This window comes from Diuraphis noxia, unplaced genomic scaffold (genome assembly GCF_037042655.1).
Source record: "Diuraphis noxia isolate RWA-SAM2 unplaced genomic scaffold, SU_Dnox_SAM2 contig0004, whole genome shotgun sequence".
NCBI classification, from domain to species: Eukaryota; Metazoa; Arthropoda; class Insecta; order Hemiptera; family Aphididae; genus Diuraphis; species Diuraphis noxia.
In genome coordinates, this window is record NW_028301714.1 from 53,356,576 (window position 1) to 53,600,368 (window position 243,793).

General features: G+C 27.8%; 19 protein-coding genes and 1 pseudogene across 52 annotated transcripts; 6 read left to right on the forward strand and 14 right to left on the reverse strand.

Moving 5' to 3' along the window:
- Positions 1-3,023: 3,023 nt before the first annotated feature.
- Positions 3,024-8,265, reverse strand: LOC107161740 (glucose dehydrogenase [FAD, quinone]-like). Of its 2 annotated transcripts, none has more exons than XM_015508255.2 (6): positions 7,856-8,265; positions 7,028-7,255; positions 6,700-6,870; positions 5,379-6,097; positions 4,249-4,536; positions 3,024-3,876 (listed from the first exon to the last, which is right to left on the reverse strand). In XM_015508255.2, exons 2-6 carry the CDS (start codon positions 7,224-7,226, stop codon positions 3,388-3,390), a joined length of 1,866 nt encoding a protein of 621 aa, XP_015363741.2. In that variant the 5' UTR covers positions 7,227-7,255; positions 7,856-8,265; the 3' UTR covers positions 3,024-3,387. The 2 variants fall into 2 exon arrangements, with proteins under 2 accessions (XP_015363741.2, XP_015363740.2); XM_015508254.2 differs by having other exon boundaries at positions 7,860-8,262.
- A 1,509-nt stretch (positions 8,266-9,774) lies between these two features.
- LOC107161746 (uncharacterized) lies at positions 9,775-15,470 on the reverse strand. The gene is made up of 4 exons (XM_015508265.2): positions 15,312-15,470; positions 11,671-11,859; positions 9,983-10,267; positions 9,775-9,900 (listed from the first exon to the last, which is right to left on the reverse strand). The coding sequence occupies exons 1-4, from the start codon at positions 15,375-15,377 to the stop codon at positions 9,868-9,870; spliced, it is 573 nt and encodes a 190-aa protein (XP_015363751.2). The 5' UTR covers positions 15,378-15,470; the 3' UTR covers positions 9,775-9,867.
- LOC149056191 (uncharacterized) lies at positions 12,303-14,083 on the reverse strand (annotated as a pseudogene).
- A 9,242-nt stretch (positions 15,471-24,712) lies between the features above and the next one.
- Positions 24,713-31,301, reverse strand: Ndfip (Nedd4 family interacting protein). The gene is made up of 6 exons (XM_089227214.1): positions 30,861-31,301; positions 29,361-29,477; positions 29,140-29,283; positions 29,015-29,062; positions 27,672-27,780; positions 24,713-27,609 (listed from the first exon to the last, which is right to left on the reverse strand). Exons 1-6 carry the CDS (start codon positions 30,888-30,890, stop codon positions 27,305-27,307), a joined length of 753 nt encoding a protein of 250 aa, XP_089083340.1. The 5' UTR covers positions 30,891-31,301; the 3' UTR covers positions 24,713-27,304.
- A 5,363-nt stretch (positions 31,302-36,664) lies between these two features.
- On the reverse strand, positions 36,665-38,760 carry LOC107161732 (protein takeout-like). Its single transcript, XM_089225274.1, has 4 exons — positions 38,501-38,760; positions 37,564-37,950; positions 37,296-37,451; positions 36,665-37,141 (listed from the first exon to the last, which is right to left on the reverse strand). The coding sequence occupies exons 1-4, from the start codon at positions 38,580-38,582 to the stop codon at positions 36,990-36,992; spliced, it is 777 nt and encodes a 258-aa protein (XP_089081400.1). The 5' UTR covers positions 38,583-38,760; the 3' UTR covers positions 36,665-36,989.
- Positions 38,761-45,194: 6,434 nt separating this feature from the next.
- On the reverse strand, positions 45,195-47,292 carry LOC107161733 (protein takeout-like). Its single transcript, XM_089225275.1, has 4 exons — positions 47,033-47,292; positions 46,094-46,480; positions 45,826-45,981; positions 45,195-45,671 (listed from the first exon to the last, which is right to left on the reverse strand). The coding sequence occupies exons 1-4, from the start codon at positions 47,112-47,114 to the stop codon at positions 45,520-45,522; spliced, it is 777 nt and encodes a 258-aa protein (XP_089081401.1). The 5' UTR covers positions 47,115-47,292; the 3' UTR covers positions 45,195-45,519.
- A 7,100-nt stretch (positions 47,293-54,392) lies between these two features.
- LOC107161741 (protein takeout-like) lies at positions 54,393-57,143 on the reverse strand. Its single transcript, XM_015508256.2, has 4 exons — positions 56,883-57,143; positions 55,293-55,679; positions 55,023-55,178; positions 54,393-54,874 (listed from the first exon to the last, which is right to left on the reverse strand). The coding sequence occupies exons 1-4, from the start codon at positions 56,962-56,964 to the stop codon at positions 54,723-54,725; spliced, it is 777 nt and encodes a 258-aa protein (XP_015363742.1). The 5' UTR covers positions 56,965-57,143; the 3' UTR covers positions 54,393-54,722.
- Positions 57,144-66,560: 9,417 nt separating this feature from the next.
- LOC107161763 (ras-related and estrogen-regulated growth inhibitor) lies at positions 66,561-79,495 on the forward strand. 3 transcript variants are annotated; one of them, XM_089226363.1, is made up of 8 exons: positions 66,561-66,845; positions 66,921-67,011; positions 67,154-67,522; positions 67,762-67,901; positions 67,987-68,133; positions 75,073-75,225; positions 75,320-75,443; positions 79,161-79,495. In XM_089226363.1, exons 3-8 carry the CDS (start codon positions 67,429-67,431, stop codon positions 79,334-79,336), a joined length of 834 nt encoding a protein of 277 aa, XP_089082489.1. In that variant the 5' UTR covers positions 66,561-66,845; positions 66,921-67,011; positions 67,154-67,428; the 3' UTR covers positions 79,337-79,495. The 3 variants fall into 3 exon arrangements, with proteins under 3 accessions (XP_089082489.1, XP_089082490.1, XP_089082488.1); XM_089226364.1 differs by having other exon boundaries at positions 66,921-67,007; XM_089226362.1 differs by having other exon boundaries at positions 66,561-67,007.
- An 8,837-nt stretch (positions 79,496-88,332) lies between these two features.
- Positions 88,333-104,144, reverse strand: Ubr1 (Ubr1 ubiquitin ligase). The gene is made up of 3 exons (XM_015508282.2): positions 103,617-104,144; positions 90,600-95,757; positions 88,333-89,785 (listed from the first exon to the last, which is right to left on the reverse strand). Exons 2-3 carry the CDS (start codon positions 95,739-95,741, stop codon positions 89,483-89,485), a joined length of 5,445 nt encoding a protein of 1,814 aa, XP_015363768.2. The 5' UTR covers positions 95,742-95,757; positions 103,617-104,144; the 3' UTR covers positions 88,333-89,482.
- Positions 104,145-104,363: 219 nt separating this feature from the next.
- LOC107171634 (uncharacterized) lies at positions 104,364-110,007 on the forward strand. 7 transcript variants are annotated; one of them, XM_089225270.1, is made up of 6 exons: positions 104,485-104,500; positions 104,602-104,698; positions 104,808-104,853; positions 104,957-105,088; positions 109,324-109,506; positions 109,607-110,007. In XM_089225270.1, the coding sequence occupies exons 3-6, from the start codon at positions 104,820-104,822 to the stop codon at positions 109,705-109,707; spliced, it is 450 nt and encodes a 149-aa protein (XP_089081396.1). In that variant the 5' UTR covers positions 104,485-104,500; positions 104,602-104,698; positions 104,808-104,819; the 3' UTR covers positions 109,708-110,007. The 7 variants fall into 7 exon arrangements, with proteins under 7 accessions (XP_089081395.1, XP_089081399.1, XP_089081398.1 ...); XM_089225269.1 differs by having other exon boundaries at positions 104,364-104,500; positions 104,698-104,853; XM_089225273.1 differs by lacking the exon at positions 104,602-104,698 and having other exon boundaries at positions 104,373-104,501.
- Positions 110,008-115,017: 5,010 nt separating this feature from the next.
- Positions 115,018-117,085, reverse strand: LOC107171636 (macrophage migration inhibitory factor homolog 1-like). The gene is made up of 3 exons (XM_015521885.2): positions 116,860-117,085; positions 116,528-116,700; positions 115,018-115,257 (listed from the first exon to the last, which is right to left on the reverse strand). The coding sequence occupies exons 1-3, from the start codon at positions 116,965-116,967 to the stop codon at positions 115,188-115,190; spliced, it is 351 nt and encodes a 116-aa protein (XP_015377371.2). The 5' UTR covers positions 116,968-117,085; the 3' UTR covers positions 115,018-115,187.
- A 4,063-nt stretch (positions 117,086-121,148) lies between these two features.
- Positions 121,149-123,067, forward strand: LOC107171635 (macrophage migration inhibitory factor-like). The gene is made up of 3 exons (XM_015521884.2): positions 121,149-121,367; positions 121,816-121,988; positions 122,870-123,067. Exons 1-3 carry the CDS (start codon positions 121,260-121,262, stop codon positions 122,946-122,948), a joined length of 360 nt encoding a protein of 119 aa, XP_015377370.2. The 5' UTR covers positions 121,149-121,259; the 3' UTR covers positions 122,949-123,067.
- Positions 123,068-125,724: 2,657 nt separating this feature from the next.
- LOC107161760 (macrophage migration inhibitory factor homolog) lies at positions 125,725-127,129 on the forward strand. The gene is made up of 4 exons (XM_015508292.2): positions 125,725-125,831; positions 125,929-126,087; positions 126,749-126,930; positions 127,013-127,129. Exons 2-4 carry the CDS (start codon positions 125,980-125,982, stop codon positions 127,098-127,100), a joined length of 378 nt encoding a protein of 125 aa, XP_015363778.1. The 5' UTR covers positions 125,725-125,831; positions 125,929-125,979; the 3' UTR covers positions 127,101-127,129.
- Positions 126,408-134,163, reverse strand: Es2 (ess-2 splicing factor homolog). 3 transcript variants are annotated; one of them, XM_089226277.1, is made up of 7 exons: positions 133,857-134,160; positions 131,675-131,930; positions 130,624-130,783; positions 129,091-129,210; positions 128,230-128,330; positions 127,537-128,165; positions 126,408-127,461 (listed from the first exon to the last, which is right to left on the reverse strand). In XM_089226277.1, exons 4-7 carry the CDS (start codon positions 129,161-129,163, stop codon positions 127,155-127,157), a joined length of 1,110 nt encoding a protein of 369 aa, XP_089082403.1. In that variant the 5' UTR covers positions 129,164-129,210; positions 130,624-130,783; positions 131,675-131,930; positions 133,857-134,160; the 3' UTR covers positions 126,408-127,154. The 3 variants fall into 3 exon arrangements, with proteins under 3 accessions (XP_089082403.1, XP_015363777.1, XP_089082404.1); XM_015508291.2 differs by lacking the exon at positions 131,675-131,930 and having other exon boundaries at positions 133,857-134,163; XM_089226278.1 differs by lacking the exon at positions 131,675-131,930 and having other exon boundaries at positions 130,624-130,746.
- Positions 134,164-137,109: 2,946 nt separating this feature from the next.
- Positions 137,110-142,891, reverse strand: Atac1 (Ada2a-containing complex component 1). Of its 5 annotated transcripts, none has more exons than XM_015508277.2 (3): positions 142,311-142,891; positions 141,620-141,750; positions 137,110-140,366 (listed from the first exon to the last, which is right to left on the reverse strand). In XM_015508277.2, exons 2-3 carry the CDS (start codon positions 141,623-141,625, stop codon positions 139,173-139,175), a joined length of 1,200 nt encoding a protein of 399 aa, XP_015363763.1. In that variant the 5' UTR covers positions 141,626-141,750; positions 142,311-142,891; the 3' UTR covers positions 137,110-139,172. The 5 variants fall into 5 exon arrangements, with proteins under 5 accessions (XP_015363763.1, XP_089082394.1, XP_015363767.1 ...); XM_089226268.1 differs by having other exon boundaries at positions 142,007-142,891; XM_015508281.2 differs by lacking the exons at positions 141,620-141,750; positions 142,311-142,891 and adding an exon at positions 140,469-141,049.
- A 286-nt stretch (positions 142,892-143,177) lies between these two features.
- Positions 143,178-162,258, forward strand: LOC107161734 (uncharacterized). 4 transcript variants are annotated; one of them, XM_089226255.1, is made up of 21 exons: positions 143,178-143,556; positions 143,641-143,886; positions 148,477-148,672; positions 148,802-148,913; positions 149,608-149,774; positions 149,828-149,980; positions 150,051-150,193; positions 155,411-155,500; positions 155,568-155,713; positions 155,776-156,052; positions 156,134-156,355; positions 156,422-156,564; positions 156,627-156,704; positions 156,797-156,857; positions 159,546-159,637; positions 160,217-160,382; positions 160,453-160,575; positions 160,653-160,771; positions 160,836-160,998; positions 161,080-161,280; positions 161,458-162,258. In XM_089226255.1, exons 2-21 carry the CDS (start codon positions 143,823-143,825, stop codon positions 161,658-161,660), a joined length of 2,919 nt encoding a protein of 972 aa, XP_089082381.1. In that variant the 5' UTR covers positions 143,178-143,556; positions 143,641-143,822; the 3' UTR covers positions 161,661-162,258. The 4 variants fall into 4 exon arrangements, with proteins under 4 accessions (XP_089082381.1, XP_089082383.1, XP_089082382.1 ...); XM_089226257.1 differs by having other exon boundaries at positions 143,178-143,375; XM_089226256.1 differs by having other exon boundaries at positions 143,178-143,371.
- Positions 162,259-162,583: 325 nt separating this feature from the next.
- Positions 162,584-171,611, reverse strand: LOC107161735 (phosphatidylinositol-3,5-bisphosphate 3-phosphatase MTMR3). 7 transcript variants are annotated; one of them, XM_089226261.1, is made up of 13 exons: positions 170,987-171,610; positions 167,933-168,294; positions 166,755-166,944; positions 166,479-166,666; positions 165,882-166,017; positions 165,620-165,810; positions 165,013-165,550; positions 164,837-164,949; positions 164,294-164,478; positions 163,761-163,867; positions 163,555-163,692; positions 163,290-163,450; positions 162,584-163,198 (listed from the first exon to the last, which is right to left on the reverse strand). In XM_089226261.1, the coding sequence occupies exons 2-13, from the start codon at positions 168,292-168,294 to the stop codon at positions 162,988-162,990; spliced, it is 2,520 nt and encodes an 839-aa protein (XP_089082387.1). In that variant the 5' UTR covers positions 170,987-171,610; the 3' UTR covers positions 162,584-162,987. The 7 variants fall into 7 exon arrangements, with proteins under 7 accessions (XP_089082387.1, XP_089082384.1, XP_089082386.1 ...); XM_089226258.1 differs by having other exon boundaries at positions 162,584-163,201; positions 170,987-171,607; XM_089226260.1 differs by lacking the exon at positions 170,987-171,610 and adding an exon at positions 169,493-169,511 and having other exon boundaries at positions 162,584-163,201.
- Positions 171,612-172,624: 1,013 nt separating this feature from the next.
- LOC107161756 (FK506-binding protein 59-like) lies at positions 172,625-177,415 on the forward strand. 2 transcript variants are annotated; one of them, XM_089226267.1, is made up of 7 exons: positions 172,625-172,753; positions 172,970-173,610; positions 173,678-174,171; positions 175,902-176,055; positions 176,139-176,305; positions 176,712-176,895; positions 176,956-177,415. In XM_089226267.1, exons 2-7 carry the CDS (start codon positions 173,433-173,435, stop codon positions 177,111-177,113), a joined length of 1,335 nt encoding a protein of 444 aa, XP_089082393.1. In that variant the 5' UTR covers positions 172,625-172,753; positions 172,970-173,432; the 3' UTR covers positions 177,114-177,415. The 2 variants fall into 2 exon arrangements, with proteins under 2 accessions (XP_089082393.1, XP_089082392.1); XM_089226266.1 differs by having other exon boundaries at positions 172,633-172,899.
- Positions 177,184-198,701, reverse strand: LOC107161736 (ciliary microtubule associated protein 1A). 4 transcript variants are annotated; one of them, XM_089226272.1, is made up of 7 exons: positions 198,543-198,687; positions 185,521-185,768; positions 183,548-183,689; positions 180,922-180,979; positions 180,760-180,830; positions 179,744-180,180; positions 177,184-177,525 (listed from the first exon to the last, which is right to left on the reverse strand). In XM_089226272.1, the coding sequence occupies exons 3-7, from the start codon at positions 183,654-183,656 to the stop codon at positions 177,445-177,447; spliced, it is 756 nt and encodes a 251-aa protein (XP_089082398.1). In that variant the 5' UTR covers positions 183,657-183,689; positions 185,521-185,768; positions 198,543-198,687; the 3' UTR covers positions 177,184-177,444. The 4 variants fall into 4 exon arrangements, with proteins under 4 accessions (XP_089082398.1, XP_089082397.1, XP_089082399.1 ...); XM_089226271.1 differs by having other exon boundaries at positions 185,508-185,768; XM_089226273.1 differs by lacking the exon at positions 185,521-185,768 and having other exon boundaries at positions 179,858-180,180; positions 198,543-198,701.
- An 8,612-nt stretch (positions 198,702-207,313) lies between these two features.
- On the reverse strand, positions 207,314-242,573 carry LOC107161758 (proton-coupled amino acid transporter-like protein pathetic). 6 transcript variants are annotated; one of them, XM_015508287.2, is made up of 11 exons: positions 241,973-242,573; positions 241,184-241,258; positions 214,889-214,974; positions 212,006-212,143; positions 211,788-211,938; positions 211,160-211,281; positions 210,564-210,648; positions 209,546-209,818; positions 209,021-209,199; positions 208,748-208,914; positions 207,314-208,304 (listed from the first exon to the last, which is right to left on the reverse strand). In XM_015508287.2, exons 1-11 carry the CDS (start codon positions 242,027-242,029, stop codon positions 208,057-208,059), a joined length of 1,581 nt encoding a protein of 526 aa, XP_015363773.2. In that variant the 5' UTR covers positions 242,030-242,573; the 3' UTR covers positions 207,314-208,056. The 6 variants fall into 6 exon arrangements, with proteins under 6 accessions (XP_015363773.2, XP_015363771.2, XP_015363774.2 ...); XM_015508285.2 differs by having other exon boundaries at positions 241,178-241,258; XM_015508288.2 differs by lacking the exon at positions 241,184-241,258 and having other exon boundaries at positions 241,973-242,570.
- Positions 242,574-243,793: the final 1,220 nt, after the last annotated feature.

Sequence of the window (243,793 nt, forward strand, 5' to 3'; positions counted from 1 at the left end):
TATGCAATTTGATTCATTATACTATAAATACTTAAAGAACAAGCGAACAATTAAAAAGAAATTCACTCAAATTATACATAGGTATTAAATAGGAATATTAAATAAGTTATGACATATTATACATATACGTTGTAAAAACACAATCTATATAAGTAGATATATCTTTGCACGCGTTTTAATTATTACGTTTACATGATATTCTCAGTATTTACTTTTAACATTCGAAAATGTGTTTAGACATTATACAAATTTAGATATTTTTTTATTAAATATCTTATGACTTATATTGTAAGGTTAACTTTTCATTTATATCTTCTTGAAACCAAATAAGGTTGAAATAAAACCCCCTCAAATATAGCATATAATATTGATTATAAAAATAAATAACCACCTGATGTCATGAAATGAATTTTATTTGAAAATGATAATACTTTACACAATAGAAACGATTAGTCAATTCCCAGGCACAAATCCCATATTTATAATTATTTTTAGTTCAATAAAAGTACAATAGGTATCATTGGCATGAACCTATTGAAAAAAATGTTTATTTAAGTATTTTTGTTTTATACTGTCAATTATTTCATAATATATTTTTGTCTATTATACATTTTTTTTAAGCTTCAATCGCTGAGGTCATTAGCTGTAGGTTCGTTGGTTGGTACTGTTGAGTTTTTGGGAAGTTTTTGGAACACTTGTGTATTTGGCAACATTTCTAGTGGGCATCTGTAAGTTTCTGCCACGCCCGGTTGGGGGATGGCTATACATTTTTCTAACCATTCATTCTGCTACATTGGCAGTCGTGTACTATATACCAATAGATACCTATTTTAAAACTAAATTACAATAAAAACTTTGTTTGTAATTATATATTTATATCTAAATTAAATGAAATGAAAGTTGTTTGGTGTTCAAGGTAAATACATAATTAAATTGGCATATCAACCAAAAATATTACTATGAAAAAACTATTCTTCTCAAGTTTTCAAATTGCTTAGTCAGCTGACTTAGCCTAACCTAAACAGACATGCTTAAACATTGTACATAAATTATTGAAATAAATATAAACATTTTACATAATTTATTTGTCCTAGATTTATAAATGTACGAATAATACTTTTAAGCAGTTATAAGAACATTCAAAAATGTAAATAATCATATGACTGTAAATCGATACTAAATATTTTGTTAACGTGTACAAAACCTAAATAGGTCATTATCACACAGAATAGGATAAGTATTTTGCACCACTTATTTAAATAAATAATATAGTTCCAAAATATTTTCGTTTCGAACAAAATATATTATAAAAATATCACTAATAAGTACAATAATGTAATCGAATTGTTCCTTAATATTAAGAAGTGTTTGGAGAATATAAAATATCAACAAGAGGAATAGTTGCTGTAGCATTTATTAAAAGCAAAAATCAGCAGCTAGATTTTATAACCTAATATATAATATACATAACCTAATCATGTTAATATGTATTCAGTGGCATGTCCAGAACTTTTTTTGTGGATGGGCCACAAAAATTAAGTTCAGAATGGTTTTACCCCCTCCTAATACTAAAATTTGATCTATTTATAAGTTTTAGTATTTTTATTCTATATAAGTCTAGTATTTATATAAAATGTGGGTGGGCACATGCCCACCGGGCCCACCCCCTTAACACGCCACTGTATGCATTGGTCTAATTTTTGCAGAAAATATAATATATTATAATAATTTATAGAACCTATATCCTAATATTGTATTAATTATTAATATTATAATATCATAATTTGTTCCCAAAAAGTAAAAACCCCTTAGACTTGATGGTAAGAGCATTCTGCTCCAAACCATGATAACAGATTTATAAACATAAACAAATCTTAGTGAAACTAATACGCTCGCACCTCTAATAATCTAATATGATGATAATTTTTAAAAACCTAGTTATGTGATATTGTTTTATTAAGTGCTCGGATTAAAAGAAAAATGTATTGCTGTTATAAGTACCTAATATTATTGGGTTTTAATGTTCACTACCGTTATTTTGAACATTATTATTACGGTTAAGTAATACTTATCTTTCTTATAAGCTATAATTTATGATAAACGTATCCCGGTGGTCGATAAATTGATATTATTTTTAGAAAATGTTGTTTTAATTCAATGAAAGCTTCTAAGCCTAATAAAAATGAAAATACTCTCATTTTACCATCCATAAATTGTGAGTAAGTACCTGCAGTTATGACAAATCATTTTTAGCCATATACATATAGTGTAAGCAACGTCAAAACTTCAAGTTTATTGAAGAATAGGTAATACAAAAGTTAGGTATTACATTATTATTAACTTAAACCCTATTATAATATAGTTATTCTTAAAAACATCTTATTTTTTGATAAAAACTATAAAATAATGCTGAAATTTAAGGAGCGTTCTACATTTTATTGTAGTTTATATTCTGTAATTATTCATATAAACCAACAATTATTACTATAAATAAAATATTTATGAATACAACATAGACAACCAAACCAACACCCATGTCTATATCCTATATATAATATTATGTATATTATTGTGTTCACGCCAATATGTTTTGTTTTTTTGGAGTTGGTATACATGCACGTGTACGTTTGTCTTCAATGCCTTCGACCAAAAATTTTTTTTTTTTGTTTTTTTTTTTTAATGTTTTTGAGCCAAAACTTTTTGAGCTCCTTTTTAAGATGCTAAATAAAATATTTGCTCCGATGTGCACATTCTCTGGTGTAATATGATAATCGGAATTATCTATGTACAAAATTTCATAATTCCTTCAAACTAGGTACCTCATAAATAATATGGAATGTGCATCCAAATCTTGTATGACGAATAGGTACCAAGTGTCATTTTTCATTAGTATAGAGCTCTATTAAATATTTTATTCGATCAACGTAAAATATGTATAAAACATCCAATACACTCTAGAGTTCTAAATATTGTAATAAAGATAATACACTATTTCGAACATACAAATGTTTGCAAACATTAAATACATAAATAATATAATATATTACTATAAAAATATGTCATCATGAACACAAATAATTTCAAAATGTCAAAATATTTAAATAATATTATAGGTACTTTCCTTTTACATAAATTAATATGTCTATTTTTAAAAGGTTTCCGCTTTGGTATAGATACACATAGATAACATATTTACGTTGGTCTGGAATGATAATAATATCTTGAAATTATACAGCATAACGATTTTGAATAAATATATAAGAAAAAAAGTAATCGTCGCGATAGTAATAAATTACCATAAAATCTGGGTTAAGCAAAAAAAAAGAAAACAATAATTTATTGCAGATGTTCGTGACGATAACGCGTGTCACAATCACTGCAATCGTGTCACCGTTTCCTGTCTAGCCATTTCTCTTTGATCATGTCCGCGGCCTTCTCGGCAATCATTATAACCGGAGCGTTGGTGTTGGCACTGACCAGTGTGGGCATAATGGACGCGTCTACGACACGGAGCCCGTAAATTCCGTACACCCGGAGCAGAGGGTCCACTACAGCGGTCTTATCCCACTCGGGTCCCATCTTGGCGGTGCCCACCGGATGGTATATGGTCACCGTGTAGTGTCGGACCATGCATTCCCAGTAGGCGTCTGTGAACCGCGGCACGGCGGCGCAACCGGGGAACGGTATGTCGTGCAGCCGACTGCCGTATCGGCGAAACGGTGTGGTCCGGGACATTGCCACCACGAACTTGACGCCCTCCACCAGCGTGTCCACGTCCTCTTGGGCCGTCAGGTAGTTTGGCGATATCCTCGGATACACGGTAGGGTCGGTGCTCCGCAGCAGTATTTCGCCCCGACTTTTGGGCCTCAACAACATCTGTAGATACGAGAAACGTAGATTATATTATAATTGTATCGCCACCGTACGCCACAGTGATGTCCAGGAAAGGGAATAGGTTATAATAAATTTATCAAAATTGATTTTTTAACAAAATTAAATACCTCGATGAACACCGCATAGGTGCCTACCACAATAAATATTCTGAAAAAAATCAATTTAAAGGATACTCTTATATTGATGTCTCAAGTAGTCAAGTATAAAAGTATGAGAAAATGTTTTGTTTCAGCACATTTATAATGTATTTGTCCTAATTCTGTTTTTAGTTTTAGTCAACCATCCTACACTCAATGAAAATAAAATCTTTTGTTTGTTTTTCGTATTTTCTTAAGGTATTATATTTTCACTTACAGGTATAGCAGACCACACATCTTTGTTGTTAATTGGTTCATACACAGCTTTATAAAACTCTTCTTTCAGTCCGTGAGCTTTCCACAGTTGTACACCACCATCAGAATTGGTAGAACCAGAAACAAAGTGTAACTCGATGTCCGGTGTGTCGACTGATTGATTAGCATATTTGGTGTTGATAAATGCCAACCCTTCGACACCACCCATAACTGTCAACGGTCCGTCACCCATCGTAGCATAGTTCAAAACAGTTTGGACGTTTTCTACTCTCTCTTGTATTAACGACACCTGTACAACGAATGAAGGAGCTCGTGGTTAATTTTAATTCACAGCAAAGTGGCAAGTTCCCTAGCTAGAAATATACTAGGTGTGAGGGACACTAATTTTAGGTCGATAAAATGCACGTATAATATTAATACAAATTAATTTTTGATTATTAATGAAAATTTAATAAAATGTAGTGAATAGCATCGTAAAAAATATAAATTTAGATGAATAAGTCATTATGAGGATAATAATAATAATAATAATCACATTCGATTTTTCAAATCTATACGCTTCAGAATAATTAATTTTCTTTTAGCTGAAGCTATTGCCACTGGTAAAGTTGTACTTATCCTTAATAATATTTTAACATTAAGAATTAAATCTCCAGGACAATTGTCCTAATAATAATACCTATGAATAATACATATTTACCAATGATAACAAGCAAGACTGAGAAGTTAAAATGACTAAATTTGGTTTAATATTTAAATCTTTTATTAAAAGAAGAAAACAAGTAATTTAACCATAAATAAAATTTGCCCTTTCCCCATCAGGTATATGGATATAGTGGTACTATACTACACTGCAGTATCACAGTTCATCCACAAGGGGGTAAGGCTATTGGACTTAGAATTCAGGGTCCCCGCTATTTTAATTGATATGTAATATTTCTAATTTTAAAATTTTAACAGGAATATTTATTTTATAATAATAATATTTTATAGGGCTCGCAAAAACATTTAATATAGGGGCCAGTGGGGGATCTGAGGTAGATACCTTTATTCATCAGCCATCATTAGTTTTTATCTGTTTATATAAAATATCGTTTTATAATTAATAATTAATATGCATAGTAATTTCACCTCTTTGTTAATGAGAAACGCGAGCCCACCAAGTCCAACGTGGTCTTGAAGATTTTTCCCGACATCCAAATCAGCTAGAACGGGTATACCCATTTCTGTCAGGTGGTTCTTAGGACCTATGCCCGAAAGCATAAGTAGCTGTGCAGAACTAATGGAACCCGCAGACAGAAGCACCTCTTTGTTGGCCCGAATGAAATGCCGTTTGTTGTCCTTGATCATTTCGACGCCGAACGCGACTTTTGTCTCGGGATTTATTGCCACGCGTGTGACATGAGCGTTGATGGACACGTGCAGGTTCTTCCGCAGTCTAGCCGGTCTCAAAAAAGCTTTCGCCGTACTGCATCTGGCTCCTCTTCTGATGGTCCCTTGGGGTATCATAAAACCAGTTTGCCGTTCTCCGTTTATATCGCGAATATCGTAGCCCATTTCTTGGCCAGCCCTGACGAATGCGTCTGCCAACGGCGTTTTGTATGGTGCCTCAGACACCGTCAGATAACCACCCATCGAATGGTACGGGGTCCGTGCTAAGTATGGATTTCTATTATCTTCTGATTTTTTAAAGTAGTAAAGCACGTCTTTGTATCCCCAACCAGGATTGCCTTGTTTCAACCAGTTGTCATAGTCCATTTGGTTTCCACGCACGTACATCATATAGTTCAACACGCTGGACCCACCTAAGACTTTGCCCCGAGGCCAATTGCAACGTTGTTCTTTCATAGCTGTAATATATATATATATATATTTACATTATATATACTTTCGTCCATTTATTAGGTATGTGTGTAGAAATTTAGAATTATAAACTATTATTATCATATTATGGTTTTAAAACTATTTTATTTAACCTTGTTTTAGATCGATCATAAATACACAGTATACATACATTTGATGTAGGTACTATTTATTATTAATGTTTATTGAATTTCTTATGATTTTTATAATCAAATCAAAATAATACATTTTTACAGCAAAATTTATATATCTTGATTTCTTTAACAAAATTTATTTCATTCAGCTAGAATTTAATTTCTCTGTACAATTTTACATTTTATTTTTTTCTGAAACTACTATAGCTGTTTTAAGAAATTTAAAATTGCCCTACTTAAAGTAAAATTTCTGTTGATTCCCTGATTATAAAAAAACTTAATGAGACTTTTACATCACTAGTCTTCAAAAGTGTGGCCTAACATTTAAACAACACATTATTAATGCTATCAATAAACCTTTGTAAGCTCATCGTAAATTTATATATTACGGCCAGAATAAATTGAGTTCACAAAATAAATCTTCTAATATCCATCCATATTAATTTGTTACTCACCCAAACATGCTGTATCCTGGGGTTCGGCTTTATATTGCCAATCGAGCTGGGTAAGTTGCAAGTAGGCAGCCAACAAAGGCACATCGGATATTTCGGTTTCATCTCCGCCGGCTTCTATTAATAATACACTCCAATCTTCGACTTCGGTCAACCTATTCGCCAGCACCGCACCTAATAAATATTAACGTTTTTATTTGCATATAAAGGTAAAAACATAACATGCCACTTAAAAAAGTTATTGTCACTATGCCACAATAAAAATTATTACGTGTGTACATCAGCACGATATCGTATATATTATAATATTAAAATAAAATATTATTTTCACCTGCCGATCCAGCGCCGACTATAATGAAATCATATTGGTCGAGTATCAGATCGCTGGGCTGTTCTATAATCCTTGATTCGGGATCATTTACTTCGTAGTGGAAATAAGCAATAGCCGCGACCAAAACGGGCAAGAACCAGGCCACTTGCGACGCAGCCCCCGCAATCGCTCCGATGGGTATAACTTCCACGCCACTCATGAGTACCGCATAGTATCACAACAGCCAATCTAAAAACATAAACAAGACACACGATGGAATCGTTGATGATGTTTGAGGTCACTATCACTATCGGTGGTGAAACTAACCGATGCTTATTGACAGTATTATATTTTATGGCATGTACAGCGAATGTGGCGAAGAAGAAAGGAACTGCGCCCTACGTGACAACGATCACGTAGACGTGTGTTATAATAAACATGTCGCTCTAACCTGATTTTCAAATTCACAAAGTCGGACGATCAGGATATAAAAACTAGAATGGTAAAAATGTGCGTATTTTTTACGAAAATAATATTTCAGTTAAATTGGTTCACGTTAAAGTAGATCAGATTAATAATAGCACGTAGACATCGCTCATTATACATTATAGTAGCCTACCTATGATTTACTACGATATTTTATTTTCATGTGGAACACAAGGTATCTACATGGCATGATCGTATACATGGTTTTAAAATGCATCAATAATTTATAAAGGGGTTCAAGAATATATTTTGTATATAGCGATCATCACATATGATCACATATACATCTTTCGCGGATAAAATATAATATTTAATATAATTAGCTGTATCATTAATATCTTTATAATAGATGCCTTTAATTACCTACCAAAATGTATCCAATGAAAAGTTGATTCTGTGACGTCAAGCTTAACTCACTCGATACGTCAAAACAAATCCAACGACGATTGACGGTTCAGATGACGATTATATGCATATACATAATAATATTACGCTTAAACATCGATAAAGCGCGAACGATTGAGTTGTCTGCGACTTAAAGTGAACACAATAGTCTCACGCAGATGCATTATTGTCACGTCGGTAATGAAATAATTAATTTAACGATGACGATGATATCAAGACACCATATTTTATACCGGTAAATCCAACACACAATATACGTATAATATTATACTCGTGCCTGGATAGGTTACGGACAACGAACAACTACCTCCTATGCACGTCCAGATCAACGACCTTACGCACTGACATTGAGATGAGCGTTATACCTACAGAAACGTGCGCACATATATAACGGTATTCGTGCAAGACACTTAGACACCCACCTCTCTTCTGCTGTTCCAACCAGTTTGAATTACGTATAATTACGTAGGTATACGGTGGCGCTGCAGCGCGTCATCGTATAGACCCTAACAACCAGAAAATTGGATGAACCTTTTCCATTTCTCTCGGTGAGATTATTGCGTCCTGCGTGATTGGGACTATGACGTCAATTCAACTACTCAGTCGGAAAAAAAACATTATAATTGGTTTAAACTACATTTTTCTCGAATGGATATTTTTTTATGGACGAAATTATCGCGAGAAAAGTAATTCGCGTCAAGCAATATTCATTAAAGTTAATATTGTACCTATACTGTTCCAGTTTAAAAATATATCTAAATTACACTGTATTATGTAACCTATCTACCTACCTTCCTACATTAAAGTACATTTATAAAATAAAAAATAAAATATTTACTTTAAATGTATACATAATGGATTTATTAGGTACATCACAATTATTGTAAGCAAATATTTTTTAGATTAATATACAAAATATATTACATACCAAAAAACGAAAGTTCCTGCTTTGAAAATATTGTTATTACGCTTTTGGTCGAGACTAATTCGTTTTATTAGCGGAAGACTTCTTTTATTAAGTACCAATAGATTTTCTTTTAACGTATCAATTATTATACCTATATAACTATAAAAATATACATGAGTAATGAGTAATGAGTATATAAATTATAATATAAAATAATTATAAAACAATTACATTAAAATTAGATAATCCCACGTTTAATATATTAAACACAATGTTATGATATAATTATCATTAATAATACAATATTATCAATCAAACATTATTTTATTAATTTTTTGAAGGGCAAAATAATTTCTTATGAGTTATTTTCATAACATAATCACTTGATTTATGAAATAGTTGACAAAAATAAAAATATCGTATATCATTATTCATAGATACCTATAATAAATCACTGAATACTAAATAACTTAAAACTTATTTTAAATAACATAATTATATGTGTATAGTGCTAGTACACAATGCACATGCCTATAGTGGCACTGAAGTGGCTTTATTATTTTATTACAATACATTTCAATACGCTCCTCGCACAAAATTTCCAATAGTAATACATTTTTCTTCAATAAAAAATCTTTGGAAATGTTTAATACGTTTTATCTGGTTTTTAATATTTATAGTATTATAGTGATATAGCTGTTATTACTAGAATATTATTAACTCAAATATTTTTTTATATGAAGCCTAAAAAGTAAGCAACTTAATTGAGAATCAGAAATTTCAATTGTATCTTGATAAAATATAGTGAAATATAATTTTTTATGAATGTTTACAGGGACACGTCAAGGTAAATGATCACCTTAGGAGGCATTTAAATATTTATTTGTATCTACTTATAATTATAAAAAATATGCATCAAGAAGAGTGCAAGTTTGTGGAAAAACAATCATTAGGTATGATAAATATAATATTATGTTAAAAATATATACATATATTTATTGTGTTAAGATTTGACACTAATTTTTTCATAAACTAGAATAATTATAGATAGTCAAGTGTTGCTTCATTCAATTTTAGAAATCCCGGAAACTTGATCCTGAAAATACAATAAAATACAATACAATATAGTTAGGAAATTAAATTGACCCCAAATACTATGATATTAGATAATATAATACCTCCACTGAATTTGCATATTCTACCAACTTAGTAACAGATTTTTTAAGTAACAATTTGAGTTGCTCAACAATTTCATTCGATTCAATTGAATCGTAAATGTAATTTTGATCAAATCCAATAACTTCTTTTGATATATGATCGATGGTGATGTAAAATTTTCCTATTGCTTTATCGGGTGTTTTCTCAATCACATCAGACATTTTATTTATTCTTTCCAAAGCGTCTGACCAATTTGATAATTGAGTTTTTAATGCCCGTAACTTTTCCGACTTTATATCATCTACCTTTAAAAAATATATACATTACTTCTTAAAATATTATTTAATGACCTAAAAGAATGGCCTAATGACGTCATTTATTGATATACAAGGTGAGCTTCATTTACCCGATCTCATCTTTAAAAGTCAACGGACAATGATAATGAGTTCATCATATCCGCAAATCTTGTCTTTGTACAATTGGTGAACACTTTTATATTTTAAAATCAATGTTAATACCTATCTATATTCTATATGGAAAATTTAAGTTTTCTTAAAAGGGCGCAAAACCCGTATTTGTTGTCTCAGTCTTACAAACCGGTAACATATCAAATTTTAGTTCAGTAGTTCAATTATTACTTCGTTAGCTTAAAGATTAGAGTGAATAGACATATTATAAAACTTGATGGTAAGACCATTATCTGTGTTTTGTTGGAAGTATTTTTATAATAATTCAGTTTTTAAATGAGCGTGTTTTTGTTTTAAAATTTATTATACGCGCATAACTCATTTAAAAACTGAATATCGTAAAAATACTTCCAAAAAAACACAGATAATGGTCTTACCATCAAGTTTCATAATAGGTCTATTCGCTCTAATTTTTAAGCTAACGGAGTAAAACGTGAACTGCTGAGCTTCAATTTGCTATGTTACGCATTTGTAAGACTGAGACAACAATTACGGATGTTGCGCCCCTTAATAGGCCTGCGCAGACTCATGTTTCAGGTGTGGCATATATTTTTTTTTTTGACTACCCACCCCCTCACAAACCTCCCTTAAAAAATAAACAAGATAGATTTTTTTTTAATTTTATTATAAGATCCTCCTAGATTAAGCTATCTTCATCTATGGATGTTAAATATTATGATTTTTGACTATTTTAACATGATAAAAATAGATTGGCATACAAATTGTATGATCAAATTGATAAAAAAATTTCTCGTTTTCCAGCAAGATAGAGTTATTGGCTCTTTTTCTTAAATATGTACCGGGTACTCACTTAAAGAAATACCCAGCTTCAGGTGTGGCTATCACTATTATAAGCCACACCCGTGCGCAAGCTATGACGCACAGCAACTACTCTCATTTATTTTTCACACTTTATTAATTAAAATAAATAAACATTTTACATTATATGTACTTGTATGATTGATTAGCAACGTCAAAAAATATGATGAACAATGAACATTATCACCTGGGTAGATTATTAGCTTAAATTTAAACCATAACTATCAAATATAAATCTATCGGTATCTTTTTACTCCCATCTCAATAAACTTGAATTGACGAGGTTAAAATTTTAAACAATTAACTATTTGCATAAATCTTAATTAGGTAACAATTACTGAAACATAGTTCATGAAAATGAATACAAAACAATTTAATAAATAAAAATAAATACCTTATTAATTTAAATTTATATAGAATACCTGTTTAATAATTTTAGACAAGTCATTTTCGACGGACTTTGTAAATGCATCGAATGCTTCGTTGGTAATCGTCTTGATTTTTTCATTTTCTACTCCATACAATTCTATCTTTGATAAAGAATCTCTTATACAATTTTGGGCATCAACTATCCATTGATTTTCATTGACTTCAATCGGTATACTATTTCCCTAAACACACACGTAGATTATATCTTATATGTATCAAATTAAGTATTAAGTTATATAAGTAGCTAGATGGCACCTGTTTTTCTACATATACATAACTATATTATATCATTCAGGGTGATCTAGAACAAATGGATGCAGCTGTTTGGACGTGGAGAGATTGGACGTCAAAAAAAAAAATTATAAATCAGTAAATAAAATTAATACCTAAATTATTTATATTTATTATAGTACGTCAAAAACTACCTAATACAAAATATTTAAATGAAAACCCTATGCCTCGGCCTATGCTGCTGAGGGCTCATAAAATAAAATAAAAAAAATATTTAAATATACAAATTATTTATTATATAAAATTTTGAAATTAAAAATATATCTAAAACCATTTATATTTATTATATATTATGTACAAAACCATTCCACGGACGTTTCGTCCCTGGCAATTATTAAGATAGGACGTTTCGTCCCGGAAAGTTGTTAGCCATAGGACGTTTGGTCCCCGGCATACTTTGATAATCTAAATTCTAAATACGTAAATTTTTAATGAAAAATTTAATCTTTATATGACAATACTACAAAATGTACAAATACATAATCAATACCTATTCATACAATACAATTACAAATAGTAAAGATTTAAATAAATCACAATAATTGTATTAAATCAACACAAAATGTGGTACAAATAAATTAAAATTAACATATTTTGTAAGCCCAATGGCCTATGCTGCCGAGGGCTCTTTCCTAATAAAAAAAAAAAAAAAAAAAAAAAAAATTAAAATTAAATACTATAATATTAAGATAAATTGTATATTTATTTTTAGGTCAACTGACTTATGTTTTTTAAATATACAATTATGTATATAAAAAATGTCATTATCGTCATTATATTGAAATCCCGTACAATATTATTGCAATTTCTTTTCCTTAAAACTAACTATTTTCGGTTCATTTATTATTTCATTTTGTTTTTGTACCAATGCAGTCGTTGCAGACATATTACACATCTATATTGATTCAATAAATATATACAAGTTAGGATGTTTAATTCTGACAATATTTTTTTAATTTATTGTTGAATCCTTAACACGTTGTTAGTCCGACCATATTATCCTTCTTTTGTGGCATTGTTAACGTTCCACATGTGCGGTGAAAATATTAGTGGATGTTGTAGAAAGCGAGATACACCGTACTCCGTTGTTGTGGATTTGTATGTCCCATTGACGTAAGTTGAATCAAAATACACCAAAATATCGTCTAATCTTTCCAACGATTTAAAAGAATTCGATAGTAGTGACATTCCTGCACATTTTTAAATACTCAGAAATTACATAAATGTACACATATAAAAATTAAAAATTACCTTTTTTTGCAATATTTGCAGGAAAAAAATTTTAAGGCAGAAAACATTTTTACAGCCTCTCTAAACTGTTTGTCTTGTTTATATATAATGGCTAATCCAAGCTCTTGAACTTTTCGCCAGATAGATTGGTTTAAATGATAAAAACACAATTTCACGGATACTTCATTATTAAATACTTGTTTGATTGCCAGAACCACAGAACGTTCGAAATCGATTGAAATTATTGAAAGTGCTTAATAATAAAGGAATAATAATATTGTCTATACTTGCTTGTAGTATATAAACTTGATAAATATCGGAAGAGCAAGTAGAAAATGTCCCGTCCATATAAATAATTTTGGTACGTTTTAATACGTCAATGCACGTTTGTGAATAGAAAATTATAATACGGTTTTCATTATTTTTATTGCCAGAAAATAAAAACTACTCTGAATTTTCTTTACCAGTCATACTCTAATGTGTTCCTTCCAGTAAAATATCATCTATTTTTGAAATTTTTGGATGGATATTGCTGCGAATACGCTGCAAACACCTTTTTTATCGAATTTTCATTACCAATAAATTGGTTGATTTTGTCTGATAAATTAGCCACATTCCCTGCATAAATCCGAGATGGTAAATCATAATTTTCTTTTGCTGTTTCCTTTATAGTGTATTTAGCTCTCTCTGTGTTAGTAAAATCTGGATCGCCTTCATGACTGTGAGCTCCAATTTAAAAATGGTAGTTATTTCTTCATCTGTTATAATTGTTCCATTGCACATGTCTTTGTGAACACACGCCCACCGGATTCCTAATTTTACTTTTTTTAATCATAATGTAAACATTTTTGTAAATGTATTTCTTTTTGTAATTAAACACTCCATATTTGTACTATACACTACACACTTGTATACGCACTACAATAGGTACGAACACAATATAACTCTGTACAGCGAGTGTGTAGAATTGTTGAAATAGTAAGTATAAAACATTTTATCGAATAGGTTTATCTTAATAACATTTGATATAGATACTAAATACTGTATACCTATTTGAAAACAATGAATCCCCCATCATTTAATGTATTAAAATAAATATAGAATTTCAACTCACAAGCCTGTTTGGCTGTATATAGTGCACAAACAATCTTTATTACTTACCTATAGGCTATTTACTATATTAGCAGTGTTGTAAAAAATACTTTTTAAAAGTATTTAAGTAATTACTCAAATACTCTTAAAATAAAGTAGTTCAAATATTTAAAATATTTGAATACTTCTACTCAAATACTTTACAACACTGTATATTAGATATTACAGAATTGTTCATTAAAAATAAATGTAGTAAATGTTAGTAAAATAATGAAGTTTGAAGTAATTAATAACCTGAGAACCGAATGTTCTATACCTAATGAAAATATGCCGTGGACCAAACGTCCTATGGCTAAAAACTCTCCGGCACCAAACGTCCTATCTCAATAATTGCCGTGGACGAAACGTCCGTGGACTGGTTTTTTTGACGGGGACGAAACGGCGGGAGCGAAACGTCCGTTTACCGTCCAAAATATAATACATAAGATAACTAAGAATTTTTTTATGTCAAATCTAGTTATTTATATTAGTCATATTATCTTATGTTATAATATTTAAAAAAATGAATCCATCCCTGATCTCATTAAATTATCAAAATCCTGCAGCAACATAAAAATTTAAAATAGAATAATCTCATAAATTAATATATTATATTAGTTGTATGTTATAATCGGTTCGTGTTTAATAACAAGTATTTTGGTTTAGGTATGGAATTCAGTAATATTTAACTAAAAATATGTTTTTTAGGGTATTGATTATTATTTTTTCAAATGCACATATGCACTTATATATTACTCAAGTATTATGTAGGTATACTAGCTGTGTAGTTTTATACAGCTAACACATAATGTGTATTGTATTTATTTTATAAATATTACTTGTCGTTCAAATTAAGATGAATAAGGGAAATTGAAATTGAAATAAAAAATAAAATACATACATATATATTATTCAAAAAGTAATAAATTATAATTTTGAAGTCTGGAGTAGGTAGTATAAAGTAGTTATGTATATTACTTACTTGAGCTGTACCTAGTGAGGTAATCATAAACAATGTTGTATAAAAGACAATATTTAAAACGGCCATCACTAAATTTTAATTTATTATTATTTTTCAGTCTAGTCGGGAGTAAAAATTAACAACTAGTTGTTAAAACAATCAAGGTAGGTATTCCTTATATACCGACTTACCTACTCATTGTCGAACAGAAGATAGATATATATGTCGTTTAAACGTGGTCCCCACTATAAATAGTCGATCACAGGGCAGATATTTTCAAACACTACGCTACCTACTTCATCATTCCATAGATATCTCCTTGGCTGCTCATGTTATCTAATATTATAATCAGTTATTAAAATGAAACCTATCTATTATATTGTTTATAATGTTAAATATTTAATAATATTCTGTAGGTAAATATGACAAAGTTATTTGTTACGATAACAAATATGGATACTTTCGTTTTGAGTAATTAGTATTACTGATGAATATTAGGTATGTAGGTATTACAGAAATTATATAATTATTATTTATTATAGTTTATGTATCTACTACCTCTGTTGGTTATATGTATTATATATTTAAGTGTACAGCATACGTATATTGTATACCAACATACCGTAAATAAATGAATAATTTAATGTAAATATTTTTTAGCACATATTTCAGTATATTTTGGTATGTAAAAAAAATTTGAAAAGTCGGTGAACCTATTCTTTTAACAAATATACATACCAATATACTTAATTTTATAAGAGATACTTATGTATTAAATTCTAATTTAAAATTTATAACTCAACAAATAATAGCTTATTTAATGAAATTATTAAATAAAAAAATAATTAGAAGTAGGTAAGTACGTGAAAAAAAATATTGTAATAATAATAAGTGTTATATGATTTTCATAATTTTGTAGAACACAGTCGAACCACTCAGATAAAAATAATTGTTTAATTTTATAGAGATCGTCAATTTTGTCATAAGTGGACGTAATTTAGGTAATATTCAAATAAATAATCACCCACCAAACTTTTTTTTTAAGTAGGTAATAGGTAATATTTATTTCAAAATAAATTGTATGTTGTTAACAAGTAGGTAATAAATAATAAGCTTAATATTTATAAATTAATTAAATAATTTATGAAGACAGAATTACAAATTTCCCAATATTTCCCTACATAATACCTACTTATAGCTTTCAAATAAAAACCAGTTACTTAACTATTGTTTTCAAAAATATGTAATTTAATAAAAAACGATAGACTTTCGAGTTTTAAACTGTAATATCTAAGTAATTAAGTAATTATACTAAAATGTATACATTTTATATTCGGTTTTAATTGTTTTAGACTGTGTGATTCAAAAAAGGTAATAATTGTATGGAAAATTAGTAAAAATAGTATTAGCAGATATTTACATTATTATTGTACATAATAATACACGTTATGTATTATTTATACATTGACTTACATTCACTTGTACATTTTTTTTCCTCTATGGTATCGAGGACCGAAGAAGTAACTATATGTTGCCAATACTTCTCCTCAACATTCACTAGTACAGTGAGAACATAAGACAAAAAAGTACATTAAAAATGTTAAAGTGTCATTTAATTTTAATTAATCGTTCTTATAGTTTCATTACATTATTAACTATTAAGCATCTAAAACTTATATGTATTTACTTTTGAAAAATTTGGAGTGTGACTATTTTAAAGAAGACAATATTAAGAATAGGTGGTATACCTATTCATGGTACAAGTTTGTAAAATCTATACCTAATTAGTAATTAGTTATTATTAGTTAGGAATTACTAATCAGTACATACCAAATTATCAACATATATCAATAACAAGACATATAGTAATTTAAAAATTTAGGAAATCAATGTATATTGTTTTACCAAACAAATAATAATTATACGTTTTATCATAGATACTGTTTTTTAAATACCTATTTACACAACTACCTAATTTCAAAATTCATATTCAAATTTTGACTTGAACACGAATAACTGCTTAAAAAAAATATTTAAAACAAATCGAACGTGTTTAGCATAGGTAGTAAAATATGTTTCTTTGATCCGTACAAAAGACTATATTTACAAATCATTATTGATTTGAGTTATTTTGGCATGCTGAACATACCTAATATGTATGACGTGTATATACATATGGTTCAATAATATGGGTAATACAAATTATACAGTTTTTTGCATTTACAATATACCATGTTATTATTTGATGTTCTTTACAATCATAGATATTTTTTTAGATAAAAGACTTATGCAGGATTCGTTGTACTATCGCAGCACCTAATCAGTGACTCGCTCACGATGAGTGGGGATGAATATGTCATATCCTTCAGGGCTTTTGTTTATCAATTTTTCATATAAAATATAAGATAAAGCCATGAATGTATACCTATTATAACGTAGTCTGAGTATAGTAAAAAAATGAATAACTCTCTTTAAAAAAGCTGAATACGCCACTGCGTCGGAAGTTGGGCACTATGCAACATTGAAACAGTTATAAATGCCAGACAGCGTCGTACTGGTGCAGTTATCATGAATTTTACACATTTAAAGTGATTAATTTATGTACGAAATACGAGTAATCACATTCGCTGCACTAAAACCGTTTATGGATCGTCCATACCGGTACAGTGATGGAAAATTTCAAGTTCATATTATATTTTTATTTAATTTAGGTGGCAGTACCACAGAGCAATTAATAATATATTCTGGGGAAATAACTATTATAATTTTTACCTACAAATTATCACTGCTTCCTACCCACATGGGATTTGTTTATTTGGTTTTTTTTCTCCTGTTTGAACCGACGACGCCGTGGAAATTGCTTCCGCGTTGCTTCCGCGGGTTTTAGGTACCTAAGTATACCACCTTAAGAAACCATTGAATAAATCAAATACTGACCTATTCTAAGTAAATTATAAATAACATTTTCAATCAATAATGATTTTAAATGAAATTTTTAAAACTTATTTGCCAACTGTCAATTACATAATTATTTAAAAGATACATACAAACTTTGTAAGAGTTTTTTTAATAATTTAAATGCAGTTAATAGTTATGATTAAAAATTTTAAACTTTAATGTAGACAGAAGTATCAATGTACCTATCATATATATTATAATTTATAACAGCCAACAGGTATAACTTATGTACAATAATAGTATTTTTAACTACAAAATATCAACAAAATTTACCTAGGTCAACCTATTTAAGTCCTTACACACCTAGTTGGTAAAATCAATTATGATAAAATATACTTGCATATTCAAATATACCTATTACCAACCTATAAATTTATACATCTGTAACGATTGTCGTCATCGACATCGTACATTAATCCGTACGTTGAGCATGGCTAATATGCTGAGTGTTAATAATACCAAGGTGTACATATATGTATGCAATATATATTATGCTGAAGCGACGTTTTAGCACACGCCGTGTTAATAACCGACCGGGACGGCTTAGGGTCGATGGGCTAGTAGAGTCGATGGTGGATGGAGAGACAGGCTAGAGTCAGAAGTCGATAGTTGGACTACAACCCGAAGAAGACCCGCGGACGACCACCTCAACCCACATTGGATATCGACACCCAAGACACACCATGGCCCGATCGGTAACTCTCAGTTATAATTTATAGGTATGCCTAACATACATATTATTAATAATTGATGTTTGATATATTATAATTTATAAGACTCGATGTTGTAGTTATAATAATACATAAATATTTAATAACAGTTACACATATATAAATACGTTGAGTACCTACTTTGCTTCACATAAGGTAACCTTGATTCCTAGCGATAATACCACACACCGAGGTCAAGTCCCGGAGACCTCATTAATATAAACAGGCCGTTACAGTTGGTGGAGGCGCCCGTCCCTGGAGTCCCGATTATTTTCTTGGGGGGAATAAAATTTATTTTTCTCTATGGAAAAGATTTCGATTCTAAGGTACACCCCTTGTGTTGTGATATTATTTTTGGGTGTCATGTGAATCTTATTTTTTTTTTTTTTTTTTGAATACCCACGGCAACATGGGCCATTGGGTTTAACGTGAGAAATTATTAATATAAAGGGGGGAAAAAAATTACATGAATTGTATCTACATCTAAATTAAACTAAATTTTGGTAAGAAGATTGGCGGCTGTGATGAATTGTATGATGTTGGTAATGGATTGAGGATTGTTGTTCAATATTTCTGAAAGTGATGATTCGGGTAGGATGAAGCTTGTACGGGTACTGAGATATGTTCAGCAATCGGTGAGGATGTGTTTAATGGTTACTTGAACACCGCAGGTTGTGCATATTGGAGGTTCTTCCCTGGACATTAAAAAACTGTGGGAGATTTTTGTGTGTCCTATTCTCAGTCTGGTTATTATTACTTCGAATTTTCTTTGGATTTCGAAGGGAAATGTCCAATTGTCCGTGTTATGTTTTATGTGGTTTAATTTTGTGTAATAAGATGTCCACTTTTGATGCCATCTTTGTTGACATTCCTTTATTATGAGTATTCGTATGTCACTGGAAGAAAAGATTTTTATGGACGATGATAGAGGTGATGTGATAGCATTTTTGGCGGCGAGATCAGCGAGTTCATTTTCTTTTATGCTGGAATGTCCGGGGATCCAAAATAGTTGGATTTTAATGTTATTGTGGTATGTAAGGTGTAGATTTTGTTCTGAATATGTAGGCCAATGTCTGAAGGATTATATGTGTTTTTTATATTGTTGATCGCACTAAGGGTAAGATAATGGTGTCTTGTAAGTGATGATTGGATATTATCTCGAGTGCTTTTAAAATGGCTATTGATTCGGCTGTGAAAACTGAGCAAGAGTTTGAATCTTATTATGTGAAGTTATTGACCCAATAATTCTTAATGGATGTCAAATTTTATATTAAACGAAATATTAATAATCAGATTGCTAAGGTAACAAAATCAAATATATTATTTTTAAACGAACAATTTCATTCAGAAATAAATGCAGGTACAATAAAAATTAATAAACAGTAGCTGAGTGAGTAACTGATAAACTTAGGTAGGTAATTACCTATATAACAATGTAAAGTATACGATTAACATTTTAACTGTAAACAGACGTTTTTTTAAAGGTGGGTATTATAAATAAATCAGAAAACATAATATCTTCATTGTAATAGATATCTATAGAAAAATAAATTCTGTAATAAAACCGATTTACCAACATTAAAGTAATTAATCACAATCTTGATAGGTAAGTATCAATTTACTACATAATTGCCTACTTATGTTTTATTTTAATTTGTAGTATGATATTTTTAAATAATATCTTTTATTGATCGTAAGTATCTAAAATAATAGTTAATTTTCACTGAAAGTAGCTACATGTTTTTATACAATAAAGATATATCATATTAGTCAGTAGATATGTATTTAAAATGTTGTGTGTAGTTATCTACGTATAGGTACATCATAGCTATTCATCATCTAAATAGGTATATCTATACCTACCTTGGTACTCATATTGCGTGTTTCTTCATCGTTCTAAATGCTTTAGATTTTTAATAAAAATCAGTCTAGAAAGTTATACTGTACAATAATGAGTTTAAGAACGAATATTCCAAGTACATAATATAGTACCTATACGTATACCTACACAATAAACGTAAATCGTAATTTTTCTATCCTACTTCGTCAATTGTATATAAAAAAGTTTTTATTTTAATATAATTGTATGCATTTTAAATATTTTTTTAAAGAAAAATTACGGTTTTCGTTTATTATGTAGGCACCTAAGTATTTATTTTATACTCGATATCACATTAACATTTATGCTGGGAGAAAAGAAAATTTCCACAATAATAAGACTTTCAGTATCTACGTTTGATATATTTTTTGTTAATATAATAACTAATAAGTACATTATTTTACATATACATATATTAGATTTTTCATATGAATATTTGCATATGCAATGTTAATTGGAATTGTATGAATTTTAACTTCTATAACTTCCAAATCCTATGGTTATTATGAACTACTGAACCAGCAAATATTCCTTAATAACAAAACAAAGAATTATAATTTATTCTTCATTAATAGACTATAAATAGCAACGTAGGTACTTTTATTACTTTAACATAATTATTGACTGTTAGCTACATATCTACACCTATATATGTATACAAGGAGTGGCCAATTTGCGTTTCGCGACTTATTTACAAAAATCAAAATTTTAATTTTTTTTCAAATATATTTAAAAAAAAAAAAAAAAATGTTTTTATTATTTAGGTAGATATACATCTATAGAATGCAGTTTAATAGACAAAAATATATATACCTATTTATATATGTTTATTAATTTATATTATATTGTATAAAATTATAAAATTTATTTCCAAATATTTTGGCTCTTGATATCATAGCTTTATGTATAAAAATGCATGTTATGCTTTGTTAACTTTATGAATTATCGAAATTTATTGATCTTAGTAGATAATATCGATAATAACTATACATAACCGATTTGCCTCCCCAAAACGGCACACAAGTTACAGTCTAAATTTACCTACCACCTGATAAATATAGGTAGGTACCTTTTTTTTGGGACGCAATTGGGCAATCCCGATAGTGTCTTTTTACCTTTTAGTTTTTTAATTTTACCACAGAGCCGGGCACAGACTGTCCCATCACTCGCCAATAATTTGGCCAAGATTACGCCCATGGCTATACTTAAAAAAACTTGTCCGGAGTGACTAATTGTATCAGGGGCGCACCCAAGGGGGTGGCTAACGGGCTTCAGCCCCCCCCCCCCCAAATGGCTAGCCCCAATTATTTTGATAATTTTATTTTATTAGGTTTATTGACAATTGACATTTGACTTTAAATTATTATAAAAAAAAATTATCAACTATCGATCCGATACCTAGGTCTACATTTAGACCGCAGGTTAACTTGGGCAACCCACACCCACAACAAAAGACTTGCCTTAAATAATCGCTCTCGACAACTACGTTATCTCCTCACATCACATCATGTCAACTTAAAAAACAAGCTACTATTATACAAACTCCTACTCAAACCAATCTGGACATACGGTATCCAACTCTGGGGTGCAGCCAAAAAGTCCAACTTAAACAAAATTCAAATCTTCCAATCTAAATGTCTCCGTCAAATAACTAAAGCTCCCTATTATATATCTAACGACACTCTACATAAAGATCTAGCTATTCCAACAGTTCAAAACGTCGCAAAAACCTTCTACAAACGCACACACTCCAAGTTCCACAGCCATCGTAATCCCCTGATTTCCGAACTATCTACCAACACTATTCCTGGTGACCCCAGAAGGCGTCTAAAACGTACCTGGTGTCGTGACCTACTAATCTAAAATTGTTTATACCTCTATCTCCCTTAATTTTATAACCACACCCTCTCCTACTAGCAAACTAAAATCCTAGCCTAAAATCCTAACCTTAAGTGCCTCCAATGGGCGGTTTCTTATTTCCAGCCTCTCAAAAACCATATCACCTCCATCACATACACTTATTGTAAAACAACATTTACAGATTGTGTATATTTAAATAAACGTTAAAAAAAAAAAAAAAATCAACTATCGAAATTGAAACATTAGGTATAACATAATATTATATTATATTTCTACCTGTCTTTCCGGGCCCCGGGTGAGACCTCTGTTGTCTATTATTATCGTCACAACGTCGTTAGTTGAAACTGTGTACTGTGTAGGATACCGGAAACGTATAGATTATACATTTTTATCGATACAATTTAGTTTATCGCAAACCGCAGGTATCTTTGCGTTAACAAATTCCACTTTCATTTTATTACTTATTTAGTAGATTAACTAGTATTGTTGTACAACTGTTCAAGTCGACATCGTTGGTTTTTCGCGAGTTGATTTATTTATTTATTCATTTTTAAATGTTAATTGTTTTTTGTTTATTCAAATAAAACTTAAAACCGGAACAGAAAAACAAAATTAGTTAGTAAAAGATTGTAAACAAGCTTTAAGATTTCTGTACATATTTCAAAATAAATACTACCTATTAATATTAAAATTATTTGAATTTAGCCCCCCCCCCCCAAACAAAAATCCTGGGTGCGCCCCTGAATTGTATTGGAGTACCTATACAATTTGGTCAATTGTTTGTACTGATGTAGACATATTTAGAAAGGATTTTCCAAAATTCACATTTTAAAAAGGTCCTCAAACAAGAATTATGAGATTCACCGTGAAAATTAAAACTTTTTTGTTTATATATGGACAAATGGTTGCTATTAGTTCCTCAGGTACCTATTTGAGGTAAAAGCATACCTCAGATTGTCGCCTTTACATGGCCTTAATTAAGAAACTGTATCTTAAGACTAAATGATCACGTGTGTACCTTAAATAAATACCCAAAAATTACTAGATTGATTATGATAAAAATCTCAGAAATGTTTTTAGATACCAGAAGTTAAGAGAGTAATTTTAAATAGTTGTCCAGAACATTTTAACAGGGGGTGCTAAAATATATAGGTAATATCTTTCTATTTTATATCACCTATAAGTGATTTATAACAACAAATTTTTTTAGTGGTGACTTAGAAGACACCCTTTATCATACCTGAGCACCCTTAGACTTCCACCTAAATTTTTAAACCTTGTGGTATGTCTAGTTTAATATAAAATAATATTTGTAAATACCTAACAATAATAAATTAATATATGCAACTGGTTTTTAGTAAAAATGAGTTCAACCTCTGTATTACTAACAGCAGAAATATAGGCTGATTGCAATCTCCGCTCAGGATTGATTTTTGATACAAAGAATCATTATTAAACTCAAATTAAATACATCACCCAAGCAGTCACCAACTAATCGATGTGTTATACTTGACACATATTATACAGCAGATAAACTCCTTTGGATTTTAAAATTAAAACTAGCATAAGATATTTAAAATATTTATGTTTTACAAAGAGTAGAAAAACTGTAATGTTACATAACACTGTAGAATAAATAAACAATAATTTATTTGGATATTTATCAATGTTCTAAAAACTTTTATTATTAAAACACAATAATCAAACTAACACTCAAGACAAATTGTACGAACAATTTAACAAATAAGTAATACTTACTATAATATATTATAGCGGTCAATACTATTATTAGAAATGCAATAAAGATCACCCATAAGTATGTTAAATGTGACAATAATACAATAAGTATAAATATTAAGATATAGAATGATAGTAGTAGGTAGATGTTCATAAACAAATTTAATCCATGAACGTGTATACAATGAAATGTGTAAAAAATGTTATCACACTTAAAATCTAAAAGGGAAAATATATACCTATATATATAAGACATATACGTAATATAATATCATATCATATTTGGTAGGTACAGATAGCTTTATTATTATAACAATCAATTAAAAGAACATACACTAATACATTATAATGATAAAGTGAATTAACAATTATAATAATAAAAACAAAAACAAATAAAATATAATAGAGTAGCTGTATACATATTTAGTATAATAATATAATGTAGTATGTACATTGTACATAAAACACTACAATTTTCAAATTGAATTCACAATAATTTGGATAATTATTATCCAAAATGTTATGAAGTAAAATGGTTATATATAAATTATTTGTAAGCTATACTTCATTTCAAACCAATAATCATATTAGATGAAACTAATAAATATATTTTATTATGCATGGTGAAAGAAATATACCATTTTATGAACTATTTATAAGTAAATTGTAATGCATATAGTTTAATGTTAACATAACATAAATATTTATTATTTATCAATAGTCGAAAGCCAAAAAAAAAATTGTATTTAGTATGATATTTGTTTTAACTATCAACAATAATCAATTAAACATATAAAATATTTGTATCCTTTAAAGTTAAACTTTTTTATAAAAATTGTAATGTATTATTAACTATGACAATAAGAAATTTATGTATTTAAATTTTATTTAAAAACAAAAAAAAACCTTTTTAAGTTTGATGAATGAATAATGTTTTAATCAAAACATTAGTTTTAGTAACATTACATGAAATATTTATAAAGTATAAATACATTGTTATGTTTAATAAACATAATAATTGTATAAATATATATACTTTATACTTATATAATTTATATTTAACAGTTTAATCTAGAAAATGTAACTTCAAAGAAAGTACCTATGTATGTATTTCAAAATATAATAAATTACAAATAATACAATTAAAAAGAAAGTTAATTTTACAGAAAAATAAGAATAATAAATTACACAAAGAAAATGCTAATAATCACAGATATTAATGGATGGAATTTATTATTTTCCAAAATCAGTTTATAACAATCATGCAAGCAGTAAATACTATTTAAAAAAATGAATACATACAAGTTTAATAAGAATAAAATTAAAAAATATATTATAAAATACCATCAAAGTTAATTTATAACTTGAAATAAACTACAAAAGATCAGTTCAAAAATAAAAAATTGCACTCAAATTTAAAATGGTTTCATCATATTCAATCACATTTAAAAATAAATATGAATGTTTCCTAACTATTTGATTGTACATAAACACAAGTTGTCTAGTAAAAATACCATTAAAACTGATCAAAATAAATTATGTCTGTACACTCATATTTAATTTGTTAATTATATCATACTCAGATGAATAAATATTCTAATTGCGATTTGATAAAAATACATCTGAATATAGAATAGTCATTATTTAGAAATCATTCGATATAAATATTAATAACTAAAATGAGGATGGGCTTCTTTAACCAATGATAACACACTTCAGCTAAAAATACACCCCATATTTAATTGTTTATATTTTAAATAGGTAGTGAACATAAATCTAAAAGTTTAAAAATGTTAAAACTTCATTGAAATAGTTAAATTCTTATATTTATATATTAGTATTTCATTTAATAATTTCATTTTTTTTTAAATTTTGTTAAATTTTAATCTATAATATAGGAACATAAAAAAGTACAATAAGTATACAATGTTTTTTTTCTAAATTATATTATAAAGTATTGGCTAAAGTGACTTGAGAAAAGAACCAAACCAGTGAGGGCACTTCAGCATGAATTTTAGTTAACAGTAATTAAAAAAAACAATAAGACTTTGACTTTGCCCACCCACTTTTCAGGTTTATATTGCTGTGAAAAATCCTATCTTGTTTCATTTTTTTAGTGGTTACTGAAATATTTACATTTAGTAAAAGTCCTCATGTTTAAAATATACACAAATATGCGAAAGAAGAATGTCTTGATTTAATTTCTGCAAGAATATTTAGCTACATTTATATATTGGAATGTAAAACGATTTTTAGTGAACATTATCTTTGTTGTCATAACTCACTGAAAAAATTATTTTCTAATCAGCCCCCATTAGAATTTTAACATGATTTTAAATCATCTTTAGTTTTTTGTCATCATAAAACTGAATTGTCATCACTTTTTATATGAACTTTTATTTCAATTGTGCTCGTTTACATTATTTTTATATTTTTTTACTAGATTTGCTGGTGGTGTTGGCGATTCCATAAACAGTATTCAGATATGTTTTGATGTCACTTTTTAACCATTATCATAATAGTTAAAAATCCAAACTAACATGGCCCCTTCTAGTCATATTATTGTACTGAATAAATTAGATTTCTCTCCAACTTATTTTTCATACATTTGTAATTAAAGTCTATATAACTTAGTTACTTTATATAGTTAAGTGTTTGGTAGCCCAACTAACACTACTACATTTTTAAAATTCATTTGGTGTCTACGTGTGTTGTCAAGGGTTAAATACTTGCAAATTACATTAAATAATAATTTTTTTAAACAGTTTTTCTAACACTATTCTTATGACTTTAAACAGAATATGAAACATGAACAAAAATTAATTTAAATTAATATTTCATATACTTTACTTAACCAGCAGATCAAAAATTTAATAAAAATATAACACTCGTTCTTGTGCAGGAACACTAAGCAGTCTCCAACCACGTTTGATATTCATATATTGTATCACAGCACGAATACAAATTAAAAATCCAAATGCCATAACTAACCACCAAAGCCATGTATTTGAACGACTTTCTGGTGATAAATCAGACATTTCAGTATTTCGTTTAACTATCATCGTCCATTTTGCTAATGATAAACCAAATCCAGCAAGTGCTCCGTAACGAGCTGCTACAGTTTGGCATAAACACATTAATACCAAAAATCCAACCCAATTGAATAGCAATGCCACTATAAAAGATAATAATAATAATTATATAATTTATAAATAATTATATATATAAAAAAATTACCCAAAAAAGCAGTCAAAAACATGTAGTCTGTACCTAACAAATTAGTGTCAATTTCACACGGATTAGGTGCAGCATCAATTGTGAGAACAGTTAATGTTTGTGCAGGTATCTGAAAAATAAATAAAATATTAATATAAAATATTTAATAATACAATAATGAACTGTACAGACTCTAACCCAGTTAGTAAATTTAGAGAGCAGTTCAAAAAATGTAACAATGAAAGCATGCTTCGCTAGCAATAATTCTTTTGCAAATTAATAATCACTCAATAACTTGAATTATTTAAAGAAAACATTTTAACATCAGCCTTAGAATGTAGAAACAACTATTCAGAATGTTCATTCCTGTATATAATGATTATACCCTACTTTTTGAAGTTTGGGTCTTCATAACTTTAATTTATAATATCATTTTGTAGTTATTGCACGATTGGAAGCCTATTTTGATGAGTTTTTGAACTGAAGTTTTGGGGCTCAAAAATGAATAAAATGTATTTATTTTATTATTAGACTTAGACAGTAAACATAATATTTGATAATTACATGTCATATACCGGCATCAAAATCAAGTGGGAATTTACCTAAATGCCCTATGTTGCACTGATACAATCATAATTGATTCAAATTATGATTTTTAAGTTACTTAAACAAAATTCTATAAGGAATTTAATTAAAAATTTGTTTGGGAATATTTATAAATTATTTTAGTCACATAAACACTGAATAAACATAGTACTAAATAGTAACATAGAAATAAAGATAATAATGATACAACTAATCATGGCTTTATGTTTTTTATTTAATAGTAATTATTGAATTTTAGAATTAATTTAAAATAAAAATGTAATGAACATTTTTTTATTTTTTTAAATGACAATAGAATAAATTGCATATTTATATATTTATTATTTACACAATTAGTATTCATTCACATTTTTTATGCCAAAATTTTAAAATTTATCAGTAATTATGTAGTCCAAACAGAAAAATAATATTGACAGTATAAAAATAAAAACATTCTATTGTCATCGAAATATCAACAAGATAAAAGTTATCTAAAGTTATTAAGACTTAACAGAAAACATTTAAACAATAATATCAATATCATGTGCAGTGTCTATGATACTAAAATATTCACTAGGTGTTTATTTATTTATTTAATTAAATATAATATGCTTTAGAGCTACAAGACATTAACGTTGATTATAAATACTAGCATTAATAGGGTATTTCTTAAATTATTGTATGCAATTAAAAAAATGTATCTATGCCTAACCTAACCATATGAGTAGTTTCTGATGAAAAACAATAAATTGCAATAAATCTAAATGTATAATAATTACTTCTTGTGGTAATGGTCCAATGCTAGGAGGTCCTCCAATAACTCTTCCCTGAAAAATTGTTACTGTGTTATTATAGTAACATTAATAATTGTATTTTTTTAATCAAAATAAATAATGAAACTAACAGGTAATCTTGGAGATGTTTCTCCTTCTAATCGCTTTTCCATTTGCACTTCTTCATAAGTTGGTAGTTTTACAAAATCTGGGTTGCAGTCTTCATATGGGGGAGGAGCAGAAAAGTCCAATCTAGGAGGCTGCACGTCATAATGCTAACAAGTAATAATAATCAATTAGATATTTTAATATTTTATACACCTAATACTATAACATTTAATTAGATAGGTACCTGTGGTGATGTCGGTGAATGAACTAGATTTTGCTGAGTAGTATTAACATTTCCATTTTCTGATTCTCCCGTTTGAGTATTATTTGCAATATTTGTATATACAGGAGGAGGAATATCCTATATAAATCACATATAATATTTAATATATATAATAAATTCTCAAGTACAATTATGAGTTTTATAGGTGCATTAAGAGGTATTATACTTAAACATTTTATTTGGTTAAAAATGCGATTTGCTTAATCATCAACATAATAAAATAATCAAGAGTTATGATTTGTACTTAAATAATTTCATAATAATATGACTAAAATATTCAATGATTAAATAAGCAAAGCATTATTACATAGATATACAAAATAACCTAAATAAAAAATTTTTTTTTGATTATTCTTAGAACAACAATTTTCAACATAGACTTTGAGATTAGTCAAAACAAAATAACCATTCATAAATTCTAAATTATATATTTTACAATCTTGAATGTGCATGTCGTTTTATAGATATTTTTCATTAAACAATTATTCTTTAAATATAATTTCTATATTTTGATTTTGATGATTTTGATTATCAATCTTAAACAATTTTATCTCAAAGTAAATAACTCTTAAAATTAGTCTTAAATAAACAAAAACCTATATTCTATGAATCTACAAACATAATTTAAATTCAAAAGAAATAGATACCTACTAAATAATATTCAAAAATTAAAAATATTGAATATAGATGATGAAGAAAATTTAAAATACTTGAATACTTCATGCAGGTATGATACTTAAAAATAGGTAGGTACAATATTATAGGTACCTATTCCTCAAACAAGATATCAATATTAAAAGCTAATTAGGTTTTAATGAGCGCAACAAAATACAATGTATCAAAATATTTTATTTTCATAGAATCAAATAGGTTATACCAATAGATGTTGTTAATTACCAAATTTTTTTTTAATCCTATTCTTTTTAAAACAAATAGTTTGAATATTTTTTTTAGTACTCAGTATATAAGGCCAATTCTAAGAAAATGATCATACTTTAAACACAAATCATAAGACATGTATTGGGCTTTTAGCCCGTTTAAATAACAATAAATCAATCAATCAATAAATGCTAAAAACGCTAATTATTTTATAACCTATGAGTATGTTTTCTTTATTTCTGCTTATGAAGTATATATTTAGGTACATTACTAGGAAAATTGATGGCAAACAAACAAAAAATTAAGTTATTTGTTAACTGTTATCATCCACTTACGTGAAAACCGACAAGTAAATTTTCAATTTTATTTTTAGATAACTTAATATTAAGACATATGTAGCAATATAATTTATGAACAACGGGTAACCATTTGGTAATCTAAATTTACTATTGGTAAAATATATCCATTGAATAAAGTAAATAATATATTTATTTATTTTATAATTTTAACACAATTAAGCAATATTAGTAAAAATACCACTGTATGAAACGATAATATTCAAAATGTATGTAATATACTAACCATTATATGGTTTTCAGGTTGTCGACTCATATTTGACAGAGATTAATATTTTATTAACACAAATTATGTCTGATGTTGGAATCTGCCATACATTTACTTCAATATTTGTGACTTTGTGAGCAAGAACAGATCGGATTGTTAAACTCTAAAAAAATTTGACGTGTATAATTATACAGTGAAATCTCAGCCCTAAAGTGAGCCGAGTAGGATTCGATAGGAAATATAATTTAATTTTCACATTTTACACAGGTAAACAATAAATATTATTAATTATCCACGACACAGTAAAAACAAAGTAATAAATAAATAGGTGAAATTCGACTTATGCGAGTTACAACACAGCCACAGTGATCAGAGTGAAAAGCTAGAACATCGAACAATGAACATATGTTTGATCATTTTGACGAGTTGTTGATAAAGTATTGATAACGTACGAACGCATTCGTGACGTCAAGGCGTCCGGAATCGATAAGCCATAAACATAACTACATAACACTATCAACATTAATTATTCATCAAGGCTTATACAATTTTTTTATTATAATTTTGTATAGTTTTTATTATGTTATGTTAGGTTAATAAGATATCATATTACTTTTTATTTAATGTAATTTATCTTATAGAGCATTACTGCATTAGTACGTACTGCGTGAATGCGTGATTTATACGAGAAAAAATAAAATTGTTTTATGTTGTTTTTTTGTCATGATATACCTTGATAGTATTATTGTTTATTATTTTGTTATCATTATTAATTATTGTGCAACGTGCCACTATCATTTATCGGTGGTATACGCCGTATACGGACGACGGTCGTTATCATGAAGACATGAACTATGGACATAAATTAATATTTAACATATTATTACACAACTATTCTGGTTGAACAAATCGTTGCAATAATATTTTTGATTTGATTTTATAACAATTTTTTTACGTTTAAATATTATAATAAAATGTATAAAACATAAGTTTGTATTGTTAAGTTGCTAAAAAAAGTAAAAGCACAGTATCAAATGTAGTTACTGACCGAGTTTCAACTGTTTCAATTAGTAGCTAGTCCGCTACGTATCTACCTATTACAAATCATAAATGACTATGGTTGGACTACTGCGTGATCTTAATATATATATCGTGAAAGAATCGATCTCAAGTTGTTATAATACACATGCCCCACTCAAATATTTCTTCACTTCAACTGCATCGCAGTTATCCGCATAATATTTCCCATCATAACATACATAATATGAACAAACCTACGTAATAAAAATCAAAAAATCGACCAATCAAGAATGGGGAAGATGCACTGACTAAACGATTATAGGTCTATAAACTCTAATGTGATCATCATTTCATGATATACATATTATATAGGTTAAGGATATAATAACGTATTTAGTAGGTATTTTCACCTTTCCCGTTCACAAGTCGTCGAGGTCACTTTTTTGACGTATCTAGTTAGTTTTGTTTATGATATTCGACGACATGTTGTATAGTAGTGATACACAACATCATACCTAACATTGGTTATAAATAGAAAGGTACCTATACCTTATATTATTATAGTATTTAAAACACAGACTAAAATAATATAGTCGACTTACAATATTAATGATAATATCTAAAGTTATGCCCTACACTAATACTGTTATTACTAAAAAAGTAAAAGCCTATTCAAACTTCAAACTATTTTATGGTTAGTATTTTCCGCCATACGACATAATACAACTCAACTACATATAAGCGCCCAAATCAGTAGGACACTAGGACATAAGTGCCAATATAATATATCAAAAGCGCCTAAAGTCTAAACAATAACAAAATATAATATATATACAATATTATATAATTTATACCGATATTAATATTTTATATACCTTTTTTTTTTTTTTTTTTAGTTGGATTATTTTATTTTTAGGCCCTCAGTAGTGCCACCTGACAAGAAACATTAAGTTAATTATTTGGTATAGTTTTAATTGTTTTTTTTTTGTATTTATACTTTGAGCATGTCTCGGGGCCACAGCCTTTTTAGTCTTTTGGGAGCGTGTGTTGCAGAGGATTTGGTATAATGGGATTTGGCCAAATCGTTAAGGGTAGGAAGATTTAAATCTTTGTGGAGATTTTTATTTGTTACGTACCAGCGGGGGCGGAGGTTATTAGGTGTAAGCATATTGATTGAAAAGCTTGTAGAGTTCTGGAGTTGGAACTTTGGAAGGCTTTGAAGACCCACATAGCTGAATGCCATAGAGCCACACCGGGCGGATTATCGCTTTATATATTGTCACCTTGTTTGTTAGGGATATTTTAGATTTTAAAAGGGGTCTAAGAAGGTGCAGCCTGGAGTTAACTTGTTCCGCTTTAGTTTTAGGTGTGGATCCCACGTAAGACGTTTGTCAAATGTGAGCCCTAAGTACTTAAATTCGTTTGCTGAAGGAAGGACTTTGTTGTTGAGTGTAACTGGAGGGCAGTCAAAGTTTCGTAAAGTGAATGTTACGTGAATTGATTTGGTTTCACTTATTTTTATTTTCCAACGATTTGCCCATAAGTTAATCATTTTTTATATACCTATATAATAATGTTACAGTTGATCTTTCAACTACATTATGTTATTTGTTAAAGAATATTTAAAATCGTTAATAATCAATATTCTAAAGTTATAGGTGATTGTAATGATAAAAGATAAAATAATAATTAGGCGCAGAAATTCTAAAGTCTATTTAAACTTGGTAGTTTATTATTTAATACCACATTTTTCAAATATTATATTATTTATATTCCACTTCTTCCATTGCAAAATTTTGCCTTAAGATATGACCTTAATTTTGAGTTTGAAGGAAAAGAATTCATTATAAATGTTTTCACTTTGTAATTTTGGTAAACATCAATTATTATAATGTTCTCAGTAATAAAATGTTTCAGCTGCATATTTTTTAATTCGTATGATATAATATTTCTTATAAAGAATTTCATCCCAAAGGTTTTCAAATTGTTTTTTGAAAATTAATTTTCTGTATAAGTTACGTGAAATTCGAATGCTTACCAAGTCAGGTTACAAACAATATAATTTTACAAGTTGTAATACAAAAACACTGTTGTTCAGTTGTTCTAACATAATTAGATTGGTAATACATTTGTCAGGAATCTGAAATTTTGGCGCTTTTGTACGATACGATTTATTTTTTACTTACCTAACCTATCTCGTTTTTCGGCTTTGCGCTTATGTCTTCCACCGGTAACCACCTTAGACTTATGTCCTAAGTAGATAATTGTTTTCATACAGTGGAGCTATTCATATAGTATATGTATTTACTATCCCATTAATTATAAAAACTAATTATTATCATGAATATTATGATTAATTGATAAATATATTATTTATAATCAATGTCTAAACTCTTATTGAATCAATTCATAAATGGTTCTATGTTATGTATTATGTTTTGTTATACTATTTTTACTCGCCAAAACTGCGGAATATTGAATTTTTACCTTTATGGCTTTATGACGAGTTATACGAGTTTACGACGTGACGTCGGACGTACTCATTTAGTTCAGAAATCAGAGTTCAAACCAGTTGGTGATATTTCTTACGATAAATTTAATGCTGACGATAGATGAAAACATGAAGGTAGGAATATCAATTAAAAAAACAAATTATTTGGTTAATTATTTTTTTATATACCTACTTTGAATAGTGAATAATGATTGTTATTATCATTATTAAAAAATTATATTTATTTATTTATTAATTATTACAAAAACAAGTTTTCAAAAAATGAATATTCTCATTTAAGTTTTAATTAAAAACTAAAACCGTAAATATTATATCAGTTAACTTCAATTTTTTTTCTATAAATGCCAAGAAACTTAAAAATTTAATTCATAAGTTCTTATATGTAGGATTTAAAAAAAATTTTAAGAGTAAATCCATAATAATCTTTAATTATATAAATATATATAAATTTAGATGAAATTAGAAATTTAAACGAAGAATAACGATTTTAGTTATTTTTTTTTTACCTAATTTAAAAATATTCGTGGGACTTACAACATTCATACATCATACATACTAATATTATACTTTACTATACTCAATAACATGTTCAAAATATTAACATGAATGTTAAGCTTGTTTATACCTACCATTAACACCATAATATGTCCGTATCATTTGCAAGGTACAAATAGTAAAATAAATTATTATAGTAGCAGAGATTATATTATCTATGGTATATAGACATAATATTCATAATAATCTAATTATGTTGATAACAATAGTTATAAGTTTATAAGTATTTATTTAGAATATCTTAATATTATTAGGATAATATTATGGTAAAATTAATTGAACTGCATTTAACCAATTAAATATCTGTATGTATAAATATATCGGCTATATTCACCAAAAAGTTGATTGCCTAGAAAATTATTATTTTGCTTTCGTAGGTAGGTTAAAAAACGTTATAAGCTGTATTTTTTATTTTGTGAGATATCCGTATTCCTCGTGGAATTAAAATAAACTTGTTTACTCCCCTAGCGCCCTTGTTACATATTATTATTTTAAATGATTTAATGTGGAAATAAGATGTTCACCTTCATTTAAAAAACTAAATGTTAAAGGTAATTTATTGAAAATATGAATTGTTATGTAACCAATTTTAATCGATGTATAATATATTATATATTATATATATTATATTTGTGTGTATATAATAGGAATATTGTACAGTCAATAAATTGTAAATAGAATAAATTCAGAAATCATTAATATTTATTTTAATATAAATAATTCACACGAATTATAACATTATTATTTATTACTTTGTACCTATTTTTTAATACTGCCGTAGTGCAATTTTACGATATTTATATCTATTGCTTTTTGTAGTTGTAAAAATATAGTTCTACTTTTGAGATATTATATACTGGACTATTATAAAATAAACAATAAATTTTAATTATGTCACTATAATTTACATACTACCTATACCTAATATTTTATTGGTATAGTAAATTGTATACCTACTTAAATAACATTATTTAAGGACGACTAGAGTTCTGTAACATTAAAAAGCCATGATTAGATTGGCTAATTCATTTTGGGTTCATAAACTGAAACAAAATATATTAACTAAATTAATATACGTTTGAATGTTTAAAATTATACTCCATAAGATCATAAAACATTTTTATTGTTATTTAAAATTTACCTACTCTGTACCAATGAAATCATATCAAAACCTTGTGTCTTAAAAATCACAATATAAATGTAGAAACACTCGAAAAAATACCCAAACGTACTCAATTACTTATAAGTTATAACTGCAGATACCCATTTAAGAAACTATAAATACATATGATGTTTAAATGAAAATAATAATTATGCTAACTGCTAACCAACTATTAATGTACAATTTAGTTTTGCGGAAAATACTGTATCATATTAATTTGAAGTTATAGGTATATATTATACTGTAATATTTATATTAAATATTTTATATTCTATTTACACTTTTGAATTGTGCTTGAGTCGTATTTTTAGGTAATGAGTTAGGGCCAAGCACTAAGGTAAACTAACCTACCTATTTAGGTAGGTAGGTACTATAGTTCAACTAAAAAATAAATTTCATTTTGCTAATCAATAAATATTTTAAAATCAAAGTATAGTAAAAAGTATTTTAATAATAATACAAACATAGAAGATATTATATGATATGACACATGACTTAAACTTTGAATGTCTACTACCTAAGAAGAATTATTTAGTTTGATAATTTTTAGCAGGAAATAAATTCAACTCAATGTATATTTTAATAATAATTTAATTTGTTTATTTATTTTGTTTCATATAAATAATATTTAATAAATTAATAAAAACTCTAGGTTTTTCAAATAAATAATTGCACGTCATCAATTAGGTATTGAGACGTGCACATTAGTCGTTGTTTTATAAAAAATAACAACAAGTCTCCAGAAAGTTTGCGCTTTATGTGAGCATCTCTTTAGCGTCGATCACTTTAGACATTTTTGTAGAGCTACTCGAGCGCTTACTGACGGAAACAGACATCAAACTTAAAAAACAACATTTTTTGTTAGGAAACATCTACCGTCAAGATCAGACCAAACTGATTACAAAAGGAATATGTCTGAGTATGCGGTCTTTTGAAATACTTTGTTGACGATATCTTGCGAGATAGCTCCAATCGCTTCTTCGAAAGCTGGTTTCAATTCTTCAAGAAGAACTTCCCAGTTTTGGTTCAGGATGGAGTTCATGCTATCGCCTATTGTACAAACAAAAAAAAAAAACGGATTTAGTACGGAAAATAAAATATTAGAATAGTATAATACACTCCTCAATCATATTTTGTTAATACAATAGTGTATGACAAAAATTATTGAGTATAGAATGATAAACTTGAAGTATGAAATACATACCTAATTGTTTGTTTCCATTGAAAAGGTTCTCCAAATTGACTTTCAGATTTTTGACGCTAGCCACCTTCAGGTTGACTTTCTTGATTTGGACGAAGGTTTTACCGTTCTTCTCGAATGGAGTACCGGACATTTCTTCCAATTCCAAAACGGGTTCGTCTGCGGAAAACAATGATATCGTAAATAAAAATATAACATAACATACATACGAATATGCAAAAATATAAACGCAGGATATGGAAAGTATTTTAATGGTAAGTTGAAAACTTACTTAAGACAATGGAACACGGTCCGTTACCGGTGATCGGCAAAACGAGCACCTTGCCGTTGACCGTGTATTGTCCAGTGATCTCGAGTGGTTTTGTGAAGCTAATCTTGCCGCTTGCCTTGAAGTTTTCCACGTCGACTTTCAAGGAGTCGATCACTGTGCTGGTCAAGCCCATGATTTTGACGTCCTTCAACTTCAAGTCAATACTGACAGCTTTGCTGGATCCCTTGCCGTGTTCGATTTCCAATGACGGCAGCTCGAACGGTTCGATGGCTGGAATTCTAAGTTTCGGGTATCCTTCGGCCAAATCCGGAATGACTGATTGGATGGAGGTCTTCAAACATTTGTCAAGGTTTGGATCACTTTTCTTGCATAAATTGAAAGATATTTCTGTAAAGAAATATTTATAAGAATATTAGAAACATACAATTTTAATATTATAATATTATAATATTATAATAAAATAATATCAATAGTCAACTATCGTACTAAGTCGATTTCGGTATACTTAAACTAACATTGAATTTGAAAAATTTAAAAAATTTTTAAATTTTTTGGTTAAATATATCTATACAAAATAAACACTATCTAAAATCGAAAAATGCATTAAGAATAACATTTTTTTTTTTTTTTCTTTTTTTCTATCACATATGAAACAATTTTTTTTACACAAACTATTTAAAATATATTAAACTTAAGACAATGATAACGTTAAAATTATATTATACTTGGTTATTTTTATTCTTATTGGATTTAGTTATTAAAGTTGAGTTGTTATAAACCAGTTGACCAGGCAAATACTATAGGCAACTTAACTAACGTTTTTTATTTTATTTTTTCATCAAAATAACATAATATTTTTCAGCGAATCTTGTGTGAAAAATATCACTTATTAATTGAAATCTTACAAATATTGAAGTTAACTTAAATAATTACTTACGTTTTTTCGGTGTGGGTGCAGCAATTACAGATGCAACGACGGCCAAAAATAAAGCAGAAACGATCAGCAACGATTTTGCCATTTTGAAATTGAAAATATTAAGATTGTAAAATAAAAAATTAAAAAATTCCAAATTAAATCGATATCGGATCGTTTAAATGCTAATTGTATTTTGGATTATTTGTAAGTTTTGAAAAAACTGAGGAAATTCTTAATTCCAAAGTTACTTCTAAAACTGAAACCGTCGTAAATGTGATGCCGCAGTCCTGTGCTCGTATACCTTTTATACTCTCCGGACTGTTCATGTTGACCTCCCCGGAACAAGTCGAAGACACACCCATAGACGCCTATATGTAGGTATTGGACTGGTGGTAAATGTTATAATATTATATTATTCGTTCATTTACTAAAATATTGAATATAAATTTTAATTTACCTAAGTTAATTGAGTTTAAAAATTAATAGTTTTAGGTAAACCACGCTTTATTTGATTCCATACAAAATTAATTTGATATGACAGTTTCATTCCCTCATACTTTCATATAAATGTATTATATCTAATATTCATTGTTACTCTACTATATAATTACGTAATATCAATTAATATTCTTCGATTTTAAATTATAGTCGTATTATTTTTATAATTTATTAAATTAACATTATGTGAATTTTATCGATTTATACAAATTGCAAATAATATATTTCATACAGAGGTGTAAAAATTTATATTTGATGATAAATCTTTTAATGTCCAATGATTATGGTTTTTATATTTCATATTATTTTATGTCTGATAATGCAATATTTGTGCAAATAATTTGTTGAAGCTTTAATTATAAATTTAATTTTGTTCTCAAATTAATATTATAGTAGGATTGTATATTGTAGGTTTTATACAGTGTAGCGTAATGTATTGTTTTACTAAGATTTGTTCTTTTTGTGTCTGACGTCATTTGTAGACGTGACAGGAAGTTTAAAGAACTAACTTCTCAGTACAATCTATAATAATCAAATTTACGAACTTTTACTTGGTATTAGGTTTCAATAAAATCGTTTTTAGTTTTTTTTTTCAAAAAATAATAACCTTCGAGACTAACCTTTATCTAGACTACAAGTATATTTTTATACCTATTATTAATATCCAAATACTTTATTTTTATTTTTATTCATATACAATTATTGATTTATACAATTCGATAAGAATAATTGTTCCTAGTCAAAAATATATCTCCTACATTAGTCAAAAACTTAAAAAATGTATATTTATTATTTTTTTTTTATAGCCGTTAGAATTCAAACTAAAACAACATTTAGAAGAAAGTATTATTTGTAGTTAAAAAGTAAAATAAAATAATTATATTTATATTTCAATATCTAAGGTTGATAAAATAGTACAATATTCCTCATAAGATGTTTTTAAAGTAATTTAAAAATATATCGAAATTAGCTATGTATGCATAATATTTTTATTAACTTTTAGAGAGGTAATATTTTGAACTAGTTGGATACTAATTTCAAAAATATATTTTATATAATATAATAATCAATATTATAATTATTGCATAGTATATGCAATACTTGTGTCAAAACTGAATCCAGCTTACCATATTGCTAATATTAATATCAATATGTTATAAAACATCCTTTAATCTAAACTCATAGATGAAATACACTTAAAATCTATATATGTAATGTATAGTACTATAATTACAACTATTAGAGTGAAATTCTTGAGTTTTTTAAATTTTTTCCCATTTCCAGTGCTTAAATCATTAATAACTATTTACAAAATAATATTATTCACTTATCATTTTAAAATAAAATTATGAAATTAAAAGTATCTTAATGTTAATTTTAGGTATTTTGATATTTACTATATGATTAAAACTGCACTACTAAGTACTAAGTTAATTGTGCATAAAATGTATTTTCTATACAACTGCTAGCAGTTCATATCTCGATCTAATCTGACATGCTTTATTTATTCAATAAATAGAATTTTATATTTATACCTATGCCTAACCAGTAACCGTCTAGGTACTAAATAATAATAAGAGCTGATGATACATATGCTAAATGATCTTATCTGGTATACGGAGTCTCTATATTTAAAATATAATTTGTTTATAAAAATTGTATTTATACAATTGAAAAGTTGACTCAATTCTTTAAGTATGAAATATTGTTTAACTTACAATACCAATAATATATTAATGTTCCATAATTGTTTATATTTACAATATACATATTGACTTTTCAACTATGACTCTGTAGTTGTAGTAAATAGTAATCGTTAGTGTATGCCGTATTGATATTATAAATATTGATTTATGTAGGCAATCTCAGGTAGATATCAATTCTACAGTTGTTCGTCTTGTGCATTATAGAGCTCATATAGTAATACTAATAATTACATTTTATGCGTAAATCTAGTAATTATTTTATAGACATTTTTAATTGTTTTAATTTTTCTTAGAGATTGTTTATAACAAGTTTTTAAATTATTTTTTTGTAGAGAACGAATGACCTGTTTTACTACCATAAATACAGCTTTCAGTTGTTTTTAGTTTTACCCCGTCAAAATTATAGTAAAAATACGTTATTATCTATTATTGAAATCCAAAATTAAAAATGTGTTTATGATATTATAATATTAGAGCCCTCATATCTCTATATGTTCGTCAACCTATTCTATACCAACCCCTTGAATGATTTTTCAGAAATACATTTAAATTTCTGTATTCATGTCATATATATTTGAGATATTTATTAAGAGTATCATTTTTTCTTTTATTGGTTTCTGTGGCAATTATAAAACCACTGTATATAATCTTAGAAACTTTTTTGTAGACTAGAAACTAGTAGAAACATAAAATATGAGTTTTATAATATTCTATATACACCAAAATGAAATGTTTATATAACAATCATTTTTTCTACTTGAATATTGATAAGTCACACATTAGCGATTAGATAATCTTCTTATTGTATAAGTACTCATAATTAGTATTCAGATATTAACTCAGGTAAAAAAAATACTAGTTTTTTAATTCTACACTCACACAATTTACATTGCCAGCGACAACGTTTTTAAAACAATATTTTAGAATTCTAGTCTTAATGGTTTAATATTCACGAGGTTTAAACCTTGAAAATAATATTACATGATAATCATTCTCTCAGACCAAATTACGACCACATTCTGATACCAATGTTAAAAGTAATTTATGTATATATAATCATTACTTATAAATTATGATACCAAGTGCCACATTTCTATATTGCATATTATGTTAATTTGCCTTGCTGAGACAGTGAGACTTTTCTGTAGTGGCCTCCCCATAAATTATAATTTTATATCAATACATATGAAAAAGTCTATTGAGTTTTCTAAATTACTTAACCCATCATCAGTTGCGATAACGTAATTCATTAGTTCCTTGAGTCACAGATCAAGCATTATTTCATCTTGATTTGATATCAGGTGTCAACAACATAAAGTTTTCCAAAGGTCCTATTTTTATTCATACCCAAATCGAAATCGTATACCATATCATAATATTATAATTAATTATCTATGTATATTCCTGCATTTGTAATGCATTAATTACCATAGATACTTCAGTATTACAGGAAAAAAGAAAAAGCTACTTCATATAATCATACGAGCGCGGTGGATAGGTATGACATGCAGATGCCAGTTGAAGATCTTCAAACAATCTACAAAGTGCAGCCCGAGGTGTCGTTCTTTCTTCTGGGTACTAGCAGACTTCGAGATGTGTAACTATTAAAGCATTTATTTGAGCTTTATTTTTACCCTCTAATTTTTTATAGCTTAAGTTTTGAATTCACAAGGTTCCGTGTTCAAAATAATTTTGCCACTTCTAAATAATAATATAATCACTGTTTTAAAAGTGCCACCCCAATATACTGAAGTACCGTTCTAGGGCAATCCTAACTCGTCTTAACCTTAAACCCGCACTACTTACGCATTACATACGGATTATAGGTACCAGTTACATAAACACTATTTAAAAAAAAAAAAAAACGATTTAGCCAGCATGCCATTGTACCAAGTGTAATAATTCAGATAATACTCATGTGAGTATTCATAATATATGTTCAAAAAAATTGAGATAGAGGATAACGCTCTGCTGTTTATTTTCCAGTATATAATATTTATACCTCGGGTGAGCCTTTGTATCTAAAGGAATTGCTAAATTTGAATGTATTAATAAAAAATCATTGTATACGAAAAACGTGTCTTAGTGAAGACTGTTTCACCTTATATTTTATATTGCATAGTATATTTTATGATATTATTCCCTTAATTAAAGTAATTTGTTTTATTATTAGTAATACAGTAGGTTAAATTACATTTGAAAATGATGTCATGTGTATAAAGAAGGTATGTAATAATTAATATTATTCTAATATACTTAAAAGCTTCAAACGTCCATGAAAAACATTTAAAAAAATAAAAATTGTGTAAGTATTTGTATTAATTATTTACCAGCTGAACTTTTTTATTACTATTTTTAGAAGTAAAACTAAAAATATATTCAAATTACAAATGTCTATAAACAGCTCAAAAAGAGTCAAAATATTTGGAAAATTATACCATCAATATAAAATAATATTTTAATATTTGTTGTATATATTTTTAAATATCTACCGACTGTTATCAAGATAAATCCTAATTTTACTTGATTGTTATTTGCAAATACTGAACTTTGGGCGACACTCAAATTGCCTCCCAAATTTAGGTAGGTAACCTTTTTTCACTCGAATTGCCTCCAGGTGTTTTTGGAGGAAATTCGAGTACACCCAAATAGTCTACTCCAATTACCTCCAACATAGAATACTTAGATTACCTATCGATAGTTTTGAAGATTATATTATAGATTGTATCGATTTCCTTAATGTTTAAAAATAGTAAGCTTAGTACTATATAAAATAGTATTTCACAGGCAGATTAATTTGTCAAATGCAATAATCTCGTCGATCACTGATGATCAAATTTTATATTTATTATTTCTATTATTATTAATTATTATTACAGCTGTCAGTCTATTTACTAAAATATTTGTATTTTTTTTTTAAATTTTTACTTTGGCATTTTTCACATCGTCTAAACTATTTTATGTATTGACATTTAATTTATTTTATCATTACTGCTAAGACAGTTTATTTAATATAATATTATAATTATACATATATTATCATTTATTTTCTCAGTCTATAATATGTAAGGTTATACCTAAATCGATTCCAGTACGGTCACTAATTTTTCAACTACTTTTTTTTTTGGAGGCAATTCGAGTAACGTTATTTAAAAAAATTCACGGGAGGTAATTCGTGAGCGCCCGTACTTTGAGAAGTACAAAAAAATATTCCATGATAAATTTTGAAAACTAATTATTGTATTTTAGTTTCATACTTTTATCGTGTTCTCTGATCGAGTTATTTAGGTTATAAACATACAAATATATTGTTATCTACAATCGAGATAACATGATAAATAACTTACCAATATATTTTAAATTTTAGAGGATTATAAATGGACAGTTAATAAGGAGCTCAAAATAAGCAATTTTCAAAAGATATGCATAAAGGTCTCGTAAATGTGTGCTTGATTAGTGATCATTAACTTTTTTTTTTTATTAGAATAAGTCTCGGTAGCGGTGGCCATTGGCTGACATTGTTTACACTGATTTTATATAATTTTTTACATATTATTTTATACTATTTGTTTACAATAAATTTTCAATTTCAGTTTCTTTTATGAAGTTTAGTGTCTGTTTGATGGCTGATACGTTTGGACCTAATGATTGGTATAGAAATTCTGGGATGTTGTGTTTGGTTCTTGCATATTCTGTTTGTCTGCATTCGACGAGTATATGTTTTATAGTCAAGTGAATCCCGCATGTTGTGCACTTGGGTTGTTCTTCATTCCTCATTAGGTAACCGTGTGTGAAGCGAGTATGTCCTATTCTTAGACGTGTTAATATAATACTTGATCATTAATTTGTGTTAGACTGTAGTAGTTTAGGTAGTGTAAAATAAATACCCACACACAATCATACAAGTTTTAAAATTTATAATAATATATATTAAATTATATTATATAATATGTTTGATCCTCAATTAGAACCATTGCCTTATATTTATATTATAATATGTGTGTGTGTTTTTTATTATTTTAAGTAAAAGTATAAAAGTATAAGATAACAATTTTATAGAAAAAAGAAACAATAGGTGCCTAACATTATATATTTATAAAATAAAAAAAATCTAAGTCACTTAACGCGATATTTGATTAAGGTAGCCTGCTTAAATTTTTCAAAATAAAGTTGTTTTTCTCTCAACTAATATCTACTGCCAATGGAAAAAAAAACACAACTATACTAGTATTATTTACAAATAAAAATAGTACATTGATGTAAAATTGTTTATTTGATATGTCATGGACAATGTTTATTCGTAGTTTAGTTTCCTCTACCATCCAGGAGTGGGAATAATTATGTAAAATCATTAAAAAATCATTAAAAACACGTATTATAGTGTCATGATTCAAGGCTCATGACCTTAACGTTGAACGTTTACAACTGTTTAAAGTATATTATTATATTCGTAGTAGTGGTAAAGGTCTTTGGTCGGATAATTTTTAGCAGGAAATAAATTCAACTCAATGTATATTTTAATAATAATTTAATTTGTTTATTTATTTTGTTTCATATAAATAATATTTAATAAATTAATAAAAACTCTAGGTTTTTCAAATAAATAATTGCACGTCATCAATTAGGTATTGAGACGTGCACATTAGTCGTTGTTTTATAAAAAATAACAACAAGTCTCCAGAAAGTTTGCGCTTTATGTGAGCATCTCTTTAGCGTCGATCACTTTAGACATTTTTGTAGAGCTACTCGAGCGCTTACTGACGGAAACAGACATCAAACTTAAAAAACAACATTTTTTGTTAGGAAACATCTACCGTCAAGATCAGACCAAACTGATTACAAAAGGAATATGTCTGAGTATGCGGTCTTTTGAAATACTTTGTTGACGATATCTTGCGAGATAGCTCCAATCGCTTCTTCGAAAGCTGGTTTCAATTCTTCAAGAAGAACTTCCCAGTTTTGGTTCAGGATGGAGTTCATGCTATCGCCTATTGTACAAACAAAAAAAAAAAACGGATTTAGTACGGAAAATAAAATATTAGAATAGTATAATACACTCCTCAATCATATTTTGTTAATACAATAGTGTATGACAAAAATTATTGAGTATAGAATGATAAACTTGAAGTATGAAATACATACCTAATTGTTTGTTTCCATTGAAAAGGTTCTCCAAATTGACTTTCAGATTTTTGACGCTAGCCACCTTCAGGTTGACTTTCTTGATTTGGACGAAGGTTTTACCGTTCTTCTCGAATGGAGTACCGGACATTTCTTCCAATTCCAAAACGGGTTCGTCTGCGGAAAACAATGATATCGTAAATAAAAATATAACATAACATACATACGAATATGCAAAAATATAAACGCAGGATATGGAAAGTATTTTAATGGTAAGTTGAAAACTTACTTAAGACAATGGAACACGGTCCGTTACCGGTGATCGGCAAAACGAGCACCTTGCCGTTGACCGTGTATTGTCCAGTGATCTCGAGTGGTTTTGTGAAGCTAATCTTGCCGCTTGCCTTGAAGTTTTCCACGTCGACTTTCAAGGAGTCGATCACTGTGCTGGTCAAGCCCATGATTTTGACGTCCTTCAACTTCAAGTCAATACTGACAGCTTTGCTGGATCCCTTGCCGTGTTCGATTTCCAATGACGGCAGCTCGAACGGTTCGATGGCTGGAATTCTAAGTTTCGGGTATCCTTCGGCCAAATCCGGAATGACTGATTGGATGGAGGTCTTCAAACATTTGTCAAGGTTTGGATCACTTTTCTTGCATAAATTGAAAGATATTTCTGTAAAGAAATATTTATAAGAATATTAGAAACATACAATTTTAATATTATAATATTATAATATTATAATAAAATAATATCAATAGTCAACTATCGTACTAAGTCGATTTCGGTATACTTAAACTAACATTGAATTTGAAAAATTTAAAAAATTTTTAAATTTTTTGGTTAAATATATCTATACAAAATAAACACTATCTAAAATCGAAAAATGCATTAAGAATAACATTTTTTTTTTTTTTTTTCTTTTTTTCTATCACATATGAAACAATTTTTTTTACACAAACTATTTAAAATATATTAAACTTAAGACAATGATAACGTTAAAATTATATTATACTTGGTTATTTTTATTCTTATTGGATTTAGTTATTAAAGTTGAGTTGTTATAAACCAGTTGACCAGGCAAATACTATAGGCAACTTAACTAACGTTTTTTATTTTATTTTTTCATCAAAATAACATAATATTTTTCAGCGAATCTTGTGTGAAAAATATCACTTATTAATTGAAATCTTACAAATATTGAAGTTAACTTAAATAATTACTTACGTTTTTTCGGTGTGGGTGCAGCAATTACAGATGCAACGACGGCCAAAAATAAAGCAGAAACGATCAGCAACGATTTTGCCATTTTGAAATTGAAAATATTAAGATTGTAAAATAAAAAATTAAAAAATTCCAAATTAAATCGATATCGGATCGTTTAAATGCTAATTGTATTTTGGATTATTTGTAAGTTTTGAAAAAACTGAGGAAATTCTTAATTCCAAAGTTACTTCTAAAACTGAAACCGTCGTAAATGTGATGCCGCAGTCCTGTGCTCGTATACCTTTTATACTCTCCGGACTGTTCATGTTGACCTCCCCGGAACAAGTCGAAGACACACCCATAGACACCTATATGTATTTTAACGCTGAGAATTGGTTTTTTTGTTCGTACATTTATTATTACATTACGTTATATAAATTAATATTCTTTGATTTTAAATTATAGCCGTATTATTTTTATAATTCATTCAAACATAAGCATTATGTACATTATTTGTCTCTCTGAGAGTATTCTATAGTTCATTTCCATAAATATAAAGATAAATTATAAAGAAATCTATTTCGGTTGTATAAATTACTTTATCCATTATCAGTTGAAGTACGTGACTCGTTAGTCGTTAGTACATCGAGACACAGATCAACAGTTATCTTATTTTGATTCAGCATCAACCTTAAACAACACAAAGTTTTCTAAACATCTTTTAGGGCCTATTTTAGGGTTTATTAATTTCAAAATCAAAATCGAACAATGTATCATAATATAAACCATGCACAACCTTGCATAAGTTGCACCGACCACTAGTGGGTTAGACATACTTCCGCAGTTTATGTAGCCATAAAAATCTACTGAATATGCATGTTATTCTACGAACACTATGGATTTATTTGTATCTTAAGATCTTCAAATCATCTGCAGCTCTGAGTGACTTTCTTATTTATGGACAACGACGGCTATTATATAATGAAAGAATTTGAACTTCAAACATATCTAAATTTTAACTTTATACTTAGTGGTATTGGTTAAAATTTAATGTTTGAGGCAAATATTTATCATAATATACAATTGTACATACAACCAACTACTACAGCGAAATATATTTTTTCATAAATATTCTTTTTAGTATTTAAAATTCATAAATAAATTTCAACAAATATAAAATTAAACTGGTAATTAAGTAAGTCATTGTAATGTACCAATGTATCCGATTTAAATTAATGGTATTTCATTGTATACCCATAAAGATCGATGCTATACAAACTCTGTTTTGGTACCTATCACAGTATCACCTATATCAAAGGTTACCACACAATTATTTTACTAATAATAGTAACTAATAAAGTAATAAATGTTAGTATTTTAAATTCTATGCGAAGCTATGATGTACATAGTATCATATAAGTATTTCATATTAACCAATAAATATATAAACGCAGTTTTTTTTATAAATATTTGAAGTCCAAATTAGATATTTAAACAAAGCATAAAAAATATAGTTATTTTTGTACTTTAAAAAATATTTCTATTGGTACTTGAAACTTTTAAAGGATATTGCTATTATATTTTTTGCACATAAATACATAATACAATTTTCAAATTAACTGTTTTCGAAAAAAAATTAATTTATATCTACTTTATTACTAGTAATAAAATTAATAACATTAAAAATCATAATATCATAAAATATATTTATTAACATAGAATGACAGACATATTTGCTTAGATTCGCTTTTCGTATACAATGATTTATATCATTGAATTCAAATAACATAACGCCTCAATTACAGTTACCCACTCTACACTTATTATCCTTTTTTGAATCTAAATTATGGACTTACATTGATATTATCTGAATTATTATACTGTAAAACGGTTTCTCAGCTAAACAATTTTTTATTATGACACCTACTGTACAGTGGATTGTACTCGTACAATAAATTGTGAACCTTTGTCTTTGTTTTTCACGATTATTTCAAAAATATTCTGAGAATTTTCAATTTAGATTTCCTAAAATTTTCTATCAGAAATTTCATACACAGACACCAATATAAATGATAAAAAAACACTTATCATAGTATAATCAATACAATCTTCGTTCTACCTATAATCTAATATTTGTTGAATTATAATTGTTCAGTGACCACTTATTAGCTATTTTGATGAATTAATAAGGTAATAATCATAAATAATTTTTATAATAAAATCATAAAATATCTAATCATATAAAAATTAAACATCAAGTATGAATCACTAACCAGTTTTTTCAAAGCCAAATTGTATTTATTGTATTTTAACATAAGTAATATAATATACTATTTACATGAAAAAATGCAATGAGTTTATTATATTCCAGAATTAATATCTAATTTTAGATTCTGAGCGGAGCGATGAATGTATTGATTTTACCATGACGTGTGTTTGTATTTTTTTTTTTTTTGTGTCTGCAATCCCGTTTTGGAACAATAAAAGTGCTTCGATTTTTGACTTCAGTATCTCGTTCGATCAGAAAGTGAATCTAGATGGTACTTTGGGTGGTCAAAAGTAATACATTTTTAATATTTTTCTAAATAATCGGGATAAACAAACTAAAAATTAAGGGAAAAACGGGAAATTTTACGCACAATCAGTTTTCGACAAAATCTAGAAAAGCTTGAAAATTTTATTCAAGGCTCTTAACATATTGTTTCAATAGCAGTTGAAAAATAAAAGAAATTCATGGTCACAATTTTTTTTATAAGCATTCAAAGTTTTTAATAAACAAGAATTCGTAAATTATTTTAAGCTAGAAATTCATAAAAAATTTTCTTTTTAAATCAAAGATTTAAAACCTAATCAGAAATTCAAATTAAATTTTTATGAGCACTTGAAATTTGAATTTTTACAACATTGGATTTCACATTTAGCGATTTTCTTATTTTGGTGTAACTTTAAAACAAATGACCGCAGATACATGACATTTTCACTGAATGTTTATATAGGAATTTTCTATATTTGATACAATTTTCAAAATGTTTAGATTTTTATTTTTTTTTTTTTTTTATTTGAATTAAGCCTCGGCAACTATGGCCATTGGCAACAATGGGTTTAGATTTGTTTTGAGCTGTTTACTGACATCTTAATTTTTCAACTTTTTTTTTCTATAAATATCGATAAAAATGTATTTGTTGTGTAAAATGAATTGAAAATTTAATACAAGACTTCTACACATTGTAAAAATAGCAGTTGAAAAATATTAAAAATTCATAAGCATGATTTTTTTTTATAAGCATTTAAAGTTCAAATTTTGACTAAATACGTAAAAATTATGGCAATGTTCAAATTATCTTAAATAGAAATTCATAAAAGTTTTTCTTTTTAGATCTAAGGTTTGAAAATTTTTAATAATCTATAATATATCCTAGAAAGATAAACCGTCTTCGCTCAGAATCGTTTTTCGTATACAATGCGATATAATATCATTGGATACAAATTTAATTCCATCCATTACAGTAACCCACTTGTATCCTACCGTACAACAGATCAGAGTGACATCCATACGACTTACCCGCATTTTAATTATCTATTTCATGAAATTTACCAATTTTAATTTTAGATGAACATTTACTTAAAGTCATAACTTTATAAGCTATATGTATTTACCTCAGTTAATTATTGCCAAACACCGTACTTCATTAAAAAAAATATATATTTCTTAAATCAATAATTTAATTTTCTTAACAATAAAATTATTGTTAATCGATAGGATCATTCAAATACATAATACAGGAAGCTTTAATTTATATTTAATTATTGTTATTAATATCCTCAAACTATTGGTGCCTAGTTAAATCATTGCAGCCCTGTGAAACTTTTTTTGCATAGGTGCCTATTTAACAATTTTTTTAAATTATAATTCATAATTGTATACGTAAAATATACTTTAAACTATTTTTATTGGTAATAAATATCACTTTTTCGATGTTAATTGAGTTGACACCATTATGTGATGACACCTAGTTTTTCCGAGTTCTTTTGTGTCTATGTATTTTTTTTGTTTTTATGGATATAATATTTCTAATTAGTTAACACTTGACATGAAGTTTTTAATTATCACTAAAAATGATATACGGAATTTGTACCACCAAAAGTAGTTGAAAATAGTGTTTATATAACTTGATCCAAAAAGCGATCTATAATTTATAATATAAGTCGAATATCAAGTATTCGATTATTTTGTCGGTACGTTCGTTGACATCGAGATTCAATAGCGTTTTCATTTTCCTCCAAAAACGAGATACAATTTCCGCCACATTATTTTCGACTAAAATTATGTTTATTTTCCTCCAATATTTTAGCCAGTGTTATAATATTACATTCCATATTTTTATAAAGATAGAGTAAGGCTAGAATCACATTTCACGTTTATCGGTTGATAATTAAAAAAAGTAAAATAATTATTCATATTAAGTCTAATTTTCTTTTTATTTTGTATAGGTATTCATTAATCATTTTTTACTGAAATGTCCTACCTACTTATAACTATAAGTATAATACCTATATAATATAATATTTAAATTTTTTTTTTTTGGTATGAATAAGTTTTTTTTTAGCTTTTAGTTTTACAATTATAGCTCAATAAGGAACCGTATAAAGTTTACTACTTTGTTTCTTTTCTCGCTCACTCTACATTATAGTACCCCTGGGCCCTGACTTCTCTTCACGACCATTTGTTTCTAATTAGACCTCTACATTTTAGTTTATAATATTATAACATTAGTTATTGCGACAAAGAATAATTAAAAATAGTTCAGAGAAGTTTCATTTATTCAATTTTCTGTTTTGAAAGGGGGGAAGGGGTTCAAACACCTAAAAATGTAAAAACAATAGTTTTTTTTTAAATTTCAGCCCTGCGATATTGTATATATAGATATAGCTATAGCTATATTATCATGTAAAATATTCGTATAGGTATATCGAATATTATTATTTATATATATAATATATATAGGTTGTGTTTCAGTGTGTTCATAATTAACGTTTAAATTGTATGGTATCACTTATTATAAATATTACCGCCTATATTAAAAATTTAAATTTTTATTCCAACTTTTAAATAAAAGATGAATAATATATATATAATTTATAGCTTTGAATCATTTTTTGAATATAATATACTTATGGGTCGTTCTATAATTATTTAGATTTTAATAAATATAATGATCATATTTTATGAATATTATTTAAATTTTCATTAATTATGTCATATGATTAATATATTCAGAATATTACTATATTATTGCATTTATGATTTCATACTATCAATATATTAAAAATATCATTTAAACAATTCATATTTAATAGCATAATGATGATACATTCCAAATATTATTTTATTATGTCGTTTTTGATGTCTTATTATTAATATATTACAAATATAATTTAAACAATTCATAATTAATAGTATAATGATGATACATTCCAAATATTATTTTATTATGTCGTTTTTGATGTCTTATTATTAATATATTACAAATATAATTTAAACAATTCATAATTAATAGCATAATGATGATACATTCCAAATATTATTTTATTATGTCGTTTTTGATGTCTTATTATTAATATATTACAAATATAATTTAAACAATTCATAATTAATAGTATAATGATGATCCATTACGAATATTATTTCACAAAATAATTATTTGATAATTTATTGATGTTTATCTTAAAACATTATTTTTATAATGAAGATTTGATATCAATAAGATATTATCATTACGAAAATGCTATCTGGGAATTATATAAAATAACAAAACTAGATAATAATAAAATATTACAAAGATATAGAAGTGAGAATTAGTTTTCTAGTCTACCGAGAAGAGAGGAAAGAAGACATTCGATTGAATGTTTGTAAAGAAGTAGTTTATGGATGATTTACAAATGTACTGATGAAAATTAGACAGAGCACTAGCTGAGATTGATAGTATTAGTATAGGCATAGATTTAGATACATATCGCCAAGAAAGAATAAGGGAGTAAAACATGTCAAAAATAAAATGATTAGAGTAAGCTAGAGCTATGTATAAGTTATTTATTTTAACTATTTTATTATTTTATTTGTATTAAACATAATACCTGACGAATTTTTTTTTTTTTGCTATGCATAAATTAATTGTATTACTATTTTATTGTTTTATTTATTATTTATTAAAGGAAAATATAAGATGAAGGAAAATGGTCAAAAACTAATTTTTATTTTTTTGGAGGGAATGACTACGGCCGAGATTCGACGGACTCGAATAACAAATGGTAGTTATTTATCGGAATTTCTAACTACCCGCTGCGTCATCTAGTAATCGTTATAAAATTAGACATCTGATCCGTGATTAGATTTTTGACGAATTCGTTATATTACATATTTATTATATTACTTCATGGTTATGTTTTTCATATGATATTATTGACTTATTGTAGTTAAGTATCTATCTTTAAAGTCAATGTTGACGTACCGTAGACCGGTATGCGTATATACGTAGGTTAATGAAATAATCGCTCAGAATCTAAAATGAAATACTCTGAGTTATTAATTTCTCATATATTTTTATATTTTTATTCAAAATGTATACATACTGTATATTATAATTTATAAGGTATATAAATATACAACATTGAAAGAATAATCTATTTGAATTTTGGTGCAAATAATTACAATTCATATTTTTTACTACCTGAGATGATGTAAATTACAAAAACATATCACAAATGTTAGTGCAGATTTTATATATTTAATTTATTTTAGGTTAATTTTAATTCAAATTGACTATAGTCATTTGACATATTCTTACAGGTGACTGATTTATATAATTGTTATGTAAGTATCAACTACCAAATAACTTTTTTATAAAACATAAAGATAATTATTATTAAAACAATTTTCTTATTTCAATAGTCTATACTCTACCAATAGTACCTTAAACCTACATAATATATTAATATATTTGATAGACTCGATAAAATGTCCTTAAACAATTTTATAGCAATACAAAACATTCGATTTAATAATAATAATAATAATAAATAAATAAAATGGTTATCACAGAGTTTTTGATTTATATTCAAAAAATGAAGGTACATTTTTTATACGATCAAATAAATATTAAATAGGTACCTATGTGCGATTTTAATTAACTTCATTTTTATAGTACGTAGTCCATTTTAGAATATTATGTTTCCATGTAGATGCGCAATTGCACGCATTTATAATAAATTAATAAATAACTGATGAGCTTAACATTGGGCGTGAAGTAAAACGTATTACTACGAGATGGGTAATTTCAGAACGAAAATATTATATTCACAGGAAATAAATTCAACTCAATAATTACTTGTATAGGTAATAATTTAATAATTTAATTTATATTTTTCATATAAATAACATCAATAACTTAATAAAAACACCAAGTTTTTCAAATAAATAATATGCAGGTCATCAATTTGGTATAGAGACGAGCTAATAATATTGATAAATGAATAAAAAAAACAATAACATGTCAGCAGAAAGTGGACACTATGTATGAGAATCTCGTCAGCGTCGATCACTTAAGACATTTTTGTCGAGCTACTCTAGCGCATACTGACTGTGACGTGTATTGAATTAAAAATAGCAACATATTAGGCTAGGAAACTTAAACAAATACAATAATCCAACGAACTACATAGGGAATATGTCTGAATACGCTGTCTTTTGCAATGCTTTGTTAACAATGTCTTGTGCAATAGCTCCAACTGCTTCTTCGAATGCTGGTTTCAATTCTTCAAGAAGAACTTCCCAGTTTTCGTTCAGGATGGAGTTCATGCTATCGCCTATTGTACAAACAAAAAAAAAAACGGATTTAGTAAGGAAAATAAAATATTAGAATAGTAACACTCCTCAATCATATGTTGTTAATACAATATAGTGTATGACAAAAATTATTGAGTAGAATGATACACTTGAAGATGGAATACATACCTAATTGTTTGTTTCCATTGAAAAGGTTATCCAACTTGACACTCAGTTTCTTGACACTCAACAACCTAAGTTCAATGTTCTTGATTTGAACGAAAGTCTTGCCGTTCTTCTGGCTTGGAGATCCAGACACTTCTTTCAATTCCAAAACGGGATCGTCTGCACAAATCAATATAATAATAAAAATTAGATGTACACGAATTAACATTAAAAAAAAGAAAAAAAATGTGACATATAGAAAATATATATTTTAATAATAATATAAAAACGTACGCAAGACAATGTTACACGGTCCGTTACCGGTGATCGGCAAAACGAGCACCTTGCCGTTAACCGTGTATTGTCCAGTGATCTCGAGTGGTTTTGTGAAACCAATCTTGCCGGTCAGCTTATAATTGTCAACATCGATTTTCAAAGAATCGATCACTGTGCTGGTCAAGCCCATGATCTTGACGTCCTTCAACTTCAGGTCAATGCTGACAGATTTGCTGGAACCCTTGCCTTGGTCAATTTCCAAAGACGGTAGCTCGAACGGTTCGATGGCTGGAATCCTAAGTTTCGGGTATCCTTCGGACAAATCCGGAATGACTGATTGGATGGAGGTCTTCAAACATTTGTCAAGGTTTGGATCACTTTTCTTGCATAAATTGAAAGATATTTCTGTAAAGAAATTATTGTAACGAAATTATAAAAACAATTATAATCATATTGTTAAGTTGTAAAAATGTACATCGTTCTGCGTATTACATATTTGACAACAAGTCGATTTAGTAAAACGGTATTATAATTTATATTAACTATTATTTAAAATGTAATTATTTTTTTTTTTTTATTATATAGGTATCGGATTATTTTCTGATATTGTATAAAATATTTGCTTCGTGAACAATAAAAATATTAAACCAATTCAGTCTTTTTTTTAAAAAAAAGACAACGTCTCTTATTATACCTAGTCTAAGATTATTATTTCACAGAGTATGCTCGGAATACCTAAATTGTTTTAACCTTGATTATTTGCCATCATGTTTATTGTTTATATTTTATATTTTAAACCTCCCGGGATAAATCATTATTATTTGGAGTGACGCCGAAGGTAATAATTAAGAATGTACGTGTGAAATAATTTACTCCACACTAATATACATACAAAAATGTACTACTCGTGCACTTGTAATCAATAATACTTTAACCATGTACCTATCCACCATTAATGGATTTTGGTGAAATTCATTATTACTGACACAAACTATTAATATTTTAATCAAAATAAATATTTGCATTTACAATGGATATTGGATGAGACTGAAAATCAAAAATATTAATTATTAATTAATAATATGGTATTAAATATTTAAACTCGCGTTCTATCAATTCACGTTTAATAAACAACAGTATTTTATGGAATGTTGCTACCTATAGCATTCCTCAATGTAAAATATAAATCTTGAACTTAAGTAAAGAATTTAAGTGAGAATATAAAAATTAATTATGGACAAAAAATAAAATGTTGATCAAAAAAAATGTAATAAATACAATTATTTATGAAATATTCTATTCAAAGCTATTTAAATCATTCCCTTTTATTTGCGTCCCAAAGGGCTATTTTTATATGACGTATAAAACTTTTACAGTTATTTAGATTATGCTGACAAATCATATAAACAACTATAAATATCCTTTTTGTTTTTAAAATTAAAAAATGAACATAAATATGTTATAAACATTATGTTTAATGTTTATCCTAATGAATAATATTGATTAAGACACATAAATATTTTGCATTATTTGAAAGTAAACGCATGAAATGAAATTACACTAGGATACGACTGTTTCAACATTACTGGGTATGAAAATATTACTCACGTTTTTTCGGTGCGGGTGCAGCGGTTACAGAAGCAACAACGGCCAAAAACAAAGCACTGACGATCAGCAACGATTTTGCCATTTTTAAAATTGGAAATATTTAGATTTTAAAATAAAAAATAAAAAACTCCTTACGAAATCGATATCGGATCGTAAAAGTGCAAATTATGTTTTGGTTATTTGTTAGTCTTGAAAAAACTAAGGAAAACCTTAATTCCCGAAGTTGCTCCTGAAACTGAAACCGTTGAAGTGTGATAGAGCTACCCTGTGTTCGTAGGCCTTTTATACTTACGCGGATGTCCATGTTGACCTCTCCACAACTGGTTTCAGTTACTGCTATGCAATTGTTTTTCCTCAACTTTAATGACAAATAACGCTGCAGTACTAAATTATGAATTACTCATCCTTGTGGCTTCGTCATTTATCCATCGTAAACTTACTAAAACCCCAAAAATATAATCAACTTTAAATTGGCATACTGTGGGTAAAAGTTAATTATTCGGTATTCAAACTATTTATTCAAAAAGATCAAACCTTTATTATAAATACTACTATACTTACTAGTATTAATATATTTTATAAACACTAAATAATAATTAATAATTATATGATTAGTACCTAACAACAGCTAGATTTTTAAACCACGTGTATTAATAAAAATCCAATATTATATAGTCTTCATTTTAAGAAAATACCTTGTAGACTTTTATTAATTTAATCTGTCGACGCTTAATATTTTCAAACTAATAATGATACATATACAAATTATACAATATAAATTTCTTTAATTCTTCATAAAATATGACTCAAATAATAAAATTTTATTTTACATGAATCAGAAAAATTATTGGAAGTTAAGTAAATAACAGCTTTATAAAATATCATAATATTTTATAGAGTACGTTTTTAAATATTATTGTTTTAAATGTAGTTATGAAATATTAACTAGACTATATTTGCTGAATTAAATACAAGAGATAAAAATATAATATTTGAAAAAAAAATTATTAATGATTTTACAATGTTCTCAATGCACAGAATCTATTCTCATATACAATATATTATATCATTGAATATTATAAAATAATTTTCAAATTTAAAATCATTCATTACAGTGACACATTTGTACAGCAGAGTGACATCCACTAGCCCGCTTTTTTCAATATATTTACATTAATGAAAATTTTTTTCTCTGTCAAAATACTTGAATATTTAATGCAAGGTTCCTCAAATATTATTTTTACTTTATTATTATTATTATTTTTTTTTTTTTTGGGCAACTTAACTATCCATTAAAATATACATTTTTTTTCATATTATTTTAAAATAAATATTTTGTTTTAATTCGTCAGAGTAAAAATTGCAAATTTGCAAATTATTGTATTTAAAAAAAAATTATAGTACTATTAATTTGTATAAATAAGACATGCAAATATAATCTGAAGAAAAAAAGTATAACGTAAAGCAATATAAATATTTTATGAGCGTTTGAAGTTTAAATTGTGACGAAATTAAGTATTAAAACGTAAAATAACAATTTTTCCTCAAATGATTAATGATATTTTCTTGTAACTTAAAAAATAATATTATTTATAGAAACATATAACGTTTTAAAATTACTTAAATTATTATTTTCTATACACAATAAAATCGTACAAAATATTAAAATATTCAGACCTATATTTAAAACTGTTTTCTAACATTTTCAATTTTCATTTTTTTTTTTTTTTTTTTTTTTTATTATGGAAAAAAGCCTCGATGACGGGACCATTGGCTTGTTTTACATAGGTACTTGAACTAATTTGCATAATAAAAGTATACAATTTTTTCAGACTCCGTGAGCACTCTCGCTCAGTAATATTAATTACGATAATGTCATTGTTAGTAAAATTATCAACTTGACCGGGTCAAGGTGACCCATATATTTAACAACAACATAATTTGTTCATGGATACCCGGGCACTGCGGTATAACTGACAACGAAAGGGCGGACAAACTTGCCAAGGAAAAAAGCAAACAATCCAAATCTGGAATATAAACTCAGACAAAGATATTAAAACAATTATATTACACAACTGATTTAAAAACAAATGGCAAAACGAATGGTTAAAAATGGACACTAAATTAAACGAAATAATAAGAACTAAGAAAAATGAAATAACCCAATTTTCCTCAAAAGAAGAGATGAAGTTACATATATCAAATCGCCCAGAATAGGGCTACACATTACACACATTCACATCTCATGAAAAAAGAACCTCCCAAAATATGTAACACATAATATGGACATCCAAGCTCAATCAAACATTTCATTTTCAATTTTATCAGTGTACATATTGATAAAAAATTTAACAGATGAATTCTCATAACTTTTATTTATAACTATACAAAAATATCAAAAATTCATAGGTACCATTATTTTCACATAACAATAATTTTCAAAATATTTAGTTGAATTTATACCATTTATCATGAAACAATGCACATTTATAATATTAAATAATATTATGTAATATTTATTTTCTTGTAATTAAATAACCTAGTACTGTGAATAAAAAAAAAATAAGCGGGTAAGTCGTGGATGTCGCTCTGCTGTATAGTAGCTAGGTTACAAGTGGGTTACTGTAATGGATGGAATTAAATTTGAATCCAATGATATTATTATATCATTGTATACGAAAAACGATTCTGAACGAAGACAGTTTATCTGTCTAGGATATATTATAGATTATTAAAAATTTTCAAATCTTAGATTTAAAAAGAAAATTTTTTATGAATTTCTAGTTTAAAATAATTTGTGAATTTTCGTGATTTTTACTTATGTTGTCAAAATTCAAACTTTGAACGCTTGTAAAAAAAAATTGTGCCAATATATTTCTTTTATTTTTCACCTGCTATTGTAAAAATATGTTAGGAGCCTTATATTAAATTTTCAAATCTTAGATATAAAAGGAAATTTTTTTATGAATTTCTAGCATAAAATAATTTACGAATTTTCATGATTTTTACGTATGTTGTCAAAATTCAAAATTTGAAAGCTCGTAAATAAAAATGGTGACTATATTTTTATTTTATTTTTCACTTGCTATTGTAAAAATGTGTTAGAAGCCTTAAAATGAGTTTTATATAAAAAAAATTTTTTGTAAATACATATTATTATTTTGATACGCACTATGTATAATTTAGATTTGACTGATTTGGAACTATGTGTGTAGTACGAAAATTTGAATACTTTAGGGACTGGTGGGCGGTGGCATATACGCATATATAGTCCTATAAGTTAATACTTATTTTTATTTATTACTGCTATAACCAAAAGAACCGGTAAGAATCATGTAAAGAAAATGCCAATCTTAATAACTGATAAAATTTTCAAGTATCTAGGACTCATACTTTTTGAATAATAACAAATATTTAAAATCGTTTCAGGATAAATCGTTATCGTTACGCTATTTCGTAAAAATTTAAATTTCAAACGCAATTAAAATTTTTCCTATAATGACGCTTCGAGTTTTCTCTATAGCTACTTGAAGTAAAACTTATGGAAAACTTAGTGATGTATTCTTAATCTTTAGTTATAAACACAAAAAATTTTATGAGTTTTCAGCTTCAAAATTACTTGCAAATTTTCACATTTTCGACAGATTTCGTAAAAATTTGAACTATAAACGCTTATAAAAAAAAATTGTGCCTATGTATTCTTATAATTTTTTAATCACTTTAAGAATAACTTATGAGGAACTTTGTATTAAATTTTCAAGTATTTTGATATGGCCAAAAAAATTTTATCGACACTTCAAAAAAAAATTTTCAGACAAATTGAAAATTTCAGTCGTCTATAAATATCTCAAAAAAAGTCAAAATATTTTGAAAATTTTATCATGTAAAGAAAATACCAATCCTAATAACTGGTAAAATTTTCAAGTATCTAGGACTTATACTTTTTGAATAATAACAAATATTTAAAATCGTTTCAGGATAAATCGTTATCGTTACGCTATTTCGTAAAAATTTAAAATTCAAACGCACTTAAAATTTTTTCTATAATGATACTTCGAGTTTTCTCTATAGCTACTTGAAGGAAAACTTATGGAGAACTTAGTGTTGTATTTTTAATCCTTAGTTATAAACGCAAAAAATTTTATGATTTTTCAACTTCAAAATTACTTGCGAATTTTCGCGTTTTCGACAGATTTCGTAAAATTTTGAACTATAAAAGCTTATTAAAAAAAATTGTGACTTACGATTTTTAATTTTTTTTAGCTACAATAAGAAAAACTCATAAGGAACCTTGTATTAAATTTTCAAGTTTTTTTGGTCGTCCAACATTTTTTTACCGACACTTCAAAAAAAAATTCTCAAAAAAAGTGTAAATTTCAGTGGTTTATAAATAACTCAAAAAAAGTCAAAAATTTTTGAAAATTAAACTGTATATAGAGAACACTAACATAAAAATTTGGTGAAAATTTCAAGTATTTAAAGTGATTATTTTTTGAATTACAACCATATAAAACAATCGATTTGGTTGAAAACTGATTTTGCGTAAAAATTCCCGTTTTTCTGTCATTTTTTTTTTGTTTTTCTCGATTTTTTTGAAAACTGTTGGAAAATGTTTACTTTTGACCTCTATAATGCACCAAGGATCTTCAATTTTACATCGGAAACCACCCCCAAAGTTTGAAATCGAAGCAATATTTCGACTAGTTATGCTGTACACAGACACAAAAAAAAAAAACAAAAAAAAAAAAAACACACATCATTGTAAAATCAATACATTCATCACTTCGTTCAGAATCTAAAATATAATAATAATATATTCAACCTTTTTTAAGGAAAAAATTTTCGACATATCGCGTATTATATTTCTATAGAAAAACAAATTACTAATAAAAATAAATTTTAAAATATCCTTAGAAATAGAGTTAACATTAGATATATTATTCATATTAATGTTATCTTTTTTTTAAACTTACTTTGATTATTATTTATTGAATACTGTTTAAATTTAAACTTTACGTAAGAAAGCATCAGTAATGTGAAGTTATGTTAAGAATTAAAAATGCCCATATGTCCTATAGTATAATTTGAAATTTTGAAAAATAATTTCTTATTTTAATCATCCAGCACAAATAATTACACAACCTAGAATTAGGTTAAACCTTCCTCTGACAAAAACTTGGTAATGCGAAAATTTACTAATTATATTAATTTGATATTTTAGTAACTAAAAATAATTTTTATTTTTATCGATGATTTTTATTGATCAAATTTAACTGAAGATCTCAGATGTTCTTGTCTCTGTTTCACATTTGAACTTATATGAAGATTTTTAATTTTATAATATATCTTTTATGTAATATACATCAATATATTTAAATTTAATCAAAAATGCACAACGAAAATATAGTAGGTACTTTTTAAATGTTATTTAATTAAATTATCCAAATATTAACAACTTATTTTACTTATTTTTTTTATAGTTTTTTTTAGATTTTTATGATAAATTTAAATCCTATTTCAACAGCGATAATAAATGAATGGTTACGTTGAAAGTATTGTAAATCGGTCTCATCATATTTTACAGAAGTGATTACTGATTTTACAACGGAATGTCAATATTTGTAATTAATATACATATATTATATTTTTAACTTTTTTTTTTATTTAAAGGAAACTTTGTTAACAATTATTTGTTTCGAGTGTTTCGACAATTATATGATTACAATGATGGTACATAAGAATATAAAAATTATAAATTATTAGATAAAATTGTATGGCTATTTTATATTTGACTGAGAACAATACATATTTTTTCAAAATAATACTAACTGTTCATAAATATTTTCATAAAAATGCGTTGATAATCAAATTATACCTATATAGTATATATATCAAGTTGATATATATAGGTATAATTTGCACTATAAATAATTTTAATTTAATGACATTGACCATCAAACTTATTTATTATTCTTCAACAACACATCTAGCTGGTATATTAATACCGTTCATTAAATATATATCCGAGATGTTTGTTCAATATCCACAAAATAAGTAGCTACTTATATATATATATATTACTTTCAGTCTGTCACGATTTTCGTCAACGAGTTCGCATTATTCATAGTTAGATGATATAATAGATACTCAAAATATAACGGAATTTATATTAAATGTATTGCAATTTGCAATAATCGTATATACATTAGGTAATGTTTATACTTTATAGCACATTTTCAATGTCAATCGAATTGTCAACTAGTTGACATTGGAACCGTGGCCGTTAGTGTCATCTATAAAATATTAACTACAACAAATATCCACAATTATTCAATATAATGAAAATGGTCTTATAAATTAAAATTAAATCGGTATTTTATTAGAGCGTATGTGATATTATTACGGACGATGCTGTGTTTCCTGATGTCTGGTGTGCATTAGTGTATATAATATTATAATCCCGAGTACCTATAGGCTGAAGTAAAATTCTGTGTGTGGGTATCCATGTGTGCATGCATGTAAGAGTATTCGGTACATTAATTACAACATGTGACTTATATTTACAAATTTACAATCCTGCAGCAATACGTAACGTATCAGTATGATTTTAAAACTTTTGAGTGCTTTTTATACACCTGTTGTGAGCAGGGGTGATGGTTTGGGCGGACAATTGAGTAAAATAACTACCCGTTTGACTAGTCTATCACATGATCAAACTTGTTAAAGTTTCAAGGACGTATTTCGATCAAATAACCGCACGCGTGATAATAATAGCCTATAGTTAGTAACTACCTGCCGATAGGTTTTACATTAAATTCTTGAGGAAGTATAATTGAGACTCTCTAGACAACTGTGCAGGGGGAAAGAGAGAAAGAGAGGGAATAAGAGTGATAGAGTCAGAGAGAGGAATACGAATATTGTGCGTGTTTGTGTGGTCTGTTAGATTCTATCGTGAGATGCAGAAGAACCAGGACCAAGGTCGACTCGCTGTCGACGGCAGCGAGCATAGACGGACCTTATCTGTTTTATGTTTTTTATTACTTATTAAAAAAAATTGAAGCGCCGTATATATTACAATATAAAAACATAATTATATCGCGTAAGCTGTAGGGCTTTGATGCATGGAAATGATATTATGATATGTATCTAATAAAACTCTAATAAAACTGTTTATTTAATCATTAATAATTTATTTGTTTTGCAACTGTCTATTTTCAAAAATATTGTTGGGATAAATTATCAGATGTTTAAGTGCGCTCGAAAAGTATAGCGTCGTATCTCATATCTCAATCTATAATTCTGTACCAATAAGAAAATTTGAGCAAAATGGATAGTTAGATAAACTGCTTGTAAGGTATATTATATTTTAGTTGTATTCATATTTTAGATTCTGAACGAAGCGATGAATGTATTGATTTTACCATGATGTGTTTTTTTTTGTGTCTGTCATCACGTTTTGGGGCAGTAAAAGTGCTTTGATTTTTGACTTCAGTCCTCGTTTGATCAGAAAGTGAATCTAGTTGGTACTTTGTTGGGGGGGGGGGGGGGGTCAAAAGTAAAAAAATCTTAATACTTTTCTAAATAATCGAGAAAAACAAACTAAAAATTAAGGGAAAAACGGGAAATTTTCTTTTTAAATCTAAGATTTGAAAATTTGTAATAATCTATAATATATCCTAGACAGATAAACCGTCTTCGCTCAGAATCGTTTTTCGTATACAATAATGTAATATTATTGGATTCAAATTTAATTCCATCCATTACAGTAACCCACTTGTAACCTACTGTACAGCAGAGTGACATCCACGACTTACCCGCCTTTTTTATTTCTAAATTTAAGTCTGTGTTATACCTACACCTAGGTATCTGTAAGTTTTAATTTTAAGATTTTATTTTACGTGTACGCAGTATTATAAGGTACAAAATGCCCACGAAATACAGGAACTACTAAAAAGCCATTACATATATAGTCCAAACTTTTATTCCCTTTAGTGAACACGCTATTTTTCTAAGAAACTCGTCTCTACAAAAAATATGCCTCATACCTGTGATTTATTGAAACTCTTATTATAGATTACATAATAGATTATATTGACGACAACAACATTAGTTATACCTAGGCAACTCGTTTTCCAAGGTGTGTTATTTATGTATTTATGTTCTAATAGTTCATACCTATAGACTATAATAGACTATAATAGACACTTAAAACGATTTTAACAACCGGAAAACATTATTATTATAGTAAAAACGTGTAAATAATAATAACGATGATACACCTTATACTCATAATATAAAATATTAACGTGTACCTCAAGCTTGTAATAAAAAAAATTGTATCTAGTATTTAAAATGATTGCCAATTAAACTTTCGAAATTCCAATTATACATTATAAAAACAACATCAATATGACGTGTGGAGTAAATATCTGAGATTAAATTTATCTTTTGGTTTCATCTGCACATCAGCTCGCTGGTTGATAATGGAAGCTAATTTTTAGGATAACAAACGAAATGCAAATAGTACTCGTTCGTCGTGTCTCGTGTGTACGTTCATTCTTCAAAAGAGGTTAATCTTTACAAATAATCATTTTATTGGTCTATCCATAAAATTAGGCACTTATATATAGGTAATCATGATATACATTTTGAATATCGTCGAGGATTTTAATTATCAGAATGCAGTGTGTTATTATCAATATACATATTATACCTATGCCAATTATTACGGTATGGGTACCTATAATGTATATGATAACGAGTAAAACAACTCACATAATTAATAGGTAACCAAGGAATATTGAGGTGTAATATATTGTATGCATATCATTAAATATTCGTAAATCTAGCGGACACCTAATATGTGTAGTGTATAGGTACCTATATACATAAAGATTTAATGCGACGTGAAATTTCAGACAGAGGTTGTCTGCAGTATGATATAAAAGCAGTGTACTCTATATAATATCAGGGGAGTCAAATTATTTGAGCACAACGTGCTAAAAATTACCTTTTTTCCAAAGCGCACCATGAAAAATATTAGGTAAATGTAATTAAATATGTTATTAAAATATCATATTATATATGTAATAAAAATATTTAAATTTTTTGCGTGCCATGGATTTTCCATTCCTAGCTGCTATATATATATATATATTATATATAACAACTGTAAACTCAATGGCCCATGTTGCCGAGAGCATTATTAATCATAAAAAAGATAATATTATATATAAATATTCAAATATTAATTGTGTAATTTTATTGTATACGTTTATATCGACAAATGCGTCACTTGTGTATATAATGTAATAATATTAATATGTACACGCGAGTGAGTGCACACGTCATCTCAATCGCAATACGATCATCTGACGACCTGTCGAAAATGGCGCTTACCTAGCTTTTACCATCGCGTGCCCCGCAAACGTCCGTAAGCATTACTTACACGTCTATGTACAAACGATCGACCGAGACTCGGATATATCTATACCCTTCACACACATATCATATATATTTCATAAAAACGTATATAATTATAACCCGACCAGACCACACACACGACATTCGTGGTAAACCACACACACACATGCTCCACTACGCTGACAATATTTTCTGACACTAAATTTCCACCCATGTGTCACATACATATATAATAACATAAAATCTCTTCGCCGACGCCACAGTCTGTTCTAACTCCGCAGTAGTCGGGTATCTGCAGTCGTGTCAGGCGCCCACGCGTGTTTATTAATCAAAATTATTCATAATAATATAATACCAGCAGTGTGTACATTATAATATAGTATAGATACGATACTACGAAGGGATGGCTTGGCGAGTAATATTATGTGTTATAATGTGTATTGAAATTGTGTGAAATAAAATATTTTATACGGATTAATCGTCGTCGTGTAATACTTGCTCACCAACTATAGGCACATATTAACAATAATAATTAATGGGGTCGGTGCGCGTATAAATGTTTTACCTTCCTTTATGGTAATAATAATATTATTATATTATGTTTATACTTAACAGAATCCGCACGATATAATAATAGAGGCACGAAATCAACGTTCTTCCGCGATCCCGTCGTGTGTACCTATACTATACGACGCCGAAATTGTAGGTATAATAATAATAATAATAATTACTTGTGGCAAAATCGTATATACATTGATGCCACCAATTTCCATTATTAAAGTGTTTTGGTTACGATCGTATATACAAAATACATATATTTTATAATATATAATTTGCATGTAATATAGGTACGCGCACAGCATTATAAAAACTTGGGCCGAACGTTGTCATGTCCAACAAGGTCGCTGTTACTGAAGATCAAGGTCCGCGACGTTAAATTACAATATAATATAATATACTACATTAAAACTCTTTTCTTATTTTTTCTTATTTTTTCTCAGTTTTTTTTTTACTCGTTATTATAAAGGGGTTGTCCGTGAACTTCACATATTTGCATTTCCCCGTATATTTTTGTTTTAACATTAAAATAATACCCAGACGCGTTGTCCAGCCGCCGTTTGCCATGACATCTACACTGTACAATAAAATTGGACTTATACCTAAACAGAAACCGATTAGAGTAATGATTATGGGACAACCCGGCGTGGGGAAAACTGGTAAGACATAATAATAAATATTTATTGTGACAATTACACCATATATTATCATTTATACACAATAAATTTATAATTACATTGAAAAAGATTTATAAATATATAAGTTTGACAAGGATGTACATTTGCAGACTCTCTCATTATAAGTATACTTATATAATGCTAGACATTTCATTTTAGGATTTATGTAGGCAAATTGGGTATAATTGTTATACGTTCTTATATTATAACATGTGTTGCAGCGCTATTGGTGAGGTTTGTAACAAAAAAATTCATCGGTGATTACGACCCCAACCTAGAGAAAATGTACACGCACCAAGTGTCCATGGAATCGGAAATGGTCAACTTCGAGATATTGGACACCGCTGGATACGTACAAGACGTAAGAAAATGACAGTCGTTTTTCTAATAGATTTTCGTTTTTTTTTATACGCTAGTCTTTTTATGATGCCTGTTGAATGTATTAGAAATCTTGCAACTTAGAAATGAATATGCGCTGGGCTGACGTGTTCATATTGGTATACTCCATTACGGATAAATGTTCGTTTGATGATTGCAGTAGACTCAAGTTTTTGATTAACTACAACAAAAAGAAACGTCGTCTCTCCACTAAAGTAAGAATTAGACGAAAACCATTTAAGCCACCACTGAAATTATTATTAAATAATTTATTCGAAATATGATAGCAGCTTTATTCTATATACAAATGTACGATATAATATTATGCTGAAAAATATAATTATTTATTGATACTGATCATCAAAATATGCAAGACGATATCGTTATATGTATACAAATGCTCAAAATAAAATTAATTATATTGACATTTATAAAAAAAAATAGCGTTTTGTGTATTTGAATGCTATACTTGATATTTTTCCCCTACAAAGAAAATTGATAAATTATAAATATGTTTTTGGGTATAGTGCAGTGGAAAAATTTCTTTAGTGACCTATACGAAATCTATAAATACGTATAATCTTATAAAAGGTACGTTAGGGCACTATTTTTTTTTTAAGTGGAAATAAGCTTGGGCATAGAAGTCTATAATAAATAATAAGATAATAATAATAATAATAATATGTGTACGTAAATTATTTAATTTTTTATGTAAGCTTATAAGTTAAAAACCATATAGGTATACAAAAACTTAAGAATCATAAATATTTATTGTTTTTAGGGGGATGATAACTGAATAGGTAAATGCTTTAAATACTTTAAATATCCATATTATCATCATACTACTCTGGATGTGTATATTTCGATCAAATTAGTTTACAAAGCGAGGTATAGATATACAAACACCGATTTTCCCATGAACTGAGGTATAAACTAAAATCGACATACACTAAATTGCACTAGCTATATTTTATATTTTTCACTGACAAAATCGGGTTATACAGCTAAAAATGGATGATCGTTTATCCTTAGTTAATAAACTCGAAAATACTGGACCTTTTTCAATAAAAGTTATATCAATATATTCCTTCAGACTTTGGGGGTGTTTTAACTTATTTTTTCAACCCCTAAAGCCTATAGACAGCTAAAACGCGGCTCACACATGATTTTTTATTGTTTATTTAAATGATTACCATAGATTACATATTATATTACTAGAAATAAGGCATAAGTACCAACAATTTTTTTCACAAATATATTTATATAAAAAAAAAACAAATTTTTGGCAATCGCAATACCGAACTGAACAGCTAATATTATAATATGTAACCAATGACAACCCTAAAAATAAATAAATAAAATATTAATTTTTTAAGCTGAAAAACAATACATGTGTAAGCTACTTTTTAACTACCAACAGGGATTGAAAAATAAGCTATAGGTACATTTCAATCTTTAAGAAATCTATTAATATAACTTTTATTGGAAACTTACCAGTAGTTTTTGAGTTAATTTATTACATTCAGACCAATATCCATTTTTATATACAGGGTGATTCACCAAGCATGCTCGCCCTTTTTTTTCTTTTATAATGCAGTTATCAAAATCTGATTTTTGAATATTTAAATATACTTAAAAACCATATTTTCAAATACTTGTGATTTTTTGTACCACTTAACAATCTTTTCCTGTGGAAATATACACTTTTGTTTTTCAAATAAGAACCCCCTTTTTTACTGTAAATTATTTAGTGGACAATTTCTTTGAACATTTTGACGTATTAAAATCAAAATTCCTATTAGTAGTTTTTGAGTTATTAAACTTTGTGTTCTAAGAATAAAAGGTCAATAGTTTAGGTTTATAAGGTATGTGGTCCATGGTGGATTTAAAATATTAGTCATTAATATTAATCTATCAACATAAATAATTTGTAAAAACGACATCAGTGGCTCAGTTGCTCAGTATCATAAATACTAGTTCAAATAGTACGTGTATTTTAAACTTTTGTAAAACTATTTTTAAGGACTATTATCCTTAGTACAAAACAATTTTAATAACTAAGAAACTACTCATACGGATTTTTAATTATGTACATAACATTTTTTTTTTTAATTATTTCATAAATAATTTATAGTAAAAAAGGAGGTTCTCGTTTGAAAAACAGAAGTTTATATCGCCACAGGACTCTCCTTAAGTAATAAAAAAATCTCAAGAATTTTAAAATATGGTTTTTGAGTATATTTGAAAATCCCAAAAATAAGAATTTGAATAAATTCATTATCAAAGGAAAAAAGCTGGAAAGTCGTGGATATCACTCTGCTGTACAGTAGGTTACAAGTGGGTCACTGTAATGGATGGAATTAAATTTGAATCCAATGATATTATATCATTATAATATAAAACGATTCTGAGCGGACATTTTTTTTTTTGTGATAAAGATCGACAAACTTGTAAGAAATCTTATATTAAATTTGAAAATCTTAGATTTAAAACTAAATTTTTTATAAATTTCTAGCTCAAAATAATTTGGGAATTTTTATGAGTTTTACGTATTTTGTTAAAATTCAAACTTTGAACGCTTATAAAAAAAAATGGTGACTATATTTATTTTATTTTTCAACTGCTATTGTAACAATATGTTAGGATTCTTGTATACAATTTTCAAGCTTTTCTATCCAACAAATACATTTTTATCGATATTAATTTAATAATAACTAATAATAATCGAAAATCCATATGCCTATAAATAGTCAAAATTAAGTCAAATTTTTTTAAAAATTGCACGGCGGATAGAATATACCTATATAAACATTCGTTGAAAATTTCATATATCTATGGTTATTTGTTTTAAAGTTACAGCAAAAGCCAAAATTGATTTTGTCGAAAACTGATTGTGATTAAAATTTCCCGTTTTTCCCTTAAATTTTAGTTTGTTTATCCTGATCATTTAGAAAAATATTGAGAATTTGACCCCCCAAAGTACCAACTAGATTCACTTTCTGATCTAACAAGGTACTGAAATCGAAGATCGAAGCATTTTTACTGCCCCAAAACGTAATGACAGACACAAAAAAACACATCATGGTAAAATCAATACATTCTTCTCGCTCAGAATCTAAAATGGAGATGAGCATGCAGGCTGAATCACCCTGTATATTTAGATATTGACGTTACACATTTTTCACGTATCTGAATTACCTATTACCATAAAATATTATTAGCGGTTACCTTTTATAGTATAGTATAAGCAATGTATGGCTTATGTGCTTCTCAATAAAATACCTATACATATATATTTTTAAGGATATGGTGTGCCCAAACTTTGTATGTACCTATGTCCTATATGGTGTTTTGAATACTTAACAGGTAAAATTTCCAATCGTGCTACACCACTGCATTTTCTTCCATAAATAGATTTTAAGGGGTGAGAAACTGAGAACCAAATTAAAGGTTAAAAATGAGTTTTTGAGATATTATAGTATATGAACATAAAACAACCGTGTTACAATTATAGTCTGTATTGATATTACAACGAGGCATGGATAGTACAATACCTGACTAACCTGACTATGAGGCTATAATCTATGCTATAAATTATAATAATAATAATAGGTGCCTATAGATAAGCTGACAAGCAACCAATATGATGATAACCACTATGGGTACCTTACTATTTACAGGAAACGCTTTCCGTGAAAGAGATTTATATAGATATTCGTTACTTAATCGTTATTAACTGGATTTGTTGACTATACTTATGACTAATGAGTATAATATATTATCATAAATTAGAAAAGTCATTGTTGACTAACTAAAACCATTTTTTTTTTTGTGGCTATTTTACACCTGTATAAGATAATACTACCATAGATAAAGTTATCTAATTATACCCGTATTATAAATTACACTTAATAATAATAATTGCATTACCTACGAATTTCTAAGTTATGTACTGCTTATTAGTGGGTACCTTCCCATAATGTAACAATGTATGTATACTCAAGGATTCTTAATATCATATTATCATGTATAGATATTCTTATGATATTCAGGATTTTCACTTCAGTGATCAAATGTTTTCCTTACACAAACTGGTTTGCCTAATATGTATTTAAATAAGATGATTTATTTATGAATTCTATTTTATAGACTATTTATACTTATTTGCAACATTTTTATACATTTTTTAAGGTTTCTCTGTGCCATACTGATGTCTGATACTTTATATTCATATTGATCAGATTTGGTCGTCGTGGCGTAATGACAATATAGCACTCATAATAGTTACGATAACCAATATAAATTGACAATTATCTATAAAATATAGCCTACTTATATTATGCATTTTAATATTAAAATATTGTTTTATGTAATTTGTGGTCTTAACTGTCTTAAGAATCAGAAACATGTTCCATTTTTTTCATGTGTGAAGTTTTTTATGATTATTTCATTATAATAGATATAATAGTGTAAAAAATGCATATTAATTCATCAATTAAGAATTTTTGGGCCGATTTTTTTTGAAGTTGTTCGTAATTGCCAGAAGATTTTTACGAAAGAAAATTTTGGGAAAATGCATTATTTTTTAATTATTTTCGGAATTTTTTGAAATTACCCGAGAATATAATAATAATAATTAATATAAATATTTTTATTTTTATTTTAGGGTTGCTATTGGTTATATAATTTAGTAGATGAATAAGATAATAGCAATTTGTTATAGCGTACCAATTTTAAAAATTGTTTCACCTAAAAAAGGCTAAAAATGCGAAAAATTATTATATAATTTTAGTCCTGTACCTATTTTATATGACTGTGTAAAATATCTTTTATGGAGATTAAGGTAGGGTGAACCACGGGAATTTGTTAGGTATGTGAAGTTTTGAACATAATTAGCTACGCCGGGTATAAATGTCGAATTAAACACAAATTTTGAATTATATAGCGTCATTATTTTTAACGGGCAACGAAGTGCACGATGCACGAAGATCAGCTATAGATTATAATAAATGTATATTTTAATGATATTTCTGTTCTTATAAAGCAGTGTCTGCCTGGTACTTAAAGGACCCAGGATGCATTTCTTCAGAAGGGCCCCCAAAAATGTTATTTCATAAAATTATGAAAAAAAAATGCTTAAAAGTAGTGAAATATTATATTTTTACGATTTTAGTAATATCGGGACCTCTCGACAAAAATACTTCCGGGGAGAGGGGGGGCGGATGTGTTCGCGGCCTAGCGGCCATGGCCAGGTTGACACTATCTTAATGTCTTAATTGTGTACGTATACAATTCCGTTCATCTTCGATGTTTTGAATAGTTATTGCTATACTATTTTAGCTTATTCGTCTCTAAGCAATAAGAACTAACTATTGCATTTATCACATGTTATGTATTTTATATCTATTAATTTCATGTGTAATATTGCACTATTACTAAATAAATTACTTCCTATACAGCCAGCTGCTAGCTAAATATTATATAATACTAATAATATGTCTACATTAAATCACTAAACTATCTAAAATTACTTCCTAAAACGCTATAAATTCATACCACATTTGGCACATCAATACCTACTGCCTATTTTAAATAATTATTAAGATTTTTGTTTTTTTTGTTTAATTTTTATTTGTTGAAAATTTTTTTTTAATAAAGTTAAATCATTTTTATATTTGCCTACATTTTTTTTTACTAAAAAATCTCAATTTATCTCAATGTTGCATATTATAGCAGTATATAGTACAATGTACTATATAGCTGTTAGCTTACAACAACAAAATCACATAAGTACGTATATTTATTTGATACAATTAATGGAAAAAGCACTTTTTATATATTATAAAAATACACAGCATATATTATAGGTATTAGGCAGTTCCCACCCAAAAAAAAAAATGTATAGTATTGGATACAAAATAATATATTGAAATAATTAACATTTACAATTCACAAAAAAAATCCCATTTAGGAATGATTAGGGTCCTCATTGGTAAATTTCATCATACGCAGGACAGAATTATTGTATTATAAATAATTATTTCATATTTGCACCCACTGGAACATGGGAAATTGGGAAAATTTACGTAAATTAACAGTATGGTGTATGGACCTTGATTAATTTTACTTCTGTTTATAGTTCCGGAGCATCCATCATCCATCTATTCTATCTTCCCACTAATGAAATTAGATAGAAGTGTTATGTTTCCCCAAATTCTTCTGTTACTCAATGTACCTAAATCTAGTCGTTCTAATATCGGTGTAAAATCGTGTAGAGTGCTCTCTTCATTAAAAGCAAAATACGTATATTCAAACATGTAAACTGCACGTGCTCAATCTAGTATCTACCATGCAACATACTGCTATGATAAATTTTATAGTAACTATTATTATTTTAATATTATTTCACATTATTATTTCCCACAATTATGATGACCTCATAAATCAAATATTGATACTGGTGTACCATAGGACGGTGGAAATAGATTCGTAGTATAAATAACTTAGTTCAATATCGAATTTCGTCGATATTTAAACAAGTTTAAAAAAAACTGAGGAATTGTATTTCTCAGATTTTGTAGAGTTCTGTAAAATTAACTCATAAGAAACCGTATATTACAATTTTCTCTAGCCTTAACTAAAACAACAAATTTAAGCATTTTTAATATTTTTAAACTTTTATGCTTCTTCATTATTAAAATATCTCTCAATATGTTAGATTTTAAAATTTTTATGATACAATAAGTATTTTTAATTAAATACTTAAACTTATATAAACCAACTAATATTATATGCATATTTATTATACTCCGTACACATTTATAATTGATATAATATTTAATCTCTTTAAATCTGTCTACTTATTGCCATAATATTATTTGAAATAAAAAATAAGAAAATGTGTACTATGTACATTTTATTAATAATTGACATTAACTTCAAAATAACTAGCATATGCGTCATGTATGAAGGTAGTAGCTGTGGTAAGTGACTTTAAATGAGTTACAATATAAATATACCAACTAAATCTTAATATATAGTGTATAAATAATAATGGTAGGTACAACACTACAATGTAGGTAGGTACTCGTAACGTACCTAATACTGTAAATAATGTTTATTGGTAATCATCTGATAACGGACCTCATCTCAAGGATCATCCATTTGATGTGCCAGTGATACTGGTAGGTAACAAAGTGGATCAACAGTATGATCGGATGGTGACGTACGCAGAAGGTCGGAAACGGTGCCAGGAACTTGGATGCGTGGCTTTTCATGAGATTTCAGTGAGGGAAGATGTCGACCAGGTTCATGAAATTTTTACTTAATTTTATAGACTTTTTTATTTTTATTGTATATATAAACAATATATGCATGTACATTTTTTATTATATATTTTAGGCGTATGCAGTGTTTAAGGAAGCGTATACATGCTGGAAAGCAATGTCTAAAAATCCAAAACTAAAACGCTCTTCTTCTGATCACGGTGCAGAAGCACTCTTCAATTCAGCTTCTAGATTCATAAGTATTTATATATTTATTAATTTAATATTAATATATACGATCATGAGCTCTTAATTACATAAACAATGTACCTACAAATTTAAATTATAACATATACAAAATAATCTTATAAAATAACTAATCAAGTGTCAAAAATATAAATTATAAAAAAAGAATCCAAATGGACACAGGACAAAAACCATTTAACAAATTTATCACGCGTGTAGTTGAATAGTTGATAGTGGAGATGAATGTAAAAAAACAGCAGATGAATTGAAGAAACGTGAGAGGCCCAGAATGGTCAGAACCCATTAATATTTAACAACATTTTAACAATTTTTAAGAAAACCTTGATCTACTTGGAGTTGAATTCTGATAATTAATTATCATTCAATTAAAATATTATCACATTCACATCAAAAATTTTCTGCGACCTCTCCGATACCATTTTCAACAGCCTCAACGCCGCTTTTTTTTATTTTAAACGTATTAAAATATACTCAAATAAATACATTTTACTATTATTCACGTAAGCTATATATTTTTTATTTTCTATTGAAAACAATTTTCGTCACAAAAGATAATAATTTGCTTTAAATTTGAACTCAAAAAGGAAAGGTTTAAAAAAAAAATGTTTCACTGTGCATGCGAATTAAAAAAAGATTTAAGAAATAAGATTTTTTTAAATAATTGAAATATAAAGTGCTGTATGCAATATTAAAACCTGAGTCAAATTAAAGGTCATCTGGTTAAAAATATTTTAGTATCATCTTAAATCACTATCACACTATATAGTAGTTATATACATATATTATATATCTGAAACTTATGAAAATTTATTTCGTTGTAAGACTAGATAATAAATATATTTATATCTATTTATAATTAAAATATGTATATAAACATATATATAAATTAAAAAATGAGTAGTTAAATAGATATTAATAGTAGATGCCCCTGTATAATATTCAATTTTACATTTGTTATAATATTGTATTATGTATCTGAAAATTCTGACAAATGATCAAATTAAATGTAGGTACCTTGTAAATATGTTTCAATCGATTATTAATACCATTAAAATATTAGAAAATTTGGATATTAATATAATGAGTAGGCAATATTATCATCACTCGTATTACTGCATTATTATAATATATGTTATTACTTATTATTATGGTGGCTCGCTTGTACTGCAGTGCGAAATATTAATTTTGTTAACACTTACCTACCTAAATTTTGGAAGCTTTAACACTACTTATCAGCAGCGACATATTTATAATTATCTAGTCATTGATTTTATACAAAAAAATAAACATTTAAATATTTAATAATATTCCTTGTAAAGAGGAACATATCAATTTCTGTTGTTCTGATATCTCGTTCAAAATATATAAATATCTGAAAACCATTATCCTGTCATCTTTTATCATTGTTGGGATTTTGAATGCCTCTTGTCGATTGCTATATATATTATATTTATGCCACTGTAATTAGAATTTATATTTTATAGTTTATTGTTTAGGTATTTAGAGTTTAGTACTAGTTATTTATAGTTTATTAATTTCTTAACCACTCAATGCTCATTTGCTTAAAAGAGCTGTTTTCACTCATTTACCTAGCTAGTAGCCACCTATAAGTATCTACCTAATATTATTGAATGGAATCGTAGTAAGTAGTACCTACTCGAAATTGAGTTTTCATACTAATCACATCATAGCCTTAGGTAAAATACTAAAATGTAACATCATGAAAAATAAAATACATTGCAATTTGCAGTATTCGAACTGCAAGTGACGTACTAGACAATAAGTAATATTTTCGGACATAATAAAGGTGTAGGTACAACCAGTGGCGCCGAGTCCTATGTTTAAAAGGGGGCCGTCGATCAGAGGGGGGTTGGACGTCTTTGCAATTTTTAATCAACACAATAAACTACACTTAGATTCCGGATAAGGAGTTAACCTGTGCTCGAATTGAGGGGGGGGTACGCAGGGGACGGAGTAGGCTTGTGGCCGCTGGGGTGGCTTGGGGCCGTTGTATTTTCATTTGGCCTGAGTACATTTTTAGAAGTTCGGCGCCACTGGGTACAACCCAACCAATCACCATTTTAGCTTAACACAACATAATTTCAAAGAAAAAATTGAAAAAATTATGCATGTTCATATAATAATGATAATATAAGTTTTTTTTTCCAACTACTTATAAATTAGGTAGCTAAATATAGCTATATAATAATATTGGAAATTACGTACATATCACGGTTAGACCATGGCCATTGCTGCAGTTAAATATGTGTACTAGGTACCTATGCTACCTATACGTAAAAAATATATATTATATACACCTATATACTTATACCTATACAATTACTAAACCTAATCTACGCATACGTTAGTGCCATTATAATATACCATCGTAATTAACATAGGTATGTACCTATAACATTTAACTATTAATTTGTGAAAGAATAAAAAATCATGTGAATACAAAAATGACAGGCTGTAAAAATACATGAAAACAAATGCGTATAAATTCATGTCGTAATTCGTAAACAACCGTTTAGAACTTAACGGGCATAATATATACTCATTACTAATATGTCATATATATGTATATACATTGTTTTGGAATGTTATTTGTAAAGTTTTTATTTTTTAATAATCATCATTTAAAATAAAAATATCAATACTAAATCATAATGGTAGATATTACACCTATATAGTACTATAGTAGGTATAATCAGTTACGTATTTATGGTGGTTATAGGAGGGGAGGGAGTTGAGGGTATAAATATGTCTGTTAACTGATTAGTTCTTGCTTATTAGTTATTATATATTATGTTATTGATGTTAAGACTAACGACCAAGTAATTTTCGTTCAAGTATAAAAGTGGGAAATGTTTATGTACCGTTATAATTATTAAACTGTGATTACTTGCAAAGTTTCAAACGGTGAAAGAACCATAAACTTATAGACATCTCCAGAGCGATCCGTCACCCTTAGTACAATCATTTTAGGGCACAGTTCGTTTTTGATTCTTATTTTTCTATAATAGGTACCCGGCGCAGTGTCCACCCATTAAAACCCCAACTTTCCTCTACATGAAGGCACCAGATTGGTCCGGCGAGTTACCGACTAAAACTCGGCGAGTCGTTGACCCAAAATATGCTAAGAGTTAATTTTTATTAATTTTACATGTGGTTGTAGGTTGCTATTATTAAGTTTGCAAGTGGACCGATAAAGTATAAAAAAACTCGGTGGATAGAATCTGTATAATTCGGCCCTGCCCACAAGGCTCCATTATCTTTACGCATCATCTATAAATCAATACGCAAACCTTCATAATAAAAATCATTTTAATGTAACATCACATTTTATAATTGTCACAAATAGAGAAAGCTTGGATGGGCTTAGTCTCCCCCCGTCCAAAAAAAAAAAAATGAACCCCTTTAATCGATAGGTAGTTTTTTTTAAGTAGGTATTTAATCTACCAGCTATATATAATTACGATGATTTAAACATACTTTCCCTATAGGTTTACCACCTTATCGATTATCTATGTTAGACTTATAAATAATATTGGGGACTGAGAGCATCCCTCCTTAGAAATTAGCTTATTTGTGCCACTGTCATCTATTATAATAGCAATATATTACAATTTACAATAAGTATATATTATTTTTATACTATATTATAACGTTATACGTATAAAACATTTGTTGCAACACTAATGCAGGTTGGCCGTTAGTGTTCGGAGATAGCGCGTGTAGTTCATCAAATCGTACGGAAGACACTCCCGAGTTCCGTGCCAGGGCTTCGACGGAAGGACACATTCGATCAGGCACGACGGCTTGTCGGTACCTGCCCACGTTGTCAGCCAGAGGAAGTATTTGCTGCTATTTGAAGAAATAAAAATCAACACCGTCGCGTATAAAATAATATACATGTACACAATATTATTACAACATATTATATATTAAGCTACCTACCTATATATTATATTATATACATTGTGAGTGGCATCGATAATATTGTCTTGATGCACAATAAAATATAGTATAACACCATCGATATGTATTATGTATATAATTATACGTTAATTCACGTATCATAGGTACTATTATTATATAATAATAATTACATGATTATTAGCTACTTATGTTCAATTTATTGATATAAATCACAACGATCACGCATGTTGGCGAAAAAATATCAATTTTACTGACTCGTATATTATATTATAGCCTATAGGTATCTACACGGGGCACGGCTATACACGTCTAAACAACAGTTAATAAAATATCTACATAAAAGTTAGCCTATTATAACAACACCAATAACAATCATAAGTGTTTTCATAACGTTAAGATGAGATAATTTTATAAGTCAGTAATTATACTAATTAGGTACAATATATTGATGTATAAACAGCATACCTATGCAAATGATTGTGTAATAAAGCTACCTACCTATATATAGTACCTATAACGATTCCACCGAAAGTGCCTTATTTGACCTGTAAGAAACTTATCACTTTCATTGGTTATCGACTCCGCCAGTTTATATACAATTTTATATAATAAAAATTATTGACGATGAGAGAATAAAAATTATTGGGATGATTATATTGATAATACATCTAAATTTAATCCAAAAATATAGAAATCGTCTTCGATATCATTGGAACGAACACGGAACAACTAATAATTCCGAATTTTTCTATTCAAAACTTATAAATAATACCTATTCATTAAATCGCATCCTAATATATTTGTATTTCAACATGCATTGAATAAAACTACCTATTATGTACCTAATTCATATAACAGCATATTAAAAGATAAACATAATGGCATAATATAATTATAAAATCAGCAAAAAAAAAAAATTATAAAAAGACAATTATTTAAATAAAATATTGATAAATTCATTTAAACGAAAATGGCATATATGCGTAAATCGCATGTGTATATATTATAATCTAAAGGAAAAACAAACTAAATTTTAAAAACTATAGTGTAAAAGTTAAAGTAGAATGTCTAGTAAAATGCCTCTTCTCTTAAGCTCTCTTACGTATACTTAATATTTATTATAGGTTGTTAATCTTATTCCAAACATCCAATATAATATTATATTATGTATTGTAGTTACTTTTTTCTTCAATTGTTTTCAATATTTCGTACCTCGCACGGTACGCATTTATTTTTATATACTATATTATACAGTGAAACATCTAAATACCGGACACTCTCGGTCACTTAAATGTCGTCCGCAATTAAGAGGGAAAATACACATTGAGTACACATTTCACCGTTCCCAAAATTCCGTCCGTATTTTGGAGGTGTCCGCTATTGAGAGGTGTCCACTATTGAGAGGTGTCCGTTAAAGGAGGTTTCACTGTACTTATATTATATTATTATATTATTATTATTACTTACTCTATAGTGGACTCAATTCAGCCTATCCCCCCTAAAATCTAAAATTAGTGCAAATAAATAGATACCTGTCCACTCCAAATTATTATTTTTTTCAAAAACAAAATTCCCTAGGGCTTATGTAGATAAATGCGAGTGCTTTCTGTTAAAAATCACCTTGCCCGTATTATAATATATACAATAATATACATGCACATAAATAAGATATAATTACTTGCATGGACATGGTTATTATATCATAAAACTGTGCGGAACTGTCCAAATAGGTATACGCTATATATCTACAGGTATCTATAAGTTAATATAGATATACCTGCAATATACACTATACTACACCAGGCGGCGGAAAAATAAAATAGGTATAAATAATATCTCCATCGCATAATTATACATACAGGAAATAGTTTTTACTACATATCACGTAAATATATATATATATATATATATATATATATATATATATATATATATATATATATATATATATTGTGTGTGTGTGTGTATGATACATGTAATAAATTTAATAGTATTATATTATATACATGCGGCAACGTAGTTTATATATTATATACATACAAGAATTACACTGCTTTACACGTGAATGTATTTTAGATTTGGAAATCGTGAGTCGTGACATTCATTTTTATATTATTATTAGGTACTTACCTTAATGCCTACACTGTATAAATGTGTATAATTTATAGTTTTGGATATAAAGATAATATTATGTTTATATATAACGTATATTGTATATATGTATCTATATGTACAAATAATTTGTAAGCTTTGATAAATTTATAAAACGAATATTTTTTATTTTTTTATCTTCCTATTTTAAGGACATTTTTGTCATTTTTATGTCATATTTTGAATTTTATAGTAAAATAGAGTAAAATATTTAAAAAAAATGTATAATATTAATATTTGTAATTTTTAGGACATTTTTTGTCATTTTTATGACATTTTAACATATTTTTTAGGGCATTTTTTATTGTTTTTAAGGTCATCAACTTCCGAGCCCTAAACTGATAGGTATATATTTAGTTTAATAATTGGTAAATTCACTTTAAAATTTAAGTTATCTTCACAAAACAAGCTCCCTACTATGTATCTAACGAAACTCTACATAAGGATCTAGCCATCCCAACAGTCCAAAACGTCGCAAAAACTTTTTACAAACGCACACACTCCAAGTTCCACAGCCATCGTAATCCCCTGATTTCCGAGCTATCTACCAACACGCTATTCCTGGTGACCCCAGAAGGCGTCTAAAACGTACCTGGTGTCGTGACTTATTACTAATCTAAAATTGTATATATATACCCCTACCTCCTCTTAATTTTGTAATCCCGCCATCTCTTACTAGCAAATTAAAATCCTAGCCTAAAATCCTAACCTTAAATGCCTCCAATGGGCGGCTTCTTATTTCCAACCACTCAAGCTATGTCACCTCCATCACATGCACTTATTATAAAACAACATTTACAGATTGTGTATATTTAAATAAACGATAAAAAAAAAAAAAAAACTTCACAAAATTGGAAATTCTGAACGTACCTATAGGTATAATTTTTTCGTTTGCGAGGCAGAAAAACACATGCGGTTACGACATCCAAGGGTGTTAAATGAGAAGGGGGTACTTACAACATACAAATTATTATGAATCTAAAATTATGTATCACTTATCAGTAATCTACGCTAAGACGAGTACGCCTGTACAAAATATGTCGAGACATGATATAATATACCTATTACCTAGATACTACCTATATATTATTAATTTGTAACACGATTTAAGATATACAGTTTGTTTCCTTTTAAAGGTAACACTAAATAACTCTGTCCAGTGACATCGGATTAATATGCGGATTTCGGGAGGGGATAGGGAATACATAAATATTAAATACACATTTCTTGATGATTTTTACATTTTTAGATCTATCCGTGTGCGCATGCGCAATACAACTTGCATTTTTTTAAATGGCACCAGGTGTTTTGAATACCATATTCGGATAGACCGATTTTTTTTAAGTCGATTTGGTCCTTTTTTCCCATAGCTCTAAAATAAAAATTAACTAAATGGCAACCTGTCAAAGTTTCGATTAATATTATTGAATTTTTCACCAATCATACTAGAATTTTATGAATTATTATTTATTATTTTTGTGTCCGTAATAGGTTTGCAGATATTATTAAATCATTTTAATCATTTTAATTAATTCCTCAAAATTAAATTTAAACTATTTAATAATATCTGCAAACCTACGGATACAAAAATAATAAATAAAATTTCATAATAATTCATAAAATTCTATTATGATTGGTGAAAAATTCAATAATATTAATCGAAACTTTGACTGGTTGCCATTTAGTCAATTTTGATTTTAGAGCTATGGTAAAAATGACCAAATCGACTTCATCAAAACACCTGGTGCCATTTAAAAAAAATGCAAGTTGTATTGCGCATGCGCACACGGATAGATCTAAAATATAAAAATCATCAAGAAATGTGTATTTATGTATTCCCTATCCCCTCCCGAAATCCGCATATTAATCCGATGTCACTGGACAGAATTATTTAGTGTTACCTTTAAAAGGAAACACACTGTATACAAGTTACTGAACAACTTATGGAATTTGGTTTTCAAAGTAATATGCGTGGTTTATCGCCAAAAATTAGCTGTTCAGGCTGTTCAGCATAGGAAATTAGGAAGAACGACAACTATAACGCTTTTAACCTATACCTATTTTATAAATTATAACATAAAATAATAGTAATTAGAGGACCTATCAAGCGTCATTTTTTTATATGTACCTACTTATTTAAAAGTGTTATACTTATTGAATATTGGGCAATTCGTTATAATTCTCTAGTCTACGTCCAGCAGCAAATATTGAAATTACTCCGTTGGATTATCTTGAATCAATGCTAATTTATTATTAATATTATTTTTTCAAATGGAAACATTGAAAACTATCATCTAATTACAAATTGTTAGGACTTATGTAGATTTTTATATTAATAATTAACATGATGAATTTGTTTAAATTGTATTAATTAGTTCGAGTAGGTGCCTATATAAGTAGCAAGTAGTTATTTTATACCTATCTACAAGACTGAAATACTGCATATTAAATATTTATATATATTTGATATTTTATGTAAAGCAAAAGCAATTATTAATCATTATTACCTATCCTTAGGGCTTAGTTCATACCTAGGAAGTTACACAACTTAGAAATTACCAGTCGAATTTTGATGCATTGAAGTTTATAATTTACAAAATAAACACCTTATGATTATTATTTAAAAAAATAAATAGGTGTGTGCCTAGGTATAAGGTGTCTATTTGAAATAATATATGGTACTCAAACTAAAAATGTCAATAAATCAGAATTTGAACAACTTAAAAGGGTTTGATGTGAAACATCCTATTTATTCCATTTTTAATGGGGGTAAAGTTACACTTATTCTTTCCTGAAAATTGTTTGGTAAAAGGTTTTGACTTTTGACTACATCGATTTGGGCAGTTTAGTTATAGTGATAATTGGTAAATAGTTAATATACTATAATTACTATATACCTAGGTAGATACATCAAAGTCTTGTAATAGGTAGGTATACGACATACGTATACAAGTACTTCCATTTTACTTACTTGGTGACACTCATAGGCGTAGCAGGGTTGATTTTTTGAGGGGGCTATAGCCTTTTTTACCTCGTAGAATCAATGATGCTGCTGGAACTTCTTGTGAATTATTTCAGCGAAGGGGCTAGGTCTATAATTTGGGTACAAACATATATAAGTACTAACAATTTAACTAAAGAAAAATTTAAAGGAATAAAATATAAAAAGAACTAAATAAGCATATATTTAAGTTTAATATAAATAAATAAAATACCATATATCATATTATCAAATACATATTTTATAATTGAATTAAGTGTAAAAAAAAAACATTTTAAATAGGAAATTATTACCTACAGTATCAAGTTTAAATGTCTACTTTTTTGCGCAAATATATTAAGAACATCTTCAGAATTAATAATATTAGCTAAGTCCCTTTCAATATGAAGTAATGATAGATTTTCAAATCTATCATTAGTCATAGAATTTCTAAGCCATGTTTTTATTCGCCGCATTACTGAAAACGATCTTTCGCATGACGCAGAACTTATTGGAATAGTAAGTGCTACTTGTAGTAGTTTATATAAATTTGGAAAAACTTTTTTGTTAATTTCTGATACAATAGAATCTATATCAAAATTATCTTTATCAATACAATTCTTCATAATTAGCATTTCAGCTTTAAGTTGGTCCTTATCAATACATAAAGCTTTCAAAAAACAAAATCTTATATTAACATAAATATTATATATTTTACTAACCTCGTAATGTTCAATAAAATATAAACTTTCAGGATATTTTAACTTCATAAAGTTATCAATACTAAGTCCCATTTTCAAGCTTTCTGTTGAAAATCTGCTTCTCAAACCAGATATAACACAGTCAAGTATCCTAAAATAACCATTAATTTTATAAAAATTACCCATACCGATGGAGTCTCGTTATTCGTTAACGCTGTCGCTGCCCCTATAATTGGACTATTTTTATCCTAAATAGTATTATTCCCAGAAATATCGATAGACGATGGCGATAACATTATACTAGTCTAATGATGATTATTAGCTATATTCATAAATCACACCAAGTGGAAATTCAGTGTATATCATATTTTAATATATAAATAACAAAATATTATTATCGATGTAATATAATGTATAAATAACTGAATAGTTTAAAATTTGAATTATCAAATAAAATATTCTTTGGAAATAAAAATAAAAATAAATAATAGAACAATTATTCTTCAGTTCTCATAGTACATGGACCATGGACGTATAAAATAGTTCATTTTTACACAAGGGTCTAAGAAGAATTTTAGGGGGGCTTAACAAAATTTTGGGGGGGCTATAGCACCCTTAGCCCCCCCCCATTCTACGCCTATGGTGACACTTGAGAATCATTCATAAATAATTACACACGCAAAATGAAATATAACAGAAGGTAGGTATGATATGTATCTGCACATGTATCATGAATGTCGTATGTAATATTATAACGATGTATTGATTTCTTAGTGAATTGTATAGTCATGACCTAATTAAATAATAGGAAACAGTTTTTATACATTCTTCACTTATACACAGTTGTCTGTACAAGTCTATAATAATATGTCCTCGATTTAAAGAGTTGATTGTGACCTCCCCAGTGTTAGACATGTAGATATTTCTGCTTTCCCCCCTAATTTCTCTAAATTACAGTAATGAAGTAAGTGCGAACAGATCAATGTTTATTTGGCCACTATCCATTTACTAATATTTTAAGTTCAGTAATCTTGTCTTGAGTATTCCAAATTTAATATGATTAAGTAAATTGTGTATAACAAACCTTGAATTTCAGTCAATTTAATAACAGTAGTACCTATAATAGATTAAGTTATTAAGCAGAACTTCAAAATAAAATATGAACACTGCAAAATAATATAGTTTTCAATGTAAATACAACCCAATGTAATTTAAATTTTGTCACCGAGAATAAATTTCGTGTAAAAAAAAAGTATAATTTAATTATTCATACCTTTATAAAAATTATAAAAATGAAAAAATTACTCAACAAGACAACACCAGTAAATTTCCTTCGACATCTGAAATCTGAATGTTAAAGGACTATACAACTAAAAAAATCCTATTTTTTTTTTTATTGTGTGAAAACGTTGTGCTTAATTAAAGAAAAAATTTAGTGGTATAAAAATTTTTGTCGGACAATTGCTTCGGTGTTTATTTATAAGTCGCGTAAAACGCGTGACGTCATAAAATCACACCATCCGCCGGGCCGTATCTAAAATACACGCGTTGTAGTAATTTCGCTCGATTAAAATAACTATAGTCTATAGAGAAAAATTGATATAAGGTATAAGTTATTAAAGTACATTTTTAAAAAGGTTATACATTTCTTTAGATGATCATATTATTATTTTTACAGTATTAAAATTTGTTTCAGAGTAGTTTACAAGAAAGATAAAAAATAAAAATATCAAATACCTATATTATATTAAATAATATTATACACTTTTAATTAAAGTTTAAACAAATGTGTTATTATTAGCAAAAAGGTTGAATTAATCTTATTGTATTTTCACGAAATTAGTTACCTATAGTTTTTTTTTTTTTTTTTTTTTTAACAAGAAATATACAATCTGTACCCTTGGGCACAATAAGAATATGTGGTATAACATTTTTATTTTTTTTTTATAACATGAAAACGTGAGGGAAGAAGCCATCTAGTGAAGCACTACCTATTTGTTTATTAATAATTTTTAATTTTTTTTTTTTATTTAATATAATTTTTATTTATTTATTTAGTAAATCTCGACACAATTTTCTTTTCAGTCGTCGGGTGGGATTGCCTGGAATTGAAATAACCTATAGTTTAATTTGAATTTTTTCACTGGTTATTGATTCTTGGAACACTAAAAATGCGCTTAGATTTTTCAACTTCTATATTTTTGTGGCGAGAATCTGAGTGAATCTATATACTAAAGAAAAAATATCCTATTTGTTAAGTAATAAATTATTTGTAACAAGAAGAAAATATTGGAATTTTTACGCAAAACCAATTTTAAACAAAATAGAACTTCTTATTTCGTTAAAATTTAAGAACGAATATTTTTTTGAAAAATCTTAAAATACTTTATTATTTAACTACATTCAAAAACAGCAAAACATTGATTATCCAAACTGAGACCATACCTATTTCAGATACTGGAATTGATAAAAAAAATTAATTTTTTAAAAATACATATAGGTACCTAATTATACATATATTATAAATTATTATGTATTTAATTTATTATTATTATTAATTATTATATACAAATTACATTATATACTATTTATAGAAATATATAATCATGAAAAACATAGGAACATTTGTTTATGATATTTGTAAGACAAAATTGAAATAACAAAGCGTTCATATACACTGGTTGCAGTTCTGAGAATTATTGAGGTTTTATTGTAAATATTTTTATAATTTACATTTACAGAAAAAATAAAAAATAAATTCTATTTTTGGCATTGATTGATCATTTAATTTGAAATGTGAGTGTTTTAATATTTCTATCTTATTTATTAATCATTATTACATAATATTATTGATAGAAAATTCAATATGTCTTCCAAAATTGAGACTAGCCAGTTTCTAGTTTATACCTACTATACAGTTTGGGATTTTAATTTAATACATTTTAATTTTCATACTATTCACAATAATATTATATATTAATTTTTAGTGCTATAAGTTAACAATTAATCCATATTTTTAACTGTGCATTTATATTGCAGCAAAACCTATATTATGAGAAATGTGACTTGTGAGAAATCTACAACCCAAATAAAATAATCAAAATCTTTGAAATCTTTATCAATTTTTTAATCAAATATAACGTTCTAAAAATATTTAATTGTTAATAATGTACCAATATAATACAAGCTATCACTTATAATATGCCATCACTTATAAATTGTTAACATAAATTTACTTATAAATTAAAAGTTTTTGATAATTACATTGACATTAATTGTTTTAAAATATAGATAGGATCAAATATTATGTATATTCTATTAAAATATTTTATAATTATAACAAATAGTATTTCAATAGTACAATCATCTAATATCAAAAATTGGTAAGTTACACATAAGTTATCAATCTAACTCAACAATAATAAATACATAATACAATCATACTCCATTCACATTTAGAAGGAACTTCAGCTGCTGAACTATTCGCAGGGGCACCACAGCAGGTGCACAAATGGTTGACTCAGTTGTGTGGACAAACAAATGTCATCTAACCTATACCCTATTAAAACTGGTCACAAGTTTCTTCCTAATATGGTTAGAGTACATAAAAGCAATTTTATATATTAGCCTAATTTTGCTATTTCATAAAATAGAATTAAAAAATACAATTTAGTAAGTATTGAATTTATAGCGCGTATACAACACAAAGTCGTAAGTTAATTTGTTTTATTGATATTTAAAAATATACTTTGTACAGAAAATTTAATTCAAAATAGTTAGTTAAAATAATTATTCTAATGTTAAGCTACATTATAAAATATTAAAAACTATTGGTTTGTGTTATTTTTGAATCAAACAAAAAACCTAAATATAAATCACCTAATTACTGATTACAACTGTAGCAATCATTATAATCTATTGAACAATACTACAGTAACTTAAAAATAATTAGATTAAAATATAACATGTATAGTTTTTATAATTTAATCATTTAATTTGAAATGTAAATAGCATCCATATATTTTTAAATATCAATATAATATTATGGATTTATGTATAGTATTTGCAATAGGTACAATATAATCATTATGACTTAAAGTATATGTATACAATATTACGTATTTTATTATATTCATACACAGTCCTATCACTTTTAGTTTTAGAAATAAAACAAATTTAAACACCAATTATTTATGAAAGAATATATTAACATAATCTCTTTCAGATAGGCAAGGGCAAAAAATCATACATCCATTTACATGTGTTGCCAAGTAATAGGTATTAGATTTTGTGTTGAATCTAAATACCTAGATATGTCTTCATGTAGTCCATGGCTCAGCCAAAGTATTTGTAATTTGCGATATTGTTCTTTACAAAGATATAATGGGTTTCCACGTTTTAGACCTTGGTCAGTTTCACCGTACTCGTCTAAATACGGTGGCAATATAAAACTTCCTTTATTTAAAGTGGCTAGCAATAAAACTTCACACTCGCGTACACGTAAGAAAATTCCAACTCCACATCCACATGTGTAAGCATGGCCAGAACATGCTCCCACCTAAAAAAAACAATAATTTTGTTATTTTATGACTAAAAAAAATGTAGACATAATTAAGGAACAAATAATTTATATGCATAAGTTATTTACACTGTTTTTGAGTATTACAAAATATGTCATTACATAATTTTATTGACATAACGTATTATAATAATTAATAAAGGTAAGATTATTATTGAATGCTACACAATAATTTATTATAAGTACACTTATAACATATTAGCGGTGATTATAAATTATGATAGATAAAATAAAACAATATATCTAAAAACAAAATTTAAAAAAATAAGCATGTTTGCAATTTTTTTGTTTTATTGTTTAATTGGTGGACATTTAATAACATAAAATATTACAGAGCTAAATTTTTTAATTTTCCAGTTATTACCATTAAAATTTTAAATTTATATACAAAATTGAAATAAACTGTCATTACAGTAAAGAGAAAATTAAAATGGAAAGGCACATAGTTTAAATTATGCTTTACCCGTTCTATTATTCTAACACTTAATTTTATCTTAAATTGCAATAAATAATTTAAATATATATTTGTTAAGACATAAAGTATTAGTATAATAATCAACAGTGCTGATTAAGTAAGACATAATATGGAAAATATGTGAGTTTATCAAAGTGAGATACCAATTCAAATGAAAATTTATCAAGTTAAATGTCAATAAACAAAACCTGTAGACAATGTTAAACTGAAATGAAGAGTGATCATTATTCTTTAATTTGGCTATATTTTAAATTTAGCTTCAAAACCTTAAATGGGACTAGATATAAATTTTAGATGAATAAATAATCCATTACTTACAGTAACACGTTTGACTTCAGTTTGACAACAGTAACTTTGAGAGCATAGCATTGTTCCACACACCAAACACATAGTTGGATTTCTTGAATCTTCATGATCACTGTTTGGACAAGTGAACATTGATACAGTGTTGATTAATTCACTATAATCATCTGGTAGCTGCACTAATTCATTGATATGCGTCCAATCTTTAAATGGTATTTTTTCACCTTGTTTGATTTTGATCAACTTTTCATTTTCAGACCATTTATTTATCAACGCCTCAACATATGGTTTATCTAATATTTCCTTACATGTAGTAGGTAATCCCAAATAACAACACATATTATGATATGTATCTCCATTCACTTCTGTTAAGACACCAGATGCTGGAACACCCGTAAGGAAATGATAAAACAGAGTACAACACCGCAAAAACGGTATGGAACAATTTTCTATTGAATTCCAAACAGCTACAGTGTTTTTAATATTAATACCGCGAAGTTTGTAAACTAAGTTAGTTAAACAAAATGTGTTTTCTGCTTCTTCTGGGTCCATTTCAAGCATTTCCTCATAATCTTCTTTGATATCAATGGTTAATATAATTTGTACTAAATTCGAAATGAACATTAAAAGTAGAGTATGGAAATCTAGCATAGTTCCTTTTGGTGCTGGGCCGGGTACTTCAGTATAGTACAAGCTTGGAAGAGTCATAGTCAATGAAACTAACATTCCAAAAGCATCCCAATCAAGTATTCCAATAGAGTTATTTCCACCATTATCTATTGCTAAGGATAAAAGGCGAAGTGCATGTAAATTGATTTCGTGTTCCTTTTTCCAAGTTGAACTGAGAATACCTGAAACCCGAACCAACGCTTCTAGACAATCTTTTTGTCGAGAAGATAATTCACCAAGTAATGGTTTGTTTTTATAGCGAAGAATCACTTCATTTGAATGTATTGTGTATGCACATGCTTTCCATGTCATTAATGGGATTTGGTTATTATCTGGATGTGGATTATTGAAACCAGTAGCTTTTGAATAAGTAGTATGAGCAAATTTTAATATTGTATCAACCAAGCTAGTTGAAAGATTGCTGTTTTTATAAACAGATACTTTAGGTACAGCTTTTGGGGAAGATTTGTCAAACATTAGTATTTGCATAATAAAATCATTAGTTCCTATGGAAAATTGGTTTGATGGTGGTAAAACTTCTTCCTCGTCATCATCTTCATCTTGGGGTATTTCAATATTATCTCGTATGACAATTACCTGAGCCAAATTATTAGCAGCTTGTAACTGTAATGAAACATCTCTTCTGCTAGGACGTTGTCGTTCAGGTTCTGGACTTGTCGATTGTTGAACAATAGATGATTGTGATTGTGATACTTCAAGAGTTTTTGGCTTGGCAACCTTACTTTGTTTTAGCGCCATATTTAATCCTTCTAACCAATTTTCAAATGTTAAATTTTCAAAAGTTTTCATGTTTTCTGACTCAGTAAAACTCGAAATAGGTGGTAACAATGGCATAACAGTATTACTAAGTCCTTCACAAAGTGGACATAAATATTCATTTTTATGCACGTCAAAACTCAATGAATGTCTTAATCGATAAGGTCTTCTATTTTCTTTAGCAAGAATCATATCAAAATGTCTTTGCCAACAGGCAACATGCATAACATGTCCACATGTAGAAATATGAGGAGAGGGACCAAAGTTTGCTGGTATATAGTATGGGTCAGAAAAGTTATCATTAACATTTTCTGAACTACTTCTTACTTGACAAAGAATGGACGATTTTTGTACAAATGTAGCTAAAACCATTGCTTGGCTATCATGGGTTACCAGTTGTTCTTCCTGGCACAAAATGCATGTATATTTATTGTCGAAAACACTAGATGAAGTTTGATTTGGACCTAAAGCAACTGAAAGTTCAACAATATTTTCTAGGATATCCATACTAGTAGATTCTGAATAAGTAGGTGTGTTATCAAATAAAGTAGCATTATCTTTCATAAAATTGCTCTGCATTTGAGCCATCTGAGCCATAACAGTAGCTCTTCTTTCAGCAGCTAATTTAGCTCTTTTTTGTTTTTCAAATTCTGGATCTACATTTGTCACAACTTCCATATGTTCAACTTCTTTCTCTATTATTTCAATTGGTACACATCTTCTTCTTGGAGCAGATACTTGTTTAAACTTGTTTAGTGTCCATAAGGCCAAGTCTTTATAAGCCTCTACTCTAGCACAACGCTTAAGCCCTTCTAACGCAACTTCTATACCATAAGATTCAGAACGTTCCGTAAATTTAAATGATGCACTTTTTTGTTTTTCTTCCTCATGAAGAGCATAACCAATAAGATGAAGAACTTTATGAAGCTGAGATTCAGAAAAACTTCTACTTCTCAAATTTACAGTTCTATCTAATATCAATCTCATAATGTAAAACATTATATCACATTGCAATAAATTAGCAATCTTTGCGAAAGCATTACTAAATAGTGGTAAACTGGGTGGAGGACAACAATCTAATTCACCAGCTGCTTTTCTCCGTTTTCTTTGTTCTTCTTCAGATTTAGACATTTCTTCTCGCGAATAATGATAAAAAAATACATTATAGTCATCGTAAAAAATTGGCTTCAATTCATAAACACCTTTACCTCTAGTTTTTTTAAAGTCTGCAACGTCATGTATAACTTTTTCTAAACACTCTTCATCTTCAATAAGGTTTAAAAGTGTCTTATTTAGTTCTGAGTGAGGCATAGGTTCTACGCATAACTGCTGAATTACTTCTTTTCTTATACAATCTTTAAAGGTCACTTTTCCAACACCAGGTGTATATCTTTCACCAACTATAGTGATTATAAGACCAAGAAATTCTTCAACTAAACTAATCGTTTGGCGTATAGATTCATCTTCTGATCCATTTAATAAGTTCAGTTCATAATTGGGTTGTGCCCACTTTAATAAATTAAACTTATTTAACACATGAATTAAAAACTCATTACTATCAATTAAAGATGCTCCCATTTGAAGTAAAACAATATCCTTATCCAACATTTCTACACGACATTTTGAATTATGATACAAATAAATTTGATTTAATAGAGAATATCCATTGCGTCTCCACATTCCTGCATGTACTTGTGATATTAAAACGAGAGCACGGAGAACTGGTTCAATAATTTGTTCAGGAGACTGTTTTGCAGTCTGTAACTCAGAATGTTCAAAACTTAGGCCATAATGATCTAGATATAAATGTAGTCCAGCAAGAAATCTAGATAATGGAAGATGTATAGATACAGGTTCAATTGATACATCATAATCAATACAAGTGACTTTGTAGTTAATTAATTCTCTTACTACAGGTGGTCTTTGAGGATCTAAAATTGAGTTTTCCCAAATTTTTTTTAAAGTCATCCTATACACTTTTTTTAAAACTATGCTATCTGATCCACACCATAACAGAATTTTGGTTATTAACGGCCTCAATTTAATATGCAAGTTGAATGCTGTTTCCCATTCTGGTTCATACTCCATGTGTTGACCTACTTGCCTGGTAACAGTATCCATATTTTGCATATAATTAAGTATCTTGAGGACCAATGAAACAGCATGACAAAATGACACTCTTAATTCAGGATTCCAAGCATCAGGTTCACAACCTAAAAGATAACGAATATCTCCAAGAACATGTTGTGCTCTTTTGAATGGCAAAGTTGATGTATTTCGTTCAAACTCCAACTTTCCTTGTTTGTTTACTTTATGTGAACACTCTGATAAAAATGTATTTAAAAGTTGATATAAAACATCATGATGGGCCATTAAATAGTTAGCCAAAGTAGGTACGGTAAATATTTGTACACCCAATGAAGCAATAGAATATGAATAATCATGATCGTCATTAATGAAATCCTTCATTATTGCACCATAATTTTTTGTAAACACCTTAGCAAATTCTTTTTTATTCTCATATTCTATGAACATACCAGCAATGAAAAGTTTATGCCAGTGTAGTCTTGCTGACTTCCATAAAACAGTGTCTTTTCGTAATATGCTTTCTATAATGCAACCTTCTGATGGTGTAGATGCTAGTACAACATTTGAAAATACAGATCTTAAACGTTCTGAATATCCTAATAAATTCTGCATCCATGTCAACAATCTTAGTGCATATATTTGATGGGCAATAACATGAGAATGAACTACGACTGTTTTCAAAGGTTTACCTCCATGACGTGATGTAAACTTTTCAATTTCTTCTTTAAGATCTTTACATTGCACAAAACCAGCAAATTTCACAACTGCTCTACCTTCTCTGTCAATAGATGTAACATAATCAATGGATTCTCGCTGCGGGCATTTAATGAATCTAGTAAGAGTTGTTATAACTTGATCAAATGTATGTGTCTCGTCATTATAAAGAACTGTACAAAATCGATCTTCCTGATTATTATATATACTATATAAATCATTTAACATCTCATCAGAATCTAACTCAGCGGGTAACATAGGAGGGTGTTCTAAAGTAAGTAATGTACGAGCATAATTAAGCACAACTTCAAAAATTAAATGAGCACGTTTCTCCATGTCACTTGTTAAAAAATTTAAGTTCACGTGTTTTTTCTCTAAACCTAGTTTATGAGTTTGACAGTAAGCATCTTGTTTCCAAGCTTCTATATCACCACAGTCACAACATCCACCCCCATAAGATGTTCCCATTTTATACTTGTGATTTTTATGCGGAGATCGTTTAAAACAATCAACACATAATACACATGTACTATCCATTCCACATTCTCGGCAATTATATGTTGGCTCACCCATTTTGAATACTCGACCACATACTGAAGGTGGGAAGTTTTGTTTCGTTAGGCCATGTAATACTTCATTACTATTTCCATTACAAATAAATTCTTCAAGTGTATAGAGTAAAGCTTTTTCTGCTTTCTGTTCATTAAATGACCATTCTAAAGAACTTCCTTGGATTTCTGGTTTCAAAACAATTGGCACACATGTTTTCCAATAGTTTCGAAAATCTAATTCAGTTAAGGTGTTATCCTCAAATTTTTTTGACCATTCTTTAACAATGTCAAGATTTTGATCAATTTCTTTGGAATCATTGCTTTCATCCACTTCCATTGGAGTGTCTAAATCACTCATTGTGTCATGAAGTTACCTAAAACAAAATCACAAAAATTACGTAAGGATATTTGATTTTTTTTAAAAAGTGGATAAGTGGATGTCGTTCTGCTGTATATTAGGTGGTGGGGTGGACCTCTGACTAGGGTAGGTTGGATTTGAATGCAATGATAGGTATCATTGTATACGAAAAACGATTCTGAACAGAGATGATTTGTCAGTCTAGGATATATTATATTTAAATATTGTCATATATTCTATTTTGAAACAAATATTTTATTTTTCAATTAGGACGCAGTTTGCATAAGGCATGATTAATCAATTTTTCCAAAAACATTGCATGTAGTTATCATAATTCATAATACCTTAGATTATCATAAATATACATATACCGGATTTCATAAAAAATTAAAACTCAAAACATTTTTCCTATAATTACGCTTCGAGTTTTCTCTATAACTACTTGAAGAAAAACTTATGGAAAACTTAGTGTTGTATTTTCAATCCTTAGTTATGAACACAAAAGTTTTTATGATTTTTCAACTTCAAAATAATTTGCAAATATTCATGGTTTTGACGAAATTTTGTCAATATTTGAACTTCAAATGCTAATAAAAAAAATTGTGCCTATGTATTCTTATAATTTTTTAATCACTATAAGAATAACTTATGAGAAACTTTGTATTACATTTTCAAGTATTTTGATTGGGCCGAACAAATTTTATCGACACTTCGAAAAAAAATTTCAGAAAAATTGAAAATTTCAGTTGTCTATAAATACCTCAAAAAAAGTCAAAATATTTTGACAATTTTTGACAGAACATTATATTTATTTATATTTATAGTGAATTTATATTGTAAGTATTTGAATATTTCACTAGAATGGCCTACTACAAAGCCCACAAATAGTCTATTCTAAGAATAGTATAACAGTAAAATAAAAAGAAATAATTTTGATAACTATACATATAATATTTCATTTTTTAAATTATTCAGCTGGTGTTTTTTTATTGAGAATTTTAATCTATTAGAATTAAAATTTGTGTGGGTAATTTTAGAGTTGAATACTTATGTACTAAAAATAATATGTTTATTTATTTGGTAATGAGCTAAGTAGACATGGGGGCTTGGATGATTTGAAAATGTTAGTAATTACTATTGATTTATCAAAATGACCAATGGCAACCATTTAGATAAAAACTTTTTATTTTTTTTTAAGCTATGAAAAAATGAAATGGGAGCTATTCTTAGATACCTATAGAAGTTGAAAAAGTAATACATATAAACTTTTTGAAATCATGAAAATCAATTTCTACTAAAATGAGTAAAATCTTTACTACAGAATAGAAGATTGTGGTATAGGTGAAATACGGTACAAGGAGCCCGCCCAGTACAATGTGTGATTTACTTATAAATGGGCAACAACAATAAAGTGATTTAGGTGTCACATGTAATCTGCTAATAACAGATAGCTATATTTTATGCTATAGTGCTATACCTACATAATTGTCCATATGACATAAATTTTACGAGTGTATTGTATTTTTTAAATGTAATTCAGATATTCAGTTACCATTTAGAATTTATTTGTTTGTGAATTGTTTCCATTTTTCTTTCACGAGTATGTTATGATTTAATGTTACGAATGTCCTGTACCAATCTTAAATGAATTCTTTTACAATAAAGGAACATTTATACAGAAGTATAATTATTGATGAAGTAAAATGTGTTGAATATGTAAAAAGTAAAAACTTTTTAAGGAACAATTGTTTGTTTTGTTCAAAAAATAAAATTGATTGCACCAAATGTCATGGACAATTACGTGAAACAACATGAACCAGGAAAAAAGACGTTCGGAGGGTACTTTTAAAAATAATATGACTACAAGATATACTAAAAAAGACATCCAATACATTTAATTAGGCAGAAAATCCATACTTTAGTTACATAGACCCAATGGTTAATGTCATAGTAATTTAGCTTTAAGAGAAATAATAGAACTTATCTGGAACTGAGTGTATATGATATCAGTACATAATGCTGTTTTATGGACAGGTAGGAGTAAATCTATTGAAACTGACTAGAACAATCTGTACCGTGACTTGGCTATTGATCAGTTTTCAAAAAGACAAAATATGGGAGGTCTTGGTCACATCATAAAGATAGATGAATCCCTCTTTTAAAAAAAACAAAAATATAATTACAGTCATTTACAACTTGGTAATTATCACCACAACACATAATGAAGATAGTGATGAAACTTTAAATAATAAAAATGAAACGTTGGTGGAAAAAATCAATAAAATTATGGAAATAGAATACAGGGACCATGGATATTTGGTTTGTGTTGTAATAATAACAACAAAACTGAATGCCAATTTGCACTGTAGAAAACATAGATGGACAAATTCTCTTACCAATGATAGAAAGAGAAGTATAAATTAGTACAATGATTCACATTGATCAGTGGCATGGGCGGATAGGCCATTTTTGGCCTACCCGATAATTTTAAAAAGGGGCCACCAAATGAAAAAAAATTTAATAATATATGATATTAAAAGGCCCCATTACCGAAATACGAAGGGGGGGGGGGCCCACCGGGAAATGCCTGGTTGCCCGGTAGGCCTATCCTCCTATGATCAGTGATAAGCATATAATTCTTTGAAAGACCATGGATTTATTCATCAAACTGTAAATCATACTGACAATTTAAGTCCAAATATGATATAAAAGTCAATGGTACATTTCCTCTACTAGACCACGAACGGAACCACGAACTTTAAAAAAATGGTTACAGTCATATCACATGATAAAAACTAAAATATTTGGTGATTTTTTATTAGATTTAAAACATACTTTTTCAATATAAATATAACAAACAACATTATAGAAAGAACATTACTATTTTAAAAACATTTATTTGGTAGATCCCACCTTGGACCAGCCATTTATTGGTAGATCACATATTGGAATGGCCCCGGTACAAGTTCCTGAAAATCAAGTACCTATAAAGGGGTTGCAAGCATCTATAACGAAAAAAATATTACAAATTTTTGTCAAACAGATTGGTGTTTCAGTAGATTAACTTTGAATTAGTGATAGATGGTAGGTAAAAAATGTAATATTGTTGATCGATCATTAATGCAGACAATTTAAAGTAAATACAAATACAATAAGTTTAAATTGTATTAAACTTTTAAAAAAATTAAAAAATATTAATAATATCATCAAGCAATAAAAATATTTAAAAAAATGACTCAGAGTAATGTATAATAAAAATATTTTAAGCTGTAGTTGTGCCAATCGTGATGATGCATAAACATATGACATACCCACAAAAAGTGTGGGTTTTGGTGTTTTTCTATATAAGCTAAATTGGCTAACATCATGACTCACTCTGTATAGTGTTTATATATATATATATATATATATATATATATATATATATATATATATATAAAGAGATTAATTTAGTAAATATTCTGTAAACAAGAAAAAAAAATATATTAGATAAAAATATAAATTATCTGCTAAATTTTCTGACGCCTAAAAAAACAATAATTAAACAATTTTAAATTCTGAGTGAAGCCATATGTATAATGAATTATGAATGTATTGATTACACAATGATGTGTGTTTTCTTAAATATGTTTGTCAATATACACAATTAAGTAATCGAAAAAATCTTTAAATTTTTCACATCAGTAACTTTTCTAGTTAGAAAATAAATCTAGTTGGTACGTTTGAGGGTCAACATTGAAATTTCCTATTAGATATAAAAAAGATCAGAAAAATAAATTAAGAATAAACTGAATGTTTTTTACAAAATTGATATTAGTTTTGTGGTGATGGTTCAAAAAATAAATATAATAATGCACATAAATAAAATTCAAGTGTATTAATGAGGTTGTAAATGGCAAGTGTCAACTAAACCTTTGTGGTGGGAATCACCTAGATCAGCAACAAAATATTCATAGGTAGATACATTAAATTTCCATTGAATATTTATGTTAGTAATTTCTAAAACATTTTTTAAGCTAATTTGACTTATTATAAGGCTTAATAAAATGTTGATAATAAGTTTTTTAGTAATTATTTTTAACTATTTCTAAATGCTCAAGAAAAAACTTGAAAATTTCATAAAAAATTCCTCATAAGTTTGTTGGTAGGAATTAAAAAAATTAATTATAAGTTCAGCATCATTTATCGCGAGCTTCTTAAGTTAAAATTTAAACAAAATCACAAACATTTGTAAATTATTTTGAATTAGAAATTTATAAAAAAAATTCAATTCATATTGAAGATTTTATAATTCATTATAAGATTTTTCTTAAATTTTCATACCTCTAACAAAAGATAAAAGGAAAATGGAATGTCAATTAATTTTTTATGAACGTTTTTAGTTAAAATATTTATCGAATTGGATATTTGTCGGATTTTTCATTGAAATATTTTATTATAATTCTAAAAATAATAACCATAATTATTTGAAATGTTCACTAAATGTTATAATACTATTTTCTATACACGGTATCATTTTCAAATGTGTTAACTTTTTTTGAGCAATTTATAATCATTTTAAATTTTAAATTTATTTCTTTAATTATCAAAAAAAAAAATTTTCTTTAAATCTAAGATTAAAAATTTAATATAAGGTTCTTTAAATGTTTTTTTTTTTTATATTAGTTCAAAAATCTAACATAGAAAGGCATAATTTTTTTATAAGCATTTTAAATTAAAATGTTGATTAAAATCATCAATCAGGAGAATTAGCATTTTATTTGGCAGTTCAAAATTGTGAATTGTTCAAATTGTATTTGTATTCATTTTATTTTATTTTGCAGAAAAACAATGCTATAATTAACCAATGATTATTTAAAATAAGGTTTCACATAAATATTTAAAATAAACAAAAGATCTAAACATTTTATAGCACAATTTTTTTAAATAGATATATTAAATTCAAATTAGGATTCAATTAGAAATTTAAACGAAGAATAATGATATTAGTTATGTTTTTTTATAATTTAATAACATCATTCATAAGTTCTTGAAAGTTAAAGTAGAAATGTTAAATTAAATGTTTTCAGCAAAAATTAATTCAACTTAGATACTGTAATAGCAAAATAAATAAATTTAATAACAATATTATTATAAAACATACTTGGTGGCTTGGTGAGGCGCGGTCGTGTCGTACGCTCAATCTGCGGAAACACACTGAGCGTACGTACCGGCCGCAGTTGCTAGCTCCCGGATGGGTGACCACCCGGGATTTTTAGCAACATATCCTTGCCACACTTACACAAACACGTGTTACAACCCTACCCAATTAAAAACCTACAAACAAACATACAAAAATAATCCCTACCGTACCACCCCACACCCAATGGCCTATGTTGCCGCGGGTTCTCCTTACAAAAAAAAAAAAAAAAAAAACATACTTGATAATATAGGCTGGCAGACTCTCTTAGCTTAGAATCATTTTTTTTTTTTTTTTACAACGATTTTATACCAATGAATTCAAATTTAACACATACATTATTTCAGTAACCTACTAGACATATTCTACTGTACGATTATTGCAAAGTGTTGACCTTTTGCGAAATTGCTTTAATTAAACATTTTCATTTTTAACACTTACCTATCAGTTGAGTTATTATTATTTATAACTCACCATGTTTAATACATAACTATGATTAATATTATTACATATATTTTTTTTTAATAACAATATAGACACCAAATTTACGATTTTAAAATATAAAACATTCAGTTTAGATTTTTATCTGGATTTTTCAAAAGTAGGTAACTTATGTACCAATAAATAACAATTATAGATAGGTAATCCACTTAATGGGTGATTGGATAAAACAATGTATTATTACCTATATTCATATACCTTTTGAGGAATTGATTTTGCATTGGCTATTTTCTATATTATACCCGATATTATATCAATCTATTTAACCTTGAATAACAAGGAAGTTATCAATACTTTATTCAGAAGTTATGTGAACACTGTAACTGCAAACTATACTCTAGATCAGTGTTCCTCACAAAGAATTTAGAAAGGGCCAAATATTATTTTTTTAAATCACTTGCCTCTCTTTTTTTTTTGTCATATTTATTTTAATTTGTACGATTTGTATAAAATATTTTTTCAATAAGCACAATAGATGGAGGGATATATAAGAGAGCATTATTAAAAAACTGTTAAAAAATAGTACTTCATGTTTACAGTTTTATTGTTGATAATTAAAAATATAACAATGTACATGTACAACTGTTACCGAGACTGTTACTGAATTTAGTGAAGAATAGTAAAAAAAATAATAATAACAATAATAAAATGAGATAGGATATTTTGATCGGAAAAGGTGTTGTAGGAAAAGTTCTTGGATGACACAAATGATTTTTTTAACATTGGATTTTGGATCTTAGAATGTATAATTTAATTTTAGTATGGACCGCATTAAATTTGTTTAAGTGGCCACTTAATAGAAACCACTGCTCTAGATGCTCTGTCATGTATTGTAATAGTTGGGGACTGTCATATAAAGCTGGAATATCGCAGAGGCCCAAATAAACACTTGTGATTGGAACATTTGAAGTATGTAACAAAGTTGTTTGCACAGATACAAACAATTTTCGTCTATAAGGAAATATGCTCTGAACAAGGCTCTAAATCTCAATAGAGATTAATGTCAATGGAATTAATTACAACGAGTTGTTATTTTTACATAAGCTATAAAGGGTTGTCTTAAAATTATATTATAGATGATTTATTATTTTTTAAAAAGCAGGGCTTCTGAATGTATGATTATAATATAAAATACAAGTGGAATACCTATTAAGAGCATTTTGAAACAAAAATAAAACTTTAAAATCGTATGGTTATAACTTATAGGTAAATTAACTTTTATTTTCATACGACAATAATGAAAAATTAATTAAAAAAATTAAGTAAATAACTAATTAGTTTTTATAAATCAAAGATATTTAGTAACACAGCAAGTCAAGGACCTTTTAGTTGTTTCAGAATAAATAAAAATCTAGGTATCTAGGTAGTAATGTCTACATTATATAGGTAATTGTATGAACAAAAATATGATAGTTTAGGGATTTATAGCATAATATTAAATAATATTAGTATATTACACATTATTTTAAAATCACAATAAAAGCTCAATATCAGTATACTTTTATGACCTAAACTAATCATTTATTAGGTAATATATTTTACTTAATACGGGGCTTAATATAAATCATAGGTAGGTACCTAATCAGTTTCATTACAAGTATAAGTTTAAAATATATAGCGTAATATCTATTGTATTGTTTATTTTTGATGTCAACAAAAATTCCTAAGACAATAAATATGCAGACTCATTAATATAATTTTTATGTTTATAAGCATTAAAATTTAAACACTATTGTAGTACCTAATAAACATATCAAATATGTGTTTGAGACATCTTTATTGTACTAATTCAATGCATAAAAACAAAAACAATATAGGCCAATATGCCAAGGCAACCCATACTTTGAATAGTATTAGTATAGTAATAGTATAGCACATGCAAAAAATTAAGTCTTTGTTTTACTTTACACGGGGTAAATTTATTGAAATTATGTTTGGACTATTTTACTACCATCATTAATTCAAGATGGAGAGGGGTATACAAATGGCAAACTCAAGGGTCACCCGAGTACAAAATATTCGGTCGTCTGAAGACAGCAACCGGCTACAGAGTATGCACCCGGGTCATTGAGGGGTAGTAATTGCTGAAAAGTGGTGGTGAGGAGTCGATGCAGAAGCGACTGCAGGAATAGATAGGTGAAAAATATTAAATACACATCAGGACGATTGCGAAATAATAAATAAAATATACTCACTGTCTGCGGACGACGTAATGGCTAATGAGATGAGCTCCTCAGTGGTTCACACAAAACGACAACGACAACAACAACAACAACGGGAAAAGCAGCCTGCTGTGGATAGGATCAGTTCTTAGTCGTGCGACACTATGACGCGCAAAATCGAACGACGGCCGTCTGGGGGTCGCTTTGGTAGTTTGGTCGACGTCTGTTGGTGGAAACAGACTTTTGCGTTGTCTCTCAAGCGATTTCACTTTTATGTTTAACTTTTTTTTTCGCCGTTTGATAAAAATAGCAGTAAACCTATCCTCGCGATCGCGAACAGCTGTCGCAGTGTCGCGCCGTCTCTTCACAGTTCACAGTTCACTGTAGTGTGTACCGTGCAGTGGGCAGTGTAGACGTACTGGGTTTAATGGGTACATAAAGCGACAGCCTGCTACTGTACACATTGGTACATATTATTAATAATAACAGTGACAGTAACAAAGTATAAGGTATTATCACAAAGTAATTTAAATGGAAATTACTTTGCTGTTGCTGTATTTTTATCAGCGAAAGAAAAGATATGGATGATGGCGATTTAAAAAAATAAAAATGACACCAGACAAAGGACCGAATACCCCGCACATCATCATTGAACATTGTCTACGCGACTACGCCACATCTATCGGGTGGCAAAGAACATAAATATTAGGTTACCTGGGAACCTGCGCTCTCTTGTTCAGTGTCCACTATAAGGATACCTTATGCTTTCCACCATTTTGTTCTTATCTACGCGCGACGTAAAGATTAAAAAATAAAAATATCGAAATTCGTGACGACAACATATTAAGATTTAAGTTATATTGAATATTCATTAAACACAATCCTAAATTATTATTGACAGATCAAATAGGACATAGGTAGTATAATATACTTCTATCAATTCATTCAATTGACAAATTACAATTACGATTGTGTAGGTATTAAGCATATTTCAAACTTCTGTTTCATATACTTTTAGGTTTTTGTTTAAATTTTTAAAATATACAATATACCCATATTATTATCGTGTGATGTAAATTTTATATTGTTACAAAATATGTTTTATTGTTATTAGGTAAGACATCTACAAAAATTATATTTATTAATTTTATAACATAACTAGGAAGACAGAGGAATAATATTACAAGATTTACCAGCAAAACAATCAATTGTGTTTTATTTTAATACAATTCAATAATGGCTCATCACTTCAAGGAAGAAGATATTGATGGTAAGACATTACTAAATTATAAATACTATTAGGAAAATGGTTACTTGTAGGTATGTCTTGATATGTGTATTATGTATTTTACATAATGATATTTTTTTTTCAGAATTTAGGGAATGTTTTTATCTATTTGCTAGAGAAGGTGTGATTAATAAACTAGATGAACTAACTGTAATTATGCGATCTCTAGGAATGAGTCCAACAATAACTGAATTAAAGGAATACTTTTCAGAAAACAGTAAGTGCAAATAGGTAATTATATTAAAATAAAGTAGTAGAAATAAATAATATTATTTCTAAATTAACACTTGAAAATATTAACTTTCTACCTATGGAGAAATTGATATAATTTAATATTTTTATGTATTTTTATATAAATTATAAAAATCATTTATACATAACTTATTTAATGTTGGACATTGAATTGAATAAACAAAAAAATTACTGAATGGCTTATTTTAAGCATCTCAGCATAGGTGTGCATAGGATAGAGTACTTAGAGGTTCCACCAGTTTCCTTGAGTAATTTATTCCAGTATTTCACCAATCATTTGTAAATTATTATGGTTTATTGAACTGTACTAAATATTAATTTTCTTCCATTTCAAATAATTCACAAATTCACGATTAAAACAATATTGAATGAATACACGTTTTAGTTTAAGTCGAGGTTTTAATAAAATATTAAGCAGCAATCAAACAGGAGATTATATCATCTCACTTTTTATTCTAATATTAAAATTGGCTAATAAATAATGTCCAACATTTTAAAGGAAAAATAAAATCGCATACTGTGGATATTTGAGACAAATAAAAAGCTGGGATTTCAAATATCATACCAGAAGCTCTCCATCCAGATACCATAATTCACATTATGACCTTTTTAATTAAAACCAATCTTAAAGTCCCCACACACTGCAGTTATAGCGGTAAAATTCTTTTGTCTTGGCGGAGGCTGTAAATTATGACTGGCTGAATTTTGCCGTTATCACCTCCAGCGGTAATCGCCTCAGCTGCAGTGTGTGGAGACCTTTATAAATGTTTAAAATCTGTTCTTGTTCATGTATTATGTTAGTACTGTATCCTTAAAAATTGTTAATTTTAAACTCCTTGTATGCCAATGACCATAGACGCAGAGACTTATTTATTTAAATTTAAAATCTATATATATATATATATATATATATATATATTAATTAATAGTTAGTAATTACATAAGATAATTTTTTTTTAATTTTTAAGTCCATAAAACATTATTTAAGCAATCTATTCTTGTACAGACTTTACAGTATAGTTGCTTATCTTAAATAAACTAAATAGCGACAGTAGCGTATTTTGTATGTTTTTTGGGGGGGGTGTCTAGATAATATCGGTATATACCTACTTATTTGTTAATTGGTTGCAATATTTCTCTGTTTTACATTTACTACCACCAAGTTCATAATATACTCATCAAATCAAGGGCGGACTGCCCAGGTGTGCTAGTGTGCCGTAGCACACCAGGCCAACTCAATATATGGGCCGCCGGGTCGCAGAGGCTCATGAACATCAATTGATAATATTAGTATATTAATAATAAATGCATTTTTAAATTTTAAATACCAAACAGTTTAAGACTACCTACTACTATCGGTTGCCGGCTATTAAAATGATACAGTAATAACTAAGAAGTTAATATTTCGTAGTTGAACCACAGAATAGATTTAATCTATTCTGTGGTCGAACTATGTAGTTTATAATAATATAATGAACATTGTATCCAGGCTCTGATTTACGCATGTGTAGGCGGTGCACTAGCACAGGGCCCCTTCCATTCCATACTTTGCTTCCATAAATAAAAGATATTTTTAATAAGTAATAACTATTAAAATGTCTATTTTAATTAAATAAATGGATTGAACTTTTTATTGTTTAATATGTACCTATTATTTATTTTATTTTATTTTTTTGTTAAAAAAGACCCCAAAGTTTATAGTGCACCAACACACCAAATATTCATTTATAAGTAAAATTAAAATTGGTCTACGGATTCAATAAAGTCTGAATCGCCGACATTTCAAACCACTTTATAAGTGCATGTACTTATTGTACTTAGTATCACCATGCAAATGCATAAAATTCGTCTCTAGTTATGACTCTAGCCTATAATTAGGTGCTAAACATGGATTTAGAAATTAGTGAAGCTTTCGAATCAAAAAATAATTTCGTAGTGTGCAAACAAGTTATCTTTTTGGTGTTTATGCACAATCCAGTACGGCAGTACCACCTAATATATTTGATAAATAAATACCCGAAAAAGTATGTAGGTATTATAAATATCTTATTGATAGAGGATGGTATAAACGGGTAGTGCCGGCCCCGACAGTAGAATACTGGGCCGTTCACCTCCCAATCCGCCCCTGCATCAAATATTGTAATGAAACATTTTTTTATTTATTTAATTAAAAGTAGTAATTTTTATGTAATTTAAATCATACATGTATAAAATACCTACTGTAAACATAGTTTTAAAATTTAAAAATAAAAATAAAAGTAAATAATAATAATTTTTAAAATAGAAAATAATAAATACACTTAAAATTATTATACAAAGTAATTTAAATAATAAATTCAAGTCGCCTTTTTTTTAAGCTCAATTCCTTCAAAACATCATCAGTAGTAATTTGTTAATTTCTGTGAATCGATAACATAGCCAAACCATTTAATCTCTTCTATAATAAGTAACACAAACACATGAAGGCACGGAGCCGCAAGATAAAAATATAAATTGCATGTATACTGTAATAGGATAATAATAACATTATAATTATTTAAACATTAGTACCTATATAGTTATCACTTATCATCATCGGTCACAATAATTTAATAATTATTACTATATATTTTGTTTGTTACATTCGATACCAGTGGTGCTATAAGAATAACAGTTTTATAAATAATTAAAAATATAATAGGATAATAGGTACATTATTTAAAACTAAATTTATTTTCTTTCCTAATTAGTTTAGGACTTTATATAATATTAAAATAGTTCAAAACGAACCACATATTTTTGTTTGTCAAATTCCCTTTAAAATTGATCAAAATTAAAGATAAATTTTTTTTTTGGTTTGGGGGGTGTCCAGACACCGTGGACACCCCCTCCCCCCCAAAAAAAAAAAAAAATACGCCACTGAATAGCGATTATGTTAACATTTATAAAATTTCTACTTTATTAACGCTTATTAATTTGTCTATATAATAAATTAAAGTTTTGATTTATTTTATTTTTCTAAAAATTTAAAATTTTTAGTCACTTGATTAGATGATGCCACACCTGCATGTGTTGTCTACGTCTTACAAATGCATAACATACTAAATTGTACGCTCAGAGGCTCAGCAGATCATATTTAGAGTGAATTGACCTTCTATAAAAATTAAAGCCAAGATTATTGTAAGATGTACATATATAAGATTATTTTGAGATATACAAACAATTTATAATTTTAAAATACTCATAACTCGCTTTAAAATTTAAATATAATTAAAAGCTCATGAGATGCCCTATACAATAATATAACCTTTAGTTTTTATAAGAGGTTAACTCACTCTAAATATTAAACTAACAGAGCTAAACGTGATCTACTGAGCGTAAAATGTGTTATGTTGCACACTTGTAAGACAGAGACAACACATGCGGGTGTGATGACCTCTGAAGTAGCTTACTGTAGGATCGTGGTACCATAAATTCACATCCAATGTGTGCTTAAGCATCCCAGGCCAAACTGACCGATTCATTTTATTTACACCTAAAGGGGGTAATTCGATGTGTGTAAGTGTATATAAAATAGGACGATCAAATGTACGCCAATGTCTATTAATTTGAGTAGTATTATTTAGGTACTGTTTTTAATATTTTACAAATGTATAATGGTTGTAATCTTCAAATCTTCAAATTATCTATTGTTATGTTTTATTTTATTTATATTTATACTATTCAATACTTATGAATAAATTACTGATAAATCTAATAAGTAAAGATTAAATAACATTGATTTTATTAGGTACTGTTTTTATTATTTTACAAATGTATAATGGTTGTAATCTTCAAATCTTCAAATTATCTATTGTTATGTTGTATTTTATTTATATTTATACTATTCAATACTTATAAATAAATTACTGATAAATCTAATAAGTAAAGATCAAATAACATTGATTTTATTAAATTTTAATCTGGAAATATAATTTTAATTTGTGTCTCATTGTCAATTCATTGATTATCTATTGTCTCCTCCCCCTCACACATACACAAAAACCTGACTATACCTCTATATAAGTACATAATTTTTATATGATTCATTAAAAACATTCCATGCATAGTTTAAATGTAAATATTGAATTAAATTGTATTTATTTATTTTAAAAACTGCCTGAGAATAATAAATATAAATCAATATTTATTTATCATACTAAATCATATGCATTTTTTTAGATGGAAAATTACATTTTCCAGAATTTCTGAAAGTAATGCACAATCATTGTCGTGTAGAAAAATTACCTAATGAAATTTTAGCAGCTTTCAAAGCTAATGATCGTCAGCACAGTGGAACTATACATAGTAAACATCTCAAACATTTATTGCAAGGTTGGGGAGAACATTTAAATAGCAAAGAAGGTATATTATTCATTGTATTAAATTATTATGGACTTGATTATATAAATGTCCAAAACTCGTTTAAAAAAAATAATTATCTGTAAATGTTTTTATTTTTTAGTTGAACAAATTTTTCGAGAAGCCAATGTCCATCCAAATGGCAAAGTTAACTATGATGAATTTGTAAAAATTGCTTGTGCGCCAATTCCTGATTATTACTAATCATCACATTTATATAAGATTATTAATTTATTTAGTTTTAAGAATATTAATTGATGTACTCCACCTGTTTTGGAATGTAAGACCGCTCAGCCACCTCCTACCCCATGCTTTCCCTAAAAATGTTTTCATTCACATATTTCTTATATACTTAAATTTATGCTGCCTAGTATTATAAGTTAACATTCAACCATGTTTTTTGTGAAACTATATTTGAGTATAATTAATAATTATATTTAGAATTTTTAAACTCATTATGTTTTTTTTTTAATTTTATAAGAAATAAACGATCTATACATTTAATGCACATTGAGTTTATGTGGTAGGTAAGATAAAACAGGATGTGAGAAGTTGTATAAGAAGGCACTCACTAACAACACTTAGCATGATTAATTATATATTACATATTTATTTATTAATTATTATTATTTTTTTTTTTTTTAACTGATAAGAGGTTGAAGTTGTTTATATATTTAAAAATGGTTATATATTCTAAGTTGGTAATTCTAGAAAGTAACGACACCACTTCTTTTTTTAGTCTGTTCATTGGATTTATGAAAATGCACAATACACGTGTATAATACTATGAAAAAAAAGCTTAATTTTACTACAATAATACAATATGATTAAAAATTATAAGGCCTTTATTTACCATTTATATTTATTAAAATATAATTAAATATCAAACATGGTATAATTTATTTAATGTTTCCATTACTTATCTTGAATCTTCCATTTTCTGGTTAAAGATTAGGTATTTTAATCAAAGGTCAATGTGAGAGAGACATAAGAGGACTCAATTAATTGACAGAAGTGGGTATTAGAATTTGGATTTTGCAATAATTTGCAACCTTCCTATACGAGGTAATTTATTTAACATTGACACTTATTAATCAAAAAGTATTAATTTTAGAAACTTTTACAAGGTTTCAAGTCATTAAAAAACAATGTTTTAAAAAAATCATATTTTTAAATATTATATATCCTTGTGTAAATTATTGAATCATAACATAAAATTTTAATAATTTCATTTTCGGAAGTAGAATATATTTCTGGTATTTAAGTACATAAAAATAATATTTAGGATAAGGAACTTATGAGTTATAATTTATAACTAATACTTAAAAGTTATAACTCATGTTATAAACTACTCATTAGGAGCAGACATAAGCAGGGTTTTGCATGGACGTCCCCAGACATTTTTCTAGGGGGGGGGGGGGAAATTAATTTAAAAAATAAATGAAAATTTTTTTATACATTTTGTTTGTAGTAATAATAATAATAATAATAATTTATTGGCCACACGTAATTATATAACAGTAGTTTAAACAATATTGTCGAGTATAATGGCGTATTATTCTCTTCCAGCCATACGTGTCTAAATGGACGACCATTTTCTGATTTTAAATCATTTTTAAAAGTATATGAAGTAGGTGGTACCCATGGATTACACAAAATATCAAACTTTAAAGCATCGTCAATATTTACATTTGTCAAGTAATGTCCTATATCATTTTTATAATAAGCCACTTCCTTGTCATCAACATTTTCAATGTGTTCACTATAACTACCACCTTTACTCAAGTCAGTAATATCAACTGTACTTGTGGAATTAGTGTCTATAGTTAAACTTTTTGTTTTATCTAACGGTCCATTAGGACTATCGTCTAATTTAGGTTTCTTAAAAAAGTTCCGTATGTACATAATTAATATTATAAAAAGATTTTACCTTGTCGTGATTTTAATATTTTATTGCTGCTAGAATACGATGACAGTCGTTTCGATCGAAAGCTGAGTTGGAAATGATGGGAGTATCCACACGCCGCGTATAATAATAATGATAGGTATATTTTCACGTAAGCGACACAATAAGATACACAATGTAACAGCAAACAGCTAATAATTTATTGTCATGTGAGCAATCAAAAAATACGGTAAGATAAAATAATCCGATTATTATTAATGATAGTTTTCATGGATAGTCGTGCGTGACATATAGCAACATAAGTAGACCTATTTTTAGAAGCTAATTTCTTAATAGGAATTTTACCAATTACTGTGGGCATAACATTTTTCCAGGGGGGCAAATGCCCCATCTTGCCCCCCCCCTTGGGGACGCCCATGGGGTTTTGAAAGGTCAGCTGAACCACAATTTTTTTTTATTAAAATGTGGCTTCTCAAAATGACAAACTACAACATAAACATTTTTTTATTTGAAAAAAATATGTATAATACCTAATCAATCATAAAGTAATATTAAATAGGTAATAATAATTTATAATATTTACACAGACTCAAGATGTTTCTATAAAAATATAGTTAAACACTTCCAAGTACCTATATTATGATGTATTTATAGCCGAGGTGGCAAAAGTTTTGAACCGCTCAAAATGGAGCACTTTTACTGCCCCAAAACGTGAAGACAGACACAAAAAACAATAAAAAAACACACATCATGGTAAAATCAATACATTCATCGCTCCGCTCAGAATCTAAAATAACGCTTGCGCTAACCAAATTGACATAGATCTATAGTTTAAAATTGTTTTTTAAATCTAATCATTTTTTTCTGTTGTCTTTTTTAATATGCAATTAGTATTAATATGCCGGGTTCAGGGTTGCATGAAACCGAACTTTAAATTTATTTAATGAATAATTTTATAAAACCGTTAAATATTTTTACAGGGGCGTTTGGGTTGCACAAATCGTACAATCGTACAATAAAAATATATTGGTATTAAACATGATACCAAAGTTTGTGAAGAATTTTAAGCTTATCACAGAAAAAGTGATAACATCTTTGGAGATCATGTCAACAGCTGTTAATTTGTATAGGTAGTAGTTTGTTCTTTGGTAGCAGGTACAATTCAAGTACTATATAATATATTCATACGTTATATTATATAGGTACAGGTAGTAAGTACCTATACTTAATACGTTTTTAAAATAACTTGCCTAAAGCGACACTTGAAATCAATGTCGTCAAATTCCTTCAAAGGATTTGATCGATCTCTAAATAACCTTGGTCTAGGTAAATAATATAAAATATCCAGAACAAATTCATCATCGAAAATTGACAAACTTGTATCGGAACTTGACTTTTTAGTTTTGAAGGTATAATATAAAGGTAAAATGATAGCGAGTGCCTTCTACTAACTACAGGGCACAGTGAATACGCGATAACTGAAGAATTATCGAATCATTAAAATTTAAAGAGCCGAAATCGGCCCATTAGTTTAATGAGCTGGTATCCTATATTTTAACGGCCCAATAAAATTATTGAACGTTTAAAGATTGTTTAACGGATCAATAAAATTTTAATCATTCGTTAGGGCGCTAACGGTCCGTTAAACGTTTAGCGGACGTTTATGCAACCCGGCAATATCCAGCGACACGGTAGTGTCGCGAGCTAAGTAAAAAAAAAAGGAAGGCGAAGCACTTGACCGTGTATATATACAGAAACCTAAACATTCCCATTTAATACGTGTTAATATTTTGGTATTCTTTATTAAAGGCTGTAGCCTGTAGGTCTAATAAATGGACCAAATAGTTAGAATGAGGTATCAATCGATCGAGAAAATCATAGGCTACGTGCTTTTATAATTTTAAATAGAATCGGTTGAATAGTATTTTAGTTATATAACTTGTAGACTTGTAGTGCTTGTAATACTACTTCAAACCATACACAGACTACAAACATACTCAAATACTCAATACTCATGAATATTTGTACTTTCAAATTCAACTTTGGAGTGATGTGAACACAAAAATTACAAACTTGCAAATAAATTCATTACCAACCACAACACTTACAGTTGATAGTAAATGTTACACTTTAAACTCGGTCATTTGCCATCATGGTCAATCTATGACTGAAGCCCATTATACAGCTATAATAAAACATCAGAATAAATGGGTAAGATGTAACGATACATCTGTACAGTTTGAACGGTGGCCTCGTGGTGCAAAAGATGTTTACATCATAATAATGGAAAAAAAATAAAAAATATCTTGACCCTAATAAAAACTAATGATATCCCAACAAAAACACTACGTCAACTCCGTGTAAAAAAACGCTAAGTAAAAAAAAATATATATATAAATGCTATAAAATGTGTGATATAATGTGGAATCTAAGTAAATGGTCTAATGAATACAATGTATGTATAAGTAATTAATTCAAATTTAATAAAAATTGGTTATTTATATTAATTTTAATTTATAATATTAATTATTTTAACTCAAATTGATCCAATTTTGGTTTACTTGGCCGGAAACAATTTATTTATTGTAATGGTGCTTTCATTTTTTATTACATAAGCTATTAGTACTTGGCCATACATTTTTTAGACTGAATCTTCCGGCCAAGTAAACCAAAATTGGATCAATTTGAGATAAAATAATTCATATTATAAATTAATATAAATAACCAATTTTTATTAAATTTGAATTAATTACTTATACATACATTTTATTCATTAGACAATTTACTTAGATTCCACATTATATCACACATTTTATAGCATTTATATATATATTTTTTTTTACTTAGCGTTTTTTTACACGGAGTTGACGTAGTGTTTTTGTTGGGATAGTATTATATTGAAACATCATTATAACCTTTAGAATACATGGAGATAAAATATGTATAAATAATAAACATAGTTTATTTTGGTTATTATCATCGTAATAAATAAGTTCTGAGAATACTCGCGTATTGCAGCTGATAGGTAGGCGGTGCGCGGTGGTACGACAACGCGATAATTGCCCAGATAAAGCATTACATTTAATTGATACAATTTTCTTATAGTTATTATATCGGTACCTACTATAGTTAGTTATGAGTTATCTCACATTCCATCCATCAGCAACCGCCTACCTATTATTACGTTATCACTTTGGCATCTAAAATAAAAATTAAGATATTCATGATGATCGATATTATTTCTCTGTATCTTTATATCTTACGAGTTACGAGTGAATTTTTTTACTAGGTAGGTGATCTATTTATAGAAAAAAGATTAAATTTTTTATAATATTTGAAATTGCATTTTATTATACATTTATATACCTACCTGGCCACCTGGGCAGCTGACTATCTAGCTAATATTAATGACGTGTTACTGACTTACTGTATTAGTACGCTGTCGGCATATTTTGGTGACTTGTCGCTTTACTGTATGTGTTTTTAAAGAACAACATTTATATACATTAGTTGTTACAAATAATTTTTATAATAATTATTAACATGAGAACATTGAGAACCATAAGATTATGCTCAATTGAAATAAATAAATAATCACGTGCTAATAATTTAAATTGATAGAATTTTGTTTTATTATTTTTTACATTATAATGCAAATATTTTTAGTTTATAAATATATTAATATTACTTTATCATATAAATTTCTTTTGAAATCCAAATAATTTTTTCAGCAATAAAATTAATAAAAAATAGGTTACACAATATAAATTATAAAGTTTTATTGAATTATATTTTTTCCATTGCGTCCCATGGCATGTGTTTCAATTGGACTGAATAAAATTGTAATCCTAAAACATTAACAAATGTTAAATAAGTATAGATTACAATATATTTGTTTAATCATAAAAAATAATTTTAAATTAAAATGGTGAGATCATTGTTTAGTATTTACTAATATGTAAAATATTTTTAATAATACTTTATTCTCCCTTGAAATATAACTTATAACCGTAGTGTTTACCAAATATTGTTTTACTCAACCCTATATAGTTGTATTATTTGAAATAAATTGTGTGTTTAACAATATAATATGCTGTATTCTATAATAGGCAGTACTACAAACAGTAGGTAAACATAATTATTATTGAATAAATAATAAACAATTACTTATTATACATTCACGTATTTGAAGTATTAAACCTTACGATAATTAACAGTATTTCTATAGTTTCTACAACTATTAAAAAATAAACTGTATTTCAGTTAAAATAAACGCTGTGGCTAGAGACCCAGACACCGGGTATATACTATATAATGCGTAAAAATTTAAAATTATATCCCCGGACATGATATGCGCATGCGCGGGGATTTCTGCACAGAATATAATCATTTCTGCGCGACGTTATCACTGTTATCAGTTATCAGATTTAGATAAATTTAATTGATATCGTATACCGCGTAAATTTAAATTATTGATTTTTATATATTAATTTGAATATGAATTCAAATGTTATTGTGATTATGAACATAAAAATAAATTATCAATATGAAAATGACGAAAATGACGTGTAAAGTACTGACAAACATTATAATAAAATAGAATAATAGACCATACCTACGCTTGGGTAACAATTGTAAAAGTCTTAAGTCTTGTTATTTGTTCCGTTAAAAGATGGCAAAGCGCCAAAGCATGCATTTATCATTTTAATATATTATCATATATGCATCTTGCATTTTGCATGACAGTCGCATAGGTTAGGACGGTTAGGTTATCCAAGATATCTTAAATTGTGTTGTAAATTAATAATTAGGTATTCAATATCAATTAAATTTATTTAAATCTGATAACTGATAACAGTGATAACGTCGCGCAAAAATGATTATATTCTGTGCAGAAATCCCCGCGCATGCGCATATCATGTCCGGGAATATAATTTTAAATTTTTACGCATTATATACCCGGTGTCCGGGTCTCTAGCCACAGCGTAAAATAAATATCTATTTCTACATACATACTTAAGACTTAAAGAGTACTTATATTATATTTTTGGATGTTTTTGATTATATTTTTACTAAATACATACACATTACAAAAGATTAATATTTTATACTACTCACCTATTTTCATTTATTTTTAGATATTTTGTAATCAATGAAAACAATGCAGCCGAATGGAGTTTGTTATCAATTTCATTTATACCACCTACACTGAGTAATGATACTATTACTGCTGGTTCTGAAGAACCAGCAATAAGAATAGGTTGATCTCCATTAACAAATGCTAAAATATCCTAAAAATAATTATTAAATTTTACCATTTCATTTTTGTTGTATTAATATATTTTGTAGGTATCAGATATTGAATTATTGTATTAAATTGTTACATTTCAAATAGATACCTACTCAATTAAAACTATATATTTTCTCATAAAAAAAGATGATGTACTTACAGATTTCGGTTTCTGTAAAGTTTTGGCAAGAGCTTCCGTAGTTTGCACTAAAAATGTGTCATCAATGTCCAAATGTGAAACATTTGTATCAATTCTTATAATAGACATTTTTTAAATTAACTGTAAAAATGTTTAGTATGTATAATAAAAACGTATGTACGTTTAATGATTACTTCTGCCAATTTGTTAACATATGATTAACTAGTTTAACCAGCAAATCAGTTATATATGTAGGTATGGTATATTGCCTTAATAATTGAATATATACATATAAATTGATGATGTATTAAATTTTACATAATTCATTACATAATAATTCATATATAATACAATATTATTACGAACTTTTCTTAATATTATGTATATATGTATTTCATAAAAAAACCATGTGTAGATACTGTATTATATAATTACATAAGAACCTATGCATAAATCAATCAAATCACCAATTACACAAGACATTTTTTTTTTTATATACCTATAAAAATATTGGTTACCAATTAGATTATTTTAATTACGAATAATTATTGTTATCATTAATTTATTTTCATTTGGTTACGAAAAAAATAGGTATATACTATATATACATATATATATACCGTTATTTTATGATTTAATGTACTTACCTACTGTTTTAGTTTAACTACCTATTATCTTTACAGTTAAATTTATACTACATTTAGAAACTAAATAAAATAACTAGATTCTAAATAAAATCCCTTTTTGAGAACAGCTTTTCCAATATTATTTTTATATTAAAAAAGAGGATAATAGTTCTGCTGTACGCCAGGACACAAATTGCCGAGTGTACATATAACTATATATCCTTATTGAATAATAATCGCTGTAGTGTAGGTAAATTTAGGTAACAATGTTTGGCGTATAATTGTTCAAAATCAGAAATGTCCGTGGTAAAATCGTCCTGAATAAAATATCCTTCACAAATTTGTAAGAATCAAATACAGGATAAATATTTAGATGAAATAAATTACTATGGTACCTATTACATCAAACTAAATATGTATATAGGTGTATCACATTGATTTATACTTTAAAAAAATAAACATTTATTTTTTATTAAGTTATAATTAATACAATTAAAATTGCCTTTATCTATTACTTTTTTATTAGAATTGAAACACAATTTCTAGTTTTATGCTTAATCAATAACCGTGGTTGACCATGCAGGCCTGTAATGAATACTTTTAAAAAGTATTCGAGTAAATACTCAAATACATTTTTTAAAAGTATTTAAGCTACTACTCAAATATTTAAATTGTATACTATTTCAAATACTACTCAAATACTTAAAGAAAAGGTATTTGGAATACATTTAAAATACTTTTGTTTTTAAAATGTATTATTATGACTAGAATTACTCATATTAAAACTTTAAGTAAATAATTAATTTTTATTTATGTAGTTAATTCACTGTAAAAACATAAAATCACACTTTTAAAGACAAGACACATTGTATACATTTACGAACTACTCAACTACCAACTACAAATACTAACTATATAATGAAATAACCTATATTATTCCCGTAACCCCGCATGACCGTTAATAGCAGGCATTGCTATTATCACAATAACATATCAAATAATATAAAAGGAAACATTGATATTGAATATCTATTTTAAGAAACCTTCTGCTAACACAGAAATACAGAATATTAAATAAAACTATTATTCAATTATTGTAGTTGGCATTTGGCAATAATATTTTTCCAACCAAATATTTCAAATAAAAATAAATTAATCGAAAAAAAAAACAAAGATATTTAATACAAAAAAAGTATTTCAAATACCATTTCAAATGCCTGTATGCTAAAAGTATTTAAAAAGTTATTCAATACTTAAAAAAAGTATTAGAATACTTTTACTCAAATGCTTTATAGGGCTGCTAATATACATATTAAAAATAGAATAAATGCAATGTTTTCGCAACAATAAATCAACCGCATTACTAATATTAAATTAAATTACCTTATTTAATAGAAATATAAAAATTCAATAATCATATGAAATTAACTTGGTAATATAGGTTTAATGGCCATAACATCTCCTCTCAGCCTGGTTTTTCGTTTGTAATGATTTACCATAGAAATCAAATTTAATATATTTTTATATTGATAGCCTACAAAAATGTCAGAGGAAAAAATGTCGACGGTGAAAAATTGCATGATAAAATATCCATGGCACAACGTGCATAGTAAAATACTAAAATGTACAAATTAAAAAAATGAGGGTATCAAAATGGAATAAAAGTAGAAAATGAATACTAGTTTATCATTTTTATTTGTCAGTTAAATTAGGTAAAAGAGAAATTGGAGAACACCAAAAATGCATGTTGATTTGAAATGTTGTGTAGAGTTTAAAAATAATTTAAAAAGTATGGAGAATTGGAGAATGTTTATTTTGAATTTTATAAATTTTTAAGTAATATATATATAGTTATATATTAATATAATATTAGTAAATTAATTAATAATATTATAATGGAACATCGTACAATATTGTACAAGGCATATAGTTAGATTCCATAGACTGGTACAGTAGCCAGTAATAGGTATAATATATTAAAATTAAATGTACATATATAACATCTATTATTGTTATCATAACTTTTGAGTAAATACCGCCTACTAGAACAAACTTTTTTGGTGGATTGGAGATTTGGAGGAACCTTGTATTAAATTTGAATGTTTTAGGTAGTTATAAAAATAAAATTATTGAACATTTCATTTTTAAATAATTTGTAAATTTTTATAATTTATAAGAATTTCAACTTCAAACGCTTGAAAAAAAATTCTACTTCTAAAAATTTCGGATCAAGATAATTTTGGGCCCAAATAGTTATAACATATCCATTTCCTATATGATGTCCATCGATTGCAGATAGGTAGATTATTAAACATTTTAAGACAATACCTATAGTAGTATGGTGAGGAAATGAGGTCTGTGTTCTTATGAGTTATGACTGTACCAATCCTGGATTACTTTCCTGGATTCCGTGAGCGTGACTACTAGTTACTACCCTCCGCCACCAATTAATAGTAATCGACGTTGTAGTTGGTGGTAGCGCGGCGGCTGCAGGCCGATAAGAAAACTTTTTTGAAAAACCACAGATAGTAATAGTCAATAGATATTAGATACAAGATTATTATTTATTTTATATTTCAAATTTCAAATTTCTATCGTATAATTGCGTAATATTAAAGGGCCCCATTACCGAAATACGAAGGGGGGGTCTACCGGAAAACGTCCGGTTGCCCGGTAGGCCTATCCAGGCACGTAGCCAGGATTTTATTTTATTTTATTTTTTTAGGGGGGGGGGGGTCGAAATAAATTTTAACAAAATATTTATACATGATTGATATTCAAAACCTTTTATTTTTTTTATAAACTGAAAGATTAAAACTTTTATAATACTTACACTCAATGCTCATGTAACAATGTAAAATATCTCATGAAACCCACATGCCCGCATAATAATGTTATTATTTTTATTTTTTTTAATAGACGTTGTTGACTTGTGTAGACTTTCCGCGATAAAAATAATATCTTATTATTGTAGGAGATGGCCACAATCGTCATTCGTTGTCAGAATGTTTTAAAAAAAATTAAAGAACAAAATTAAATATTTTGAAGCATAATAATTAATAACATTATAAAATTATAATAATTCAGCGTACGCTCCGAACAAGGCGGGCGGCTAAGCGATAACGATACATCAATCTATTAATAAAATAAAAATAAAAAATAGTATAATATTAATAATAATAAGTGGTTGTCGTCGTGGTCGACCCGACGCACGGCGTGATAGCGCAACCAGACAATATGTAAATAATTAGTAAATTTAGATAATATAAATGATATAATTCCAAATTCGACCATTCTATAATGGTTTATTTTTATACCACAAAATAATAACAAAATATTTTATTTTGATTTCAATTCTAAGGATAGTAATTTTATACGAAAGTACGGAAAATTTTTGGGGGGAGGGACCCCCCCTGGATACGTGCCTGGGCCTATCCACCCATGCCAATATCCATGTAATTACCAAATATGAGTATCTATGGTTAATGTTAGGTACTAAATCTGTAAAAAGTGTAAAAACTGTACCTATTACAGATAACAGTATAAGAAATAAGGATAGACCATATTATGAGATAATGTTTGTTGCGTCATTTATTTTTTTATAATTTTTTTAATTCATTACACAACAGATGATTAAATTGATAAATACGGAGTACCTATAATATAATAAGAATATCTAATAAATTAGTTAATATACAGGAGCTATACTATTGGTAAACTTCTCTAACGTACTTATAACTTAATTTATCAATTGAAAATATTCATATAAGTATTTAACTATAGACAATCAACAACATGTTAACTTTTGGCATTACTACTAATTTACCAAAATACAAAATTCCATCAACATTTTTAGCTGATGCATCAAAATTAATCAGCCAAGTACTTCAAACACCAGAACTAGTAAATTAAATTTATTATTCATATTTTAATGATACCTCCTATATATACGGAGGTATATGGTATATACTTCTATAGGTACCATTTACCCAAATTTATTTTTTTGTCAAAATTCTTACTTCAGAAGCTCATTGAGTTATCTTGTTTAGAGAAATTGAATAATAAAAATGTATTTCATATTTATTGTAATATTATATCAATTATATAGGAGGTATAATCCATCATATTTTATTAGTTTATTACTTACTAATTACTATTTTGACTTTCGCGATTATTTTTTCGCGATTTTAACTGACACCCGCATAGGTAGTGTAGATATTATTAAAGTAGGTAATAAAGTATTACCTATACTTATTAACTTCATCGATATGAACTATTATAAATGTATAACTATTTATCTACCTATATATAGGTATATGATTTATCAAATTTAAATTTTTAATTCTTTCAGTATATTTCGGTTAGAATCAAGGCTGGACAACAGATGTTTTGGTCGAATAACGAATCTTTATGTGCACTAGGAAACCTAACCGGAACTGGATTCTTTGGAATTGATGAAAATAAACACTATGCCTCAATTATATATGATTTTATTGAAAAACAACTTGGCGTACCGCAAGACAAGTATATCATTATATATATATATATATATATATTTCATATCAATTAATAACATATCAGTACAAATGATTTTGCATAATATATTCAATTCAGTATTGGAGTACCTAATTAATGTTTGTTATGTTGAGAGTTGAGATGGTATACATTGTTAATAAATAAATCTGTTTAATTACTTTATTAGCTAGGTATACATCACTATTCAAATTTTAAAAACGTCAATAGACTTAAACCTAAGTTAAATTAAGGATAAATATTACACTTTTTAATTTTCAATTGGTACATTTTTACTAGGTTACTTAGCTATATTCTGTCTACAATACATCACTTTTATAAAAATAAACCTAAGATAAATTACCAATATCGATACAATATTTTAAAAGCAAACAATCGGTTCAATAATTTCAAATAAAAATAATTATTTGTTTTGTTACTAAATACAGTAATATGAGCTAGGATCTAAAATATAATGTTGGAAAGTAAGTAAAACTATAGAATTATAGGCAAACATTTAAAACTAAGTTAGGTAGGTATCTAATATCTAAAGACAATAACACATAATACAAAGTCGTAAGTATACTAATAGTGTCTTAGTAAGTACCTACCTTCTATAATTAGGAACAGTTGATAAATATTCTGATTCACATGATCTCATTTATATCCACTGTTTTTTTAATATGATAAGGTATGTTTTATTTTAAACAACATTTTCCATATTTCTTAATATCTATTTGTTTCATAGACAAAAATTATGCTGTTATGATATTATTAGATAGTAAATAGATACAATTTTTAATTTTTATTAAAATAAGTAGGTACCTATAACAATACATTTAATTTAAATAATAAGCACTATTAATACAAACATTATTATTGTCATGTTGTAGATTTTATCTATCATTCGTGGAACAAAAACCAAGCAATATTGGAGTCCGAGGTACGACTTTAGAAGATATTATTCAATAGATATGTTATACGTTCAAGATAATATATTAATATGCGATTATAAAATAATTGGTTTTTCATGACTTTTGAATTCATTATGTAATAATGTTATTATTCTAATAAATAATTCGTTTTAATTATGTATACTAGCTATTTTCTAAAACTACACAACCTTCCTATTACACGCGGTCTACCTGTCTAAAGATGGACATTTTTATAACCAGTGTCTATTTTTGTATGCATATTATAATTTAGTTTGTTCTAAATGCACGCTATGCACTGCCATAACGAAAAAAAATATGTGCGTCTGCCACCTAAGATTTTATTTAGGTAAGGACATAAGGTTCACTACTACTATAAAAACCAAGATAAAAAACACTACAATATAACTAAAACGGATTTATAAGATTTATTATAAAAGTTTCAGGACCGTATTTTACTATTTTATCAGTTTAACCCCACAGTGCTAATGTAGAAATGTATAACGTCTAATAATTACTAATTAGTACCTAATTTCGTAGTTTCGTACAATCGTACCTACTAAAACGTTATAAATGTTATAATTTATAAAAACAGACTAAAGACCTTTCTTGATTCATGATAGGTAATAGATGATGGCAGATACTATTAAATAAACTCTTTGCATTATTTAATATGCCATTTTTAAACGATTTTGAATATTTTGATAATTTGATCCACTACCACTTACCAGCAATAAAATTATGGCTCGATAAAAAATAGACATATTATACTATAAGACGGATCCTTCTATATAACTTAGAAGAAGTAATATCAACAGCAGTTCCTACTCAGATTCTCGATTTTAAACTCAAAAAAGGTACCTATATCAAAAAGACAATAAACAAAAATGTTTTCATCTCTAACTTTACTCTCTAATCTTATGTTCATTGGTCATCGAATCTCTTTAATTTTAAAACAACATTTTTTAAGCTTTTCAACAAATTTACAGCTTTTAAAATATCAATTCCTTTTTCTTGTAAATCAATAGATATTTTATTACAATGCTGTAATATGTCATTCTAAAATTGAACATAAATGGTTGTTTCTTTTTTCAACACTTTTAAATTATACTTTGTATCCCCATTTTCATATTTACTTTCATATCATTCCTTACTCAGACAAATTTGATTATTCTGATTATATGTGATGTTATTATATGTGCTCCCACATGCCATGCCAATAGTAGTAAACACGGTAATTGGGTGACGGGCCCCATCATCCGTTAATTTAAACAAGAAAAAAATAAAAATATACTTGTAGGTACCTACTATAAAAATTAAAATTTACAAATTATTACTCAATGTAATTTTAAGGCAAGAAGACTATGGGTTCTTTATTTTTTTTTTTTTTATTTCTTTATTTCTTTACACCAGTGTTTCTCAACCAGTGTGCCGCTGAGCAAGTTCAAATGTGTCGCGTGAAGTACTAATATTAAATGACAAAATGTTCAAACATTATTAACAGTTTTACACAAGGGGGCCCTAGGGACGTGGCCCTCCTTAATCAGGGCTTGTATGTATCGGATAACTGGTATAACCAAGACAATTGATTTTTTTACATTTTTCTATAGTGTTGAGACTATAATAACTATTGATGAGAGAATTTAACCTACCTGCCTACCCATATTTTTTACTTAGAACCTAGGTATAACTGGTATAAGTAGCCTAAGTAGGTATTAAAAATGACAATTTTTTATATGTAAATAAATTAATACATTCAGTATAATAAATATTATAACTATATAGTAATTAGGATAACTACAGTTACGTCTTACGTCTTACTAGTTATTATTTAGTATAAGTAACTTATAATAAGTTGATAATTGCTCTACATCAACATTTTATTATACCATATTTATTATTTAAAATGAATATTAATATTGAGTATTGAACTAGGTATTGACCACTGTTAAAATATACCTTACTAATTAAATACAATATTGTAATATATTGATAATTAAATAATTGCAAAATAAATTTGGAATTTTAAAATAGTTGAATGATTCCAAAAATCACACTCTATTTTAAGGTTGTTGAACCTACTTTTTCAAAAGGCAAAATCCGCAAACTTTATAATCACCTACTTCAACATATTATGAATATTTTAAATGGTTAGTATATTAATTAAATTTAAAGTTAACAAACCTATATGGCTACTATATACATACTTTTAATAGAAATTACTATCAGTAGGTAATCAGTATAATTACTACCTATTCATCACAAAAATTATTACATTAAATTTAAATTTTTTTTATATGTTACTATTTTAATTTAATCTTCGTGTTAATAACCATGTCATTTTTTCATTCTGGGTGGTAAGATAAGCATATTGAAAGGATATCATAATTTTAAAAAAAATTTCTTAACATCGATAATTTTTTAATGTTTCAAGAATCAACCATAATGTCTTAGTATTTTTTTTTTAATAATCAAATTAGTCAACACGTCAACTACTATATAGTATTCCTACAACTTCTATATTTTTAAAATTAAAATTATTTTTAATATTATTAGCTAATGAACATCCAAGTAGACAAACACTTTAAAATTATTTTAGATCTATCAAATCATTAGGTAAGTATTTCATGATAAATAAATACCTACTTAACTTCTTATATTTATAGGTAGGTATCTATTTATATTGAGCCATTGAGATTATTATTAATTTCAATTTTTTTTCAAATTTAAATTTGTTATGTAATTGTATGTAGAAAAAATAATCATCTTGTTACACAATTATAAGTTCCAATAATTACATTTTTAATCATTATAAACAAAGTAAAAATGTACCAACAAAAACAAAACTGTATATTGGTTTAACTTCTTTTTTAAAACTGTTAATAGTCTAACCACTATATTAATAAGTGACCTATATTTACAGGTATTCAATTTATACAATTAAACGTTTCATTTAATTTATTAGCGTGTTCTATAATATGTTGAATGTATTAATTTATTAATCTAATGTAATTGTTTAGTTTTTTTGGAGTTGCAAATAAACCTCAAATTATTTCTAACACAAAACTAAAATGCCAATTTTGCAAATTGATACAAATTTATCAATGACTAATGTGCCATTTGATTTTTCGGTCAAAACTTGTGAACTAATGGCAGAAGTATTTAAATCACCACTAAACGTAAGATAATAAAATGTTAAAAAAATATATTTAATATACTTTTAAATTAATATTCTTTAAAACTAAGTTCTGGTATGGTGATAAAATGACATATTGATTTGTATTTTGAGGATTGTTTTTGATGGAAAACCACACAAGAGCACCTGGGGAAAACTTTAACATTTTAACTCTTTAACAACAAGTTTACTTGAAGAGAGGGGGTAATTAACACTTGTAATATACTGACATACTGTATGTTTTCACTGTTAATATCTTACTACTTTTGTAGAGTTAAATAAATAAATAACAATATAATATGATATAAAACTTCTTAAAATAAATTAATTGTTTTGATAAAAATATATATTATCATAAATGGTATGTATTAACAAATTATGATTTAGTTGATAAATTACCAATTAAAAAAAAAAATAAAAATGATAACATGTAACCATAATAATAAAAAATATATATGAAAATAAAATTTTGAAGGTTAAATATGGGGGTTAATTTAACATTTAAATCATAGGGTAAATTTACAGCAGATTTATACATAAATACATTATTATAACACAATACATAAAATGTAAATTATGTAGGTATAACTAATAAATATTGTTAAAAATGTGAAATATTTATTTAATACCTATTTTAATTTGTGCTTTTAATTTTTCTATTATAGTTTTGCGTTGTGCACATAAATCCTGATCAAGAGATATATTGGTATGGGCTAGATGGCCCATGTGTCTTAGGAACATTAAAAATAGTAAACGGTTCTGGAACAATCAGCTCTGAACAAAATATTGGACATGCTGAAAAACTTGTTAAACACATCAGTGATAATTTAAAACTACCCAATAAGAAGTATAAACATAATTATACAATCATTATTCATTAAAATACAATATTTCAAATTTATAACAAGAATATTATTTCATTATTTCAGTATATCAATATCATTTGTCGAACAAGATGCAGAAAATGTTACAATATTTAATACTACTGTATCAAACTTTTTACAAAATAAAAATTAAATATTATTTACACAGTATAAAGATATAGATGATGTCTTCAAATTAATTGATCATTTAAAAGAAATCTACAGCTCTTGAACGTTTAGAAACATTGATATTCAATAAGTTATCAGTAAGGTTTTTAGGTACTTCATATTGTTTTTTCTGATAAGTAGGGGTAGATTTTTTAATATTGCTTGTTAATCCAGAAATTGAAGGAGATCCAGATGGAGTTGTATGTGGTGATGGACTGTAAGATGCTCTTAATGCAGCATCTCTTCTTCTATCACTACTTAAACGGTTGCATACAAGTCTTTGAGCTGCTGGTGACATAGAATTCAATCGATCCAATGGACTATTCATTAAATTAGAAGGCGATGGTCTAAAATATTATAAATAAAATAAATAAATAGGTTAAATAATACATACAAATGAAAAATAAAAATAAAATCCTTACGTAGATAACTGTTTTCGGGCTGTTTCTAGAGCTTTAATTTTTTTATTTCTATGACCTTCACTAGCTTTTTCAGCAAGTGCGTGTGCTAATCTTTCACGTTTGGGTTGTTCAGGTATTTTGAAAATAGGACCAGAGTTATGAGGAGTCAGTGGAGTATCACCACCATCTAAACGGAATGGAGTACCTTCAATTTCTCCCCAGGTCATCAGTGGGCTTTGATTTACACCAGGAGCGGGAGATGGAGTTTTGACAAATCCATATCCATTAATTTTAGGAGTAGAAGATGTTAATTCTTTGCCATCAACTCCAATTTTACCATCCAATTGTCTTGTCTGCATGTGTGCTAAACTACATAGTTGTTGTTTGTTATGTCTTTCATCAAATGGGTTTAATTTGAGTCTTGTGTTAGAATGGTCAATTTTTTGTCGTTTGGAAGCCATATTAATAAGTTCGTCTTTTGTCAATGTTACTCCATCAGGAACATACATAATATAGTTTTTGTTTTTAAATGCCCATGAATCTAGATTAAATGCACGTTCTGTATTAGATGCTTGACTTTCAATTGAAGGCACTTCAAGTTTATCAACCATTTCTAATGCTTTTTTTTCGCCCTCGAATAACCATGCATTCTAAAAAAAATAAAAGTTTTTAAATTATTTACTTAATTAGATAAAAGTATTTAAAATTCAAAACCTTTTTTTTATATTGAATTTCTGATTCTTTAATGATTTCATTAAAACTATGATTATCTTCACTTGTAGTATTGCTTAAAAATTTGTCCAATCCAATAATTTCTGAAAAATTAATTGTGAAATATAGTTATGAATAATATAACATTATAGCTACATAATATGGAACAATGGAATATTTTAATGATTATTTTGAAGCAATTGATCACAAATTAATAGTTAATAGCTCCAATTAATCTATTTCAGTCATTAGATTGAAATTGTTCTTCTAGGTTAGCATAACCATAGTTTAAGAAATAAGAAGTATGTTCAATGATAAGACTACTCATATTTTTTTAGGGGACAGTTTTAAAATTTGAATATCCAAACAAAAATAAGCTCGGGTAGATATCATATGACAAATGTATACACTATACATATACTAATCATATTCAATTCAGTATGCACATGTGCAAACTAGGACTAAACCACAACTTGTGTTGAACATACTTTTTATTTCTAATGCTATGAATATAACTATTTTAATTTCTAGGAAATACTTATTCGAATTATCTCAACTGTCGGAATATTAACATTTATTCTATTTCACAATTATTATTAACATATTAAAATGTGTTCTATACAATTCTATGTTCTTCTGCTAAAATGTGCAGGGGGTTGTAGAGTGTTAAGCTAAATAACGCTTTGCTTCAAATTCTTAAGTGACAATTTTCACTTTCTCTCATATTTTAGTAGAAAAAATGAACTATATATATACAACAGAAACAAATTTATATAGTCTTGTATCTAAAATCCAATTTTGCAACAGTTGAGATGACGCGAAAATACCCATTAAATTTGCTTAAAAAAGGTAATATTTACTAACCAGTGTCTTTTGATTTGGAATCACCATGTTTCCCATCATCTAAATCTGTAGGATCGATAGTTCTACTGCTCATTGGTCCTTTAGTTGGCTGTGGCGTTTCAAATGTATCTGGGCTAGCATCTGTGGATGAAAAATGAAAATACATATACTATTACTAGTAAGAAAAAATACTAATATTATTGTAGATCATTAGACCATTTAGACCTTTACAAAAAAAAATTGTATTAAAATGAAATAATCAAAACTATTAAACTTTTATTTCATGCAAGGGTTAAGTGTCTTAAAAAAAAATGTATGATTAGATAATGTTGGCGCATAAGGTGACGACAATAATAGTGGACGAGCCTTGTCGCTATATAAAGTATTTAGTGGACTGTGTGATAAATAAATAAGATTAAGAAATAATAAAATAAAACTGCCTGGTTGGCAATATAATCAAATAATAATAAATACAAATAAACAATATATATATATGATGTGCATAAAATAATATAAATGACCACTTGGTCCAATACAATTACAGTAAAAAAAAAAATAATTTAATAAGTCACAGCCAGGTTGACTCCAATTGGAGAAATAGATATAATAAGTGACACAAATGCCGAAGGCAAAATAATTATAATAATAATAATAAATTTATGCCTAAAATGGCTCTGGTAACAATAATAATAATACAATACATCATTCTGCCTCAAAGGCCTTTATAATAGTATAAAAATGGCAAAATATCAATAGTGCCTCAGGTGACCCTCATAAAAATAATACAATATTACAGAGGTAACTAAATTATTGATATTAAATATTGAGCTGCAGCTTACACAACTACAAGATATAATTCACTAACGTGGCCACATAAAACAAACGGTGCCGACACAAGACCACTAGCAAAAAACAAACAAACCCCGTGCAATTCATAAATGCTGGACCAACAGACACTAAGTGCCAAAGTTGTCCTGTTGCTGGTAAAGTGACAACCCTAAGCTAACAAATGATAAAGTTAATAAATGTTCAAACTAGAGTTGCCGAACCATAATTACCAGACAACAGGAACAAGAAACCAGCGTTGATCACAGCAAACACAATAAAAAATAAACCACTATACACGAGGTTTTTGCATGCACGACAAAAAAAAAAGGAACTGTTACTTAATAATAATTTAACTGGGTATTAATATTACCCCTAAAAAGGCCTACAGGACTTATCCAAACGAATTAATAAATAAAAAAAACATAACAGGAATAGCGAATATGGCCAATAATTGTAATCACCATCGCCGCTGCCGATAAAAATGAAGTGCTGCCAACACTAGTGCAACGCAACGGCAACAAGCACTCACAAATTATTGGCACCGCTATACAAACATAAAAACAAAAAATAAACACTAATAACTAATAAGTACACAAAACAGATACAACAACGACGATTAAACAAAATCTGCAGAATTGGAACAATCAGAATTTCAATTTTAATTATACAACAATATATTTAGACTTTTTTGTAGTTTTGAAACAATTTAATAAATAATAAAATTACCTGGTTGTTCAATAAGCAATCGTTTGCTTAAACTATACTTTTCATATATTTCTCTTAATTTCTTTGTATCATTTTGTTGAACTGCATCTAAGTAATCTTTTTGAGCTTTCCATTTTTCTAAATCTGGAAAGAAATCTCTTTCTATAATTTTACCAATACTCTGGAACAGACAAATAAAAATCAATGAAATAAAACTTTGGGTACTTTTCTGTTATCCCTACTACCGCTCGATGCCGCGACTATCGCTTGACGTTTAATTGATATTTTTGATGACTTTTTGTTTTATATTATAATAACTTTCCACTGCTGCAATAATTTTAGAATATGTAATTTGACGTTTTGTGATAATTTTGATGATTTTATGTTTTATACACAATTTAAATTAGTACTATCTTAAATCGTGGTTTTATACTATAACTCTCCACTGCTGAGATAATTTATGTGATTGCTAATTATAAACATTATACTAATATACATTATTACATAAATGGCAATTCATGATGTGTATTAATGTATTATGTACCTATTAAAATACGGAACTATCTGGATAATACTATAGTAGTCTAAATAACAGAATTGAGAGTCGCGATAGTAGGGATAACAGAAAAGTACCAAAACCTTGTAATAGGTACAAGTAAAAATAATTATGATCAGTTTTTAGATGGTTTTAACCATTTCTGGAGAACAGTGAAAAATAAATAAAAAATACATAAAAAATGATCAGTTATAACTTATAGTTAATATCAAATTATGGTAGATAAATTAATTTTGTCACAATTAAATTAATGTTGTATTTATGTTAATAATCAATCTTCAAACATCAAAATTAATCAGTTGTACCAAATACCTCTTTAAGGTGGTGAAATTGTATCACAAAAATTGAGGGTGGGTACTGGGTACCCAAAAGTAAATGGATGAAGTAATACAGTAGTTGCTAATTGGACACAAGGTTAATTGACTCATTTGCCTATTGGACTTAAATGGTATCTTCTTAATTTACACGTATAATAACACACAGATAACATAATATTGTCTATTAGAATCATCATACCGGTAAATGGGGCCAATTGCCAATTAGTTGCAGGACCACTTTTGTATCAAATATCTGAGGACCTTCCTAAAAATGATTTTGTAGCAACAGAAGATTGGTTTCACTGATGGACAATACATGAAAACATTTGTTGGCTAAGCCATATGACCAACATGGAGAAGCAGACTAATGTAGGCGTAAATCAGCGTCGGCCTGGCCATGGCCGCGAACGCATCCGGGTCCCCGGCCGTATTTGTGTCAAGAGGTCCCGATATTACTAAAAATATAATATTTCACTACTTATAAGCATTTTTTATCATTTTTATTTAATAACATGTTTGGGGGCCCTTTAAATACCAGGCCGACACTGGCGTAAATTATCCAAAAATATTAGGAGGATCACCAAAGATTTTTAGAGGACACAAAACCATGAGGAGATTTGCAATGATACTTCTTAATTTCTTATATTCATTACATTTTATATCTTTATCAAGAAGATGTGATAATTGCATGTGTTATCTCAGTCTTACAAGTGCATAACATAACAATTTTTACGCTCTGCAGAACATGTTTAGCTCAGTTAATTTAAAATTTAAAGGTAAGATTATAATCTAGAAAACCTTGTATGCTTTTTATCATATTTTAATTTTAAAGCGAATTACGAGGATTTAAAAATTGCAAATAGTTTTTACATCTTAAAATCTTCATAACTTGCTTTAAAATTAAAATATGATAAAAAGCATATGAAGTTGTCTAGATAATAATCTTACCTTTAAATTTTATCAGAGGTAAATTCACTCTAAATTTTAAATTAACACAGCTACAAATGTTCTTCTGAGTGTAAAATTTACTATGTTACTTGTAAGACAAAGATAACATAATGCAGGTAGCAGGTATCATATCCTCTTAAGAGATAAGTCTTTAATGGTCAATATTTTATTCATAATTGCTTTTCCAATATTCTTTTATAAATCCCACTATAAAAATATTTTATTCATATTTTGAGAATGATTTTTTAATGTTTGTCTTGAATATTTTCCTAGATGGTTAAAAATAACTTTAAATATTGTTTTTTTTTTTAATACAGCTTGATTAATTTTTACTCATTTTATATTTTGAATTCTGAAATTTTCAGGATATAGGTATGGTACATTTTAAAGACTTTAAATGCATTTTTTTGTGATTAAATAATATGTACAGTGAAACTTTCATATTATAAAGTCTCGTGGCAGTGGCCCCAAAACCATCAGTCAAGAATGTCCATCTTTCTTTTAATGGGTAATTGGTACTTGGTAGTGGTTCCATAGTGGATGTCTAAACTTCTAAAGATTAGGTTAATTTTAACTCATAATAATGTAAATTATAAGTGTTTAATATTTTAGGTTAGTACTACTAACAATAGAAATTGTGTACACCAAATAAACTTATTTAATATTGATAAATACATGAAAACTACAATATATTATCTAGGCTAAGTATCTATGATTCTTAGGAATCAGATCAAATATTTAAAAATAATATGTTTACAATATCAATAGTCCCAAGTTGTGCGCCTTAACAGCTAGGCCTAATGATCCATCACCAAAATTCTATATCTGAATCATGTAATTTCTATTTTTCTACAAGTATCAGATAGCCAAAATAAATAAACATAATTTAGATGCATGAACTAGTAGACAATTTTAAAATGATAAATATAGATTGTTTTTGTCATATTCACATAAAATTAAAGGTAGGTTTACACGAGACGTGAGCCACGAGCGTATTTCACGATCGCGTAGTTGTGACTCACGAGCGTGGTTTCACAACTGAAATATCTAACATGGTTTGATGTTGCACGATCCAGTCGTGACAGGTTCGTGGACGATAATACCACGATCGTGAAGTACGAATTGTCTGTTTACACAAACCGTGACTCACGCTTCTAAAGACTATGATCGTGGCTCACGTCTCGTGTAAACCTACCTTAATGTTGGTTTTTAGATGCATTATTAGAGATATCCATTCACTACTTAGTATTTAACAGATAATAAGCAATAATAGTTATGTTTATAAAATTAGATAAAAAATATAATTTATTTTTATACGGATAAATTGGTACCAATTATACTTAGGTATTTGCAAAAATTAATTTTTATAGTATAAAATATATCATACATATAATTATATAATATACAAGGTAAATTATGTTATTAGTTATTACTTCTAAATACTCCTCTTCGGGCAAAACTGTCTGTTGTTTTTTTGCATCCATCTTATAGCCAATGAGTTAAGTATTTGTATGAATAAGAAAATATGTTGCAATACTTCAGATTGGAAATAAGTATTTAGTATTTAATAGAATGTACTATAATTTGACACTTTTTTAACAAACAGTATAATATGACATGATGGATATGTCTAACATTGATTTTATTTTAAGTTGTAAATTAAAATTATTGGTAAATAGTAAAATACTAAATTGTAAATTTTAATGTAAAATTATAGTATTACATAATACATATTATAAATTTATGATAATGTAATAAATAATAATATGATAAATGATAAAATAACCACGGTTATAGATGGTATAGTTTTATCGACCTATATCATAGAACATAATGGAAGCGATCAAAATCCCATTGATCACCAAAAAATATTTCTGTTGACCTTGAGCTGGAGGCTCGGCATTTATGGATGTTGGCAGCGGATGACCGGTATGATGTTATAACCGTATCGCAATGCTTAATGTATTTCCTATATTAAAAAAATTTAAATTATCAATATTACCATAGACCTTATACTCATAGACGGAGCTGCAAGCTAGTAGTTCCCGCGGTAATCGGTGGCTGCGCTGCACATGTTGTTTTATACTTCTGCGCATGTGCGTAGGACAAACCAGGTTGTGCATAAAACGCTTATTATTATCGTATCGTATTATCAATAGTAAAAATATGTCATGAAGCAGAAAGAACTTTTCGATCTTTTAATGTTTTTTTACCAAATATTAAACACAAAATGTTTAATAAAATAAAACACAAAATATACCAGAAACCAAATATTTTCAATGAATATATATATATATTTTTATGTTGACTACCTTTATGTAAATTGTATGAATTTAAATTTTCTATAAATAAGCATTTTAACTTTTAATAAAAATATGAATTTTTGAAATATCAAAATTGAATTACACTAAAATTTCTTACAATCAAATACCTATATAGCTATAATACATGGATTAAATTTTAGTATAACTATACCTACACCACTTAAAATTATAACTTGCGTTAGACCATAGACAAATATATATTCAGTCTAGACTATTTTTTATAATAATTAGCAGGGCTTTGGACTTGGGACTATGTGCTTAAAATCACAAATATATGTACCTATTTAAGCATCCAACAATATAAAATGTGTGTTAATGTAAGTTATTCACAATTTTTAGAAGACATAAATCATGAGTATGCTTTAAATATAAAAAAATCTATCACCGTTAACTTTTTTTTACTTTGGTTAGGTATAATATATTTATAATGGTTTTTGTCTTTAAGTTTCATTAGTTTAAATGCTGTCCTTAAAAACAAATACTTATACAGAAAATTGAATTTCATAATTGTATTAATAATTTTTATACATATACAAAATGAATTTATTATGTAAATAATTAAAAAAATTCCAATTTATAAAAAAAGATAAAATATGCAGTATAAATTTTAAAAAATATGCATATATAGGAAAAAGTTGGAAATAGGTAGGTATGCTTAAATATGTGCAAAAAACTTTTAAATTTCAAATCCAGACACCCCAAAACAAATTTATAATGAATCAGATTTATTCTATTTGCTTTCTGGACAAATGTTTTGCAAATTTGAAATTTGCAAATGCATAATCCCGAGCCCTAATAATTATTTTACAACATTAATATCTTAATAATATAAATAAATAAACATATTTTATGTTATCAGAAATGACAACACTGCTAAGGTGATAGCTATGACCGCACCACCCAACCCCGCCAACCAGTGATGCTCCGTCTATGAGTATTATACTTATAATAAGGTCTATGAATATTACGGAAAAAAGTGATAACAGTTGAACATGCTACAGATCGCGGTCTTAAAAGATAAGGACATAAGGTCCGACCACGATTTAAGATAATATATCTTAAATCGTGATCTTAAGCCATGGTCCGACGACTATATAGTTGTACTTATCAGTTGTCCGCTTAATGTAGCAGATTTAGTTCAATTGTTACTCACGAGCGCTGCAGGTTATACTTATTGAGGTTATGAACTATGAACTTAATATTATCACAGATTATATAATTTTATAATTATATAATTTTATATATTTTATAACTATATAATTTTATATAATCTGTTTATATATTCTTGTTTTGATAAATGATAATGTTCAAAATTCCGGCCAAAATCTAAAATCAACTATTGAATTTTGGTTAATATTTATTCCTATTTACCAAGACGTATCTAATTAGCAATTGCACTCATCATTTTATTTCGACCATCAAGTTTTTAGCCATTGAAAAATTAATTATGCCCAACAATATCTGCATATTTGGTTGTAATACCAATAAAAAACTGTCCGTCTTTTCCATTCCAAAGAAACCAGATAACAGAAATAAAAAAAAAGTTGCGAAGTTTTGTAAGACTTAAGAAACTATAATTACAAATTAGTATTTAAAATTGTATAATAAAAAACAATTACGAGTATCTTATTACTTAATGATATATTTTATTATTTTATATTAAAATAATAAAATGTTTTTAATCAATTATTACATTACACCAGTGACATGGCGATCTAAAGAATTTTCAGAGGTAACAGGTAAGTATATTTTTCTAATTTTCTATTTCTGGCACCGTCTAAAATCATCTGATATAAATGATACATTGATATTTGATAATATGATTGACGATTGTTTTTAATAAATATTAAATACATAACCTCAAATAAGTATAACCTGCAGCGCTAGTGAGTTAAACATAGAGTAATATGCGTTCCATAGTATACAGTTCAGTGATGTAGGATGATACATTATGATGTATCCTACCTAAATGTACGATAATTTAAAAATATCGGTCTAAAACCACAAATTTGTACAATAAATTCAATAAATTTTTTTTTTTTTAACTTTTCCAGTTAATGTGAGCACATTAATAGGAACACCTGATTATATAATATATAAAATAATCTTTATGTATGGTGAAATCACTTTTTGAAGCTCTACTGCTCTAGTGTCTAGTCTGTCAATCCTCGGATACCAGCGAGAATGATACCCAACGCTCCATGCAGTACTAATGTACTATTTAGCTTTATTTATAATTTTCCACGGTACTTTTTGAATTTTACCATGTATTTTAGTTTTAACTTACCCAGTAAACAACACAATATTTTAAGATTTTTTACATAAATAAACAATTATAATACATAAATATAACACGGATAAATGAAAATATAAAACATTTATTAACACATTTTTTAACCTAACTGGATACAAGTTTTGTAAGTTTCTTTTTGGCTCTACTAATTTTATTTGATTTTTGATTTTCAACGTATGTAAATTGCCTCATACACATTGTTATATATATTGTGGAGAATCATAAGTAATAAAAATATTTAAAAAATATATCCTGTTCCTGTAAAGAAAGAAGTTAAAACTACAAATATTTGGCAAATATTTCCGGTAGGTATAGACAAATTTAGCCTTATTGTATACACAATTTTAATAAATATCATTCGATGAGGAATATTGTAAGTTTACGGGTTTCATAAAAATTCAAACATCAGACCCTCATAATAAACTATAATGGATTTTTACACACTACACACGTTTTTTTTTTTAATCACACTAATAACAGCTAATGAGAACTTTGTACTTGATTTATAAGTTTATGACCTAGCTAAAAATTATATATTGAGTTACTGAAAAAATCAAAAATTTCCTATGGCACAAATATCTCAAAATATTTTCAATATCAAAGTTTTGTAAAATAACAATTTTGTGAACAAAGTATAAACTAAGTATACATACCAAATAAACACTAGTTTAAGTATAATATAGTAGTATCTGAATCTTTATCATTAAAACGTGAAGTGATTTCTTATAACGTTATAACAGTTTAATCTGAAGTTCTACCTGAACCTGACCAATTTTCATGATTTCTTTTTTTAACCCAAGTACTCAATGTGCAGATGAGCCATCAAAAGAAAAAAATGTATTATTCAATTAGTTATTAAAAGTAAAAAAATTTGATGTATTGTTATTTAGCGACAAGGGTTACTTGTCGTGCGCGCACACATATCATTGAATTATAGGTGAATAATAATATGTGAATATGTGATAGCAAACAAATAGCACAAACTAGAAAAAAATTCAAATAAAAGCATTCACAAACATTAAAAAACAAATAAAAATTGGAATGTGACAAAATATGTAAAAAATAAAATCAAAAGTTCAGTGTAAAAAAAAACAACTGACAAGCCTACACTCGGTTCAAACAGAAAAAACAAATCAATTTTTAACAGATAAAGCTAGAATATGGTTTATTAATGATCAAGAAATCCTTTAATAAGTACAACTTAAGAAACTTAAATCACAATCAAACATAGCTTAAGATACTGTCTTAAATATGAAAATGCAAAGAAAACAATTTTCAGAATACTTCTTTGAAATCCTATGACCCCAACCAGAAAAAAACAACCTAGTAATATACACATTTTTTAAAAATCAGGTTCATATAAACCAATTTCGTCAAATATTAAAGAATACAAAATTGTAATTAAAATTAAATTGATGAAAAAAAAATTTATATACGATAAAATATAATAATACAATAAATGTGTTTATAGTGATTTTGTTACTCTTTATTTACAATTTATTTAAAAAGTTTCTATAGTTGAATGTTTTAAAAATATTGAATTTAGTAATTTACAATAAAATTAAAACAATGTGGAACGAATGAAATATGGTATAATTATAGAAAAACGCGAGAATCTAAATTTAAAATGATATACATTCGAACACAACCATGTGTCTTATTCTATTAACTATGGTAAATAAGAACTCTGCGTAATGTGCGAAAAATTATCTGACCCCAATTTCAATGCATACCAATTTTAGTTTACGGGTAACTGCTTAATGTGGGCAAATGAGTTTGGTCTCAACGTACCCTCATTAAGAGTAATCCACAGTATTCATTATATTATACTAATTCCAGTTTTGATCATAATAACACATTGGTAAATTAAATAAGCAATAAATTATGTAGTTTGATGGACAAAATTTCAGGCTGACCTTTATAGATTAAACATTTAACACATATTATTATTTGAATTGCGTAAGATTAAGATTTACTGAGATAATCAGTTATGGAAACTGTTCTAATTTTAATTACTAGCAAAAATTTACTTAACTAAAAAGAATTAACAAATAAGTAGTTATTGTATGAAAAATAAATCATCAATCAATTAACAATCTAATCTACAATAAAACAAATATAATTAATATAAGTTATTCAAATACCATAAAATTAGGATCTAAGTAATTTTGAGTTCTAAATACCAATGGGACATAGTTTTGGTCAATTAAATTGTCATTATTATCATCATTCACCTTAACGTTTCTAATAGGAGTAACTATGTGATCCATAGGATGTGGAGGTTTCTCGAGAACATTTCTAACTGTGTCTACAATACAATCGCTGCAAAAATCAGAGCTTTTACCAATAGCTGGACAATCATTGCAATTCCATCTAGTTCCAACGATTGGAGATGATTCACATACACAACATGTATAACCAACATGGAGAGTTAGACGATTTTCTTCTTCAAGTTTGTCCTTAAATACTTCATGTAAGATATCTAATTTTGCCTTAATACTCATTTCAATATTTTTGTGACTTACATTAAAGTTATTTCGATTGGCATTATAAACATCAACATCATCTATTAATGTTGTAGATGGTATAAATGTGGTTGGTTTTAATAATGCACCATTATTTTTATGACTTAATGATACAGTTTTTTTATTTAAATTCTTTGAATTTGCATTAATAGATTTTATTGAACCGACTTTTTTCATTTTCATGTTATACTTTTGAACTCTACTACATACTTGTCTCAAATTTCTTGTGCCTAAAGCGTCAGCTATTTTTCTATACCTGTTACTTTCATTTCTTTCTGGTGGATATTCAATTAAAAGTTCTTCAAGACGTAATTGTTCTTCAACTGTCCAAGGTTTTTTAAATGTTTCAGGTTTTTCTACCTCTGAAGTTGTACTGTTTACTCGTGTTTCTTGTTTATCAGAAATATTTTTATGCCGTAAATTAATATCACATACTTGTTTTGTTGTTTCATTTTCTGTTTTGTCATTGGTTATATACACAGACCAATCAATTTCTGGCAACGTATGAATATTAACTGATTTCAATGTACCAATGTCTTCACGTCTAAGAACTTTTTTTAATGCCAAAGAAGGATTTTTTGAAAAGTATTCTTTTAACACTGCAAGTTTTTCAATATTTTGAATTGTTGCACATCTTTGTACTTCAAGTATTGCTAAGGATTTCAGTAAATTCTTATAATCATTATTATTTTTTAATAAGTAAAAATCTGATTCAAAATAAAATTCTGTTGCTTGCAAGGCTTTTGAATCTGATACATTGGTATCATTAAGTTGTTTATCCATATCCAATGTATAAATTAACTGAAAAAATAACAAATATTTAGTCTTTTACAAACAATAATACATCAATAATAAAGACTAGCAATAGGTATACCTAAATCACCTGACAAATAATTATTGTACCTATATTATATTATATTTTATTTTTAAGTTTACGAAAACGTATCATCAGACGTCATTGGGGCAAAGATTGATGATGCAAATAGAACTTCTAAAATAATTTACCACGATTTGAATTTTGAAATATAATCATTGATTGTATAAATTATAAAACAAGAATGTATTCAGTACTGAAACGTCTAAAACTGAACTCCGAAGTCCGAACACGGCGAACACCGGAACACCGAAGTAAACATAGACTTATATATTATACTCAGTATAAGGTCTATGGAAGTAAACAATAAAATAAATTGAATTGATAACAGTGAAAACTGATAACGCTGGGCCAGAACCACGGTCTTATTATATACGGTATATAAAGCCTAAAGCCGGGTTTACACGTAACAATAAATTCCAGCAATTTATCGTAACGATCGAATTGTTTCGATTTATCGTTATGTATAAATATGATATTGTAGCGATTTATTGGAATTGGATCGTATGATTGAAGCCGAACGGCATCAATTTCTGCAAATCGTAACGATAAATTGCTGGAATTTATTGTTACGTGTAAACCCGGCTTAAGACCGTGCCCAGAACTGACTATGAGTGCTCCAAACGAGAAAATTATGTACTAATACTAGCTGATCCCGCATTCGGGGAATTCGGGCGCATTCCCGCGCGCTTTATTCTTTATTGCCGCCTTGCCGGTAAAAAAATAATATATTATATTGAGTTAAAAAATTCATTAAAAGTTTCTTGAAATACATTGTTTGAATTTACATGTATTGTAAATTTGCAAAACAATTCTCAATGTGTTTAATAATAATAAATAAATTGGTATCAGGACAATTAAGGTAGCCTTTGAATTTTGCCCTTACCAAATCTGATTCTTTACCAATACAATCTTGTGAAGTATTAAGCGTTTTTAACCCTAAACGCTTAGCAATATACTTAGTACAAAAAAATTATATACATATATATGTATAATAAGTAATAAAATACCTATTTTTAAATTTAGTAGGTATAGTTTTATATTAAATTGTAGATACCCAGCCAAAAAATAAACGACACAATTATATACGGTAGAATCAATGGGAATAAACTCTAGAGACATACAGACAAAATATTATGAACTGTTTTGTTTAACATGTGTATTTAATTGTAATACTTACTTTCATATACTATACAATTTCCTGCGTTAGGAGGTTTAATCATTGAATAAACAGAAAGCAGAAGGTTGGCGTGGTTGGGTGATCATTTGGAGATTTGGACCTGCGATTTGTCTGGTTATCCCAAAAAATTTCTAAAAATCAAAATTATTATCCAAAAAATAATTACAATAATCATAATTTTGAACTTATAATAGTACAACTATCAGATATCATTGAGATTGAGTTATTACTATTAGAATTGAAAAATATTGATCGATCATTACTTTCTGTATAGTCCATTGATTCACCTTTATTACCACCTATCTATTTAATTAACAAGTTTCATTTACATTTTACATTTACATAATATAATATGTTTTTGAGTAAATAACAAACTTAATACTGTACCATTTCTGAAGTTGATAAATCTGTCAATATATTTTGCTTTGTTGTAACACTAATTGTAGGAATAGCTCCTTCCAAAGTTTTGGTCTTTTATAACATATATATTAAAACAATTAAAATTATACATAACTACATAAAAGTAGTTTTGTTAATTTTTTTAAAGTACAATTTTACATTAGTTAACATTTGAAAAAACAATGATATTTTAGAGTACGTAAGTATCTACCCATTGATGTAATATAGTAGGAATAATAATCAAATATACTTATATATATATGATATATAAGATGGATCTCTTGTTAGCTACCTGAAACCCATGTCTTCATGATAACCTCTTTTTCAAAATGTTTTTCACAAATTCTTGAATTTGGTTTCAATTTCATGTTTAGTGGATATTTTGCCATACATCAAATACATTTTTAGGTACACTAAAAGTACTAGAATTGAATTCATTGCAAAATGGAATACATTTCATTTTTCATTTTAATATAATATTTAAAATGGATTTTAATGAATCATTTTACCGAACAAAATATTAAAATTCCACCGTCATTGACGATGATGCTAATAGAAAATGTACTGCACTGTGGAAGTGTGGAATATGTCTAGAGTTCTAGACGACCGAAATCTCCGGAAATCATACACAATTTATTATGCTGTTCACTTTTTTATCCGTGCCCAACAAGGTAGAATTCTTTGTACGACGCTATGAGTCAATTATTAAAGTTAAAGACAAATCAAATATACTTTTCCAACATTTAAAAGTTAATTCTAGATTTATAGTCTTAGAGTTAAAAAAAAGTTCTAAACTTCTAAAGTTTCAAAAGCCATATTAGCGCTTCTAGCGGACAGTACACTGAACTTAAAGCCGTCAAAATAATTACGACTCCAACTACAACCTACCATGTACCCCATATCATTGTCATGCCCCATATCACAGAACAATAGATGCCCCACGGTTTAAGATATATATCTTAAACCGTGAGATGCCCATATTGTTCTGATATTATCTACATCCGAAAACAATCGTTTGATAATGACATTTCCGAGCAAATTTCTATATTTTATTCCATGACACAAGTACCCACCTGCCACCACCACAACTATCCCCATCACCGGGCAATAGGCATCCTGTATGAGATCTAAAAGAAGAAAAAAAATCCTTACTTTGATACTTTCATTTCCCAGTTTGTTTCGCACGTCCTCTTTTATGTCGTGACTCGTGCTGCGAATTGCGATAGCAATCGTCTCTTGTATTCTATATTTTTTTTCAAATATTTTTGTTATTTATTTATCGTCTAAGTAAACAATTTTTTTTCTGTTTGTTCAACTATTTGATTTCGTTGCAGCCAAACGAACACTAACGTAGTAGGTATATTATTTTCATTCTACAATTAACGCTCTCATAGGTCCGTCGTTCACGTACGCGCTAAAAATCCTCGCCCGTTACAAACTATACAGCAGCAGTACTTCGTATTCGGCGGCGGTTATCACCGTTCAATAATAACAATAATAATAATAATAATAAATAATAATAGTTAATAGTGTAATAGGTATTAACAAATTCACAAAATACAATAACCGTTCGTCCGTATTCGCGCACAGGAATCTAATGATATCGTCTTCTATACCAACAGGAGGCAACTGTTTTGTCTTATTCATCTGCACTCAAATTGGACCCACTGACAGTTCTAACTGTTCGTTTTGGCGTTTTCTGTGTTATCTGTGTGCTTCTTATATGCCCGATATTGCAGCTTGAAAAAAACGGAGTCCTCGTAGTCTGTTGTTTTGTTGTTTCGAAGACTTGATCGTCGTCGATATGTCTGAGATAGTCAACGAAAACAGCAAGTCATCGAATCCGCCTGTTGATGGCAACAATGAAGGTAAGCACTCATGATATTATGCATTACAATTTATGTATGTAAGTTTATAAAACTACACTGTTCAAAATTCTCACCATCACTTTTGGTAAACCCAACCTAGAACTGGGAACTAATTAAAGTTGTTTATTTTTTGTTTTTTTGATTTTCACACTTCTTATTTAATATATTGTTTCTTAGTTGCCTAACTATAATCTGTTATATAATACATCACTATATTAACTTGTGAAATATACTTCTGACACTTTTTATGATAATATTATTTCTGGGTACCTACGTTTAATAAAAATACCTTATTGAAAATATATTTGTATTTCAAATTGTCTGGTGTAATTAACCTAACTGAGGTGCTTAACATTGTCTTATAAATTATTTTAGTTGCATAGGTTGTTTCAAGTTATAAACAATTTATGGTACCTACCTACCCTATTTTTCTGTCTAATGTGATTTGCGTTTTGTGAATTAAGTAATGTTAGTATAAAATTTAAATATTTTAAAGTATACTAAAATAAATAAGAGGTAATCAGATATTATTAGTAAATTAGAAGTAGGTAATCAAATATAGGTAGGTATACCTATTTTAATTTCTTATCACTGTAGGTATATATTATGATTCATGTTATTAGAATTTTTTTTATATCAGGTATATAGAGGTAGGTTTTTTAATTTATTTTGTACAGTTAAAAATGTTTGAATGGATACAAAATCATAGGTACATGCCAACACTATATTTGTCCTTATATTTGTTTTCTCTTTAATACTCATGTGCAACATAGATCAAATGAATTTTTGGTATAAAATTGTTTTTTTTTGTTTTGAGAACCTAATTGTATAGTTGAATCAATTTTTGATATAATTATTGGCTAATATTTTGAATATTGATTTATCGCCTTATCGATTTTATATTTTAGTGTTAGGTATTTTACTTTATAAATACAAACATTTATATAATTTTAAATTGTTTTGAGATACTATTTAGACAAATGGACATACCATACCCTCAATAATATTCATCATTTTTATTATGTATGATTTTTGAAGTTATTTCGCACATAAAATTGCTCATGACCATAGTAAAAAAATGATTTTGCATAAATGCTTTTTATATAAGTGGGGCATGGGCCAGAGAGAGAAACAAATAGTGCATTGACATCTTAATGCTGCATACCTACATGTATTAATTGAATTTTTGATCACTAGACAAGTATTAATTATATACTAAATTAGTTGAATATTTAAGTATAAATAAAGAAAAGAAGAAACATGTCTTATAGATGAAAAAATTGTCAACCTACTGTTTGATAATGGGTTAACAATGTTAACATACCTAATTTAAAAATAAAAATATATCTACCTATAAATTAATTTATCTAAGCAATACATTTCAATTTTTGAATAAACTGATTAAAATATTAACCTAACTGCAAGAAACCTTCTTGGAATAATTCTTCTATAATTTTCTCTAAAATTAATTTTATTGTAACATAGACATATAGGTATAAAACTAAGATAATTTATTTTTTGAAAGATGTATATTCTATTGCACATTATTTTATATAATATATTGGTAGTATTTAAAAAATGAAAATATTCATATGTTTTAGTACCTAAACATATCTAATCATTTTCCTTATCACAATTAATCATAAACCTAACTTAGTAGGTACATAATTAATTAAATAAGAAATATCCAAATATTAAAAAATAAAATTTATCAATATAGATAGTAGATTATAATAAATAATATTTATTATTTATGTATTTATATTATTCAATATATTATTGTTATATTTACTTATAATGCATTGGAATTTCTATACTGATGTTCATTTTATGTAATTAATACCAATTTAATGACAGATTAATACATTTTTATCACATATAAAATCTAATCTAAATATAAGAAGAATTTTTTGTCAAATTTTAATTAATACAAGGTAATCTTAATTTTTCAGTATGGCTTATAATATTATTCCAACCAATAACAGATAGGTATTTCTTGTTGTATAGACATATTCTTAAGGTTAGGTTTTAAATTTATGTATCATTTAATTTGAGTGTTATAATCTTTGTTACTATCTATTATTTACAATAACTCATAACACTGCTTTACTGCAAGTTTTCAATACATAATAAATCATGATCATGCATTATCCAAACATAATATTTCTCACATAAAATTAGTTAAATTTTTATTTGAGTCTTTATGTGTTTGCTATAGTACTTTTAATTTATAAAACTAAATATTAGTATACCAGCTATTCAGTTTTATTCTAATACCTGTCTTCATCTGCTTGATGTTTCATTTGGGTTAATTAAATATCGAGTTAATTATTATATAAATAAATTAGCAAATTTTGTAATGGCATGTCAATGCGACTAAGGGTTATATTACTTTAATTTAATTTAAATTACAAGCAGTATTTAAATAACTAGAATAAAATAATTATTTACTTTACTTGTTAGTTGAACTACTGTGATATTTTTATATTGTGATATACTGCTAATATTTTGTAGGTACCTATATTATAAAGGTTTAAGTGATATGAAGGTATCACTGGGGGTATTTTATTTTTTCTCTTTGTTACTCCCTTAGAAATAATTATACAATATGATGTATTTCATATTAAAACATAATTGATTAAAGAATTGAATAATATAATGTATAATAATATAATTACATTATGTTAATTATACCTACCACCATAGATTTGTTTCAAGTGTTTGACTTGTTTGGAACTAGTCCTGAAAAAAATAGTAATTAGCCCATTGACCAAAAAACCAAGTTCATGATGGTTCAGTTTAGATAGATTGGTTCGCTGGAACACTGAAACTACTGGTGTACACAGGATTTTTAATGGTGGGGGGCTTTGTGTTTGATGATAATAATAAAAATCACTCAGTTGCCTCAAGATAAGGTTTGAAAAATAAAGTAGATATTTTCTCAGTCATATAGTAGTCACGCGACGGCGGAAAACAGGACCTAGAATATTTATAACAAAACAAAAAATATAATGTGATAGTAATGAGTGGGAGACTGGCCCACCACTGCTAATAAGATTTTGTATTGATTATTCAATAAAATATGGGGGCCGGAGGAGAAGTATTGGCAACATAGTTCCTTCTCCAGTCCTCGATACCATAGAAATAATAATAAAAAAAAGTAGTTATATATATATATTTATAGTCTATGTTTGTAATAATTAGGTGAACACACAATTTAAGGTACTTAATTTAATCATGGGTAAATGTTAAAACAAATAATAATAAATAATATGGTCAATGGGGGGAGCCTTCAGTCTGTTATCCCCCTCCCCCTTCTACGTACGACAGTGACTGAAACACTTCATATCTTATAATTATACTTTTATTTTAATTAAAATGTTAGATAAATCATATTTTTGATACCTACCTGGTTAGATGCATTATTTAATGGTTGATACAGTGTTTCTTCCATAACATTAGGTATGTACTATGTAATTAACTAATACAATTTAATTTGATTATCATTTTATTATTTTATATATATATATAATATGTTATATTATATTCTGTAATGATGAATTTGAAGGAAAAAATTGGAAGTCAAAAATAATTAATTACCTAATCAATAGTTTTTATTTCAACACTGAAATAAAAATTAATAAATCATTTGTACCTTAGTAATAATATTAAATTTTTATTAAATTTTTGTGTACTTATCAAAGTTAATGTAAATAATATTTGGTAAGGTAATAATTTGATATAGGAATTTTGTACTTATGTTTTATTCTGTTTTAGACTAATTCATTCATAAAATAATTATTTTATAGAATAATCATAATTCATAGTTTAAATTTAATAAATATAGTTAATCAGTATTTATCAATCAAAAACTTGATAAAAATGCCACATGAAGTGTTCTTTTGTACTCATTTTCATGTGTTTATTTATTTATATATTATTACACTTGGACACAATTCAGCCAATATGAAGATAATATTATCATATATTGTTTATAGATTGGGGTAAATAATTCACTGATTGTTTATTATTAGAAAATAATTTTATGAAATCCCAACTTGCTTTTATCAAAGATAATATTCAGAATTTCAGACATTCAGTTAGCTTTCGTAATTTTTATTAGTTAGTACTTAGTAGTCACTAATCATTACCTGTATGAATTATGTCATTTTAAATGTCTTGTTTTAACAATTTTTATGTTAGAGTATTTGATTTTTATTTGTGATGGTATAGTAGTTAATAATAATAAAATAATTGACAACATGGAAAGTAGAATTAATAAAAGTCGCAAACGACACTCAGGTATTCAAAGTCCTATGTTAAAAAAGGTACTAAAAACCATGCCTTCTTGTAAAGAAAATATTCCAGAACTACCTTACTATAACAGTATATCTACAAATGGCCTTAAAAAATGTTTAGGTTTGTATTACTGTATTACTTAATACTTGTATATTTTATTTTGAACAATAGGTTATTTAAACATCTAAATTTGTCATATTTACAAAAGTATAAGGTATAAGTTATTAGATAATATTTTGTTTTAAATAATATTTATTTCTTAAACTAAATGATTATCTAAAAACTGTATAGGTATAACAACCAATGAAATGGAAAATGAAACAGGCGTTGAAGAAAAGGTTAAAGTAGTGAGATTTAAGCAGCCAACACATAAGTATACCAAAGAAGCTCTGTTGGAATTACAAAACTTGAGCAGTTCCAAAGTGCGCCCTAAATTTTTAGACAACTTCCCTGATTTGGATTTAGAACTTGCTGGAAAAACTCGAAAGTAAGTTTCAATTTTTATACTCTAATTTTATAAGTAAACTAAGTACCAAAAAAAAAATTTTTTTTTATTAAATCACCTGGATGTAATCACTTAAAATGGTTTGAATAATTGTTTCTTTTTTTTTTACAGGGGAAGTAGGCCTGTTGCTAGTGGAAAACCAGCTACTAATAGTAAGACAGTAGCATTTGATTTACCGCCTTGGCAGAATCAACCTACAGAAAATGGTGAACTTAAAACTGAGGTTAGTATTGTTATTTTCTAATTATTATCAAAAATATACTTAGAGAAAAAACAATTGGTAAAAAAATAATCATTTCTTATTTATATATATACATTTACACTTAAGTCATATCTAAATGTTCATTTAAAAATATCTACATAGTGGATTTTTTCATCTACCTATGTGGTTTATTCTAACTTCTAGTTTAGTTTAAACAACATTGAGTGTTCTGTAATAAAAGTAATTTTATTATTTCTATAAATAATCATTGTAGAACTTAAAAATTCATTAGTTTGTTAATTGGGAAGATTTGTTGATATTTAGTTTATTAAATCATTTTCAAGTTCTTATGTTGATATTAATATTGTTTCGTTTTTTTCTACAATAAGTATCAAATTCATTGATTGCTCATATTTTATATTAATTAGTACCTATGCTTTTAGAACTATATTTTGTAACCATTTAATCTAAATTTTCATTGCAATATGTGATAATAGTGGTCCAATCACTTAAATGGCAACAAAACAAGTATAGTAAAAAACAATTAATTTAAAAATATATTATTTTCATATTTTATTGATTTAAATTTGCATCTTAGTTGATTTCTATAATTGAGATGTTTTGTTTTATTTGGTATTTCCAAATACTTAAATGATAAAATATAAACCTTGTATTATAATTTAAAGATAACTTTGTTGTAAAATTTTTAATTTAGAAAAAACCTCAGGATGCTAAAGATCGTCTGAAAAAGGATCAAGATATAGTTTTGAGTCCTCAAAGGCGTAGTTTCAATTCCGGTTGTTTTGTTACTATGAATGCCTCTAGTGGACCAAAACGTTCAAATAGTCCTTTGAATACATCTGCTAAACAGTATGTTGAAAGGTGAGATACGTTTTATTATGTTTGTATTTTTTGATTATAAAATACAAATTTAGGGAGCCCATTCGAGAACCTCGTCGAGTTGGCAGTGGTCGATTAATGAGTCGAGATTCTTGGGATTCTGGTTTTCGTCAGCCAGAAAATGGAATTGCAAATAATTACAATTTTGGTAAAAGTGGCTTTCGTGAATCTTCATCTCATAACTCAATGTTTGTATTTATAGCTATCTCTTAAATTGTTCGTCTATTTTTGTTATTTATTCAATCATATTCTTTTTAGTGAACCTCGTAGAAAAGATTTTGAGTTTGACAGAGGAGAAACAGATCGTTATAGAAATTATGATCGCTTTAAAGGCTCTAGTAATTATGATAGACGTCGAAATGATTCTTATCGAACACAAGAAGAACCAGAATGGATGACAGGTTTGTTATTATTTTTTTTTTTTTTCATTAAAAAATAAGGCCATCAAAACTCAATGGAGTACACAGATATTTTCAATTGAAAGGTTAACATTAACAAAATTTAACATGTACAAAAATATAAAATTATTCATATTATATTTATTATATATAACTATATGCATAGGCATGTCCACGGGTCATGCCTGTGCATGACAGGCATGTCCTGCAAATTTGATCAAACTTACATTGTACATTTTGATGCATAATATGAACCTTTTTTTCTCAATTTCTAATTTCATATTAAATTTTTTGTTTTTCTCATGTGTATGATTCAGGGTCATATCCCCAAACCCTAACAAAAATTTTTATTTTTTTGAGGAGGATTGGCAGTTTCTCCATCCCCTAGATATGCCACTGTTGTGCATGACCTGCGAATGAGGTCTGGACACGCCTATGATTATATGGTATAGTGAAAAAAAAATACCAAGGGGCTTGTACATCCCATGTGTGGTGTACTGGTGTGTACCTGTATATGCTATTGTCAAAACTATATAATATCAGTTCAAAACTGATAAAACTCAAAAAATTTGTTTTTTTGGATATAACATGTTTTCTATCTTGATTCTCCATGACATAACATAAATTTGATATTAAATACTAAATATTATAATATTGGAAATATTCTCTTTTGGATAATAATTTAGCTATGTTTTATTGCATTATTGATCTTAAATCATAATATTGTGTATATGATGGAGTACATAACATGGATTTGTTTTGACTCAAGTTGTTTCAATTTTGAACTGGGGTGTTGATATAATATTATTGTCTCCATATTACAGACATATAACTTGAAAAATGTGTATTCAGTATTACTGATTTTATGTTATTAATCTTAATACTAAAAGTGAATTAACTTGTTTAAAAACTTGAAGGTAAATGTTATTCGGGGCATCTCATAGGCTTGTATTAATATTTTAATTTAAAGTGTGTTATATTTTACAACTGTATAAAATTTAAGAGTTTTAAGATGAAATATCAATAAAAGGCAATGCAATATCCTAGATAATTCCTACCTTTAAGTTTTTTTACAAGTCACTTCACTTGTAGTATTATTTTATTTTTGAAAGACCAAGTTTCTGTGTATAATAGTAAATTTATATCATACAGTTTAATAAACATATGCTCAATTATATACTAAAATTTATTGTGTAATGCTAAATAATCTTGTACAATGTTTTTGTTTAATCTTTAAACATGTATATACGATCATGTTTTGTTGCACTTTATGATATTGTAATGCATTTCCTTTGTAGCCTTCTCATATTGAGAGAATGCTTTACCCACATATTGTGTTGTCTGTCTCAAAAAATTGATATTTTTATTAAGAAGCAAATTATGACCTTTCTGATGAAACTATACATTTTAAAACGATCATAACTTAAAATGAATAATATAAATAAAATTCTCTGAGATTCTCTAGATAATAATCTTACATTTAAATTTTATCATGGGTCAATCCACTATAATTTTAGAATTTACAAAGTAAAATATAAAATATACTATGTTCTAATTTTTAAATGACAGAAATTACACACAGGTATGGTGTTCCCTTACACCAGGGATAGCAAATTATTTAAACATTACGTACCAAATATAACCTTTATGTTTTCAAGCATGTTTTGGAAAATATTATTTATTATATAGCCATAATATATATACAGGGTGTCCCAAAGAGATCTGACATTCTGACAAATGAAATAACTTTTGTTCTAATCAATTTTTTTTTTAATTTCTTTTAAATATAATCCATAGAAACTTGCGCTACATTTTTTATTTTTTAATACTGATTATAAAAAACTTAAAAATTGATAAAAATTTTTTTCGAAATATTCAATATAGCCAATTTGTAAATCTAATTTTTCGAAAAATGTATATGGTAAAAATACTTATTTAAGTCAAATGGCTGATTTTTTACAATTTTTTTAAATATCAATATTTTCGTTAAGTAAATTACGATCTAGTTCATGTTAGAAACATTTTAATTTCAAATAATATAAAGTTTTTTAAAAATATTTGATAAGAACATTTTTAAATAGGTGCATGTTAAAATATAATTATTTTAGATTCTGAGCGGAGCGATGAATGTATTGATTTTACCATGATGTGTGTTTTTTTTTTTTTTTTTGTGTCTGTCATCACGTTTTGGGACAGTAAAAATGCTTTGATTTTTGACTTCAGTACCTCGTTCGATCAGAAAGTGAATCTAGTTGGTACTTTGGGGGATCAGAAGTAAATCTTAATACTTTCCTAAATAATTGAGAAAAACAAACTAAAAATTAAGGGAAAAACGGGAAATTTTACGCACACTCATTTTTCGACAAAATCGATTTTGGTTTTTGATGTAACTTTAAAACAAATGACCATAGATACATAAAATTTTCACCTAATGTTTATATAAGTATAGTCTATCCACCATGCAATTTTCAAAAAATTTCGACTTAAGTTGAACTATTCATAGGCATTTCAAATTTTCGATCATTATTAGTTTTTTTTAAATTAATATCGATAAAAATTTATTTGTTAGGCAGAAAAGCTTGAAAATTTAATACAAGGCTCTTAACATATTGTTACAATAACAGTTGAAAAATAAAAGAAATTCATAGTCACAATTTTTTTTATAAGCATTCAAAGTTTGAATTTTGACAAAATACGTAAAAATCACGAAAATTCACAAATTATTTTATGCTAGAAATTCATAAAAAATTTTCCTTTTATATCTAAGATTAGAAAATTTAATACAAGGCTCATTATATATTTTTACAATAGCAATTGAAAAATAAAAGAAATATACAGTGTGTTTCCTTTTAAAGGTAACATTAAATAATTCTGTCCAGTGACATCGGATTAATATGCGGATTTTGGGAGGGGATAGGGAATACATAAATACACATTACTTGATGATTTTTACATTTTTAGATCTTTCCGTGTGCAAATGCGCAATACAACTTACATTTTTTTAAATGGCAACAGGTGTTTTGAATACCAAATTCGGATAGACCGAATTTTTTTAAGTCGATTTGGTCCTTTTTACCATACCTCTAAAATCAAAATTGACTAAATGGCAACCAGTCAAAGTTTCGATTAATATTATTGAATCTTTCACCAATCATACTAGAATTTTATGAATTATTATGAAATTTTATTTATTATTTTTGTATCCGTAGGTTTGCATATAATATTATTAAATCATTTAAATCGAAACTGACTGGTTGCCATTTAGTCAATTTTGATTTTAGAGCTATGGTAAAAAGGACCAAATCGACTTAAAAAAATTTGGTCTATCCGAATTTGATATTCAAAACACCTGTTGCTATTTAAAAAAATGCAAGTTGTATTGCGCTTGCGCACACGGATAGATCTAAAAATGTAAAAATCATCAAGAAATGTGTATTTATGTATTCCCTATCCCCTCCCGAAATCCGCATATTAATCTGATGTCACTGGACAGAATTATTTAGTGTTACCTTTAAAAGGAAACACACTGTATAGTCAAAATTTTTTTTTATAAGCATTTAAAGTTCAAATTTTGACTAAATACGTAAAAATTATGGCAATGTTCAAATTATCTTAGATAGAAATTCATAAAAGTTTTCCTTTTTAATTCTAAGATTTGAAAATTTAATACAAGGCTCCTAACATATTTTTACAATAGCAATTGCAAAATAAAAGGAATACATAGTCACAATTTTTTTTTAAGCATTCAAAGTTTGAGTTTTGACAACATATGTAAAAATCACGAAAATTTGCAAATTATTTCAAACTAGAAATTCATAAAAAATTTTCTTTTTAAATCTAAGATTTGAAAATTTTTAATAATCTATAATATATCCTAGACAGATAAACTGTCTTCGCTCAGAATCGTTTTTTGTATACAATGATATAATATCATTGGATTAAAATTTAATTCCATCCATGACAGTAACCCACTTGTAACCTACTGTACAGCAGAGCGACATACACGACTTACCCGCTTTTTTTTTATTGCATTTATTTTAATAATATGTGATGTATAAACTATAAATTACTATAATTTACCTAACAAAAATATTGATATTTAAAAAAATTGTAAAAAATCAGCCATTTGACTTAAATAAGTGTTTTTAACATATACATTTTTCTAAAAATCAGATTTACAAATTGGCTAGATTGAATATTTCGAAAAAAAATGTTATCAATTTTTAAGTTTTGTATTTTCAGTTTTAAAAAATAAAAAAATAAAAAATGTATTCTAAAAATGTAGCGCATGTGTCAATGGATTATATTTAAAAGAAATTTTTAAAAAATATTGATCAGTACAAAAGTTTTTTCATTTGTCAGATCTCTGTGGGACACTCTGGATGTATATATTTATACATATATGTATGTAATAAATATATTTTAATTTTTTACGTACTCTAAAAATATTTTGTCAATCTATGAATTTACCATCCCTGTCTTAAACCATATTTCTCGATATAATCAATAAATTGGTCAGTGCATTGTGTCAGTTGGTAAAATTATAAAAATGATTGATCTTAAATGCACTGATAGATCGTTACTATGTATATTCCAGTATTAAACCATTGATTATAAATACTATGATCAATGATTAAACTTAAATACTTAATCAGTAAACTAAAACTATTTTTGGCAGTTATAGCAAGCAAAATTTTGACAAGGATGAATTATAATTTCATTAATTGGTGTTCTAGATGAGTTTCTAATTGAGAAATCAAATTTGTCTGGCTAGTATTCAAGGAGAGTTCTATAATTTATCATAATTAATAATTTAATAAATTAAATACTTTGTTTACTTCTAATCCCTTCTTAGTTTAAATTTTTTTCGAGTGTTACTGGGAAAAAGTAGATATGCGTCCTCTGCATTTGACCATGAAAACATCTAATTTCAGATTACATAAAGCTTAAATATATATATAAATAGAGAAGAATGGGGGAGGATATGTTCTATGGCAAGATGGTCTTAAAGTCCCCAATATATATATATATAAAATAAATATAACCAGTAGTATAAAGCTAACAACACAAAGTTAGTTCTACCAAATTCAAATTTGCTATCTAATACCTAAGAAAGTTAGTTGTAACTGACAGTTTGGTGTCCTTTCAAATAATTATATAAAATAATAATATCATGCTTGGTAGTTCTTTTTAATTAATGTATTTTTTGTTTGTAAAAAGATGGCCCAACTTCTCAACATGATACTATTGAATTGCGAGGTTTTGAGGATCCACCTGTTGACAAAACAAAAAAGAAAAAAGCAAAACCTGGTAAGTGAACAATGTTATCACAAAAATTTGATTAACATACTTAATATATTACATAAAAAACATTTAGCTGCCCGTACTAAAAAGAATTCAATGGACTCTACATCTACAGAATCAGCAGCTGCTGTAAAAAGTGCTAATGAAACTAAAACTAAGAAAACTAAAAAAGAAAAAGATGAGGATAAAAAGAAAAAGTCAACAGTTGATAAACCAAATGTAAAGTTGTTCAAATTCACAATTTTAGTTTAATGGAAATTATAATTTTTATTTTTTTGTAGAATGAATCTGAAGACCAAACAAAAAAAGATTCTGATTCAATAACTGGAAATGAGTTCATTCAAGCCTATGATGCTGAACATAAAACAAATGACAATGTGTTAAATGATTTCAATATTGATGACTTCTTAAAGCCAGATTACTTAAGTGATATAATGCACATTGAAGGGGAAACTGATGGAAATGTAGCTGGTTCACGATTCCGTCAATGGTTTACTACTCATGATAGTAGTCGTGCTTCGTCTGCTTCAACTGAAATGTTAAATTCTGCAACTAATAGTAAGATAAAAAAATACCTATGATGTATAATATGTATATTTATAGTATAAGAATAATTATAATTAAATAAATAAATTGTAGAAGGTGCTGCAACAGATAATGCAGAAGAAGACCCTAGACAGTTATCATCAATGCTCATGGGAATAGTTAAACATAACAATCAAAACGAATCAAAAAATTTAACAAATGCATATGACTCAATTACATTGAGTGAAAACAATAAACTTCCTCCAGCTATTATGGATGTTATTAAAGCCAGTGCACCTCAATTGACTGATCCTAAAGCCGCCATACGTGATTTAGGTAATTTTAAGTTATATGGTTTTTCTTCAACTTTTTTATAATTTTTTTTTTTTTTTTTTTTTGTAGAGGTTAATGGTAAAGTTCAAAGTCTTGAAGAAATTGAATCTAGATTGCGTATGTCTAGTGGACAACAAAATGGTTATTCACCGCCACTTAACAATATTCAATTCCATGAAGAATTGAAACTAAAGAAACTGCAAAATATGAAAGTAAGTATATATAGTTCTAAACAGTTGACATTTTTTTGAACTTTGAATGGTTTAATATTTAGATGCCTCAAAATGAGCACGAAAACTCTAACAATGATGGTCATGTAACAAATAGCTCTCAAAACTATTCCATATTACAGGTATTATATTTTATTTTTCTAAGACTAGGAATAATAATTATTAATTATTTGTAAATATAATTTTAATTATAAATGTTACAATTATATTACAGATGCTAAATAATGCCCAGGGTCCACATAACTATATGGTTAACCAAGGTCAAAACCCTGCTGGTTCGTATTTTTACTTAATAAAATCTTTTAAAATCATACATTTAATAATGGTTTTGTTCTATTAAAAAATATTAAAATTTAGCTCTACAATAAATATGAATTGATTAAATATTTTATATTTATATGGAAATAGAATTCAAAATAAAATAAATAATCCTTACCACAAATGGATGATTGATTTTACATAAATTAATCATAATGAAAACCCTTTGTGATATCATGAATAATTGATAAGTATATTGAATTGAATTAAATTTACTTTGATTCTATAATTTATTTATTTGGCGAGGAATTATTTCTGAAAAGAAACAAAGTGTGAAAACAAAATAATTAAATGGCGAAGGAACAGTGGCGCAACTAGACCTTATGATGCCCTAGTAACAAAAATTACTTGGTGCCCTACAATATATTATTTTCTTTATATATTTATATTTTATAGTATAGATAAAAAAATATATATATATAAATTATAGCATAGGTAGGTTAAGTAGGTTCTTTATTTCATAAAAAAAAAACTAATACATGGTTGCATTTAAAATATATAAAATATAATGTTCGATACTTTTAACTTTAAAAATATTAATTAATTCTCTTATTGACAGTAACTGCCGGGTTAAATCTGAGGTTATATCATCTTTGTATAATTGTGTAAAATCATATGAAACTTTTATTAAGTCATCTTCAGATAAATTAACTAATGTACTTGGTTGTAAAAAAATCAAAGTTTTCAGTTATTTCCTTTAATCCATGAAATCTGTTAGAAAGCTGTAAAATAACTGTATCAATTACTGGTAAGAAAACTCAAACTTTAAAATTATCTTCTGTAACATTCAATCTTCTATCACCATTAACTTTTTCAAAATGTTTAATAGCGAATTTAGAACAAACTTCATGGTTATCTTTTGAAATTCCCCATTTATCACACATATTATGACTTATTAAGATTAAATCATCATACTGATTTCTTAAATTTTGAATAATACAATTAGCCTCTTGTAAGTTTTGACAAGCATTATGTAAATTGGTATTTTTACGTTGAAGAGACTGTGATACTCCATATAATGTTTTTAATATTTTTTCCCATAAGCATAACAACAAAACAAATTCAATTTTTTCTAATTTTTTTTAAAGCATTTGCAATATTTTTTTCTGACTTGTTAAGGAAATATTGCTTAAGGATTTCAAAACATCAATAAATCTCACTTTTTAGGCATAAATAGATATGTTTCGTGATTCCCAACGAGTGGGGCATACTTTTTTTAGGAATCTTTGCTTTATTTTATTTGTATCTACTTCACCAAAAGCTAAAATTGCCCACCTTGGTGCACATGAACTAAAAAATTGAATACAGCCTGAACAGTTTCAAAAAACATTAACTCTTTTTGGTTACTCTTTGCAGCTTCTGACATTATTAAGTTAAGATTATGCGCACAACAGTGTATATAAGATGCAGTTGGAACTTAATCTTAAATTCGTTTTTGCAATCATTACAGCTGCTCCGTCATAACGTTGTCCTCTACACATATTGATATCTTCATTAATCTTTATTACCTCAATACTATCTTTATTCAAATCTTGATAATTTATGTTATAATAAAATAAATACCAAAAACACAGGCATCAAATGGTGCCCCCTAAAATGTCAGGTGCCCTAGTGTAAGTACCACCCAACACCCCCACTTGTTGCGCCACTACGAAGGAAGGACTATTGAAATATAACTTATTATTCTTTAAAAATATTAATATTAGTATTTATATATTCTATATATTTCCTCACTAAGTAAATAAATTATTGAAATAAAAAAGTTTACTCTTAAATTCAATATACTTAGCATTTATTCATAATATCACATTTTTATAGTGCTTAAATTTTTTACTTAGCCATTTTTACACGTAGCTTACGAAGGGTTATTGTTCTGAATTTCTGATATCTCAAATTGTTATTATCGATGCAAATGATAATGTTTCTATATATTATATAAGTAAATTGCTTTATTTTGAACTCTTTTATTTGTACAACTTGGTTGGTATATTTGTAATTAAATAATACCACTATTTTTATAATAGCTTAGTGTAGACTATGTTGGTTATATCAACATTACTGTTCTACGCGACTTGCGGACAGTTATATGCTATACTAACAGAAACACACTATTATAATAATTAATAATATACACAATAGCGACAACGGAAGATAAGTGATAACCAAATGAATGCATGGTTTTAATCTGCCGACAATCGGCACTGACTCTTGTAGTTGTTATCTTAATATTTTCTGCCACCTAGACCACGAGCTGCGTGCCTGACATTGTGAAAACCGTTCGATGCAACAACAACGCAAAAAATGGCCACCGTGAATCTGAATTTTATATAAATTTGCACTTTTTCATTTATTACCTAAACTTTGATGAATTTTACTGAAGCATGTTTGTTTTACTCTATATTCCTAATGTTTTGGAGTTTACTAGGAGTTCATTGATGTATTAGAAAAAAGTTATTTCGTACAACAAATGTAACTGTATTTTACACAGTTTAAATGGGCAACTCTTGCTTCAATATACCATATATACACCATCATGCTGCTATTTTATTGTTTTACTTAGCTCACACCATGACCGTGCCGCTGGATAATTATTTCTATTCATAATCAAAAATCAATATATATTTCTGATTTAAATTATTTCATAGGTCAATATGGTTCTTCAAATAATTATCGCAGTCAACAGCCTAATATGCAAGTTCCTAATGATCTTGTTATGAAGCTCATGGAAGCACAACAGGTAAACAATCATGAAATTTAATATTTTATTTATTAGAAGTAATTTAAAGCTAATTTCCATTCATAGTTTTTTTTAAAACATAGGCGAAGCATAAACAAATTAAACAATTAAAATTAAATTTTAAATTGAGCTAAGATGAAATATATTGGTTTCTCAATTGTGTTTTTATCCTTTTTGAGTGTTAATTAATTCATTTCAGAGCTGTGAAAACATTTCAATCTCTAAGCAAATAGAATCTAGTGCCTAAATTATTCACCCAGTTGGCCAGTTATCATTTTCTAGATTCAAAATATTTTGGCTTCTTATTGACATATTAAAATTTCAACTTATTTTTAGAATTATCAATTACCTATGTATTTTAATTTTTGTTTAATTAAAGAAATCATGAATATTATAACTTTTACTGCAACTAAAATGAAGATATATGTATAGTCATAGTTTTACAAAATTGATAAAACTATGTTTAATTATTTTAATAAAATTAATCCTTTGAAAATTGTTTAAACAAAAAAATAGTTTATTTTGTATTCTTCATTAGTATCTTCTGTAACGCATTATCATTTTTAATTGTTAATCTAGATTCAAAAGCAACATGAAAATATGGTTGCAAAAGCAATGGCTGCTCAACAACAACAGTCTAAGCAACATATGTACAAACTTCCAGTAGAACTTCAAAATATGGTCAACTTCTATACCCCTACAAAAGATATATTGCAAAGCCGGGAAGCCCAAGAAATGCTTATGGGTACTATATATAAATATATAAAATTATATTTTTGTATTAAATATAAATATAAATAATATAATTTTAATAGGAATAAAACGAGGTGAAGTAATGCTACATCATTTGGTAGAACAATGGAAAAAGACTAGTGCTAATCAGTCCCGTTATCGTGAAACTCTAATTTGTCTGATGAAAGTATTCCAACATTCAAGCAGTATGTGTTTAATATTAATATTATTCTATTGAAAAATAATAAACTTAGTATTAAAGAATACAAATGTATTATTTTAGATGCCCAAAGAATGGCTAACCAACAGGACTTAGTTTACCAACAACAACAAGCTGCATTATATCAAAGCCAAATGCTTAAAAGACAATTGCTTGATCAAAACCATAAAAGGATGGAAAATGTATGTGTAGCTTATAGAAAGAAAAAAAAATGTTTAATGTATTTCTTAAATGTATTTTAATTAGGTTCATAATGCATCATATGGTGAAGGTAGTATGGATTTAGGCTCAACTCAGTCACAATCTCAACCAAGAATTGGCCTTACTCCAACATCTGTATTGCGTAAAATGACTTCTACCTCAGAACCTTTGATAGACAAACACCATAATATACCTGACGAAAGATCTGGTTAGATATCATAGTACCTTTTTGTGCTTTAATTTATGAATAAAGATTTTTTAATTTTTAACTAAAATAAATGTTTTTTAGTTACCCAGCATGCCCTTCAGCATCAAATAAACACTCTACAACAGCAAATTCAGCAACAACAGTTTATGCAGCAGCAGCAACAACAGCAGCAACAACGTCCAGTTAATACAACTATCCAGCAAATACTTAGTGGTAATTATCCCAGATACCATGGAACTCAACAACAGCAGCAGCCACAATCTAATAATATGAATGGTCGCAGTGAGTTTTCATTTTGTTGATTGATCTTTGAATTAGAACATATTTCTTGAGAATTAAAAATATATGTTTTTGATACAATGAATATTAAAAATAAAAATCTTAATCCGTAGATTGTCATAAATAATTAATGATTATTGAATAGAAATTAATATAATATACTGTTTGATTGATTTAAAGGTTTAAATTATGGTTCTGGGGATAAATCTCGTATGAACCGGGTACAATCTCCTGTTAGCAATCAGCTTGCACGATGGTTTTCTCCAGAACTGTTAGCACAAGCCCGTGCTGGCCGTTTGCCAAACATGCCTGCTATGTCACAGAATATAAACATGCTCAGTGTTGAGGATATTGAAAAGTTCCAGGTTGGTGGTCGCTCTTAATTAGTAAAAATTATGGCGACTTCTACTGTTTAATTTATAAATCGTAAAAACTATAAAAAAAAAAAGTTGTTATTCCTTTTAAATATATATAAATATAGGGCTCTTCTCCAAGTCTCAATATTTACTTTCCTTTCCTTTTGTTTTATTATGGGGTTCTTAATTTATTCTAAGTTCAGTGTTTTATCCACTGACCTCTCTTTAAAATAATTTCCTCAAAGCAATTCAGAAATGTTTTTCTTTTCTTTTTGCATGTTTAAACAAAAAATTAACCATTAATTTTTGAAAAATTGTAATTTTATTCTAATGAACTTGAAACACATATTGATTTTATATAACACATTATAATTTCATTAAGATTATGAACCTCTTGTGTACAAAAATTCATTATTATATCTTTAGAAAACAACGTGTATATAAGTACAAAGAATTATTTTCTTATGTACCATTTGTCTGTGATGTTAGAAGTTGTATATGAAATGTAAGTTTGATAAGTCTTTGTATTACTAGAGTTAAAAAAAAAAGCCGCTAAAGCGGAGATATGTATGAAAAAATAAACTATTGTAATTACAATATATACTTATAGTTTTTGACAAACTCATTTCCATTGTTTTCTTAATGCTCAGTGAGTAAATGTTTTCTTTACGTTACACATACATGTGAATGTAAATATATACATTATATATATACGTACATTATATACATATATATGCGTATTATATTAAAGAAATGTTTTTTTTTTTTTTCATTTTGTATTTTATTTTATTGAATTAAATAACTAATATTATACAAATTAAAATAATTACATATTATTATATGTGAAGTATAACAACAACAACAACAAAATACCAACAGTTTGATTTACATCAGTAAAGGATATGTAATAATTATATTTATTACTTTATAACAGTAAATAAACTTCCAGAAATTGTTAAATCTTATTTTTATTATAATAATATACATAAAATAACTAAACATAACAGAAAAAATTAAAATATTGTTAAGTGCACAAAAAATTGTCCATCTCGTGGGGTAACCATAAAAGTTAATATCTACTAGTAAAGAGCCTACACCTTAAAATCATTCTTATACGTTACTCATGTAAAGATGTTTACTACTCGGTTGGATAATTAATAGTCAGAGAACCAATAAGTTTTAGATAATAAAAGTAAACAAAAAACAATAATAATTTTGTTTGGACGCATCACAACTTTCAATTGTATTATAGTAAGGAACACCCTACAAAAATGATTCCATGCAATTCATACAGAATACAATATTACATAATATGTGTATAACTGATCAAATTTCACCTATAAATCATTTTAGTTTAATTTGATGGTGCCGGTTGTAAAGTTATGTTAACATTTTTCTGATCATCTGCAACAGCTTGCTTACATGTGATGGTAGTTGAAGAACTGGTGGTCCTTAAAGCTCCGATTGAAAAACATGGCTCACAAACTCTTACAGGTTCATAGAGTTGTTCAGCTGGCAGTGGAACCAGATTTCGTGAACAGTCAGCACAGAATATTTTTCCACAACTTCTAATAATAATAAATTTAAAAAAATATAATATTGATGCAAGCTAATAAAACCATAAAATGTATTTAGAAAAAGAAAGCTTTTACTCGCCTACAGTGATGCTTCCGCCTTCCCAGCCAAAACTTGTTGTCGCACGACATACACTGGGAAACTGCGTGATCCGGTACCCACAGAGTTGGCTGAGCATCGAACGACTCCACAGGTTCCCACGACAATGTCGTCTCTCCTCCTGTACTGCTACACACGGATACCTTCAAAAAATTACTCCACCCTCATTCTAATACATGACTAGATAATTGTATCAGTATACCAAATAAGGTTTCTAATACTTTTAAATTTTAAATAAGCTACGCACATCATCATCAATTTTTTCTGCTAGTGATAGACCATTCACATCAGGCGTAGTAGTTGCTTCAATACAACGATGGCTTGCTTGCCGCAACAGTACTAGCCGAGTGACATGTAATTCATTTTGAAGTGCTGCTTCTCTCGTCTAAAACCCAACATTTCAATGATGATTAATACTAATGGTTAATTTTTATAATTTATTAATTTATTTACCTTATGCTCTAAATTTAACTGCCGAAGTCTATCTTGTACATCATCTACAAGTGGTAACAGTCCATCGACAGTATTTAAGATACAATTAGTTGTGCTCAAATGTCGTTCTACATCATAAAATATAATATGATATTATATATTGCTATTTATCAAAGGTGGCAAGTTAATAAAAATAATTAATTCAATAATGACTATGTTGTTAATTCTTTCTAATTTCCAAAATTATTATAAACAGTTTTATTGAACTTTTATAGTAATGTATATTGTATAGTACAGTACTTTACTTGATTATTAAGAGAAAGCTACTCATGCGTTTGTTAAAAAACCTGTAAGTTCGATTATGAGAAAATAATAGAAATGTTTGAATAATTATAGTATCGGATTATTTTTATTTAAGGACTAATTTTAAATCAACTAAGAAAAGTTTTTCACCTGTCAATTTAACTAGTTAAGTTCGTAAAATGATTACAAAATTAACTTGCTAGTTAAGTTATAAAGTAAAAAAAATAACTATTGTAAAAGGTTTTGTTTACCTAGACCATTTTCCTCAGCAATAACACTTGACAAGGAACTAGAATTTGTATCTGAAAATTTATCATCTCTTTCATCTAATGATATAGTATCTTCAGGTTTTGAAAACTCCATGCATGAACCTTCATTATTTATCACAATAGGTTGATCAATTCTTATTGGATCAATTATGCCTTCCATTCCCAACCTAAAATAAAATAAAATAAAAAAATACCAATATGGTATAGTACAATACCAATAAAAATTAAAAAATTAAATAAAGATTTTAATTGTAAACGTTCATTAACTGGAAAGGATAGCATAATGGGTCTGTGCGGTTGGGTATTTTAGACGTAGAGTAATCGCCCTACAAGCAAAAAACGTGGATTTGATTTCTAGTCTGTTGGCTTAATTTTCAACGTTGTTTTCCAGGGAGAGTTAAAATAGTTCAAAAGGGTACATACACACACCAATATTAATCAATGTAAACAGATTTATAATCTGTATTTAAATCAATAATAAATATTTATTAAAATATATAGGTATTAAACTAACAAATTACTTACATAGAATTACATATTTCAGTAGTTTTGGTTAGTTGAGGCCCATCAGTAGATGGTCCAACATATAAATCTCTCCAAAGATTCATATCTCTTACATTACAACTGATCCATAAAACCTAAAATTGAACAAATTTATAATATTTTAAAATAAAATTTAATTAATATACCAATAACATTACTTTGTCGGGTTGAGATGAATATAAATGATTTTTACACTCTGCAGAAGCAGCCAAATATTTCCAAACAGAAAATGTAGCAGTACCTATTCCAGTACGCTTTCTTTCAGCACCACTATTGCACAAAAATGTACCAAAAAGATTTGAATATGTGTGTTGAGCTAATTTGACCAAGTACGTTTTGGAAAATTCAAAAGCACAAGGATACTGTGACATCACATTATGCACACAATCTAACCACTGAATAAATACTGGACATCGTTCATTTGGATCTTCTCCTTGACCACGATCAGCGAATTTATGTCCAAAATCTAACCACTCTCTTTGGCATAAAACTCGAAAACCATCAATTGTTCGATAATATGAATCCAACATTAGTTCAGCTAAAGAGACAATTTGAGGAGTACGATCCCAACCATCTGAACAATGTACAAGAACTGGTTGCATTTCAAATTCAATAGTTGCTGCAACAGTGTTAGCAGCATGAAGAAGACCACTTATATTATGTAACCATCGTGTATTTTCCAATAAACTGAACCAGCTAAAAGAAATATTTCATAAATAATTTAAAAAAAAAAAAAATGTTTAATTTAAATATTTAAGAACATACTTTGGAAGATCAGGAGGCGAAGCACATAGTTGACGAAGTAAGTGAAAACTTTTTCTGACCGCATGAATATTAGCCAAATTCATGAACCGAATTTCACATCCAGGATAATATTCGGGACATTCACATCCTCCACCTCGAGCTCGATTTGCAACAGCTGATGGATATGATCGTGCATCAATTACAACTAATTTCTAATGAAATTAAAAACATTATCAATTACATATAAATGCATAACGCATCTAAAGATTAAATTTGTATTTACTTTAGATTTTTTAGATTTATTTTGGCAAGATTCAGCAATTGCTTTCAGTAAGTCTTCATCCTCTGAGGATCTCCAACCCAACCAACCCACTTCAGGTTGGGAACATCTTGCTAAAATAGCTCCATTGCCCTTGTGTCTGATTTTATTTTTAAATCATACCAATGTAATTAGAACTTATATATTTATGTTTAAAAATATTAATTAAGAACTTAATAGATGTTCTCTTATACCTTTGCACAACACAGACAAAAAGCATTTACTTAGAATCATTTTGTTTTTGAGTAATCTTAGAATAAAAATAGGATATGGCATATCAATTTGTTTAGAATCTAAAAAGTTTCTCAAAACAATTTAAACACCATTTAAACATTTTTTTTTTATTATTATTTTATAAGCGATACAAAGTCAAATAATTATAAATATAAAACTGATTAATCATACCCTAAAAAATATTATCTTTTTTGTAATAGGTACTTTTACTCTAATATTGCTCAAAAATTATAACAAAAAAATTTCAGGTTAAAATGTTTTATCTGTTACGCATGAGTCTGAGAAAAAAAAATTGTACTGACATTGTCTTAAATCTATTAATTTTACCTCCATACAATTACTGGTACTCGTTTAGAACTACGAAATTTGGCAGCAGCTTCCAAAGTTTGATCAGTTATACAAGATGGAACCAATAATCGATTTGGATACGAGGCACATAATTTATAGTCCCAATTTACTTTAGAAATACGCCATTTAGAGTTATCACTTAGAACACTTATGTTTAGTCTTTCAATCTGTATAATGATATTTAAAAATTAAGTCAAAAGAACTTAGTAATAGACACTTAGTTTAATATTAATAAATTATTGACTTCATTAATACCTCTTTCATAAAATAATCGTCATCACCATCATGCCCTAAGTTTAAACTAATTTCTTCATTACATTGGTCCTCAATGGCCCAAGCATGAAATGCAAACGCGAAAACATCTTGAACATTTTTTGGTGATGATATTACTCTAGTCAATCTCTTATGCCATTCCAAACATAAATCATTTGTAGTAAAAGTACACCTGTAATAATAAAATATAGTATAATATATTTATCAGTTTAGTAAAAATGTACTTAAATATTTTTTTTTAGTTACAATTACCAGTTTTCTAGTTTCATATTTTTAATAATAAATAGCTTAAAGAAAATGGTAATTTAATTCTAATAATCAAAAATTTTAGCTGAAACATCAATGAATTAAAAATTAATTACAAATATCTAACAGTAGCTGCATTTTTTAAGTCTAACAAAAAACGTTTTAACCATAATATTTTTCTAATAATGTTGACTATTTTAGTTTTATTAATATTACCTAATATAATACAAATATATATATATATTATATTCAAATTAGATGAATTAAGTTTGTACCTGAATAAGAAACCCTTAGAAGTGTTAATATAAATATAATGAAATGGAAATATAAACCAAGTTTGTATATTAAAATTAATACTTGAATACTGCAACACTACAACAGTTATACAGTTAAGGCAGTTTTATAATATTTTGTTTCAATTTTAAGGTTAGAAATGTTCATTACCTACTTTTTTGGTTACTATGCTTGCACCTGTGACTTTTATTTTTTTTAAATATCTCATTCAATTTTTTATAGAATTTTTTACAAAAGAAAATAATATTATTGAGAAAGTGGATATCATATTTAATTTCTATTATTGTATAGTTGTTTGTTAAAAGATTGTTATATAACATTAAAAAGTAATACTATGACAGGAATGCCAACACCGGAGCTATAAAAATAACTAAAATATACAAAAAATTGTGTTATAATTGCAATTAGCTTATAATGTTGAACTACTAAAAAGATGATTAAATTAAAATAATAGAGGCACAGATATGTATATATTTTAGGTACCGAAACAACAAACCTATGAAATAAAAAATGTATTCTTTCAATTTAAAACTATTCTTAAGATTAAATTGATTCATTGTAAATTTGACTGATTAAGATTTTATATTTACTTAGAAAATAATTTAACCATGAATGCTTACCTGCAAGTCCGAGAATCTTTGCAACTTATTATCATATAAAATAGATCTTTTATTTCAATCATTTCAATAAGGCCCAATGGTATATTGCTGTCTTGAACACCTCTTCTTCGTTTTGACCCTTCATCAGATACTTTTAGATAAAAACGATAATTGGATAGTGCTAACACAGTATTATTGGTACCGCGACCTAAGTATTCAACAGATTCACCAGCTAAAGGAACAAAAGGCACCAATGGTGGTTCTAAAGTTGGAGGACCCTCATCGGTCTCCAAATCTCTTTTTGGATACAATTCAGAGGCTCGTACATGACACATAGACTGAGTCACAGTTGATGAACTACCAGATGAATCAGATAACTCCATCTAGAATAATATAAATTGTCCTATTAATTATTATACCTTCAACTACAGTGTTAAATTTAAATATTGGAATTTAAGAAGAATCGTAGATTGGATAAATCAATTTGATGTTGAGCATCTGTCTTACATCATTAAATTTGTACTAGTTTTAATTTTAGAATAAGGATAAATCATTGTAGATAACTAAAAAATAGTCATGGGATAAGTTTGGTTTACAATTGGATCTAGTGTTATATATATTATATATAACCTATATATTATATGAACAGAAGGTAATAATCGTATAATGTTAGCAACCTTGTATTAATCTTGATAGATCTAAAAATATTAAATATTTAAATATCTATAGCAAAACTAAGAGTAGTTTGTTAAATCTGTAAATATTTCAAACTGATAATAATAATACATTATTACATTAATCAAAAGGTTTTTTTTATTTATTTTTAATTCTGGATAATAATAAAATTATAAAATAATTCACAGCATAGGCATGTTTAAAGGAGTGGCCAGGTAGGTACTGCCCCCCTCCCCTATAGACTGAGCTTCAAACAAAATACCAGAATAAAAAAAAAAAAATGTGCTGTGTGTACCTATAGATTTTATAAATTGTAATTTTTGTAGGTACTTGTTTTTTATTGCTGCATACAAATAATAGAACGTTTTATTGATATTTTAGTTACTATATTTGAGCATTTATTAATTAGTGATTATATTATGTTCATAAATTCTCTATAACTACATACCTGAGACGTTTTCAGGATTTTTCAATGGAGGGGGATGAAAGAAATTGTTACAAGATAAGCTGTAAGGGTTACCAAAAATAGACAAAATATATATCACTAAAATGTAAGAAAATAAAGAGGCTTGGGGGGATCTATCCCCCCCCCGTGAGAATGCCCATGCTACATACCTTGGTTAGGTAATATTATAAATATTATGTATGTGTTCTTAATTTAGTTTTAAATCTATTTTTCATGAAGTGCTATTATTGAATAGCTTCTTTAATCAAGCCAACCATGACCTATTATGTATTCTCCATTGTGCTTATTGTAACAGAGTACAAATTAAATAAATATGAAAAATAAAAAAAATTATTTTTATTGTTTTGACGATGGATATACTTTTTGATCATAATTAAAAAACATTCCTATAATTGTGAATTTTAACATAAAGAATGTCTAAAAACAAAAATACGTCTTACGATGTAAGAATTTGTTGTGTCCCCTCAGTCACAAAAAGTCTGAATACACCTATGATTCACAGTTAATAAAGTACTAAATGGGCATTTTATTTAAATACATTTAAGTACAGTTCACATCAAATTAGAATTTCAAGTAAAATTAAATTTGTAATTATTATTAAAGAAATAAGAATAAAATAGTTATTCAGAACTTATACATAACATAAAATTATGTACCTATTAAATTGAAATTTTTATCAATAGACTTGATAGCACTGGAAGTTAAAAACTATAATGCTTAAATTTATTCAAATTAAATACTAAGTATTAGGAATCTACTAATTGTTTATCTATTATTCATAACACATTGCCATACTCCAGAAAAACATCACACTATTCACACTATCGAAAATGAAATTCAATATTTGTTGATAACACTTAACACATTAACACTGGAAAATTAAAGACTCAAAGGTCAAATATTCTGTTTACCTAACGTTATAAAAAGTTTTGTATAATCATCGTCGAAATATGACAGACATATCAGTTCGTGGTGAACCAATAGTTATTTTTAACATCATTTGTGGGCTGTGGCTATGATGTTCTGAGTATAATGTAATAATGTATAATAATATTGATTACCTACACGGCTATGGCTATCCATATCAAAATTTAATTTGACATTGATGCGCATACAAATTGATTGGGTATTAATAATTATATAACAATAATAAGTAAACTAAATATTAGTGGTATTATCATTATTATTGTATTTTTTTATCACATAAACCAACTGATAGTAAAATCAGTATAAATTATAAATTTACTTTATTCGATATACTTATTGTGAAATTAACATTCGCAAAACCATAAACAAATACTATAAATGATAATTTATAGTATTTGGAATTTTCCGTAAAGGAGAGGAATTTAATAATCTAAACATTTATTACAAATAGCAAAAAAAAACAATAATTATACTCTATATCACGATGCATGATGTTTCGATATCAACTAATAACATTATAGGTACCACGACTGGATTTAACTTTAGAGAGAATAAAAAGAGTGCAGTAATTGAATCCAATGACTGCAGGCACACTATCAAGTTGCACTAGACAACCTTGTCAACAACAGAGTACCTACCTATAAAGTAATATTAAATATCTGGCACAGAATACGACATGAGAATAATGTCACACGGGTAATCGTTCTTTTTTTATGTTTAAGTTCTTCGTTATAACACGATCAGCGAGAAGTTAACCCCCATTACTATGTATTCAGTATAATTACGTATTTCAAAAATGGCAAACGTCACGTTCTGGTTTTTCGAAGGACGTCTGCCTTTGATGGTCATTATTAAATTATTAACGCTATTATTATTGTTAATAATTAGTCATTATCGTAATATCGTTATACGGCCGTCCACATCGTGAAGGGAGGTAAACCGTCCAATGTCGCGGCCGTACCTTATCATCCCCATTGATACGACTCTGCGAGGTCCGGAAAACTCACTTTTTACCCAATATACGATTAGCGTTCATGCATTTCCGTTGGACCAGGAAGACAATCTTTCCTCGGTGTGATGTTGGTCCTTCGGGTAGAGTCACTGTAGTCCACGACTCCAGCAGCGTTTATTTCTTAATACGCGACACGATTTTATACGCAGCATTCCGCGTAAAAACAATCAGACGGCGTGCCGACAGGCACATCATATGGGTGTTTTCCGTGGACGTGCATCAAGTCTGTCAACGGTGATGTAATAATAATAATATTATTGTTATTATTTAAATAATAGTTATTATTATTGTTATTGGTGTAGTCTCGCTGATGCGTCAAAGACAGGTTCTCGCTTGTAACAATGACGATAATAATTTTAACACCGTGAAGTATATCTACGGAACGACGTACGCGCATAAAAGAAAATACTGATCCGAGAATGAAAAAAGATACAATTAACACTTAACAGTAATAATGATTATTAATTATTATTGAACATAAACTTAAAATAACACACAACATACAAATACAAACATACAGTATAGAACAATACAATAAAATAAATATTACATGTAGTACGGGTACCAGGGTACCTATGTGGCTATGTTAGAACTTAGGAGTGTACCTATTTACTATTTATATATATAAATTTAGCAACAATCACGCTCACTGCTCAAAGGAAGAAATTCAATAAAAAAAAAACCCATATGACAACTACAGTGAGCACCAGTCCGTTGCAAATAGTCAGTTGAAGCTTTGGTTGGTCACACCGTCACCCTCATAGATGTTTTTATTTTTTAATTTTTTAATTTTTTTTATTGTTCTGTGATAATATTAAACAATTATTATTTATTATACCCATAGATAATAAAGATATGGATAGGCTACGCCTATATTAAAAATTAAATATATTTGAGGCCACGTTCCCGGAAGAGAGGCAATTGAGGCTCTTTTATCAATGCTTTTATATTGATAGTCGACACTCGATATAGGTATACTTATTTGGCCTCAATTGTACCCCTTAATTCCCACTTATAAGACCGTTATGTCCTATCCATATCTTTATTATCTATGATTATACCACGGACTACGTCTACTACAGCCACAGATATTATATTTCTAGAATTTATTCTATATATCCATTATCTGTGACTACAGCTAGATTTATACCACAGAATAGATGAAAGTTTTTTTTTTTTTTATACTTTCATCTATTCTGTGTTTATACCACGGTTTAAGATATACATATATACTTATATATATAAGTATATCTTAAACCGTGGTTTATACCTTTTATCATAGAACATAATTGAAGCGACAGTCAAACAGCTGATCGATTTGTTTTCATTTTGCCGTATATTATTCACTTGTATCCACTTACAACTAATCAAGGAACTTGTTCATCACTAGTGCTACCCTATATCCTACACTCTATGGTGCTACCTCCACTTTATAAAACAGAATATATTATTTACAACATTTTATAATAATATACTATCACAGTTTAGTTTATATTATTAATTATTATATTATTTTATATAATCTGTGATATTACTCTATGATATTATCATAGATAATATATATTACAATATAAACATATGTCTATGATATATTATCTATGGATGTTATATTATGTATGATAAGTGATAACAAAAAACAGTAAATTAATAAAATATTACTTATTAGGTATATTATTTAAATAATATTTAATTATAATAATTATATTACTGGATAGGTTAGGTATTAGAAGTTAGAACAGATAGTCTGATACTTTGACAGAAGGTAAATCTGTATTTCCATCAATATGAATTATGAATTTAGTTTATTTTTCTAAATCTGTTGTAATCTAAATTTTTACTATTAACTCTCTCGGATCTTTGATGTTACTATGTGTTTGTTACACTTTCATAGTCTGCTTTATCTAATAGGTATATTTTATACTTTGATATATGTATTATATGTATATCTAACATTTAATATGCTTGTGTTAATTTTTAGATCATGCAAAGTGAACGTTTTCATCTACCTCTTAGAAGATTTGTAAATTATTTGTACGGGACAAACAGCCTACAGATTTAAAATTTTTTTTAATTAATTTAATGATAAAATTATATTTTACTCAATCCTTCAATTATTACTAATTTATTAGTTAAAATATGAGATACTTTTCAATCCAGTCTTTACAACTGATATAAAAAATGTATAACTAGTCATTTTTTTTCTTTATCTGAAAAAATAATTTTTTACATTAAAATATGTAAGCACCTAAAACTGTCTTAAAACATATTACTTACTATTTATTACTGATTTGATACAGTTAACTATAAATATTAAATTTTATCATCTATCCCAAAGTTAATAATTCTATTCAATTTAAATTTCCAAAGCTTGTTTATTTTCTTATTTTTTTTATTATATAAATATTTTTTTAATTTTATTGTTAAACAACCATTGCTTAAAAATGGACATCACACATAATTTAGATGGTGGAGTTTTGAAAGATATATTAATACATGGCAAAGGAACGGATAAGCCACATAAAGGGTGTAAGGCTTGGGTTAATTACACTGGAACACTTTCTGATGGTACTGTTTTTGACAAAACTAATGATGAACCATTTAAGTTTACAATAGGAAAAGGTAGGTATAATTTGGCTTAAATTTTATGCATATATAAAAATTTTGTTTTGTTTTTTTATCATTTTAGATATGACTATAAGAGGTTTTGACTTGGCTGTATCTTCAATGACTTGTGATGAAAGATCAAGATTTCAATGTCATCCAAATTATGGTTATGGATTGGATGGTTTTGAACAAATCATCCCACCTAACACTTGGCTTACATTTGAAATACACTTACTGAAATGGACATGGGAAGATATCAGTCGCCGGAAAGATAAAAGTATTACAAGACAAATATTAGAATATGGAGTGGACAATGCTACTCCTAGCAATGTTTCGTTAGTTAATATTCATTTGGAAAAAGAAAAAAATGGTAATGTTATTGAAGAAAGAGATGTAGAGTTTAGATTAGGAGAAGGCAAAGACTTTGATGTTTGTCCTGGTATTGAGTTAGCATTAACTAAATTTAAAACAAAAGAGAAATCAAGATTGTTTATTCATGGAAAACATACTTTTTTGGAGTATGGAGAAGATGAGTTTAATGAAGTGTATGTCATCAAACTTAACTTCTTTGAAAAGGTAATTAATAATTAATAATTAATAGATTAAATAATTATATTGTATTTTAGTTTTTATTAGCAATTTATTTAGAGTTATAAATTTAATAGAATATTCTTCATGTGTTTGTCTATTTTTATCAAATAAAAAATGTCCTAAACGTAAAGTCAAATTAAATTTTCATGAGCATTTGAATTACAACATTAGATATTTACTCAATTTCTCTTGTATAGATATTCTTATTTTGTTGCTATTCAAAAATCAATTACTATAGAAACTTGAAATTTACACCAAATGTTCATTTTATCAATTCCTATACTTGATAACATTTTCAAAATATTTCAACCATTAATAAGTTATTTATAAACATTTGAAGTTTTAGTTTTTTGTTCTATAAATGTCAATAACATTTTATCTGTTGGGTCAAAAACTTTAAAATGTATAACAAGTTCCCCATAAGTTTATATATTAGCAGTTGGAAAACATTAAAAATCAATAGACAATTTTTTTTTTTATAACCATTTAAAGTTCAAATTTTTATAAAATTTATTTAATTGAAAATTTACAAATTCTTCAGTTGAAAAAATGTATATAACATTTAAATTTTATAGTTAAGAATTAAAAATTTAAAACAAGGCTCCACATAACTACATAATTTTTTTGCAAAAAAAAATCTAAAAACTATTCAGCTTTTTTTATAGTTATTTTAACTTCAAATTTGGATGTAATTACCTATTAAATAATCAAGTATAACAATTTTAGTTATAGTTGTAATTTCAATTTAAAAATATTATTCGTGGGTACTTAAATGTCTAGAGTATACTTTATATTCTAATATTAATAGCTAATGTTGTTAATTACTATGTTAATACTTTTTAATAAATTGGATATACCTATTATGAATGACTGAGCTAGTTGGGTTGTTGGGTACATAATGAATATGATTTGATTAATTTGGAATTTATTTTATAGTTAGGTATCTAATTTTTTTTTTTTTTTTTTAAATTATAACAATATAATAAATTAATATAGCATAACATATCATAGACTGATCAACCGCCTCTACTCAGAATCGTTTTTCTCATACAATGATACTATATCATTGAATTCAAATTTAATACTATTCATTACAGTAACCCACTTGTAAACTACTGTGCTACAGATCTATTTACTTCCCTGCTTTTTTTTTTATTTAAAAGAAGAGAACATTTTTTATGTTTTAGATCAAAGTTTGATTTTCAAAATTATAATCATAGAATTTAAAATATGCATTTGAATAATTCATTATATTTGTTATTTTTTAAACATCTTATTTTTTGCACTATTTGAAGAAAGATGGAAATTCGAACTTTGATCTGACCTAAAAAAAGTTCTCTTCCATATTCAGATAAAAAAATTATTAAAATCTGATATTAACAAGGTGTGAGAGTTTTCCAGTTAAGTCATTTTTGATGATAATATAATATACCATATCAACTCCCCTCTTCCTAAATAGGTATTGGGCAGTAGATTAATGAAAAAGTATTAAATTAAGGTTACAATTAAAATATATAATATCATTTAAACATTTTATAGGATTGTAAAAAATGGTAAAAACTGGCACTGACACCCTTAATTAATATAACATGAAACAATAAAAATAACATGGGGTAGATTCAACACCCAAACCCTTCTTGGCTTGGCCATTATATTATTTGTATAATGTTTATAATACCTATTACAAATGATTAATAATGAAACATATGTTATAGTTTGAAGAAAGTTGGTCCTTGACGAGTGAAGATCGTATAAAACAAGCAACATTTTTCAAACAAAAAGGAACAGATTACTTTAAAATTAATAATTATAAACTAGCACTTAAATTCTATAAGAAAGTGGTAGACTATTTAAAAGGGGATATCTCAAGTATGTATTTATTTGTATTTTTTATAGTATAATGTTTTATTTTTTATGATAAATTATAGTTATACCTATATTTTTGATTTCAGACAATGAAAGTCAAAAGAAAGAAATCAAATTTCTTTCAGTTACATCCTATTTGAATTCTGCTTTATGTAATTTAAAATCACATAGACATACTCAAGCAAAAAATGACTGTGAGAATGCATTAAATCTTGAACCAACAAATGTCAAAGCAATGTTTAGAAAGGGAGAGGTATGTATTCATTTTTAGAGGCATTTTTATTTATACACTAAACTTAGTTTCTAGCCCGGTGTAGGCCTATCCGCCCATGAGAATAATTATAAAATTTAATCAAGGTGTTAGGTGGAGATGCTTAGATTTTGGTCGAGTCGCTCTTGCTGAACAGGATATACTTTATAAAAAAATTTTTTTTTTTGCATTAATAATTTTTATTATTAAAAAAAAGTACACGGTTACATTTTAAAATTAAAATTCCAGTTCCTAGAATTTGGGTTTGACGTTTAACTAATAATAAAATGTATGCATTAATACTATTTGTTTAATAAAATTATTTATTTATCTATTATTGAATAAAATCTCTGTAACGTATTCAAAATCTTTAGAATTCTTTGATTATTTTAATTTTATATTTTAAAAGGCTTTACTAGGTTTACATGAACTACTAGCTGCAAAACAAAGTTTTGAAGCTGTCTTACAACAAGAACCATTAAATCGTGCAGCTATGGCAAAAATAATTGAATGTGATAAACAACTGAAATCACAAAAAAAAATTGAAAAATCTGTTTATTCAAATATGTTTGAGAAATTTGCTAAGAGAGATAGTAAGTTAATTTTGTGTTTTAAACTTTTTCAAAATGGGTTTAATAATTATTTTATTTTAGCTGAAAAAGAAGAAGAATTTCTAAGTCAACAACCTGATGTTATGAACACACTTGGAGAATGGGGAGATGATGAACGGGAACGAGCTCCTACAGAATTCGAGAAAGAAAATCCTAATATTTTAATGTTAAATACAACAGGCTATTTCAAAAATATGTAAAATTTTAATTCTATGATAAATATTTTATTTTTAATGTCAATATTAAATGGATAAGACACGAACATAGATATAAGACAATTGTATAACTAATATATTTGTTCAAAGTTACAATTTTTATGTTAGTTAAATGTATTCCATATTTTTGATTGTTAGTTAAATGGTTCATATTTCATACTTCTTATGTTTTTCAAAATAATAATCTTACAGAAAAAAAAATGTATAGTATAATATTGAAAAACAATTTTTTTTCTTGGTAGTTTCACTTTGTATTTGAAAGCAATATAATTTGTTAGGCGTATCAATTAACTTGTTAAATTGTTTTCATTTTCACTTAGTAACCAATGCCAAAAGAATGAGAATACGGTGAATGTTTAATTCCAAATGAATGTGCTTGAGACAAATCGACTTGAACCTGAAATAATAATATTACATTATTGTAAATCATTGTACATAAACATAAGTAAATCCAAATGTTTACTGTTTAGCGGAGATAACTTTTTTTAGACTTAAATGTCAGTAGAAAAAAGTTTTCCCATATATTATGAAACATTATGTAAGTAACTCTCAAGACCCATTCCGTTAACGCATATCTCTGATCGAAATAATTTACCAACCAGCTGAAGTTTTGTTACAGTAAATTAGATAAACATTAATTAATATTATTATATTAAAACAGAATTTTACATTTTACTTATCATAAAGGTAATATAATACTACAATAATGCTTTAATAAGTAAAATTAAATCATTCAAAATGATGTTAGCTTAGCAGATTGATTTACTGATTTTTTGTGTTTATGTAATATTTTTGTTTTATTTTTTTCATATGTGACCATGGACATAATAGTAGAACTTTTACTAGAATTGTATTTTACCGATTATTTGTAGAGTATACCCTCACTTAGTTCTGAGTATTATGCCATGAACACAACTAATTTGTAATTTTGTGACTACTGTATCTTTCATTACTAACCAATGTGAGATTTAATTTATTTTATAATTCGTGCTTTCTATTGTGTATAGTAAAAACTAAAAGTGTATTTTTTAAATAATCATAATCTAGTCAAATTGTGCATATACTAGACTTTCTAATTTTCCTAAAGTGCTCATACATTATACAAATTACTTTGAAGTGTTTATTCTATAATCACTGACCTATTCTTGTTCATATATTATTCCTTCATACTGTGAATGTCTTATACCAAAAGAATATGATGGTACAGATGATTTTAACATTGTCACCTAAAATGTTTCATACATTAATTTAAGAATATTATGTTTCATATATTTATTCATGAACCTATGTGATTGTGTAATTAAAAATAGTCAAATACCTACTCTATGGCTGTTAATTTTTACTGACTTAAAAGCTTAAAGTCAATACTGACTTGTGGTAGAATGATATGAATATAGGTCCATTATATGAATTGCTCAAAATGAATCTAAATGTTTTGGAAATTTAACTGTGAACCTATTAAGTATCTAGTGTAGATACGTAGATACTGATATATGTAGTGACAAAGTTTAAATCCTGGATAATAGTTTTTAAAATAGGTATAACAAAAATAAAACTCCTTATTTGTTATTTAAACATAAGAATAACTTATGAGAACCTTGTATACAATTCCCAAGCTGCAGTAGATTTAAGATATTAATATTGAACATTTTATAATCTTTAACTACATAAAAAATAATTTTCTTACTTCAAACACTTATAGGAAAAAAGTTCCTACGGTACTTAAGTATGGCTTATTTTTGATACCTATTTATTCAATATGTTTATAATTTATGAGGAGCTTGTTTCAAATTGAAAACTTTTTGGCTGAGGATATTTTTATCAATTGTAGGTATTTTAATTAATATCACAAAAGCAGCCAAAATTTTTTGAAAGCTATACCCATAGATTCTAATATAAACATTTGTTAATAATTTCAAGTCTACTTCTCTTAGTAAATTAATTTTTAATTACAACAACAAACAAAATCTATTTTATAGAAAACTGGATTATTGTAAACATTAATTTCTTGCAACTATTTTAAAAAGTACCTACAGTGGGTTTTTTACTCTTAGCCAACTAGATCCCTCTTTTGAATAGAAACCTCCTCAAAATGAAAATTTTAAGCATTTTATTATTTTAATGTTCCAAAAGGTCACAATAGTCTCAAATAAAGAAATGAAAACACAAATTTGTAAATTAATCACGTAGGTAATTGCATATAAATGTCGGAATAGGAGCAATATTTACTCATTAACTACTGAGAAAAATGAATTGGGTTAGCTGGCCTACCAAAGTCCTTCCCACTTTCCCAGTATAAGTTTGTGTATGATGATGACTTGATTAGTCACGTACGTTAATAAGCATGCGATACTCATATAAACCTTTGTACCGAAAGGACAGGGGCAGCTCCAGAGAATTGGTTGAGGAGAGAGCTAAGTCGACATTTTCAAAAATCATTCGATGCCAATAGTGTCTGTGTGTGTTTTTTTTTTTTATAATTTCGTTTTTTACAACATACGGTTTTTTAGAAACATGGGCTTGGGGGAGGAGCAGACCCTAGGCCCCTACATGGAACCACCTCACTAGGCTGGTGTTGTAATTCATAGCACTGGTGCTGCAGTGTCACGACTAACCTTTTCGGGAGAATACGCTCCCGGGCCGGGTCTGGGGGAATTGTCGCCGGGCATGTTGTACCGGGCGCTGACCGTGTACGCCGGCGATTTCGGTTTAATACTGTCGGCGCTTACGTCGTTGTAAGCGCCCGGGCCGGGGTTCAGCAGCCGTCCGTCCGGAAACTCCTTGGTGCGGCCGGATATGCTGAACGACGGGGCCGCCTTGAAGTGCCCCTCCTTGGCCGCGCCCATCACCGTCGGGATGTTGTACACGTTGGGCGCCGGGTTCGGGTTCGGCTTGTCCACTTGCGTTTTCAGTCCGAACGTGTACTGCGGCGAGTGTTCGTGGATCACCTTCTCGGCTTTTTCCGGGTTGTAGTCGCCGGGTGCCGGGAAGTTGTCGGGCCTCACTTCCTTGGGCCTCGAGTGTAGGGTAGACGCCGGCGGTGTGTCTTTGCCTGTGTATAACACGCGCCGTATAGTATATTGATTATATTACTGCAGTCTACAATAATTGTTATTTATTATATTGTTTTAAGGTGATCCGTGATTCAAGAAGTACCTAACAATCATCATTAGATAATGAGTTTGTTCGTAAATTTTTAACTTTTTTGAAAATGTTTTCATCAATTTTTGAGTCGATCATTGCAAAAAACATTTTTGAAAAAAAATACAATTTTTAAGTTTTACTATTTTAAATCACAAAATACATTTTAATTTCATATTCCAAACTAGATTATTTTGCAGTTTTGTACATATAATTTTTAACTAATATAGTTAAAATTACTTGTAACTTTAAACTTATTACTAGGTATATCTTATATACCTACACCTATTTCCTACATATAAACGTATATTAGATGATCGGAGAAGTGCTGTGACACAGAAATATTCCTCAAATTGCTGGTCCACCTCCACTACTCCGGTCATCAAAACATAAATACTTAAAGGTTATAATAGTTGTAACCATTTAATTAAATACAAATAATATTTATACATTTGTACGTTTATTTAGATCATTATTATGTTGATCTAACCTTTTGCACTCAACCCGGTGATGTTATATTGACCAGGTCCTGGCCCGGCGCTGTCGTTTTTTTCATTGTGTCTATCAAATGAAATAAAAATTATTAGTTTTCTTAAACTACCCTAATAAAATATAATTCTTATTAAAATAAATATAAATCAAGATAACAAACCTAGCACCAAAACTAAAGGCCGGCGCACGTCCACGTTTGGATTCTGGTACTAAATTTCCTGTAAAGAAATTCAAATAAATTAAATACAATTTTTACCACAAGTTATGGAATCAATTTATGAGAATTTTACTACGTTGAGTTAATGAGATAAAAATAAATAGCAGTATCATGTAAAGTACATTTTTTTTTAAAATTAATTATTTAGCCCAACTTAGGGGGGGCTAGGGGGGCTGCAGCCCCGGGCCCCGATATTATTTGGGGCCCCGAGCCTCTGTTGATATTTAATTATTAAAGTGGCATTTTGAAATAATTGTATGGTATTATTGGTTACGTAGTTTCGTTAGTCACGTAGGTATCGTAATGGAATTTATAATAAATTATTTTCTAATTGATAACATAAGCTAATAAGTTTTAAGATAAAGTTGGTCAAAAGCACTTTATTACATTTCTTTATTTATATTCATATTTTTAATTTCATCGTTTCATTTTTATTAATATTTATTAAGTAATTAAGGTACGTTTTCCTTACAGCGTCCGGACCTTGCGGTTAGTCGACACTAGACGCGGCATTCAAACGCTGCGTCAAAACGGTTTTACAAACAGCGTCTAAATGTCGCGACCGTTCCAAATTTTTTACAAATATTCAATCGAAAATAACCAAAACCAAATTTATTGTCAACTTTTTTTCTAAATTGTTAAAAAACTTTTACAAATCAAAATCAGGAATTAAGAAGCGTCACCAATCAGTCGATCTTTATTGGACTGTTGGTCGATCGCAATAAAAGTGTAGTATACACGATACATTATATTGTATGAACTTTATGTTCTAGTATAAAAAAATGCAAATAAATAAATATATGTCGATCTTCAGTTTTAAAATTAGGAATATATTATTATTATGGTATAATTGATTTATAATCTTAAATAAATTGAATATAACAAATCTATATAGCATAAAGACTACATTTATAATTTAAGTTGATTATTTAAAATTTAGATAATAATTAATTTTGGGGCCCCATTAAAAAATTTGACCCGGGCCCCAAAATTCCTAAATTGGGCTCTGATTACAACTTATTAGAAAACTATATATATATGTATACAGGGCGATTTTTTTATCATGAACCACTCATTATTTCAAAAAGTATCAATGTTTTTGAAAATATTTTTTTACAAAGTTTCATGTTGTTAAAAAAACAACGTTTTTATAAAAAAATTATATTTTTTAATATTTTTTATCCTTATAATTTTTGAAGTTTTTTACTTTTTTGAATGGCAACCTAGAGTTTTAATTTCATATTCCAAAGCAGAATATTTTTCTAAGTAAAATACTTTTAACAATATGAAACTTTGTAAAAAAATATTTTAAAAAACATTGATACTTTTTGAAATAATGAGTGGTTCATGATAAAAAAATCACCCTGTATATATATATATAATATATGTATATATATATTTAGTGAAGTGTTAGTTTTTGATGTGTTTCGTAATTTGTGTGAGACATAATTCATAATAAATCTGTCGCATTTGAAATGGAAAAAGTGTATTGTTTTAGAAATATTACTTCTGAAATGAAGTTTTTAAAATCGGAGGTCAGCCTATTAAACTGTATAGTCTTCGGAATTACAAATAAAAAAAAAAATTGTCGAAATTTGACCATCATTTCTCAAGGTTTGAGAGCAGGTGTTGTGGCCAGCTGAAGTTTTGGCACATGCATATTGTCATTGCACGTCATCATGTTGCAGTAATTGGTATTATATTATGTAGTTCTGTTATCTATTCCGGTTATATTAGTGTAGATTCTAGGGATTAGTGATTAGCGATTACCTATTGTACTATTAATTAGGTATTACAATATAGATATTGTGAAATTATACCTTTAGTGATGGGTAACTAAGTGACATATATTGAACCAAACATTTTTAGTGTCGAATGATAGAATTTAAAAAAATATATATATATTTTATATAAAAAAATGGTTTAAATTTAAAGATATTTTTTTTAAATATATAATTAATCAACGTCGTTTATTATTTGTACAAGAGCTATAAATTTTGACGTAATCAATTCATTTTTCAACATTTAAGAGTGATATCAAGTAACTACAACTATAATAGTGAACAAAGAGATGGGATAGCATCCCCCGTATGCTTGCCACGTTGACTACTATGGTCATAGATACAGATCACAGGTAGTCAAGATTGGCGTATAATATCATATTTTAATGTAATGGGTGCTAAGTTTAATATGATAAGACGCCAAAAGTGAACAGAACATCTAATGTGGTTTTTAATGTACTTTAGTAGATATCAGACAATATCAGTATAACTACTTAATTAAAATAATGCATTTCAGTAAGTCTTAATTTTCAAATGAACTCAGCAGTGGATTAACAGGATAATGTAGGTACCTCGTACGTGGATATTAGCAAAGAATACTCGTATATGAAATTTCATATATTTCAGTGGTTGCCGGTTGGCCAAACATATTTTAAAGATTATTCATAAACCAATGTTATATTACATATGAACAACCCCCCCCCCCCGTGATTTTTTTTATATAAATATCTACATGCTTATAAATATAAATGTATTAAATATTAATATATTTTATGCTTAAGACTAACCTACGAGAGTTGGTAACGCTACCGCTGCTGGCCCAGGACCGGAAAATTCGGCTGCTATTGGGCCTCGTCTCTTAGTCGGCGTCCATTGTCTTTGTTGATATCCGCCCATTGTTTAATAAAATGCTTCTATTATGCACGGTACCTTGAAATGAGAAAATTATATTTTATAATAAATGGTCTTTTGTTGTATTATATATTATTAGTTAATTTTTTTCTGAAAGACCATTGTCGTTCTAGATGACTAACTATATATATAGTACTATAAAATAGTAAAAAATAAATATCGAATAGACTATAGGTGTGTATACTCGTATAATATTATGTTAACCGATACGTATTCAGTATTGCAGTTGATTTTGTAATATTTATATTTTAAGCACAATTTATAATAATAATAATAAAATACATATATATTAAATAACATGTCGCAATGGCCAATGTGAGCGTATAGTAATTAAAAATTAATGATTTTGAGAAAATCAAGTTTTCAATATCTCAATCAGCGATAAATGAAAATTGATTGTATAAAAACATTAGAATTTTTAGTATTATATTAGAAAAAAATATGTTAAATTTGTAATTATGTTTTAGTACTATTGAAAATTTTTTCATTAATAGTTAAATTACTTTTATAATCTATTATTATTGTGTTATTAAGAGTTGATAGGTACACGACACACTTGATAAATATATGTCTGCGCATTATAAAAAAAAAAATAGTGTAATAACTCAAAATAATATTACATAAGTAAGCTTTATGGATTGAATTAATACAATTCCTTTGATACCTATTAGTTTATATTATTATACTATTTAAGTAGTTTAAGTTTTACGGTACGATTTTATAGTCTAATTGTATAAAGAACAATATTTTTACCATAAACACATGATGTATCTACAACTCAAAATCGTTTTTGAATTGTTATACTAATTCACTCACATTAGTACAATAAAATAGCAGGTATAATATTTACATCTTATAAGAACTCAGTTTTAATATTTTACAATCAATATATTGGATAAATCCAGATCACAGTTGCAGACCGAGTACATTAATATATTTGTTATCAAAAATAAATTTGGTGAACATAATTGCATAAATTATCCTCCAATCCAGGTATTGGTCATTTGTATACCTATTACCTTCCATTACTTTATCGGTGTATATACCAGATTATAATATTTTATAAAAGGGTGAGAAAATGGCAACGAACCGCGCATTGCAATTACCCCACGGGTTGGCTATTATTGATGTTTCCGATGACTTTTTCAAGGTTTTTTTCCGGGTCACGGAAAAATGCTACCTATATCATTATGTATACTAGTATATACATAATAGTATGTAAATAATTTATGCATATATTATGTGTGTGGTGTGTCTACGTATATATATATACGTAAGAGAAAACATAAACCCATCGAAAGAATATTTAGAAGTAATATAGTGATGCGTATTATACCTATAAGACTATACGTACGTAAAGATTATTTATTTATTATAATAAGTAATTATCTCTGTATAATATTTGCAGATTAATATAATTAATATTGTATATTATATATATTAACAGGCAGCAGCTGTTAGAAAAGTCTGCAAGAAAAATATTATTGCGTGACAAGTGCTGACAACTCTACAAATCGATTTTGAATCTATGTGTATGAAAACTAGAACAAAATAAGATACAGAAATTAATTTAGCTTGTATTGTTTTCCGGTAAATTACGCATGAGCACGGAATGCCGTCAAATTAATAATATAAATAGGTAATATTCGTCCCCATATACTTGTGTCATGTATACACGTTATATACAATGATGTACGTCTATAGTAAATAATGAACTTATACGAATTTAACTAATAATTTAAATAAATATAAGAATACCGCTATGGTAGTAGTATTATAATATATCTGCATGTAGGCCATCATTTTAGATTGTTATACAAAGTATAAAGTACATACACAAACCAGCTACCAAAGACAAGAAAATATGTATATGAATCAGATCCCGTGGCCTTTTTAATGATTTTTTTTTTTGGAATTGTGTTTTTTGGAATACTCTTGCTCTGAGTAGTCAGGGTTATTTTAAACGAGTGTTTTAGTTTTATATTTAGATATAACTTGTGGAGAGCTTTATTCACACTCTATTGTAGTCATTAATCTTCATAATGACATGATATTAAATATGCAACAGAACCATATGACAACATATTTTGTAAAAATCTGAAACACATAACAATGAACAAATATATAGTTTTTGCATAATACGATTGCTAGGAAATGTTTCAACACCCAAACACCCCACTCCTCCGGCAATGACATAGGTGGTGAAGACTATCAGACTATATCTAGATTATAAATTATAGCAGTGATTTTATCATAATGTATAATATACATATAATAAAACATCATATATTTGTTATAAGACCTCTATGTTATATTTATGTTTGTTCCTGCAGTACGATAATTATAAATGATGGCTTATCCATTCTACAATTTTTATGGTTTTGCTTTTGCATTGCTCTTGTTCATATTCAGACAACATTGAAATTATTTCATTATAATACATATTTCATAAAATAGGAACATTATACATTCGGCTTAAAAATTCGGGAATATATAAATAATAAATTTGATAAAGTAGATACTTACAACTTTACTATACTCTAAACTTCTAAAGTCACATGATTACAGTAAAACGCGATAGTTACAATCGTGACTACAACTATAATTCCTGCTATAAGATAGTTTAAACTTAATATAAAGCCAGTCGACAGTCACTGCGAGGAATATATAATGGTTGCTGTCACAATGTTATATATACTGATCATATAAGTGAATTAAACTATTTAAATATTTAAATGTATAGTTATAATAGGTAGATTTACCTATATAACTATATCTGTATGTTATATATGAGTGTTTCTGTAGGAGGGTATTGGCTTTTGAAATTGCAAGAAATCTGGGAGGAGTGCTCGAATCTGCTAAAATTATTTTTCGTTCACTGGTGATTTATGAACCTCTTTAAGTCAATTATAAAAATAGGTACTTTAAAACTTTTATTTTTTGTACATTTATAGTTTATGTTGTTTTTCTCCTCCGAAAATAAAAAAAAGTTTTGAATATGAAACTGACAATAACGCGCCCATATCGTCCTAATAGCTCAAAATTATTTGTGTAATTAATGATTATATATCACAGTTATAATAACCTGTATAAATATTTTAAATTAATATACATTATACCTATATTATATAGGTAACTAACTATAATAGTTATCTACAATGTTTATATATAAATATAATATGTAATATTCTTCTCTCATATTAAATCTTTATTTTTCGGTCGCATGTTTTTATAATGATTTTTCTTAAATCGTTATAATGTCAGACAGGGGTATTTGACCTAATTTTCTCAAACGACCTTTGCCTTCATTGCGCGACCAAAAAAAAAAATAAAAAAAAATAAAAATAGTCGAACTTTGGCCTTTTAACAAGCAGCTTTTTTCAGAGTATACGAATCAGGTATATGAGTATATATATACTTTATTATCGCACGCTTTTACCTATGTGTACAACGTTAAGGTCCGTACCATCCGGCTAAATATCATTGATAGAAGTCACGCGATTCGCATTCAAAGACTATGGTTTCGTTCATACCAAATACTGGTATCGTTCAGTATGCGTTTTTTTTTTGCGCTAAACAAGTGCGTATATATCATAATAATATACAATTTGCAGAGCAGGACGTGGGAATACGTATGCGACAAAATGCGTTCGTCTAAACGGCGTACTAATATATGTTCTATTTATTATTTTTGTAAATATATCGTAATAAAATTATGTATCGTTTCGAATCTTCAGCTATACACATCTACGCATTGAAATTAGGTATTTGAAAACGCCAAACTAACTATTACGTTTAAATTTAACCAGGACCGTAGCAAGAACCTGTAGCATCCCTGACAGGAAACCAAATTTGCGCCTCCTCCCCCAATTTATTTTTTTGTAAATTAAGATACTTGAATTGAGACTGCCATCACTCGATGACATTGTGATTTTCGTATAATAATTGTACCCCTATACAGGATAATGCCATCTTGCCAGTGCCTAGCTACGGCCCTGAATTTAACCAATGCATCAACCATACGTTGAAACTTTAAAAGGAGATTATCGTATTCAATTTCTGCAAAGCCTAAATTTTTTATTTTTTCTCACTCTACCCGCGAGTTTAAAATACGCATTTATTTTATTTTTAAACCTACGCGTTTCATATCGACTTTTACGTAATATATATGTAGGTAAATGTCAAGTAGGTATAAGTATAAGTTTTGTGTTTATGTATAAATTGTTAACATCAAAATGACTCAATACAGTGCTGCAAAGTGTAGATTATTGACCAGCGATTTTCGTTTATTATCCACTGCGATAGATGTATGTGTCTTTGTATTATAGTATTATATAATATCTACTTAAGGATATACATATAAACACTAAGTAAGTATTGACTATTGGTGCTACTTCACTATTTGACTATCTACCAATATATCATAATTCATAAGGTTTTAAGAATTAAGTAGGTATGTGTATACACGCGCACGTCACTATTCGTATTACTTTAGACTATAGACTAAAAAGTCATCGTTCTGCTTACGCGCACGTTCTAAGCAAGTCCAGATTATTATTATTCCACCAGTCATCATATATATTGTTGTATTTGAATGACATTTTTCGAAACTCTAGGTTACCTAAACAATTTATGATATGTATATATATATATATATATTAGTATACAATTTTATAGCTCAGTAAGTTCCTATGTCCTATATGTAACAACATAACTATATTGTATACTGTTATAATATATAGATATTAATATATTATATATTATTTCTATTTTCATAATGTCTCCAACAGTATACGATAATATTATAAGATGTCAAGTATTAACTATAAAGTTTGCATAAACCATTAACCTAACCTACACATGGCACGACACACGAGTGAAACGAAATCCGATCGAATTAATTGTATTATATAGGTCACATATGGATTATAAAAGGTAACTAACTTACCAAACCTAAACAGAACTTTATAGCTACCTATATTTTATGTAAACCTGTCTTGAACTTTCTTATTTCTCAATATTTGATAGTGATAAGTGTCGAATAGTATAAATTATAAAATTATACATGACACTATACGACAGCAATGATTCGCCAAACATGCACAATGCTCTCCCTTTTTTTATTCTTTATTAATATCTATAATACATTAATTAAATACTAATTTTTGGAATTTGTAAGTATCTTCAGGTCTAAGGACCATATTTTGAACTTTACAAAAAATAAGGGTAGCTCTCATTTGAAAAGCAGAAGTTTGTTCCTTCTACCACAGTCCACAAGGCACTCTAAATCACAGAATTGAAATTAATGCATAACTAATGGAAAACGTTGTGGGAGGTGGAATATTTCAGTATTTACTGAATTTAATTAAAATTCTTTAAAATATTATTAAAGTGTTCAGTTTATTAATTAATAATTACAATAGTACCTAACCATAATGATTATTGTATTTAAAAAAATATATACTTGATTAATCATCCGTTACAGACACCAAACTACCTAAGACAGTAATAGAAGTATAACTGTTTTTTATAAATATGTAAAATATATCAACAATCATTAAATAAAAATAAATAATAAGTCGGTAATGTAATGTTATATACAAATGTAATATTAAATATTCGTAATTTGAATTGAATAATATTATTTATTTATATTTTATTCTAGATATAACTAACATCTAGATAAAAATACATTACTTTTTACTTTTATTAATTATAAAGGTATTTAGTTTCATCATTAATTTTGATACATTTATTACATAATTGAATTTGATATGTTTAAAATAAATTTCCATCAAACCGTCAGATTTCAAAAAAAAAAAAATAATAATACCTAATCAATTAATAATAAAATAAATCAATATTCAGCTTAACTAGGTTCTAAATAATATTAATTTGACATTTTAAATATAAGAAACTAAAGTAGTATCCTTAATATTCATTAATAATTATCTAGTATAGAATCTTCCAAGTATTAAATGTAAACAATTAAGTTATACCTATATATTATAACTTCGTACCACATATTTTTGGGCGGTACTGCCGGTATTGGTTTGCGCACAAATACCAAAAAGACAACTTGTTTGGGCACAAAACTACCACTCGTTTGGGAACAGTTGAACTGTAACCAAGCACATGGTTTGGGTACAGTTACCTTTTAACCTAAAGCCTAGTTTACACGATGCTAGTTTACCTTTTAGACCTTAATAGTTAATAGTTTAATAACTAGCATATTAATATTTGTTTATTTATAGGTAAATTATTGAAGTACTTACATACATTTTCCTTCTCACTTAACAAACTTAGGACTGTCTATGAATATATTCATAGGTATGGTTAAAAATGCATGTTAATACTAACTTGCTTTTTAATAATAATTGTTAATAAATTTATAATATGTTAAAAACTTAAAAATGCATATAATATAATACTTGTTTGTGTAAATTTTAATTTTAATTTTAATGTGATATGATTGGTAAACGTGTCTATTATTTTCCGTAAAAACAGTTTTCCATTATTTTTATGTATTTCATTTGGTCTATTTCGCCAGATCTATATCTTGTCCATAAGTTTATGCGATGTTCGACTGATTCTATTGACTCCTTACTCCTTATTTTCGTATGCGCAAACCAGTTATACATTTAATATAACTGTGTGCGCAAACGAGTTCCGATTTTTCAGGTAAAAATTGTAGAATGTGCGCAAACAAGTTGCAGCCATATTTTTTATTATTTTTTTTTTTTTAAATAATATATTTTCAGTATTACTGTTAATACTGAATAGCTTAATTGATAATGTCATTGGCAGGTGATATAAATATCGTATTGAACATAATTATTTGTAAAAAGTAATGTAGTTAATATGTCAATACCATCAATAATTTAAAGATCATCTAAATATTATGTATTTATGTAAGCAATCAAAAATATATTCTAAACACCTATAACAATTAACACAATAGCTTGTTACTCAAGCTCAATAGGTACCTATTTTATAAGTTCATTTTATAAGCAATTGCTTCGTAATGTGATAATTTTTATTTTTCTATACATCAAAAAACATAGTTCTTACTTATTCCTATCATGATCTGATTTATAAAATGTCAAAAACTTTCTACTGTATCATTTTAGATGATTATTGTCAGGAAAACATTAAATAAATAAGTGCATTTAAACATTGCTACAGTTCTGTTATGTTCAAAAATTTCAAATTTATTTTTATACTTCTACTTTTATAGTTTTTAATTGGAACAATGAATAATGAAAAATAATATAACAAGGTCGGTGGAACGGTGGTGGATTTTGTTTTGTTAAATAGTAGTTAGATGTAGTTATAAAAGGATCGTGGTTACGTGGGCAAGACAGATAAGTATAATTGCTCTTGAACCAAAAAATGTCGAAAACATGAAAGTTTAAATTTATATTATACTACAACAAATATAATTCTATTAATTCTTATAATGACATTGATCAAATTATTTTAACTTCTATAGATCTTCACGCCTAAGCAATTGAATAAATTAATCGTGACTTTTAGACCACATTTCAATATATAACCGTGTAATTATCCAAATCATTAACAGTTATTACATTTATTATAAAACTGTCTTCAATATTTGTTATTTAATAAGTTTGTAAATAAAATATTCTAAATTACTTTTTATGGATATATTATTAGATTTATTATGTATATTGATATTTATTGTTATTATAAATTTTACGTATAGAATTATAGAATAATAAATTATTTATATATCAAACTGAACAAAGTAATCTTAAAATAGAATAGAATATCTTTATTATATTACTATACATCTATACCCTCGTTTAATATTATAAAACGATATTTGAATTATTTAAAAAAATGTTTAAAGTTAAATTATAATAACTTAATTGAAATATAATTTAGAACATAGGTATTTACTAGATACGTTGCAGGCACTATCTCTTAGATACATTTCGTAATGTTATATTATATTTGAGGATCGCTTTAAAAAGAAAAAAATATTCATATTTTGTGTAGGTATTATAACAATTAATAAAAATAATGAGCAATTATAATTCTATTTAAGATCAAGTAATTTTTATGCAAATCATAATTTTCTATAGACAAGGGACAAGGCCCAAGGGCCAACTATTATAATGTAAATGATAAATCTGCATTATAAGCTGAAATTACCCATGTTATATGGAAATTTGCCTTAGATTACATTTTATTGTTACGCCTAATGCAATAATTATTATTCCAACGTTTCGAAACATAATTACGATATACACAATATACTATATTATACAAATTGTAATGCAATAATTTATAATATTATTTAAAATCTTAATAAAAAAAAAAAAAACATTTGGCTAACAAATAAGTTACTTAACTACAACTGATGAACTATTTTATGAAAATATAATTTATGTTATTACATCCTTTCAATATTACTGATCAAATTAAAATCTACATAATATTACCTCGTGTCTGCAATGATATACTTAAAAACATCAATATGTAAATTACATAAAAAACACATTACGTATAAGATTATAACTGAAGTGCTGAGACTTATTGTATTTATACTAATAAGTAATTAGTAATCATATTCATAATTTATGTACATAATAAGCATTGTATATACGTCATTGTATTTACTATAATACTACCTATATAATTCATATAATTGTATGTGTATTAATAATTATTAATATTACTTTAAGTAACTTGTAGGCTGATACTCATGCTGTGACGTTGTGTTGATCGGTGGATCAAATATTAAAGAAATTTATTATCAGAGCCATAGGCGGAGATCGGGGGGGGGGGGGCTTACGGGGACTTAGCCCCCCCAAAATAAATCATTGGAAGTTAAAGCCCCCCTAAAAATTTTTAAAAAACAAAAACGTGCTTTTGTACAGATTACAGAATATTCTAGGATAATTTATTATTATTATTAAATAAATACCTAAACTGTAAAAATAAGAATTTTACTTACAATTTATATGTAAATTCGTTTTTGTTTGGATCTAAAAATTATATTTAATAATTAACAAGGATTAGTATCACACATAAACGTGCTAACGTCATACTATTTTTGTATATAATATATTCTGTGTACAAATCGAGTATTCGAGTGTATTGGCTATTTGGCTACAATAATATACAATAACATATTATACGGTTCTATAAATAGATGGGAAAAATATTTTTTCATTTCTTTTTCTTGTTATATCACAAGTTGATAATGGCATTTGTATTTTATTTTAGTCATTTTTGTTTGTGAGTATTCTAATTAGTAGGTATAATAACGACAATTTTTAATTATTTTAATGAGTTATTAAATGTAAAAATGATTGTTGGGGGTGTGGGGGCAAAGCCCCCATGGGTCAGTTTATTACCAAATATTTGAGCCCCCCTCAATATTTCACAGGATCTCCGCCTATGATCAGAGCTTAAACCTAAAGCCAACTATTGTAGACTTTTATTTTTTTTTCCAAGTCTCCACTGACAGAAATCATAATATTAAGCTTTTTTACCCTAATACCCACATAAAAGTTGTAGATTTAAGTTTTTTTTATTATTTTTATATATTTTTGATCAGCGGTGGTTCCAATGTGGAGGAAGCGATCAGGACGAAAGTCAAACATTGAATTTGGTACTGAATGAGTTTAGTACGGAAGTCAGTAATCACTAATCCCTCGTTATCAACGCAGAATAGGTAAACTAAAGTGTATCAGATATAAATTAAATGTACAAGTAGGTACCCTATTTAACAAAGTATGATGAGCTATTAAAAATCTCCCCCCCCCCTCTAACTTGTGATTGATCCACTTTGACATTTAACGATTGAACATTGTGAATGCAACATTTGGTGTAAATCTGAATTTTTGATTATAGTGCAATCAAATGCAGCTAGAAATCGGAAGCCAAAAAGTGAACATCACAACCACTGCGTCAAGTGCCAAATGGTAAGGAGTATCACGTGCAGGAAGCACGAATTTATTTGTTGAAAACCGGTTAAAGTTGTTATTTGTAACTTATTCTTCTACAGTGATTGTGTCTAAGATAAATCAATTTATTATCCAGTGCCACGGTCATGGCGTGAGCTAAGTAAAACAATAAAATAGCTGCTTGACGGTGTGAGTGTAATTTATCGAAGCAGGAGTTGCCCATTTAAACTGTGTAAAATACAGGTCAATTTGTTATACGATATAACTAATTTTCTAACTCATCAATAAACTCCTAGTCAACTCCAAAACATCAAAAATATTTTGTAAAATGTGCTTTTGTAAAAATCATCAAAATCGTACGTTTAGCAATTATGTTATAAATGAAAAAATGCGAACTTTGTAATGGAAATTTATATTAAATTCAGAATCAGGGCGGCCGTTTCTAGCGTCGTCATCTCATCGACCGATTTCCCCCCTCCCAGGGCTGGTATTAGGTTTTGTGAGGCCCTGGGCGGAATACATTCTGTGAGGCCTTAAATTTATAGCAAAATTAAGTATTTAACGACTCATGCACTCACCACTAAAGAAGAAATAAATTAATAGATATCTTATATTTTCATAATTATTTACCTGAATATATAGTTAGTGATTATTTATACATTAAACTCTTATAAATATATTAATATAATATTTAATATCCGAAATAATTTATTAAGAAAAGTATTTATATTGCTATAATAAAATTGAGTTTTACATGCTTAATAATTATTCAAGTAGGTATTTAAAGGTAAAATATTTTAATCGTAAAAAATTAAATAAATTAAAATACAAAAATAATAAGTCAATACGTGTTCAAAATATTCTGTTCAAGGATGAAAATAAAGTGAATAAATAAAATTAATTTTTTCAATCTATAAATAAGCTATAAGCCTATAAATAATGATTGGTATTTCCACGATTTTTAATTAAAATGATAATCATGCTCGCTTAGTCGACTTGCTTCGTAGTTCATTTGTTCATTCAGTATTAATTTACAGTTATAATATATTTATAAGTAAATATTTATATTTTTAGAATTTGTACCTAACTATTCCATGATAATAAACGGCTTGGAATCGGTTGCCATATTTTCGTACAGCAATGAATATAATATGTGTATTATAACAAATACTATAAATGATTAGTATTTGATTATAATATACAATTACGCAACACAAAATACGAATACCTTACTATTTTTATTCTCATAAACGTGTGTGGCGCGAGGCCTTGATAAAAAAATTGACAATAATTGTTTTGGAGCTAAACGGCATTCGTTCCAATTTTTGATATTTTCATCTATTAGTAAGTATTATGTCTTAAAATTCTAGAAAAACCAATGTTAAATACAAAAAATTGGAGTTTTCAATTAAAGAGTAGGTATTAGTAAAACAACAATTAACACCATAATTTCTTTACAAGCGTTTAATGGTTTTATTTCTTATTGTAAAAAATTGTTACTATACATATTATATTTAAAGAATCGAGTAGTAAGCTAGGTATATATACTTGGCATTTAATGTTATGATTATGTAGAGTAAAATTAATGGCCCATGTATTTTATTTGCAATTTTAATTTTATAATTTGTAGGTGTTGGTAATTTAATTCACAAACGTAGGGTAATATTTTTATGTATTATAAAATACGTTGACTGAAAATGCAATGCATAATATTCTGCACCTATTGAATATTGATATGTAATTATTTTGACGGTAAAAAGCTATTGCTTATCACACTAATATTATACATAAATAATCATATAGGTAATTATTATAATAATATAATATGTATATATACATTTGTATATTATATAAGTTTTGTGTACATTGTACAGTATCATTCACGCTACACTTGTCTTGTATAAATATTAAATAGGTAGGTACGGTAAAAGAAGATATACACGAACACTCGTTTTATAATCACACATCGTAAAATATATAATATACTATTCGGATACTTAGAATTCGTGAAAATAATACTTCTCGACACCATTGTGGTTTCCCCACCTTCGTCCCTCCAGTAAATTTCCCCCCAAAACTTGCATAATCGCAATCAATGTACGAATGTACCTATAATATAAATACCTACGCTGTATGCAATTATGCCGTTTCTCCCATATACATAATAATATTTAGGTGCATACAGTTTTAATCATATTATATGATGTTACCTATTATTTTATATACGTGCTATGAAAGTCAAATTATTATGTATATATATTTTAATATTTAATACATTATATTATGAGTCAGTTTTGTGTACTCATGTACTAGCTCAATTGGGACATTTGAATCACGGGGGCGGTCAACTTAAGGTTGCTGCAGAAATAGCGTCAGTATGCGAAGGTGTTAGCGTTGGTCATGTAAAAAGGATCAGAAGAGTGATAAGGGGGAGAACGGTTGGGGGCCATCGTGTAAGAGTGGACGGTAGAAGGGGAAGTAGCGTTTTTCTTTTCTATCGGAATCGGAAACGCGTTCGCATTATTTCAATACAGTATATACGATATTGCGATATACATATTATTTATATTATTATTGTATATACGCGGTATATACAGTGTACTGCACACGGGTTACGGTACATAAAGTTTACGTGGGACGAACCATCGCAAGTGGGCCGTTTCGTATACACGCGTTTTCCTTGATATAACCATTTTTGGTCAAATCCTCTTGTATTAATTATTAATATTAATATTATTACTATAACTTTGGTCTTTTTTTCGGTTATACTTATTGTAGTTTTCGCAATTATACAATTATTGTTATTACTTACTAGGTAGGTACAATAAACCATTTATTACCATCTATATATATTATATACTATTCTTGAAAAATTAGGTAGGATATAGACTATTAAATTATATAGGAGTTGTATAGGACCTTGACGCTAAAGGTTTTAACGAGTTTAACAATACATCGATTAATTCGATTATGAACTTTGCGAATGTGCCAATCAATAATATTTGTTGATTTGAACCGTAATAAATAATGATCGATTTATTTTAAACTAATATAGGGTGACACGGTCACACGGGCCGAAGAAAACTCCAAAAATAGTGTGATAGTGATGTTGCAATGTTTGTTAACACAATCAGCTATATACAATCCACATATATGGCCATCTACTTTCGAATAATAATAATTCCATATTTTCTTTCCTACAGTTCTAAATAGTATAACAATATAAAATATAATATTATTAATTATTATGAATGTGTATGACAATTGCAGTCTATCCATAATCAATTATAGTCCCTTTGGATTTGGACTTTGTTAAACACCTATTTACATTAAACATTAACAGGTTATGCGTGTGAAAGAGTTATAAATTATAATACAGTAAAACTATCAAACTACTAAGTCTCACGGGCAACAAAAAAACTATCGGATTATAGAAAATTTCGTTGAATAGAGTTAAATTAATTTGATTTTCAAAACCAATTAACCAACCCGTTTTCGTTATTGTATAGAAGATTCACTGTGTATTATTTTAAGTGATTTGCGTGTAAAATCGTAAATATACTAAATTTTTCGTTTTTTCTTTGAACGAGGGGAGGTGTCCTAAAACAAAATAAATGTTCTCTATTTTTATTTTTAACTTATTATTTCACAGATCTTTTTCAGCAATGAATAAATGACATGGACGTTGGACTCCCTCTGTCTTAGGTCCTTCCAACTTGCGGCCACTATTTGTGAATTTAGACGTTTTGTTTTTTTTTGTAATTTAGTTCAAAACAAATTAAAATAGAATTTGGTAATTGAGTGAAAATTAATTTTTGTTTTTATTTTTGTAGATAATGCACATTAAATATTGGAGCATCATTATACATAAATTAAATCGACAACATTTAAGTCCTTAAAACAATAAGTGTATTGTTTGATATTTTATATTCTTGTACATAAATAAAATATCTTGAGAACTGCGGTCATAATTTGAACAATTATTTACTTTTAGAATACGTATTGTTTTATATCTCGAAAGTTTAAACAATATAAGTAAATAGTTCGTTTAAAATTATGATTCTCTATAATCAGAATAAAAGTGTTTATAAAACGGGATTATGTATCTTTTTATAATATTCATTGATATTTTTTTTTTTTACTACTAATATCAAATAAGGGTTTGCACTACCTTAGAGGCCCAATAGATTGTTTAATATTTTAAATTATTCAGTATAATTATCATAAAATTTTGCAATTCAATTAAAAGTCTATTAATTAAAAATATTTATAGGACTGTATAAGGACTTATAAGTAATGATAGTACCTACCCTATGCGCGTATCGCGTGTGAACACATAGGTAATACACAGTACCTACCTACACTGTATCTTATGAATTATTGTAGTAAGTACCTCTATAAAAAGGTTAGTTGTTAATAAGACGTGATACTCGATTCTTTACTTAGCTTCTCGACCTAAAGCTATAATAACACTAAACGGCAAACTGTATTTTATTACCAAGGATTAATTAGACCAAGAATATATTCAAGAACAACAATAGGCACCTAAATCATCTCTCAAAATAAATTATTACAGCCTCATTTTTGAAAATTATTAGAACTCATACATTCAAATATTAGCTATAGCTGATATATTAATTATTAAGAATTGTTGTTTTAGACTATTAAACTCTACTGTTATTCTCAAAAACTGAATTAGCAATACTTATAAAAATGTGAGTGCTTTTTGTATTTACGATATTGCATCAAAATGGGGTACCTATTCTATATGTACCCCGCTTAACAAATTGTGGTTTATTAGTGAAATATTAAAATACTTAGGTATAGTATACCTTATATTATATTACGTATGTTTCTACTAGTTCTAGCTATGCTACTTAAATAGTGTAATACAAATATGATAGTATTGATGTATAATATAATATGTACTTACCTATTGGCGAGTATAATACAGTTAATATATTATATATGTATATCTCGTTGAATGCGAATAATATATTAATATATACGATGGATTTAGAGTACACCCGTGAATGCGGTGTTTGTTCGACAGGAGCACGGGTATAACTGAAACGGAAAAGTTTGGCCGCCCCGCGGCTTTACCACCGCAAACGGATGCTTGTGCATGTGCAAAACGTTCGTTGTAAGGCCCACGCCCGGCCGGTCCCACGCGCAACGATCTCTCTGTCACCGCGAGAACAGCCGCATCGTATAGACACGCAGATATATAGGTATAGGTATAATAGGTGTAATAATATAGCATATAATAATAGAGTTTGAATACTTATTCGTTGTCCGTCCTCCTTCGACCGTTGATCTTTTTATTGCTAAATTTGGTCAAACCGAAACGAAAACGGCTGCACGGTCGCGAGTTATAATACTATAGCTATAGGTACCTACCTATATAATATTGTATTTGCATACGCATTATTATGCATGCACAATATAATAATACAAATCACTATACAGGGTGACGGTCTAGCCGCGTTAGCAATATGTTTCGTCGCATATAGTGCATACTAAACAGAAAAACCTCCGATTTACGCACGCGACGAGCATTACGAAATATGTACTCACAACATAATATTGTATAATATGATAAACATGACATTATTTCTTGTATTGTTTGTTCTGGCTCAAAGAAAAAGAAAAAGAAGAATAAAACGACTTTTATTCAATATAAATTTGTAGGTATAACTTGCTTAGCCAATTTATGACGTTCACCTATATATAGGTATGTAAACATTTTAAAACTATTTTGAATTAGTATAACCATTTCCGTCAGGTACTTACTGTTAAACATTCAAATAGTTATTTTAAGTAGGAGGTAGCTGTTGAGAGTATTTAATACACACATATACAGTGAAACTTCCATACACCTAATGAAGTCGCAAATGGGAAACAAAAAAATTGTAATATAGAGAAATTCATTTTCGCACAATTTAAAATGAAGGTTATGGTTCTCAAAAGTAATTTTTTATACAGCAAAATTTCGTTGAATGGAAGTTCGTTTTATGGAAGTTTCACTGTATATAATATGTTACATAGTAGCTAGGTGGCAGATAATATGTACTGCGACAAAATGCAGCAAGCACCGTTAATAATTACCTATGCATAAAGGAGGCACCTATATATTACACATACATATATTATAGAACTATAATTACATAAAATATTGTACGGTGCTTTTGTATCTTTTGTAAAGCGTCTGCAATCTGCACTACAGCGGATGCGTAATAATAGTAGGATCCTATCACATAAAATATATTATAATATGCAGATTTGTTTTTATATTTATAAGCTTTCAACTAATGCTGATAGGTAATTTAATTCCGTAACAATATAATGTAATACACTGTCATAAAATACTATTGCTGTAGGTACCAATATTATAACTAATGCTAGTTTCGAAATAATTGCAGTGAACGTGTGAACGATATATTATTACAGTGGCGAATCTCGTTTGGAAGGGGAACTATAAGAGATTTGTCTCCATCCCATGTTTAAAGACCTCGGTGGAAACTGATTGTGCACGATCCCTATTTCTTAACAACCTGATTGAGCACAGTCAAACGAATACAACGTTGCCAATTTTTCTGTCCATCTACAACCAAGCACCGATACATATTACTTTTTTTTAAATACTCGTATATAGGTTAAATTTACTATAAGCAAAACCGGGGTGAATATTCGTCAATCGTTGTGCTTTGCAACTTTACAAGTATTTTTATGAGTTATGATGGGGGTATTTAATTCTAAAAGAATGGCGATTATTTTAACTCATAGTTTCCCATTGGTTGTTGGTAAAAGTGCTATAAGTCAAAAGAAAATCGATAAATATAGGAGTCTGTGTGAAACTATACCTAGGTAAATTATCAGGCCTGGACAAGCCCATCATGCGATATTTGGGTCATTGAGCTGAAACTTCATTGTTTTTTGTTATTTTTTAATTTTAAAACTAGAATTGGATTAGAGATGAACTATTAGTTCTACAAAAGTGTATTAATTTCTCGGCTGCTGACCTCTTGGGTAGGTACCTATTTCGCAACGAAAGGTTAAAATATGTTTAGTATAGGTATTTAAAATTATTGGATTAACAATTACTTATTAGTACCTATATTACAATGTCAATCTAGAAATATCGGATAATTGTATGCATTGGGCAAATTGGGTAAATAGTGTGATGGGTCAAACCAGGATTTTTAAATCAAACTGAACTTTATATTTTCGAACTAATTGAACCGAACTGAACCTAGAATCAATATAAGTCTAACTCGAATTCAACATATTTATTATTTATTTTTAAAATATATTTAAAATATTATCATTAGTTAGGTCATAAAAATTATATATTATCATGAGAAATCTCCAATTGTTCTACTGATTCAGGACTAATTTTCTGTCTCCTCAAACCTCTTAGTAACAATTTGTCTTGCTTTTGAGAACATGTGCTCAGAGCAAACGGACGTGGCAGGAATACCTAAATATTTCATTGCAACTGGCAATACATTTGGGAATTTAGTTTGATTAGATCTCCACGAAGTTAAAGGATTTGATGTTGTACCATTTCACTTCACATGTTTTTATCAACAGCACTGCCACGGTATCGGAATATTATCATGGATTTACCCAAAATAGATTTTACCCTCTTCAATAAATATGATAAAAGCAAAAATATAGGAACATTATGATTGTAGGCCTGCAGCCTCTATTGCAAGCAATAAAAAATTTATAAATATTTAGGCCAGTGGGGGTGAATCTGTAAAGGGCCATTGAAAAAATAACAAAATATTACTATAAATGGTACACAACGTGCCCGTTACAAATTATCACTTTCTATCGCCAATAGTCTAATTATTTCTAAATAATCATCAATTTTATTTATTTTTTAAATAACTTTTGAAGAATTATTGTACAAATATCTGGTCTTTGAACTATCGTGGCCAAGTCCGAAGTCTGGTTCAACAAATATTTTCAAGTTCAATTTTCGACCAGTAAAAAATGCTTGATACCTGTTGGGTTCGAATTTTTTTCGTACCGAGTTCAATTTTTGAATCGAACCATTGATGTTCGATTTGGTTCGATCATTATATCAAATACCATGTATAGTATAGGTTACAACGTTTCTCTATAATTTTAAAATAATTGAGTAAACAAAAAAAAAAAAAACATGGATGGAGAAATAACTTTTGATTATCCAATTGAAAATCAAAAAGATGTATTTAATGTAATTTATGACCTAGTAATAAATAGTTTGGACTGTTTGGAGGGAATATTTTCAAAACATTAACAATAATAATTCAAACCAATTAGTATTGTGAACTATAAGTATTTAGTAGGTACCTAAATAAAAAAAAAATATACTGACACAATTTATTTTGAAAATAATAAAAACGGCAACGTACGTATTTCTATGCTCAATCGTTGGCAAACAAGCCATTCCTGACATCCTGACTTTGATTGGTATTCACTAAGTTCACATAACGGTATTTCTATTATGACTTGTAATATATCATAGATAATAAACAATTTAAAATAATATACTAATAATAAGTACATATCAAGTAATAAAACATACTTATCTCTTTCAAATATCATTCGAAATGTACTTTATTAATAATAAAAAAGGCTTATTAATTTCATACATATGGAAAATAAAATACCTCATAATATTATTTAGTTATACAGCGTTTAGTATTGTAATAACGCAAAAATAAAAGAAAAGAATTTAAAATAATATGAATAAAATTCTAAAATAAATAATAATATAACTAAAATAATTAAGTTAATACAATTATTATATAACTAAGGCTCCTGCCAATAGTTATATATTACTAGTAGAAGATATGAGGATATTAGAAATAAAAATGGTGTTTGGTTGATTTATTGAGTTACACTAAAGGATTTGTATTGTTCTCTACTCGTATAAGAGCTGGAGAATAAGCTACCAGATATAAATATTAAAATTGCGCTATTACCTTCCTCCTGATCGTCGGAGGGTTCTCGAGGTCGTGATTCGAGAACGATCAAGTACACCGTAGTAATAAAATATTAATTATTAAATTATAAAAATCTAATAAATACAATATAATATATGAAATTATATGAATATTGATGCGCATGCACCTTACCTTATTCGCAGCTGTCTTTGATATGCAGTTTACGTAATAAAATAAATAAAGGTATTTTTTATTAAACACTCAGATTAAAGAAAAACAACACTGTTAAATTTCGATTTTAAAAAAGAAACGGTCCAGCTGTCGCTCGCAATGTCTGGTGTTGAAAAGTTTTTAGGTGCTCCTGCAATCTTGAAGTTGTTTTATATTTGGAGGGTGCTCACTGCTCATACACTTGAGAGTGGTGCTCATGCACTGATGGAAGGAGACGACGTGGTCCAGCCAGCCAGGGTTGTAGGTGGCTCCACCAAAGGCCTCTGCGTTTCCAAAGACTTAGCATTGTCTTTGGCAACAGAGATCCTCATTGGACCATCCTCTGCTCTGGTGGCACACGAAATAGCTCACACGTGTTGTGCCAGATAGTCACAACTACGTATAAGTTCTCATGTGATTAAATAATACAAATCGTTCCTTTCATCAGTGGACAATGGTGTTTTTTTTGTTGGATTTTAACTGTTATCTGCGGGCGACAACTTGACTGTTATTTATTTTATTGAATATTTAAACAACATACAATCATGATGTGTGAGCATATCATTACAGTATTACATAATACAATGGATTTATTAAGCTGGATATTACTGTTTTTCTCGTAATAGCTTAGGTATCTGCGCATTCTCGGGACTTTATCGTCTTAGTATCTCACCATCATGTTGTTTAATTTCAAAAAATATATAGGTGTGTTTTTAGTGCAATGGATGAATATTAATCGAAAATTTTACATTTTATAAAGATTCATTCTAACTGTTCACTTTACCATGTATCATGTATGAGCTTTTATAGTTGTTAAAGAGTAATACTTATTAATAAATTAGCTTAAGGGGAACCTATAGCCTGCATGTTGAATATCAATACATCATATTATTTGATAACAACAATCCTGAAATAAAACTTGTCCTTCCATCGGTTCCATCTGATAGTCATAAAAATATAAATAATCAGGAAGTATATGAAACGATGAAACATATCTCTACTGTCTTTGTAAACCTAATCATGATATATTTTCGCTATATGTATACCTATGATATTGTCTAGGTATATATTTATATGTTAACAAGTGAGTTACTGTAATGGATGGAATTAAATTTGAATCCAATGATATTATATCATTGTATACGAAAAATGATTCTGAGCGGAGACGGTTTATCTGTCTAGGATTTATTATAGATTATTAAACATTTTCAAATCATAGATTTAAAATGAAACTTTTTCATGAATTTTCTAGCTTAAAATAATTTGCGAAATTTCGTGATTTTTACGTATTCTGTTAAAATTCAAACTTTGAATGCTTATAAAAAAAAATTGTGACTATGAATTTATTTTATTTTTCAACTGCTATAGTAACAATATGTTAAGAGCCTAGCTTGTATTAAATGTTCAAGCTTTTCTGCCAAACAAATACATTTTTATCGATATTAATTTTAAAAAAACTTATGATGATCAAAAATTGCAAATACCTACGAATAGTTCAACTTAATTCAAAATTTCATGTATCTATGGTCATTTGTTTTAAAGTTACATATAAACCCAAAATCGATTTTGTCAAAATTTCCCGTTTTTCCCTTAATTTTTATCCCGATTATTTACAAAAATATTAAGAATTTTTTACTTTTGACCCGCCAAAGTACCAACTATATTCACTTTCAGATCGAACGAGGTACTGAAGTCAAAAATTGAAGCAATTTTACTGCCCTAAAACGTGATGACAGACACAAAAAAAAATTTAAAAAAAATCAACACACATCATGGTAAAATCAATACATTCATCGACTCATCGTTCCACTCAGAATCTAAAAGTGACTTTTTAGTTATTTCTTTTCATAGTTGATGCTTTATATTATAAACATTCAATATACATGTCGATGTTAAGTACCTATAGAAGAAATACGAAATGTAAATAATATTAATTTAAAATAAGGCGCTTTGGATAGACAATTTAGGAACATTTAATTTTTGTAAGTGGTGCAAATTGTATGTACCACACAGAATCGGGAGTAACAAGTAAAAATGTGAAATTGAACACATAATAAAGACAATATAACATTATCATTTTTTCTTTTATATATTTTGTTACATATACATTTTTTTTTCATCAGCATCCTCTAGACTAAAATAATTACTTACAGCTACCGAATAATATCGTTTTGCATAACATCACAGATTTCATTATACTTTAATTATATAAAACAAAAACTTACACTATAAATTATATTGGAAAAATAATATGTACCAATAAATTATAAGAACAAAATATCCGGTTATTGGTTTAATTAAACATTGGAAGGTTATATTATCTAAATGCGATTTAAATTATAAAAAAAAATTCAGCATAATTATCAAAATAGTAAAAATTAACTGTAGTGTGTATCACTCAAATAAACAACCTCATGATCGTGTAACAACAATAACCTTTCCTTAACAGTTTATTTATTTATTTTATAAATTGAGTACCTAAAATACATTTTCAGTATTTACTATGTTTTAATGAATTTTGAATTAAAGTTATTAATATTAACAATGTTTATGCATTAAATATCCAAGTAATGAATATGTAATAATATAGTATATTATATTATGTAAAATGTAGGTAAGATTTAAAGATGTGCTGTAAAATGTGTTTTAAAAATTAAGAAATTTTCTTAAAATGCTTCCAGACATGTTATAACTTCATACAATCGTACACCATATCACACCTATATTATAATTTTTCTATCATATTAATTTTAATTTTTCAAACATATAAAATTTAAACATTTTGTTTTCTTTTTTATTTCAAAATATTATTTTAAGATTTTAACTCGTAACTCAAATTACACAAGAAGAACAATTATTTATTTTTAATTTAATCGATACTGTTCATTTATTGACCAAACTAAAATTTCAACATTGTCATAAATTCTGTAATCTAAATTGAAACTTTTGGACAATAAAAAATTAAGATTTTTTATAAATAAATATTTATTATATTCTGTATATTAATATTAATTGTTAACCAAAGTATACACCATAAAAATATAATTTCTCAATTATAAAAAATAAAAGTAATATTATGTATGTAAGATAGTAATTTAAGACACATACACAAAAATAATTACTATCGATGAAGGGTAAAATATATTCAAATTAATAGAATCTTAGACTTTAGGATGTTTGACAAACAATTATTTTATAATTTATGAATAGGTAAATTAATGAGCACTTCACTAAATAGTAAATTGGTAGTAGTCACCAGCTATATAACACATGTAGTTAGGAAAAAAAATAAGTATATTAATATCCGTAGTAAAATACAATAATATTCAGATACTAAATCAACAACGATGGATATGAATTTGTATAATTTCAGTCTAAAAATAAATCATTTAAATACCTCTTAGATTGATCAAAATAACTTATAGCTACCATATAGACAATATTATAAAATTTGTCATAATTACATATTTCTTATTATCATATATTTATTATTACTACATCACAAGGTCGCCTTTTTTAAAATTTAAAATTTGCTACCTACCTATAAAATGCAAACCAAATATTTTGAAATAATATTATTTAAATTTACATTAGGTTACCATAGTTTTCAATATTTTCTAATCGCACCACAGATAACTAGTAATTAGTAAATAAAATTATAGAAATCATGGTAATAAATAATAATACCATATCATTTATTTATATTGTTTAGGTAGTTGAATAATTTCAGGTTACATTAATTGGTAAACAGCTGTTTCATATTAAGATCAATTATACTTAGAGTTAATTTAAATTTGAGGTATAATAGTTTTGTTTTTTATAACAAAATATTCTATTAGTTTGTACATGGTTTAAACGGTGTTTTGTTTAGTCGAACATAATTTAATATCTTTAATAGGAGTCTATGTCAAAGAGAAATATATAATGAAATAAACAAGAAGATAATAAAGATTGGAGTTTAAGAATTTGCCAACGAGCTCCATACTTTAATAGATATATAAGCTATAATTTGGTGTTGTTAGACATAGGCATGTGTTTTAAATTTGAATCATTGAATAATATGATAAATGATAATACTAAATTGAAGAACTAAAAATTGCTGTATTGGTTCAAAAATCTATTATTTTTTTATTTTATAAGAACTTACCTATGGAAAAAATTTGATTGTTAATTTATAATTTTCTTAGTTAAATTATTAATCAATAAATAATAATAACAAGTTGATTGCACTTATCTTCAATATAGTAATTCAATTAGACTAAAAAAATGTATACTATTAGTTAAAAAATGGCATTTTTTCCAAGAATTATATGTTTTTTGGTAAAACCTATATAGTATGTATGTACTATATATTATAAAACAATTAATCACCTATGTCAAAAAAAAGTAAAGTTTAGAAAGAAAGTAATTTCAAATATAACTTCAGCCAAATTAATAATCTTCATTTATCTATTAGGTATCTGATTATTGTAATTTTAATACATTTATTTTTATGCAAATTAGTTTCAAATAAACACAGTTATAATTTCACAGTAACAATAAAAATGTTATGGCATTATTGGTCAAACAAATATTTATTATAATAAATGGACAGAAATGTATTTGTTTATCAGCATTAGACACGTAAAAACAATATTATATTTTTGAGACAGTGAAGAATAAAATAATAAATATATATAAAAAAAAAATTGCATATAAATAAAAATAACTAAAATACTTAATGTCTTATGGTATATACTATATAGTATCAGAAAAAATAATATTACTACAATAGATTATTTAAATGTGGATTAATAATGAATTATTTTTTTATGATAATATATGGAATATTCAAATAAGATAAGGACAACTTTATCGGACCCAAAATATCCCATTACGAGCAAATAACACTCATAGATATCATGAAGTACTACTAACAGAAACAAATATTGAGCAACAAGAATTTTTCAATTTTTTACTTAAATTTTTGTTAGTTTGGTATTTTATTATTATATTTACAAGGCTGTTCTAGGAACATTGTATAATATAATGATAAAATACTCGCAAACTGATGACAAAAGATAAGTCTAATATCTAAAATCCATGATTTTGTATTAAATTTTTTTTTTCAAAATTCACTGTTGCGCCCTAGTTAATCAGTACAAAATAGTTATTGTCGTTTTTATTTTTTTTGTTTAAAAACAATTTAACTGGACACTAATAGCTGTAATTGACAACGCTAATATTGCTGTTCTGTCTGTATGAAGAGTTGTGTCACTGCCATCCTTTTGTAATTGAAGTCATTACTTGCGTGCATGCTCACTGATTGAACTGTACGATGATGTCAAGTATACTAGAATAAACACCGGTAACCAATCCCAAAATGCCAAACATTATGATGAACACGTTTTTCCATAGACGCCAGTATAATCTACCCAATCCAGGTTCTTCCCAGTTCGTAACTAGATCGATACAGCTTGGCAAGATTAGACCCAAGAATGACAGACATAATGCTCCGACGAGCGATATGACCGGGCCAAGGTTAGGACAAGCAATCGCAACCAAAACTAGAATAAATAGACAAACATTTATGATTTAATATTATGTATTTACCTGGATTTTAATTTAAACAAGTAAAATTAAGCAATATATAATAACACTTTTTAATTTCTCATCATACTTAAAATTATAAATATATGATTTATATTTTATAGTCAGATACAAATATTTAAATGTATTTTGGGAATAGTTTTGCTAATGTTGATTTTTTTTTTTTTAAATTGTTTGTTAGACCTTGTCCTACATATTAAGTAAATAAATAATGAATATAATAGTTGATGTTTGCAATAGCAGGGAATAACTCACTCAAGATGCAACTAATATACCATGTCATTATTGATTACTCATTAATTAATATACATTTTTAAAATATTCATACAAATTCACAACTCTATAATAATATTAAATATTAATAGGCAAGTTAATTATTTCCATAAAATGAATGATTTACCCGTGCACACGACCAAAAACACTCTGAGCAAATATTCAAAAAGAATGGGGTGTGATGTAAACCGGTGCTTGGTGCCTTTCCAGATGATCTCGAAGGGTACATAAAACTGTAGACTGTATGTAAGGAAAATGGCCACGGCTATCATGATCTTTACGGATTGCGCCAATCTGTAATTAGGAATGGAAACAGTTTATATGTATTTAATTCAGTGATAAAAAGATTGTTGAAACAATTTGTTGACAGATTCATTAATAAAAATTTATAGTAACTTACAATTGGTCTTTTGGTAAATTCAGCGTAATACTGCCTTCAGTCTTATCACCATACTTAAGAAAACCAAACAATCCAACAGTAGAGTACAAAAGTACAACAATGGCCATGCCAATGTTGAGCACACTGGGACAACCAATAAAATGTTGTGGTGTCTTCATGTTGTTTTCCAATGGCATCACCTAAATAAATTATCAGATACATAGTCATTATAAATTAATATACAGGTACCTATGAATACACATTTGTATAATAGTAAATAAATTTGCTTAAGAGGTAGTTTAAGTAAATACTCAACTTATTCTTGAATAAAGTAAACTTTGTAAAATAATAATAGATTTTCTTATTTGTTTTAATAATGTTATTATTCAGATATAATTAAGTTACAATATTTTATAATTTTGATTATTTATAAAAATTAACAATAATAATTATAAAGAAATTTTCTTTAGAAATTATTCTAAATAATTTATAAAAATATAATTGTAAATTAAAAGCAAAACTGAATTTAAAAAATGATTAACTCACAACACCAATTCCTTCCAATGCAAAGATGGCAGTGCCAAAGAAGAGTGGCCATTTGTGCCAATCAGTAATATACGGTACAGTTTTTGTGGATGGAACGTCTTGAAACACGTACCAGAATGTAATGGTCATGCAAATACCAACCAAAAAGTTTGCAATCATTGAAAACGGAGCCAGATACTTCAGGTTACGTATTAAATTCATAACAATTACCAATGGCAACATCATCAACATGTACCATCTAACATTTAATTCTAAAACATATTCATCCATAACCTGAAATCAAAAAATAGATATTAAAAGTTTAAGACTTATGCAAACAATATAATTTGAATTAAGAACTGCAAGACAAAGAAATATAACATTAATTACTATAGTACATTAAGTATTGTAATATTTATTATGGAAGTGAAGTAACCCAATTCTTTCAATTGGATATTTTTCTAATACATTAATTTATTATATTATTATAATTAATAGACATAGGTATATTATCATCACAATACTGCCTTGGTATCTATAAATAAATAACTTTTTTAAATATGTAATTAAGTTATATTTGTATTTTGAAATATTTTAAAAGGAGCTTAAGTCTTTGTCTCAGTGTTAAAAACTTTCAACATACCAAATTCGTATTTAGCATGTTAGTTGTGTGTAATAACTAATAAGCTTCAATAATATAATTAACTGATCTATTACCAAACTTAAAGGTAGGAAAATTATGATATTTTTCTCATAAGTTTTTACGATATTTTAATTAATTAACTAAAAATATACATAACAAGATTAAATTAAATTAATTGTTCATTTAAAACTAATTAATTTATATATATATAAAAAAAAAAATAGCAAAGTTACCTTAGTTAGATTATTCATTTTTAAAAGGATAGTATAAATATAATATAAATAACTTTATTTATTTTTATTTAAGTTAGTGAATTGAAAATATTTCCCTTATTAGTTAATTAATACTTTTTTATGATGACTTAATAACTATTAAATATAAATTCTTATCATTTACCTGTTTAATATTTTTTGCAACAAAAACAATATAAACACAACAGCAACCAAGCAAATCAATGGTTAGGAACGTGTTAACGAGGCCTCTGAAAAATGTATAAAAAGTAAATATAGAATATAGATATTGGACAATATTTGTATGGTCAAACTGAACATAATATTATTAGACAAATATTAGAGGATTTCTACAAAAAAAGACATTACACCAAAGTTTGTCATATTCTGTTAATCACATTGAGGAACACAAATAAGTTCATGAAGGCATATCATAAATATTTAGTAAGTATTTTTGAGCTAAAATTTCAGTATAAAAAAACGATAATAATATTTAGTAAAGAGTTTACTGTACGCTGGAGTCATCAAAAATAAAAAATATTTAAATATAAAAATGATATAAGACAATCATAAGAAATTATTTTTATAATAGTAATAATAATCATGCTTTAATTTTTTATACCAGCAGGAACTTTATGAACTTATTGTTGCTGTGTTCCACCGTGAAAGAGGGAGAAAGAAGGTTAGGTTAACTGTTAACCTACAGTAAACCACCTCTTACTAAAAAAATATTTATTATTTAACATATTAATAATTTCGTACCTGAAGAGACCGGAAAATTTATGGAAGGCTGGTGGTCCAGCAAGGAAGGCAACTTCTGCAACATCAGCAAATCCCAGTGCTGGTACTTGCATTCTACGGCATAATTTATGAGAAGATTTTACCTGAAATACAATAATACTTATGTAGCTATGCAGGTATACACTGTATAGGTAATTATCCTACAGCCATTGAGATTTTTAGAAAGTTAAATAAAACTATTCTCTTTTTAGAGAAATAGTTTTATTAAATCACCTATACGGAAATATAATCTTTAACTTGATCAAACTTGAATAACTATGTTATATATTAGCTAATTTTACGTTTATTTTTTAAAGGAAATATTGCTAAGTTTGTATCTACAAATGTTGTTCATATAATGTGTTTGAAAATCAGAAAATATAAATAACTCAACAAAATAATTAAGTTTTTAAAATTAAAATTCGAAGTTTAAAAAGTCAGATCAATAAAATTCTTTAAACAGACTGTATTTCTTTGAAGAGTCAAAAAACATTACAATCGTCTGCATGAAATGTTTTAAAACATGGATTTGATCAATAGCGAACGAACAAAAAGTATTTATTATAACATAATTTATGACTGCTTTTTTTTAAATAAAATAAAATCTTACCAGTATATGGACACAATATGTACAAACGAATCCAATTACAGCGGTTGCGACGAGCCCAAACACTAGTCCAGCGTTCATAAAAGCCAAAGGCATGGCCAAAATACCTGAGCCCAGACTTCCTTTCAGCAGATGTATAAATGTTTCCATATCCCTGAAAATTAACAATTCTAAGTTTTGGTATCATAATTGTTAACAGTTTTTTTTTAAAATTTAATTACGTAGTTGGGTATTGGACTGTCCGATGGTCGAACGGATTGTAGCCACCGAATTCGGCATCCTTGCTTGTACTTGACACCAGCGGAAGCGTCGAGCCATTGGTCTGTGTTATAGGTACCCCGTTCGAAGAACATTTGTACCTATTAAAACATAAGTTAAAAATTATTTATTTGTGAATTTATAAAACCAAGTGGCTTTCAAAAGGATTTTTGAAATTGTGATTATGTACCTATTAATGTACATCATACATTCAAGCTACATGCATAGTACATATGCATCCACCGTAATATTTATATAGGCAGTTGTGTTGAATAGTAGGTAACATAATGAGAGCAATAATGCGTTACATAATTTCCTTAGAATTGTTTCTATTTAACCAAACTACAATGAACATTTTATTATACTTCTATTTTCTGTAACATGACGTGTTACTGTTTTTACTTATTTTGAGTATTGTGAATATTAATAATAATAATAATTATAGGTACTATATAATACAATGTGGGTATTGGGTATAAAAATAAATACGAAATATATTTAATTATAAATCATTACAATTATCCAGTTTTCAATGGTTATTACTATGCGTAAATTTACTAAATTACAATAAAAGTTTACTGCCTAAAAAAATAATATTTTTTAATTATCTTTCTCGAAATACATAGAATATTTCCTATAAGTAGGTCGAGTGAACTGGATTTGTGTTATAAAGTTTTTATACATAAATATATTTTGATAATTAAACATTAATAATATTGTTGAATAATATTTTTATAATTGTTAAATCTATTTATTTTATTAAATACTATTTCTACTAACAATCGTCATTCAATAAGTAAGCAATTATAGAAATGCATATAAACTGTTTTTGTGTTTTGCATACCGTGGAGGTAACAAAGCCAATTTGTAGATAGAAAAGTAAAATAATTGTAATACAATTTCATTATAGTAATCAATAATGTAATATCATTACTTTTTCAAACTGACTTACCCAACACTGGTTGTAGGTAAATACAACCGGAATATTTTATGCATCATAAAGTAGTATTTTTTAGTTACATGTCTATACGAAAACTAGATAATAATTATACAAATTAGATACTTCTGTATATTATACGAATAAGTAAATGTATGCTACTATAGATTTTGAAATGTGTATCTTGTTTAAGCGTTAAGTGCCATAAAACAACGATTAGTTAATACACAGGTAGGTAGGTAACCAATAGAAATCAATTGTTTTATAACAGAGAGATTTTAATAAGCGTATGGCATTTATTGTCGTTGTTAATTATTTGAGATGACACATTTCATAATTGTTTTTTTTGTTTAATAACGAGGCGAATATAGTATTACAACTAAGAGCACTAAGTGCATATAAGTACCCAAGATGACAGTTGTCATAATATACCGTTGATTCTGAGATTCCATGAGCATTGCGCAAGCAATTCAATATTATATTGATCATTATTTAATATTATAATACGCATAAGCATACAAATTAAACAAAAAAATATAAATACTTGAATTATTTATCGACTTTAAAATAGATAATAACTATGAATATGAAAAATTTGCAAAAGATTATTTTGATTTTTAAGAGCTTTTTTTAAAAATTCTGGATAAATTTAGTATGAAGCACGATGTAATGAGTATAAAAATATGTTGTCATTGGTATTGCACCAATAAAATACTTTATTTAACACAAATTATGCATAAAAAAATAACCAGAATATAGTTTAGGAGGTGTAAATATTTTATATTATATATTAAAAAAATTTATCAGTAAAATAAATATTTGCATCTTTATGCTCGAACTAATTTCAATTTAAACTATTAATTATTATCAAATATTATGTTTTAACAAATATCAAAGGTAAGTATATGCATTTTTTTTTTAATTAAAAAATACTTACGTTAGGTAAAAAAAAAACTATTCGTTTAGTCAATATGTAGTCAATTGAAACTTTGAAACATAAGAATAATTATTAGGCTTATAGCTTATTAACAGATAATAATTATTAATACATAACTTATATAATAAATTGCAATAGGTACTAATTATGTAATATACCTACACTAATATATTTTGTACAGTAATTGGTGTGTATGTTACTACATATAATATAGTCATTGCAAAGATAAAATGCAATTTAGCACGTAATGATATAATATTATGTTAAATTAATTACACATTTGTAATAATTTTCAGTTCATTAAATTGAGTACATTTTACTATCATTAAACACACTAGTTATATTATTTTACCTATTTTCGGCCGACAATAGTAGTTGCTAATATTAGTACTGTACTAATATAAATATAAAGTACCAAGTAAGGATATCGTAAATTCAATTTAAAAATCGTTAAGTATAAAAATAAACAAACGATTATAGACTTAACAAGTTTTTGCTTAGAATAATTAATACATAGGAAAATTAAAAGAAACTATAGTAGAATAAATGTATGTGAAGACGACACCTGGACTGTTTACTTTGGCAAAAACATAAATTTTAGTGGGTTTCATTCCTATTTTAGATTTTGTGCGAATTTTCGATTGAATTAAATTGCTTTAAAATTGTTTTTAATTAAATGTAAATACTGTATTAAAATGCGGTTGAGTTAATACATTGTGTGTAGTGTTTATGAAGTGGTATCTACATGATTATTACAAAAAAATTATGGTTATTGGTTAGATGTGCTACGTTTATTATACTTTGGTCGAATACTCGAATTATATATTTATATAGGTACCTCATTATAATACCTATGCAACATCAAAACCCAATAGGTACATTATATAAATAATGATTCACATTAAGTGCAGCTTTCAAATATTTTCTGACACTATTCATTTTAATAAGAATTATCATTTTTGCAAAACGTACTTGACCATAACTAGATCGGCCACATCTGTTCGTATCGATCCCTTCTTGTTGTTATCCAATTCTGTGATAATCGGTCGCATGGACCCCTGAAAAATAAAATAATATGATACATTTAAATTAAAAAAAAAAAAATTCGCATCAAAAATTAAATTGTTCATTTCAAAAATTGAATGTAAACATTGTGAATTGATTCATTTATTTTAAGAAACAATCTGTTTTTTTTTTTTTTTATCATAGAAGAAAATATATAATTAATTGATCAAATTACTTAATTTAAATGTTTGAATAAAAATAATAAATCTAAGTGAAAAATATTGAAAATATTTAAACATGATTATTTTTATTTTTTTCTTCGATTGGGTTTAATAATTTTACATTGCACCGTGTAAAAAAATTGAGAACAATTTAATTTTTATTATTTTAAAACGTCAACTATGTGATTATTCTATCATCTAATTAAGCAAAGTAGTTTTTTCATACTATTGTAATAAAACAATACGAGCTTGAAATATGACAAACTTTTTCACATTGAGTAAACTATAGCAGAATTTAAAATTACAATGGGACATATAACAAAAGTTTTAGCATGAAATTGTCATTCATATTCATGCTATAAATGGTATGGAGGACAACACAAATTTGAAAATATAAACATGCGATGGTTATATTTAGAATAATGAATATCTACAGAAACGGAAAAAATTAACAGTAAATTGGAATACACAATTTTAATTTTAAGTTAGTTGTCGACAATAGTTTGAAATATCTATATTAAATCAATCAAATTATTTAATTTAAGTTAAACTATCTATAGTGTTATATATTAAGGAAAAACAAAACTAAAAGATGATATGCATAAAAGTTTGAACTAACTCATTTGGTTAATAATTATTATTTATTATACATTGTGAAAATACCCTATAACGCCTCATATTGATACGACACCAACAACCGACCAACGAATACTACTAACTACTAACTAGAAAATGCGACAGTGTCATATTGATCTTGAGCTTAATCAAAAAATCATAGGGAACTTATTTATTTTAAGCTTTAATGGTATCGGATTACAAATCGTGTTTTACTGTTTCTAAACATAAAATAATTATATCCTGATACCTTATTCACATCATGTATATCGTATAAAATAAAACACTTGAGATAATGATTGACTCCCGATTTTATTAATTCAATAATATATTTTTCACTCATTCATACTCATCATTTTATACTTCACTTTTGATATAAGCATTTTAATTATAAGACTTAACATAAAACTCTTCAAAAAGTTATCAATAAATCCATGATGATAAAATGTCATATGTAAAATACTAAATTATCTACTCGAGTGCTATTTAAAATTATTCTGATAAGATTTATGTTAAATTTAACAAACACACTTTGCCAATTTTGTTTTTACTATTTTTACCTGAAGATTTAGAATACAATTATCATTTAGTTTTGTAATTACTGGTTGCAGTGCTAGTTTATTTTATTTTTATTAAAACAAAATGTATTCAATCTAACACAATATAATATATATGTATATATATTTTTTAATTTAAACTTTTTGGATACAAAATATATATTTATATACTGTTTTTAAATAAAATTACAAATTTAACAAGTCAATTTTTATTATTTTTTTGAAAATAGTAATTATTTAAATATAATACCATAATATTTAAGTTACACATTATACATAAATAATTTAGTTTTTTAGTTTGAAAATAATTTATAATTAAAAAATAAATATTTGATATTACTACTATTATTTATTAAAATGAATTTAAATTATCATAGTTTAAAATAACAAAATGACGGAGTTGGCGTATAAGAGTTTTAGAGCATTCTTCAATCTAGAAACTAAAAAGGCAAAAAAACCAAAAAGGGTAAAGTAGCATTTACACATATTTTTTCATATTATAGTATTACTGTATTAGGATTTAAAATTAGTACCTATTTAATCATTTTAATTTGTAGCACAAAAAGTATTATCAATACTTAGTATGAAATTTACCAGTCCAATCATAAATAGTTACTTTAATTTCTTCAAATAAAATTTCACTATAGATACTACCATAAAAAGAATGAGGGCATTTATAAAAAATTAATAAACCTAATTTCAAAAATACTTGTTTATTCGTTGAAATTATAATCAACGTAAGTTTAGAGAGGAAAAGGCCATTTTTTTATGATTTATATTATATAGAATATTTGTATATTTCTACTTCGCTTGTTTACAAGGACTTTAAAATTATTTAATCACTAAGTCAAACATATTTGCTTAAGAAAATATTAATTGGTATACTAAAGCCTTAAAAATAATTTATAATATTTAAATACTTATTATTTAAGTTCAAAATATAAAGGGAGAGCAGTAATTTTGAATAAAAAATCAACATTTTCGAATATATTATTATAAAGTATATATATATATTTTTAGTTTATCTAACTTTTTATGACAAAATACTAAATGTTTGTACAATGTTACACAATTATATACGTTATATACTAATAATTTTCGCTACACGACATTTTAATATTATGTTGGATAATACAAGAGAGAAATACATTTTTCATAAGTCAAATTAGAAGATATATCTAGAGGAACATACACTAACAACCAATATGGTTCTTATAAAATAATGTTTGGTAGTTTATTTTAAACATTAATATAATTTAATTTAAAATTTTAATATAATTTATTAATAATTATATAAAATAACCTATTATTATATGCCTTACTAGTTATGGTGCAATTTAAAAATAATATATAATTCGATTATTATTATTATTATTATTATTACCTGTAGTATAATATTATATAATTTATGCATACATACATGATGTTATTATTTTTCAATTAATGCTTGTTTGTGTAAAGTTAATATAGCTATACTATACTATCTGTGTATATAATATATTTTATTGAGCAGTTAGGCGCAAGTTTATGACAAGTACGACGCAATTCATAATTTTAAAGGGTCATATTTTTGTAAATCAATAACTAATTACTATTGGAATTCCAAGTAATCTCAAGCATGTCTTTTAATTCGAATTATAAAAAATATGGGTATAGTAATTGTAGGTTATATTTGCAAAGTTGGTTCAACAATTTGTCTAAATTCTTTTACCTACCTAGTACCTATTACAAATGAAAACAAATAATTTATGTTAACTGTTTCTAAGAAAGTTGGTAAATGTATTTTTTATCGTACCTATGGAAAATAAATTATGTAAATATCGCGACAGTTTTGTAAAAAGCTGATTGATGCTATAAGAATTGCCCATATGTGAGCTAGACTGACTTATGGACCGCACTAAGTACTAAGCAGTAGACGTATATTATAGAAATATAGAATCCAATATTTACATTATATAGAAACCCTGGGCACCTATAGGCACCTACACGGCTACACCGGTGGTTTTGACTACATAAATTCTTTATATTGTATTCCTTATACTCATTCTGGGTGGGGAAGGGACAAATTTAAAACCATGTCACAAATAATCATTTTAATTCTCTTGCCGAAGACTGTTCAAGCGTACTTACGTTTTACTTTTGAAGTATTGAAAAAAATATTTACTTTTAATAATTTCCATGAACTTTTATTTTTATTTATATATAGGTACGGTAAAAAATATAAATTATACTCTTATATTAAACGGAATTAACTAAGTTTCAAGAGAGAGAGGGAAGCAAATGGGCAATCGCCCAAACTCCCTCCTACCACCACTGAAGTTCTATATTGATATGAATGTACTATATCGTTTTACGATTGAAAGTGCGTTGACGTTGCCACAAACAAAATAACTATACTAAATACGTATAATAATTTTTACTCAAACTTGCAACTATATACGCATCATTGCCCAAGTAAATATCGTTTGTCTAGTCGTCTCAATTATTGGTTTAAATCATTTATCAATGTGCATTGTGCGTAATGGTTATCGATTTTTATCTATTTGTTCCACATAAACGGCGATTTATGGCGTTCAATATTATTTTATACAATTGATTTACCCTTGACTTCGGTGACCCATCGAAGGGCCACTATATGCATATTTCATAGACATATATCATATACACTACCGTGTACAAATGTACAAGATATATGAGTAGCATAATTATTATGTACTATATATAATATCTGGAGTAGTAAACCGTTTTTGCTGTAGCGCAATTGACAAATTATAATGTAAGGACAGAAAAAATTCGTCGAATAAAATTTCAAAATATTATATAAAAACAATTACGAGGGACGACGTTGAATATATGAACGTGTTCCGAGAATTGATGTTAATTTATTACGATTATAGTTTGGTATAAAATAGTTAAGGACGCACAATGCCTGTTTTTAATTAAAACTAATTATTCCATTAAAATTAACGCTTCGGTCATCACTGGAGTGCGTTGTAATAATGACACGTAATGATCTCTTATTGTTTTTAATAAAAAATAAATATATCAATATGAAACAAACAGCGCTGTTTGTGTTTATAGATAGATAATATGAATAGCAACAACGCTTAGTTATTATTGGTTTTTGTTAACGGGGGTTGTTTTAATATGTTTATGTTCAGCAAAAAATTTAATATAAATTTAAATAGAAGAATATATTGACGTTTCTGCCCTATTTAATGTTTCTAGAATATGATATCATAACTTTTAATTTTAAATTTAAACGAATTTTAAATGCTATTTTCAAGTAACAAGTAACAGTGGTATTTAAATTATATTACCTGTAGGCACGGCTAATATGATTTGTTGATATAAAAATTCCAAACAATACAGTCGTATACATTGGGGTAATTAAAAGAGTAATATATTTTTTATGCATGTATCCCGACATTTTTAAAATATAGGTTCGAGAAATGTATACTTATGCGCACTAAAGATGAAATTCAATATATAAAAATGTAATTTTATTTTTTTAATTGTGTTATAAATATTTAACACAGAATAGAGTATAGGTATATGTAAATATTAAAAAATATGATTTGTGTTAGTTTAAACTGTTTAAAGATTGTTAAGAATTTCTAATATCGATATTTTCATTGAATAAATCGTATTTAATAAATATTAGGCAATCAGAATAACTATCAAAATTATTAAAAAGTCTAGACAGATTTGAAAATATTGATTTACAATACAGTTTACTGTATACCTACATAACTTGAAATAAATACTTAGCTAATTAATAATGATAAACTATTAAAACAATAAAAAAATATTAGACAATAAGCACGTGGCATACTACACTGCGGTTTTCATATAGTATGTTTTAAGTTTAAATTTCTGCAAAAAAAAAACTTTTTTTTAAATTATGAATTTGTCTTTAGTAAACAAGTGTACCTAGGCATTAATTTAAAAAAACCTATACAAATATGGAATCAAAGAATTCACACACACAATGATTAAAAGTAGCTTAGTATGATGTTTTTTTCTCAACCTCCGCACAATATTATACAGCTAGTAAAATATTAAATGTAACCTATGAATTGTAAAATTTTAGCAAAATAAACTAATTATTAAACACTTATGTCAAGAATCATATTAAACAGTTAAAAAGTGTGTAAAATTGTACAGTTTGAGAATAAATACCTACATTTTTTTTTTGTGAATCGAAGTTTAAATAATAAACAGAAGTTCATGACTAAATTTTTAATGGAATTTATTTAGTTTTCTTTAAAGGTTTTAATATTTTAGATCAAATTCCATATAACAGTGCAAATTATTACAATAAATATTTTTTTAATTATCGCAGATTCACAGTATCAACTGGCAATGCATAAAACCATTTTAATAAAACTTTGTCGAATACTTTAAAATATTATTAGTATTATACACTTACACAAATTAATTATAATTATTTAGGGATTATAGATTTTGTTTATTTCTCATTCGATAAACATTGTTCTCTAAACCTTTAAAGAGACAAGAGCATTAAACAATATTGCATTAAATAAATAACAATTATAATAAAAAAAAGTAAATTTTATTTAAAAATAAAACGAAATGCATTCAATGTTATATTATTACGTTGTTGTTCATTGATGAATCTAATGGGTCTAACCACAATTAACCTAACCTGACCTGACCTATTGTTGGAAAAAAATGTATATATATTTATATGTATGTTGTATACATTTATTTATACTGAAGTTAAAACTTGTTAAAAATTTTATATATAGAAACACATTACGAATTGCAATAGAGTTAATATAATTCATTTTTTTTTATTGATAAAAAATATCAAATAAACGTGACTGATTTTAATATTGATTAATGACAGACGTTTTAATGAATGTACATAATTATAGAAACAATCTGGAACATATTATTATATCAAGACAAAGGTTATGTTTATTTACTATAACATAGGTTACTCTTCCGCTAATGATTATTAACTTTTTTTCGATAAAATTTAAATAAGATGGAAATCATAGAAGGTTGAGCAAGCACATCAATTGACTTATAATTGGGCCTGTACTTATATGTAGCCATGTACGAGTAGGCCATAATTCAGAGTTATCAAAACCCATTGGAAAACTACAACAACTGACGAGACTGACAGTATGCCAAAAATGGAAACCCGTAAAATCGTTAATTTTGAAAACCAATATACTACATATAATACAATAATATGTTAAATAACATCTAAAAAATATTTATTTATTTCAAGTTTCAAACATACAATAGGTAGCCGTAACACAATCATTGTATACAGATTAATATTAAGATTAATATGTCATCAGGTACTCAGTGCTGGGTACTTCTCTAATTCAGTTATTCATGTCACTTTAACATTTTGTAATTAATATTGATTATTGTAATTTTTAATGTATACATTTAAATGATTTACTTTTATTGGAAAAATGTAAATACAGGCTGGAACAGTCTGTAATATTTTACTATAGACGAATATAAACCTTGAATATCTTCAAAAAAAAAAAATGTAGTCTCGACCGGGCTGACTAGTTATCATTGGTATTATTAATATATATTATAAAACAAAACAAGATTTATGGTATAATAATAGTTAATATACTACATATATATTGTATATATTAAAAGTTCTATTTAGTGAATGGTGCAAGACAAACTCGCGAATTAATAACTTCGTCCAACACCCAATTTTCACTAAACTTATTGCTATATATTAGGTATGGGTAATTTAAAAAATAATAATACTGAATGTATATAGTCATTCGGCAGCAGTATATATATATATATATATATATATATAATACACAATAGGTATTAGGTTTAGGTACTTATATATAGAACCAACTTTTCAACGAATTGGGTTCAAGGCGGTTAAATACGAAAATTGTTAACACTTTTAAGTTAGGTTAAAAAATAATGTTTATCATCATACATGATATTGCTTCCAATTCATAATACGCACCACACACTATACGTATCTAGTCGTATACATATTATTATTATTATGTTATATCTAACGACTGAGGTTATTGGCACGTTCTAAGTGTGGTTTTCGTATTGTTTAATTCAAACCATTGTGCAAGTTGTATATGTGTATATAAATGTAATTTTGCCAGGTAGTAGGTACACAATTGTGCTATCGATGAAAAATAACGTAACTGCCTCTAGTATACAATAATAATAATAATAATAATAATAATTCCTGCGGACATGCACGATGAGCATTTTGTTTTTGACCACAGTGGCAAGAATAATTTAGTCATGATGCATAAGAATTAAGAATCACAGCCCATCTGTTCCCGAACATGAGGAACGAGAAATTTTAATTATAATTATATTATCGTCGGTCAACGGCAGCAACTTTGGTCGTAATATTCGGAGAACGAAACTTTACATATTACATATATTTTGTAAGGAAAGTAAGTAATATTAATATATACATTCAAAATCAATTTAGACACATTAGTGTATAATAAATGATATCATTTTTAGTATAGGTATACAAAGCATCCAAATAATAAATGACAGTCACCTGTATTATCACGCTGCTAGAGATGGATATGACATCTAATTTGAAAAAAAAATGTTTTGTACATGAGCCTGTTTTGTGATTTAAATCCCATCCAAAACTCTAATAATATGTCTGCGGGCATAACAATTCTAAGGATATGAATACCTCCGAAAACCAAGCTGCTCACGTACGGACAAGAATATCGAGCGAAACCTTCAATAATAAGAACATATTTTATCATAAATAAATCGCGAGATTTTACTATTTCAGATGCCCGCGGGCGCGTGTTAACGACGTCCCGTAAATGAAATTATAATCAACCTAACGTCCGTGTCCAAACGAATATACCTAATTATGTATGTTATTATAGCCTCCGGTGATTGAGAAGATTAGCAAAAAAAAAGTAGCAAAAAAACCTATTACGATTTTCTCGTCATTCGGCGTGTGTTTTTTGTGCATAATATTATGCTAGCTGGCGCATAAATAGTAGATAAATCACTGCGAATCGATACACCAACGTCGTAGGTAGATATAAATATAATCTGTATCCGCGTATCGAATGTTCGACGAGCATACGCCGTACTATACATAAAGGAAAACGTGTGAAGAAAATATGAACATAAATATTATAATATGCGCACGAGTAACACTATATAGGTGCACATATAATAAAAGAGTATAAAACACGTTTATCGATAAAATTGTAAGACTTGCGAAGTTACGATCGTCGACTATGCCATTATTTGTTATACGCACACCCACGTAATGCTTGCGATTTGTGACCCGAGAACAATTGAAACCACTGTTGAAAACAATAGAGTTGTAGGAGGACAACGCTGCAAGTCGTGTGCGGTGCAAAGCCTAAAAGGTTGCAACGGTCAACAATATAAAAGCGCTCCATCGTTTTTTATTTTTTTTACCACGGTATAGATGTAAACGCTCACGTCAAATCCCACCATCATTAAAGGACTCTTTAGCTCCCGACAATAATTCGGTGGAATTGTATAATATCATATTGTGCGACTAAATCACGCAACGTTTTTTCATGAGCAAAATATGTATATTATTTAACCGCCGAAGCAGCAACCATATTTCGAATACAAATCGCGAGTGGTATAAAGCTGCAATTTGGACTATTGTATAAATGAGTTTTGAGCATATTATATTTGCATTACTATAGTCAACGCACTCTAAAATCGACTGAAACGTATATTAATTCATGAGACTTCTGCCGTTTGAATGAACGAATTCCGTCTACGGCCTACAATGGGTTTTCTGCTAAATGAATGTGTACAACGAATCACTTGTTAAATTTCGGACGAGACCGCGTGTTTTATATGGTGACTAATTCTGCAAAAACAATCGTGGTTAGGGGTTGGGAGCGGATTGTGGGCAGACTACATGCAAGAAAAAAGAAAAACCAATTATACGACTTGCAGGCTTGTGGTTCACAAGTGCACCTGTCCCGACACGCCTGCCGTAACCTGGACTCAGGTATACGGAGTGACCGGCCGGCCTGAATGCATAATGAATAAGTGCGTGCGCTCGTGTCCTGAGCTCTTTATTTTATTTATTAGCTCTTCGGGTAATATATTTTCTCTCCAACCGTATATATCTACACGCATATTATAATAAACATCTCACGCAAATCTCCGACGCAGCGCCGGCTTTCCCGCAACATAATATAAATTACCATTTCCCCGTCGTATGGTCTGTGATAATGGTGCTATCTGGACGGGACAACAATATTATGTTTAGTAGACGGGGCAGATGATTGTGCTGCTTTTTCAGATGCTGATACAAAATGCACACCAAAGAGAGAGAGCAGGTTGGAGGGGGTAACTAGGATATTGTATAAATATAGACAAAGAGAGTGAGAGAGAGGAGACATTTGGCAGGCGCACAGCCTGGTTTTTTTTTTCACCGCACACATCATGCCTGTACGTAAAATGAGAAATGGTATACATGCGAAAATCACGCTTTATACACGTGCTCGCTGCGTCTGGTAGAGTAAATACGAAACCGACCGCCGAGTTCACCCAGTCTTAGCCAGCTATTTATGAAAAAATAAATATAAGTGACTTAATGGTTAATGGTGATTATTGCAGTGTGAATGTTGTCAAAAAACATTCTAATTTTAATATTGAAGTAATTCAGTGTTATAATCCTATCAACTTAAATAGCAAGTAAATAAATAAATTTGATTCTATGATGATTATATGGGCACACACAGCACACTAGTTACGGGATTAAAAAAAAATAATATTTAAAAAATAGGTTTATGGATATTAATATATAATTATATTTATTGATAACAGTTGTCAAGAAAAAAAAATTGTATGAACACGAGTAATTCGATAACATTAAGATAATATTATATATCATAATTGAATGTAAAAAATAATCGTGGTTTTTAACGAATACACGTTGAGATACAAGAAACATGTTATTATACTTAATAAATTGACCACCGAATTCTACTTCATTTTTATTATATTTAGTATAATTTTAAAATAATTATCATCACAAGTTAGACACATTTGTGTGTGTCATGTATGTGCGAGTCAAACCTACTTGGTTTGAGCGTCAATAGAGGTTATGGAGCGCTCTACGAGCTGTATGTTTCGGATGTCCGGTAACGGGTGGTCCGACTGGTATTGATCTGGAAAACGAACGGGGACCGGAGGCGGTGTAGAGCCGGCGCATACACGCCGACCTCGCCAATAACAGAACTCATTGTCCGAAAAAATAAATAAATAAAAGAATGAAAAAAATAAAATGAAAAACACAATGTACACTTCTGTCTCCTATATACACAGAAGCTATATGATCGTAAACACAATGATAGTACCTGATACCTATTCTGTATCATAATCATGGCCATAGCTACAACTTGTGACAGTAATGATTAGTCCTGCAAAATCAAAGTTAAAAACAAGGCTTGGGGCTAGGCCCTTCCCGGTCCCACAAATAACGTTAACAAATAAAAGTCTTTGCATAAAATATTATTAATAACTAATAACTAGTAAAATACCTACTAAGTATCGACTTGCAAGTTGTAACTAAAGCCTAATTTAACTATCATATAATTATAATACTTGTCTGATATAGGTGAATATAATTACCAGTAAGGCACTGCAAAAGCAAGATATTAAACTATATTATAAATGTAGCCATTGCAGGTATGATAATACAATTATGTATGTTAAAATGTTAAACCTATCTATGTTTTATACATTATACTTTATATTAAATACAATTCAAGACCACAAAAATTATGATGTAGTAAATCAACATCGAAACTAGTAATTTTAATTTTATTAATCTTTAATTTCAATATTAGAAGAATTTTTTTTAATATTAAGCTCTATCAATGCGATGAAATGTATATTCCTAATTTTTTTAGAGAACTTGGTAAAAAAATCCATAAGGATAGAAATTCAGAAATAAACTTCTCCATAGTTATTTCGATAATAATATTATAATATATATATAGTGTGACAGAGTGTGTGGACGTATATGGTTATTTAGTACACACCCTTTTAACGAATCCCGTTAACCTATAATATGGAAGTTAGGGATATCGGGATATTATTATTATTGTTATTTACTTAAATATTTTGTATGCAATACTATAGTACTTAAGTGTTTTTTATAATAACACAACGCTATAATACCCATGTCTATTCACTCACTCGATGGCGGCACAAGACGTGAATGATGTGACACATTGTCTACCGACGAAGAACTCCGTGAGAGAAAGAATACGAAGACAAACGTATTCTATTGTAAAAACGGTAATGACCGAGTGTATATGTCATTTGAGAGTAAATACACACAAAAAATAATGTACACAACGTAACCCAAGAACTACGTGTCAACCGTACAAATTCGGTTTCGACACATAACACAAAATACATCATATTATTCATATTATTATATTGTAAATGTCGACGCGTCAAAGTTATCGTAATCGTTGTCGTCGCCTTGTCAAAATCGATTTTTGGCCATCTCAGGCTATACGAGATATAAAATATAAGTATAAGCAGGGTTAATACATTCACGTACGTCGTCGTATAATATATAGTTACATAAAATATAATCTGTGTAAACCTATTATTATAGATATGTGACATTTCAACCGTTTAATGTGGACGCGTGTCATATTATATTATACAAATATACTTATTGCATCGTTACACCGGAAAAATGTTGGTGAAATTGATCTCGAGTCAAGTTGCAGCTGGATATATTATATTTGAGTTTTCCTTATTTACTTTTAGAAACCGAACGCGTCAAGAAATGTGTATTACATATTGGAGTTTTTTTTTTCTTCATTGTTGACAACGATTTGCAGTCTTCTTTTTTATGGTTTCTTTTTCAGAATCACTTTTTGTAGAAGAAAATGAAAAAGCGAAGCAGATCAGTATATTCAAATCAAAGACTGCCAGATATAGTATAAAGAGGCATTTTTTTTTTTAAATTTCTGAGGAAACAGCTAGTAATGAAAGCAAATACACTGATATCAACTAAATCTTGACCATTTGTCAATCCATTCAACGATTGTTGCTTTCAAAGTCCACCCCAAAGACTACTTAACAATCCAAGACTTCCTTAGCTTTTTATTGATAAATTATTATTTACGATGACACGATGTGCGAAAATAATACGGTTTTTAAATTTTCATAAGAACATATTTTAGTAATGGCAGCAGGCGTATCGCGCACAGACAATATTAAATAATAATTCAGTCATTCAAAAATGGATAATAATTATAATAGTATAACATAAATAATATACGGCATCTTCGATACATACGAACACACCCTCCAAAACATGACTGATGAGGTTGTGTGAGTAGAAGTGAAGCCACGGTGGTGCATTAGTTTCTATATTGCAACGACACTTAACGACACAACAGGGAACCACGGTTTGGTGTACGTATATTCATCACTGTTTTTACGGACAAATTAATGGCACTCCGAATAATATTTAGGATGTCGATTTGTCTTTAACCTGGACTGTTCGTACATAAATATTAATATTATTCTATACGTAAAATAATACAATTTTCAAATTGTAAACTTCAATAATTTTGCACCCAACTATAGTGAATCGCGATGACGTCACGTCGTCATTTGAATAGGTTGACAACTTACTGGTAAAGTGAGCCACTGTCACTTGCCTATTTTTATGCTTTTGAAGTTGCGTCTTTGTTGTGTGGACTATAAATGCCATGTATATTTTTCCATAAATTTAGATTACTTTTGCCTACAATAGTACATAGTATACAATTATGTAACATAGGAATTTTTTTGAGCTAAGAACAAATAAGTCGAAATTAGCGGGTTTTTTAACGGTTATATCTACGTCGATTGGCCAAAATTTTGCCTCTCTCAGTGCCTCTATTTAAAACTTCACTGACGTCACTGGTGAGGCGGCTGTATTGTGAAATCACCACTGCAGGCTTCCTCAAACACAGAAGATAACTACTACCTACCAAAGTACCGAGCGTGTTTGTATAAACACACGCGTGGTATGCACGCAATATAATCGCGAAAGCGTTCAAATCGATATTGGGCGGCAGGCAGGGTTGCTATAGCCGAATGACGCACACTGGAGGGAAGAAATAAAATAAAAGCAGTACCCGAGACGACTCGGTCGCGACGGTTAAGGCCAAAGTCCGAAGGAAACGACCGTGTCGGGGTGGAAAATCGCTGAGCTCGCACACTCACGCACACGGGTTATGCTATTTCACTCAAAAGTCAACCCCATCGGTGTTCAAATTCGTTTTTATATTTTTCTCCGGTAACTTATTAATCCCTAATCGCTCTTACCGACTGTAATTGATTTTCGTTGAGCGTATAGTTCGCATAACATTATGGTTTGTCTTCATATACACGACGACCAACTGACCTAGCCCAACCCGTTGATACAGGTACATTCGTTAGTTCAAGGTTGGTTGGTACCTTTATTGAATATGTGACGGCGGTTAGGGAATGAGGTAGGAAGAGACTAGTCAAAAACGGAACTGCGCAAGTCGTGATTACTATATTGCCGCAGCCAAAAATTAAAATACTGTAGGAAAATATAAATGTTTTACTCGCCGATCGTGATGATTTGGCGAGACTTTTCTCCAATTTTAATAGCGCAGCGGTATAATAAGTAGAGTTTGGTTAGGTAGAACATTATAAGTCACTCAAAATTATTTAATACACACTAATACGTTACACCCATCACAATATGAGTATACATGGCATGATCATAATAATAAAAGAAAATGATGTTGATGCAATTAAATTGTACTTATATGCAAATAAAAAATATCCGTAGGCCAGGGCTGGAAAGGGAAACCCCGAGTGCAACTGTTGAATCTGTCAGTCGACCAAAACGTAGTTAACATTTTTTGAATTTAGAATGAATTTATTTTTATTTTAGTTTACGATGAAACAGGAATATTTAATTTGTAAAGAAAAGTATACGCTAGCAATAATGTAAAATGTATAGCGTTCAGATAAGCAACGTTTGCGCTGTATACAAACGACAATTTATAATGTCGTTATTTTAAACGATACACTAACCAAACATATTATAGATTACCTACCGAAACAAAGCGGTAATACACCACTTACTTGCTCCGAAAAACGTAGTGCGCTACATCGTATCACTGTATGTAATATGAGGTATTATACAACGGTACTTTTCAGCACCTGAATTTCCATAGCATTGAAAATACACATTATTATTATTATGCACTACCGGTCTCGCACAAAAATAATTTGTTTGCACGCGATTATATTATATTATTATATTTTACTGTCAGTAAAGATGAAAATATAATCGCCGTCATCGTAGGACATGGATCAAAATATTTGAGTGAGGTTTTGCTATTAACAACAAAACGGTTTCGAAATCTATTCAAACATTAGTTATTACATCATTACGTCATTCGTTCATGTACGCATTCATTTTAATACGGGAAAAAAATGTCGTCCTTTTAATTCGAATCAAATATCTGCGACGCAATCGTAGGCTAAATTTAAATCGCTCATCGCGTGTGTCGCGCCATTACTCCGAACCGTATAATATAATTTATAATAGTACAAATAATTGGATTTTACAGAAATATCTTTGAATAGTCTGAGAATCGATATACCCGATGTCGTATTAGGGTCATTTTTATATGTTTCGAGGTGGAACGTGTGTGTGGGAGGGTTTGTCTTTTGGTAAATTTAAGGCAACCCACGTTGTTTGTGGAAACGATAGCCGTAAGGTACCGATACGGTAAGTATATTGTTTCTGTATTGTTATTATGTAATAATAATTTATACATAATATACGTGGTAAGTACATACGTGTTAACTTGGATGTAAGGGATGTTTTAGTCGGATTGATATTATGATAATATTATTATTTGATGTTATTTCTATGAAAATTAACGGCTTCAAATTTTTATTTTACTCATTTTTTTAACGCATGTATTCCGCAGAATTTGAAGATACATAAACGACAAGCGATGATCGCTTAACAATGAACTCGCCGGCCCCGATTGACTTTAATCTGTTTTCAATAAATTATTTTATAACATTGATAAGGTAATAATTATAAACATTTGACGTAATGCTTACTTCACGTATTATAATATTATAAATTTTTGACATTTTATATTATTTATTACACACTTTTTTAAGTATTTTAATTTTCATAAATAATATTTATTAGTACCTATTATAGTGTATAATATATGGCATATGCTATTTATTATGTTTATATAATTGTTTAATTGTAATTTTTAATTTCTAAACATGATATTCTTTTAGGGATATCGAGTGTCCACACGTTCAGTGGATTTTGGATACCGAACATGTAATTTTTTTTACTAAAAATGCCCAACCGCGATGCAACCGGTTTACATACACTAAAGCGGATATACACCGTCATCATTATGTTTTCTTCTATACCAATTACAATAATTAAATTTCGGTCCGTCAGGTTTTAGTTGGCGTCCGACGGGCGGCGACTGTGCGTTGCGGTAAACGCACACATTTCGATTACCGTTTTCGTGAACGGTTCACATATTATAAAATTGGTAGGTCACATGCAGGTACGAGGATATGGTAGGGGCATGAGACGCGTTGAATGGACGTGGTTTTAATTTTACGGTATTAATGGACGATACGCGAAATGCAAAAAAAAACTCAACTTTAACTGTCCCGACTCGTCCCACAATTAAGTATACTTTGTTTTTCATTATTTTTATTCTTCCACGTCATGCGCATAACCCTCTTGATTGATAGTTCACAACGACGACCTTTAGGCTTTGACCGCTATCATATCGGCGAGACGATGACGACTTGTCCTCTTATATATATATTTTTTTTATGTTTCACTTTTATTGCACTATTATGTTATTATTATTATCAACGTACATCGGCGCTGCCTCTTTTTACGCTATACGCCGAATATTTGTAATATATTACGTTTCAGTGTCGGCGTTCGTGGAACAGAAGTTTCACCGAAATCATTATAATATGAATATTACAATTTACAGTAAACGATCGTTTCTGTTGAACGTCATATTAATTAATATGTATTTTTGTTTCAACAAACCAAGAGGAATATTGATCACGTACTGAGAAGCTGGTATTTTGTTCGGACCAGCGAGACTCAAGACACATTTTTCGACTTCATCGGTTCTCGTCAAACAGGTAGGTGTACCTGCACAACCGCCAATCTTGAAATCGCAAATACGACGACCATACATCGTTGAAATCCGCATTATAAATTACACATTCACACATCTCACACCGGTTTAGTGCAATGTATACGTTACACAAATAATATATTATGTAGGTACACATAAGAATAATATCACTCGTAAACTACACGCAACTCATAATAAAGGTAACTTAAATATTATATTAAAGTGTTTCAAAACACTGATATTACGTTACAGTCCGTTATATTACTGCAATTGTCACACTGAATATCATTAAAATATAATAAACCGTCGAAAAATTTGGTTTGTAGAAATATAACGTTATTTGCTCGGGAGACTAAAAACCACCTACAGATAAAAAAGTCTCAAACGTAACCTTAACAACAGTATTCGTTCAAATGACACTCTTATACGTATTATGTTATTACGTTGTCATGGAAATCGATATGACACAATAGGACGGTTACTGTGTTCAATAATAATAACTCATATCGTCCAATGACCACAGATGCAGCAGGCAGTTTTCTTAGTAAAAAAAAAAAAAAACAACTCATGTTCCTAGTTATAGTTGTAGTTGTCAAAGGACTATGAATTGATTTAAGACCGACGTTTATAATCTCGTTAAATGATCTCAATTAACATACTCGGATAATCGGATGAGACGAACGTTAGGCATTGCCGTTATATCCAATGTCATTGAATGGCGAAAATTAGGATGATGATTTTTTATTAATCTTTCTAAACATATATAGACATATAGTATACAAGGTGATTCTTTAAAGAATAAAGATAAACACTTATTCGAAAAGCTTCAATATTTTTGGGAATATTATTACTTATATAATTTGAAAAATTTCAATTACAAAAAAAATTATACTCTTTACATTTTTTTATAGATTTTATTTTTCAAGGATGTTTACTTTCTGAAATGATATCTTAAATTTCAATTTTATATTTATATTAAGTATAAGTAAGATATTTTTCTTAGAATCTTGGAGTACGAAAATCCAATTTCAAACGAGTGGTTTTAATTATTTAAAGTTAAGATAAACGAAATGTATAGTGTCACTGGAGTACCACGTAACATTTTGAGTCTACACTTCTGATTAATTAACTACTCTTCTGAAAGTATTTTGCTTTGGAATATAAAATGAAAAATATACGCTATAATTAAAATATATTAAAACTTCAAAAGCCATTAAAATTAAAATATTGTTTTTTAATTCCTTCAAATTGTGTAAAAACAGTTAACAATTTAAATACTTGACGTTAAAACGAGTCAGCTTTTTTAAGAATAACCTTTTATATTATGATCATATTTAGATAATACATTTTAAATACATCGAGTAAAAAGCAAGTAAAAATAAATGAAGATTTTTGACCAATTGGATTAGCAAAGTAAATTTAGCACTCGAAACGCAATAATAACTAACTGGACAGGTACTCGTATATTACTGTTATTGAAATGTAAATCAAGAAATCTTGTTTAGAATTAACTTAGTTTTTTTTTAAAATAATATTTAGTATCATAATTTTATAAATTGTGTGATAATAATTTACGGTAATTGAATAAGGCATAAACGTATCTGATAATATTTAGACTTTCGCTTTACGATGAAGGTTGCTAAAATATAAACTGAACAAGAAAAATAATCTGTGCTTCCAACTTTCAATATTTTATAAAATATATATTGTGTTATTAGTTTTTAATTACAATTTATAAAACCCCGTATAAATTTATATTTAGTACTTTATCTTTTTATGATATAAAACGATAATTATAATATAAATATGACAACTGTATAATTCATTGGACGAATTTTTGTTGTTGTATAAAACTAAAATAAAGGTACTTAATTACGGTGTCCATGTAATTTAAATTTAAATTAATTAGTGGACATCATGGAACATATAATACAATTGCTTACATATTATATTATACAAATGTATTTTTAACACGATAGCGTTATTGACATGTTTTTTTTAAAATAAAAAATACATTTTAAAATTTAAATGTTCGATGGATGATGATGTTGTTTATAATAATATTTTTAAAAATACATAATATTAGAAGGAAATATTACTTGAATCGCTTTCTAGACGCAGTTAACAAATGACAAGGTTAACCTTATTGTCTCCGCTATAATTGCATCCCTTCCACAATATTTTTTCTTTATTTATGTGAATATGACCTTGGTGACAGCCGCCTACCACTTAACCTTAAGACAATCCTATGACATGGTTCAGACAACTATATCTTGCAAATCCCTAAGTGCGGGATAGCTGATAATTGACGTAATTTAAAGCCCAAGGGGTTATTCCCTTTTTTTGACCGGCACAATCTGAACAGTTTTTCAACTATTAATCGTACGATTCAAAATCTCCAAACAGAATTATAATTATTGTCGTTTTGTTTTTGATATGTGTATATTATAATATATTGGGTGATTTACCAGGTTTGTGTATAGATAGGTAAAAAGTCTAAAAACCCAGAAGATAGGACTGATATATTATCGTGATATGTGTGATTCCTATAAGCTCAACAACTTAAAAAATACTCATTAAAACTTTAATTGATACACACATCAATATTTACAAAACAAATCGTCTTAATCAATTTATTATTAATTAAAATAAAAAGTTTGGTTCATGATTGAAAGATAGGACACTTTTTAAATTGCGTAAAATCAAAGTATCAGAAAATATCGTCCTGGTATAAACGTATACTTGAAAATTCTAAAAATCATAATTTGAATACATTTTTTATCTAATGGAAGACGGTGAAGAGCGTACTTGGTGAATCTGTTTTTAGTCACACAACTAAATCCTTAGAAAATATGTAAATAATTTAAGTAAGAATAACATAATATTTAATATTTGAATACCAACAGTGTGTCTCGGTTGCGTTAAAACCTAATAACATGTTAATATTATAGTTTATATAGTTACTAAAGGATCACTTAGAAAACTCGTAACCGGAAGGCGGAAGTCAACGTGATAGGTATATTACATATTTAACCTATGGTTACACAGTTCCATATTATTATAGTTTATTACAGTGTTTAAATTTTTTTTGCTGATATTGTCTTTAAGTCAAGACTGTTACGAGTGGCGTCAAACATCTTCGTGGAAGTTCAACGGTCGTAAAAAAAATAAAGCAATCATCGACAGACGAAAATAAAAATGTGCTTAAATGAAAGAGAACCCATTACAGTAAATAATGGGTAAATACCTAATATGACTTTATAACCAAGCACGTCTACACGATTAGAGATATTAAAAAACGCCAGTGCATTAGAGGATCTGAATACCTAATAAATATTGTTATAGTTTGTTTTACGTAATTTTAGTTGGATTTACCTACGTTATACAGATATTATTGAAGATAAGTCCCGGAAAAGTCTAGCAGGTCTACTAGCTACAAATAATAACTATTCATAAGAGGATTTGGTATAAAATAAATTATATATGAATAATTATGCATTCGTAATTGGAGCATGTCGTATTTGATTAGATATTTACCGTTTAGATAACCTCGGCCCACCGAGTATCAGAAATTATGTTATACATAGATTATGTGTAAATGATATAAATTTTAAGTATAGATAGTAGATATATTTTATTCCACGATTAGAAATGTTTGAACTGCAGTGAAGGGTTCCCTTAAAAGAATCGTTTTTATCTAACATTTTTATTTTGTTATTACCTTACTTGGCCATTTGGGTATAGTGATGTAAGTCGGTAATATTACTTTGTTAAAGTATTTTAAAGTAAGTAATTTATCGGTAAAGTAATAAATATAAATTACTTTACCACTTTTTGAGTATTTTTTTTTTTAATTTTATAAATCATACTCATAAACCATTATTCATATAATCATATAAGATATAACATAATATTATACTTTATGTTACACTTATTTGAATTATTAGGTTTTATGTAGGATCTTTGGAGGCAGTGCCAGTAGTGCCACTCGAGAAGTCGAGACTTGACTAGTCGTCTACTCGAGTGCACTGAATACTGATTAGTGATTAGTGAATAGTGATTACTGATTAGGTACTGATAAAGAAAAATATAAACATAATCATTATTATAAATCACGAACTATGATTATAATAGTTCGTGTTATAAATTTTAGGAACTTAACTGTTCTACAGTAATACACGTTTTGTATTCAATCCCCAACGAACATTCTATAGCTCGAACAAATTGAACGCGTCGATACAATATATTATTTACCAGTTGAGCAAATTAAATATTAGCCATTAGGTTCAAATATAAAATATTATTTTATACTGGATTTCACCGATTTTCATCGACCGTGACAACGGTTGTTTCATTGTAATATTTCAAACAATGATCATGTAGTCAAACAACGATTGAGGACGGAAATAGATTGTGTTACAAATAATTATTGCAGATGTCCATGTTGGCTGGAATATGTATGAACGTGTAAATTCAAAATGCATATTATGGTGAATAACGAAGTAAACACGAGCAAGATCTCTGAAGAATAGAAAAACAGCCTAGAAACAATGTTATTCGTCACAAGGTAGGGTAGTGCTCTGTGCTGGTTTGGAGACCACGCAGGTATGTATAATATTATTATACTCCTTCGTACGAATTAACTGCGACCATACACTGGCCGTAAATCTTGAAAACATTTTATAGGAACAACAACAATAACAACAGAAACAATAATAATAATAATAATAATAGAACGTTCCGAGCGACCGTGCTTATATTATTTTGTGTACCAAATTATCCGTGTAACCGTAGCCAATGTATAATAATATAGTATAATATATACGTCTACTGTCGTCTAGACATCACACAATACATACGAGAACATCGAAAATATGAATGAAATTATATTGATAATATTAAATAGTTAAAAAAAATACATTTCTATTTTGGACTTGACGATAATACTATGTTATTATAGAAAATATATAACCATATAGTGTACCTATGTATAATAATTAATAAGTTATAAACAATTATGCATAGGTACTTCCTCTACTGGGATATAGTTTGGTGACGTAATACCCGTTATTAATTATTATAGTACAGGCTTGTTTATTATGATATTGTTAAAGCTGTACTGGCATTCAAAGAGTATCCAATAAATTGTGTATTGATGACCTATCACCTATGTACACTATGTACAGTTACTACGGTACGGAATATATTAGCATAATTTATTTATTAGCAATTTATTAATGATGATAATATTGATATTTAATAGACATTTTTAAGAAATTGCTATGAAAATGGTTATGGGAATATTATGTTTATGCATTATTAACAATAATATGTACCATTCAGTGATACATTATATTTAATTACGGAAATATGTAAGTCTACGAACACTGCACAAATTAACTAATTTTATTTTATCTCACGTTTTATTATTAAACTAAAAATAAGCGGCATACTTAAATACATTTTTTGGTAATATTGCATATTATTGATATTCGGATACATATTTAGGATGTTATTTGTGCACATCCTAGTTGTTACTACACACCAAGTTTTAAAGGAGAACACAATAATTAATTACAAAATAAACTTCACGAAATTAGTTAACATCATGTCACAATATTGAAATATATTTTTAATTTGTGTTATCATTTTTTTTTTTTTATATGTAATAGCACATAACGTTGTTTTCCCGACTCCCCACCCTTATGTTATACGCGTATTTTTGTTGCCACAGTGTATGAGATGCCAGATGCTAAATATACATCGGGTCTGTAGGTGTAAGGTGGGAGGAAAAGAAATACACTGTTTGACATTCAAGAATTACTTGGATGTTCTAATTTATTTTTAAGTTTGACATGACCTTACCGGGTTTAGAAAATACTAAATTTTTGGTGCCAGCAAAAAAAATACATAAAATCGATTGGAAAAATTGTTTAACCTATTGCGCGATGTGCAGTAACAATATTTTTTTTTTTTAAAACGTGTTAAACTTTATAAAAAACGACGTTATTCTTGAATCCTTTTTTTTCACGACCGTCAGATAAAACACTACATTAAGTATATTCAAAACAAGCATAGCATGTACGTGACCAGACTGACTTAAACATTGTCGATTTACGTCCATCCCCGTCAGGTCATTCAGTTTTAAACAAACCTTGGCGTTCCTTAAGCAGTTATACTGCGTTATGTGACGGGAAAAACATTTAGGTTTAATAAAGAAAATGCAAAACTATATCAACCGAGACACAAACACAACACAAATGGATTGATTTTTTTTATAAGTGACCGACTCACGACTGTCGTTGGAATATTTTTCGCCATTTTTAACAAGACGTGTGAAAAAATTAAAAACTAAATAGCTAATAAGAGCTATATAAATAGTTTTAATAAACAAAATATGATTTAAATATCGTACAGATGAAAAATAATTTCATCAAAATAATAAGTGTTAAGTAAATGCAATTATATTTCCATCAAAACATCTTTTAAAAATAGTAACTAGTAATAGTAACAATACTAGTCTTTTGAAAATTACATCATACAATAAATTACATACTTAGCATGCAATTATAATAATAATTATATTTTCCAGATGGTATTGTAAATTAAAACGATAGAATGATTTTCACTTGAACATTAAATATTACTATTAAAATATATTAGGCATACGTAATCAATAAAAAAGTTCACAATTTCGATGTGTAATTCATTTCTCATTATGTTACCCGCTTACCCCGTCAGAAATCGATCACTTCGTCCTATAAAACCCGTCAGTTGGTTAGTCCAACTATAGTGACTAAAACGAAAATAGAACAAAATGTTTGTTCAACGACAAGGGGAGTTGCTTTAATATTTTAAAGCACATATTAAAATTTAAAACACACCAACGACACTTTTGTAGTCAACCGTAAGTTTTATTACACAATATTTATAGTTTGTACACGCAAATTTAAATAATACATTATTAATGTGATAAAAATACATAGTAAAAATCGTTCGAATCGCACAATATTTTATTATAGCAATTATTAATGGAAACAGAATAGAATATTATTAAGCTTTAAGACTTCAGAAGTGGTTCAATTTTATTCAATGAAATCACAGTTTAAATGTGCTGTGTAGACACAAATTGAATTGTTATTTGTGTTATCGACGATTGCTTCAATTATTCACGTTGAAGTGTGTACACTACTATTGCTGTGTTGGCAGATATACCATATTATTTGGAATTTTTTTTCGATCTTATTAAATGACTTAACGTCTCTATTCTTTATACTTTATGACGATGCCGTGTTGATTGTTTACCAATCGATAATTATTTTTAAAGCCCGGAAGTATATTTAACAGACTTATAGAACATTGATAAATAAGTGTATTTGCATTATATATGCGTCGTATACATCAGCTAGTAGCTACATATGGAAGTGAATAAACGCACATTCACCTATAAATATTTAAAGAATGTGAATAACGCAAGTATATTTATATAAAATGCCAAAACAATAAAAAAAAAAAAACCTTTAAATTAACTATTAGTTTATTATATCGTTTCTCTAACATGAACTAATAGAATATTATACATAAACGCAAATTGCAAATCACAACTATAAAACAATATAACATTAACATTAATACGAATATAGAATTAACATGCAAACGGTAGTATACCGCCAAGTTTTTCCGATATTTGACTAGTCTTGTTACATCAAGAACACGTTTAGGCCTATAAGGGTTGATTAGGGGTGTAAAAGAGACGGGATGATGGGTTATGGGTGTCGGGTGAGCATCACTCACGTGTTGGTGTTTAGTTATTTTTGTATTTTGTTAAATGGGATCCCACACCAGTATTATTTTGTTAAGGTACGAAATCGGTAAAACCAGTTTACCCTCTCTGTGTGCGTGTATAAGAAAAATATAACATAATATATTATATTAAACACGTTATGTGCACAGTAGGATGTCCAAAACTTGAAACAGAAAACCCATAGTATTCCAATCGTGGTTGTGCCGCAGGTAGTATTTGAAAATAAACTTTGATTGTACCACAGACAATACTAACAATAGAATTGATAGTAATTATTAATTTGGAACATTGATCAAGTGTTGCAGTACAACGTTGTGTGCCGAAATATTTTCAAAAAAGAATTATTTTGGTGGTAAAACTCAAACGTTTTGTTGGTCATACACGATTAAATGTGATCGTAAATTTAATTTCAGTGTTTTAGAAGTCGAAAGTAGACCCCGTTCGGGAAGTTTACATACATTTGCATGTGGTTCTCGTAGTCATATACATTAAACGTTACGTGTCGCATACCTATTAATCATCGTTTTTATACAAATAAAACTGATACGAATAGTGTATGAGTATAACAGACTAGTTAGTATTAACGACTGACTAAAACAATTCGGCATCGACTAATAACGCGACTGCCTGTAATATAATAAATAAAACGCAAAATGCGTTTGGTATCCCGGGCCCCAAAATTCATGTTCAATATTTACATGGGAATGGTACGAACAGATTTTGAGACCGTGTAAAAAGCTGTGTAAATTTACGTCGGCGCGTGAGTTGTCGTCACAATATAAAACGTTGCATGGATAAAAAAAGTGAATTTTATTCGACGACGGTGTCTATTACATACCTACTGCACTATAATATTATGATGAAAAAATGTTAGTAAATAAACTAATGCAGTAATGTTTGACTATTCGTACGCTGCAGTGAAAAGTTAGCTAGTGTTAGATTTTAATTACAAGTTACAATAAATAATAATAATAATAATATAAAACAATAACACGGCAGCTCGTGGGCACTATCAATAACACATACAGACATAATATCATTTATGACATTTATATCTATACAGACATAATTATGTCTAAATTACTGTATCATTATTATTTCTATTAATGCATGTCTACATGTGTTGTATAAATTATAATTCAGACTAGGCATAATATGGAAACAATAAATAATTATTATGAAAACAACGGAATGCTATTTCGCGTTGCCCTATTGGAACACGTAGAATGGATGAAGCGGCTCTTAAACGCACGCACACACAAACGCGGACACTGCACGTTGAATGTACTATATTAGTTATTAATAGTTATTAATATTAAAATATATTTATAATATTATTATCTCGAATTATATTGGTATAAAATCTTATGATATAAATCTAGATAAAATATATATATTTATATAAATGTCATGTTATTTGCATACAGGGTCATCAAAATTTTCAATATAAACTTGGGGACGATTACATGAATAATTTTCCCGCCAGTTGAATTAAAAAATTTCGTCGACCCTGTATATATAATATAATATTAATATTATGTATACAATAAAATTAAAATAATATTATATTGCTACAATATAAAATCGTGGCATGCCAACAAACAAGCTTTCGCATGCATTTTGGTTGAAAGAACATTGTTGTTACGAAAAATTAAAGAAAAAAGTATTATATAAAACATGATATAATTATTATTAGGTATATTATTATGATATAGAGATAATAATATCCAAGCGTGTTGAATTCGGGTGAGACAAACGTTATAGAAGTCGGTTTTTAAAAATACATTTTTTCTATTAGATTTCCAAAGCATACATACGCACACCTGCAGTTTTCTGTCATCATTGTCGAAAGTCTGTAGGATTATATCTTCGGCCGAGACAGGTATACCCACCCCGACCTGAAAACGGGCAAGCGTGTCAAGAAAAAAAAGCCGTACCACCAAATATAAATTACAATACCTATATATAGTAAAAATATGTAATATTGTGATAATATTCTACTGTAATGGTAAAAATCGAGGAAAAACAATTTTATGTAACGCGAATAAATTGGATATGGTAATCCTTAGTAGGGCACAAACCATCCATAATATAATATTTTGTATAAAAAACATGTATCCACACACATCAATAAATCGTGAAATTTCTATACGATAATATGGACTACTGCTATGATAGATATGTTATAATAACACGTATACAACATAAAATTGGAACCCTTTTTTTGCGAACCCATGTGCCGGTGTGTGTATATATATCAGACCCCGGCATCTGGCCAGCACGTGAGGAACGTCCACGGCGGTCCGATAACACACTCATCGACCTCCCTCGTCGCAGCGGAAAAACGTATAAAATCTGGTAAGAACGTCAAACATTGGGGAGCGAAACACGCTGCGCTTACGCCAAGTGCAGGCGGCAAAAGGAAAAAAAAAGTTGGCCGAACGAGCGCAAGACCAGTGGCGTAAACATTCTACTGGGTGGCGGTTAGTGGTGGATGGTGCAAGTGGTGACGGCAGTGTCCCGAGACGGTAATAATAATATGAAAAATTAAAATAACGATATCGCAATAGGTATAATGTAGGGCAAGCGCGGTCGGCGTCGAGATTACTTACCGTCGATTTCAGGGGCACCCCAGCGACGTCTCCGGCGGCGGCGAAATGATGCGACATAGCGGTGCGTCTGGTGCGGTCTGGTGCAGTCGTGTGGCTGTCCGTCGTGGTTAAGTCGCGCTGCAGCGGTGCAGCAGTGGCGGCGGCTGCGGCCGGCGGTCGTGCGGTACGGCGGCGGTCGTTTGGGTGCCGTGGCTACTACAACGACGGGTAGCTGTGGCGGTGCGAAATTTTTACCAGGTTGGCGGCGACACGGTCAAAAGAAAAATCGGACGTGGTGCGTGCTGGTGGCCACGGGGAATTGAGGGTTGCGAATGGCTATTTAAATTAAATGAAAAAACTAAACTATGTCCCAGAGAGGAGATTTCTATATATTTTTTATCCGTGCGCGGACTATACCGCGAGACGTCGGCTACTGCTGATACTGTTGCTAGTGTTGCTACTCCTACTGCCCAGGTGGTAATAATAGTAGTAGTAGTGGTAGTGGCGGTAATGGAGATGATGGAGCACAATGATCAACAGCAGCAGTAGCAATGCGTCGCGAGGTACGGTCCGCTGTGAACTGCCGGTGGTGTATACTGTATAGTGACGGCGGCCGGCGGCGGTCGTCGTCGTCGTCGAGTAGTGCTGGTGCAGCGCAGTGCACCGTCGCGTCGCGGTCGTCGTAGCAGTCGACTCTACTTGCCGCTCACCGCGGGCTGCTACCACCACCGCCGCCGTCGCGTCCCGGCACGGTCCCAGCACTCCCAGCCACCGCACGGACCGTGCGCACGACGACCGCATGAGCCACGCCTCCGTTTTCTCCTCCACAGCGCAAAAACGAAAACCATTAATTTCCATTCCCTCCCCTCTGGTGGTGAACGGTCGTCGGTGGAAGGGTAGATCCGGAGTGTATACTAACCACCCACCTCCATCACTACCCCCTTTTTCCGGGCGCGTAGGTAGATAGGTTTACTTGAAAAACGTCTGTTCCGCTTTGGCTGCCGAGTGCAGGCGGAAGAGTTGACGTTCGATTATTATTGTTGTGGTTATTAGTAAATAATAGTAATGATTATTGATAATATTAATATAATAAATAATACGAATACTGTGCCACCACCACATATATCAGATATCCTTATCGGATCGTTGTAGGTCGTGGTGACGCAATCATGACTTCCATGCCTTAGTTCTCGGTTCTGTACATCAAAAATGCTGGTTGTTTTTAAGTAAACGTCATCCGGTGGGTATCACCGTCGTTGCAATCTGCAGAACGATAATGAATTGTTTTTGATACGACTCGTATATATTCAATATTTCAATGAAATATCGCCGAACCAGGTACGCACATAGGAAAGGATTTCTGGGGAGGGGAATTCAACCTTTACTATATACATGCTGAATTATTTTTCAAGTTCAGGGGTAAATATTGAATATATCTTACACGCATTACCCACCCTGAGACCCCTAAATATATTGTTTTATGTTATGGAACAATAGCTAATGTGGTTGATTAAGACACCCTTTCACACTTTTAAGGAATTTCCTCATCACTTGGTGTCCATATAATTAGAAACTTAATCCACAGTATAAAGTTCATTAAAGTATTAACATAATAAGTCTGTGTGTATACTGTATTGTCAGTAGTACAAATATACTGCATTACTATTTTAGACACATAATATATTTATTATCATAATTTCTTTATTCAACTATTTGTAATGATTGAAATTTTATTTTAATATCACAATCCGTAATTTTATTCCATTCGTTGAGAACTTATTAAGTATTTACTTATATTTTTAAAAGTTTTACAATAATAAGAACAGGCCGACCTCGACGCAC

Bases quoted from the DNA above. Each gene is read 5' to 3' on its own strand.
- LOC107161740 (XM_015508255.2), bottom strand. From the start codon at position 7,226: ATGAGTGGCGTGGAAGTTATACCCATCGGAGCGATTGCGGGGGCTGCG. The intron at 6,871-7,027 runs GTGAAAATAATA...AATATTTATTAG, and splicing joins AGTCGGCGCTGGATCGGCAG to GTGCGGTGCTGGCGAATAGG. The intron at 6,098-6,699 runs GTGAGTAACAAA...TATATATTACAG, and splicing joins CCAGGATACAGCATGTTTGG to CTATGAAAGAACAACGTTGC.
- LOC107161746 (XM_015508265.2), bottom strand. From the start codon at position 15,377: ATGGCCGTTTTAAATATTGTCTTTTATACAACATTGTTTATGATTACC. The intron at 11,860-15,311 runs GTAAGTAATATA...GTGTGTGTTTAG, and splicing joins CCTCACTAGGTACAGCTCAA to GGAAATAGTATACCGATTGA. The intron at 10,268-11,670 runs GTATTCTATATA...TATTTTTTAAAG, and splicing joins TGTCTAAAATTATTAAACAG to GTAGATGATATAAAGTCGGA.
- Ndfip (XM_089227214.1), bottom strand. From the start codon at position 30,890: ATGAGTCGACAACCTGAAAACCATATAATG. The intron at 27,781-29,014 runs GTAATTATTATA...TTTATTTTTCAG, and splicing joins TTGGACCATTACCACAAGAA to ATACCTGCACAAACATTAAC. The intron at 27,610-27,671 runs GTAATTTTTTTA...TATCTTTTATAG, and splicing joins GTTTTTGACTGCTTTTTTGG to TGGCATTGCTATTCAATTGG.
- LOC107161732 (XM_089225274.1), bottom strand. From the start codon at position 38,582: ATGGCAAAATCGTTGCTGATCGTTTCTGCTTTATTTTTGGCCGTCGTT. The intron at 37,951-38,500 runs GTAAGTAATTAT...ATTTCTTTACAG, and splicing joins TGCACCCACACCGAAAAAAC to AAATATCTTTCAATTTATGC. The intron at 37,142-37,295 runs GTATGTATTTCA...TTTGTACAATAG, and splicing joins CAATGGAAACAAACAATTAG to GCGATAGCATGAACTCCATC.
- LOC107161733 (XM_089225275.1), bottom strand. From the start codon at position 47,114: ATGGCAAAATCGTTGCTGATCGTTTCTGCTTTATTTTTGGCCGTCGTT. The intron at 46,481-47,032 runs GTAAGTAATTAT...ATTTCTTTACAG, and splicing joins TGCACCCACACCGAAAAAAC to AAATATCTTTCAATTTATGC. The intron at 45,982-46,093 runs GTAAGTTTTCAA...TGTTTTCCGCAG, and splicing joins ACCGTGTTCCATTGTCTTAA to ACGAACCCGTTTTGGAATTG.
- LOC107161741 (XM_015508256.2), bottom strand. From the start codon at position 56,964: ATGGCAAAATCGTTGCTGATCGTCAGTGCTTTGTTTTTGGCCGTTGTT. The intron at 55,179-55,292 runs GTACGTTTTTAT...TGATTTGTGCAG, and splicing joins ACCGTGTAACATTGTCTTGC to ACGATCCCGTTTTGGAATTG. The intron at 54,875-55,022 runs GTATGTATTCCA...TTTGTACAATAG, and splicing joins CAATGGAAACAAACAATTAG to GCGATAGCATGAACTCCATC.
- LOC107161763 (XM_089226362.1), top strand. From the start codon at position 67,429: ATGACATCTACACTGTACAATAAAATTGGACTTATACCTAAACAGAAA. The intron at 67,902-67,986 runs GTAAGAAAATGA...TGAATGTATTAG, and splicing joins CCGCTGGATACGTACAAGAC to AAATCTTGCAACTTAGAAAT. The intron at 75,444-79,160 runs GTATTTATATAT...ACACTAATGCAG, and splicing joins TTCAGCTTCTAGATTCATAA to GTTGGCCGTTAGTGTTCGGA.
- Ubr1 (XM_015508282.2), bottom strand. From the start codon at position 95,741: ATGAGTGATTTAGACACTCCAATGGAAGTGGATGAAAGCAATGATTCC. The intron at 89,786-90,599 runs GTAAGTAATGGA...TGTTTTTTTTAG, and splicing joins CTGAAGTCAAACGTGTTACT to GTGGGAGCATGTTCTGGCCA.
- LOC107171634 (XM_089225269.1), top strand. From the start codon at position 104,820: ATGGCTCATCACTTCAAGGAAGAAGATATTGATG. The intron at 104,854-104,956 runs GTAAGACATTAC...TTTTTTTTTCAG, and splicing joins CAAGGAAGAAGATATTGATG to AATTTAGGGAATGTTTTTAT. The intron at 105,089-109,323 runs GTAAGTGCAAAT...GCATTTTTTTAG, and splicing joins GGAATACTTTTCAGAAAACA to ATGGAAAATTACATTTTCCA.
- LOC107171636 (XM_015521885.2), bottom strand. From the start codon at position 116,967: ATGTCTATTATAAGAATTGATACAAATGTTTCACATTTGGACATTGAT. The intron at 116,701-116,859 runs GTAAGTACATCA...AATTATTTTTAG, and splicing joins CTTTACAGAAACCGAAATCT to GATATTTTAGCATTTGTTAA. The intron at 115,258-116,527 runs GTGAGTAGTATA...TTAATGTTTTAG, and splicing joins CTAAAAATAAATGAAAATAG to GATTACAATTTTATTCAGTC.
- LOC107171635 (XM_015521884.2), top strand. From the start codon at position 121,260: ATGTTAACTTTTGGCATTACTACTAATTTACCAAAATACAAAATTCCA. The intron at 121,368-121,815 runs GTAAATTAAATT...TAATTCTTTCAG, and splicing joins TACTTCAAACACCAGAACTA to TATATTTCGGTTAGAATCAA. The intron at 121,989-122,869 runs GTATATCATTAT...GTCATGTTGTAG, and splicing joins CTTGGCGTACCGCAAGACAA to ATTTTATCTATCATTCGTGG.
- LOC107161760 (XM_015508292.2), top strand. From the start codon at position 125,980: ATGCCAATTTTGCAAATTGATACAAATTTATCAATGACTAATGTGCCA. The intron at 126,088-126,748 runs GTAAGATAATAA...TTTCTATTATAG, and splicing joins TATTTAAATCACCACTAAAC to TTTTGCGTTGTGCACATAAA. The intron at 126,931-127,012 runs GTATAAACATAA...TCATTATTTCAG, and splicing joins TTAAAACTACCCAATAAGAA to TATATCAATATCATTTGTCG.
- Es2 (XM_015508291.2), bottom strand. From the start codon at position 133,907: ATGGATGCAAAAAAACAACAGACAGTTTTGCCCGAAGAGGAGTATTTA. The intron at 129,211-130,623 runs GTAATTTTATTA...TTTCATCCACAG, and splicing joins ATTGCTTATTGAACAACCAG to ATGCTAGCCCAGATACATTT. The intron at 128,331-129,090 runs GTTAGTAAATAT...TTAATTTTTCAG, and splicing joins TTCCAAATCAAAAGACACTG to AAATTATTGGATTGGACAAA.
- LOC107161734 (XM_089226254.1), top strand. From the start codon at position 148,083: ATGTTAGAGTATTTGATTTTTATTTGTGATGGTATAGTAGTTAATAAT. The intron at 156,565-156,626 runs GTAAGTATATAT...TTTAATATTTAG, and splicing joins AGAAACTGCAAAATATGAAA to ATGCCTCAAAATGAGCACGA. The intron at 160,999-161,079 runs GTTAGATATCAT...AATGTTTTTTAG, and splicing joins TATACCTGACGAAAGATCTG to TTACCCAGCATGCCCTTCAG.
- LOC107161735 (XM_089226258.1), bottom strand. From the start codon at position 168,294: ATGGAGTTATCTGATTCATCTGGTAGTTCATCAACTGTGACTCAGTCT. The intron at 166,667-166,754 runs GTATTAATGAAG...ATCATTATACAG, and splicing joins ACGATTATTTTATGAAAGAG to ATTGAAAGACTAAACATAAG. The intron at 165,811-165,881 runs GTAAATACAAAT...TAATTTCATTAG, and splicing joins ATAAATCTAAAAAATCTAAA to AAATTAGTTGTAATTGATGC.
- LOC107161756 (XM_089226267.1), top strand. From the start codon at position 173,433: ATGGACATCACACATAATTTAGATGGTGGAGTTTTGAAAGATATATTA. The intron at 176,056-176,138 runs GTATGTATTTAT...TTTTGATTTCAG, and splicing joins TTTAAAAGGGGATATCTCAA to ACAATGAAAGTCAAAAGAAA. The intron at 176,306-176,711 runs GTATGTATTCAT...ATATTTTAAAAG, and splicing joins CAATGTTTAGAAAGGGAGAG to GCTTTACTAGGTTTACATGA.
- LOC107161736 (XM_089226269.1), bottom strand. From the start codon at position 183,656: ATGGGCGGATATCAACAAAGACAATGGACGCCGACTAAGAGACGAGGC. The intron at 180,980-183,547 runs GTTAGTCTTAAG...ATTTCTTTACAG, and splicing joins AGCGTTACCAACTCTCGTAG to GAAATTTAGTACCAGAATCC. The intron at 177,526-179,743 runs GTTAGTCGTGAC...TTATTATTTCAG, and splicing joins GAGCGTATTCTCCCGAAAAG to GTTCAAGTCGATTTGTCTCA.
- LOC107161758 (XM_015508285.2), bottom strand. From the start codon at position 242,029: ATGTCGCATCATTTCGCCGCCGCCGGAGACGTCGCTGGGGTGCCCCTG. The intron at 212,144-214,888 runs GTACGTTTTGCA...ATGTTTTAATAG, and splicing joins GCCGATCTAGTTATGGTCAA to GTACAAATGTTCTTCGAACG. The intron at 209,200-209,545 runs GTGAGTTAATCA...TAATTTATTTAG, and splicing joins CATTGGAAGGAATTGGTGTT to GTGATGCCATTGGAAAACAA.